This window comes from Catharus ustulatus, chromosome 16 (genome assembly GCF_009819885.2).
Source record: "Catharus ustulatus isolate bCatUst1 chromosome 16, bCatUst1.pri.v2, whole genome shotgun sequence".
In the NCBI taxonomy this organism is placed as follows: Eukaryota; Metazoa; Chordata; class Aves; order Passeriformes; family Turdidae; genus Catharus; species Catharus ustulatus.
Genome location: NC_046236.1, coordinates 14,765,579 through 15,017,800, shown reverse-complemented (window position 1 = coordinate 15,017,800; position 252,222 = coordinate 14,765,579). Strand labels below are relative to the sequence as shown.

Here is a 252,222-nt window from a genome sequence, read left to right as displayed (position 1 = left end):
TGATTCACACTGGTGTCAGCTCAGTTAAATTCAATTCCATGGGGATTTATCCAGCCAGGCCTCCAAACAAGTTTTAGACAGCACCTCCCACCCCCAAAGCTCACACTTCATCTTAAATTAATGCAGAGAAAGGCTGGGACAGAGCCTGGGCCAGGAGAGGAGGTTCCTGCTCCCCAGCACCAGCCCAGGGAATGAGAGCCTTTCCCAGGGGAGGGAGAAGAGCAGGATTGCAGCTGCTCTGACACCAGCCAGGGGGATTTTTGGGGCTCAGAGAGGGTCAGAGCACTGACCCCAGAGGATGTCCTGGCTCCAGGGGTCCCTGGATGTCCCTGGCCACCCCTGCAGACCCCTCAGGACAGGGAATTTTCCTTCCAGCCCTCCTGAGCCTCTCCTGCTGCTGTTCCCCCACAGCCCAGGCTCATTTTCACCATTTGGGGACATTTCCCTCTGGTTTATGTCACTTCAATAAGATATTCCACACTGCCACAGAGGCAAATCCTTGTGTCAACCTGGATCAGCCAGGACTCAGCTTCCCTTCTGCTCAGAGAATTCCAAAAGGAAAAAATTCCCCTTGTCCTTGGAGTGCCTCTCCCAGGAGCATGTGAGGAGTTCCACAGGTGACTCTGGGGGTCAAACCTCATTAAAATCTCAAGAATTTGCACCAGGCCCTTGGTTTTGTCCCAAATTTTGATTATTCAGCCCTGACCTCAGGGCTGCTTCCCAACAGGGACCCCAGGAGGAGCCCATGGTCGTTATCCCTCTGTTTTCCTTCATAAATAAATTCTCAAAACTCTTCTCCCACCAGAAGAAGAATTCCCCACAGGCTGGGGGACAAGCAGAGCAGGATCCCAGCCTTGTTCTCCCTGCTGCATCATCACCCCAAAGGGAGCAGCAGAGGGAGGAGCCCCCCTGGATTTATTGGCCACTTTTCCAGCTTTGGCTGTGCCCCATCCCACAGGAACACCAGGAAAACCCTTGGTGCTTCCAGAGACGAGGGGAAAAATCTGGAAAAGGGAAAATTTGTAAATTTGGTACCAGAGTGACCAAAATGTGCCACAAAAACGAGTGAGTGTGAGCCATGCCCTGCCCCACGCTGGCACCCACGGCTGGGAGAGGTGCCAGGCTTATTTCTGGGCAGGGTTTGTGCAAATTCCAAACAGAAAAAGAAACAGAGGGGAGAGATGGAGCTTTCTGCCGAGCAGAGGTGTTGGGAACACGTGGGAGTTGTGAGTGAGGGGCTGGAGCAGCAGCTCTGAGGGGCTGGGGATGCACAAACCCAGCACAAACCCAGCACAAACCCAGCAGCTCCTGAGCTGCTCTGCCAAATCCAGGCACCCCCAGGGCTGCTCCCAGCCCCACTGCAGCTCTGGGGGCAGCTCCCAGCTGCAAATCCAGCTCAGTGGAGCAGAGGGGGCTCCCCTGAAGGCAGCTCAGCGTGGAGGGAGAGCAAAGGGCACAGGGAAGCACAGGACCTCTGACTCCCTTTCCATTTGGGAGGGAGGTGTTGATGTTTTAAATGCCAAGATGGATGGAGAATTGGCAGTGTCTTGGATTCATGAGGTCACTGAGAAGCAAGAAAAGTCCTTTTCCATGGCTGTGGTGAGAAGCCAGTACTGGGTTAGAAGTGACTGGAGCGCTGGCCAGGGCTGGGAAGGGTTCCCAGCACACTCCAGAGGGTTTCACAAGGAGCAGCTGGAGCCCAGCCTGTCCCTGTCCTGCTGCTGAACTCATCCTGCCTTTGCACCCCTCCTTGTCCCCCTGAGATGGGGCAGAGCAGCTGCAGCTCAGCTCAGAGGGCACAAAATCCTCCTGTGCCTACCAGTGCCTCTCTGAGACCCCAATCTCAGGGCACAAAATCCTCCTGTTCCTACCCAGTGCCTCTCTGAGACCCCAATCCCAGGGCACAAAATCCTCCTGTGCCTACCCAGTGCCTCCTCAAGACTCCAATCCCAGAGCAGAAAATTCTCCTGTTCCTTACCCAGTGCCTCCTCAAGGGTCAGGGCAGAAAATCCTCCTGCTCTTGCCTGGTGCCTTTACTCAGTGCCTCTCTGGGACCCCAATCCCAAACCAGAAAATCCTCTTGTTCCTCCTGTACCTCCTAAAGACCCCAATCCCAGAGCAGAAAATCCTCCTGTTCCTACCCAGTGTCTCTTTGAGACCCCAATCCCAGGGCACAAAATCCTCCTGTTCCTACCCAGTGCCTCCTCAAGGCTCCAATCCCAGACCAGAAAATCCTTCTGTTCCTACCCAGTGCCTCTCTGGGATCCTGATATCAGAGCAGAAAATCCTTCTGTTCTTACCCAGTTCCTCCTCAAGGCTCAGGACAGAAAATCCTTCTGCTCTTGCCTGGTGCCTCCTCAACATCCCAATCTCAGAGGAGAAAATCTTTCTGTTTTTACCCAGTGCCTCTCTGGGACCCCAATACCAAACCAGAAAATCCTCCTGTTCTTGTCCAGTGCCTCCTCAAGGGTCAGGAAAGAAAATCCTCCTGGTCTTGCCTGGTGCCTCCTCAACAGCCCAATCTCAGAGCAGAAAATCTTTCTGTTTTTACCCAGTGCCTCTCTGGCACCCCAATCCCAGAGCAGAAAATCCTCCTGTTCTTACCCAGTTTCTCTCTGAGACCCCAATCTCAGGGTACAAAATCCTCCTGTTCCTACCCAATATCTCCTCAACATCCCAATCTCAGAGCAGAAAATTCTCCTGTTCTTACCCAGTGCCTCCCCAAGGGTCAGGGCAGAAAATCCTGGTGTTTTTACCCAGTGCCTCCTCAAGGCTCATTTAAAGAAAATCCTCCTGTTCTTACCTGGTGTCTCTCTGGGACCCCAATCCCAGAGTAGAAAATCTTCCTGCTCTTACCCAGTTTCTCTCTGGGATCCTGATCTCAGGGCAGAAAACCCTCCTGTTCTTGTCTGCTCCTCCCCAAGGCTCTGCTCTCAAGGTTTGGGGCTGGCTTTGCTCAGCCTGGCCTGAGCTGTTCACCAAGAGCACCCAGAGCTGAGCAGAGCCCAATCCAAGCATTTTTATCATGGATAAAAAATCTTCCACAAGGTTCCATGTAGGAGCACCTGAGGCACCACAGCTCCAAAGCTTGTGAGAAGGAAGAATTTATTTTTATTTTTATTTTTATTTTTATTTTTATTTTTATTTTTATTTTTATTTTTAATTTATTTGTGTTTTTATTTTTATTTTTATTTTTATTTTTTATTTTTATTTTTATTTTTATTTTTATTTTCATTTTCATTTTCATTTTTATTTTTATTTTTATTTTATTTTTATTTTTTATTTTTATTTTTATTTTTACTTTTATTTTTATTTTTTAATTTTTTTTATTTATATATTTTTTTATTTATTTATTTTTTATTTTTTTTATTTTATTTCTTTTTCCTGATTGTTCCTGGAATTTTCAGACACTGGAAGGAACAGGACAAGCACACGTGGGGCTTTGTGTTCCCCACGGATCCATTGAATAAATCTGTCCCCAAAGGCAATTTCAAGAAAGGACAAATCTGGGAGGAATTCCTCATCCTCAGACTCTGAGGGACTTTCCATCACTGAATTCACAGAGGTTTTTAAGGGACTCAAGTCTGCTGTTGCAGTGCAGAACCCCAGGATGCTCTTCCACAAACCCATCCCTCCTGTGCTGATTTTCCTATTCCTAAACCCAGAGTAATTAACACTGAATAACCTCTGAGGGATTTCCCAAATCTCAGTCAAAGATCTGTTTTTTTTCCCTTTGTTTGGAAATTCTGGAAAGAAACTTTTGAGGAAAATCATATCAAAAATGGACTTTTAATATTTTTTCCCTCTCATCAAAAATCAGGTTCTGATTTTTAGCAACAAAAAAAAAAAAGAAAAAAAAAGGGGATTAACTGGAAAGCTCCTTCACTTTCACTCCATTTCTTTTTCCCCTCCACAGGGAAATCCTCAATGCACAGTTCCCAAATGTTAATGAACACCAGCCCTTCCTCGGTACCTTTTAGGGCCTGATTGCCCAGGATCATCCATAAATATTCCCTTAAAAACCTTCCTGAGGAGCTCCCTGGGCAGCTGATGGCAGGAAATGTCGGATATTTCTCCCTCTCCTCCTCCAGCCCTTGGTAGCCCGCTCAGCAAAGAACAGCTGGGTTCAAACTTGGGAGATTTACAGCCCCCCACACCAGGGGAGCCATAAAGACACAATTTGTTCCATTCCCTGAGCAGCCCCTGCCCGCTGCAGGACCTTTCATCGCTGCTGGAAAGCTGCCTTGGAAAAACCACACAAAGTTCAGTGCCTCAGGGATGGAGATGGGGAAAGGAGGGGATGGAATCACTGTGCCAATCCTAAACTGGGAAAGGAGGGGATGGATTCAGTCCCAAACTGGGAAAGGAGGGGATGGATTCGCTGTGCCAATCCTAAACTGGGAAAGGAAGGGATGGATTCACTGCCCCAGTCCCAAACTGGGAAAGGAGAGGATGGATTCACTGCCCCAGTCCCAAACTGGGCTTGGGGATATCCCAAACTGGGAAAGGAAGGGATGGATTCACTGCCCCAGTCCCAAACTGGGAAAGGAGGGGATGGATTCACTGCCCCAGTCCCAAACTGGGCTTGGGGATATCCCAAACTGGGAAAGGAAGGGATGGATTCAGTCCCAAACTGGGAAAGGAGGGGATGGATGCACTGTGCCTGTCTGAAATTGGGAAAGGAAGGGATGGATTCACTGCCCCAGTCCCAAACTGGGCTTGGGGATATCCCAAACTGGGAAAAGAAGGGATGGATTCAGTCCTAAACTGGGAAAGGAGGGGATGGATTCAGTCCTAAACTGGGAAAGGAAGGGATGGATTCACTGCCCCAGTCCCAAACTGGGCTTGGGGATGTCCCAAATTGGGAAAGGAGGGGATGGATTCACTGCCCCAGTCTGAAACTGGGAAGGGAAGGGATGGATTCAGTTCTAAACTGGGAAAGGAAGGGATGGATTCACTGTCCCAATCCTAGACTGGAAAAGGAGGGGATGGATTCAGTCCCAGACTGGGAAAGGAGGGGATGGATTCAGTCCCAAACTGGGAAAGAAGGGGATGGATTCACTGTCCCAATCCTAAACTGGGAAAGGAAGGGATGGATTCATTTCCCAGTCCCAAACTGGGCTTGGGGATATCCCAAACTGGGAAAAGAAGGGATGAATTCAGTCCCAAACTGGGAAAGGAGGGGATGGAATCAGTCCCAAACTGGGAAAGGAAGGGATGGATTCACTGCCCCAGTCCCAAACTGGGAAAGGAAGGGATGGATTCACTGTCCCAGTCCCAAACTGGGAAAGGAAGGGGTGGATTCACTGTCCCAGTCCCAAACTGGGAAAGGAGGGGATGGATTCACTGTCCCAGTCCTAAACTGGGAAAGGAGGGGATGGATTCACTGTCCCAGTCCTAAACTGGGAAAGGAAGGGATGGATTCAGTCCTAAACTGGGAAAGGAGGGGATGGATGCACTGTGCCAATCCCAGACTGGGAAAGGAAGGGATGGATGCACTGCCCCAGTCTGAAACTGGGAAAGGAAGGGATGGATTCACTGTGCCAGTCCCAAACTGGGAAAGGAGGGGATGGATTCACTGCCCCAGCCCCATCCCTGCAATCCCTTGGGATGTTTCTCCAGAGCAGGGACAGGAGCTCAGGGCCACTGCAGCTCACCCAATAAAGAGGGACCAAATGACCTCTCAGAATTATTTTTTCTCCTCTTTTCCATAGGATTCTTTAGCAGAGGAGGAGGAATTAATGGCAGAACAGAAATGCTGCGTTTCAAGTGAGAAATGGCAAAAAACATCCTGCTGGCACTTGCCAGGGGAGGAGCAGCTGGTGTTGGATGTGGACTCAGAGCGAGCTGTGGAGCAGCTCCCACCTTGTCCCAGCCCCTTTGTCACCCCACCGGGCTCTGTCCCCTGCACTGGGACATTTTCTGTCCCCCACATCTGCCCCAGAACCCTCCCTGCTCCAGGGAAAGCATCCCCAGCCCTTGCTCAGCTTCCCAACATCAGCATCCCAAAAATCCCTGGAGAGCTCAGACCTGGCTGTGCTGGAGAAAAACCAGAAAGAACCAAACCCTCCTGACCACCAACAAAACCCAAGCCACGACAACAAACAACAACAACAAAAAGTTCATTCCTAATTTCAGCTTCTGGTCATGAAATTTGACTTTCATGGAACAGCGTGAGATCTGCACAGCCTGAGCTGGGCTTTTCATAAAAGGCAGAGCTGCTGCAATAGCCCAGCCAAGGTGTTTTTATAAGCCAGGAGAAAAGAGGCAGAAACACAGAAGGAAAATAATTTTCTTGACTTCCTTCCAGAAAGGAATTTTATTTAGATTTCCTCTAACCAGGCTGAAACTCTCCCTCCTCTCCTTGCCTGGGTTTTAGCAGAGCCATCCCAGTCAATCCAAACCTCTCATTTCTCTTTAGACCTGAGCCCCAAAACCTTTAAAATCTTGGAATTTCGAGGGCAGAGCGATTTGCAGTGGGAATTTGGCTCCCTCTTAGCCCAGAACTGAGCAGAGTGGGGAAGTTCAGCCCTGCACCCAGCCCTGCTCCTCTTCCCGTGAGCATGGGAGGAAAACACTCCCAACATCCAAATCAGTGAGGTTTGAGAAGAGAATGATGTCCCTAAAGGGCCAGAAACTGCTCTCAGCCCTGTGAAAAATGACTTCCAAAATCCCCCTGCTCTGGGGATTCATGAGGGAAGATGGATCTTCCTCTATCCCTTTTCCTTTTTTCTTCCTTTTTCAGCTCCTGACCTCTGCTGGGAGCAGGGCTGGCTGGTGAGAGCCCTCAGCAGAGGAAATTCTCCCTCCAGTTCATTTATCTGCGATGCTCTGAGCAGCTGGAGATGCTCCTGTGGCCAGGAGGATGCTGCTCCCAACCCTGCCCAAAATCCCAAATCCTCCACCCTGCACTTCCAAAATGTCAGGGTGGTTTTGGCCCCAACCAAGGCTGAGGTGTTGGAGGAATTAAGGTGGGGATGGAAGGATAATGCTGGGAAATGACTCCCAGGAAAGCTGCTCTGGGTAACTCCAGCTCAAAGCTCCCAGCTCACACAGCGACACCAACCACAAATCCCAGGCAGATTTTAAATTTCAGATTTCAAATCCCTCAAAATCCCCATCGAGGTCCAAAGGCAAAATGCTGCCCAATGGTTCCAGCACAAAATCCTGGGATGGTTTGGGTTGGAAGGGAGGTTAAAAATCGTCCTGTTGCAGCCCCTGCCAGGGCAGGACATTTCCCACTGTCCCAGGTTCCTCAGCATTGGGGTCACAATGCAGTGGATCCTACAGGGAAAGCTTTGAAGCTTCTCTTTTAGGAGATAATCCAAACTGCAGCATTGGGAACCAGAGCCCAGGGGGTGACAGATGAAATTCCTTTCTGAGAGAAATTTCTGCTTAGCACCTTGTTTGTAATTTGGGTGGGCATCACTAAAATGGGAGGATTTGGGTCATTCCAACCTCTGGAGATTTTTTTGAGGCATCTCAGAGAGCCCCAAAATCACATTTCCCTGGGTGTTGTCCACAAAGGAAGGCTGGGACAAGGAAGAAGGGAAAAAGGAGTGAAAAGGAGATGCTCAGGTGTCTCCCCGGCCTTTCTTTTTGGCCTGAACACAGGATCTGATTTTCCTTTTGTTTAGAACCTGCAGAACCCATTGGATTTCAGCCCTTTTCTCCTGGATTTGCTGTCCAGTTCAAAAGCAGGACATTTCAACCCCAAATTTCCAACCTGGGCCTTGCTCCTTAGGAAAATAAAACCCAAGAGGAGAATTTGTATAAGAGAATTTGCTGCTCAGCTCTGCTGGGGGAAGGATCCTCCTGCCCTCCTTCCCTTGCAGACATAAAATTCCCTTTGCTTTCCAGCAGCCACGATCCAGGGAAAGCACAGCAAGGGCCCTGTTGTTCTTTCTGGAGGCAGGAGAGGAAAGGAGGCAGCATCCCAAGCTCCATGTGAGCTGGGAAAGGCGTCCAGGCTCGGATAAAGCAAAGCACACAAACAGGGAACTGCTGGGCCCTGCATTTCTGTGGGGATGGAGCTCTCTGTGTTTGCTTTGGAGAAGGGACCAGAGGGTTTCATCTCAGCAGGGGCTGATTTGAGCACAGAGATGTGGAGTGAGGGAAAGCCCTCCTGCCAGGCTGCTCCTGTGTCCCTGATCCTCAGATCCCAATCCCATTCCATGGACAGTGACACCCACAGAGCTCCTGGGATCCAAATCCCAATCCCATGGACAGATGACACCCACAGAGCTCCTGGGATCCCAATCCATGGACAGGAGATGCCCTCACAGCTCCTGCCAGGCTGCTCCTGTGTCCCTGATCCTCAGATCCCAATCCCAATCCCAGGGACAGGTGACACCCACAGAGCTCCTGTGATCCCAATCCCAATCCCAAGGATGGGAGATGCTCACATAGCTCCTGGAATCCCAATTCCAATTCCATTCCCAAGGACAGGAGATGCCCTCACAGCTCCTGCCAGGTTGTTCCTCTGTCCCATCTTTTCAGATCCCAATCCCAGGTGATGCCCACACAGCCCCTGGAATCTCAATACCAATCCCAATCCCAATCCCAATCCCAGGTGATGCTCACAGAGCCCCTGTGATCCCAATCCCAGTCCCATGGACAGGAGATGCTCTCACAGCTCCTGGAATCCCAATCCCCATCCCAATCCCAATCCCCATCCCAATCCCCATCCCAATCCCAATCCCCAATCCCAATGCCAGGTGATGCCCACACTCCTCAAACAGATTTTTGCAGCCTGGCCTTGGACACTTCCAGAGATCCAGGAGCAGCCACAGCTTCTCTGGGAAACTGTGCCAGGGCCTCCAAATCCCCCCAGCCAGGAATTCCTTCCCAAAATCCCATCCAGCAAATCCATTCCCCCTTGGAATGTCCTTGGCATTGGGATTGGGATCTGAGGATCAGGGACACAGGAACAGCCTGGCAGGAGCTGTGAGGGCTTCACCTGTCCTTGGGATTGGGATCACAGGAGCTGTGTGAGCATCTCCTGTCCTTGGTATTGGGATTGGCACTGGGATTGGGATGAGGATTCCAGGAGCAGGGTCAGACGAACAGCCTGGCAGGAGCTGTGTGAGCATCTCCTGTCCTTGGGATTGGGATCACAGGGGCTGTTTGAGCATCTCCTGGGATTGGGATTGGCACTGGGATTGGCATTGGGATTGGGATGGGGATTGAGATTCCACGGGCTGTGTGGGCATCACCTGGGATTGGGATCTGAGGATCAGGGACACAGGAACAGCCTGGCAGGAGCTGTGAGGGCATCTCCTGTCCTTGGGATGGGGATTGGGGTCAGGATCACAGGGGCTGTGTGAGCATCATCTGTCCTTGTACTTGGGATTGGGATCACAGGGGCTGTGTGAGCATCCCTTGTCTATGGGATTGGGATGGGGATTGGGATTCCAGGAGCTGTGTGGGCATCACCTGGGATTGGGATCTGAAGAGCTGGGACAGAGGAACAGCCTGGCAGGAGCTGTGTGAGCATCACCTGTCCTTGGGATTGGGATTGGCACTGGGATTGGCACTGGGATTGGCACTGGGATTGGGATTCCAGGAGCAGGACAGCACTCCATGCTCTTGGGCAAACAGAAACAGCCTCTCCCTATTTTCCCGCGGTGCCATCACCCGAAGGACACAAATATTCTCTGCTCTTCCTTTGTCTGTACCAAAGCAGCCCCGGTTCTGGAGGATTTTCCCCGCTGTGCAAGGAGAGGAGATCTCACCTGACGCTGGAGCAGCCCCGCACAGAGAGCCGCATTGTTCCCCTGCCATTTGGAACCAATTACCTGCGTGTCACCCAAAACCTGCCCTAAAGCGGGGCAGAAATTCGGGAAGGTGTTAATCGGGGGCTGAGTGACATCTGCTCCGGGGGCAGCTCTGGGGCTGCAGGAGCAGGGCTCTCCCTTCCCGGTGATTACCAAAACACATTGGCTCCTTTTGGAAACCCCCACCTGTTCATTTTTGCAGATTTATCCTGCCGGGCTCCCGTGTCTCTCGGATTTTCCCTGCGCTCAACATCTGCTCCATCCCTGCCTGGCACAGCTCCTCGGGCTTTGCCCTGCTCAGATCCCGGAGCAGCTCCAGCTCGGGCAGTTTGCTCAGATAATCCAGAGTTTCCAGGGAAATCCAAAGTTTCCCAGTGAAATCCCAATTTTCCCAGAGACATCTGACTCTTTTCTGCCATCAAAAGGGATTTTCAGATGGATTCAAACCCAAAAAACCCCCCAGCAGTTTAGGGACAAACTTGGCCAGGCTGGGAGGAATGGGGTGGGAAATACCCTGGAGAGATGCTCAAGCATTTTCCTGAATTAATCCCAATTTTCCCAGGGAAATCTGGCTCCTTTCTACCATCAGAAGAGATTTTCAGATGGATTCAACCCTAAAAAAAAACCCAGCAAGAATAGGGACAAGTGTGGCTGCCAGGGCAAGGCTTGGTCAAGTTGGGATTGTGAGGAATGGGGTGGGAAATACCCTGGAGAGATGCTGAGGTATTTTGCTGAATTAATCCAAATTTTCCCTGGGAAATCCCAATTTTCCCAGGGAAATCTGGCTCATTTCTGCCATCAGAAGGGATTTTCAGATTGATTTAAGCCTAAAAAAACCCCAGCAGGTTTAGGGGCAAACTTGGCCAGGCTGGGAGGAATGGGGTGGAAAATATCCTGGAGAGATGCTCAAGCATTTTCCTGAATTAATCCAAATTTTCCCAGGGAAAACTGGCTCATTTCTGCCATCAGAAGAGATTTTCAGATGGATTCAAACCCAAAAACACCCAGCAGGTTTAGGGACAAACTTGGCCAGGCTGGGAGGAATGGGGTGGGAAATACCCTGGAGAGATGCTCAAGCATTTTCCTGAATTAATCTAAATTTTCCCAGGGAAATCTGGCTCCTTTCTGCCATCAAAAGAGATTTGCAGATGGATTCAAACCCAAAAACACACCCAGCAGTTTAGGGACAAACTTGGCCAGGCTGGGAGGAATGGGGTGGAAAATATCCTGGAGAGATGCTGAGGTATTTTGCTGAATTAATCCGAATTTTCCCTGGGAAATCCCAATTTTCCCATTGAAATTTGTCTCGTTTGTGCCATCAGAAGGGATTTTCAGATGGATTCAAACCCCAAAACCCCCCAGCAGATTTAGGGAGTTGCTCAGTGCGTTCCCACTCCTGCAATTTTCCTTTCCAATGCAAGCCCTGAAATCCTCTGGGAATTCTCCCCCAGGAATCCTCAGGGGTACTGGAATTTTTGGGATTTTGGAATTTTTGGGATTTTGGAATTTTTCATGCTCAGCTCGTTCCTCTCCCACTGCCCAGGCTGGCTTTGGGAGCTTTGGAAATTCCAGGAGACTTCCCAGGAAACCCTGCAGGTCATTCCCATGAAGGAATCCAAATTTCCTTGGATTTTACTCCAAAACCTCCCAGCTTTGTGCTCCTGTCCAACCCCATCTCTAATTTATGTTTTTTTGATTATTCTGTTCCCTCACCTGTGCTCTGCTCCCCTTTCCCAATAAAAATTACAGATTCCATTTATCATTTTTTCCAAAAGTTGCCATAAATCCTGTTTATTCCATCCCTCCCTCACCTCCTCCCTCTGGGCTTGTGGCATTGCTGCCACCTTTTTGGAGAGGGAGATAGAAATAAAAAATGAAAAAATAAAAATAAAAAATAATTTAAAAATAAAAAATAATTTTAAAATAAACAATAATTTAAAAATAAAAAATAATTTTAAAATAAACAATAATAAAAATAAAAATAATAAAAAATAAAATTGTAAAAATAAAAAAGAAAATAATCCCCCAACCCTGAAATATTTCCAGAACAGCTGGAATTGCACACAAATAAAACTCATGGGGTTTTTCTGATTTTTTTTCTGTTTTTTTTTTCCCTGATTTTTCCTTTTTTTTTTATTTTTCAGATAAAATTATTTCAGAAATTCTTAGAACTGTGGGAGACAGGAGTGACAGGAGGATGCTCTCAGGGATCAGTGGTCACTTCAGGAACCTCCTGCCTGTTTTCTCCCAGCTCTTTTCCATTCTTTATATTTTTAGATTTTTTTATTTTTGATTTTTTGAGATTCGTTTGCCAAAGGTTTTTAATCTCCACTTAAAAAAAAAAAATTTAATAAAAAAAAATATATATATTTGAAGCACCCACTTAGTTAAAATAACAGCCTGTAAACGTGTGATAAAACCTTACAACTACGACAACAATTATCAACTCATCAACTACAAAAAGCCAAAACCACCACCCAAATTAAAAATAATTTAAAATAATAATAAAATAATTAAAAATAATAATTAAATAATTAAAAAGAATTAAAATAATTAAAAAAAAATTAAAACCACAAGCCAAAAACCACACGTGCTCTAAAAAAAAAAACCCCAAAAAATAACCGTGCTAAATAATTCTCAAAAAAAAATTAAACTAATTAAACTATACATAAAAACTTTGAATATACAACAAATTAATGTATTATAAAATGTATTTAAAGAAGCATTCCTGTGTGCTCTTAACAACTTACCAAACACCCAACCATTTTAACCCTTTATTTTATGTGTATATATTATATTTTTATTAAACTTTTAAATTTTACCAAACGTGTTTTTCACCAGAGGAAGCTGCTCTGACTCCAACATGATTTGAAAGCACCGAGCTCTGGCTGCACTTCCAAACCTGTGACCTTGGATGACACCAACCTGCCAGAAAAGCAGGAAAAAGAAAAGGTGCTGCTGATATTTATTTTATTTCTTTATTTTCTGCTCCGGTTCCTCATCCATCACCGCTGGAAATTCGCCCTTGGCAGCGCCGCCGCTTCCTCCAGCGCAGCCACGAAAATCAGAATTAAATCCCAGGGGGTTTTCCATCGTGGCCACGTTGTTTTTCACTGCACACACATCCTGAGGTGTTTCCCTGTTATTTTGCACCCATGGGGAGCAGGTTGTTACTCCATGGATACTCCGAGTGGGAAAGGGGAATTTTGGGTTTTGCCAGAGAAATTTCCTCCCCAGCTGAACAAAACTTCTGGGCTGCCCCAGGTATCAAACAGCAAAAAATCCATTTTCACCCTCTCTAAAAAGAATTTTTATTTTTCTTCATGAGAAGCTCTGTAGGAGCAGATTTTGGTCCCCAGCAGAACAGCTCCAAACTTCTGTGCTGTCCCAGGTATCAAACAGCAAAAATCCATTTTCATCCTCTCTAAAAAGAATTTTTTTGCTTCATGAGAAGCCCTGAAGAGCAGATTTTGGGGGTGGTTGAGCAGCACCAGGAGCAGCCACGGCCCTGCTGGAGCTCCCAGCCCGACATTCCCAGGTGGGCAGTGCAGGGATGCTCTGGGAAAAGGGATTTGATTCATCCCAGAGTCACTGAGGTGGGAAAAGAACCCAAAATCACCCAGGTGTGTCTGTCCCCAGCTCAGTGTCACCTCCAGGGATGGGGATCCAACCCTCCCTGGGTGATTCCAATCCCTGAGCGCCTTTTCCATGGGGAAATTCTCCCAAAATCCATCCTGAGCCACCCTGGGGGTGTTCCTCTGCTCCTGTCCCTGTTCCTGAGCAGATCCCAAATCCCAGATTCCTGTCAGGGATTTGTGCAGTGCCACAAACCCCCCCTGATCCCCCTTTTCTCCAGGCTGAGCCCCTTCCCAGCTTCTCAGGAATTCCCCAAACCTTTTCCCATTTCCCTCAGGAATTCTCCAAACCATTCCCATCTCTCTCAGGAGATTTGGATTCCCCATCCCTGGAGGTGTCCAAGGAATTCCTGGATTCCCTCAGGAATTCTCCAGCCCTTTCCAGCTCCCTCAGGAATTCTCCAAACCCTTTTCATTTCCATCAGGAGATTTGGATTCCCCATCCCTGGAGGTGTCCATAGAATTCCCATTTCCCTCAGGAATTCTCCATTCCCTTCCCATTTCCCTCAGGAATTCTCCAAACCCTTCTCGTTTCCCTCAGGAATTCCCCAAATCTTTTCCATCTCCCTCAGGAATTCTCCAAACCCTTTTCCCATTCTCTCAGGAATTCTCCATCCTTTTCCCATTTTCCTGAGGAATTCTCCATCCTTTCCCATTTCCCTCAAGAATTCTCCAAATCTTTCTCATTTCCCTCAGGAATTCTCCATCCTTTTCCATTTCCATCAGGAATTCTCCATCCTTTTCCCATCTCTCTCAGGAATTCTCCATCCTTTTCCCATCTCCCTCAGGAATTCTCCAAACCCTTTTCCCATTTCCCTCAAGAATTCTCCATCCTTTTCCCATTTCCCTCAGGAATTCTCAATTCCCTTTCCCATCTCCCTCAGGAAATTTGGATTCCCCATCCCTGGAGGTGTCCAAGGAATTCCTGGATTCCCCCAGAGCTGGGGGCACTCAATGTCCTTGGACATCTCCATCCCAAAACATTCTGGGATTCTCATCCCCAGGCAACACTTTGGGAAGTGAAGGCAGAGCCAGTGGGAGCTGTGATTAATTTGGGTTAATTAATGAAATGCTATTAAAATTGGAACAGCAGGGATGCTCAGCAGGGCAGAGTCCAAGGAATTCTGAGGAGCACCTGGAGATGGTTCTGTAGGATCCTCACCCTCCTCATCCTCATGGAAAAAAATAGAATAAAATAGAATAAAATAGAGTAAAATAAAATAAAATAGAAGAAAATAGAATAAAAGTGGGAAAAATCCCCATCAGCCACAAGAAGATGGAAATTCCCTGCAGGGATAACCTCGAGTGTCCCAACACCTGGAATCTCAGCATCCATGAGGTTGGGAAACATCACCGAGCCCAACCAGAAACCCGAAAAACCCCAAAAAAACCCAACCAGAAACCCAAAAAGTGTCGGGCTGGGGCAGGGTGGTGTGCCAGGGCAGGGCTGGGGGACACCAGAGGGCACTGTCGCCTGCGGATCGTGACAGGGAGGGCTCCGAAGGAGATCCCGACATCCCAGCCCTGCATCCCGACCTTGGGGTGAGACACCGAAAAAACCCTGTATTTAAAAAAAAAAAAAAAAATTAAAAACGTATAATATTATTAACAATAATAATAATTATAATACCAACGACAATAATAATGATTTCAATACAAACCTCCTAATATCAGGTATTTAATGCCACAGTATCATAGATTTAAAAATGAAACCTTCTCAGGCTGCAGGGAGATGCTGTGGGGGATCTGTGGGTGCAAAATCCAAACTTTTCTCCCTGAATGTTGCAATAAATGGGATTTGTAACATCCTCCGACCCACTCAGCCTCCAGAAACAGCCGAGGAATTTCCTGTGACCCCAAACCTGAGTGACCCCAAACCTGAGTGACCCCAAACCTGAGTGACCCCACACCTGAGTGACCCCAAACCTGAGTGACCTCACACACCTGACTGACCCCAAACCTGAGTGACCTCACACCTGAGTGACCCCACACTTGAGTGACCCCAAACTTGAGTGACCCCACACCTGAGTGACCCCAAACCTGAGTGACCTCACACCTGAGTGACCCCAAACCTGAGTGACCCCAAACCTGAGTGACCTCACACCTGAGTGACCCCAAACCTGAGTGACCCCAAACCTGAGTGACCTCACACCTGAGTGACCCCACACCTGAGTGACCCCACACCTGAGTGACCCCTCACTCCTGAGTGACCCCAAACCTGAGTGACCCCTCACACCTGAGTGACCCCTCACTCCTGAGTGACCTCACACCTGAGTGACCCCTCACACCTGAGTGACCCCTCACTCCTGAGTGACCCCAAACCTGAGTGACCTCACACCTGAGTGACCCCACACCTGAGTGACCCCAAACCTGAGTGACCCCAAACCTGAGTGACCCCACACCTGAGTGACCCCACACACACCTGAGTGACCCCTCACACCTGAGTGACCCCAAACCTGAGTGACCTCAAACCTGAGTGACCTCACACCTGAGTGACCCCTCACACACCGAGTGACCTCACACCTGAGTGACCTCACATCTGAGTGACCCCAAACCTGAGTGACCTCACACCTGAGTGACCCCTCACACACCTGAGTGACCCCAAACCTGAGTGACCTCACACCTGAGTGACCCCAAACCTGAGTGACCCCAAACCTGAGTGACCCCAAACCTGAGTGACCTCACACCTGAGTGACCCCAAACCTGAGTGACCCCAAACCTGAGTGACCTCACACCTGAGTGACCCCAAACCTGAGTGACCCCAAACCTGAGTGACCTCACACCTGAGTGACCCCAAACCTGAGTGACCCCAAACCTGAGTGACCTCACACCTGAGTGACCCCACACCTGAGTGACCCCACACCTGAGTGACCCCTCACTCCTGAGTGACCCCAAACCTGAGTGACCCCTCACACCTGAGTGACCCCTCACACCTGAGTGACCCCTCACTCCTGAGTGACCCCAAACCTGAGTGACCTCACACCTGAGTGACCCCAAACCTGAGTGACCTCACACCTGAGTGACCCCACACCTGAGTGACCCCAAACCTGAGTGACCCCAAACCTGAGTGACCCCACACCTGAGTGACCCCAAACCTGAGTGACCCTAAACCTGAGTGACCTCAAACCTGAGTGACCTCTCATCCCTGAGTGACCCCAAACCTGAGTGACCTCAAACCTGAGTGACCTCACACCTGAGTGACCCCTCACACACCTGAGTGACCCCAAACCTGAGTGACCTCACACCTGAGTGACCCCAAACCTGAGTGACCTCACACCTGAGTGACCTCACACCTGAGTGACCCCACACCTGAGTGACCTCACACCTGAGTGACCTCACACACCTGAGTGACCCCAAACCTGAGTGACCCCAAACCTGAGTGACCCCAAACCTGAATGACCTCACACCTGAGTGACCTCACACCTGAGTGACCCCAGACCTGAGTGACCTCACACACCTGAGTGACCCCTCACAGCTGAGTGACCCCACACCTGAGTGACCCCAAACCTGAGTGACCCCACACACACCTGAGTGACCCCACACACCTGAGTGACCCCACACCTGAGTGACCCCAAACCTGAGTGACCCCAAACCTGAGTGACCCCACACCTGAGTGACCTCACACCTGAGTGACCCCTCACACCTGAGTGACCCCAGACCTGAGTGACCCCAGACCTGAGTGACCCCAAACCTGAGTGACCTCATACCTGAGTGACCCCACACCTGAGTGACCCCTCATACCTGAGTGACCTCACCCCTGAGTGACCCCACACATCTGGGAGGTTTCCATGGAAGTTTCTCCTCCTGCTTCTTGGAGCCCCAGAAGTGGGAAAACGAATTTTTTGGGGCCCCCCACCATGGCTGGGTCATCCTGGTGCACCTCCACTCCCCCAGCCAGATTTTATCTCGCAGAGAGATTTATTTCCAGTCCTCTTTTCAAGACATGATGTCAGGATTCTAATAACCTGACTGAGGCAAATCCTGGCTGGAATTACCATTGTGTTTATCAATTTCCTCCTCTCTTTTCTCTCCTTGTCTGCATTAATCATGGAACAGCACCATGGAAAAGTTCTGTTAGCCTGGCCTCCCATCCCTGTTCCGCCATCTCCTGCCTCATCCAGGTTATTTTTAAAAACTCCCCAGGGATCAGGAGGGCTGGATCACGGGAGTGGAAAAGACCTCTGAGCTCATGGAGTCTCTGCTGGCCAGGGCAGGGCAGGCTGGGCCCTGCAGCTCCCACCAGGGAGATTTTCCTGCTGCAGAGCTGAGCTCGCCCTCGGCTTTTTGTGGATGTCGTGTTGGGAAGGAAAAAAGGCTCAGAGCTGGCCCCAGGGGTTTGAGGCTGGGATGGGATAAAGGATTTGGGAGCTGCCCTGCCTGGACCAGGGGGGACACAGCACTGGGATGCTGCTGTGGGAGCTGCTTCAAAACTCTGAGCCTCCCCTCTAAAACTCTGAGCATCCCCTTCAAACCTCTGAGTGTCTCCTCTAAACCTTTCATTCTCACCTTCCAAACCTTTCATTCTCCCCTTCAAACCTCTGAGTCTCCCCTCTAAACCTTTCATTCTCACCTTCCAAACCTCTGAGTCTCCCCTTCAAATCTCTTATTCTCCCCTCCAAACTTGTGAACCTCCCCTCCAAATCTCTCGTTCTCCCTTTCCAAACCTCTCATTCTTCCCTCCAAATCTCTCATTCTCCCCTCCAAACCTCTGAGCCTCCCCTCTAAACCTCTGAGCCTCCCCTCTAAACCTCTCATTCTCCCCTTCCAAACCTCTCATTCTCCCCTCCAAATCTCATTCTCCCCTCCAAACCCCTCATTCTCCTCCTCCAAACGCCTCAACCTCCCCATCCAAATCTCTTTCTCCCCTCCAAACCTCTCATCCTCCCTTCCCAACCCTCTCACCCTTGCCCGACGCTGTGCCAGCTCTGGGGCTGATGACCAAGCCCAAATGTGCACTGGTTAATTGGCTGTTAATGGGTTTTGAGGCAGGAATGTCTCAGATCACACAGCCCGGAGTTCTGCACATCCAGAGCTCACCCCTGGCAGGGCTGGGGGCTCCTGGGGTGCCCAAAGCCCGAGGTGCCCTCGCTCCCCAGCTCTGCCCCAGCCTTCCCCTGCCTGCAGTAATCACAAATAATTGGTGGCTCCCCAGTGGCCTGATCTAATAGCAGCACGAATAAAGTTATTTTGAACAGTTGTTCATGAGTTCATCTCCTGGAAAGCCTCATCCCCAGCTGTTGCTGTGCTTTTGATTACCAAAAAAAAAAAAAAAAAAAAAAAAAAAAAAAAATTAAACTGCAAGTGGGGATTATCGGGGCTGAGCACGTCTGAAGGCTCCCCCTGGCCGTGTCAGGTGCCCGCGGGGTTATAAACCCCTCTTTGTGCCTGCCCCGGGCCCCGCTCCCGGAGCTGGCACCGGCACCGCCGAGAGCTGGCAGCGCTCCGGGGAGGGACAGGGACAGAGGGGCGGGGAGAGGGAGAGAGGGAGAGAGGGGTGGGGAGAGATGGAGAGAGGGAAAGAGATGGGAAGAGATGGGGAGAGATGGGGAGAGAGGGATGGAGAGAGAGGGAGAGAGGGGTGGGGAGAGGGAGAGAGGGATGGGGAGAGATGGGGAGAGAGGGATGGGGAGAGAAGGATGGGGAGAGAGAGAAAGGGATGGGGAGAGGGAGAGAGGGATGGGGAGAGATGGGGAGAGATGGGGACAGGGAGAGAGGGATGGGGAGAGAAGGATGGGGAGAGAGGGAGAGAGGGAAAGGGATGGGGAGAGATGGAGAGAGGGCTGGGGAGAAATGGGGAGAGAGGGAGAGAGGGATGGGGAGAGGGAGAGAGGGATGGGGAGAGATGGGAAAGGGATGGGAGTTTGGGATTTTGTGATGGGATGAGATTTTGGGATGGGATGGGATTTTGGAATAGGATTTTGGGATGGGATGGGATTTTGGGATGGGATTTTGGGATGGGATGGGATTTTGTGATGGGATGGGATGGGATGGGATTTTGGGATGGGATGGGATGGGATTTTGGGATGGGATTTTGTGATGGGATGGGATGAAAAAGTCACATTTAACACGTTAAACATGACAAGACATTTTTCATCTCACTGTGTTTTTCTGCTCTTGCTGAGTGATGACTAGTTTCTTTTGGGATGGGATTTTGGGATGGGATTTTGGGATGGGGAGGCTCTGGGGGTCCCCATCCCGCAGGAGGGGTTTGGGGACAGTGTGATGGTGAGGGAGCCGCAGCACAAACGTGTCCCCAGAGCCCGCAGTGGCCGTGTCCCCTCCGTGTCCCCTCCGTGTCCCTCCGTGTCCCCGAGCTCCGGGCAGGGGCAGATCCCGGGAATTGGGGGCTCCAGCCCGGCCCGGCGGTGTCACCCGCAGGTGACAGAATCCCCTTGGGGTCCGTGTCCCTCCCGCTGCTCCTGTCCCCACCTCTGCAGGCTCCAGGCTCCGCTCTGCCATCCCAGGCCGGGAATGTCCCCACTGACCCTGAGCTGAGACCCCAAAAATTCCGGAGCAGCCAGAGCGGGGGTGACCCAGCTCCCACCGGGATTTGGGGTGGGGACAGAGCCCTGAGCTCCAGTGTCACCCCAGTGCCACCCCAGTGCCACCCCAGTGCCACCCCAGCGCCCGGCACAGCTGTCGGCACCAACATCTGGCGGCGCAGAGCGCAGCTGGGCGCACATCTGGAGGGGAGAGGCGCGGGCTCAGCCCCTTCCCACACCCGGGGGGTTTTGTGGCTGATCCCAGAGCCCGGAGCCCACCCGGGGCTTTGGGGGAATTCTGGCCGAGGGGATGTTCCTGCTGAGCAGGGACAATCAGGGACAGGACAATGAGCAGGAGTTTCACACTCAACCTCCCCTCTCCAATCCTTCAGGCTCCATCCATCCATCCATCCATCCATCCATCCATCCATCCATCATCCATCATCCATCCATCCATCCATCATCCATCCATCCATCATCCATCCATCCATCCATCCATCCATCATCCATCCATCCATCCATCATCCATCCATCCATCATCCATCCATCCATCCATCCATCCATCATCCATCCATCCATCATCCATCCATCCATCCATCCATCCATCCATCCATCATCCATCCATCCATCATCCATCCATCATCCATCCATCATCCATCATCCATCCATTCATCCATCATCCATCCATCCATCCATCATCCATCCATCCATCATCCATCCATCCATCCATCATCCATCCATCCATCATCCATCATCCATCCATCATCCATCCATCATCCATCCATCCATCCCTCCATCCATCCATCCATCCATCCATCCATCCATCCATCCATCCATCCATCATCCATCCATCCATCCATCCATCCATCCATCCAGCCTCCTCCTGAACAAAAACAATTTTCAAATCGGAGCAATTTGCACCATTGGTTGCCCAAAATTGGCAAAACTCGTGAAAAATGAAAAAAAAAAAAATTGACAGCACCAAATCCTCGATGCATTCCCGGCTGAACTTGCAGAATATTACAGCTCAGACTGATAAGGAATGCCCAGCTGATGATAACCTAATTAATATATCAATTCCCAATCTCTGCATCTCCAAATCCCTGTTTCAAAAAGCCAGTGCAGGTTTCCCTGGGCCAGCTCCACCAGCCTCCCCCTCTCCTGCATTTCTCTTATTTTCCTTCTCAGCATCAGCCTCCAAACATCTGGCTGGGGCTGGGGCTGGGAGCTGGAAGCGCCACAATGCAGTGCAAAGGATGTTTTTGATGTTTTTGTGCTCCCCCCAAGCTGCCCAGAACAGAGCCCTTCAGAGAGCCCCTCACAAAGGCAGCTTTCTTCCTCCCCAGCCCTCTGAAAAGCTGGGTGAGATCCTGGCTTATCTGCCCTCACCAGCCTTGAACAAGACAGAGACCATCAGAAAGGAGGGGGAAGGGGCGACAGAAACTCTGGCCAAATTTTTTTTTTGTGGTTTTGTTTGGGTTTTATTTATTTATTTATTATTTTTTTTAAGCATCTTTTGGTTCAAACTGGAGTTTTGGAGCCTCTCCAGCCTCCTCTGTGCTGGGTGAGGGATGTGGGATAACAGAGATTTAGAATTCTGCTTTTCCCCATATTAATTTTTTTTTTTTTTTGGTAAAATATTGAATCAGAGTAAATTTTTTGGGGAAGATTAAAGAAGCTGCTCTGCTCAGCACGCCCTGGGTTCAGGTCCTTGGGAAATCCAGCCCCTCTGAGCATCCCTCCCCAGCAGCCAAAATCCACCAGGGATGGCTGGGAATTGGGGCAAGGAATTTCCCTGCTCCAAAATGTGGTCCAGGAGGTGCTGGGATGGGAGATCTTGGGATGAGAGATCCTGGGATGAGAGATCCTGGGGTGAGAGATCCTGGGGTGAGAGATCCTGGGGTGAGAGATTTTTGGGATGAGAGATCTTTGGGGTGAGAGATCCATGGGATGAGAGATCCATGGGATGAGAGATCTTTGGGGTGAGAAATTTTTGGGATGAGAGATTTTTGGGATGAGAGATTTTGGGATGAGAGATCTTTGGGATGAGAGGTTTTTGTGATGAGAAGTTTTTGAGAGATTTTTGGGATGAGAGATCTTTGGGATGAGAGATCTTTGGGGTGAGAGATTTTTGGGATGAGAGATTTTTGGGATGAGAAATTTTGGGATGAGAGATCTTTGGGGTGAGAGATCTTTGAGAGATTTTTGGGATGAGAGGTCTCTGGGATGAGAGATCCATGGGATGAGAGATCCATGGGATTAGAGATTTTTGGGATGAGAGATTTTTGGGGTGAGAGGTTTTTGAGAGATTTTTGGGATGAGAGATCCTGGGATGAGAGGTTCTGGGATGAGAGATCTTTATGGTAAGAGATCTTTGGGATGAGAGATTTTTGAGATGAGAGGTTTTTGGGATGAGGTCTCCTGGGATCTCTTCAGAGCACCCTCACATAAAATTCCATTTCCCATGGGGATAAAATCCCAATCCCTGTGGGGTCAGGAGCCCTGGGAGAGCTCACACCCCTGGGGAAGGGCACAGGGACTCAGGAAACCCAAACTGAGCATTTTGGAAAACCCTTTTTGTACTGCAGCACATCCCTGCTCGCAGGCAGCCTGAGAACATATTTCATCTTCTACATAATCACAAGGAGAGAGAAAAAAAAAATAGAATAAATAACAAAAAAATCGAGATTCCCAGACAGTTCCCTCAGCATCCTCATGCTGCTGATGTCATCCTGCAGGGAAATCCCCCGGGTGTGAGGAGCTGGAGCTGCTCCCAGCCCCTCGAGCTGCCCCTCTGGGACACCCTGGGCACGTTTGTGTCCCTTTTGTGTCCCCACTGAGTGCCCCAATTCCCCGTGGGGCTCGGCAGAGCTCGCTGCTAAAATCCCAATTTGTGTCCTTTGCGTTTTGGCTCTGGGGAGAATCAGGCAGGAATAAAAAATGACCTCACCATAAACACGAGCAGGGACTGCCTCTGACCCCAAAAAACTTCACCCTGAGCTAAAAGCAGCCCTGGCTGAACGAGTGAAAAAGTGAAACACGAGCTGGGGGCAGACTGGACCCAAACTCTCCATCTGAGAGAGTGATTCACTCCTTCGAGGCTGCCTGGGCTTGGTTTGTCCCAAAACAAAAATAATAATTAAAAATAGTCTCAGTTGGGGGTGAGCCACAGCCTGAGTGGGGTCCTAGAAAGGCTGGAGATGTCCCAAAAAAGTTTAAAAATAAAAAAAAAAAGGGAAAATTTGTCTGAAAATATCCTGGGGGTGATGAGCACCCAACTTCCATCCCAGGGGGCTCCACAGGCCACTTTGCTGATTAGTCCTGGCTCAATTTGGGCAAATTTTGGTTAAGCCTGGCCTAAAACCCTTTCAGTTGTTCCCTGGGACAGCCCCACTCAGGGGGGACATTAAAAGCTTTTATTTCCAGGAGCTGTCAAAGCCCTCACCTTTCACAAGCACTAAAAAACCCGGGGAAAAGAAAAAAAAAATCCCAAAAAGATCTGGGAGTGGAATAATAATTGTGGGGTCGTAAATCTGAGCCTGTAAATCAGGGATTGACGGGGCGGGCGCTGCAGTATCCTGGAGTTCACGTTCCAGGCTTTCTTTCACCTGAGGAAAAGTGGGAAAAAAAATCCCCAAAATGCCCTGGCAGTGCAGGGATGCTGTAAATCACCTTAATGCTCCACTCTGACCCCAAAAGAGCCGAGAGGGAAAGTGGCTGAGTGAGACAGGACAGGGAGAAAGCTTTGATTTCATAGAAAATATAAAAATAAGCCCAGGAGGAAAAGCTTTCCCTGCCTTAAATCAAATCCTTCATTCCCTGCTGCTGCTGTGCCCACGAGCTCGGGGACAGGGTGGAAAAGCCTGGGCTGGGATTTGGGATTTGGGATTTGGGGTTTGGGATTTGGGACCAGGTGGGAGTTGAGATGGGCAGGGAGGGATGGGGATGTGAACACCTGACAGGGGATAAAAAAATAAAAATATTGGAAAATGGTTGGGGAAGGTCATGAAATCCAAATTTGGGCAAATCCAGCAGGCAGGGAGCAGGGAATGAGTAGGGAATGAGCAGGGAATGAGTAGGGAATGAGCAGGGAATGAGCAAGGGATGAGCAGGGAATGAGCAGGGAATGAGCAGGGAATGAGCAAGGGATGAGCAGGGAATGAGCAGGGAATGAGCAGGGAATGAGCAGGGAATGAGCAGGGAATGAGCAAGGGATGAGCAGGGAATGAGCAGGGAGTGAGCAGGGATCTCTGCCCAAACTGGACCCAAACTGGGGCCTAACTGGGGATCCCTGCCCAAACTGGGGCCCAGGAGAGGCTTTTTGGGCCTGTTATAAATATTATGTTTCTAAATAATTTGTTTGTAAAATCAGGTTTTCTAATAGTCCGATAGATTTTGCAAAATCAGATTTCCTGCCTTTGTTTTATCGATGACTGCCTAACTACAAAAACTAAAACTTCCTGATTTCTGCTGGTTTTATTTACCAAGACCAGATGGTTTCTGTGGGATTGACTCCCAGAGACTTTTACACAGATGTTTATTCACCACCACTGCTTGCCTGGTAAAATTATGATAGCAAGAAAACAAAAATTATTGATTACAACGATGGACCATGATATAAAAAGCTGCAAATCAAGATTTGATGGAGTGTGGAGTGAGCAGTGACCCCTCACATTCCCCAGCGCTGCTTTGCCCTATCTATATAAAATAAAAATCTATGTAAAATAAAATAAAGTATATATAAATATAATATATATAAATATATATAAATATATAAAATAAAAATCTATGAAAAATAAAAATCTAAATCTGTCAATATAAAATAAAAATCTGGATCTATCTATATAAAATCTAAATAGATCCAAAATATAAATCTAAATTAAATTATTTAGAAATCTAACTATAAATCTAAATTTTGCTAAAAATCGAGACTTTTGTCTCTCATTTATAATCTGAGCATCCCATTCCCAAATTCCCACATCCATGCACAAAAACAACCAAGTGTGACCCCAAACATCTGCAGCACCTCCCTCACCTCCAGACCCCCCTAAAACCCCCCTGAAACCCCAAAAAGTGCAGCTGTGGGGGCTTTATCCCAGCCCCTTCCCCACCCCTCGTTTCTCTTTTATTGGAAATTAAAATCCCCTCCCGTTTTTCCCAGGGCTGGATCTTTTCTGCAGCCCCACTTGACTCCAATTAGTTGGGATAACAAAGCTGCCGCTGTCGGGGGATTATTGACAAATGCTCGGGGGGAAAAAGGAAAAAAAGGGGAAAAAGAGCAGGAGAATGGGCTGTTAAAATGGCAGCTTTAAAGCTGGAAACAAAACCGGGCCACAAACGGCGCTGGGGAGGCAAGGACAAGGAAAATCCCAATTCCTGGGGTTTGGGATGGTGTTTGTATTGATCAGAGCCAGGAGTTTGTGTGGTGATTCCTCTGGGTCAGCAGCAGCATCCTGGGAGCAGCCAGGGGGTGAATCCAGGGGCAGATCCATCCCATCCCATTAATCCCATTCCATAAATCCCACCCCAAAATCCCATCCCATCATCCCAACCCATCCCATCCCAAAGTCCCATCCCATAAATCCCATCCCATAAATCCCATCTCAAAATCCAATCCCAAAATCTCATACCGTTATCACTACCCATTATCCCAACCCATCCCAACCCAAAATCCCACGCCATCCCAAAATCCCATTCCAAAATCCCATTATCCCATCCCAAAATACCATCATCCCAAAATTTCATCCCATTCCAAAATCCCATCCCAAAATCCCATCATCCCAAAATCTCATTCCATTATCCCATTATCCCATCCCAAAATCCCATCATCCCAATATCCCATCATCCCAAAATCTCGTCTCATTATCCCATTATCCCATCCCATTAACCCATCCCATTATCCCATCCCAAAATCCCATGCCACCCCAAAATCCCATTCCAAAATCCCATTATCCCATTATCCCATCATCCCATCCCATCCCATCCCATCCCATCCCATCATCCCATCCCATTTTCCCATCCCATCCCATGATCCCATGATCCCATCCCAAAATCCCATCCCATCGATCCCATCCCATCCCATCCCATCCCATCCCATCCCATCCCATTAACCCATCCCATTATCCCATCCCAAAATCCCATGCCACCCCAAAATCCCATTCCAAAATCCCATCCCATTATCCCATCATCCCATCCCATCCCATTATCCCATCCCATGACCCCATTATCCCATCCCAAAATCCCATTCCAAAATCCCATCCCATTATCCCATCATCCCATCCCATCCCATTCTCCCATCCCATGACCCCATTATCCCATCCCAAAATCCCATTCCAAAATCTTATCCCATTATCCCATCACAAAATCCCACCCCAAAATCCCATCATCCCAAAACCCCATCCCATGATCTCATCCAATGATTCCATCCCATTATCCCATGATCCCATCCCATTATCCCATCCCATTATCCCAAAATCCCATTATCCCACGATCCCACCCCATTCCCTGGCATTCCCAACCCCGTTCCCTGGCTCCTGCCCCTCCATCCCGCTCCCGCAGCTGCGCCCCGCACAAAAGGACTGAGGAGCATTGAGAGCAGCACAGCTCCCTCTCTGATAACTCCTCACATTTTGTCCCTGACTTTTTTTTTTTCCCTCCTCTTCTCCTTAATTTCAGCTAAAAGAATAGAGGGGGTAAAAAAACCCAAAAAAACCCAAAAGAAAAAAGAGGCAGTGAGTGTTATTCCCGAAAATAAAAAAAAAAATCAATAAAATCCGCACAGAGCTTTTTTTCTTCCCTAGGTGGCTCGGACAGCTGGCTCTTTAAATATTAATCAGGGACTAATTGATATGCAAATGAGGAGAGAGGGGAATAATGGTGCCGCAGCTGCGCAGCCCCGGCTCCTCTCCAGGATGAATGGGAATTTCTGAGGAATGGCAGTGGGAATATCTCAGGAATAGTGATGGCAATATCTGTGGAATAGCAATGGGAATTTCTGAGGAATGGCAGTGGGAATATCTCAGGAATAGCAATGGGAATATCTCAGGAATAGCAATGGGAATATCTGTGGAATAGCAATGGGAATATCTGAGGAATGGCAATGGGAATTTCTGAGGAATAGCAATGGGAATATCTCAGGAATAGCAATGGGAATTTCTGAGGAACAGCAATGGGATATTTCAGGAATAGCAATGGGAATTTATGAGGAATGGCAATGGGAATATTTGAGGAAGAGCAATGGGAATATCTCAGGAATAGTGATGGGATATCTCAGGAATGGCAATGGGAATATCTGAGGAATGGCAATGGGATATCTGAGCAATGGCAATGGGAATATTTGAGGAATAGAAATGGGAATTTCTGAGGAATGGCAATGGGATATCTCAGAAATAGCAATGGGAATATCTGAGGCGCAGCAATAGGAATTTCTGAGGAATAACAATGGGAATATTTGAGGAATAGCAATGGGAATTTCTGAGGAATGGCTAATGGGAATTTCTGAGGAATGGCTAATGGGAATTTCTGAGGAATAGCAATGGGATATCTCAGGAATAGCAATGGGAATATCTGAGGAATAACAAAGGGAAGGGCCCTGCCTGGAGCTGCCAGCCCCAGCTCGGAGCAGGGCAGAGAGAGAGAAAGAGGGAAGAGCTGAGAGCTAAGAGTTCTAAAAGAGTGAGGTTCTTGTTACAATACCATAAATCTTCTTCTGTGTTGAATATTTTAATTTCCACTAACCAGTCTAACACGAGATACAAATCCTACAGTATTTCCATACAGCCTAGAAGAATCATTACATTACCATGCTGTGTTACACTTTAGACCCTAAAATTACTCTGTGGACCCCTCTGCCAAGCCAGCAGGGTCTTTTCTGACCCTTGGACTTGCCAGCAAGCAGAGGAGTTGTTTAATTAAGAGGGGATCACTTTTAGCCGGCCATTCCATTGTTTTCCAGCTATTTAATAACTAAACTTTGATATCTCAAACACGGCTTTCACTCCAACCTCACTCACAATTTCCATATTTCCAATTTTTTTTGCCAGGCAATCACATTGATAAGATTTTCTTGTTTCATCCTCCTCCTGCCATGCTCCTTTTTGCCCTGCCAAGCCTGGCTGATGAATGAGCCCGGGGGTACCAGGCGCCCGCAGCTGCTCCCGCGGGCAGGTGGCGGCTCCGGGCCACAGCTGCAGCAGCTGGATGGCCACAAAGGCTCAGAAATGCAGAAATGCTCTGAAAGGAGAGCAGGGAGCCGAGCCTGGGCACCAGGGAAAGCTCAGCTGGGTGTGGGCAGGGTGGCATCAACAGCGTTCTGTGCTGGGGCATTCCCAGGAAAATGGAATTCTTCCTCAGGGAGAAGCACTGAGTTTGTTTTGTCACTGCCTGGTTCTGGTTTTTGGCCTCTGTGTTCTACTCCAGGGGCAAAGAGATGAATTCCACCAAGCTTTAGGGACTGGGGTTTGTTGCCAAACGGTTTCTGCACGTGGGGAAAAATCAGGGGGGAAATGGGGCAGAATCTGTGGAAAAGTGGGGCAAAATCTATGGAAAAATGGGGCAGAATCTGTGGAAAAGTGGGGCAGAATCTATGGAAAAATGGGGCAGAATCTGTGGAAAAGTGGGGCAAAGTTTACGGAAAATTGGGGCAGAATCTGTGGAAAAATAGGGAAGAATCTGTGGAAAAATGGTGAAAAAAATCCATGGAAAATGGGGAAGAATCTGTGGAAAAATGGGGCAGAATCAATGAGAAGTCACTAACAATTCTGTTTATTTTATTTCCCACACGTTGGGAGCACAGCTGGATTCCAACCTGGGCTGTTGATCCCCTTTTCCTGCTCAGACCCCACTCCAGGGCAGCAGCTCTGGGATTTGGCCTGGGGGATGATGAGGATTAATCAGCCAATTAATAAATTAATTAATGATCTCCAGCCTGGGCTCACACAGGACAGCAAATCCCTGTCCTTGCTCCGGGAGCTCATCCTGCACATCCAACCCTGATTTTCCCCTAAAATTCCTTTATCCACACTGAAACGATCCCAAAATGATCCTGGAGCTGCCGTGGGAGGATGGAGCTGTGCTGGAGGAGGTTGGGACGAGGCTGACACCGACATTCCTGGCGATTTCCTTTCCCTGGATCTCCTTTGTGAACAAAACTTTTGGGAGCGTGGGCGGCTGGGCCAGACAGGGAATAAACAGGGACGAGACCCCGAGCCAGGGTTGGGCTCTTTTCCCTTGGAATCCAACTCCTCGTGGCTCCTGCCACCATCAGCTGGGAAGAACAGCTTTTCCAGGAGTTTTTTCAGCCTTGTTTCCCTGTGGAAAAGCAGCGCTGTGGCATTCCCTGCTGCATCCCACTCGTGGAACATCCCAGAATCCCACAATGGTTTGGGCTGGGAGGGGTGGTCAGTGGGGTCTCTGTGACCTGAGCTGACACCTGTGTGTGTTTTAGAGTCTCTGTGTCCCAGCCCCAGCACTGGAGAGAGAGTCAGGAGACTTTGACTAAAATTTTGGTCTGAACCCAAAGTGCGGCTTATAATCAGGTGTGGTTTATATATGGACAAAGAATGAAAAGTTGCTGTTTTAGTTGGGAGGACAGGTGTCTGCTGAGAAAGGCAGGAGCTTCTATTTGAAATGGAGAATGTAAACCCCCTCCCTCCAAATTATTGTAATTTTGAAATCAAGGGGCTCTCAGGCAAAGATATGGGAATTAGGAATAACAATTCTTTACTAGGGAAGTTAAAATAGAAATACAGCACTACAAAGAACAAACCCCAAACCCTGACACAGTCAGAGTACAGCCTGACACCCGTCAGGCAGGGTGTTGGCAGCAGTCCCATTCCATGGTGGCTGCATCCTCCAGCAGTGACAGATGTGGCTCAGTTGGAGCAGTGCTCCTGTACAAGGTGCAGTTTCCCTCTGAAACTCCAGGTGATGTGGAGAAATCCCATTTTCCTCTGGAGTCCTGATCCCAGACCCTCATTATAAACAATCTTAAAAACCTACTTTTTCACCTTGTAATAATCTAACTTACACTCTACTTATTTTTTGTGACTTGTAATTCTTCACGTAAGGGTGGTAATCTTCCAAAGATTCTGCCCCATTTTTCACAGATTTTTCCCCATTTTTCACAGATTTTTTTTCCCAGGGAGAAAAAAAGGCAGAGAAATCCAAGCACAGGGGTTCTGGGTTCCTGAGCCCCTGCCAGGGTCTGGAACCATCCAGGGCACCCACATGAGGGACCCTAAAACTCATCTCCTTCCACTCCCTGCCTCAGGGACACTTCCACCATCCCAAATCCCATCCAACCAACACTTCCAAGATCATTTTTCCCAACACTTCTCGAATTCAGAACCCCAAACTTCCCCTCCAGCCCTAACCCTTGCCGTGTCCCCCACCAGAATTTCCACCTCTATAAAACTGCAAAAATAAAATAAAAAAAAAAACCAACAAAAAACCCCCAGTCCTGGTTGTTCCACTCTCTGTAAGGAGCAATTATTCCCTCCCAAAGCCCAACGAAATCAAACCCGTTGCCATAATCACCTACTGGATTTTATCAGTGTGTTTGGGTTACGCTTTGCCCCTTTGGCTAATTCCTAATTGATTCTTTAATCCTGACAAGTTTTTTATTGCCTGATACAAGAGGGATTTGGGCCTCCCAAACCCTGGGAGAGGCAGGACACGGGGCAGGGGTGACCTCATCCCAAGCCAGGCTTGATTTGATAATCTAGCACTTATTTATTGTTGTAAGTAACGGTTTGCAGGTGCTGGGGGCAGTGGGGATGTCCCAGAGCTCTGGGCAGTCCCACCCCGACGAGGGGATGGGTATGGGAACAGCTGGGTAAAATGGGGGGAAATATGGGGGAAAATATGGGGGAGAATAGGAAAAAATATGGGGAAAATGGGGAAAATATGGGGGAAAATATGGGGGAGAATAGGGAAAAATATGGGGGAAAATGGGGGAAAATCTGGGGGAGAATGGGGAAAATATGGGGGAAAATATGGGGAAATATGGGGAAAAACATGGGGGAGAATGGGGAAAAATATGGGGGAAAATGTGGGGGAAATCTGGGGGAAAATGTGGGAAAATCTGAGGGAGAATGGGGGAAATATGGAGAAAAATGGGGGAAAAATATAGGGGGAATGGAGAAAAATATGGGGGAAAATATGGGGGAGAATGGGGAAAAATATGGGGGGAACAGGGTAAAAGCTGGGAAAAAATGAGAAAATATGTGGAAAAATGGGGGAAAAACATGGAAAATTGGGCAGAATCTGTGGGAAAATGGGGGAAAAATATGGGAAAAATATGGGGGAAATTATGGGGAGAGTGGGGAAAAATATGGGGGAAAATATGGGAGGAAATGGCGAAAAATATGGGGGGAAACAAGGCAAAAGCTGGGGAAAAATGAGACAAAATCTGTGGAAAAATGGGGAAAAATATGGGGGAAATGGGGGAAAATATGGGGAAAAAGGGGGGAAAATATGGGGAAAAAAGGGAAAAAGTCTGTGGGAAAATAAGGTAGAATTTGTGGAAAAATGAGGCAGAATCTGTGGGAAAATGAGGGAAAATCCATGGAAACTGGGGAGAAGTCAGTGGAAAAATGGGGGAGAAGCTGTGGGAAAATGGGGAAAAATCTGTGAAAAAATGAGGCAAAATCTGTGAAAAAAATGGGGCAAAATCTGTAGAAAAATGGGGCAGAATCTTTGGAAAAACAGGGAAAATTTATGAAAAAATGGGGCAGGATGTGAGGAAGGGACTGGGGTGCCCCAGGCTGAGCAGCCAAGGTGCCTCCCCAAATTTCCCACCCCTTTTTGCCTGCCCAGGCTCCTTGAACCCTGAGCAAAGCTGCAAAATGGGATTTTGAGTGGCAAGACCCCGTTGTGGCTTCGATTTTAACCCCAACTGGGGGGGAAAAAAAAAAAAGGCAGCGAGTTGGGAGAATAATTTCTTCATTAAAATCAAAATCCACAATGAAAATAGACTTGGAATGGGAGAAGCTGAGTGCAAATGGAAGCTTTTAAAGATTCTTTTGACTGACAATAACCTGAAGACCTTCCAGGAACTGCAGCCTGGAATAATCAGATTAAATGGAAACCAATACACGATGCTGAAATTCATCCCATGCTGCTCTAAACTTGGAGCAGCTGGATCATTTTGCCTACAGGTTTGTGCCTCCTGCCCAGCAGTTCACACAGAATTGTTTGGCCAAATTTAATCTACCAGGAAAAGGGAAAAAAATAATAAAAAAAAAGTTTTTCTCTTTCATATGTGTTAAAGGGAATGGATATGGCTGCAGGTATTTCCTGTGGCTCTGATTTAGAAAAGATCCAGCAAGGAGGAATTCTCTGTGTAGGATAATTGATAATTCCTGGGGATTTTTGTATGGACACAAACTCATCTCCAGCAGCTCCTCACCAAAATAAAAACCAAATCCATGTTTTCAGGTTTGGAAATGGAATCTGGGTGCACCTGGATCTCTGGGAGTGTCCCAGGCCAGGCCAGGCTTAGATGTGGGATTTTTAAAAAAGCAAAACCTGGGAGAATTCCATTTTTTTGGGTGGAAAGAGCAGCTGGGATGAGCGGGATCCGAGCTGGCCACAGTCAGTGGTCGATGGGCAGAGATGCAAACACAGCTGGGGGGAATGGGGAAAAATCTGGGGAAAAAGGGGGGGAAAATCTGTGGGAAAATGGGGCAGAATTTGTGGAGAAATGGGGTAAAATCTAGGGAAAAATGGGGCAAAATCAGTGGAAAAATGAGGCAAAATCCATGGGAAATTGGGAAAAATCTGTGGGGGAAAAAATCTGTGGGAAAATGGGGCAGAATTTGTGGAGAAATGGCAAAAAAAAATCCATGGAAAATGGGGCAGAATCCATGGAAAATGGGGTAAAATCTGGGGGAAAATGGGGCAAAGTCAGTGGAAAAATGAGGCAAAATCCATGGAAAATGGGGAAAAATCTGTGGGGAAAAAGGGGAAAAAAATCTGTGGGAAAATGGGGCATAATCTGTGGAAAAATGAGGGGACCTCGTGCTTCCCAAAGTCTGTAATCTTGAGAAAAAAGGGGAAAAAGTCTCTTCTACCTCAGTTACAGCAAGTGTAAATACTTGGGGTACCCCAAGAGTCAATAATTTCTATGCAAGAAAAGAAAATTCAAAATAAAATGGATTATTTTTGATCTAAAAATGCCCCTGAGGTGTGTCCAGCCATGGTGGAGCTGGGATAAAACTCTCTGGGATAAAACTCTCTGGGATAAAAGCTCTCCACAACCCCCCTGAACAGATAACTCAACGTGGTTCTGATTTCCTCCCACCTCAGAATAAATTGTTCGTTTTTTTTTTAAATTCTTGTCCCAGGGAAATGTTTCCAAAGGAATCCCCTCCTGCCCCTCTGGATGGGTTTTATCTTCCAGGCACTGCTCAGGAGGAGAGAGGGGAGCTTGGATTGAAAAAAAAATAATAAAAAAGGAAAAGAAAAGGGGAAAAAAAAGCTTAACAAGCATCAAACAGGAATGGGAATGCTGGGAATGCTGGTCTGGCATCCATTATCCCTGACCCAGGGGTTGGAAAGAAAAGAAATTAATTAAATTGGGGAGGGGAGAGGTCAGCACTGGTGGTGCCAGTGTCCAGTCCATGGGGGGTGCTGGGGGTGTCACCCCTCCCTGTCACCCATCCCTGGAATCTCCTGTTGGAAGACTCCAAAATTTATTGGAATTTTTTAAAAAACAGAGAGACAGGAGATGTTCAGAATCTCCTTTTGGAACACTCCAAAATTTATTGGAATTTTTGAAAAAATAGAGAGGCGGGAGATGTTCGGAATCTCCTTTTGGAAGATTCCAGAAGTTTCTGAAAGGGAGCTGCTTGTTCTCCCTCTTCCCAGCTGGTCCCTCTTGTCCTGGCCGTGCTTTGCCCTCAGGTCTGGATGGGATAAGGCCAATTCCTGTCCTGGAAGAACTTCCTCAGGCCCTGCAGGCTGACGGGGGGGAAGTAGGGGCCGATCCTTTTGCGGATCCACCACTTGCCCTGGGCAGCGTGCTTCCCCCCGGGCTGGCTGAACTTGTACCTGAAGTGTTCCCCCCGGATCCACCTGTGGGAGACAAAAACGGCACCTCAGGCTGGGTGGGACTGCTGGGGAGAGCTGGAGCGGTGTTTGTGCTCCCTTGGGATTGGGGATTTGGAGCCTTGGTGGGTGGAGAAATCAGCTTGAGGGTGGTTCACATCCTGGCACTCCATCCATCCTTCCTTCCATCCATCCATCCATCCATCATCCATCCATCATCCATCATCCATCCATCCATCATCCATCCATCATCCATCCATCATCCATCCATCCATCCATCATCCATCCATCATCCATCCATCCATCCATCCATCCATCCATCCATCCATCATCCATCCATCCATCCATCCATCATCCATCCATCCATCATCCATCCATCATCCATCCATCACCCATCCATCATCCATCCATCCATCCATCCATCCATCCATCCATCCATCATCCATCCATCCATCCATCATCCATCCATCATCCATCCATCATCCATCCATCATCCATCCATCCATCCATCATCCATCCATCATCCATCCATCCATCCATCCATCCATCCATCCATCCATCCATCCATCCATCCATCATCCATCCATCCATCATCCATCCATCATCCATCCATCCATCCATCCATCCATCCATCCATCCATCATCCATCCATCATCCATCCATCATCCATCCATCCATCATCCATCCATCATCCATCCATCCATCCATCCATCCATCATCCATCATCCATCATCCATCATCCATCCATCATCCATCCATCCATAATCCATAATCCATAATCCATCAAGGCTTTGGGGCTCTCCCAAGCTCCTCTTGATGCCATTTATGAATCCAGATGTTCCTCGGGAATGATGCACGAGCAGTTTCACCACCCCTGCCCTGAGCACTCCTCACACATTCCCACAGCTAAATATGACAGAACAATAATCAAAGCAGGACCAATAAGATTTTTTCCTTTCTCAGAGCCATCCTGGACTATTTGTGGCTGGGATATTTTGGAGCAGGGAGTTTGAGCCCCCCTCACCCCCTGCCCAGCCCGCGGCCGCTCCGTGAGCGCGGCTCGGAGCGCATCTGTTTTCCGGCTGCTGCGGGAGCTGACAGCAAAGGAGCTTTGAAAGCAGTGCAGAAAGAAACATTCATCAGTGTCAGGAAACACTCTGGGAGCTGCCCATGCCGCTGGATCCGGGGGGTTTGTCCCCCTTGATGTAGGACATGCTGACAAGGGCCGGAGCGGCGCCCGCGCCCGAGCATCGCCGGCGTCGCCGGCCGAGTCCATAAAATACCCACAAAATAAAACTGTCAAAGTCGTGTCAGTGCTCATTTAAACCTGCTCTGCTCCACTAGGAAAATACAGACCCTGCTACTGAGCAGGGCACCGCAGCTGTGGGATCCCTGGAGCGGCCAGGAAGGTCCTTCCTGCTGCTAAAACAATCAGGGACGGCTCCGACGGATTTGCCATCAGCGCTCGGTTTTGGGGAGCGGGGTAGAGGAGGGAGCTGCACCCAACACAAGGGTGCTCAGAGCACAGCTCTGTTCCAGTCCTGCTGGCACCCAGGAAGGATTTTCCTGCAAAGCCATGGCAATGTGGGATGTCCAGAGAGGTTTGGAGGTGTCCTTGGACACCTGGAGGTGGCACTCGGTGCTCTGGGCTGGGGACAAGGTGGCATCGGGCACAGCTGGGACCTCAGTGCTGGCCTCAGTGCTCCTGGGATTCTGTGCTCATCACACCCACCTCGCTTTCCAGAGAAGCTGTGGCTGCCCCTGCATCCCTGGCAGTGTCCCAGGCCAGGCTGGACGGGGTTTGGAGCAGCCTGGGACGGTGGGAGGTGTCCCTGCCATGGCAGGGGTGGCACTGGATGGGCTTTAATTCCCCTTCCATCCCAAACCATTCCATGATTTCATGATTCAACCACCCTCATTTCCCCCCTCCTCTGAGGATGAAGGAAGATAAATGGGAAAAGAGGCCCTGAGTGGAATTTGGGGAGCACAAACCTGCACCTCACCCCCCAAACTGCAGCACTGCAGCATCCCAGCCTCCCTGCCCTCCAGGATGATTGGAGATCTCCAAGCTCTCTGGAATTCCCAAAACATTTCCACCTCCAGTCCCAGGTGCACCTCCCAAAAACGCTTCAGGGGCTGATTTGATGGCAATCCAAGCATCCCTCCACCTGCCCTGTGATGATTTGGGGTTCTTCCTTCCCTAAGTGGCTGCAGAGATTTGCAGAGATGCAAACTCATCTCTGGATATTCCCAAAATCAAGGTGGGAAAGGTGGAAGAGCTGGAAGGGAATAATTCCCTGCCAGGCTCAGGATATAAAAACTGGAAGGGAATATTTCCCTGCCAGGCTCAGGAGGTAAAAGGGCCATTTTTTGGGGAGTAGCTTATTTGGAAGTAGGGGAGACATCCAAAAAAATCCAAAAATCCACCCAAAAATCCCCTGAAAAAATCCCCCTTAAATCTCTTTTAAATCCCAAAAAAACCCCCAAAATTCACCCCAAAATTCCTGGAGTTCTTCCTGAAACCCCCCAAAAATTTCCTATAAAATCCCTCCTGAGGCCTCCTTTAAATTCCAAAAAAATTCCCAAAACTCCCCAAAAATCCCTCCTGAGTCCTCCCTCAAATCACAAAAAAACCCTCAAAAAATCCCCAAAAATCCTCCCTGCATCATCTTTTAAATCCCAAAAAAAATCCGAAAAAAACTCCCAAAAATCCCGATTCCTCCCTTACATCCCAAAATTCCCCAAATCCACCCCAAAAATCCCCCATAAACCTTCTTTAAATCCCCCAGAAATTCCCCAAAATCCCCCCAAAAATACCCTTTGAAATCCCCAAAAAATCTCCCAAATCCACCCAAAATATCCCCCTTAAATCCCCCCAAAAATCCAAAATTCCCCCCAAAATCTTCCTTAAATTCTAAAAAAATCCCCCTAAAATCTCTCCTAAATTCCCAAAATTTTCCCTAAAATCCCTCTAAAAATCCAGGGAGACCCCTCCCCAAATTCCCAAAAAACAAAAAGGTCCTTAGGGCAACTTCTGACCCACTCACTGAGCCACCCCAAGAATTTTTCTGGGCATCCCCACCAGACCAGAAAGCCTCAAAATAATAACAAAAAAATCAATATAAAAACTGAAAATCAATATTTTACCCCTGAGCAGATGCCTGCAGCAGCTGCCCTGCGGTGCTGTTGTACATCAGCCCCTCCTGACATCTCCCAACTGGATGTGTTAAAAATTAGCAGCAATATTGGAGTTGTTGGCATGGGGGCCTAAATCTCCCAGACAGCTGAAATTAGTTCCAGAGGGTGCAGCTGTCTCCCTGCAACAGCTGAGGGCTTCCAGGGAAAAAAGCAGCGGTGCTTTCTGTCAGAATTAACAGCCTGACAAGGCTGGGAGGGTGGGAGAGGGGTGGAGGAAGGAGAGAAAGCAAAACATGGGGTGTCTTTTGCATTTTTTGGGACTTTTTTTGGGTGTTTTATCTCTGTTGTGGGAAATCCAAAATCCAAATTCACCAGGGTAGCATTGCTGCTCTTGCCCTGTTGGTGGGAGGGAGCATTAATTAATTAATTCTTCTGGATTCAGGGAATCAGGGCAGTTTTGGGGTTGTTTTTTAGTGCTGCTGATGCTGAGGCTCCTGCAAGGTCTGGGGCCACAGAGCTGGAGCAGCTGAGCCTCAAAATCCTCTTGGGAAGTGGCACAGTGGGGTTTTCCCTCTGCTTTTTCCTCACTGGTTTTTCCCTCTCTGGTTTCTCCTCTCTGGTTTTCCCTCTGTGATTTTCCTTCTGGTTTTCCCCTCTGATTTTCCCTCTCTACTTTTTCCTCTCTGGTTTCTCCTCTCTGGTTTTCCCTCCCTGATTTTCCCTCTGGTTTTTCCCTCCCTGGTTTTTCCTCTCTAGTTTTCCCTCTCTGGTTTTTCCCTTTCTGGTTTTTCCCTCTGTGATTTTCCCTCTGGTTTTCCCTCTCTGGTTTTCCCTCTCTGGTTTTCCCTCTGAATAATTTCCCTCTCTGATTTTTCCCTCTCTGATTTTTCCCTCTCTGGTTTTTCCTCTCTGGTTTTTCCCTCCCTGGTTTTTCCCTCCCTGGTTTTTCCTCCCTGGTTTTCCCTTTGGTTTTTCCCCTCTGGTTTTCCCTCCCTGCTTTTCCCTCTGATTTTCCCTCTCTGGTTTCTCCTCTCTGGTTTTCCCTCTGTGATTTTCCCTCTGGTTTCTTCTCCCTGGTTTTTCCCTCTCTGATTTTCCCTCTCTGATTTTTCCCTCTCTGATTTTTCCCTCTCTGGTTTTTCCTCTCTGGTTTTCCCTCTGATTTTCCCTCTCTGATTTTTCCCTCTCTGGTTTTTCCTCTCTGCTTTTTCCTCTCTGGTTTTCCCTCTGATTTTTCCTCTCTCGTTTTTCCCTCTCTGCTTTTTCCTCTCTGGTCTTCCCTCTGATTTTTCCTCTCTCGTTTTTCGCTCTCTGGTTTTTCCTCCCTGGTTTTCCCTCTGATTTTCCCTCTCTTATTTTTCCTTCCTGGTTTTTCCCTCCCTGATTTTCCCTCTGGTTTTTCCCTCTCAGTTTTTCCCTCCCTGGTTTTCCCTCTCTGTTTTTCTGATTTTTCTGCTTTTTCCCTCTCTGCTTTTTCCCTCTCTGGTTTTCCCTCCCTTCTTTTCCCTCTCTGGATGGATTAGAAGGGGTGGGATAACTCCCTGCCCAAGGGCAGAACAAACTGTGGGGGAAAAAAAAAAATCCAATTGTGGCTGCAGATGGATCCAAGGCTGGAATTTCCCCTGCAAGGAAAAGGATCCCAGATTCCCCAGCCTGGGCTGAGCTCTGCCTTCCCTGGAACCCTGAGGTTGTTTTTCCCTAAAGAAACCTTCAGGAATTTAATTCTGCTAATTCTGAGAGATTCATTCCCCAATCCCAGTGATGCCTGGAGTTCCCAGCCCTGCTCCAGAATCACCTTTATCCCTCTGGGCAGGGTCCAAGCCCCAAATTTGCTTCTCCAAATTTCAAATCTGACCAAGCTCTTCCCACAGCTTGGGCTGACCCCACAGATCCCTGCCCAGTCACTTTTAAATGGGAGATAAAACCAAATATAATAATAAAAAATAAACAATCCCAAGTGTGTCCCAAAGCAGCAGCTCCCTCAAAACCACCCCACAAACCCAGCCCTTCCCAAAAAAATGGAATAAAAATCCTGATTTAACATCAGGGACACCAAACAGACCCAACAAAGAGGAATAAAAATCCTGATTTAACATCAGGGACACCAAACAGACCCAAAATCCTGGGGCTTTTCCCCTCTCCTGTGGGATAAATCTGATTTTTGCCCCCTTTGATTATTGCAGCCTCTCAGATTTATGAGGGCTGAGCTTTTATGAACTGTCCACTGCCCCAGAATATTTTGGGAAAATCCAAATTCCCCAACCATCCCCAGCTCCCCACTCAACAATGCCCTCATTTTTAATCACTCACCTGGTTCTCATTTGAAGTTTATCACACTTGAAAAAAAAAAAAAATACCATAATTCCTCGGGTTGTAAAGAACCCCCCCAAACTTTGCTCTCCAAAATTTCATTTCCAAGGCATTAACTCATTGTGAGAGTCTGTTCAAGGTGTAGAATTTCCATTAACAGAACAAATTCTATGCAGGTTCTTATGGAAAACACTCCCTGCCCCTAATTATTTAGTCTAGCAGGGAATGAAAATAATTAAATCTCCAAATTCCCTTTGGAGTGGAGTGGAGGGGGGGAATAATGGGAAGAAAATTTGGATTTTTTTTTTCCACCCAGCTACTGTGGTTGGGATTAAAGTGCAGGATTGTGGAATTATAGGATCAGGGATGGTCAAAAAAAATCATCCCAACCCAAACCATTCCAGGATTTTTGGGATTTTTTTTTACATCTTGGGGTTTACAAAATACTCAGAGGAAATATTTGGGTAAAAATGGGAATTTTTCTGTGTCCCAGCTGGAGGAGGAGTTTCTACTCAGCAGGATTGGGGGGTGTCCTAAAGCTGGAAAATATTTTGGGTTAATTTTGGGCCATTTTGGGCCATTTTTGGGGAAATGTTGGGATATTTTGGGAGATTTTGGGTTAATTTAGGGCTATTTTTGGGTAAATTTCTGGACATTTTGGGACATTTGGGGTTATTTTAGGTTATTTAATAGCCCGAAATATCCCAAAATTCACCCAACAATGGCCCAGAATGAACCCAAAATAACCCCAAATGTCCCAAAATGTCCTGAAATTTACCCAAAAAATGTCCCAAAATGTCCCAAAATACCCCAAAGTTAACCCAAAAATTCACTCAAAATTCACCCAAAATTTACCCCAAATATCCCAAAATTCACCCAAAATGACCCAGAATTAACCCAAAATGTCCCAAAATGTCCCAAAATTTACCCAAAAATGTCCCAAAATGTCCCAAAATACCCCAAAGTTAACCCAAAAATTCACCCAAAATTCACCCAAAATGGCCCAAAATTCACCCAAAATTTACCCCAAATATCCCAAAATTCACCCAAAATGGCCCAGAATTAACCCAAAATGTCCCAAAATGTCCCAAAATTTACCCAAAAATGTCCCAAAATGTCCCAAAATACTCCAAAGTTAACCCAAAAATTCACCCAAAATAGCCTAAAATACCCCAAAATTTACCTAAAATATCCCCAAATTCACCCAAAAATGGCCCAGAATGAACCCAAAATAATTCCAAATTTCCCAAAATGTCCCAAAATTTACCCAAAAAATGTCCCAAAATACCCCAAAGTTAACCCAAAAATTCACCCAAAATGACCCAGAATTAACTCAAAATAACCCCAAATGTCCAAAATGTCCCAAAATACCCCAAAGTTAACCCAAAAATTCATCCAAAATAGCCCAAAATTCACCCAAAATTTACCCCAAATATCCCCAAAATAACCTCAAATGTCCCAAAATTTACCCAAAAATGTCCCAAAAACCCCAAAGTTTACCCAAAAATTCACCCAAAGTAACCCAAAATTCACCCAAAACATCCCAAAATTCACCCAAAATGGCGCAAAATTCACCCCAAATTTATCCCAAATATCCCAAAATTCACCCAAAATGACCCAGAATTAACCCAAAATAACCCCAAATGTCCCAAAATTTACCCAAAAAATGTCCCAAAATGTCCCAAAATACCCCAAAGTTAATGCAAAAATTCACCCAAAATAGCCCAAAATTCACCCAAAATTCACCCCAAATAGCCCAAAATTCACCCAAAATGGCCCAGAATGAACCCAGGGGGATTTCATTCCACCCCTGTTTGCAGTGCATCCTCTGAGCCTCAAATGGAAAACATTAACAGCAGCAAAACACGCCTTGAGCCGATCCAAAATGCCCCCAAAAAATGTTTTCTCAGCTAAAAATAACTGCACCAACAAACCAGCTGCTGTGGGGACAGAATTCCTTTTGTGCAAAAGCTCGGAGCTCTGCTCTGTGCCTTCCCCTGGCTGATGTTGGCTTTGCCTCTTCCTTGAAAACACAAACAATTCAGAGTGTGCACAGAGCCAGGCGTTCCTGCAGGGCTTTGGAACACCTCAGGAGGTCCGTGGGAATGCTGGGGCTGGAGCTGAGCTCACAAAAAAACAAAAAAAACCCCCAAAAACAAAAAAAAACTCCAAAAAACCAAAAAAAAACCCAAAAAATAAAGATGAGGGGTAGGAAAGGAGAGCAGGAGGGATCTGGGGGGAATTCAGGGGGAATTCAGGTCCTGGAAGTGCTGTGGGATCCATCAAACCCACCCAGGATGGGGAATCCAGGTCCTGGCAGTGCTGTGGGGTTCATCAAACCCACCCAGGATGGGGAATCCAGGTCCTGGCAGTGCTGTGGGGTCCATAAACCCACCCTAAATCCCAGCAGGATGGGGAATCCAGGTCCTGGCAGCACTGTGGGGTCACCAAACCCACCCTAAATCCCCAAATCCAGGTCCTGGCAGTGCTGTGGGGTCACCAAACCCACCATAAATCCCCAAATCCAGGTCCTGGCAGTGCTGTGGGGTCACCAAACCCACCATAAATCCCCAAATCCAGGTCCTGGCAGCACTGTGGGGTCACCAAACCCACCCTAAATCCCCAAATCCAGGTCCTGGCAGTGCTGTGGGGTCACCAAACCCACCATAAATCCCCAAATCCAGGTCCTGGCAGTGCTGTGGGGTCACCAAACCCACCCTAAATCCCCAAACCCAGCAGGATGGGCTCCAGGAGGAGCTCCCAGCCCCCCTGGGATAATTCCAGCTTTACCTCGGGGGGTCTCTGCCTGCAAAGGGGTTGGTGGCCAGCAGGGCCAGCATCTCCTCCTCCTGGGCCAGCAGCTTCCCAGCCAGGTGGATGATCCACTCGTTCTGCTCGTAGGTCTGGGGGAAGGAAGAGGAAATGGAATTGTCAGGAACTGCTGGGCTCTTCCTGGAAATTAAAGATTTCTGTCCCTGGGCAGGGATTTCAGCAGATTTGGAAGGGAAATGGAGAATTTCCCAGTGTTTCTGCACACATCCCATGGGATCCCTGAGGTCAGACAGAGACTGGCACCCCAGGGAGCAGGAGGGATTGCTCCCAGCTCATCTGCCCCCAGATATTTCACTGAAATGGTTTATTTAGCAGCACAGCCCACAGGGGAACCACAACAGCACATTTTCCATGGATAACTCATCCATCCCCCTAATCCACATCGCTGTCCCCTGGGAAAAGGGTTTGGGTTGGTGTCCAAAGGAAAACAGAACAAAGTGGTTTCTCTATCCCAGTTCTGTCCCCTCCTCACTCCCTGCTCTTCAATCCCTTCCTCAAGGAGCAGCAGTGGCAGAGTGAACTCAGACAATCCAGGATGATCCTGGTGGATCCCTCCCAGCTCCAGGCATTCCCTGATTGCTGAGATTTCCCTCCCTCCCTCCAGGAATCCTGAAATCCTCTCCCCACGGTGACTTTTCCGAGGTTTCTCCTTTTCCTGCTCTCCCCAGCAGCTCCTCGGTGGATTTTTGAGTGCAGGCAGCAGGGGACACTGTGGGAAAGGGAAACTCAGGAATTTCACCTGCAGGGCTCTCAGCACAGCTCCCCCCTCCTGCTTTGTCATTTCTGTCACCCAGGGAAGGGACAGAACCAGGGAGAGCAGCCAGGCTCATCCAGGGCAGCTCTGAGCCCAGCTCAGCCCATCCAGAGGAAAATCACATTTATTCCACCCAAAAAAACCTCTCAGGGTGATGCTCTCCCCCTCCAAGCTCCCATCTGCTCCCATCCATCAGGGGACAGGCTCTCCAGGAGGGACACTGCTGGATTTTGTCCTGTTCTGACCCAGAACTGGGGCAGCTGAGAGGTGTTTTAGAAAACTTTTATTCTATTTTCAGTCTCACATGAAGGGTGGGACAACACAGGTGTTATAATTCACACCATCACAATCAGAAACAACTATTTCCTAATTATAATTCATTATAAGCATTTCTTGGCCTATCAGCTTTTGTCACATCATGCTGTAAAATGCCTTAAAGCAAATAATTTAAAATTATCTCTCGTGGCTTCTGTTACAACTTTCACAGTTCTATTTCTCCAAAGTTTCTTGTCTTATTTGCAAGGCCATCCTTTGAAACTTCTTTTTCCAGCTCCAACAACATCTCTCCCATTCCCTGGCATTTCTAACCCAGCATTTCTCATCTCCAAGATGTGTGAGCCAGGCCCTGCAAACCCCTACAAACCCATTTCCCACAGAAATGGGGGAATCCATTTCCCTGGGCTGGGATTTGGGAATGAGGATCCCTGGGCTGGGATTTGGGAATGAGGATCCCTGGGCTGGGATTTATGAGGATCCCTGGGCTGGGATTTGTGAGGATCCCTGGGCTGGGATTTGGGAAGTGAGGATCCCTGGGCTGGGATTTGTGAGGATCCCTGGGCTGGGATTTGGGAATGAGGATCCCTGGGCTGGGATTTGTGAGGATCTCTAGGCTGGGATTTGGGAATGAGGATCCCTGGGCTGGGATTTGGGAATGAGGATCCCTGGGCTGGGATTTGTGAGGATCTCTAGGCTGGGATTTGGGAATGGGGATCCCTGGGTTGGGATTTGTGAGGATCCCTGGGCTGGGATTTGGGAATGAGGATCCCTGGGCTGGGATTTGGGAATGGGGATCCCTGGGCTGGGATTTGGGGATCCCTGGGCTGGGATTTGGGAATGAGGATCCCTGGGTTGGGATTTGGGAAGTGAGGATCCCTGGGCTGGGATTTGGGAATGAGGATCCCTTTTGGGAGAGAGGATCTCCCCAAAAAGTGCCCCAGCAACTGCAGGGATCAAACATCACCAGTGATGGTTGTGAGTCTGGGATGCTGTGATTCCAACCCTGTGATTCTGAGGTTTTGGGATTCTGAGCTTCTGTGGTTCTGTGATTTTGAGATTATGTTGTTCTGAGATTCTGTGATGCTGTGGTTCTGTGATTCTGTGACTCTGTGATTCTGTTATTCTGAGATTTTGTGATTCTGTGATCTTGAGATTCTGTGATTCTGTAACTCTGTGATTCTGTGGTTCTGTGAATCTGAGATTCTGTGAATCTGAGATTTTGTTATTCTGAGATTCTGAGATTCTCTGATTCTGTGGTTCTGTAATTCTGTGCTTCTGTGATTCTGTGAATCTGAGATTCTGTGGTTCTGATATTCTGTGATTTTGAGATTCTGTAATTCTGTGATTTTGTGATTCTGTGATTCTGTTATTCTGTGGTTCTGTAATTCTGTGGTTCCAGTTCAGCATCCTGAATGCCCCTGGACATCCCAATGCTCTGGCTGATATCAAACATCATTTCCAGGATGTGAAAAAGGGAGATTTGGGAGCTGCTGAGTGAAAGCTGTGAAATACAGAGAATGGAACCAGCACAATCCCTGAGCTCCACAGAGCCCCAAAAACAGAATCAGCAGAATCCCTGAGCTCCATGGAACCCCCAAATCAGGAATCAACACAATCCCTGAGCTCCACAGAACCCCAAAAACAGAATCAGCACAATCCCTGAGCTCCATGGAGCCCCAAAAAACAGAATCAACACAATCCCTGAGCTCCACAGAGCCCCAAAACAGGAATCAGCAGAATGGAGCCCCAAAACAGAATCAACACAATCCCTGAGCTCCATGGAGCCCCCAAACTTTCCAAGCCTGGCTGAGAACCGGGAGGCTCCAGGAAGGTGGGATTGGCTCCCGTGCTCTCCAAATTGTTCATTAGCAGCTCCCTGCACACCAGAGTCGGGCTCCTGGTCTGTAAAGTGTTTTTCTTGTAAAATTTACAGCATGTCTGGCCCCAGTGAAGTCTGTGGTGAGAGATTTCCAGGCGGGGCAGCCCCTGCCCCCCCTGGGCTGTGCTAACAACCCTGCTCAACTCATTACTCTGCAAAGAAAAAGGGGGAAAAAGGGGGAAAAAAGGGGGGAAAAAAGGGGAAAAAGGGGGGAAAAAAAGGGGAAAAAAAAGGGGAAAAAGGGGGAAAAAAAGGGGGGGAAAAGGGGGAAAAAGGGGAAAAAAAAGGGGAAAAAAGGGGAAAAAGAGTCCAGGAGAGCAGGGCTGCACCCAGGGACAGTGATGGACAGAACAGCTCCTGCCTGCCCAGAGTTACACAGAATCACAGAATGACAGAATCACAAAATCACAGAATCACTGAATCCCAGAATCTCAGAATCGCAGAATCTCAGAATTACAGGGTTGGAATCACAGAATCACAGAGTCAATCACCAGCATGGAATCCCAGAATCCCAGAATCCCAGAATCACAAAATCACTGGGTGGGAATCACAGAATCACAGAATCACAGAATCACCAAATCACAGAATCATGGAATCACAAAATCACAGAATCTCAGAATCACAGAACGACAGGGTTGGAATCACAGAATCCCAGAGTCAATCACCAGGATGGAATCACAGAATCCCAAAATCCCAAAATCCCAAAATCACAGAATCCCAAAATCACAGAATCGCTGAATCCCAGAATCCCAGAATCTCAGAATCACAAAATCCCAAAATCACAGAACCACAGAATCTCAGAATCACAAAAATCACTGGGTTGGAATCACAGAATCACAGCATCAGAAAAATCACAGAATCACAGGGTTGGAATCACACAATGACACAGTCACAGAATCTCTGGGTTGGAATCCCAGAATCCCAAAATCACACAATGACACACAGAATCACAGAATCACAGAATCACAATGACACAATGACACAATGACACAATGACACCTCCAAGCCCATCCAGCCCATCCAACCCCTGCACTGACCCCTGGCACCCAGTGCCACACCCAGGCTTTTTTAAACACCCCCAGGGATGGTGACTCCAACACCTCCCAGGCTGACAATTCCAGTATTTCATCACTTTTTCCATAACAAACTTTTTCCTGACATCCAACCTGAGTTCTCCTCAGGGCTGTGTGCTCTGCTTGTGTCAGAGCTGCCTCCCCAGGAAGGAACACTCTTCCCTTGGGCATCTTCTGAGAGTTCTCATTCTGTTCTAGCACAGAAAGTAAATTCAGGGAGCCAAACACACAAAATCCCCATTGCCAGCCCAGGTGCAAAGCTTGGGGTCCCCCACAGCACAGCCCTAAACTGAAACCTCTCAGTTCATGGACAGAAATTTGTGCAGATCCATGGAAATGCCAGGGGCAGCTCCACAGCACCCAGAACATCCAAAAATCCGATTTCAGGTACAGCAGAGGGGGCTCACAAAGAGCTTCAGGCACTTTTTTTGCTCAGTTTTGAATTCCTGATGGTTTCAGAGCTCAGGCAGACACTTCCCCCATCCCTCCACTGCAGAGTCACCTCAAATGTCACCTGGGGAAGGGGATTTGCTGCTTCCCCCAGGAGGAGCTGAGCATCTCCTGCCCCAGGGCTTGTGGCACTCCCTGAGCTCCCCATTCCCACACTTTCCCAGGGAATAAACACAGAGTTCTCACCTCAAACATCTCCCCTCAAACACCCACTCGTGTCCAGGAGTGTTCCATCACTGCTCAGGACTGAAACCCAAACTCTGCTGAACCTGGCACCAGCGAGGAGCCAGAGCAGAGCAGCACCCAAACTCTGCTAACAAAGCCAAGGGAACCTTATCATCCCAAAAAAACCCTAAAAACCCCCCAGTGCACAGGGAACGAGCTCCCAACTGAAATAATAACAATAAGGAGGCTTTTCCTTGAGCTCTAATTGGTCATTTAATGGAAAAGGGCTGGGGATTAGTGTGGTGTTTTATGGAATCCCGGGGCTGGCACGGGCACAGGGGGAGGTCAGGGCGAGATGCACATGTGGGAACAGCTGGAAACTTGGCACAGCAGCCCAGGGTTGTTATTTCACGTGGCTGGCAGCCCTGAGTGCTTTCAGGTTGGTGTCAGTGGGGCAGGGCAGGTTCCCTTTCCTCTCTTAGGGGCTGGTTTTGTGTCACAGCTGATGGAACATGGATGGAACATGGATGGAACATGGATGGAACATGGAATTCCCTGTGGGATTTCACATCCTGACCATTCCCACCCCATTCTCAATTTGCTCTGCTCTGGTTAAACACCCCCAGCACTGCTGGGCTTGAGCTGACAGGAGCAACAATCCCTGTCCCACAGAAAGAAGCCACTGTCACCAATCCCTGCCCCAGAGTCACCAATCCCTGCCCCACAGAAAGGAGCTACAGTCACTAATTCCTGTCCCACAGGCCATAATCCCTGTCTCATAATCAATAATTTCTGCCCCACAGTCACCAATCCCTGTCCCACAGTCAATCCCTGTCCCCAGTCAATGCCACCTCTCTTTTATGCAATCCCATCCCTTGTTCCATGTCACCATCACTGTCACCTCCCTGCTGCCCAAGGAAGCTCCATTCCCAAAAAGTCGTGTCTCCAGCCCAATGTGCAATTAAAAATAAATGAAATAAATGAATAAAAATCAATAAAATCAATAAAAAATTAAAAATTAAAAATAAATAAAAATAAATAAAAATAAATAATAAATAAAAATAAATAAATAAATAAATTTTTGAAAATCAATAAAAATCAATAAGAATCAATAAAAATAAAAAAAAATCAATATAAATAAATATAAATAAATATAAATAAATAAAAACAAAAAGCTACAAGAGAGAGCAGAGCAAGACTTTGGGAACCAGCTCCTCCATCCCACCTCTGCAGGGAAAGGCCACACCTGGCACAGCTCCTGTGTCACCTCTGCCTGGGGAATGAAAAGTCCCTTTGTTCCAGGGGCCACAGGGCAGGAATGATTCCCCCAGGACAAGGTCTCCCTCAGTATTGATCCCTGATAGGATATCAGGCTGCTTGGGGCTTCTGGAAACTTCCCTGGCACTGCTCCTGCTGGAGCTGAGCCACCCTGCATGGCCAGAGTGAGACAACAGCCCAGGGAAAAGCAGGAAAATTCCTGGGCAGAATGGAAAATGGGGCTGAGCTGGGTGTGGGAAATGGGAAAGGGGAAATGGGAAATGGGAAATGGGAAATGGGAAATGGGCAATGGAAAATGGGGCTGAGATGATTGAGGGGAAGGGAAATGGAAAAGGCTGAGCTGGCTGCAGGAGCACGAGGCTGAGGGTTGGTTACAGCCCTCAAATCAAGCATTTGACAGAAAACATGAACCTGCCATGCACCTGCCTTCCCCAGAAATGGGGTTGCTTTCCTCTGCTCTTCCAGCTCTTTGCTCAAGCTGAAGTTTCCATCACCAGGGCAGAACCTCAGAGCACCAGCCCTGCTGCTGGAGGTTTTTTAATAAATAACCTCATGTGAAAAACACACATTGCATCCCAGAGCATCCCAAGCTCTGCTCCACAGCAGATTTTACATCCAGAGACTTTTGGAGCAGCTTCAAGGAACAGTCCAACAAACACTGGGCTTTAAATCCAATCTGAGGACAGCAATATTTTGTTATTTTGGAGCAGTTATTATTTGATAAGCACCCAGAGGGTGCCTTTGTGCAGTCCCCAAACAGAATAAACACCCTTCATGCCTCAATAAGGAATAAAAAACCTTTCCCTTTGATTTCTCCTTTTCCACAACAAACCTCTGGGACAATAAACATCCAGAATCCACAACATCCCAGCACCAGCAGAACTGAGCAGCTCAAAGCCCCAGAAGTATGAGCAGTGTTTTGTTTTCTGCTTGTCATTGATCAGCAATGCTGAATCCAGGAATTGGAATGGGAAAGAATTATTTCCTCTTTCTCCTCACACCAGCACCTGGCTGCAGCACTGCTCAGCACAGCAGAATTTCTGTCCCATCCTTCAGCTTTAAACCCCAGATCCTTTTTATTTTAAACCTTCAGGACATTTTCACAACCTTTTCCTGATTTCTCCCTGCTCAGAGCCCTCCCAAAACACAGCCCTGACTTTGAGCCCAGCTCCATCCACCCCCTGCACCTTTCCCTAATTCCAGGCACTGCTCCTGGCTGGAGTTTGGACCTTGGCTGTGCCTTTCCTGAGGGATAAGCAGCCCTAATGCAGATTAAATGAAATTCCAGTGGGGTAAACATCAAACCATGGCCTGATGTCACAGCCCAGGAATCCCAAAGGCACAGAAATGAAAAATACCACAGGGAAAGCAAACCCAGGAGTTTGGGGCACAGGCAAGAAGAAATTCCAGGAGAGGTTGAAAAATCCTGGGGTGCTCTGAGATGGATTTTCCCCATGCCACTGCTGTCAGAGTTTTGCAAAACCCAGCCCATGTCATGTGGGCAGGATTTGCAAAATAAGCCAAAGAAGAATTAACATCCAAGTTCCCCCTTCCTTATTTAATTTCTGGCTGTCACCTGTTTGCTGGGGAAAACCTTTGGAGGCCCCAATGTCCATGTGTGGGCAGGCTGGGGAATGTGAGCTGCTGTCCCCAGGGGTGTCCCCATTCCTGGCATTGCTAAGAAACCCTGAAAAAAAACCCTCACATAAAACTGCCAAGAGTTTCATTACAGTAGCACAGTCCTTTAGGAACACCACCTTTGTTCTTTTATTTATTTTTTTTTTAAAAACTTAATTAACTCAACCACTGCTTCCAACACTCCCCAGTGATCCCAACACGTAGTAAATCCATGGAATTGGTTTTTCCTGCTCCAAGCTTCCTACCTGGAAGGCAGCAAACCACATGAGCCAGTCGAGGCGGTAGTGGTAGGGGGAGATGAGGCACGGCCTCCTCCTCACATCCCCAGGCTTGCACTTGAACTCAAACTCCTCCCAGACTGCTGAGGGGTCCTTGGGGTCCAGGCTGGATGTTCCCTGCAGGATCACCTCTGTCCTCTCCTTGGTGATGCTGTGGGGCACAGCAGGGTGCTGTTATTTGGCTCCAAACAAAAATGGGAAATCATCGAAGCACAGAAGGGTTTGGGTGGGAAAAAACAATCCAGTTCCAACCCCAGCAGCTCCCAGGGTGCTCCAAGCCCTGCCTTGGACACTTCCAGGGATCCAGGGGCTTGTGGGAACCCAGCACATCCCTCTGGGTGCCCTGGAAGGTTCCAGACCCAGTGCCCAGGACCCCTGTGCCTTGGATTTCTCTCCCTGGGAAAAATTGCCACCCTTACATGAAGAATTACAAGTCATAAAAAATAAATAGAGTGTAAGTTAGATTATTATAAAGTGAAGATGTAGGTTTTGAAGATTGTTTATAATCAGGGTCTGGATGGAGGAACCTGGGTGTGTTCTGTCCTTCTTCCTCCTCCTTCCTGCATCCATCTTTTGGGTGATGTTGGCACTTTTGGATTGGTTCAGAGCAGAACCAGACTGTACAATATAAGTGATAGGTGTTGAAGATAATTGTAAATAATGTTGATGCAGTTTATAGAATAAAAAGACAATCCCACCCAGGGTGGGCAGTGCCTGGGGCTGAGCTGCTGAACAGACCTGGGCTGGTTTCTCACAAACAGATAATCCATAAATTGTCATTTAGAGGGAGAGAAACCTGCTCTTTTCCCCATCTCTCTCCCACTGCAGGTGTGCAGGGAGGGTTTCCCTTAGGGGTGAGGCACACAGGGTGCCTGGCCCTGGGATCCCTGCAGGGAGCCCTGGCTGTGCCTGGAGCCCACAGTACCTGCCAAAGGCTCCGTAGGTGTTGACGATCCGGAGGGGGTTGAAGGAGGTGTTCATCACCTGCCTGGAGCTCAGCAGGTTCAGGATCACTGGGATGCTCAGGTAGGTGAGGAGGAGCCCCAGGGAGATGTTCAGCACTGTGCGCACACAGGAGCCTGGGGGGACAAAAACAGAGCAGGGGGAGAGAGCTCAGTGCTCTGCTCTCATCTTCATCTCATCCTCATCTTCATCTCATCCCATCCTTATCTTCATCTTCATTTTCATCTCATCCTCATCTCATCCTCATCCCATCCCATCCCATCCCATCCCATCCCATCCCATCCCATCCCATCCCATCCCATCCCATCCCATCCCATCCCATCCCATCCCATCCCATCCCATCCCATCCCATCCCATCCTCATCCCAAAATCCCATCCCAAAATCCCATCCCATCCCAGAATCCCATCCCATCCTCATCTTCATCTTCATCCTCATCCCATCCCATCCCAAAATCCCATCCCATCCCAGAATCCCATCCCATCCTCATCTTCATCTTCATCCTCATCCCATCCCATCCCAAAATCCCATCCCAAAATCCCATCCCATCCCAAAATCCCATCCCATCCTCATCTTCATCTTCATCCTCATCCTCATCCCATCCTCATCCTCATCCTCATCCTCATCCTCATCTCATGTCATCCTCATCCCATCCTCATCTCATCCTCATCCTCATCCTCATCCTCATCCCATCCTCATCTTCATCCTCATCCCAAAATCCCATCCCATCCCACCCCACCCTCATCTTCATCTTCATCTTCATCTCATCCTCATCCTCATCCTCATCCTCATCATCTCATCCCCATCCCCATCCCCATCCCATCCCATCCCATCCCATCCCATCCCATCCCATCCCATTCCCACAATCCCTACAAAGGCTGCCCACAGTTACAGAATTAAAATAGGAATTAATTAAAAACCCCTCAGAGGATTCACCTTGGCCTTTGCGAGAGCCTGGCCAGGGCTACACCCAGGATGGACCCTAAATCATGAATTTTTAAACTTTTTAAAGTTTTTTAAGTTTTCCATATTGGGGTTAATTGTCCAGCTCCCAGCTCATCCTTCCTGCTTGTCCCTTCTCCTGCTTTTTGGAAAACTGCCCTTGCTTCTCAAGCTGGCACAATATTGTTTTGTCTAACCAAGCTGTGAGGAGAACTTGCTAACACTGGCTGGGAACTTCAGAGTCACACACTGATGCAGTGCAGAGACTGAAAAATATAAAATATAAATCTAAAAACTAAAACTTAAAGCACCACCCAGGCCTCTCACACCCACAAAACCTTAACTTAAAATACTGTTAATTCTTTAATTCTGTCTATTCTGTTTGTTCTGTTAATTCTGTTAATTCTGTTTGTTCTGTTAATTCTGTCTATTCTGTTTATTTATTCTGTTTATTCTGTTGATTGTATTTAAATGATGCAGCAATTCACAGCTCGTGGGTGACAGAGCCCAGCCACAGCTCTGGGTTTACCTGAAAACTTTTTTTACTTTTGGTTATAATACATGATATACTTTCCATTGTAGATTATTTTAATACATGACAACCAATTAATACTTTTATTATTATTTTTAACCTATTGTAACTATTACTATTACTATATTCATGTTCAAAAGGTTGGTCTGTTACAGCTTAAGCTAGAAGTCGTTTTTAGTGGAAAATTTTGAGATCTTTATTGTACCATGGCATTTCTGTTTGCCTGTGAAAATCCTTTTGTTTGATAAAAACATTTTTTTCTTTGAGGTGGATTTATCAGAGTTATAAAAACCCTTCCAACTCACTCCCTCTTTGCCTTCTTAGCTACTCAGTAAAGGCTCAGCAATTTTATTTTTATTTTTACATTAAAACTTGCTGTAATTTCTATTCCTTCCTTAAAGACCTTTCTTTACACACATTTTTGGGTGGGGTTTGGGGCTGGCTCCCAGCACACAAACAAGCACAGGTGATTGATTATTTGGATTTTGATTTTGATTTTGATTTATTTAACATGAACAGCCCCAGGATCACATCCAAAGCAACAGCCTGGAGCTCTCCCCTTGGCTCTGCAGGGCAGGGATGAGGGTTTGAACCTCTCTCAAAAGTTATTAATAATTGTTTAGTCTGAGAACATTGCTGGGGAATCATTTAAATTGAGCTTTCCCTCAGCCCCTGTGCTGCTGCCTGTTTGGGTGTTTTTTGGGTTTTTTAGATGAGGATTTGGGGTTTTTTTGGGTTTTTGTAGATGAGGCTTTGGGGTGTTGTTTGGGTTTTTTAAATGAGGATTTGGGGTGGTTTTGGGGTTTTTTCAGATGAGGCTTTGGGATGGTTTTCATTTTTTTTTTTTAGATGAGGATTTGGGTTTTTTTGGTTTTTTTAAATGAGGCTTTGGGGGTTTTTTTGGTTTTTTTAGATGAGGCTTTGGGGTGTTTTTAGGGTTTTTTAGATGGGATGAACCTTTCCCCTTTAACTGAAGAGCAGGTAGAGCCTCACCTGCCTGCTCATCCTTCAGAAAAAGGAGTTAATTGAGGGAAAAAAATAAAAAAAATAACCTGGATGGCAAAGATGGAGCAAAATGTGGGGACAGGAACCAGTGGGATCCAGGTGGGGATGGATCAGCAGGGATCAAACCCTTCAGAAAATCAGGACATGGAACCCACCAGCACCAGCTCAACAGCAGAGAAATGAGGCAGCAATTCAAATTTTGTGTTATCAGAACCTTCTGGGGGTGGGACACAGGCACAGCCAGAGTGGGATGTGAAATTCTCCTTGCTGAGACAGACAGAACTTTCTGGAAAAGGTGCAAATTCCTCCAGACAGGATCTGCCTCTCCTCCCAAAGAGGAGCTGCACCCTCAGAGCTCTTTGGGGTTGGGGACATAAATGAGGTTGGGAGCAAAACCTGAGAGAATTCCACAGCTCCAGCAGGGGGAAAAGCTGATAAAGATTGATCCCAGCAAAAAGTGTGAAATAAAAGGCACAAGGTTTAACAAAGCTGCAGGATGGAACTCCTGGGTTTGGTTAATGAGCTGTGCTTGCAGAAAAGCCTGGAGACAGATGCTGCCTCTTGTTGACATTTCTCCTTCCTCTGACAGATGTTTGGGATATTGGACCCCAGCAGCTGGGATTGTTGTTGATATTACAGGCAATTTGTTGCTTCTATGTGGTTTATAGAAATGCTGCAAACACCACTCCCCATCTGCTGTGCAGAGACACAGCCCAGGGTGCAGGGCAGGACAGATCAGAGATTTCCACAGCCAGGATTTGGAATTTGTGTTTTATTGCAAAGGGTTTGGGTGAGAGGGCCCTGCCTGGAGCTGCCAGGGCAGGGAGAGAGTGAGGAGGGACAGAGCAAGGGGAAAGAGAAAGAAGTAAGAAGGTAGTGAGAGAAAAAGCTCAGAGAGTGAGGTTCTTGTTACAATACCATAAATCTTCTTCTTCTGTGTTGAATATTTTAGTTTTCATTAACCAATCTAACACAAGATACAAATCCTACAGCACTTACATGAAGAATCATTACATTACCATGCTGTGTTACACTTTAAACCCTAAAATTACTCTTTGGATCCTTCTGCCAAGCCAGCAGGGTGGCAGTCATGGCACTGTCCCCATAGCAATGTCCCCATAACAATGTCCCCAGCAATGTCCCCATGGTAATGTCCCCACGGCAACGTCCCCATGGTACTGTCCCCATGGCAGTGTCCCCATGGCACTGTCCCCAGCAGTGTCCCCAAGGCACTGTCCCCATAACAATGTCCCCATGCAATGTCCCCATGGCAGTGTCCCTATAACAAGGTCCCCATGGCACTGTCCCCATAGCAATGTCCCCATAAAAATGTCCCCAGCACTGACCCCACAGCAATGTCCCCATAGCAATGTCCTCATAGCACTGTCCCCAGCAGTGTCCCCATAGCAAAGTCCCCACAGCACTGGCCCCAGCAATGTCCCCACAGCAATGTCCCCACGGCAATGTCCCCATGGCACTGTCCCCATAACAATGTCCCCATAAAAATGTCCCCACAGCACTGTCCCCATAACACTGTCCCCATGGCACTGTCCCCATAACAGTGTCCCCAGCACTGTCCCCATGGCACTGATCGCACAGCAATGTCCCCATAGCAATGTCCCCACATCACTGTCCCCACACCCCTGACCCCACAAACCCCCCTGAACCCTCCCCCACCTCACCCCACAACCTCCCACCCCCTTCTCCCCCAGACCAGCCCAGTTTTCCCTGCAGGACGAGACCCTTGGTGCCAGGCCCAGCCACCCCCTGGTTTCCCATTTTGGGGACACTCACCCAGGGATGTGCCGTGTCCCTGTTCCCGGAGCCGCGCCGCGCGCTCCCGGAGCCCCGAGCCGAACAGGAACCCCAGGCTGGCGTCGTCAAAGCAGGCCAGGCTGGGCACCACCGTCAGCCAGTTCAGGAAACTCAGGTTCCCGCTCAGGATCAGGAGCACCTGCAAGGGACACGGCAGGGACAGAGCCTTGGAGCGCCTGGAATGCCACCGAGAATGGGTGGTGGTGGAGTCCAGCACCCAGGAGGGATTCCAGCACCCAGGAGGGATTCCAGCACCCCAGGAGGGATTTCAGCACCCCAGGAGGGATTTCATCATCCCAAAAGGGATTTCAGCATCCCAGGAGGGATTCCAGCATCCCAGGAGGGATTTCAGCATCCCAGGAGGGATTCCAGCATCTCAAGATGGATTTCAGCACCCCAAGATGAATTTTAGGCACCCCAGGATGGATTCCAGCACCCAGGAGGGACTTCAGCATCCCAAGAGAGATTTCAGCAGCCCCAAGAGAGATTTCAGCATCCCAAAATGGATTTTAACAACCCAGGAGGGATTTCAGCACACCACGATGGATTTTTAGCATCCCAGGATGGATTTCAGCATCCCAAGAGGGATTTTAACATCCCAAGATAGATTTTAGAACCCCAAGAGGGGTTTCAGCACCCCAGGATGGATTTTAACATCCCAGGATGGATTTCAGCATCCCAAAATGGATTTTAACAACTCAAGAGGGATTTCAGCATCCCAAGATGGATTTTAGAACCCCAAGAGGAATTTCAACACCCCAAGATGGATTGTGACTTGACTTCCAAAGTGACTTGATTTCCAAAGTAACTTAATTTCCACAGTAACTTGATTTCCACAGTGCCTTGATTTCCAAAGTGACTTGATTGCCACAGTAAGTTGATTCCTGAAGTGACTTGATTTCCAAAGTGACTGGATTGCCATTGTGCCTTGATTCCCACAGTGCCTCAATTCCCAAAGTGCCTTGATTCCCAAAGCGACTCAATCCCCAAAGTGACTCAATTCCCACAGTGACTCAATGCCCAAAGTGCCTCGATTCCCAAAGTGCCTCGATTCCCAAAGTGATTTGATTCCCACAGTGCCTGGATTTCCATGGTGCCCCCACAGGAATCACCTCCTTCCAGCTTGTTCTGAGGGATCCGTGACAGCAACGCTCCTGGAACCCTCCAGGAGGAAATCTGGGAACTTCCAATGGAAGAGCAGCACTAAATACAGAGGTGTGTATTTGGAGGGAGATATTTTGTTTTAATTTTAGCTTTTATCGGCCCTTTAGGAGAATTCCTCACACGTGGTCTCCCAAAATATCATTCCACAGTAAGAACACGGGGACAGTTCCAGCCTGAGGAGTTTCAGCCAGGGTTCTGATTAAAAAATCCATGTTTTCTCATTAAAAATGACAACAAATAAATGCCAAGAACGTGTGATTTCATATTTTATACGACTGGCACCACGGTTTCTGACACGGTGATTTGCAAGTTACAAGTTTTAAAACCCCAGCAGAACTCTTCAGAAAGTCACAGATTGTTAAAAAAAGGAGAGCTCTGACCAATCACAGCAAGGAACAAAAACCCTAACTGTTATTTCATTAAAAATAATAATAATTTATGCTGAGCTGGATAATTATGAGGGGAAAAAAAAAGCCATTTCTATCTGAATTCCAGACACATGTTGGGTCCTGGAAGGGAACATGTTACAGTGGAGGTTTGGGGCTCACCCTGTGACCTGAATGTGATTTAGCTCCGTGCATATTGATCAGCCTGGCTTCATTATCACACCTCTCACTCTGCTCTGCCCCTGTTCTGAGCTGATTTTGCCTCGTGCAGTTGCTGCTGTGTTAAGAAAATCCTTCTGTGCTTTGCCACCGGTGGTTCCCAGCTCTGCAGGAGCCCCTGGGTGGTCCAGGGGAGGGTTTTTTTTTATTTTTTATTTTTTATTTTCAGGAGTGATTCACTTCTCTTTATAGCTTGGAAGTCAGGAGCGGGAGCTCTTATTTCCAGCAGCCCTGAAAAATCAGGGGATTCAAAAATAACACGGGCTTGGCCTTTTCTGGGGCGGAACTGCGGAGCCGACACGTTTTTAATTTCAGTGCTCCTGGCTGAGCTCCCTCCAGCTCCTGCTCACCCAGGGCTGATGGAACCCTGCACTCCTCAGATCTGCAAGGACAAACCTGCCAGGAATTCCTGCTTCAAAGGCAAAAAATGGGATTTGTCCAACATGCTAAAGGGGGGCTGCCCCAGCAAGCGGCAGCATGGCTGCATTGAGTGAGATTTATGGGATTTCATCATCATCATCATCATCATCATCATCATCATCATCACCATCATCATCATCACCATCATCATCATCATCATCATCACCATCACCATCATCATCATCATCATCATCATCATCACCATCATAATCATCATCACCATCATCATCATCATCACCCGTCATCATCATCACCATCACCATCACCATCACCATCATCATCACCATCATCATCATCACCATCATCATCATCATCATCATGGAATGGTTTGGGTGGGAAGGGACCCTAAACTCATCCAGTTCCACCCCCAACACCTTCCACCACACCAGGGTGCCCTGTCCAGCCTGGCCTTGGACACTTCAGCTGCTCTGGGAATCTGTGCCTCCCTCACAGGGAGGAATTCCTGCCCAAAATCCCATCCAGCCCTGATCCCTGCTGATGTCAACCCATTCCCTGTGTCCTGTCCCTCCATCCCTTGTCCCCAGTCCCTCCCCAGCTCTCCTGGAGCCCCTTTAGGCTCTCCCTGGATCCTTCCCTTCTCCAGGTGAACAATTCCAGCTCTCCCAGGCTGGCTCCAGAGATGCTCCATCCCTGTGGCCTCCTCTGGAGCTGCTCCATCCTCAGGGATGCTGCTGGCAGCTCCAGGTGAGACTCACAGAGCAGAGCAGAGGGATGGATGTGTCCATGGCACCAAGGGTGAAGCTGATCCCACAGCAGCAGCATCTCCCAGGATTTAGGGATCCACTGCCATCCAAACCTCGGCAGACAACACCCCAAATTCTGCCTTTCCTGCATGAAACCTCTGGAGCTTCCAAGCTCTGCTCCCTCAGCGCTGGCTGCAGTTGGGATGTTCAGTTTAGGATGGATTTCCCAGGGCAGATCCCTGCTGGAAGAACAACTTCCCTGATCCTGGATTTCCCAGGGCAGATCCCTGCTGGAAGAGCTCCCTGATCCTGGATTTCCAAGGGCAGATCCTTGTTGGCAGAGCTCCCTGATCCTGGAATTCCCAGGGCAGATCCCTGTTGGAAGAGCTCCGTGATCCTGGATTTCCAAGGGCAGATCCTTGTTGGCAGAGCTCCCTGATCCTGGAATTCCCAGGGCAGATCCCTGTTGGAAGAGCTCCGTGATCCTGGATTTCCAAGGGCAGATCCTTGTTGGCAGAGCTCCCTGATCCTGGAATTCCCAGGACAGATCCCTGCTGGAAGAACTTCCCTGATCCTGGATTTCCCAGGGCAGATCTCTGGAAATGCACAGGGAGATTCCCTGATCCTGGATTTCCCAGAGCAGATCCCTGTTGGAAGAGCTCCCTGATCCTGGATTTCCAAGGGCAGATCCCTGCTGGAAGAGCTTCCTTGATGCTGGATTTCCCAGGACAGATCCCTGCTGGAAGAATTTCCCTTATCCTGGATTTCCCAGGGCAGATCTCTGCTGGAAATGCACAGGGAGAATCTCTGATCTTGGATCCAGATCAGATCTTTGATCCCAGAGCAGATTCCTGCTGGAAGAACTTCCCTGATCCTGGATTTCCAAGGGCAGATCTTTGTTGGCAGAGCTCCCTGATCCTGGATTTCCCAGGACAGATCCCTACTGGAAGAGCACAGGGAGATTCCCTGATCCTGGATTTCCCAGAGCAGATTCCTGCTGGAAGAATTTCCCTGATCCTGGATTTCCCAGAGCAGATCCCTGCTGGAAATGCACAGGGAGAATCTCTGATCCTGGATTTCCCAGGGTATATTCCTGCTGGAAGAAATTCCCTGATCCTGGATTTCCAAGGGCAGATCCCTGCTGGAAGAGCACAGGGAAATTCCCTGATCCTGGAATTCCTGCTGCAAGAACTGGAAGAACTGCTGGAGATCCCTGCTGGAAGAACTTCCCTGATCCTTCACCAGCTGCACAAGGAGGGAGAATTGATCCCCACTTCCCACAACAATTCCAGCCCCATGCTCACACCCCCTGGACTTTTCCATGCTCCAAGCACCCCCAAAGCCCAGCTGCATCTCCAGACTCCATCCCCATCCATCCCCACCCTGATCTGTGCTTTCCCTGGCTGGACAATACTGAAATTCCCAACTGCACCAACCAGATGGGATCAACCCCTGTGGCGATCGGGAGAAATTTTTTATTAAAGCCCAGTATTAATCATGGTAATTGGGGAGGAACTTTGAGGTTATAAAACTACAGCATGTCTAATGACCGAGCTCCTTCTAGGAGGAACTGAGGGTTTTAATCTAATAATGTCACTTTTATGGATTATGACTGGAGTTTTATGAAGTGTGATATGAAATACAGTGGATTCATGGCTCTCGCTGGATTAATTTGGAAAAGTAGTTTTCCTGGTTCTAGGCCCAAAACCAATTATTCCTCACATTTCTGTCCCCTGCCCCGTTTCCAAACCCTTCTGTCAGAAAATGGGCACCTCCAGCCGTAACTTTTTTACAGGTTGGGCTTCTTTGTTTGGCTGAGGTTTGGTTTTTTAATTTTTTTTCAGAAATCCCAGATTGTTACAAACATCCAGTAGGCAGAGGAAGCTCAGATTCCATGGCACAGGCTGGAAATTTGTCCAGGAGGGACAAAAACAAACTGGAAACTCTTAAACACAGGTGAGGGGGCTTGTCCTCGGCGTGGGGACAGGATCACCTCACTGGGGCTTCCTGACATCGACCCTTTGGCACAGAAAAGCCAAAATTGGCATGGCTGGGAGGACTATAAATCATTTAAAGGGAAAAAGGAGACCTCCAGAACCATCCAGTCCTTCCTGCTGCCCCAAAGCAGAGTCTGAAAATCAGAGTCTCTACCTGCACTGGAGTATATTTGTTAAGCTATTCCTAGAAAAATACTCATATGTGAAGTTTTCCCCCCAAAATTTACCATTAAATTAATTTACAGATTAAAAATATTCCCATTAAATAGCAGCAACAAGAATATTTAATTTCCCCCCACTATGAATTTAATTTCTTGTTAACTCTTTAATTGGCTATTTGTGTGAGGATTTAATCTCTGCTGTCCAGTGCAGATAAAAACAGGTAAAAATCACCTCTGTCTAGGCAGGAGATGGTTTTGTGAATCCCAGAGAAACTCAGAGAAGCAGCAGGAGAAAGAATTCTGCTGAGGAATAAACCAACCAAGGACACAGAAAGGTTTCACTAAAACCTGTCCTTGGTCTGGCTCAAATTGCACTGTGGGGTTTTTGCAATTCCAGGTTTAAAGAAGGACCCAAATCCTTCTCATTGCTGTCCCACACCCCACAGTCAGATCTGAACGTGCAGCAGTGGAAGTGTCTCCCTCCAAACTGGTTTTTAATTTGTTCCTGTATGTGCCAGCTACTGGAGTTCCCACAGATTGTGGCTTGGAGGGACTTAAAATCTCACCCAGTTCCACCCCTTCCACCATCCCAGCTTGCTCCAAGGCACATCCAGGACACTGCCAGGATCCAGGAGCAACAACAGGGTCTTGGGGTGCAATACAGGATGTGAGCAAAAGTCTGGATGTTAAACCAGGTGGGGCAGTGATCCTGATCTATATGGGAGATATTCCCTGTTAATGGATTATCTGTTATAAACCAGCTGGGGCAGTGTTCTTTATCTTTCCCCAGCCCATCCTCCCTCCAGGAGATCTCTCCTGTTCATGGCCATGGATCCCAGGGCATGGCTGATAAAATTCCATCATCCCATGGGGAGATGCTCCACCCAGGGGAGGAACCAAACATTTCCTACCCAGATAAAATCTGAGATTTGGAACATCAGAGCAGCCTTTCCCACTGGATCCCAGAGGAAAACCAGACCCTTCCACATCATCACTGGAGCTTCAGAGGGAAACTGCACCTTGTACAGGAGCACTGCTCCAGCTGAGCCACATCTGTCACTGCAGGAGGATGCAGCCACCATGGGATGGGACTGCTGCCAACACCCTGCCTGACGGGTGTCAGGTTGTACTCTGACTGTGCCAGGGTTTGGAGTTTGTTTCTTTGTAGTGCTGTATTTCTATTTTAATTTCCCTAGTAAAGAACTGTTATTCCTAATTCCCATATCTTTGCCTGAGAGCCCCTTGATTTTAAAATTATAATAATTTGGAGGGAGGGGGTTTACATTTTCCATTTCAGAGAGAGGCTCCTTCCTTTCTTAGCAAACACCTGTCCTTCAAACCAGGACACACAGCTTCTCTGGAAATCTGTGCCAAGGCTTCCCCACCCTCACAGGGAGGAATTTTTTCCAAATTCAAGCCAGGCTCGGCATCCCAGCAGGACCCTGCTTGGTGACACCCCATGAGCAGCACAGAGCTCCACAGGAGCTGCTGGAAAAACACCCCAGGATCCATCCCAAGGCTGGAAATTTCCTTGTTCCCCCGGAGCAGGTCTGGGTTCCTTCACACGGCAGCGCTCGTGCTGATGAGCTCATTCCAGCCATAAAGTCCTGAAAAAGTCCCTGCACCCATTAAATGCTCCAAGTGTTCCTCTGAGCAGCTCCATCTCACTTGTTAAAATCATTTTTATGGCACGTGCCGAGCTGAAGTCCAGCACCAGGGCTCTGCTCCGGCTGTGTCTCCACGTTGGGGTGTTGGGATGAGCGTTCCTTGCCCTCCAGCTGCCTCCTCCACACACACAGCAGCTTGGGAAGGGATTTTTTTCCCAATCAGAAGTTGTGAATTCATTAAAATATATTTTAAAAAGGCTCAGCTCTGAGCATTTCACCCAGGATGCTCGGAGAGCGTTCTGCTCCAAGGCTGCTCCAAGCTCCATCCAACACTTCCAGGACAGGGCACAGCAAATCAACTTTTACAACCAACTGATTGTGAAAAATGACTGAATTGTGGTTTTTTTTCTTTGTCAGCACAACTGTAGGTCTTTCCAAAGTACAGAGTTTTGATTAATTTTTGCTTGTTTTGGTTAAAGGCAGCAGATGGTTTGTGCTATCAAAAATCAGTTTCCTTCCTGAAGAGTGAGGAATGCACACACGGACATTTCCTTTCAAATCACTTTTAAACTGGAGCTGGACACCCGGGAAACAACTTTAAAAAACATAATTCCAAATATTTTGGATGGCACTGGCAGGACTGGGCAATTCCTGCTTATTCAAGTTGTTCTGGGAGCGTTTTGCTCCAGGTTTTTATTTTCCCTCTCCGCTGAGCTCTGCTCCGTGCTCGGATATTAAGACATCATAACAAAAATTCCAGCACAGCAATGAATCACAAACTGTCACCGTTCTCCAGAAGGTGCAAATTTAGGGTTATAAAACTGCCAAAACCCTGAACAGTTCCAGGGGGGGCCGTGCCCTGGGCTGGATGTGCCTCTGGAAGGGGATGCAGACAGATCCTGCGGGAGCTGTGGGATGCAGCGCCTCGGGAGCTGCCAGGGCACATCCAGGGCACAGCCCAGCCCTGGGGGAAACCACGGGAATGCCAGGAGGGGCTGGATCATCCCTGTGACCCCCTGGGATGGGTGGAGTCATGGAATTGTTGAGGCTGGAATCATGGAATTATTGAGGTTGGAATAATAGAATTGTTGAGGTTGGAATAATTGAATTATTGAGCTTGAAATCATGGAATTGCTGAGGTTGGAATAATGGAAATATTGAGGCTGGCATCATGGAAATGTTGAGGTTGGAATAAAGGAATTGTTGAGGTTGGGATTATGGAATTGTTGAGGCTGGAATAACGGAATTGTTTAAGTTGGAATCATGGAATCATCGAGCTTGAAATCATGGAATTATTGAGGTTGGGATCATGGAATTATTGAGATTGGAATAATGGAATTATTGAGGTTGGAATAATGGAAATATTGAGGTTGGGATCGCAGAATTATTGAAGCTGGAATAATGGAATTGTTGAGGTTGGGATAATGGAATTATTGAGGCTGGGATAATGGAATTACTGAGGCTGGAATAATGGAAATATTGAGGTTGGAATCATGGAATCACTGGAGTTGTAATCATGGAATTATTGAGGCTGGAATCATGGAATTGTTGAGGTTGTGATTATGGAATTATTGAGGTTGGGATAATGGAATTATTGAGGTTGGAATCATGGAAATATTGAGGTTGGAATCATGGAAATATTGAGGTTGGAATCATGGAATCATGGAATCATTGAGGTTGGGATTGCGGAATTATTGAAGCTGGAATAATGGAATTATTGAGGTTGGAATAATGGAATTGTTGAGGCTGGAATAATGGAAATATTGAGGTTGGAATAATGGAATTGTTGAGGCTGGAATAATGGAAATATTGAGGTTGGAATAATGGAATTGTTGAGGCAGGAATAATGGAATTATTGAGGTTGGGATCATGGAATTATTGAGGTTGGAATCATGGAATTGTTGAAGTTGGGATCATGGAATTGTTTAAGTTGGAATCATGGAATCATCAAGCTTGAAATCATGGAATTGATGAGGCAGGAATAATGGAATTACTGAGGTTGGAATAACGGAATTATTGAGGTTGGGATCATGGAATTACTGAGATTGGAATAATGAAATCATCGAGCTTGAAATCATGGAATTGTTGAGGTTGGAATCATTTTCATTTGGCCTTTTGTGCTGCAGAGCCGGGATCATCCCCTCATACCAACACACAGGGGAAGAAGGATTCAGGAAAAACATTTTCCAGCCCTGTGGAAATAATCCTGGTCTGAGGTTTAATTACTGTCAATAGAACCAATCAATAACTGCACTACACAGAACTGCCTGTAATTAACTCTGGGTGATTACTGAGTGAGCAGCAATAAAGTGGAACACCATCAAGAGCAGAAAGTGAAAGCCCTTTCCAGAATATCCTCCTCCCTACTAATTAGGACATTTTTCACCAGGAGATGTGTGGGTTCAAAATTCCCTCTGTGAGAAACGATGTGAATTAAAGCCTGCTGTCAAATCCTGGATCAGCCCAGAGTCACATGGAACTGTTTATGTTCCTTGATTGAAGGAATGCTAAAACACTTCTGGCAAAAATGCTTCCATTCCCTTTCCCCATCCAGGCACTGCAGGCTCCTTTGAAAATCACTTTTTTCTGCAATATTTAGAGGTATTTAACAATTGCCAAAGTCAGAACAAAACCAGTTTTTGAGAAGGAGAGGAGAACACATTAAAAAATATATATATTGTGATAGCAAATGTTTTCTCTAGTCCAAATCTTGGTAAAATTTGGATGAAATTGGTATTAAAGACAGAAAATGGGGAAATCAATGTTCTAGGGAATAAATATTGATGGGAATGCTGAGCATGGCCAAGCTCAGAGAACCCTGGCACAGGGAAATGAGATCTGTGTCACAACCCCCTTCCAAAAAAACTCAGATCCAAGGTTTTGGTTTCACCAGCAGCAGCTGGGCTGGGACTGTGCTCCCCAAACCCAAACCCAGCACGGATCCAAACCCATCTCTGCTTGTCAAGCTAAGAGGAAAGGACGTGAGCACATCCACAGGCACGGGGAAAAAACAAGGAAAAAAGTCAAGGATGTCACATCTGATCAGCCTGCAGAGCTTCCCTCCCTGGATCCTGCTGCTCCTAAAATCTGTAATTTTGGGGAACTTGAAGCTCTCAGCAACATCTGCAGGGAAATATTTCACTTGGGTTGGCTACTGGAAGGCAAGGCTGGGATGACCTGGATTTTTCCAGCGAAGCAAGAGCACATTTTGGGGGGAACACACGGAGCTGAGCCCGTGGGGATGGAGAAATGGGAAACACTTGTGGCTGAAAACACAAAAAAACACAAAACCAGGAAAACCCAGCCTGGTGCTGTGTTTGGGGCTGGGCAGCATTTGATTTTAATAAAGCCAGGCTGCAAAAGCCTGGAGGATTTAAAAAAAAAAAAAAAAAAGTGAAGGACTGGATGTAAAAATTTTATGGAAATGTTGAAAAAAAAATAAAAGAGGAGAAATGTGAAGGAAGGGTAGAACAGCCACAGCTCTGCTGCAAAGTGGCTTCAGAAATAAATAAATTGAAATTTATTCAATTTATCCTGTGATAAATATGGGATCAAGGAATATCCTGAGCAGGGAGGGACCCACAAGGATCATTCCAAGTGACAAATCCCTGGAAGTGTCCAAGGCCAGCTTGGGATAGGGAAAATGTCCCTCAGGGCTTGGGAATTCTCCCTGAGGTCCCTTCCAGCCCCAAACCATCCCAGGATTGATTCTGGGATTCCCAGCCCAGCTCCTGGCTGTAACCACCCAGCTCACTGACACATTGAAATGACAAAATTCCCACCCACTGGACACGGAAATTGTTCAATTTTCTGAGGTCAAAGGAAGAAAAAAGCAGGAGAAACAGGAGTTTTCCCGTTTTCCTCCCATCCCAGATGGCAGCTGAGCAATCCCTGAGCTGTCAGAGGTGGGGACTAAATAAATAGCAAATGAAATGTACCCTGGGCAAAACCAGAGATGCTTGAGAAAACACAAAATGTGTTAAAAAAATCACATTTTTATGCTGCCATCTGCAGCAGTTTCTTTTCAGCCTTACTCATAACTCCAGCTACAATGGGAGCGAGGTGTAAATTATGAAATTATTAAAAATTGGAGTTTTTTCAGCTTTTTCCTTCCCTGGGCAAAATGATGCTGGGATGGAGGCAAGGAAAACCACGAGAGATGGGGATGCTCATTGCTCCAGCCCTGCTGGGGGGAGATTTTATTTTATTTATTTATTTACTTGTAGGAATGGAACAGAAACCTCCAAGACAGGGATTGATGGAGTCTGTTCAGCACCAGATAGGAACAGAAACCAAAATAACCCCAAATTCTGATTTTAGTTTGGCAAAGGGAGACAAAACAACCCCAAATCCTGATTTCAGTTTGGCAGAGGGAGACAAAATAACCCCAAAACCTGATTTTAGTTTGGCAAAGGGAGACAAAATAACCCCAAATCCTGATTTTAGTTTGGCAAAGGGAGACAAAATAACCCAAAATCCTGATTTTATTTTGGCAAAGGGAGACAAAATAACCCCAAAATCCTGATTTTAGTTTGGCAAAGGGAGACAAAATAACCCCAAATTCTGATTTTAGTTTGGCAGAGGGAGACAAAATGACCCCAAATCCTGATTTTAGTTTGGCAAAGGGAGACAAAATAACCCCAAATCCTGATTTTAGTTTGGCAAAGGGAGACAAAATAACCCCAAATTCTGATTTTAGTTTGGCAAAGGGAGACAAAATGACCCCAAATTCTGATTTTAGTTTGGCAAAGGGAGACAAAATAACCCAAAATCCTGATTTCAGTTTGGCACAGGGTGCTCCAAAGGGATGGAATTTAATAAACTCCATTTCTCTCTGAGCCTGCACTGATGAGGATTTCAGGGCTGGCCCCTCCTGGGGCTGTGCAGATCCCATCCATCACGATGGGTATTTCCTGGTAGCCTCCTCCTGCTCTCCCCAGCCCGGATTTGGCCCGTGGCAGACGGGATCACATGAGCTGAGCATCCCGGAGGATGCAGGGGAGGAAGCAGAAAATGCCACCCACTTGTAAGGTCACAGCTGTGAGATCCCTTGCACTGATGGCTTACATATGAGAGGAGAAATAAAAATATTCCAGGTTGGATATTGCAGGCAGAGCTGTCACCAGAGCGGGGATGCTGCCCCAAAAAATCCCAGGGAAATTCCCAAATCAGGGGAGGATGCTCCCCTGGAAAAATACTGTCCAGGATTTGAGATTTTCCAGCTCCAAGGAAAGGTTTTCCAGCTTACATATGAGAGGAGCCTTGGAAGAGAAATGAAAATATTCCAGGTTGGATATTGCAGGCAGAGCTGTCACCAGAGGGGGGATGCTGCCCCAAAAAACCCCAAATCAGGGGAAGATGCTCCCCTGGAAAAATACTGCCCAGGGTTTGAGGTTTTCCAGCTCCAAGGAAAGGTTTTCCAGCTTACATATGAGAGGAGCCTTGGAAGAGAAATGAAAATATTCCAGGTTGGATATTGCAGGCAGAGCTGTCACCAGAGAGGGGATGCTGCCCCAAAAAATCCCAAATCAGAGGAAGATGCTCCCCTGGAAAAACGCTGCCCAGGGTTTGAGGTTTTCCAGCTCCAAGGAAAGGAGGATGAAGTGCAGCTGCCTGTGCTGTGCTCTCCACACTGACTCATCCCACAAAACCCAGGGGTTGGCTTTCAGAGCTCACTCATTATTCACCCACAAACTGGGTTTGTCAACAGAGAGGAAGAGAAAAAAATTAAAAAAAAATAAAAAATGCAGCATTGCCTCATGGTGTGATTGCAGCATTGCCTGGGGCAGGGGGTGCAGAGGGACAGAGAGGGGAGGGACAGGAGGGGCAGCAGAGCTGCCAGGCACTGCCTGGTGCTGCTGAACCAGCTCTGGGGAGGGATGGGGAGAAGGAGAAGGGATATGGATGGTCCCGGGCTGCTGAGATGGGGAAAGATGCAGGGAGCCAGGAAAAGATGCAGGGAGCAGGGGAAAAGATGCAGGGAGCAGGGGAAATGTGAAGAAAACTGAGGGGGAATGCAGAGAGCTGGGGGAAAATGCAGGGAGCTGGGGAAAGATGCAGAGAACTGGGGGGAAAAATTACAGAGAGCTGGGAAAAGATGCAAGCAGAGCCAGGGGAAAAAGTAGGAAGCTGGGGAAAAGATGCAAGGAGCAGGGGAAAGATGCAGGGAACTGGAAAATGATGCAGGGATCTGGGGAAAGATGTAGAGAGCCAGGAAAAGATGCAGAGAGCTGGGGGTGGGAAATGCAGAGTTGGGAAAAATGCAGGGAGCCAGGAAAAGATGCAGAGAGCTGGGTGAAAATGCAGAGAGCTGGGAAAAGATGCAGGCAGAGCCAGGGGAAAATGCAGGAAGGTGGGGAAAGATGCAGGGAGGTGGGGAAATGTGAAGAAAACTGGGGGGGGAATGCAAAAAGCTGGGAAAAATGCAAGGAATCAGGAAAAGATGCAGAGAGCTGGGGGAAAATGCAGGGAGCTGGGGAAAGATTCAGGGAAGTGGGGAAAAATGTAGAGAACTGGGAAAAGATGCAGAGAACTGGGGGGAAAATTGCAGAGATTTGAGAAAGATGCAGGGAGCAGGGGAGAGAAAGATGCAGGGAACTGGAAAAAGATGAAGGGAGCTGGGGAAAGATGTAGAGAGCCAGGAAAAGATGCACAGAGCTGGGGGTGGGAAATGCAGAGTTGGGAAAAATGCAGGGAGCCAGGAAAAGATGCAGAGAGGTGGGTGAAAATGCAGAGAGCTGGGAAAAGATGCAGGCAGAGCCAGGGGAAAATGTAGGAAGCTGGGGAAAGATGCAGGGAGATGGGGAAAGAAGCAGGGATCTGGGAAAAAACTGTAGAGAGCTGGGAATAGATGCAGGGAGCCAGGAAAGGTTGCAGGGAGCTGGGAAAGATGCAGGGAGTCAGGAATAGATGCAGGGAGCTGGGAAGATGCAGAAATCTTGGCTGTTGCAGTTTTCCTGCACCTGGCCAGGTCCCAGCGCTGTGCCCAGGGCTCCTGGATGGATTCTGCAAGGGGAACCTGCTCAGGGAGGTCCTGCTGGGTGGGCACCTCCATCCTGCACCCTCAGGCTGTGGATTTTTTTATCTCTGGCTTTGGAGATTGATTTCTCCTGGCAGCCAGAGGGAACCCTGAAGGTTTCTGCAAACCAAAGTGTTGGGGACCCAAAGGCAGAACTGGAGCAGCAAGCCCAGAGCTGCAGAACTCCCTGCTGGAGCCACAGGGCATCATCTCCCATCTGAGCCTGGAATTACCACCCCAGGCAGCAAATTCCAGCATTTTCCAGCCAGGATCCTGCAGCTGAGGCAGCCTGGGCTGCTCACAGGGGAGGTTTCACACTGACCACAAACGTGGAGCTGGGGGAAAAACTCCAATCCCTCCAGCTCTGGCTGCCAAGGAGGTTGGGGGACAGATTTCTATGAGCACATCTCCTTCTGCCTGGTTTAGGGGAGAGGAAATCCCTGCAGCACCAAGGAGCTGATGGCCACCAGCACCTGGCACTGGCCAGGGCTTTGATGCTGGGAAGGAACACAACATTTTGAAGCTCCAGTTCCCATCTGTGGTCACTTTTTTCCCCCAAATAACCCCAGGAAAACGAGCTCTCTCCACAGAGGTGCTGCCCAGCTGTGGTCACAGCTGCTCCTGTCACCAGGGAGCCCCAGTGGGGACAGCCCAAGGGACAGAGGGGCTGATGAGGGTCCAGGCAGAGCCTTTGGAACCAGCCTGGAGGTGTCCCCTGGTGCTGAGGAGCCTCTGGGAGCATTGATGGGGTTGTGGCCCCTGGCACTGCAGGTTCACCTTCCTCTGGCACCCAGGGTGGCACAGAGGGACAGAACAGGGTGACAGCAGAGCCATCTGAGCCCTGCCAGGCACTGCCCTCAGCTCTGGGACATCCTGAACCCAAAAATCCCAGCGGGAATTGAGGCAGCACAGCCATCCCAGGGCTCTGAATTCCCTGCTCTGAGACCCCTCACACCCACCCTGACCCACCCACAGAAATAAATCCCTCCATGTCCCCAAACACAACCACCATTCCCAACCCGGATTTTCACTAAAAACACAGGTTATTCTATTCAGGAGTGACTGCAGGGGAGGAGAAGCAGCAGCAGAAGCAGCAGAACATCCCTGGGACAATTCCAGAATCCCTGGGACAATTCCAGAACCCCTGGGACAATTCCAGGATCCCTGGGATAATTCCAGGATCCCCAGGACAATTCCAGGATCCCCAGGACAATTCCAGAACCCCTGGGACAATTCCAGAATCCCCAGGACAATTCCAGGATCCCCAGGACAATTCCAGGATCCCCAGGACAATTCCAGGATCCCTGGGACAATTCCAGGATCCCTGGGACAATTCCAGAATCCCTGGGACAATTCCAGAACCCCTGGGACAATTCCAGGATCCCCGGGACAATTCCAGAATCCCTGGGACAATTCCAGGATCTCCAGGACAATTCCAGGATCCCTGGGACAATTCCAGAATCCCCAGGACAATTCCAGAATCCCTGGGACAATTCCAGGATCCCCAGGACAATTCCAGGATCCCTGGGATAATTCCAGGATCCCCAGGACAATTCCAGAACCCCTGGGACAATTCCAGAACCCCTGGGACAATTCCAGAACCCCTGGGACAATTCCAGGACCCCTGGGACAATTCCAGGACCCCTGGGACAATTCCAGAACCTTTGGGACAATTCCAGGATCCCTGGGACAATTCCAGGATCCTCAGGACAATTCCAGAACCCCTGGGACAATTCCAGAACCCCTGGGATAATTCCAGAACCCCTGGGACAATTCCAGAATCCCTGAGACAATTCCAGAATCCCCAGGACAATTCCAGAATCCATGGGACAATTCCAGGATCCCCAGGACAATTCCAGCCAGGACATCTCCAGCCCAGGGAAGCCACCAGGACTCTTATCACAGAGTGGATCTGATGTGGAATATTTCACTTGGCACCCTCAGGAGCTCTCATAATCTTTTCCTTTATGATTAATATTAAACAAGTCATATTCCTTATGGAATTTCCTAACCCTGTCTGTTTATATTTTTCTCTACATCAGAGTTAATATTTTAAGATCGCCCTTTTTTTTTTTTCTTTTTTTTTTTCTCTTTTATTTCACGTTCATCTGTTTTTCCTCATTTTGTAAATCAGGTTTCTTGTTTAGTAGCCATGACAACATCTGCCTGCGGTGGTTACACCACAGCCTGGGGCTTTTTATTTTCTTTTCTCCCCCCAAGCTGCCTAAGAGAGAGAAGAGAAAAAAAAAATCCTTTAAATAAATAAAAGCATAAAATGAAAGGGGCAAGTTGGGAAGCACCTCCTCCTCCTTTCCCTCCCATGACCCACTCCAACAAGACTTCCCAGCATGGTGGGTGAGGACTCATTTGGCTCTAATCCTGCAAAGTCTTATCCACTTAGTTCACTTCAATGGGAATACTCAGAGCACATCGACTCAGGCACATATGAAAGTCTTTAAAACCTCGAGGTCTGGGCCTGAGAGGCACAAAAAAGCCAAAAGTTGGAGCTGCTTTTTCCTTCTGGGCGTTGAGGGTTGGGGTGGGATGGGGTGGGATGGGGATGTGCTGATCCCAGAGGGAGGATGGGGTCACTTCCAGGAGATGCTGGAGTTCAACATCATCTTCTGAGCGTGGACCACCATGAATATGGCCAGCACAATTCCCAAAAAATGGCTCTGAATTCCCAAAAATCCCAGTGGGAACCCAGCCAGCACAGCCACCCAAAACATCCCAGTGGGGATTGAGCCAGCACAGCCACCCCATGGCTCAGGATTCCCAAAAAATCATAGTGGGAATTCAGGCAGCACAGCCACCCAAAAAATGTCAGTGGGAATTCAGCCAGCAGAGCACCCCATGGCTCAGGATTCCCAAAAATCCCAGTGGGGATTCAGCCAGCACAGCCTCTCCATGGCTCTGAATTCCCAAAAATCCCTATGGGATCTGGCCAGCACAGCCACCCAAAACATCCCAGTGGGATGGGGCCAGCACAGCCTCCCCATGGCTCTGAATTCCCAAAAATCCCAGTGGGATCTGGCCTGTACAGCCATCCAAAAAAATCCCAGTGGGATCTGGTCAGTACAGCCACCCCATGGTTCTGAATTCCCAAAAATCCCAATGGGAATCCAGTCAGCACAGCCACCCAAAAAATCCCAGTGGGAATTCAGCCAGCACAGCCACCCCATGGCTCTGAATTCCCAAAAATCCCAGTGGGATCTGGCCTGTACAGCCACCCAAAACATCCCAGTGGGGATTCAGCCAGTACAGCCACCCCATGGCTCTGAATTCCCAAAATCCCAGTGGCTGGAGCCACTCTCAGCCCTTATTTCAATCCACCCCAGTCAGGACAACCTGGAGCTCAGGCAGAGCAATTCCAAAGCAAAGCAGCATCACATCCCCACAAGCATTGCTGGGATCCAGGGGATATTAAGGGATGTTTTTTTCCCTAAATTCAATCTTTCAGGATGCTGGGCACCAGTAGCTTAGGGGAAGCACAAGAGTGTGTTTTATTTGAGATTTCTCCCATGGGGTTATGGACCTGTGCTTGCCCATGGAAAGACACCACAAAAATTCCAGGGGTGTTTCTGCAGAGCCAGAGGAGGCAGCGAGGAAGGGAAGGGGGAACAAAGGCAGAGGAAGCTGAGTGCAGCAGAAGCTCTGGGAGCCCTGGGACAGCCAGTGCAGATGTTCTGGGGTCGCTGTAACCTGACTCCAAGAAGGAAGAGGATGTGTTCCTCCCAATTCCCCGCGGTGCTTTAATTCACTGCAGCCTGGGCTGCTCACAGGTGGGGTCTCACACTGACCACAAACGTGGAGCTGGGGGCAAAAGGCTCCAATCCCTTCAGCTCTGGCTGCCAGGGAGGTTGGGGGACAGATTTCCATGAGCACATCTCCTTCTGCCTGGTTTAGGGGAGAGGAAATCCCTGCAGCACCAAGGAGCTGATGGCCACCAGCACCTGGCACTGCCCAGGGCTTTGGTGCCCAGGGAAAGAACACAACATTTTGAAGCTCCATTTCTCACCTGTGGTCACTTTTTTTTCCCCAAATAACCCCAGGAAAATGAGCTCCCTCCATCTCAGAACCCCAACAGTGTCTCCAGCACCTCCCTCTGTCCCTGGAATCCCAGAGTGGAGCTGATTTGGATGCTGATTTGGATTTGGATTTGGGTTCCAGGGTGTCCCCCTGACCCTTTTCCCCTGGCTCTGCCCCCTCTGAGCTTTGTGGCTGCAGGGATGATCCGTGTTGGATGAGGAGAGCTGGCAGATTTGCCCCAGAGGGATTTGTGTGGGGATTACAACTGCTTTTCAAGGGCTGCCTGTGGGATAAATGACATCAATGATGCCATAAAAGCCATCCCAGTCTCTTTCCCACTCCCCACTCCTGCCATTCCCATCCCCATCCAAACAGTCAGTGCAATCTGATTTGTTTTTCCAGGAGAAATTTTGAAATTTCTGTTGATTGAGGCGTGCTGAATTTTCTGCTGCTCCTGGATTTTGGCATCTCAGAGGAGCTGGCAGCTTCTCTAAGGGTGACCATGGTGTAAAACCTGGCTTAGTGAGAGGTGTCCCTGCCCAGGCTGAGCTTTAAGGTCATTTCCAGCCCAAAGCATTCCAGGATTTTATGGAATTCCTGTCCCTTTGTGCTTGTTTGCTCACAAAGTGCAGGGAATCCCTCCATGTGCCATCCCAACCAAAATTTGGGACAAAACATTTCCCAAACTGCTTTTTTTTGGTGCATTTTCCTCCCAGACTTCCTCAACCTTTCCAAAACTGCCTGATCTGGGATTTCTCCTTGCTTCCAAGTTTTCCCAACTGGAGCAGAGTGTAAATTTAAAGAGTTTCTTCTCTCCCTGAACTGCTCCAGGTGTGGACACCAAGCCCAGCCCAAACCCTGCAGAGCTAACCCAGCCCCAGGGGGAGTTTCAGGAGAGGAAAAAGTGACTCAGGGATGTGGCCAAGCAGCAGAGGGGCTGCAAACACCTGGATCCAGATGTTGGGGCTCAGCTCAAGCTTTAGAGCAACAAAAATCCAGCACCAGCAGCAAGAACCCAGGGAAATCATGGAATGTTTTCTGGGCATCAGTCAGGACCATGGGGTGGTTTGGGATGGGGGGAATCTCAAAGCTCAATTCCATCCCTGACCGTGGGCAGGGACATTTCCCACTGCCCCAGGCTGCTCCAAGCCCTGCCCAGGGACTCTGCCAAGCCCAAAAAATCCATCAGTGAACAGCAAAGATCAGTGGGATGGGATGGGATAATGGGATGGAATAATGGGATGGGATAAAAGGATGGGATACAGGGATGGGATGATGGGATGGGATAAAGGGATGGGAAAAAGGGATGGGATGGGATAATGGGATTGAATGGGATGGGATAGAATGGAATAATGGGATGGGATGGGATGGAATAAAATGAAATAAGATGGGATGGGATAATGGGATGGGATAAAGGGATGGGATTTTGGGATGGGATGGGATTTTGGGATGGGATAATGGGATGGAATGGGATTTTGAGATGGGATAGGATGGAATGGAATAATGGGATGGGATGGAATGAAATGAGATGGGATTTTGGGATGGGATTTTGGAATGGGATGGAAATGTTGTCCCCAACAAGAGGGAAAGTGATTTTGGGATTTCCAATCAACCCCCAGGGAAGCAGCACCACTGAGCTCAGCATCCCCACCCCACTCCAGGGCGAGGATCCTGTCCCAGCACAGCATCAAACAAACCCAGCTGCTCCCAGAGGATCCTGCACTGATCTCTGATTCCCATCTCCAAAAATCCCATTTTTTCCAGGAAGATGAAAGCAAGGAGTGCCACAGGTTCCCTGCAAGCCCTGGAGCTGGAGCTGGGCAGGGATGGAGCAGCTGTGTAAACTGCGTGTGGGCTGCAGCATCCCGGGGCTGCAGCTCAGCCCAGAGCCTCCAAAGCAAAATAAAACCTCTCTGGAGGCAGCACAGTTCTCAGGAACATGAAACCCTGAACGAGCCAAGGAGTTCTCATCATCAAAGCAGGAAAAGAGAAAATCCATCTTCACCTCCGTCCCTGAGCAGCCCAGAGAGCGAGACCCAGCCCTCAGAAATGAGCTGGGCTTTGGAAATGGCTTTGATTAGAGCTGGGGAGTGACAGCTCTGCCTGGGCAGGGTTTACACACTCATGGAACTGGGCAGCACACAACTGACTGAATTTTTTTTTATAAATTATTTTTGACAAATTATTTTTTAAACCCCTCTGGCAGGACACAAGGCACAGGTTTCCCAGGGAAGAAGTGTCCAAGATCAGGCTGGACGAGGTTTGGAGCAACCTGGAATAGTGGAAGGTGTTGGAAAGGCTTGAAAAGTCCCAAATCCCTCCAGGAAAGCCATGCCAGCAGCACAGCAGAAGCAGAGCTGCTCTGGCAGGCAGTGATGCCAGGGGAAGATGAAGGAGCAGGGATGCAAAGTCCCTTCAGCAGCAGCAGAACCCTGCCCTGGCTCCAAGAACAGCCCTGTCCTCACACATCCATCTCCCACACCAATAAAGCATTTGCTTCATCATAAATGTATTAAAAATCCTCTTCAAAAGAACTTTCTCATCTGCCATCTGTTTCCAGTTAGGCTGCTCTGATTTCATCTCTTTTTTTTTTTTTTTTTTTTTGAAATGGAATAGAAAACATTATTTAAAAGTCCTGTCCTCCTGCTGGTAGGAGGAGAGATCCCAAATCCCAAATCCCAGCACTGCCACCCTGCTCTTGAGGGGAAGGTGCAAAGGGACCAGCTCAGATCAGGATTAAGGGACAGAAAATGGAATTAAATCCCTCCAAACCATTGCAGAAATTCACGGGTACTTAAAGATATTTGACACATTTTAGTGGGCGAGTGCTTGGACACAGAACAGGTTGTGATGGTTTTACTCAGCTTTAGAGCTACACCTAAACCTAAATAAATAATTATCCCTGGAAATGGTGAAGATCCTGTCATGGACACCAGGAACATCCCTGCTCTGCAGCTGCTCTGGCTCTCCTCACACAGAAATGTTTTATGCCCTCACTCACATGTGCAACACATCCTTTATCTCCCAAATCCCAGCTGGGAAGTGCAGATGTTGGGAGCTCCAGCTCGGATCATTTCACTGCCAGCATCCTCAGCATCCATCTCCACTCCCCCTGCCCAAGCACCTGCGCATTCTGCTGCAGAATTGCAGAAATTCAGAAATCCAGAATTACAGAATTGCAGAAATTCAGAAATGCAGAAATTCAGAATTGCAGAAATTCAGAAATGCAGAAATTCAGAAATGCAGAAATCCAGAATTCTAGAATTGCAGAAATTCAGAATTGCAGAAATCCAGAATTACAGAACTGCAGAAATTCAGAAATCCAGAATTACAGAAATCCAGAAATTTTCCTCTCAGCTTCAACAGCAGCAGAGGTGAGAGGAGAGCTGTGCCAGGCTGGGATGGGGTGACCAGGGACACCCCAAACTCTGCCCCAAAATCCCAAAGAGCCACACAGGGTGATAGGGACACCCCAAACTCTGCCCCAAAATCCCAAAGAGCCACACAGGGTGACCAGGGACACCCCAAACCCTGAGACCCCACAAATCTGGAGCTGCCAAAATCCCAAAAAGCCACACAGGATGAACAGGGACACCCCAAATCATCTCTCAAAATCTTCCAGAGCCACATAGGGGGACCAGGGACACCCCAAATCCTGAGACTCCACAGATCTGGGGCTGCCAAAATCCTACAGAGCCACTCAGGGTGACCAGGGACACCCCAAACCCTGAGACCCCACAAATCCGGAGCTGCCAAAATCCCAAAAAGCCACACAGGGGGACCAGGAACACCCCAAATCCTGTCTCAAAATCTTCCAGAGCCACACAGGGTGATAGGGACACCCGAAATCGTCTCTCAAAATCTTCCAGAGCCACACAGGAGGACCAGGGACATCCCAAACCCTGCCCCAAAATCCCAAAAAGCCACACAGGGTGACGAGGGACACTCCAAACCCTGAGACTCCACAAATCTGGAGCTGCCAAAATCCCAAAAAGCCACACAGGGGGACCAGGGACACCTCAAACCCTGCCCCAAAATCCCAAAAAGCCACACAGGAGGACCAGGGATACCCCAAATCCTGTCTTAAAATCCCAAAGAGCTACACAGGGTGACCAGGGACACTCCAAACCCTGAGACCCCACAGATCTGGAGCTGCCAAAATTCCACAGAGCCAGACAGGGTGAGCAGGGACACCCCAAATCATCTCTCAAAACCCCCCAGAGCCACTCAGGGTGAGCAGGGACACCCCAAACCCTGATTTCCCCCCAAATCTGGAGCTGCCAAACTCCCCCAGAGCCACATTTGAGCCTCAGTTTCCCCAAACCCCCGGGGCTGTGGGATGGCCCCAGGCAGGGTGAGGGATGGAACAGGAGCCAGCTCCAGCTCTGCCTGCTGCAGTCACTGCTGCTCCCCTCCCCAATTAATCAATCCCGTTGTGATTAGCAGAGTGATTCATGGCTCTCGTTAGGAGCCTTCTGGAACAAACAAGGCTGTATTTCAAGGCCACTGGCTTAATGGTTAAAATAAATACCTTCCAAATTTCTATTTTCAAGTAGCTGAACCTTTTCCACCTTTACAACTAATTCAGACTTCCTTCAAATTATTTTTCTAAGTAATATAACAATTTGTTTTTCATTAGAGCTTGTCAAAGCCGGGCTGGGGTTTATTTTGAGAGAAACCAGCGCTCTGCAGAAACTGTTTAGTACAATCTGAATGACGCCCAAAGGGGTTATTGCAGCCACAATCAAAATAGAGTTTACAGCACTGGCTTGGGGTGACACTTTATTTAATGATTGCAAAAAAAAAAAAAAAAAGAAAAAAAAAAAGAGAGAGAAGAGAAAAAAACCCCAGTGCCCCGAATCAGGAGCTAATTAAATGCACTCCTATGGCTCCCAGGGAGTGTTTCTCAGTGCCTCTGACTACTGCAGAATGCAAGGACTTAACTTGTTGCTAACTAATCCCAGACCCCATTATGGGAGCAGTGTTATTTACTGGTTTGGGGTGGTATGTGCTGCTATTCCCGTGTCTGGCACAGCAGATCCTATCGAGCTGCACGTGAAATCAAATATCAGAGTGATTAAATAGTTTGGGTTCTGCCTGCTTAACTCACAGTGGTTCTTGTAGGGGGGGTGCAGAGCTCAGCCTTTAATTTAAGGGGGCTTAAATGTAACAGAAAATCTGCCCTGTGCCTGCTTTGATTTCACATTCCTTTTGTTTTGCTGGGGGGAAAAGCTGAGCTGGAGCAGGGCCAGGGCTCAGGGAGGGGGTTTGGGGGGTCCAGGAGGGGCTGAGGGGCAGGGACACCCCAGCCCCCCTCACCAGGACCAGGATCAAACCCCAAAATCCCAGCCCAAGCTCCAACATTCCCAGAGAACCTCTGGAGCTCCCTCCCTGCACCTTCCACCTCACACCCCACGAGATCTAAAAACCCAAAGCGGATTTTTCAACAACTGAACTGCAGAACTCTTTCTGTGAGCCCATTCCTCTCTGCTGCTCCTTTTCCTGGGATTCTCTGTTTGTTGTTTCTTTCTAAACCACAACAAAAACAACAAGGTTTGGACTTTGGGGAGGGCAGAATTTGCTCTGTTCTGGCTGGGGAGTGACACCCACCCAGGTGGGCAGGGGGGACCACACTCCCTCAGGGATTCATGGAAAAAAAAGGAAAGTGAGTTTGTACAGTGATGGAACAAGGGGGATGGATGTAAACTGAAAAAAGGGGATTGATGTTGGGTATCAGGAAGAAATTCATCCCTGGGAGGGTGGGGAGGGTCCTGGATCCCTGTGAGTGTCCGAGGCCAAACACCTGGGACAGTGGGAGTGTCCCTGCCATGGCACTGGATGGGATTTACGGATCTTTCCAACCCAGCCCACTCTGGGATTGTGTGAACTGCACAACAACTCCTGAATTTGGGAGCTGCTCCTGGGCTTTATCCTCACACACCTCAACAACAGCACGGTGCAAACAGCAAACCAGTAAAAACAGCAAAACCAGCAAACAGCAAAACCAGCAAAAACAGCAAAACCAGCAAACAGCAAAACCAGCCAACCCCTCCTGCAGCTGTGCCCTGTTCTGGGGGGGACAGGTACAGCCTGGCACTGGTGTCACTGGTGTGACTGGTGTAACTGTAACTGGTGTGACTGGTGTGACTGGTGTGACTGTAACTGCTGTAACTGGTGTGACTGTAACTGGTGTAACTGCTGTAACTGGTGTGACTGTAACTGGTGTAACTGCTGTAACTGGTGTAACTGCAACTGGTGTAACTGGTGTAACTGGTGTGACTGTAACTGGTGTGACTGTAACTGGTGTGACTGTAACTGGTGTAACTGGTGTGACTGTAACTGGTGTGACTGTAACTGGTGTAACTGGTGTGACTGTAACTGGTGTAACTGTAACTGGTGTAACTGGTGTGACTGTAACTGGTATAACTGGTGTAACTGGTGTAACTGTAACTGGTATAACTGGTGTAACTGATGTGACTGTAACTGGTGTGACTGTAACTGGTATAACTGGTGTAACTGTAACTGGCGTAACTGGTGTAACTGGTGTGACTGTAACTGGCGTAACTGGTGTAACTGGTGTGACTGTAACTGGTGTAACTGGTGTAACTGGTGTAACTGGTGTAACCACACTAATCCTGCTGGAGACACCCCTGCTTTACAGCAGAGAGCAGCCCCAGCTCGGCTCTGACAAGTGAAAACAAACACTGCCTTCAGACACTTTCTGCAGGGAGGGGGAGCTGGTATTTTTTTTGTTTTTTTCATTTTTGTTGCCTCTCTCCAGGCTCTGCTGTGACCTCTGCTACCTCCTCAGCCAGCAACACAATCTCTTGCAGCTGTGGCACTGCAGCAGCCTGGTTCCATTTGTGTGTGTGTGGCTGCAGGGCCAGCTCATCCCTCCAGCATCTGAGGGAGGGCTGGGACAACAGGGGGGGCTTGGTCCTCCCCTCCCAAAAAAACAAAAAAGGGGGGAAAGCCCCACTTGGCCTCCCCTGCCTTCCTGGAGAGATGGGAACAAAATCAACCGGGGGAAACGTCCGCTTCCATCAACATTTTTAAGAGGTTGGGGTTTGGCCAAGCCAAGGAGGAAAAAAAATAAATTTAAAAAGCCAGAAAATATCTGTTCAACAACTGTTTTCTGCCTGAAAAGAAAAAAAAAAAAAAAAGGAGGAGGAAAATGATTTTGCTGCTGCTCTCCTGCACATTCCCAGCTCCCAGGGTGCAGTGCCCAGCTGGGCAGGGGTGGTGCTGGCAGATTGTTTTGTGTTCAGAGCTGGAGGTTTGTGTCACATCCCTCCTCGGGGATCCATTTATTGATTCACCATTCTGATCCTGCAGTTCCTTCCATTCCACTGATCCATTTATTGAATCACTTTTCTGATCCTGCAGCTCCTTTCTGATCCTGCAGCTCCTTCCATTCCATTGATCCATTTATTGATTCCCCTTTCTGATCCTGCAGCTCCTTCCCACCTGGCACTGCCAAACCCACCCCAGCTCTGAGGGGCAAGGTGCCTTTTCCTGCCTTTCTTTTTTGGTTTCCCTCTTGCTTCCCCCCATCAACTCGTTTGCCAAGCAGTGTAATTTTACTGCCTGGCTTCCAAGGAGCCAAGAAATACGTTTGGTGTGAGCTGGGAGTTAGAGAGTGTGAAAAAAAACAGAGCCAGGGGTTTGAGGAGGCAGATTTGGGTTTGGAGGAGGCAGATTTGGGTTTGGAGGAGGCAGATTTGGGTTTGAGGAGGCACTGTGGGGTCCATCAAACCTACCCTAAATCCAACAGGATGGGGAATCCAGGTCCTGGCAGCACTGTGGGGTCACCAAACCCACCCTAAATCCAACAAACCCCAGCAGGATGGGATCAAGGAGGAGCTCCCAGCTCCTTTGGGATAATTCCAGGAATCCCAACCCCAATCCCAACCCTGGTGCACACCCATCCATCCTCTCTGACATTTCCCATCCATCCTCTCTGACATTTCCACCCTCTCTAAGCTTTTTTCCTTACAAACCTGAAGCAGGCAAGAAGAATAAGTTCACACTTGGAAAAAAACCCACTTTTCCTCCTTTAAAACCCAACTTTTTTTGGGTTCCTGACAAAGCAATATTCTCCAGGCCAGTTGGAATCTGGAAAAATCCACTCACTCAACCTCGCCACCATGACTCCAATAACAATTATAAAATGTCCAATAAAACTTGTCTGTAATGTCAATTCAAATCTTGAAAAGCAGAATTAAGTGGTGTATCAACATTAAACTTTATTGCTTCCTTTGCAGAGCACAAGGACTGTCAATAAAAGTCATTCTGAATGAAGAAAAGGGCAGTAAATATTAAATAAACAGGTTTTTGTTGAAATGCTGTAAAGGCACCAGAGCTGCTTCTTACACTGGGACCTTTTTTTTTTTGCCTTCCCCACGATCCCAACAAGTCAGGAATTGGCAGCTATCAATGAAAGGGGGCTGGGGGATGAATTTGGGATATTTATGGGGTGGGCTGGGCTGGGCTGTCCCAGCTCTGCTGAGCCCCCAGGGAGGAGCCAGGGTTTGGGACAAGAGGAGGGGAAAACTGAGAATGGAATGGGCTGGGATGGGAGAAACCTTAAAAATCATCTTTGTGACCTCAATAATCTCAGTGCCAACCCCCCTGGAATCAGAGAATCACAGAATCACACAATCTCTGGGTTGGAATCCCAGAATCCCAAAATCACACAGTGACACACAGAATCACAGAATCACAGAATCATAATGACACAATCACACAATGACACAATGACACCTCCAAGCCCACCCAGCCCAGCCCAGCCCCTGCACTGACCCCTGGCACCCAGTGCCACCCCCAGGCTTTTTTAAACACCCCCAGGGATGGTGACTCCAACACCTCCCAGGCTGACAATTCCAGTATTTCATCACTTTTTCCATAACAAACTTTTTCCTGACATCCAACCTGAATTTTCCTGTGCTCCGCTTGTGTCAGAGCTGCCTGGAGCAGGAGAGCAAGCCCAGCTGAGCACAAACACCTCTCAGGAGCTGTGAGGGTGACAAGGTCACCCCTGGGTCACCTTTTCTCCAGGATAACCAACCCCAGCTCCTTCATCCTCCCTCCTTTTTCTCTCCTTTTCCACAATAACCAACCCCATCTCCCTCATTTTTTCCCCACAGTGTTTGTGCCCCAAACCCCTCACCACCCTTGGTGCAGCCCCCCAGGCAGGAACACTCTTCCCTTGGGCATCTTTTGAGACTTCTCATTCTGTTCCAGCACAGAAAGCAAATCCAGGGATCCAAACACACAAATAACACAAATAACCAACCCCAGCTCCCTCATCCTCCCTCGATTTCTCTCCTTTTCTCCTTTTCCAGAATAACCAACCCCAGCTCTTTCAGCCTCCCTCCTTTTTCTTTCCTTTTCTCCAGGATAACCAACTCCAGCTCTTTCAGCCTCCCTCCTCTTTCTCTCTTTTTCCAGGATAACCAACCCCAGCTCTCTCATCCTCCCTCCTCTTTCTCTCCTTTTCCACAATAACCAACCCCAGCTCTCATTTTCTCCCCACAGGGTTTGTCCCCCAAACCCCTCACCACCCTTGGTGCAGCCCCCCAGGCAGGAACACTCTTCCCTTGGGCATCTTTTGAGACTTCTCATTCTGTTCCAGCACAGAAAGCAAATCCAGGGAGCCAAACACACAAATAACACAAATAGCCAACCCCAGCTCCCTCATCCTCCCTCGATTTCTCTCCTTTTTTCCTTTTCTCCAGGATAACCAACTCCAGCTCCTTCATCCTCCCTCCTCTCTCTTTTTCCAGAATAACCAACCCCAGCTCCCTCATCCTCCCTCGATTTCTCTCCTTTTTTCCTTTTTTCCAGGATAACCAACCCCAGCTCCCTCATCCTCCCTCCTCTTTCTCTCCTTTTCCAGGATAACCAACCCCATCTCCCTCATTTTTTCCCTACAGGGTTTGTCCCCCAAACCCCTCACCACCCTTGGTGCAGCCCCCCAGGCAGGAACACTCTTCCCTTGGGCATTTTTAGAGAGTTCTCATTCTGTTCTAGCACAGAAAGCAAATCCAGGGAGCCAAACACACAAATAACACAAATAACCAACCCCAGCTCCCTCATCCTCCCTCGATTTTCTCTCCTTTTCCACAATAACCACCCCCATGTCCCTCAGTTTTTCCCCAGGGGCAGCTGACCTGGAAGAGGATCTGCAGCAGCCCGTGCAGGATGCTCATCCTCCTGCCCAGCAGCAGGAAGAAGGGCACCAGCAGCTCCACAAAGTGGTTGAACAAAGTCTCCAAGCGGTGGAACCACCAGGGCGAGCGGTGCATGAAGTACGAGATGGGGTTGGGCACTGGCTGGGTCTGCAATGGCAAAGGAAAATTAAAAATAATTAAAAAAATGAATTAATCCCCTCCAAAACTGGTGTGAAATCTCAGACCTTCCAAAATGCTCTGGTGTAATTGGAGTGAGAGGAATGTTGGATTTCTCTTTACAAACGAGCTGTGGGTCTGCTGGTGGAAATATTGCTTAAAAATGGAATAAATCAAATCTCAGAGTTACAAAGATGCAAAGTTCTGGCCTCACTCCTTATTCCTCTCCCCAGGTGAATCCTCTTTCACCTCTGGGAACTCATCTCTCCACAGAGAAAATGACTTTATTCAAGTTATTTCACGCATCTTTAAACAATTCATCTCTTCAAAACCACGAGTTTTCATTTTTGTCATCTCCTAAAACCCAAGAATTTTATTTTTTTTAATCTCTTAAAAACAAAGAGTTTTAATTTTTGTCATCTCTTCAAAACCAAGAGTTTTAATTTTTGTCATCTTCTGAAAACCAAGAGTTTTAATTTTTGTCATCTCTTAAAAACCAAGAGTTTTCATTTTTGTCATCTCCTAAAAACCAAGAGTTTCAATTTTTGTCATCTCCTAAAAAATAAGAGCTTTAATTTTTGTCTTGTTCTGAAAACCAAGAGTTTTAATTTTTATCATCTCTTAAAAACTAATAATTTTAATTTTTGTCATCATGAGCAAACCCCATCTTAAATGAACCCCACTGTTACTGAACACTGAAATCTCAGATCAGCACTGATGTTAAAACTGAGTTTGGATCCAGAAACTGAGCCCAAGATTTGCTCAGGGTCAGGCCTTGGGTCACACAGAGCCAGGAATGGAAACCAGATTTCCAAACCTCAGAGATCTGCTTTCAAAATGTTTAAAATTCAAATAAAAGTGGTGGTAGAGCTGCTTTCCAAGCTGGTAATTTGGGAGAGGAAAGTGTAATTCCTCTAAACATGTTCTGCTGGTTAAGGTATTTACATACTGGCCTTGGGACAATATTATTCTTTTGTCAGCCTGAAATCTTTTGACACTGGCAGATTTTTTCCATCCAGGAGAAGAAAACAGTGAATTTTTCAAAGGGAACAACCCCAAATTCTGATATGTTAATAAGTGCCACCGTAAGAAATCCCACAACTGGAGAAAAAAAAAAAAAAAAAAAGATTTTATCTGAATTCTCTGGTATTGTTTTAAAACTTCAACAGCAACAACAAAAGAGAGGTCAACAACACAAATGCTAAGTGAAGGAGACACAACACATCTTTAAATTATTTGTAGCTCAATCCAAAATACAAACACAACAGGGCAAATCCTGCAGGATGTGTGGCAGCCAAGCACCTCCCGCTGCCAAATCCCACAGCTATTGTAATTCCTCATTAGCAAAGCTGGGATTAATAAAGCCTGGCCTGGCTGGGAGGCTGCAGCGGCCCCTGAGGATGAGACCGCATCCTTCCTGGCCGGATGGGGCTGGGCTGGGCTCGGGAGCTCTGCCAGGACCTGGCTGGGGGTCAGGGCAGCCCCAGGAGTGCCCCAGCATCCTTCACCCTGCCAGGACCTGGCTGGGGGGTCAGGGCAGCCCCAGGATCCTTCACCCTGCCAGGACCTGGCTGGGGGTCAGGGCAGCCCCAGGATCCTTCACCCTGCCAGGACCTGGCTGAGGGTCAGGGCAGCCCCAGGAGTGCCCCAGGCTCCTTCACCCTGCCAGGACCTGGCTGAGGGGTCAGGGCAGCCCCAGGATCCTTCACCCTGCCAGGACCTGGCTGAGGGTCAGGGCAGCCCCAGGAGTGCCCCAGGCTCCTTCACCCTGCCAGGACCTGGCTGAGGGGTCAGGGCAGCCCCAGGATCCTTCACCCTGCCAGGACCTGGCTGAGGGTCAGGGCAGCCCCAGGATCCTGTGCCCTGCCAGGACCTCTCCATGTCCCCATCCCAGGGAGCACCAGAAAAGCAGCCAGGAGTTCTGCAGCCAGAACTGGGATCTGACACAGACATGGAATGACACAGACATGGGAATGACACACAGACATGGGAATGACACACAGACATGGCACAGATGTGACACACAGACATGGGAAAGACACACAAACATGGGATAGAACAGACATACAGACATGGGACAAGATCTGACACACAGACATGGAATGACACACAGACATGGGACAGATCTGACACACAGAACAGATCTGACACAGACATGGGTCAAATGTGACACACAGACATGGGAATGACACACAGACATGGGATAGAACAGACACAGACATGGGAATGACACAGACATGGGTCAGATCTGACACACAGACATGGATCAGATGTGACACAGACATGGGAATGACACAGACATAGGACAGATCTGACACACAGACATGGGAATGACACATAGACATGGGATAGAACAGACATGGGACAGATCTGACCCACAGAGCAGATCTGACACAGACATGGGAATGATCTGACACACAGACATGGGAATGACACACAGAACAGATCTGACACACAGACATGGGATAGAATAGACAAGCAGACATGGGAATGACGCACAGACATGGCACAGATCTGACACAGACATGGGAATGATGTGACACACAGACATGGGAATGACACACAGACATGGGATAGAACAGACACACAGACATGGAATGATGAGACACACAGACATGGAATGACAGACATGGCACAGATGTGACACAGACACGGGAATGCAGCTCCACGGCACCAACCAACCCCAAGCTGGATGCACACACACACAGAGCTCACAGCAGCCCCATTTCTGAGCACCTCTACAACACTGAAACCATTTTTAATGCAATAAAAGCCCAATTAGCAAAGCCTGGCTTTGTGTGCCAGCATCACCCTGGCGGCTCCCTCAGCCTGCAGCAGCCAGGCACAGCCCCTGCTGCACAGCCCTCTGCAAAGGGGAGCAGCAGAATCAATTGTGCAATTCCCAGGCAGATTTGTAAGGTGTGAGTGCTGCTGCAGGAACTCTGGGTCGCCAGCTCGGGTCTGTTCCCTGCCCTGGACCGAGCAGCTTTTATGAGGGCTGCTAACAGAGTCTAAAAATACACACAATAAACTGGTTTTTTTTTTTCTCCCTACGGGGTCTATGGTTTAATTATGTTCTTAGTGAGAACCATTAAAGTGCTAAGTACCTGAAGACTCCTAATTTACTAAACTGCACCCCACTAAAAGGCAACAGAAGGCCATTATAGAGTGAGGGCTCTTCTTGGGGGCTGTGAGTGCCACCTCCCTCCTCCCTGCCCCTTATTGCCTTCCAAAATCTCCACAGGATTTAATCCCAGCCCAGGGAAAGCTCCAGGGAAACAAATCCCACATTGTCCTCAAACAACCCAGTGCTCAGACAGGGCTGGGACTGGGGCAGACTGGGATGGAGGAGGGGGTTCCTGCCCATGGAATGGTTCTTCCAACCCAAACCAGGCTGGGATTCTTTTCAGGGGAATCATGGAATGGTTCAGGTTGGAAAAGCCCTCTAAGATCCACAAATCCTACCAAGGGTTGCACTTCATGGCAAATCCTGAAGGGATTCCTGAAGCTTTTTCTGAAGGGAAATCCTGAAGGACAGAGGGAAATGATACAATGGCAAATAGGAATTATAATAAGAAAAAGAAAAAAAAAAAAAAAAAAAAAAAGGAAAAAAACCCCAAACAAACAACAGAATTTCAGAATTATTCAGGTTGGAAAGGATCTGAAATCTCATCCAGTGCCAGCCCTGCCATGGGCAGGGACCCTCCACTGTCCCAGGCTGATCCCAGCCTGGCCTTGGGCAATTCCAGGGATCCAGGGGCAGCTTCTCTGTGCCAGTGTCCCACCATCCTGACAGGGAATTCCTCCCCAGTTTCCCCCCCAGCCCTGCCCTCTGGCAGTCTGGAGCCATTCCTTGTGCTGTGGAATGATGGAAAATCCTGCCCTGACCCCACAGAGGTGCAGGGAACACGTCAGGAGAGCCCTGCAGGCTCCAGAGGAGGCAGGGAAAGCCTCTGGCACAGCCAAAAGCAGGCTCAGGGTTTATTAAATGTTTTCTGGAGTGCTGTGGAAGATCCAGATGAGCTGCAAAGCTCAGCTCTGCAGCTTCCCAAGCACTGAGGCATGAACTCACCTCCTCAGCTTCAAAGCAAAGCCTCTCCTGTGCTTTGGACCAAGAAATGGGAAGGATTCTGGGTGGTGGAGCATGATTGGGTCGGTGGGGCTGATCCAAGGGGCTGATCCCTGCCCCAGATGCTGCTCAGCATCTGCAGATCAAAGCTCCACCTTCCCAAACCCCACAGGAACCTGCAGGACATCCAGGGCTCACTCCCAGCTGCTGGCAGGGGTGGCCAGATGTGTGTCCTGCCTCAGGTTCTACAGCAGCCAAGGATTCCTAAAAACCTCCCTGCTGGGGACAGGGGAGCTCCTGGCACCATGGAAAGGCTCCTTGATTAATGAGAATTATCAATTCAGCTTGGTAATGAGCAGGATGATTCTCCTGCAGGGAAGGGGTTGGGGAGGAGATGGAGCAGGGAGCTGCTCAGGCTGGGTTTAAACCCAGCAGCACCTGGTGCTGGGGGTGTTTTATCTCAGAGCTCCACGTCCACGCTGCTGCAGCACAGTTAAAAATAGCCCCTGCAAAACTTGCCAGTTATTAATAGGATTCCAATCCAAATAAAATCAGAAGGAGAGGAAAAAAAAAACAAAAAAGAAAGAAAGGAAAAGCAGGATCTGGCTCGAAATGCTCAGACATCCAGTGGGTCACCAGGGGTCGAGCAGAGCAATATCCAAATAATCAAATAATAAAGCAACAAAAAGAGAAGTTGCTCTTGCTCCTCTCAGCCAGTCAATAGGAATATTCAGCCCATAGCAAACCAGACTGGAATCTGCCTGTTTGAGGCAGCAGAGCAGGCCAAGGAGATGTGTGTTTGACTCGGTGCCAGCACGGCCATAAAACGTTGGCAATTTAGCAGAGACGTGGTGCCGCGCCACTCTCCCCAAGGACCTAAATAAACTTCAGATGGAGAACATATATTTTTACTTTTTATATATATATATATATAAAGAAATCTGCTGGTTCATTTTTAACTCCTTGCCCCAGCCAGCTTTTGCTCAGAGGTTTTTCAGAGCTGCAGCAGGTCCTGAAAAGTTAAAAAGTGAAAAAAAATCCCGGCGGTGATTCACGTCTGGAGTTGGGTTTCTTAGGGGATGGTGGCTGCAGCTGCCAGAGGGGAAAGGGGGCTTGGGGAGAAGATTCTGCTCTGCAATTTCATGCCTCAGCACTGTCAGATATCCCGGGGGATTTGCTGTTTTCCTGTTGACAGCGTGGTAAAGGGCGGAGGTGAAACCCCCCTGGCACCTGAGCTCTGAATCACCCAAAATCTGGGGGACCCTGAGAGATGGGGGCTGGAGTCCCACCCACCTGGCTGGGGGCAGAAAGCTCCTTTTTGTTTGATTTGTGGGAGCCCTCCCTGCCCAGGAGCAGAGCCCACATTCCCAGGGCTCACAGCATCCCTGTTTATTGACTCTGCTCCCGGAATATCCACTTAATTGGGGATGGATTACAGATTCACCTATTTATTCTGGACCTTCTTGGAGAGGTCCTGAGCTAAAATTACACAAGGAACCACTGAGCTGGTGAGGTTATTTATTTGTTCAAACAGCTGGGGCAGACGTCTGGGCTCTGCTGGGACCAGCTCTGGGTCCTCCCTGCCCTTGGGGTTTGTCAGAGATGGGGCAGGTTGGCTTCAGGGGGGCTGCAAAACACATCCAGAAAAATCAGAGAGTGGGAAGAACCTCCAAGAGAAGCCCAAAAATCAGAGAGTGGGAAGAACCTCCAAGAGAAGCCCAAAAATCAGAGAGTGGGAAGAACCTCCAAGACAAACCCAAGCTTTGAGCCAGCACCTCCACATGGGGAAGAACAACCCAGATTTAAAGAAGGTTCCAGCCCCAAGGAGGAGCTGAAATCCCTCCCCAGGTTTGCTGCTCCCATCAGATGCTGCTGCTCTGTCTCACACTCCAGGATTTTCCAGCTCAGGCTCCCTTTCCCCACGGATCACTCACCAATATTTTAAATTGCCATTTAAGAGCATATTGCAAATGTGATCCTTTAATTGGTCACTGTTATGACTCTCTATTAGAGAAGACAAGTTTTTCCACACAAGGTAAGCCCTGAAAATGTTTAAAAACAACCCAGAGCTGATGTATTTATTATGCATTTCTCCATATATAAATAACTCCATGAGAAGGGGACGTAGTGAGTGGAAACTCCATTTAAAATGTGATCCCAGATGGTGGCAAAGCTCTAAAATTGCAAGGCAACATGTAAAGAAAGATTAACGACCTCAAACAGGCCCAAATTTATGAGGTGAAAGCCCCTGTAATCCTGGAGAAAAATGATACCAAACCTTGGAGCAGACAGGCAGAAAATACCTCTGCTCACTCCATGTGCCCTCTGCCATTGCACATTTTCCTTTTATTCCCATTATTTGGGGTTCACTGGGTGTTTTCTGCTGCAGGGCAGAGGTTTTGCTTTGGTTCATGAGCAGGGTGAGGGATTTCCCAGCTCCCACTGATAAATCAGGAATGGGACAGGGATGGGAATGAGCAGGGGCGGGAGAGCAGAGCCTTGGAGGGGACAGAGCTGAACAATTCCAGCATGAATCCCTGGCTCTGCCCATGTGGTGAGGATGAAAAAGATTGGGAATTCCTGCCCAAGGAGCACAGGCAAAGATTGGGAATTCCTGCCCAAGGAGCACAGGCAAAGATTGGGAATTCCTTCCTGAGGAGCACAGGCAAAGATTGGGAATTCCTTCCTGAGGAGCACAGGCAAAGATTGGGAATTCCTGTCCAAGGAGCACAGGTCACCCCAGCCAGGCAAAGATTGGGAATTCCTGCCCAAGGAGCACAGGTCACCCCAGCCAGGCAAAGATTGGGAATTCCTGCCCAAGGAGCACAGGCAAAGATTGGGAATTCCTTCCTGAGGAGCACAGGCAAAGGTTGGGAATTCCTGCCCAAGGAGCACAGGCAAAGATTGGGAATTCCTTCTCAAGGAGCACAGGCAAAGATTGGGAATTCCTGCCCAAGGAGCACAGGCAAAGATTGGGAATTCCTGCCCAAGGAGCACAGGCAAAGATTGGGAATTCCTGCCCAAGGAGCACAGGCAAAGATTGGGAATTCCTGCCCAAGGAGCACAGGTCACCCCAGGCCAGCAGCCTCTGCCCTGCTCTAATTCCCAGCTGGGACATGTCTGGGACCAGCCTGGCTCATTCCCTTCCCCTGGCACCCCTGACAAAGCTCCTGCATCCCCCTGGATCCCCACCCTGCAGCCTCACCTGCACTATTGCACTGCAACATTTCCCAAGGATTTGCCAGTTTTTCCACAGAGTTCCTTGCACGCTCTGGTGCCTTGAAGGGCAAACTCTGGCTTAGGAGAGGGGAAGAACTGATTTCTGAACATCCCTGAACAACCTTCTGGACATCCTTCTGGACATCTGGACATCCTTCTGGACATCCTTCTGGACATGTTTCTGAATATGTTTCTGAGAATTTTTCTGAATATCTTACTGAACATTTTCCTGAACATCCTTCTGAACATCTTTCTGAACATCCTTCTGTACATATTTCTGAATATCTTTCTCAACATTTTTCTGAACATATTTCTGAGCATATTTCTGAATATCTTTCTGAATATCTTTCTGAACATCTTTCTGAACATCCTCCTGAACGTATTTCTGAATATGTTTCTGAACATATTTCTGAATATGTTTCTGAACATCCTTCTGAACATTTTTCTGAATATCCTTCTGAATATCTTACTGAACAACTTTCTGAACATCCTTCTGTACATATTTCTGAATATCTTTCTCAGCATTTTTCGGAACATCCTCCTGAACATATTTCTGAATAACTTTCTGAACATTTTTCTGAATATCTTTCTTAATATCCTTCTGTACATATTTCTGAATATCTTTCCCAACATTTTTCTGAACATATTTCTGAGCATATTTCTGAGTATCTTTCTGAACATCTTTCTGAACATCCTTCTCAACATATTTCTGAATATTTTGCTTAACATCTTTCTGAACATTTCTCTGAACATATTTCTGAACATTTTTCTGAATATCTTTCTGAACATCCTTCTGAACATTTTTCTGAACATCCTTCTGAACATATTTCTGAACATCTTTCTGAATATTTTTCTGAATATCTTTCTGAACATCCTTCTGAACATCATCCTGAACATATTTCTGAACATTTTCCTGAACATATTTCTGAACATTTTTCTGAACATTTTTCTGAACATTTTTCTGAACATATTTCTGAATATCTTCCTGAACATCTTTCTGAACATCTCTCCCATGGCTACACCCACCCAGAGCTTTCCCATCACAACCCCAAATCCACCCCACAGCTGCCCCCCCACAGCCCCTCATTCCATCCCTTTTTCCCCCCCTAAAAAGCCCAGAGCTAAAGGCAGCCCCAGCCTCCTCCAGAGGTTTTTTTTTGGTGTGTGCTCATAAACACGAGCTCAGCACCAGGCCAAGGAACACAGGGAGCTCGTGCCTGTGTTTGGATTAGTCCTGGACGTTTACAGTCAGCTTGGGTTTTTTTTTTTTTTAATTTTTTTTTAAATTTTTCCCCCCTCCACAACAGTGAGAGCTTTCATAACCCGTGTTCACAAAGGGTAAATTGTGCCATTAGGAGCTGGCTACCTGGCTGGCCACTGGAATTCCCTGAACTGGAACTGCTGGGAGGGGAACTGGTTTAACTCTGCCCAGCACACAGAACTGCACAATCACCCAGGTGGAAAAGAGCTCTGACACCTCCACCAATTGAACCCCCCTGTGCCACATCCTGGTGGTTTTAAATCCAGCAGAGCCATCGTGGCTGGTGCAGCTCTGAGCCTCCAGCATTTCTGCAGCAGGATGGGAAGGAAACGAGAGCCCAGGAAAAGCCAGGCTGCTGTCCCAGAGATGGAGCCAAAAGCTCAGCAGAGTTTGTTCCTGTTTCAGGCTTGCTCCTGGGAAGAATTTAGGGCAAAATAAGTCACAAGAAAACTGCTGGCCATGAGGAGCTGATGTCCAGACTCTGCTGGGGGAATCCAACAAGTGGCAGCCAAGGGGGAACAGCCTCAAACTGAAGGAAGGGAGAATTAAATCAGAGATTAGGGAGGAATCTTTCCCTGGGAGGGTGAGGAGACCCTGGCACAGATTCCCAGAGCAGCTGTGGCTGCCCCTGGAGTGTCCAAGGCCAGGTTGGACAGGGCTGGGATAGAGGAAGATTTTGGGATTGGAGCTGGATGAGTTTCCAGATCCTTCCCAAGCCAAACCCTTCTGGTGCTGAGATTCCATGAGCAGTGACACAGGCAGATCCTGCTGCAGCCTTCATGCCAACAGCTCCTTTTCAAACAATTAAAGGGTTAAATTAGTTGTTTAATTAATTTTTAAAATTCTGTTAAAAATTTTTTTAAATCATCCAAGTTGTCACTTTTTAGAATCCAGCATTCACTGTGATGATTTTTGAGGATTTCAGCCTGAAATCTACAGTTAAAATTTTTCCACTGCTGATATCAGAAAAAGCCTCACAAATCAGACTTACAAAATTATAACAATACATATAACAACTTACAAAACCACAACAATACTCCAGAACACAACACACAGAGAATTTAAATCCTGGAATGTCAGGAAACAGGCTCGGGAATCTTTGCAACACAAAACCTTGTTGGAAACATCCTTGTCCTGCTCAAGGCTCAAACCAATAATTAACCAGGTTTTACAGGACACAATTTCAGAAAAGCTCTGCAGCACACCCTCAGTAACTCGGTGGTTTCCCTTCTGACACACAAACAGGATGAATTTCCAGCAGCACGTGCTGTTCCATCCAGGAGGGAAGGAACCTCTCCCAGCAGCCCCAAAATGTCCAAATCCTCTTGCCTCGAGCTCCTGCCCTTGTGTAATCGCTTGTTTTGTAAGGGTTGCTTGTTTCTGGGCTTTTCTTACAAAAAGAAATGAGGGAATTCTCCAGGCAGATAAATTCCACCCAATAAATGTGTCGCTCCCCCATCCCTGTGGACATCATAATGCCCTCACTCCTGTCCCGACTTGGAGCGCTCACAAATCATCTTTATAAATAAATCTGCCAACCTCAGGCCAGCAGCTCGTTTTTAATAAAGCCTTTTACCTCCTTTCCTAAGGCCAGACAAGACCCTGGAGCAGCTCAGGGCCCCAGGGGTGGCAGCTCCCATCCTCAGTGCCAGCTGATCCTGGTGCCACCCTGGGGCTCCTGCCCCGGCTCTTCCTGGGGTATTTTGGGGTTGGAATTGTTTGGGGCTGGATTTGTTTGGGGCTGGAATTGTTTGGGGCTGGATTTCTCCATCCTGGTGTCACTCTGGGGCTCCTATCCCTTTTTTTTCCCCCTTAGATATGTCCTGGTGTCACCCTGGGGCTCCTGCCCTTCTTTTTCCTGGGATATTTTGGAGCTGGAATTGTTTGGGGCTGGATTTATTTGGGGCTGGATTTGTTTGGGGCTGGAATTGTTTGGGGCTGGATTTGTTTGGGGCTGGATTTCTCCATCCTGGTGTCACCCTGGAGCTCCTGCCCTTCTTTTTCCTGGGATATTTTGGAGCTGGAATTGTTTGGGGCTGGATTTATTTGGGGCTGGATTTGTTTGGGGCTGGAATTGTTTGGGGCTGGATTTGTTTGGGGCTGGATTTCTCTATCCTGGTGTCACCCTGGAGCTCCTGCCCCCTTTTTTTTCCTGGGATATGTCCTGGTAGCAACCTGGGGCTCTTGCCCTGGCTTTTCCTGGGATGTTTGGGGCTGCATTTCTCTGGGGCTGGATTTATTTGGGGCTGGAATTGTTTGGGGCTGGATTTATTTGGGGCTGGATTTCCCCATCCTGGTGTCACCCTGGAGCTCCTGCCCCAGGTTTTCCTGGGATATTTTGGGGCTGGATTTGTTTGGGGCTGGATTTGTTTGGGGCTATAATTGTTTGGGACTGGAATTGTTTGGGACTGGAATTGTTTGGGGCTGGAATTGTTTGGGGCTGGATTTCTCTATCCTATTGTCACCTTGGAGCTCCTGCCCCTTTTTTCCTGGGATATTTGGGGCTGGATTTCTCTGGGGCTGGAATTGTTTGGGGCTGGAATTGTTTGGGGCTGGATTTCTCCATCCTGGTGTCACTCAGAAGCTCCTGTCCTTTCTTTTCCTGGGATATTTTGGGACTGGATTTGTTTGGGGCTGGATTTCCCCATTCTGGTGTCACCCTGGAGCTCCTGCCCTGGCCTTTCCTGGGATGTTTGGGGCTGGATTTGTTGAAAACCCATCCAGTTCCAACCCCAACACCTTCCTGTGCTACCCTGGGGCTCCTGCCCTGGCTTTTTCTGGGGTATTTTGGGGCTGGATTTGTTTGGGGCTGGATTTATTTGGGGCTGAATTTGTTTGGGGCTGGATTTCTCCATCCTGGTGTCACTCTGGGGCTCCTATCCCTTTTTTTCCCCCTTAGATATGTCCTGGTGTCACCCTTGGGCTCCTGCCCCTTTTTTTCCCTGGGGTATTTTGGGGCTGGATTTGTTTGGGGCTGAATTTCTCCATCCTGGTGCCATCCTGGGGCTCCTGCCCTGGGTTTTCCTGGGGTATTTTGGGGCTGGATTTGTTTGGGGCTGGATTTCTCCATCCTGGTACCACATTGGGGTTCCTGCCCTGTGTTTTTCTGGGATATTTCAGGGCTGGATTTCTCAGTCCCACTGGGGGCTTGTGCCTTGTTTTAATCCAGGATCATTTTGGGCTGGATCTCTTCATCCTGGCGCTGCCTTGGGACTCGTTCTGTGTTTACCTGGGATAAATTTGTGGCTGGATTTCTCCATCCCAGCACTGCCACAGGGCTGGTTTGTGCCCTGTGTTTTCCTGGGATCCATTTGGGGACAGATTTCTCCATCCTGCTGCTATCCTGTGCCCTGTGCTTTTCCTGGGATATTTTGGGGCTGGATTTCTCGGTGCTGGTGCTGCTGTGGGGCTCAAACCCTGCATTTCCTGGCACAGATTTTGGGGCTGGATTTTGGTGCCACCCTGCCCTGTGTTTAGCCAGGCTGTGTTTTGGGGCTGGCACAAACACAGCCTGGCCCCAAACACTGCTCCCATTGATGCCGCACGGCCGGGCTGGGGATGGGGGGAGGTTTTGCTGCTGAAATTCAGTTCTGGCTGGGTGTTTAATATTCCCCATCATGCTGGGCTGCTCCTGCTCGCTGCTGCCTGTCAGTTAAGCCTGGGGATGTTTATTTTAATGGCCACTTGTGGTCAAGGCTGGTGCCAGTTGTACGGCATCGGTTACGCGGATTTAGCGCCGGGGACTCGGCCCCAGCTCCCCGAGCACAGAGAGCAAATGTGAAACAACTCAACTCCTCCAGCTCCCCACTTTAACCCTTGCTGGGCAGGAGCTGGCTGCTTGCACAGCTCAGCCTTCCCACACCACCCCAAACTCCAGGTTTTGTCCCATCTCCTGCTTCCCAAAGTGCCCCGGCAGCAAAACCTCTGTGGTGATGATGTGAGAGCACCAGGGAATGTTCTGGTTTGTTTTTAGGGGAAGGAGAGGATTTTTATTGCTGCCACACTGCTGGGAGTGATCACAGATTAATTGAATTAATTGGAAAAGCCCTCCAAGATCATGGAGGAGGACACAGCACAGTGCTGGGAGCGATGACAAATTAATGGAATGATTGAGGCCAAGCTGAGCAGCAGCTCAGGCAGAGCAGAGCTGAGTGCTCCAGGATGCTCTGCAGCCCTGCTGGGGGTGACACGGGCTGGGACACAAAGCCAGGGAACCAGGACATCCCTCTGGCTGCCCTGGATGGTTCCAGACCCAGGCAGGGGGCTCAGGAACCCAGAACCCCTGTGCTTGGATTTCAACCCCTGGGAAAAATTACCACCCTTACATGAAGAATTACAAGTCACAAAAAATAAGCAGAGTGTAAGTTAGATTATTATAAAGTGAAGAAGTAGGTTTTGAAGATTGTTTATAATAAGGGTCTGGATGGAGGAACCTGGGTGTGTTCTGTCCTTTCTCCTTCCTGCATCCATCTTTTGGGTGATGTTGGCACTTTTGGATTGGTTCAGAGCAGAACCAGACTGTACAATAGAAGTGATCGGTGTTGGGAGATAATTGTAAATAATGTTTATGCAGTTTATAGTATAAAAAGATAATCCCACCCCAGGGTGGGCAGTGCCTGGGGCTGAGCTGCTGAAAGAACTTTTAGATCAGATAAAATAAATAACTCTGGAAAAAACAGAAGAATGTCCTGACTCTCTGTGGTGCTCAGGCTGGAACACAGAGACTCTAAAACATCACAGGTGTCAGCTCAGGTCACAGAGACACCCCTGAGCACAGGGCACCCCCTGACACAGCCCCTCCCCAGCCCCAAACCCGAGCCCCTGCTGCAAGGTGGAACAGCCCCAGCAGAGCTGTGCATCCCTCCTGGCTGCCTGGGCAGGCTCCAGGATGTTAACCAGCCCCAGATTGAGTCACCAAACAAACTGATGAGCAACCACATTCTGTCAGTGCAGCTGCACAGCATCGCTGCAGAGAGGGGTGGGAATGCCAGGGGAGGGAGCAGGGAGGGCTGGGCTGGGTTCAGAGTGTGCAGAGCAGTGCAGAACCCAGCCCAGCCCAGCCCAGCCCAGCCCTGGCCCTGCTGCTGCCCCCAGGATTTGCCAAGGTGGGAATGTGGCCGTGCCCATGGAAGGTTCTGGTGGCACACACTGATCCCAGGGCAGCCTGGTGTTTGCCTGAGTTACCCCACTTTGATTTCAAGCCTGTGGAAGTGCTTCAACTTCATCAGAGCTGGAAAAACTCATCAGAGATGCTGCTCATTACTGTGAGGGACAATAATTAACAGAAACACGTTCATGGTGAAGTGTGTGGAAAATTGGTGCTGAAATCCCAACTGTGATACTCAAATCCCAACTGTGACACTCAAATCTCAATTCTGATGCTCAAATCCCAAATGTGATGCTCACATCCCAACTGTGATGCTCAAATCCCAACTGTGATACTCAAATCCCAAATGTGCTGCCCAAATCCCAATTCTGATGCTCAAATCCCAATTCTGATGCCCAAATCCCAAATGTGCTGCTCAAATCCCAACTGTGATACTCAAATCCCAAATGTGATACTCAAATCTCAATTCTGATGCTCAAATCCCAATTCTGATGCTCAAATCCCAACTCTGATGCCCAAATCCCAACTGTGATGATTTGAGCAAATCCCAACTCCATTCCCTGGGAAGGGGAAGAGATTCCAGGCTTGTTCCCAACAAAGCCCCACTGGGTTTGCAGAGTTCTTACCCACAGAAATTTTTTATTCTAAAATCTGCCCAGGAAATAAATCCAAACAGCCTAAATGCCCAGTCAGGAGATGGAAAACCCTCTGGAGGCATCAGCAGGGAAATGACCCACAGCCTCTTTTCTTCTAAAAATAAAATAAAATAGAATAAAATAAAATAGAATAGAATCAAATAAATTTTAAAACAGAAAATAAAATAAAATTTAAAAATTAAAATAAAAATAAAAATAAAAAATAAAATTAAAAAATAAAAATAAAATAAAAATAAAATAAAACAAAAATAAAGTAAAATAAAACAAATAAACTAAAATAAAATGAAACTAAACTAAACTAAAAATATAAAATAAAATAAATTTAAAACAAAATTAAACTAAAATAAAAATAAATAAATAAATAAAAATAAAAGAAATTAAAAATAAAATAAAACTAATAAAATAAAAATTAAATTAAATTGAATTAAATTAAATGAAGAATCTCTACATTTCAGGGCAGGTGATGGAGATGAAACCAGGACACAACCTCAGACACTTCACAATGAAACCCTGGGAGCAGCAAGGCCCACGTTAAAATTCAAGGCTAATTTAAAATCTTGTTCCTTAGTGCAAAAGCTGGAAAGGAGCCCAAGCAGAGGGAGGAGGGAAAAAATAATAAGCAAAGCAATTGTATATTTCTGCTAAAATTCCATGTCAGGAGCAGCTCAGGCTCCAATTTCCATAAATCAACACAACAGTAGCACCAGGGCTGCTCCCCCTGCACAGCCCAGCCAGGTAAAGGAGCAGGAACAAAATGTCCTTTCAAAATGTCCTTTCTTGCTGCTCCCTGCCAGGGCAAAAATGATTCTGCACCTCCCTGTGCTGAGGAGGGGTGAGTAAAGCAGCCCCAAAATGATTTCTGGTGATTAAAGCAGCCCCAAAATGATTTCTGGTGATTACAGCAGCCCCAAAATAATTTCTGGTGGTTAAAGCAGCCCCAAAATGATTTCTGGTGATTACAGCAGCCCCAAAATGATTTCTGGTGATTACAGCAGCCCCAAAGTGAGGGTGGGACTGTGCTGGCCATGAGCAGGGCAGGGAGCAGCAGCAGGGGAGGCCAGGCTGCCAGGCAAGGGTTAAATGGTTGGGGTTTGGGTGCAGGGTTTGGGTTTGGGGTCAGGATTTGGATTTGGGGTCAGGGTTTGGGGTCAGGGTTTGGATTTGGAGTGAGGATTTGGATTTGGGTGCAGGACTTGGATTTGTGGTCAGGGCTTGGATTTGGGATCTGGATTTGGGATCAGGATTTGGATTTGGGGTCAGGGCTTGGATTTGGGTGCAGGGTTTGGATTTGGGTGCAGGGTTTGGGGTCAGGGCTTGGATTTGGGATCAGGATTTGGATGCAAGATTTGGATTTGGGATCAGGGCTTGGATTTGGGATCAGGGCTTGGATTTGGGTGCAGGGTTTGGATTTGGGGTGCAGGAAGCTGACCCAGACTGTCATTCAACAATGTGAAATTCTGCTTTATTCCTCTTCCAGCTTTGCCACCCTCCCTCTGTCACAGCAGGCTCTGCTGGATCATGACTGAAAATGTTTGGTTTGCAGACCCTGAAACTGCTCTGGCTGCAGCTCCAGCCCCAGCAGAGCCAGAAAAACTGGGCAGGGATGAGTTTAATGGGATTGGAGAGCTGGGAGCTCTGCAGCTGCCTCAGGTGCACATCTGCCAGCTCCTGAAAGGCACCCAGCCCTGCTGAGCTCAGGGAGCAGTGATTGATTCCAAAAACAGGAATAGGAGAATTCCCAAAAACAGGGAACAGGAGAATTCCCAAAATCAGGGAATAGTAACATTCCAAAAATAAGGGAACAGGAGCATTCCTAAAAACAGGGAACAGGAGAATTCCCAAAACCAGGGAACAGGAGCATTCCCAAAAACAGGGAATAGGAGAATTCCCAAAACCAGGGAACAGGAGAATTCCCAAAACCAGGGAACAGGAGCATTCCTAAAATCAGGGAACAGGAGAATTCCCAAAATCAGGGAATAGAAGAATTCCCAAAATCAGGGAATAGGAGAATTCCCAAAACCAAGGGAACAGGAGCATTCCCAAAACAGGGAATAGCAGCATTCCTAAAACCAAGGGAACAGGAGCATTCCCAAAAATAGGGAATAGCAGCATTCCAAAAATAAGAGAACAGGAGCACATCTGAATATATAAATATCTGAATATCTGTATATTTGAATATCTGATATCTGTATATCTGAATATTTGAATTTCTGAATTTCTGAATTTCTTCCCTCACAGCTTCACCCTACAAGCACAGCTCACATGGATAAACAGCAGCTGCTGGAGAGGAGGAGGAATTACTGCAAGGAGTTCAGGAGAAGTTGCCATGGTCAGTGGAGAGGGAAGCACCCAGGTTTGTAATCAATAAAAAACACCCCCACAATGATTCTGTGGCACATTGCACCAAAATGCCTTTTTCTAATAGCAGCAGTGGAAAAAATTTAACTGTAAATTTTAGGCTGAAATCCTCAAAATCATCACAGCTAAATTCCAAAACGTGACAACTTGGATGATTTTAAAATTATTTAAAACAAAATCATCCTGCTGTGTTTTACCCAGGACCTCAGAAGAAGAGAAAGAATTCCTCAGGGATTGTTCCACATTAATAAAACAATAAAAATACAAATATTGCAGGTTCCCAGCTGGCAGGGAAGGGTTAACCCAGGCCAGAACCAGCTCCAGCCCTAAATAAAACACAAAGCTGGCCTGCATTAGGGGCACTGCAACTCCATAATAATTTATGAACTGGACTCTGCTTTTTTACACCCTGCACAAACAATGGCCAGGCAGGAGGTCTGAGGAAGCTGAGGGTTAAAGGTGATTTTGTATTACCTGAATTCCCTTCAATAACTCAACACATGACCATTAGCCTGCTTTATCTGCCCCTATTAAGAAGAGCTGATGAAAAGTTTTTAATCTGCTTCCCAATGGCTCTGAGCAATGGGGGGGTTTGGTTGTTTTGTTGGGAGAATGGAAATGTATAAAAATAAAATTAAAAGTGGGGAGTGAGGAGTGGCCAGGGCTCAGCAGGGACTGAGTTGTGTCCCAGTGGGTGACACTGCCCTGCACACACCTCTGGGTGGGATTTTGGGAATTCCCAGAGGAGCTGTGGCTGTCCCTGCATTCCTGGAATGTCCAAGGTGTCCCTGCCATGGCACTGGATTCCCTTCAATTCCCTCCCAACCCAAAGCATTCCATCATTTCTGGGAGAAAACATCACCCACAAATCCCCACTGACCCACTCCAGGGGGTAAATCCCATTTTTCCCTCCCCCAGGATGATTTCCTGCACATTCCCTCGCGTCCTCCCCGCTGTCCCAAGGGGTTCTTGTTCCTACAAATCCCCTCCTGCTCCCAGAGCATCCCTGGCACAGCTCCAGAGCTCTCCCTCCTCCTCTGCCTCAGGAATCCAGCACCCAAAACTGAGAAAAATCCCAATCTGTCCCAAAATCCCAGCAAAGCTGCCAGGAAGAATCCTCCCATGGGCTGGAGGGTGGGGATTTAGAGCAGGGATCCTCTGCTCCTCCTCAGCCTGGCACTACTCACACCCTACAACAGGTTTAATTCCTGGAGTAGAGCTGTTTAATGAACTGTGTGGGGAGAAACTGAGCATGGAGCATCACCCAGGGAGAAGGGAATGGGATCTCCCCCAGCCCTGCAGCCAAAATCTGCCAAAATCTGCCAAAACCTGCCAGAATCTGCCAAAACCTGCCAAAATCTGTGCAGCCACTGCAGCACCATTTAATCATCACCTCTCCACCTCCAGCCCTTGTGGTGCATCCCTCTGAAACAAACCCAGGGGAACATCAGAGAGTCACCAGGATGGAATCACAGAATCACAGAATCTCAGAATTACAGAATGACAGAATTACAGAATCCCAGAATCACCAGGATGGAATCACAGAATCACCAGGATGGAATCACAGAATCTCAGATCACAGAATCACTGGGTTGGAATTACAGAATCACAGAATCTCAGAATCACAGAATTACAAGGATGGAATCACAGAATCTCAGAATCACTGGGTTGGACTCACAGAATCACTGACAAAATCACACAATCAGAGATTCTCAGAATCACAAGGCTGGAATTATTGGGTTGGAATATCACAGAATCTCAGAATTACAGGGTTGGAATCACAGAATCACAGAATCAATAGGATGGAATCACAGAATCACAGATAACAGATCACAGAATCACTGGGTTGGAATTACAGAATCTCAGAATCACAGAATCACAGAATTACCAGGATGGAATCACAGAATGACAGAATTATGGAATCACCAGGCTGGAATCACAGAATCACTGGGTTGGAATCAAAGAATCACAAAATCACACAATCACAGAATCTCAGAATCACCAGGCTGGAATCATTGGGTTGGAATATCACAGAATCACAAAATCACAAAATTACAGAATCTCTGGGTAGGAATCACAGAATCACACAATGACACCTCCAAGCCCACCCAGCCCAGCCCAGCCCCTGCACTGACCCCTGGCACCCAGTGCCACACCCAGGCTTTTTTAAACACCCCCAGGGATGGTGACTCCAACACCTCCCAGGCTGACAATTCCAGTATTTTATCACTTTTTCCATAACAAACTTTTTCCTGACATCCAACCTGAATTCTCCTCAGGGCTGTGTGCTCTGCTGGTGTCAGAGCTGCCTGGACACCTCCTTGTTCAACCAAACCAAAGAAATTTGGATTAATCCTGGTCAGCACCTGCCCAACATCCCAAAATCCTGATCTCTGTTAATCTGAATCCATTCCCTGTCCCTCCATCCCTGTCCCCAGTCCCTCCCCAGCTCTCTTTAGGTCCTGGAAGGGGCTCTGAGCTCTCCCTGGATCCTTCCCTTCTCCAGGGAGGAGCAGCCCCCACACCCAGAGTGGCAATGCTGGCCTGGGAGAAGCAGAATCCACTAAAAAAAAATTAAAAATCAGGAATAAACCCAACATTTCTCCTCTCCCTGTAACCCTCACAGGCAGAAACAGGAACTGGAAGTTCAGTTTGGGGTTTTAAATCCTCCAGGACTCAAACCCAGCCCTTCCTCTCCCTCTTTCCCTGGAATCTTCAAGCAGGTAAGGAAATAAAAACCCAATTAGAGCTACTGTAACTCCCCAATTGTTTAGACATAATTGTCCAAATAAAATAAAGGGCTTAATTAGCAAGATCATCAACATAAAGGCAGGTTTGAATAAACATTCACTTTGTCAGTCAGAAGCAATTAAGGTTTCTCTTGATAAGAGCAATCTCAGCTGCATGCAGATGTTTTTAATAATGCAAATATTTTTCCTACTTGGAATAATTAAGCCCAGCATTTTTTAAAAGAAACCCTGCAAAGGCTGGTGCTGGGAATAATCAATATTTCCCTTTCTCCCCACAAAACCACATCATGAATGCTTGATAAGGGAATTTTCAACAGCAGGGGAAGTGTCCTCACACTGAGGATTTACAGGAAATACTTTTGTGTCCCCCTTTAGTACAAAAAAAAAAAAAAATTAAAATAAATCTGGCCTTTAAAAGTCTCTCCCAGCCCAAACCATCCCAGGATTCTCTGATTTCAGCTGAAACAAGAATATAAAGAATTCTATAAGAATATAAAGGGAAGCCATTGGTGCCCAACAAGAGTGGGTTTCTATCATTAATACCAAACGCCCATGGGATGTTTTAGGGGCAGATGAAGGAAGGAAAGACTCCTGTGATAAATCTGATGAAGTCCCAAACCCACTGACTGCATTCCCCAAAATGGGATTATTCCCCTCCCTGAGCCCTGGCCTCTGATCCTGGAGCTTTTTCCATCCTCAGAGTTTCCATCCCTGCCTCTGTCCCCACACTGGGACATTCCATCCATGCAGAAATATGAAAAAACACTCATTAAACCCCTCCTTTGCTCCTTGCTGGAGATCAAGGGGAAGTAAAACACGGTCAAAAGAAATAATCAATCACCCCCAACTTCATTCTGGTGGTGCCCAGGGCAGCTCCTGTCAGTGCAGAATTCCTCCTCCCGTGGCTGAGCCATCTGCACACGCTGCTAATCAGCTCAGCCCTCCCTCCCCTCTGCCCCAAACTGCATTTAAAACACAAATAATAATAATAAAACATCATAAAAACGTCACCAGACAAAGCAAACACACCAGAACCCCGAACCTGCTCTCGCTCATATTTTGTCCCAGCCCCTATAAAATTAACTTTTACAACTTTTACTGGCAACTCCAACCTGGGTCGAAATTATTCTCTGATTACTGTGCCCATATATCTCAGGGCAGGCAGTGACCCTCATCCAATTACCTTCAGGAACACTTTGCACACACCCAGGCTCCACAATTAAATCTGGGATAACGCACACCCCGCTCCCGGGGTGGAAAAGTCTCCCTGGATGATTTGAAACGTGGCAAAAAAGAAAAAAAAAATAATAATAATAAAAAAAATAATTTGCTCTTTTAATCCCAAAATCAATCATGCACAAAGTTTAACGGTCCAGGAGGGTCCTGAGGGTTTTTTTTTTGTTGTTTTGTTTTTCAAACACAAAAAAACCAAATAAAAACCCCCTCAGCATGCACAGTGCTGGCTTTAATTTCCTTGAGTAAACAGCTTGTTTGCAGGGAAGAGGAATACCTGGAATTTGGGCTCGTTACTCCCTATGAAATATGTCTGCAGTGCCAGGCCTGGCTGGGATTTAAGCCTGACTTAGCACAGTTCTCCAGCCCCAGTGTCAGGAGGTGCAGTTTAATTAGGGCTGGGCTGGGCACTGAATTTGGGCTCTGCTCACCCTGAGCAGCTCCGGCTTCAACGGCCCCAAAAGCTTCAGAGGGAGGGAGGGAGAGGAATGGGCTGGAAAATCCCTCTGGAGCAGAGCAGAGACAGCTCCAGATCAGCTCCTGGTCCTGCACAGGAGAATCCCAACAATCCCAGCAAATAATCCCAAAAATCCCAGCAAACAATCCCAAAAATCCCAGCAAATAATCCCAAAAATCCCAACAAATAATCCCAACAATCCCAACAAATAATCCCAACAATCCCAACAAACAATCCCAACAATCCCAACAAATAATCCCAACAATCCCAACAAACAATCCCAACAATCCCAACAAATAATCCCAACAATCCCAACAAACAATCCCAACAATCCCAACAAACAATCCCAACAATCCCAACAAATAATCCCAACAATCCCAACAAACAATCCCAACAATCCCAACAAATAATCCCAACAATCCCAACAAACAATCCCAACAATCCCAACAAACAATCCCAACAATCCCAACAAATAATCCCCAAAATCCCAGCAAACAATCCCAATAATCCCAACAAATAATCCCAAAAATCCCAGCAAACAATCCCAACAATCCCAGCTCCACCTGACCCTGCCAAAATCTGGGCCAAAAAAAAAAAAAATAAAAAAGAAAAAGAAAAATGATTTAAAAACGCACCAAGAGGGATGGCTCCATCACTGCAGAGGCAGCTGGAGAGGGAGCCAGGCTGAAACGAGCTGCCAGGAAATCCAAAGGTTCCAAAGAAATCCAAAGGATTCCAAAGGATCCAAAGGATTCCAGAGGTTCCAAAGGATTCCAAAGGATTCCAAAGGTTCCAGAGGATTCCAAGGGTTCCAAAGAATTCCAAAGAATTCAAAAGGTTCCAGAGGATTCCAAATTATTCCAAATTATTCAAAAGAATTCCAAAGGATTCCAAAGGCTCCAAATATTCCAAAGGAGTCAAAAGATTCCAAAGGATTCCAAAGGATTCCAAAGGATTCCAAATTATTCTAAAGGATTCCAAAGGTTCCAATGAACTCCAAAGGATTCCAGAGGTTCCAGAGGTTCCAAAGAATTCCAAAGGATTCCAAATAATTCCAAAGGATTCCAAATGTTCCAAATGATTCCAAAGGTTCCAAAGAATTCCAAATAATTCCAAAGGTTCCAAATGATTGCAAAGGATTTCAGAGGATTCTAAAGGTTCCAAAGAAATCCAAAGGATTCCAAAGGAGTCCAAAGGTTCCAAAGGATTCCAAATGATTCCAGAGGTTTCCAAATGTTCCAAAGGATTCCAAAGGATTCCAAAGGATTCCAGATTATTTCAAAGGATTCCAAAGGATTCCAAATTATTCCAAAGGTTCCAAATTATTCTAAAGGATTCCAAAGGTACCAAAGAATTCCAAAGGATTCCAGAGGTTCCAGAGAATTCCAAAGAATTCCAAAGGATTCCAAAGGATTCCAAAGGAGCAGGAGAAGGAGGAGCAGCCCCTGGATGCCCCCAGGTGCTCGGTGTGCAGCTCTGGGATGCACAAAGGGCTCCTTCTTTCCTTCCTCCCGGGCACAGGGAGCCAAGCAGAACATCCACCGTGCCTAATTAATGTAATTAATTCTGGCCCCTCAATTACCGGGGATCTCGTGACACAGCTTTATTTGTAGCCTCTTTTTTTTTTTTTTTTAATAAACAAAAAGCAGATAAGAAGCGTGACACCTTTAATGGCTTTACAATGGCTTTACAACGGCTTTACAATGGATTTACGATGGTTTTACAATGGGTTTACAATGGGTTTCCTGCCGGCTCTGCCCACGTGGAAAAGCTTGTCCTGATTTTTGGGACATCCCTAACGGGATCATCCCCAGGACACCACAGAAATCACGGGGTGGGATGAGCAGGGACACTTTGCACTGCAACACCCACCCAAATCCTCGAGGAAAAGTGCTAAAAATGGAATTAATTCAGAGTATCAAAGCAGAAATAAAACCTTGGTTTATTACAGAAAATTTGCTGCCTCAGTGGCTGCCTTTGGGCAGGAGATGCTCAGAGTTCCTGGACAAAAACCACAGGAATAAACAATGCTGTGGGTTGGTTTATTTTGGTTTTTTGGGGTTTTTTTTTTGTTTGTTTCTACTCCCCAACACAGATCTCCACATGAAAATAATTCAGTGTGTGGTCAGAGCTGCTGCCAGCCTGCCCAGGGGCTGTTGGGGACCTTCCCACCAGAGCCAGGCTCCCCAAAAATGTGACAACACCTCGGGAAATGTGGGGTGAAGCCTTGGGGACAGCCCAAGGTGCTCCCTCCTCCTCCTGTCCCTGCCAGGACACGTGGGAATAATGGGAATAATGGGATAATTCTTCCACCCACCCCTAAACTTCCCCATTTCAATTTAAAGGAACAAAGGGCATTCCCTGGGGCTGGAACTAAACCCTAAAGCCAAGTCTGTGAGCCCAGCTTTAACCCCCAGGGCAGGAATTCCATGGGGTGCAAAAATCCAGGATCCACCAGGATGGATGATAGAAAATAAATGCATGGTTTGGGTTTGATTCTGCCTCTCACAAAAACAAAATTCTGCACCCCAGAAGCTCTTCCCAAAGAAAAGAACAACATGAAGGCTCCAAAGAGAGGGAGGAGCAGCCAGGTTTAAACAAATCCCTGGTTTAGGTCGGTATTTCCCAGAAATTCTTGGGATTTGGGTGGATTTGGGTTTTTAGTGCAGATTTGGGGGCTCAGATCCATTTTTAGGATGAGCAACAGGAGAGGATCTGGGAGGGTGGGACTGAAGAACTGGGGCTGGGATTGGATAATGAACCCCAAAATTATAAAAGTTTAAAAATTCACAATTCTGGGTCCATCCTGGCCAGGCTCTGGCACTGCCCAAGGTGAATCCTGTGAAGGTTTTAAATTAATTCCTATTTTATTTCTTTAACTCTGTCCAGTTCCAGGAATTCCTGGTTCCTCCAGCTCTGCATCCTCATCATCATCATCATCATCATCATCCTCATCCCTGCCCCACCACACTTCCATCAGCACTCCATATCAAAAATATCAAAATATCAAAAATCCCAAAATTCCACAAAATTCGCCAGAACTGGAAGCCCCAAATCCTCCCTAAATCCCCTAAAATTCACAAAAAAATCCCCAATTCCCCCAAAATTCACCAAAAATATATTCCCAAATCCACCCAAAATTCACCAAAAAAATCCCCAAATACACCCAAAATTCACCAAAAAAAATCCCAAATCCACCCAAAATTCACCAAAAAAATCCCCAAATCCACCCAAAATTCACCAAAAAAATCCCCAAATACACACAAAATTCACAAAAAAAATATCCCCAAATACACCCAAATACACAAAAAAAAAAATCCCCAAATACACCCAAAATTCACCAAAAAAATCCCCAAATACACCCAAAATTCACCAAAAAAAATTCCCAAAATTCCACAAAATGCTGATGGAATTCCTGGCACTGGAAAAATGAGAATATTCCAAGCCCAGTGTGGAACAGAGCTGGGAACCACAAAGTTCCTGAGCTGGAATTTGGGGAGAGGAGCAACTCCTGATGTTTTTGGGCTCTCCAAAAGCTGATTAAAATAAAAAAGAAATGCCAGGCAATTCAACATAAAGCACATTTTTGGGCCAGCTTCAAAAGTTTCAACCACCCCCAAAAATTGGGGCAAGAAATAAATTGAATTTGGAGCCCCAAATGCAGCCAGAGGAATGCTCAGGAGGAGATAAAAATATTCAATTTCTGCTGAAGCTCAAGGAATAAAATCAAATTACAGCTTGGAGGGAAGGGAGTGGAATTGTGTCCCGGTTTAAAGGGACAGTATTACCAGGAAAAGGGAATTCAGGAACTCGCAGGCACAAAAAAGGTATAGGTTGGGAATAACAGTTCTTTACTGAAATATTTATAAGACAAACAAAAACAGCATCAGCTATACGAAAGAAAAAAAAAACAGTGACAGAACAGAACGGAATTCAGTCCCAGTCCCTTTTTCAGTCACCGATGGCTCTCCGATGGACCAGGGCGGGCGGCTTCTTAGTCGCGGCTGCTGCAGGGGCAGGGGAGGGGGCCAGGTGGCCTCACCACCCCAGGTGGAAGAAAAGGGTGAGAGGAAGGAAACTCTGCTCACCGTGGGCGTCCCAGTTCCCAGTTGTTCAGAGCTAGCAGAAAGCTTTAGCAGTCCAAATCCAAGAAGCCTGATCCCAACAGGAGAAACGGAACCTCTCTCCTCCAGTTCGGCCGGCGAGCTGTGTGTTCTCCTACCCCCAGTGTCCTCTTACTTGCGGAACACAAAAGCAGGACTCCACCTTTCCCTAATGGGCCATCATTGCTTCAGCAGTCCTTTATCTCCAGCTCTTAACGGCTAATAGGAGAGCCATCCCGGCTAGCTTAACATAATAATGGGAAAAATTTCTAAACCTCGCCAACCCACAACATTATCCACCCCAAATTTTTTCCATGCTAACATACTACATTAAATTAGAACCTTTAAATTACATACATACATGCAGTTACAGACACAGTATCATAGGTAGTTCACCCCAGAACAAGGTCTCCTTGGGGTATGCATCGGGTTTCTCCATCCTTTTGCATCACCCACCAGGTGCAACCTGGTCCTTGAGCAAAAACCACCCCACGGACAGGATTGTCTTTGCTGGAGGCAGAGTTCACCCAAACAGTTTTCCCTAGCATACCTCTCATGTGTACCACTGGAACCTTATCCCCATCTGGTGTTCCCAAGAGCTCAGATTGGGCAGGGCCTGCTCGGTTAGTGGAACCTCGGGTATTCACTAACCATGTGGCCTTTGGTAGATTACTTTCCCAGTTCTTGAAAGTCCCCCCACCCAGTGCCTTCAAGGTGGTTTTAAGCAGGCCATTGCACCGTTCGACCTTCCCAGCTGCAGGTGCATGGTAGGGAATATGGTACACCCACTCAATGCCGTGTTCCCTAGCCCAGCTGTTTATGAGGCTGTTCTTGAAATGAGTCCCGTTGTCTGACTCAATTCTCTCAGGGGTGCCATGTCTCCAAAGGACCTGTTTCTCAAGGCCCAGGATGGTGTTCCGAGCAGTGGCATGAGGCACAGGGTAGGTCTCCAACCATCCGGTGGTGGCTTCCACCATGGTCAGCACGTAGCGCTTGCCTTGGCGGGTTTGAGGCAGTGTGATATAGTCAATCTGCCAGGCCTCCCCATACTTATATTTGGACCAACGCCCACCATACCAGAGGGGCTTCACTCGCTTGGCCTGTTTGATGGCAGTGCACGTATCACAGTCATGGATGACTTGAGAGATACTGTCCATGGTTAGATCCACCCCTCGGTCTCGTGCCCACTTATACGTGGCATCTCTGCCCTGATGACCTGAGGCGTCATGGGCCCATCGAGCCAGGAACAATTCTCCCTTGTGTTGCCAATCCAGGTCTATTTGTGACACCTCTATCTTTGAGGCCTGATCAACCTGCTCGTTGTGTTGGTGTTCCTCATTAGCCCGACTCTTGGGGACATGGGCATCCACATGACGAACTTTCACAGGTAGCTTCTCTACCCGGGTGGCAATGTCTTTCCACTCGTCGGCAGCCCAGATTGGTTTTCCCCTACGTTGCCAGTTTGCCTTTTTCCACCTTTCCAGCCAACCCCACAGAGCATTGGCTACCATCCACGAGTCAGTATAAAGGTAGAGCTTTGGCCACTTCTCTCTTTCAGCAATGTCCAGGGCCAGCTGAACAGCTTTGAGTTCAGCAAATTGACTTGATCCACCTTCTCCTTCAGTAGCTTGTGCAACCTGTCGTGTGGGGCTCCATACGGCTGCTTTCCACTTCCGGTTCATCCCCACGACGCGGCAGGAGCCGTCGGTGAAAAGAGCGTAGCATGTTTCATCTGCTGGCAGTTGGTTATACGGTGGGGCTTCCTCAGCGCGGCTCACTTGTTCTTGCTCCTCATCATCGGCGAGACCAAAATTTTCACCTTCTGGCCAGTTCGTAATTATCTCCAAAATCCCAGGGCGATTTGGGTTTCCGATGCGGGCGCGTTGTGTGATGAGGGCAATCCACTTGCTCCATGTGGCGTCGGTGGCGTGGTGGGTAGAGGGAACCTTTCCTTTGAACATCCACCCCAGCACTGGTAGTCGGGGTGCCAGGAGGAGTTGTGCTTCCGTCCCAATCACCTCTGAGGCAGCTTGGACTCCTTCATAGGCAGCCAAGATCTCCTTCTCTGTGGGAGTGTAGTTGGCTTCAGACCCTCTGTAGCTCCGGCTCCAGAATCCCAGAGGTCGGCCTCGAGTCTCCCCAGCCACCTTCTGCCAAAGGCTCCAGGACAAGCCATGGTTCCCAGCTGCAGAATAAAGCACATTCTTTACCTCTGGTCCCGTCCTGACTGGGCCAAGGGCCACTGCATGAGCGATCTCCTGCTTGATCTGGGCAAAGGCTTGCTGCTGCTCAGCACCCCAGTGGAAATCGTTCTTCTTACGGGTGACCAGGTAGAGAGGGCTCACAATCTGGCTGTACTCAGGAATGTGCATTCTCCAAAAGCCTATGGCACCTAGGAAAGCTTGTGTTTCCTTCTTGCTGGTTGGTGGAGACATTGCGGTGATCTTATTGATGACCTCAGTGGGGATCTGGCGCCGTCCATCTTGCCACTTTACTCCCAGGAACTGGATCTCTCGGGCAGGTCCTTTGACTTTGCTCTTTTTAATGGCAAAGCCGGCTCTCAGCAGAATCTGGATGATCTTTTCTCCTTTCTCAAATACCTCCACTGCCGTGTTCCCCCACACAATGATGTCATCTATGTATTGCAGGTGTTCTGGAGCCTCACCCTTTTCCAGTGCAGCCTGGATCAGTCCATGGCAGATGGTGGGGCTGTGTTTCCACCCCTGGGGCAGACGATTCCAGGTGTACTGCACGCCCCTCCATGTAAAGGCAAACTGAGGCCTGCACTCTGCTGCCAGGGGAATGGAGAAAAATGCGTTGGCAATGTCAATGGTGGCATACCACCTTGCTGCCTTGGACTCCAGCTCGTACTGGAGTTCCAGCATGTCCGGCACGGCAGCGCTCAGCGGTGGAGTCACTTCGTTCAACGCACGATAGTCCACAGTCAATCTCCATTCTCCATCAGACTTGCGCACGGGCCAGATGGGGCTGTTGAAGGGTGAGTGGGTTTTGCTGACCACCCCTTGGCTCTCCAGCTCACGGATCATCTTGTGGATGGGGATCACAGCATCTCGATTCGTCCGGTACTGCCGGCGGTGCACTGTTGAGGTGGCAATTGGCACTCGTTGCTCTTCCACCTTCAGGAGTCCCACTGCAGATGGGTTTTCTGACAGTCCAGGCAAGGTGTTCAACTGCTTAATGCCCTCTGCCACTACAGCAGCTATTCCAAAAGCCCATCTGTATCCCTTTGGGTCTTTGTAGTAGCCACTCCTGAGAAAGTCTATGCCTAGAATGGGCGGTGCCTCTGGGCCAGTTACAATCGGATGTTTCTGCCACCCCTCTCCTGTCAGGCTCACCTCAGCTTCCAGCAAAGACAATTCCTGTGATCCCCCCGTCACCCCAACAATGGAAACACGCTCTTCCCCCACATGTTCTGATGGTATTAGAGTGCATTGTGAACCAGTATCAACTAATACCCTGTATTCTTGTGGTTCTGATGTGCCAGGCCATCGGACCCACACCATCCAATAGACTCTGTTATCCCGTGCCTCTCCCTGGCTAGAGGCAGGGCCCCTCTAGCCCTGGCTATTACTCCTTTCCTGAACATACATAGTGGAGGTTCCTTCAAGTGGGTCTGACAGATCATCCTCCCTTCTGTAATGCCCAGCACCTTGGTCATGGGAGGTTGAGGCTACCTTCACTTTAGTGTAGCTCCCTCGGTTAGCATTTCCCTCCCTGAGTTGACGCACCCGTGCTGCCAAGACAGAAGTGGGTTTCCCATCCCATTTTCCCATGTCTTCCCCATGGTCACGCAGGAAAAACCATAGGTCAGCTCGTGGGGTGTACCCTCTTCCACTAGCTGAGGGGCGTGGGGCTGTAACCTTGGGGTATGAGGCTCGCACTGGTGCTGCTTTGATCTTCCTGATCTCCTCCCTCATCTCACTTATGTCACCTCTCATCCCCCTCACCTCCCTGATCTCCTCCCTCATCCCCCTCATCTCCTGGACCACGGAAGAAACCTGGGCCTGCACTACGCCATTCATCATACTGTGAAAATCCCTAAGCTTGTTAGCAACAGAGCTCACTGTTTCTCGGTGCTCATCAGCATTAATCATTGCAATGAAGGTGGTGTATTGAGATGGCCCTCGGTTTGCCAGGTTCCACAGCATGTGCCCTGTGCACCTGACCTTGTCAGGGTCATTGTCATGCTGTCCATCCCTCCCAAAGAGTACCTCCAGTACCGCCACCTCTCTCAGCTGTTGAATCCCTTCCTCAACGGTTTTCCAATGCATTCTATTATGGTACTCCTGCATTCTTTCTTTGTTGACAAACCTCTCTCTTACACTCATTAAAAGCCGCTCCCAGAGGGGAAGTGGGCCTGGCTCCCTTACGAATATTTGGTCCACACCTGAGTCCTGGGACAAGGATCCCAAATTCCTTGCCTCTGTACCATCCAAGTGCACACCTGTACCCATAAGGTCCCAGACCCGAAGTAACCAAGTTGTCAAAGCCTCCCGGCCCCGTCGTGCAATATCTTTCCGCAGATTGCGGAGATTTTCATAAGACAGGGACTCAGTGATGATTTCAACCTCTGGCTCCCCTGCTGGTTGTGAGGGCCCTCCTCTCTGGTCCTCTTTGTCTAGGTGCCTTGTTTTCATTTTAGACTTCCTAGTTTCTACAGGGGCGACTGCTGCTGGCTGTGAGTGCCCTTGCAATTCAGCTGGACCCTGGGCAGATGTAACACCTATGGGTTCCACTACAGCATCACTGGATTCTCCCCCTTTATGGCAGGGCTTGTCACCAGCTGGGGAGAGGTACTCCTTCATCATCTGGCCCATCTCACGTATCTCCTTCACTAGAAGCCCCACCCACTCCGGCTGGTTTCTTTCTGAGATGGGCTGTGGGGCAGGGTCAGGCTCTGGGGCAGCATCCCTAGTCTTTGGGGCAGGGTCAGTCTCTGTGGCCGCATCCCTAGTTTCTGGGGCAGGGTCAGGCTCTGTGGCAGCATCCCTAGTCTCTGGGGCAGGGTCAGGCTCTGTGGCAGTATCTCTAGTCTCTGGGGCAGGGTCAGTTTCTGTGGCCGCATCCCTAGTCTCTGGGGCAGGGTCAGGCTCTGTGGCAGCATCCCTATTCCCTGGAGTAGGTATCAGAGTTGTTATCCAGCTCAATCCCCCGTTATCTCTTAATGTTAAATAGGACAAGCCTATCAGTAACACCAGCCACTGTACGATATCATTAGCATTCAGAGGAAATCTGAACCCTTCAAAAACTGGTGGGGTAGACCCAAAAATTTGGGTGAGGGGTTGGGAGAAAATTTCCCCTGGTGTTATTCCCTCACAGTAGGTGCCATTATTAAAGTAATCCCAAAAACATGCATTTAGTGTGTGGTATCCCTGAATCCATGTACCCGCCGTCCAAAGGAAGTTAAAAATCCATGAATTCCTCACCTTATCAACCCATAAAGCAAGTTCGATAACAGTTACAGTAGCCTTAGTTACAGGGCCCATGCTTATGTAAGGGTTTGCAAATGGGAGATATACATGTATGAACACGTGCAGCCCAAACCAGATTAAACTGGACCACATGTTGCTAGCACACACAAAAAAAAAACAGTCTCAGGCAACCGAAGAACTGTTATTCCTTAACCTCGTGCCCCACGTTGGGCGCCAAGATCTGTCCCGGTTTAAAGGGACAGTATTACCAGGAAAAGGGAATTCAGGAACTCGCAGGCACAAAAAAGGTATAGGTTGGGAATAACAGTTCTTTACTGAAATATTTATAAGACAAACAAAAACAGCATCAGCTATACGAAAGAAAAAAAAACAGTGACAGAACAGAACGGAATTCAGTCCCAGTCCCTTTTTCAGTCACCGATGGCTCTCCGATGGACCAGGGCGGGCGGCTTCTTAGTCGCGGCTGCTGCAGGGGCAGGGGAGGGGGCCAGGTGGCCTCACCACCCCAGGTGGAAGAAAAGGGTGAGAGGAAGGAAACTCTGCTCACCGTGGGCGTCCCAGTTCCCAGTTGTTCAGAGCTAGCAGAAAGCTTTAGCAGTCCAAATCCAAGAAGCCTGATCCCAACAGGAGAAACGGAACCTCTCTCCTCCAGTTCGGCCGGCGAGCTGTGTGTTCTCCTACCCCCAGTGTCCTCTTACTTGCGGAACACAAAAGCAGGACTCCACCTTTCCCTAATGGGCCATCATTGCTTCAGCAGTCCTTTATCTCCAGCTCTTAACGGCTAATAGGAGAGCCATCCCGGCTAGCTTAACATAATAATGGGAAAAATTTCTAAACCTCGCCAACCCACAACAAATTGCCAGGTGAAATTTGTGTTGGGTTTATTGGAGAGGGACGTTTTGGAGTTTATCAAAAGCAGCTGCTGTCACACATCCCTGCAGCAGGGATGTGATTTATCCATCAAAGCTGGGAATGGAACAAGACAAAGCTCCCAATATCTCCTACAATAAATTCTTTCAGCAAATCCTGGAGTTTTCCTCATGGTAAAAGTCAGGAATCCAAGAGCTCTGGGTGGTTTTTGTTATTTTTTAATTTTTTTAAAAATGATTTTGGGTTCTCCAAAGCCATAAAAATTCAAAATGTGGAATATTCAATGATGAGTTAATTCTTGCTCACTCCCACCTGTAACTCTCAGGATTGGGATGAAGAAAAATTCCCAGCAAGGAATTCTTCCCAAGATGCTTTTAGGACAGCAAATTTTGGCTAAAAGTCAAATATTTGGATAAAAATCCAATATTCCCATGGGCACAAACTCAGAACCTCATCAAGAATTGTGGAAATTCCTGATTCCACACCCAAACCCAGCTCCAGGAAGGATTTCAGGGTTTTTATTCCCCTTTTCCAGAAGCCCAAGGTCTGGAGATGATCCCCAGTTTTCCAGCTGGTGGATTTGAGCCCAAGGTAAATAAAAGATCTAAAAAAAGTGAAAAAAAAAGTGAATTCTCTGGGGGTTTTTTTTTGGGATCAAAGGCAACTCTTCTGTAACAGCAGGAGAAATAAATTTAAATCATTCCATCCACTCTTCCAGGATTAAAAATTCCTGCCTGGAATCTCCAGCAGGCCCTAAAAAAAGGAGGGAGATGAAAAATCTCCAGGGAAATGTGTGGATGTCCAGGAATGTCACAGCACACCCTACAAAATCCACTGGGATTGGCTCCATCACTGCAGGGAATGGGGTAAAAAATGCAAAAAAAAATTCAATTTACATTCCTGGATGTGCCCAAGAGCTCCTGGGATAACTCAGGGAAAGGCAAACCCAGCTCCATGAAGATCTGGCTAAATGATGAAATTGGAATTAAAAACCAAAGGGGTTTGGTCATCACCTGATTTCCCTCATCTGGGGAATTTTTAGGCTTGAAGGATCCAATCCCCCACCCAGTTCCTCTCCCAGCTTTTCTGGAGAATGCATTCCACAAATGAGAAGCAAATTATCTGCTATTCCAGCTAATTAGAGAAGCTCCTAATTGCACATCCCCCTCTCTGCTCTTCCCAGAGCAGCAATTCCTGCAGTGCCCACTAAATCAGCTCGGGCTTGCCACTGATTTGAAACTTTAACCTATAAATTAAATTAATAAGAGACAAAGGCTTCTTTTGTGCCTTTGCAAGCCTGTAGGATTTTAGGAATAATGGGACTGGAAAGTGATTTATATTCCAAGATTAAAGGTCACTTTGGCACACACGACTTTGGAGCAGAAATTTCAAATTAACTCCCCCAAGCCTGGATTCTTCTTTTTGTAGAGATTCCAGGGCTTGCTGGGAGCACTCAGAAGATGGAATAAATTCAATAAAAAATTAAATAAAAAATAAAATAAAAAATAAAATAAAAAATCCATGGAGTTTTTCCTGATCTCTGGGAAGGAGGGGATGGATCAGCCCCTGATCACTGAAGTGCCACAGCCTGAGAGCTGCACTTGCAACCAGAGCAGGGAAAATCTAAAATCTAAAAGCACAGGGATTGTCTGGAGAGGGCAGGAATGACCTGGGGATTGGAGCTGTGCAAATACAGGGAAGGTTCTGCCCATGCTGGACTCTTGCCCTGATTTATTCTGGGGGAATAAAAATTCCAGCTGAGCTTAAAACCTTGGGTACACGACAAAAATAAAAAATTTTAAAAAATAATAATAAAATATATATATAGTGGAATTGTGGAATGGTTTGGGTTCCAACCCCACCACCTTCCAGAATCCCAGATTGCTCCAAGCCCCATCCAGCCTGGCCTTGGGCACTGCCAGGGATGGGGCAAACACAAATTCTGCAGGAACTGTGCCAGGATTGTCACCCAGAGAAATGGGACTGGTCACCACATTTACTGCCAGGAAAAAAAAACCAGAAAGAGATGGAAAAAGAGGAGGAGAAGGAGAAGGAAAAGGAGAAGGAGAAGGAGAAGGAGAAGGAGAAGGAGAAGGAGAAGGAGAAGGAGAAGGAGAAGGAGAAGGAGAAGGAGAAGGAGAAGGAGAGTTAAAATAAAAATGGAGAAGAGAAAGAATTAAAAGAAAAATGGAGAAGGAGAAGGAGAAGAAGGAGGAGAAGGAGAAGAAGGAGAAGAAGGAGAAGAAGGAGAAGAAGGAGAAGAAGGGATGTGCACCCCCATCCACCACTAGGAATGCAGAACTCAGGCAAGGGAATGAGGAAAAATCCAAGGGAATGAGGAAAAATCCAAGGGAATGAGGAAAAATCCAAGGGAATGAGGAAAAAATTCCCTACAAACACTGAGGAAGGAGGGAATGCATGGGAAAAACAACTCTCCTTAAAGGAGATGATTGAATGAGGAGATGATTGATGGCCTGGGGATGGGCTCTGACCACAGGGAGAACCCAGGGCTGGACACTCTGGGATGAGGGAGGAGCACCAAGAGATTTTTGTATAAACCAGGGAGCTGCCAACAGCACCCCTGGGCTTTGTCTGCTCTGAAAGGAAAACAGATCTGGTGGAAAATCCTTCCCTGGGAGGGTGGGGGATCCCAGGTTCCCAGAGGGCTTCAAGGTCCTTCCAACCCAAACCATTCCATGATTCTGCCAAAGACTGGGAAACCCTTTTGTGCCACTCCCCCTCTGGTTTATCTTCCAAAAAGCACCAAAATTTGTCATCTTCCTCCTCTCTGCACTTGTTAAAACACCTCATTAACAGGCTCATCAATCCATAATTTAAATAATTTAATTAATTTCCAGATACCTTCCAAGGTGCCAAACCTCCTGCAGGTTCCAGGAGCTGAGTTTTATTCCCCACAGCCCTGGAGGGGACACAGGGATGTGATGGGATCCAACATTCCTGCCCCTGGAGGAGAAAAAGCCACAGAAAGGGGCAGAGCAGGGAGAGCTGGAAGTGAGGATTAATCCCATTAGGATTGGAAAAAGATCAAATGGAGGAAAAGGGAACATTGAAAGGAAGTGAGGAGGGTCCTGGGTGGTCTGTAAAGGAGTGGGGAGCAGTGGGAGGGTGTGAGGAAGAGATGAAACCCAATAGGTGTTCAGGAAGCTTAAAACAAATCTGTAGGAAAAGCAGCCAAGAATGCAGGCAGAGGAATTGTGTTACTGCTGGGAGGGGATTGGCACAATCCCAGTGCAGTGCAGTGGGGCTGGGAGCTCTGCTGCTGATCCCAAAAACCTCCCCAGGGGGGGAATATCCTGAAACCTTCCCTGGTTTATCCTGCTGTGGTGGTGGAGAGCTGAGGGGAGCAGTGCCACCTGGCCAGGAGGGGTTTTTGGGGAAATACAGATAATTTTGGGCAAGGAACACAGAGAGAAAATCAGATCAGAGCTGCAGCAAAGACAGAAATGAAATCCTGCCCCAATCCTGGTGCTCCACTGCCCATGGAAGCCATGTCTGGGAGGGATCATCACTGGAATTTAGAATTTCCATGGAATTCTGGAATGGTTTGGGGTGGAAGGGACCTTAAAGCTCATCCAGAGCCACCCCTGCCATGGGTCCTGCACTGTCCCAGGCTGCTCCAACCTGACCTTGGACACTCCAGGGATCCAGGGGCAGCCAGGGCTGCTCTGGGAATTCCATCTCAGCCTCCCCACCCTCCTAGGCAGGAATTCCTTGCCCATCTCCCATTCACTGGGAGCCTTTCCCTGTGTCCTGGCACTCCAGACCCCTGCAGAAATTCCTGCATGATTCTCCTTTGGGAAGTTTCTCCCTCAGCACCTGCCCACATTCACTTTCCTTCCTGAGCCCAAAGCAAATGGGGCTGTTTGCTGATGCTGCTTTGCTGGTGCTGCTTTGCTGGTGCTGCTTTGCAGCTCCACCTTTTCTTTTGATAATTCCCTGACCAGACACTCTTCCTCTTTTCCAAAGCACTGCTTGTCTGCAGCACTTCCAAAACCAGGATCCCAAATCCTGGGGAATCCAGGATCCCAAATCTTGGAGAAAACAGGACTCCCAGTCCTGGGGAAATGAGCATTTAAAATCTGGGGAAACCAAAACCCCAAATCCTGGGGAATCCAGGACTCCAAATTCTGGGAATCCAGGAACCCAAATCCTGGAGAAACCAGGATCCCAAATCCTGGGGAATCCAGGACCCCAAATCCTGGGGAAATGAGCATTTAAAATCTGAGGAAACCAGGACCCCAAATTTGGGGAACCAGGACTTCAAATCCTGGGGAATCCAGGACCCCAAATCTTGGAGAAAACAGGACCCCCAATCCTGGGGAAATGAGCATTTCAAATCTGGGGAAACCAAAACCCCAAATCCTGGAGAATCCAGAACTCCCAACCCTGAGGAATCCAGGACTCCAAATCTTGGGAATCCAGGACCCCAAATCCTGGGGAAACCAGGATCCCAAATTTTGGGAATCCACGACCCCAAATCCTGGAGAAAACAGGACTCCCAGTCTTGGGGAAATGAGCATTTCAAATCTGAGGAAACCAGGACTCCAAATCTTGGGAATCCAGGACCCCAAATTCTGGGGAAATCAGGATCTCAAATCCTGGAGAAATCAGGACCCCAAATCCTGTAAATCCAGGACCCCAAATCCTGGAAATCCAGAACTCCCAACCCTGGAGAATCCAGAACTCCCAACCCTGGAGAATCCAGAACTCCCAACCCTGGGGAATCCAGAACTCCCAATCCTGGGGAATCCAGAACTCCCAACCCTGGGGAATCCAGAACTCCCAACCCTGGAAAATCCAGAACTCCCAACCCTGGGTCTCCAGCCCTCCTTCCCAGAAGAGCTCAGCTGGAAGTGACATCCCTGAATCTCTGCCAGCAAACCTGACCTGTGCAGACCCAGCAAGGCAGACCCTCCAAGCCAAGCCCAAATCCCAGTTTTAAAGCATTTCCAGTCCCTGTTTAAGTGATGGGCACCTCCAGAGCAGCAGGAAAAACAAAACAAAACTTCCCAGCAAACTGCACTCCAAGATGCCTTGAATCCACGTCAGAGACCTGGGATTCATCTGAAAAGCTGAAAAAATTCATCTGAAAGATTGATCTGAGATCAAGCTCGTCTTGCAGAGCCCCATACACAGTCCAGACACAGCCTAAGAGCTTTTGATGTGCTGCTGACATTTATCTGCCAATTTTACTGCTCCAAGCACTTGCCCTATGATGGATTTCATTATTCCCTTGATCCCAGCCCAGCTCAGCCCTTGGCCCTTCCTCCAGCTTTTGGAACTCCCCAAAACCCAGCAGAGAGCCCCAGATTTCAGCTTCCAATCCCCCCCAAGCAATGGGAATAAAGACAAGGTTTTGCAGCTCTGCCCCTGCAAAAGTCAGCTCACAAAACTCCTGACAAATTGAGGACAAAAAAATAAAACAGCTGAGCCCCAGCGTGTTCTTCCTTTGGTACCACTCACCTTGACCCAAAGAGTTTGGTTTTGCAGCAGGAGGTGAAAATAAATTGTATTTACAACAGAACTTTGCTCCCTCCTTGCTCTCCTTGCCCAGAACTCAAACACAACTTCCCTGGAGGAATGTCCCTGTTCCAGCCTCTTGGAATGGCCCTGAGCTCACAGCCAAAGTGGACATCCCAAAATGTCCCTGCTCAAATGATTTTTGGGGAAATCTGGGAATTGTCCCCATGTCAGCAGCAAAATCCAGCAGCAAACCCCCCCCAAGTTCTCAGCCTGCACCAAGGAAGGAGCAGAGACACTAATTATTCTGCATTTAAATAAATTTAGGAAGGAATCCTTCCCTCTGAGGGTGCTGAGGCCCTGGCACAGCTCCAAGGACTGAAAACTTTGGCTGCTCCATCAATATTTCACAATATAATTACTGACATTACCAACAAAAAGATCCCCCCCAAATTATTTGCACGCTGACTTCCTGCAGTAATTACTGTTTTCTCCTTAATTCAGCACCACTTCCTTCAGTCTGGATTTGCAACTTTAGAATTTTCAGCACGAAATCTGAGCACCTGCTTCCCTGCTAGGAACATTTTCCCTTCCAGCCATGCAAAACTGCTGGAACCCAGCCCACCCTGAGCCATCCGGGCTCACAAAAGCAGCTCATTTTCTGATTCATCCCAACAGATTGCTAAATATTATTTACTTTCTCTTTCATAATGGCTTGCAAAAAGCTGGATGAAAAGCTTAACGAGCTCTAATCCAGGGGGGAGGAGGGAGAAGAGGAGAGGCATTTAGGAGCAGTTTTGGCTTCTTTATCAGCTGGGTTATCAGTCAGCAGGGCACAAAATCCATTGTGCTGCTTCCAGGGCATCTCCAGGATCCCAGAGCTCTGCCTGGCAGCTCCAGGGGATTTGGGGACAATTTCTCCCTGCCAGGACACTCTGGGGCTGTGCAGGGTGAAGATTTTCTCAGCAGCAGTGACACTTCTGGGGCTCAGGTGGGGCTGAGTTGGATCAGGGAAATCCTCCCAATTTTTGGGAAGCAAATCCTGGATCTCCAACTCTCACCAGGATTTGTTTTCCCTTTATCCCTTTGCCTCAGAAAAATCAATTCAAGTTGGAAAAGGCCTTTAAGGAAATCAAGCCCAACCATTCCCAGCACTGCCACCACTGAAAGTGTCCAAAAGTGCCACATCCATGTGGATTTTGGTCACCTCCAGGGATGGGGACTGCCCTGGGCAGCCCTAAACAGCCTTTTTGGGAAGGGATTTCCCCCAAAATCCAATCTAAACCTCCCCTGGAGCAGCTTGAGGCTGTTCCCTGTGTCCTGTCCCTGTTCCTGGGAGCAGATCCCAAATCCCTGACTCCTGGCAGGGAGTTGTGCACAGCCACAAACCCCCCCTGATCCCCCTTTTCTCCAGGCTGAGCTCTCCCATTTCCCTCAGGAATTCCCCATCCCTTTTCCCATTTCCCTCAGGAATTCTCCATCCCCTTTCCCAGCTCCTCCAGCCTCTCCTGGTGCTCCAGCCCTGCCTGTCCCCAGCTCACTGGGGTCCCCAGGAGGGACCATGGCTGTGTCCAGCAGCTCTGCTTTTTGTGGATTTGGTGCCCAGCAGGGCTCCTGCCCCAGCAGCTGCTCCCACAGCTGTTCCCACCAGTTGGTGGCTGAATTTTCCAAGGTATCTGTCTGGAATTAAAGAGCAGCAGCACTTTGGCAGCCAGCAGGAAAAATGCATCACTGGATTGATCCCACCCAGGCAAGCAGGAGCTGCCCCTTCCAAACCCCCTCTGGGGCTCTGAGCTGCTCTGCCAAAACCTCCAGCAGCCCCCAGAGGCTCCTTTGGAGTGCCTGGGCTCTGAAATGTCCCTGTGCCAGCCCCAGATAAAGCCTGGAGCAAGGGAATGTGAGTCCCTGGGAGGAGGAGGAGCTCCCCCATCCCAATCCTGGCTCAAATCCCTGCTGGGAGGGCTTGGAAAGCTGCTCCAGCCCAGCTGGGTGATGTCCTGGAGCTCCAGAAATGGCTCAAAACCTCCCAAGGCAGAGTTTGCAGAGGGGATGGAGCTGCTGGGCTCTGGGATTGACCCCTCTGGGGTTGGGGACGGGCTCAGCCCAGGCAGGATCTGAGGCTGCTCTGCCTGCCCTGGCAGCTGGGATGTCCAGGCTGGGATCCCTGCCAGTGCAAGCAGAATTCCAGCTCCAGCCTGCAATCCTTGCTCATGGATTTGTCAAGCCTGGTGTCCACAGATAAATCTGAATAATCCTGGTGCCAAGCAGAGCTGAGAGCCAGAGCAGCTTCTCCCTGCAGCAGCTGCACCAGCCCAGCTCCCACTGAGGGAAATCTCCTTTTTCCTGCAGGGCAAAGAGCCCTCCAAGCAACCCCAAAAAGGGATAAATAACCCCAAGGATGGCAGGTTCCAGGAGCTCCAGGTGCCAGCCAGGTGTGTCCATCTGGACAGGGTGGTGTGGGCACAGACTCCAGCTCACCTCAGGGATCCCAACCAGACAAGCCCCACGCTCACCCTGGAGCCTGCACAGCACAGAAACCCAGAGAGGAGCTCAAACCCCCTGCTGGTGCTGCCTTGCCAAGCTGGGATCAGAGTTTGGGGCTGCAGAGCCACCAGGAACCCCCCAACCCTCAGCCCAGGCAGCTCCAGCTGTGCCTGGTGCTGCAGCCAAGCCTTCTGCTCCTGCAGAGCCTGGATCCTCTCCCCATTCCCTGCAGATGCTGAATCCTCTCCCCATTCCCTCACCCTTCTGCAGATCCTGAATCCTCTCCCCATTCCCTCCTCTCCCCCTGCAGATCCTGGATCCTCTCCCCATTCCCTCCTCTTCTCCTGCAGATCCTGAATCCTCTCCCCCATTCCCTGCAGATCCTGCTCCTGTAGATCCTGAATCCTCTCTCCCATTCCCTCCTCATCTCCTGCAGATCCTGAATTCTCTCCCCCTGCAGATCCTGAATCCATTCCCCATTTCCTCACCCTGCTCCTGCAGATCCTGAATCCTCTCCCCATTCCCTCCCCATCTCTCCCTGCAGATCCTGAATCTTCTCCCCATCTCCTGCAGATCCTGAATTCTCTCCCCCATTCCCTCACCTTCTCCTGCAGATCCTGAATCCTTTCCCCCATCCCCTCACCCTTCTGCAGATCCTGGATCCTCTCCCCATTCCCTGCAGATCCTGCAGATCCTGAATCCTCTCCCCCATTTCCTCCCCATCTCCTGCAGATCCTGGATCCTCTCCCCATTTCCTCACCTTCCCCTGCAGATCCTGAATCTTCTCCCCATCTCCTGCAGATCCTGGATCCTCTCCCCCATTCCCTCACCCTGCTCCTGCAGATCCTGGATCCTCTCCCCATTCCCTCACCCCTCTCCTGCTCCAGGAGGGTCAGGCTGGGAGGAAAATCCCTCTCCTGTGCCAACCATGCCATTCCCCTCTCCAAAGCACACAGAGAGCCCCAGCACCCTGGGATGAAGGCCCTGCCCAGCAGAAAGGGAAAAAGGAAAAAAAAATAAAAATAAAATCACCCATTTAACCATTTAACCACCAGGCTGTTCCACCCACCACTCCTGACAAGAGTGGAAATGTTCTTTTCCACGGGCCCACTACAAATAAATCCTGCAGGCAGGGATGGAGGCCATGTGTTCCCATTAATTCTCTTGGCACAGGAGCCCATGTAGATCTTGGATGCAGCAGGAGAGCTGGGGTGGCCAACACACATCCCAAATCCATCTGGCCCAAATCCATCCCTGACCTGCTCCAATCCCCACTTTTATCATCCTAATCACCAGCAGATTCCCTCCCTGCCTCCCAGAGGTGCCTCCAGCCCCCTTTTCTCCCTCCCTCTGCCTGGATCCAGTAGGTGAATCCCAGATTTTTGGTGTTTTTGTTCCATTTTTGCTGCTGGACAAAGCTTGGCCTCTCTCATTTTCCTTTTCTCGCCGCCTCTTTTGGTGGGGATTAAAATAATTGATATTGATAAGGAGTCCTGCCCCCTGCCCTGCTCCCAATTATTTGCACAGGCTGGGGATCCTGCCCCATGGATCTGACAGGAATGGTCTCAATTATCCCTCTGGGCTCCAGGACTGGTGCTGGCACTGATTTGGGATTATTGGGGCTGATTGTTGTGGGCTGGGGTCAGCAGCAGAGCTGGATTTTCCCTGAGTGCTGCCAGGTGCCTGGAAAATTGAGAATTTACTGCAGCCACCCCCCTGTTCAGGATTAGGGGCTTTTCATCCCAAATTTTCCTGGGGATGGAGTTGGATCCTTGGTGCTGTGCAAGAGCCAAGGGAGGTTTTTGGACAGATCAGCCCCACACTGAGGGGGGAAACCCCAGTGAAAGTAAATGAGAGTGACACAGAAAAGGAGATTTACAGCTGAGAAAGCACACAGAGCTTTTTGGAGCTGCAAAATCTTGTTTCATGAAGGGATGGGGCTGTTAAAGCTGGGAAAGCCCTTTCAGATCATCACCAACACCAGGAGTGTTCCTCACTGTCCTCAGGTGCCACATCCAGGTGGATTGGTCACCTCAGGGCTGGGGACTGCCCTGGGCAGCCCTTCCATGCCTGACCTCCCTTTTGGGGAAAAGACCTTTAAGGAAATCAAATCCAACCATTCCCAACACCACCACCACTATAAGTGTCCAAAAGTGCCACATCCATGTGGTTTTTGGTCACCTCCAGGGATGGAAACTGCCCTGGGCAGCCCTGGACACCCTTTGGGGAAGGGATTTTCCCCAAAATCCAATCCAAACCTCCCCAGGAGCAGTTTGAGGCTGTTCCCTCTCCTGTCCCTGTTCCTGGAGCAGATCCCAAATCCCCTGGTGTCCCCTCCTGCAGAGCCACAACCCCCCCTGCTCCCCCTTTTCTCCAGCTGAGCCCCTTCCCAGCTCCTCCTGAATTTGTGATTTGTGTTCCCCAATATCTGATGGCCATGGATGGCAGAGCAGAGCTTCACAACAGCCCTGCAGTGAGCTCAGCCCAGGGCAGGGAAAATCCCCCCAGGATCCTTCCCTTCACCATCCCAGCCATGGGTGCAGCATTTTCCTTTTCACCACCATTTATATAAAACCCAAATGTAAAAACAGAAGTGAAGTGGAGCCTCTGCAAGCAGAGAGGAGAACCCAGAACCAACAAACCTCAAATTTAAAATCAAAATAATCACTGCAATAATCAGAGAGATAAACCCCTGGGGACGACAGGGATGTTCAGTGGTCACTTTTTGGGGATGCCAGCAGGAACAACACCACAAAAATCTCCTCTGTGCCCCTGGCCTGCAGCAGGTTTGCAGTGCAGGCTCTCAGTGAGGCTCAGCTTTGCTCCTGGATCCACCATGGGGAGGGAAATTGGATTTTTAGGACTGTGGTTGGGAAAAACAGCATCACCCAGCTGGCACAGGGACATGGCCTGGCTGCCAGGGGCTGGATAAAGAGGGAAAACACAGAGAGGGGAATGATTTTACAAAATCAAAGCAGCCAGGAGAGGTTTTGTGTGCACATCACTCACCTCATAGTGATAATCCATGCAGGTTAACTCCCTCCAGCAGCGATCCCCTCGGATTTTAATCAGCCCCTGGGGGGAAAAGGGCAGAAATAGAATCACAAATCTTTTATTTGACTTTGTTTGGTGCCTCAAGGTGCCAAATCCTGTGGTTAAACTGTTGAATGAGACCTAGGGCAGGGTGCAGGGAACAGAAAGGATCTGAGTGATTGCCCTGCCCAGTCTGACACAGATCCTGGAAATGCCAAATTCCCCTCCCAGGGAGAAGCCCCTGAGCTCTGGGCAGCTCTGGAATCACCTCCAGCATCCCTGGGGAAAAATCCACTGGGATAACCCTTGGTATAACACACAAAACCCAGCAAAATTCCCAATTTTAACACCCAAACCCAAGTGTTCCCCATCTCTGCTGCCTGGGGAAAAAGGAGCAGAGCTGTGAGGACACAGAGACACAATTAAAATAATTATGGGGAACAAAAGAGGGGCAGGGGAAGGAACTGCCAGCCCCAAACACAGCTGGCTGCTGTGCTGACAGCTCTGCCCCACCTGCACCAGCAACAGGAGGGGACATTTCCAAAGCTCTGGGGACATTTCCAAACCTCTGGGGACATTTCCAAACCTCTGGGGACATTCCCAGCTGGCTGGCAGCAATGCTGGGATTGAATTTCTCTGCCTGGGAGATGAGGAGCAGAATGGAATCAGTGGGGCAGAGCAGGAAAAGACACCTGGGCTGGAGCAGGAAGCAATCAGGGCTGGCTTTGATGTCCCACACAGGTCCCTGATTAGGATCACAGCGTCCCCAAATTGAGGAAAGCTTCACTAGTCAAAAGGTTTGAGGCAGCTCTGTCATCTGGGGACAATTAGGGGGTGTTTGTCTGCCCCAGTTGGGATGGGGATGCCTTCCTCAGGGGAGTTTCTGGGAATTTCTGGGGATTTTCTGATTTTTCTGGGATTTTTTGGGATTTTTTTTGGGACTTTCTGGGAATTTTTTTGGAATTTCTGTTATTTTTCTGTCATTTTTCTGGGAATTTCTATTATTTTTCTGGGATTTTTTTTGTGATTTTCTGGGAATTTCTGGTATTTTTCTGGGATTTTTTTATTTTCTGTGATTTTCTGTGATTTTCTGGTGTTTTTCTGGGATTTTTTTATTTTCTGTGATTTTCTGGGATTTTTCTGGGAATTTCTGGGATTTTTCTGGGATTTTTTTTTAATTTTCTGGGAATTTCTGGGGATTTTCTGGGATTTTTAAAATTTTATTTTCTTGGGAATTTCTGTGATTTTTCTGGGATTTTCTTGGGAATTTCTGTGATTTTCTGGGAATTTCTGGGTATTTTCTGGGATTTTTCTGGGATTTTTTTTTTATTTTCTGGGAATTTCTGGGGATTTTCTGGGAATTTCTGGGATTTTTCTGGGATTTTTTTTTTATTATTTTCTGGGAATTTCTGGGGATTTTCTGGGATTTCTGAATTCCACCCCAATTCCCAGAACTGGAACAGGTTGGGAAGGGCTCCAACCTCACAAATCCTCACTCACAGCACTAAATAAACTTTAACATCTTTGGAAGCAGAAAGGAATTCCAAATTCCAAATAGAGACCCTCCAAAAGTGCCCAGACCTGGGGAATATCCATAAATATCCAAGATTATTCAGGAATATCCAGAAATATTCAGGAATATCCAGAAATATTCAGGATTATTCAGGAATATCCAGGATTATTCAGGAATATCCAGAATTATGCAGGAATATGCACAAATATTCAGGATTATTCAGGGATACCCAGGATGGAATATCCAGGAATATTCAGGAATATCCAGGATTATCCAGTTCCCAGGGCTGTCTATCTGTCTGGGCATTTATGAAGAATTTATGAAGAATTTATGCAGAATTTATGAACTCCTGCCTGGCACAAAAGGGATGCAGAAGGGATTTTAATTTTTAAAAATTTATTTATTTATTTTAAATATTTTTTTTTCTCTGCAGGGATTTCCTCAGCACATCCTCTCCACTCCCAGCTTTTCCAAAATTCCAGGATCTGCTGATAGCATCTCCAGGAGGAAGCTCTGGGCAGGAATTTGGGATATTAAACCAGGACAGTTATCTTGATGACCTTCCCTCCTCCCTTCCAAGCTCTGTTACTCACCAGGGATAATTAAAACTCCAATTAAAACCAGGATGAGGGGGGAAAAGCAGCTCTGAAAATTCTGATTTTTCCCTGCAGTGACTCACTTAGGCAGTTCATCCTTTTTTTTTGTTTTGTTTTTTTTTTTTTGGTTTTTTTTTTTTTTTTGTTTACTTTTCAGAAAAGTTTTTTTTTTCAGGGAAGTTTTTAAATCAGAGATAAAAAACTCCCACCCTCAGCACTGAGATCAGTGCTCACTCCCACACTGCCACCTGAATTTCCCATTTTTCCCAAGGAATTTGGACCAAGCAACAAGAACAAAAATCTCAGAAAAAAGAAAAAACAACAAAAAAACAGAAAAAAATCTGTGTTCTCTGAGGCAGGAATCCCAAAATGCTGGAAGTGCTGAGGCTGGGAAAGGTCTCTGAGCACCAGGCACATCCAGAAATTGGGAATTTCTCAGGAATTAAAATTAAAACCGAGCTCAAGGCCACATCCAGGTGGCCAAGTGAACCAGCAGAGGCCCCTTCACCTCCCTGGCCCTGCTCTCAAAGCAGGATTATTAAATTCTGCTCAATTCTATTAAATTCTGCTCAATTCTATTAAATTCTGTGAATTCCCCACTGCTGGCTGCAGGGACATTGGGGTCAGGATAATGAGCCTGGGAAGGGGGAATTGAGGTCCCTGTCACAGGAATTTACAGCAGGAGGAGCAGCAAATGTTTGGGATGGATTGAATTAAATCCAGGATGAAATATGGGCTCAGTTCCTGGGGCAGGATGGGGAGGCTGCACCTGCCTGGCCCTGAAAAACTCCCCAAACTGAGGGGAATTAAACCCAGACTGAAATCCACTGAATCCAGTTTCTCACAGAAAATTACATTTAGGAATTTAAAAAAAATATTTACTTTAATAATAAATAATAAAATCCCTGGGTGCAATCACTTTGCCCCCATTCAGCAGCCCTGCTCTGGAATAAAATATTCCCAAAGCAGAAAAATGTCCCTGTATTTACAGGATGTAAATAAATGAAATCCAGGGGATCCATCAGGGATCCAGGTTTTTTTTTTTAGATTTACTTTAATGGTGGATAATAAAATTGCTGCCCCCATCCAGCAGCCCTGCTCTGGAATAAAACATTCCCAAAGCAGAAGAATGTTCCTGTATTTACAGGATGTCAATAAATGATGGATCCATCAGGGATCCAGTTTGTTTGGTGTTTTTTTTAGATAATAGAATTCCTGGTTTAATGACTTTGTCCCCATCCAGCAGTCCTGCTCTGGAATAAAATATTCCCAAAGCAGAAAAATGTTCCTGTATTTACAGGATGCCAGGAAATGAAATCCAGGGATCCATCAGGGAATCCATCAGAGATCCAGGGGGTTTTTTGGGGGGTTTTTTTTGAATTTTTTTTAGATTTACTTTAATGGTGGATAACAAAATTCCTAGTTGAATCACTTTGTCCCCATTCAGCAGCCCTGCTCTGGAATATGGAATAAAACATTCCCAAAGCAGAGAAGTGTTCCTGTATTTACAGGATGTCAATAAATGAAGGATCCATCAGGGATCCATCAGGGATCCAGTTTGTTTGGTGTTTTTTTTAGATTTACTTTAATAGTGGATAATAAAATTCCTGGGTTTAATGACTTTGCCTTCATCCACCAACTGGAATAAAATATTCCCAAAGCAGAAAAGTGTTTACAGAATTCCAGCAAATGAAATCCAGGGATCCAGGGGATCAATCAGGGATCCACCAGGGATCCAGGGGATCCAGAGGGATTTTTTAAGATTTACTTTAATGGTGGATAACAACATTCCCAAAGCAGAAAAATTTACAGGATGTCAATAAATGAAATCCAGGGATCCATCAGGGATCCACCAGGGATCCAGAGGATTGTTCAGGGATCCATCAGGGATCCAGGTTGGGGTTTTTTAGATTTACTTTAATGGTGGATAATAAAATTCCTGGTTTAATGACTTTGCCCTCATCCACCAGCTGGAATAAAATATTCCCAAAGCAGAAAAATGTTTACAGAATTCCAGCAAATGAAATCCAGGGATCCAGGGGATCAATCAGGGATCTAGGTTCTTTTTTTTTAGATTTACTTTAATAGTGGATAACAAAATTCCTGATCTAATGACTTTGTCCCCATTCAGCAGCCCTGCTCTGGAATAAAATATTCCCAAAGCAGAAAAATGTTCCTGTATTTATAGGATGCCAGGAAATTAAATCCAGGGATCCACCAGGGAATCCAGCAGAGATCCAGGGGTTTTTTGGGGTTTGTTTTTTGGTTTTTTTAGATTTACTTTAATGGTGGATAACAAAATTCCTGGGTTTAATGACTTTGCTCCCATCCACCAACCCTGCTCTGGAATATGGAATAAAATATTCCCAAAGCAGAAAAATGTTTAGAGGATGCCAGGAAATGAAATCCAGGGATCCAGGGAATCCATCAGAGATCCAGAGGGATTTTTTCAGATTTACTTTAATGGTGGATAATAAAATTCCTGGGTTTAATGACTTTGCCCTCATCCACCAGCTGGAATAAAACATTCCCAAAGCAGAAAAGTGTTTACAGAATTCCAGCAAATGAAATCCAGAGATCCATCAGGGATCCAAGGGATCCACCAGGGATCCAGGGTTTTTTTTTAAGATTTACTTTAATGGTGGATAATAGAATTCCTGCAAACACTTTGCCCTCATCCACCAGCTGGAATAAAATATTCCCAAAGCAGAGAAGTGTTCCTGGATTTACAGGATGCCAGGAAATTAAATCCAGGGATCCAGGGGATCCATCAGAGATCCAGAGGAACCCATCAGGGATCCAGGGGGGTTTTTTGGTTTTTGGGGTTTTTTTAGATTTATTTTAATGGTGGATAACAACATTCCCAAAGCAGAAAAATGTTCCTGTATTTACAGGATGTCAACAAATGAAATCCAGGGATCCAGGGGGATCCATCAGAGATCCAGGGGATTGTTCAGGGATCCATCAGGGATCCTCAGGGCTCAGCCCCAGCTCCATCCCCATCCCCAGCCCTGCCCCTTCCAGGCTGCTCCACTTGGGTGATTCAAAGGGAAAAAAAAAAAAAAAAAAAAAAAAAAGCAGCAGAATAATTAAAATGTCATTCAAGCCCTAAGCCCATATGAGTCACTGTTCCAAAAAATATCTGAAAAATTCCTTCAGGAGTGGGGGATAATTATATTCCTCCCTATCTATTGATTTTTCTCTACAATGCAGATGTCAGATTTTCCACGGGGTTTTTTGGTTTTTTTCCTCCTTTTTCTCCTCTTTTATTTTTTTTTTTCCTTTTTTCCCTGGAGTGAGTGTCAAGGAGGAACAAAGCACTTCTTTGAGACTTTTTCAGCCCAAAATTAATTCTGAAAAAAATGGTACAGACAGGCCAGTGGCACGGGAAGCTGAGGAAAAGCTTGGTGACTCAAGCTGCAAAATTCCCCATTGATCCCAGCCCAGAGGGAAGGGTGGGGAATGGGGCACCCACGTTGTAAATTTAGAATCAATTTAAAGCCCTTCCTGTACAAAAAAAAACCCCACCCCAAAATTCCCAGCTAAATTCCAGATTTTCATTCTGCTCCTGCTATAAATAAAGATTTTTCCAGAGATAATCCCACCCACAGGAAAAGTGGGAAAGCCAAACCCTGAGACAAATTCACACCCCAGGAGCTTCCCAAGGTGAAATCTAAAAATGAAATTATTTCAGGGTTGGAAGAAGCTGAAATTGAGGAATTCAACAAAACCAATTTTAGCTGGGGGGGTCTAAAATCCCCCAGGGGCAGGAGGGATGAGCTGGATCCCAATTTTGGATTTTTTTAGGGAATTTCTGGTTTTTAGGTGCAAAGCAAAGGTGTGAACCAGATGTTCCCTCTGCATTCAATTCCTGCTGCTTCTCCCATGGAAAAATAAAAAAAAAATTCAGGATTTCCATCCCTGGAAGGGTTTGAGGAATGAGAGGAATGAAGGATTTATCTTTGGGATAAAACCAGCACTGAGAGATGAAAGAATCAATGGGAAGGATTCCACTGATTGATGGGTGGGAAATAAAAAAATGTTTGATAGAAACAAACTGTGGGTTTGCTGATAATGAAATTAGATTTTAAAATATGAAAGAAGCAATGGGAGGGGGGAAACTGAATTCTGTAAGAATTAAAAATTAAAAGGGAGGGTTGGACATTAAAGGGGAATATCAGGTATCAGAATTCTACAAAATTCTGTAAAATTCTGCAAAAATCTGTAAAATCCTGCAGAATCCTGAAAAATCCTGGAAAATCCTGCAGAATCCTTCAACATCCTGCAAAATTCAATAAAATTCCGTAAAAATCTGTACAATTCTGTACAATCCTGTAAATTTCTGCAAAAATCTGCAAAATGCTGCAAAATGCTGCAAAATGCTGCAAAATGCTGCAAAATGCTGCAAAATGCTGTACAACCCTGTAAAATTCTATTTAAAAATCTGCAAAACCCTGCCAAATTCTATAAAATTCTGTAGAATCCTGGAAAATTCTATAAAATTCTGTAAAAAAAAATCTGTAAAATTCCGTGCAATTCTATAAAATTCTGTAAAAAAAAATCTGTAAAATCCTGTAAAATTCTGTTTAAAAAATCTGTAAAATTCTGTGCAATTCTATAAAATTCTCTAAACCTCTGTGGAATCCTTGGCTCCTGCCCCTTGCAGGCAGCAGGGAACAGCAAGTGCTGCTGCCCAGGAGGAGGAGGAAGAGGAGGAGGAAGCTGCAGCTGGGCCAGCAAAGGTCAGAACAGTGCAGACATCATTTTCCAAGAATTCCCATGCAGGGAGCAGAAGAAAAGTCCTTTTCTTCCCTCCCACCCACGCTCATGTCATCAGGCTAATTAGAATAATTGTTCATTCCAGGCCAGCATGGGCAGCACCAGGGTGACATCTCCATCCTGCTCCATTTCTGCCTGGCCAAAATCCCAAAATTCCACCTTTTTTTTTTTGTTGTTGTTTTTCTGTTTGCTTCCTTATTTATTTATTTTTTTTATCATCTCCCTTCTTAGCTAATCACAGCCCCACCCTTCCCTGTAACCTTTAAATGCCACCCACGTCCTGACACTTTTAACAGGCTCCAATACAAAAAAATAAAATAAAATAAAACAAAACAAGGAAGTTTTACACCAACCACGAGAGGATTTGCTGCAGTGGGTTCAAAGAAACAGTTTTTAACAGCAAAGAAAATTTAAAACTGTTAAAAAGATATTAAATATCAAGTGGTGTGTAAATAATCTGGGAGGAATTGATTCTTTTGCTGTGAAAACACATTGGGAGAAAGATGGGCAAATCCACAGGAAGAAGCTGTCAATTTAAGGGGAAAAAAAATTTGATTATTATAATTTTTCCTGCATTATTTTTCCCTCAAAACTGTCACTTTAAATGATCTTTTATCCTCCTGCAAAAGGGGAAAATCTCTCTTGTGCAGATTTGAAACAGCAAAGGGTTGAAATGATTTTCTGAGGCTCTGCCTGCCAAAATCTGCTCCCAGCTCCTCTGCCCTGCAGCCACTTCTGGGGATGTTCCTGAACAGCTTTGGGGAGGGGGAGGACTGGGACAGAGAGGGAAATCTGGAAAAAAAGAAAAAAAATAGAAATTTTGTTTACAGGAAGCAGAGCAAGGGGAGGCACGGCCAAGTCACAAATCCCAAGTGGAAAAAACACTTCTGGGTTTCCCTAAATTTCCTTAATTTCCTCCTCAGAAGCTCTGCATGGTGTGAGGAGGAGCAGAGGGGGGATAAAGGGGAGAAAACCCTTCCTGAGCGACCCCATCCCAAATCCTGCAGGTTCTGAGGGCACCACCCAGGGCAGATGATCACAGAAAAATCCATTTCTGCCATAAATAACGAAATGATTCCAGCACACAGCTATTAAAGGACCTTTGGCTGGGACAAACCCGAATTTGGGGTTGGGCTCCTGGCCCCAGGAGCCATCTGGACCCAGAGCCCAGCACCTGCAGCAGCCAGGCAGAGATTGGCAGCTTTAAATCTGAATTTCCTTGCTTTGGGCACTTTTAAATTAAAGTGGTAATGTGCTTTAAATCCCCTCTCCCTGCTTTTCCACTCCACTCTGGAAGCCTTTCCTGCACAAAGCAATCAGGATGTCTCAGCTCAGTGCCCCAGCCACCCTCCCTAACTCATTCCACATGGCTGGGATGCTCTGCTCCAGCTCCAGCCCCTCTTTATTCCCATTTTCCCAAAGTGCTGCTGCACCCCTGATGCCCAGAGCTCCCCAGTTATCCCCAGCAGGGATCATTCTGTTATTTTATTATTTTAATTTTTTATTATGTTATATATTGTTATATCCCAGCAGGGAGGAGGGATCCCTGCTCCCCTGAGAAGCTGGGGCTGCCCCACCCTGGGTTTGGGGTGGATTTGGGGTGAGTTTGGGATGGGTTTGCAGTGATTTTGGGATGGGTTTGGGGTGGGTTTGGAAGGGTTTGGGATGGGTTTGGAGTTTGGGATGGGTTTGGGATGGGTTTGGGATGGGTTTGGAGTTTGGGATGGGTTTGGGATGGGTTTGGGGTGAGTTTGGGATGGAATTGGGGTGAGTTTGGGATGGGTTTGGAGTTTGGGATGGGTTTGGGGTGAGTTTGGGATAGGTTTGGGGTTTGGGATTGGTTTGGAGTTTGGGATGGGTTTGGGGTTTGGGATGAGTTTGGGGTTTGGGATTGGTTTGGGATGGAACTGGGGTGACTTTGGATGGGTTTGGGATAGGTTTGGGGTTTGGGATTGGTTTGGATGGGTTTGGAGTTTGGGATGGGTTTGGGGTGAGTTTGGGATGGGTTTGGGATGGGTCTGGGGTTTGGGATGAGTTTGGGATGGGTTTGGGATAGGTTTGGGGTTTGGGATTGGTTTGGAGTTTGGGATGGGTTTGCTTTTCCTTGGGAATTTTGCTTTTCCTTGGGAATTTCGCTTTTCCTCCCCAAAAACCAAACCAGGAGCGAGCTGAGGAGATCCTGAGGAAACTTTTTCCAACCCAAGGCTGGACTGGGGACATTCCCAGCTGGGAGGGGACATCCCTGCTGCTGCCACCTGGGAGAAGCCAAAGGAGAATTCAAACTCACCGCCCCGAGCATGATCCTGAAAATGAGCCAGCGGAAAGCGCAGATGACGATTCGGGAGGGAGGGGAGCCCTGGGGCAGGCGGGACAGGCTCCAGAGGGGACACAGGAAGATTCCCAGGAATCCTGTCTCCAGCAGCTGGGATTCCCATCCTGCAGGGCCAACGAGAAGGAAAGGAGGAGATAATTGTGGGGGGAGTGCTGGAATTAAATTGAAATGGAAGGATAAAAAAATTTGAATGGAAGGTTAAAAAAATTTGGATGGAAGGATAAAAAAATTTGGGTGGAAGGTTAAAAAAATTTGAATGGAAGGTTAAAAAAATTTGGATGGAAGGTTAAAAAAAATTTAATGGAAGGATTAAAACATACAACACCTTGAAAGCTTTTTAAGGTTAATTTGGGGGAAATCAGACACCACTGCCCTAGAACAGATATCTCACACAATGGGGATTTAGGGGGTTGAAGATTTGGGGTTGTGTTGTTCTTCTCCAAGTACAAACTGCGTGAAAAGGGGGTTTGTAAAATTAATAACTTCTATGAAGGAGAAAACAAAGAGATTTAAGTGCCCTGGGAAGTGGCACAGGACAGCCCAGCAGTGCCACTGATTGCTCCAGCCATGGGTGGATCAGCAGTGCCACGAGCTGGGCTGGATTTTTACCAAAACTGGGACAGTTTGAGCTTCAAAAAATGGAAAAATGGTGATTAACATCCCATCAGGTCTTTGGAGTTTTAATCACATGCAAAAAAATCAAAATGGTACCAAAATTGTCCATTAGGCACTTTCACCAATGGCTGCATTTTACACATCCCTGGATTTTACCAAATTACCCAAGACTGAGCTCAAAGCAGATCCTTGGGATCCCACCTGGAACCCATTCCCTGGATCCTCTGGAGCAGACATGCTCCACCTAACCATGCAAATCTGTATTTTGCATTTTCTCCTCCATCCCAGCCTAGAAATACTGGATTATTCCAGGAGAGGCAGAGCACACAGCTCTGTTTGGACAGGTGAAGTCCAACCCCACGTCTGGAAGCACCAATTTATCTCTGCCAAAATGAAATGTGTCCCACCTCCAATTATTCTCATTGTCAAGTATTTCTGTGTGATAGAATTGTACTCTAAAAAAAAAAAGACATGAAATGGCACATTGGTGAGAATTCCTGAAAATTCCTTCCTAGAGCCAGTTAAGGCACTGATATCCACTGATATCATCCATCCATCCATCCATCCATCCATCATCCATCCATCCATCCATCCATCATCCAGCACCCAGCTCATCATCTCCAGGATTTCTCTCCCAGTTTTCACCTCCTGTGGTGAAGGTGAGGAAGGTGAGGAAGGTGATGAGGGTGATGAAGGTGATGATTTGCTGTCGTGGCAGTGCCAGGACGCCAACACAGCCCCATCCTCCACGTGCCCCAAACACCCTGGGAAAGGCATCCCAGAGCCTCCTCCCACTGCAGCAATTCCCACCCTGATGTTTTGCAGGGCAGCAAAAACCAGACATGCAGGAGTCATCCATGGGGGCTCAGAGAAGAAACTGGGATCAAATCATGGAATGGTTTGGGATGGATCCTAAAGCACATCCAGTGCCACCCCTCTGCTGTCCCAGGCTGCTCCAAGCCCTGTCCAGCCCGGCCTTGGACACTGCCAGGAGGGAGCAGCTGCTTTTGGGCCAGCCCCACTCTGGGGCTGTGGGATGGGAAGGCAAATATCGGCCATGGAGCATCCCAAACCCAACAAACATCGTGGGAATGAAGGGAGCCACCATCTCCTCCAGTGACACTCCCCAACCCTGCAGGTCTGGGGGTGAAACCCATCCCATGAACAGCAGCAAACCCCAGCAGGGCTCTCCCCAAGGCACAATTCCCCCCTCCAAACCCCCAGCACCCCATCCCTGGGCTCACTGATACTGCTGGGAACGAAAGGGTCACGTTGTTGACCCACCTGCTCCTGTTTTCCTCACTTGGATCTCGTCAAATTGCAGCAGCTGCAGGGCAGCACAAACCCCCCATTGTTATCTCTGGCGCAGCCGGAGAGGGAGCCACGGGCTGGCAGGTTTTTTTTTTTTGGGGAAAAAAAAATAATAATAAAAAAAAAAGGAATAAAATTGAGCGCCACACGCGCTCCGAGGGTTTGGGACACGCTCGGAATTGGGGTGGCAAAAATCCACGGGTTGGGATTTTCCAGAGGTCTCTGCTGGGGCGGGGGGGAGGAGGAGGAGCAGTGGGGGGAGGAAGGAAGGGAAGAAGCAAACTCCAAACTTAAATGCACTTTCCAAACCCAAATGCCCTTTCCAAATCCCAAACTTAAATGCACTTTCCAAATCCCAAACTTAAATGCACTTTCCAAATCCCAAACCTAAATGCACCTTCCAAATCCCAAATTCAAATGCACTTTCCAAATCCCAAACCCAAATGCACTTTCCAAATCCCAAACCCAAATGCACTTTCCAAATCCCAAACCCAAATGCACTTTCCAAATCCCAAACCCAAATGCACTTTCCAAATCCCAAACCCAAATGCACTTTCCAAACACCAAACCCAAATGCATTTTCTCCTGTTCCTTTCAGGGTTTTGTTTTTTAGACTCGAACCCCTCATGCAGGGTTTGTGTTTGTAGCTCGATGTTGAGTGATGCCAAATTTTCACCTTTATTGTTTACCATAAATAATTTCACCATCCCAAATTACCAGAGGAGCCAGCACAGTCCTTTCCCCCAATCTCCCCATCCCAAACCCATTGCTGGGAGAAAGCAGCGAGGGAAGGACAGGCTGAAATCCTTCACAACATAAAAACCAAGGATAATGAATTTCCTTATTTTCTGTTTTTCTGACTAAAAAAAAAAATAAAAAATCACCTGACCACAATCAACCCTCATAATGCTACACCAGACAGAGCTGACAGAATTAATTCTGATGAATTCCCCTTCCTAAGAACCAGGATGAGGAGCAAACACCCACACACCAAAGTGACACCGAGCACGTCTGCAGGCACACACAAACGCTGCTCCAACACATCCAGATTTTCCAGCTCCCAGTGCAGCTGTCTCCCTGTGGATATTGTGTCAGCCAGCCCACAGCCAAGGGGAGGCAGATGTGGAGAGATCCAAGCCAGACTGACTTGCCCTGGAATTAGACCTGCTCTGAGCCACCTCCCTGGAAGGCAGCGGGCTTGGGATCAGCCCCAGCCTCAAAGCACCTGTTGGAAATGTCTGAGCTGTGCTGGGCTGAGCCCTGCTCCAGGCTCTGGCTCACCCCTGGCTTGGGATTGGGGATTTTAAATTTTAAACCTCAAATGAGACTTTGGGATTGAACCTATCCAGGCTCTGGCTCACTCCTGGCTTGGGATTGGGGATTTTAAATTTTAAACCTCAAATGATGCTTTGGGATTGAACCTATCCAGGCTCTGGGTCACCCCTGGCTTGGAATTTTGGATTTTAAATTTTAAATCCCAAATGACACTTTGGGATTGAGCCCTGCTTCAGGCTCTGGGTCACTCCTGGTTTGGGATTTTGGATTTTAAACTTTAAATCCCAAATGACACTTTGGGATTGAACCCCTCCAGGTTCCTGAGGGTCTGGCAGCCAAAAAGTCCTGGAAATCCTGGAGGTTTTGGGGACAAAGGTCCCTGTACTGAGGAACAATGGACTGAGCCCTGCTCCAGGCTCTGGGTCACTCCTGTCTTGGAATTTGGGATTTTAAATTTTAAATCCCAAATGACACTTTGGGATTGAAGCTCTCCAGGCTCTAGGTCACTCCTGGCTTGGGATTTTAAATGAATTTAAATCGCAAATGACATTTTGGGACTGAGCCCTGCTCCAGGCTCTGGCTCACTCCTGGTTTGGGATTTGAGAAAGGATAACTGATTTAAAAAAGAAGAAATTGCCCATCAGATCTCTGAGGAGATCAGCGAGGATAGCCTGTGATTTCTTGCTTCTCAATCAAAAAAATAATTTTAAAAAATGAAATTAAAAGCAAAAATCAAAATTGGTTTATTTCAGTCTCTCACTCCCAGACCCCAGAGCAAAGGGACACCTCTCCCAGGTGGATTTTTGAGGCTCTGAGAGCCAAATCTCTTTGCTGAAGCTCACAAAAATCCCTTTGGCAGAGCTGGGAACCCCAGCCCTGCACCAAGCCAAGACCTGACCCAGCTTCCCACAGCCAAACCCATCCTCAAGCACCACCAGGAAAGATTTCCCATTTTTTGCTCACCAAAGTCAGCTTGGGGACACTCCACATTCCTGCACCACAAAAAGTTCTGGCTGTTGTTGGAAGATTTGGGAGAATTTAGCAGGAACTTTTGTTCTTAAAGTATAAACTACCCAGAAAAAAAAAAAAATTAAAAAATAAAAAAATTTAGCATAAAAACTTTTAAAAGCTTCCAAGTGCTCTCTAGGGTAGTCATTAGGAACTACTTAGGTAACAGGAGGGTGATAACAGGGAGTTAATGCAGCGTTAAATTAGCCCTCCTTCCATGCAGAACTTTAAGTGACAGAGGAATCAGTTGGGAGGATTTTTATTTTATTTTTTAAATAATGAAGTTAATGGATTTCCTGTTTTTAGCTCTGTGGGCGGCTGTCAGTTCTGAGGGATCTGTAGATACTGGGTTTAATTACTCTGTCTTCAAGGAAGGAAAATAAGTTCAGCCTTGCTCCTGTGAACAACCTGGAGCTCTCCAGCCTGGCCTCGAGGTGAGCAGGAGGTGCCACAGTGGTCAGGGAGGGTGAAATGGGAAATAAAAATCCCTGAAATCCTCATTTCCAGAGAATTTGTGGTTGCTCCATCCCTGGGAGTGCCCAAGGGATAGTGGAAGGTGTTGGGGTTGGGATTGGATGGGATTTAAGGTCCCTCCCAAACCCAAACTCAGACCCCAAACTCAGACCCCAAACCCAACCCCAAACTCAAATCCAAATCCAAACCCAAACCAATGCAGGATTCTCCCTGAATTTTTTTCCCCTGAAATCCTCTTTTCCAGAGAATTTGTGGCTGCTCCATCCCTGGGAGTGTCCAAGGAATAGTGGAAGGTGTTGGGGTTGGTATTGGATGGGATTTAAGGTCCCTCCTAAACTCAAACTCAAACCCAAATTCAAACTCAAACCCAAAACCAAACTCAAACCCAACCCCAAACCCAAACTCAAACCCAAACTCAAACTCAACCCCAAACCAATGCAGGATTGTCCCTGAATTTTTTTCCCTGAAATCCTCTTTTCCAGAGAATTTGTGGCTGCTCCATCCCTGGGAGTGCCCAAGGGATAGTGGAAGGTGTTGGGGTTGGGATTGGATGGGATTTAAGGTTCCTCCCAAACCCAAACCCAACCCAAAACCCAACCCCAACGTCAAACTCAACCCCAAACCAAGGCAGGATTCTCCCTGAAATTTTTCCCTGAAAATCCTCACAGAGCCTCAGATCCCAGGGAGGGAGAGAGGGGAACAAACCCCAGGATGGGCTCAGACACTCCCAGGGCTCTCTGGAAATTCAGACAATGCCAGCAGGGTGAGGCTGCCACAAAAGAAGGGACAAAATCCCAGATTAAAACTGGAAAACCACACAAGGTCATCAATCAACACCAGGCTTGATAAGGAGGTGAACCAGGGAGCAGCTCCAGTCTCACACACCAGAAGCAATTCCAGCTCATTAAGCTAATTGCCTTTCTCCTAGGGGAGTGCATGAAGGGTTTGGGTTGGGAGGGACCTGAAATCCCACCCAGCTCCAATCCCAACCTTAAATCCCAACCTTAAATCCCACCCAGTTCCAATCCCACCCTTAAATCCCACCCAGTTCCAATCCCAACCTGAAATCCCAACCCTAAATCCCACCCAGTTCCAATCCCAACCTGAAATCCCAACCCTAAATCCCACCCAGCTCCAACCCCAACACCTTCCCCTATCCCAGCCTGGCCTTGGACACCTCCAGGGATGGAGCAGCCACAATTCTCTGGGAATTCCTTCCCAATATTCCATCCATCCCTGCCCTCTGGCAGTTTAAAACCTCTTCCCTTTATCCTGTCACCAAAATCCATCTGAAATGTGCCTTTCCCTCTTTTTCAGCCCAGTCCAAACTGGGAGGGAATTCCCTCAGTCCAGCACAGGCTGTGTAACTGCAGGCCACCTTTTCCCAAATTCTGGGAGCTCCCAAATTTTCCCAAATGATCCAGCTCTCTGCTTTGAAACAAAGCTTGGAGACAATCCCAAAGAACCTGGAATCAAATTCCACCCCTGATGTCCCCCAGCCCAATTCCCCTTTTCCCATGGAAATCCTGGGATGCAGCAGCAGGAAAATGGGGAAAGACCTCCAGGATCATCCCTGATCCATTTTTAGAGAAAAATCCCAAAATGCCAGGATCCCTGAGGCTGGGATCCTGCAGTGCCACCTCCAGAATTCCAAACCTCCCTGAGCAGCTTTTCCATGGAGAAATTCCTGCAGAGCTTGTGGGACTCAGGGGATAAATGGGATGGGAAAGGCTGGAAGGGCCTGGCTGAGAAAAATGGAACAGGAGAGGTTCAGGACACAGTGACAGGTGATGACAGCCACAAATCTGCTTAAATTAAAAAATGAAAAATAATAATTAAGAAATAAAAATAAATAAAAAATAATAAAAATAAAAAATAATTAAAATAATAAAATAATAAAAATAAAAAAATAAAAAATATAAAATATAAGAATTAATAATAATAAAATAAAAAATTAAAAATTAAATAAAAACATAAAAATAAAAAATTAATTAAAATTAAAAATAAAATAATAAAAATTAAAAATAAAAATATAGAAAAATAAAATTAAAAATTAAAAAATAACAATTAAAAAACATAAAAAATAAATTTAAAAAATAAATTAAAAATTAAAAAAAAGGAACCAGCTCAGCAATAATTCAGCAGTGAGAATGTTAGGTCAGACAGTGCTGGGATGGTTTGGGTGGGAAGGGAATTTGAGGATGAAGATGAGGATTTCAGTCCTTCCCCATATCAGGGACATTTCCCCTGTCCCAGGCTGGCCTTGGACACTTCAGGGACCCTCTGGGAATGTGCCAGGACCTCTCCAGCCTCATTTCTCCTGGAGAAAATCCCAAAGTTGGATAATCCAGCAAAATCCCAGCAAAAACCCAGCAAGCATCCCCTCCTCCAGCCCTGCTGCAAACACCTCCTGCTGAAAAATGCAGAAAATCAGCATTTTCCCCCCCAAAAATGGGGATTCCCTGAGTGCTGCAGCTCCCCCTCAGATTTTCAGATTTATTTTCCTGAGCTGCCTGGGTGGTGGCTTTGCCATGTGAGTGACATCACAGCCACTTGGATTTTTACTTTTTAAAAAATTTTATTTATTTATTTTATTTTTTTGTTTCTCATTCGAAGAAGCAGCTTTGCAGCTTTTTGCATTTCACTGGGTTTGACCACATGAAACCAGCAGAGAGGCAGGGCAGTGACAAGTGATATTAAACAGCTCCTCACAGATGTCCCAGCACCACAAACCCTGTCAGGAATCCAAATTACTTCAGTGCCTAAAATGAAGCAGATGAATGATTTCAGTCCTCACTCTGCACTTATTAAATCAGCCTGGAAATCCTGCAGGGTTCTGGGCTGGGAGGGAGTGGCCAGATCGGGGTGTGCAAGCACCCAGGATACAAAGATCCAGAAAAAAAACAAAAAACTAAACAAAAAAACCAAAACAAACAAAAAAACTCCAAAACCCAAAAAAACCCCAAAACCAAAAAACCCAAAAAACAAAAAAACACAACTAAAAAAACTCCAAAAATCCATCAAAAAACAGAAAAAAACAAACAGAAAAAACACCAAACCAAACAAAAAACCAACAAAAAAATCCCCAAAACCCCATACTACCAACAACAAAAAAAACCCCAAAATAAAAAAAAACCACAAAAAACCAAAACAAACAAAAAAAAAATCCCCCCAAACCCCAAAAACCCTCAAAAAATAAAAAAACCAAAACCCCCCAAAAATTTAAAAATGTAGAAATTAAGATAAGAGAGCCCAGCAGAGCTTCCCAAAGGAGGAAAATCTGCATTTCCAGAGAAGATTCCAGATGCTCTTCCTGCAGGGTTTTAGCACCTGTGGCATCCCAGGATTCCCAAATGACATCAAACACTTGCAGTTATTCTGTACAGGATCATTTTCCAAAATTTTCCAGGATAATTTTTCAATTTTTCTGACCCTTCAAGAGCAGCACGTGCTGGGGCTGCTTTAATTTCATTTTTCTTTAAAGCCCCAGCGAGGAGAAGTTGGAAATGCTGCTTGTGGCTGAGTCAGAGTCAGAAGGTACTCAATAAAACCTGATTTCTTCTGCCTATAAATCCACAAGGTAACCTTGTGCAACACCAGCCCTTCATATTTAATAATAACAAACAGATGGGGAAATATTCTAATAAATTATTGGAACTGTCCGAGCTGTGTGCCAGAAAGTCCTGGCCAAATCCCCTGCTCCACCATCCCTGCAGCAATTCTCCTGCTCCTGGAGGGGCAAATATCAGCAACCAAATGACACTTTGGGATTGCAAATTATTTTAAATCCTAAATGACACTTTGTGATTGAAGCTCTCCAGTCTCCCCAGGGTCTGGGTCACCTCTGGTTTGGGATTTGGGATTTGAAATTATTTTAAATCCCAAAAGACACTTTGGGATTGAAGCTCTCCAGGCTCTGGGTCACTCCTGGTTTGGGATTTGAAATTATTTTAAATCCTAAATGATACTTTGGGATTGAACCTCTCCAGGCTCCAAAGGGTCTGGGTCACTCCTGGTTTGGGATTTGGAATTATTTTAAATCCCAAATGACATTTTGGGACTGAACCTCTCCGGGCTCTGGGTCACTCCTGATTGGAATTTTAAATTTTAAATCCCAAATGACACTTTGGGACTGAACCCTGCTCCAGGCTCTGGGTCACTCCTGGTTTAGGATTTGGAATTTGAAATTATTTTAAATCCCAAATGACACTTTGGGATTGAGCCCTGCTCCAGGCTCTGGGTCACTGCTGGTTTAGGATTTGGGATTTGAAATTATTTTAAATCCCAAATGACACTTTGGGATTGAACCTCTCCAGGTTCCTGAGGGTCTGGCAGCCAAAACCCCTGGAAATCCTGGAGGTTCTGGGGACAAAGGTCCCTGAGCTGTGCCCAGGGATGTGCAGAGGGTGGGGATGGCCCCAGGTCCCAGCCCAAGCAGAGCTGGGTTTGCTGCAGCTCATGTTTAAAGGGCTGGTTCTGAACCACCAAACCTGGAGTTTAAAGTGTTCTCCTGCTCTCCCTGTGCTTGAAAAGCTGAATGAGTTTGTTCCTTTGTAGTGCTGTATTTCTATTTTAATTTCCCTAGAAAAGAACTGTTATTCCTATTCCCATATTTTTGCCTGAAAACCCCTTGATTTTAAAATTATAATTTGGAGGGAGGGGGTTTCCATTCTCCATTTCAAAGAGAAGCTCCTGCCTTTCTCAGCAGACACCTGTCCTCCAAACTAAAACAGAAATTTTTGTTCTTTGTCCATATATCAGCCACACCTGATTATAAACCACACTTTGGACCAAAATTTTAGTCAAAATGGTGTGGCTTATAATGGTGAAATTACTGTATGTATATAATTATTCCATTTATTAGGAATATAAGAAGCAGTGTAGGTGAGAATGGAAAATATTTCTATTACATTATGTGATAAAAGTGGGATTTTAAAGCTGAGCCAAGGCCAGATGGGGAGAGGCAGAGCTCTGCATTATCCCCTCAGCCACCCCTGCCTTTCCCATCCCTCTGGGAATTCGTGTCTCTCCAGGCTGAGCTTTCCCCTGAGCACAGCTGGGTGAGTCCCAGGGCACTGGCACCAGCCCAGATTCACAGCTGCCACCTCCCCCTGCTGCTCCCACCCCGCATCTCATGGAATAAAAACCTCAAGAACCATTTCCCTGCAGGTTCCTGCTCCTCATCCTTCACCTTTCCATGGCTTTTTACCCCCAAGGATCCTCTCATACACTCCAAGTGACCAGAGAAGCACAGATATTAGAGAGAAATTATTTTTGAAGCATCAAAAAATGTGGAAACTTCCAAGATAACAGCATTCCCTCAGGAACCCAAAATAAGGGACAGGAATCATTTCCCTGCAGGTTTCTGCCCTTCATCCTTCACCTTTTCCATGGCTTTTTACCCCCAAGGATCCTCTCACACCCTCCAAGTCACCAGAGAAGCACAAATATTAAAGACAAATTATTTTTGAAGCATCAAAAAATGTGGAAACTTCCAAAATTCATTCATTCCAATGCATTCCTTCAGGAACCCAAAATAAGGGACAAGAACCATTTCCCTGGAGTTTTCTGCCCCTTGTCCTTCTCTGTGGCTCTTTTTACCCCCAAGGATCCTCTCACACACTCCAAGTGAAAGATAAGCACAGATATTAGAGATAAATTATTTTTGAAGTACCAAAAAAACGTGGAAACTTCCAAAATTCATTTATTCCAATGCCTTCCTTCAGGAACTCAAAATAAGGGACAAAAAACATTTCCCTGCAAGTTTCTGTCCTTCATCCTTCACCTTTTCCATGGCTTTTTCCCCCCAAGGATCCCTTCACACACTCCAAGTGACCACATAAGCACAAATATTAAAGATAAATTACTTCTGAAGTATCTAAAAATGTGGGAACTTCCAAAATTCATTTATTCCAATGCCTTCCTTCAGGAACCCAAAATAAGGGACCAGAACCATTTCCCTGCAGGTTTCTGCCCTTCATCCTTCACCTTTCCATGGCTTTTTCCCCCCAAGGATCCTCTCACACACTCCAAGTGAAAGATAAGCACAAATATTAGAGAGAAATTATTTTTGAAGCATCAAAAAAAGTGGAAATATGGAGAGCAGAGCTCCTTCACGTGCCCCAGCTGGGTCACCCTGGAGCCTTCTCCCCTCCAGGCTACAACAAGGACAGGAAATTTTGGGATTCATCCTTAAAAAAAAACAGGAAAAAAACCAGAAAATTGCCAAAAAAGCAATGACTGCTGCAGGCACAGGAGCTGAGTGAGGTGCAGCTGGAATTTGCTTTGAAATCCTGACACTTATCTGCTTTGCAGAAACAGCAAATATGTACCTTGGCTCCCTGCAGCTTCCCAGGGATGAGCCTGGCTTAACACTGCGGTTTCACCCGGCCTGGGGATGCAAAAAAAGCCCATGAGAAAATCACTGAGCTGGGCTTAAAGTAAATAAATGAATCCCATTTCTTGAGGAGTTTCAGGGATGCAGTGAGGGGGTGGCCAGAAATATTTGGCTAGGTAGCATTTCCCCCCCCCCAAAAAAAAAAAAAAAATCAGCAATGAGAACTGAGCCTGGGACAGCCCAGGGATGAAAATTGTGCAGGAATTATTTCAGGAAATCGAGGCAGCCCACACAGGGCTCAGCAGGGAGCAGAGCTGTGTGCACAGAATGACACAAAAACACCAAAAGATTTCGAGTCCCAGGAAGTTGCTGTCAGCAAAGCAAGGCTGGGGCAGCTCCATCCCTCCATTCCTCAGCTTTCTGGATTTTTTGGGACACAGCTCAGGCATTTGCTGCTCTTTTCCTTCCCATCTGATCTCTGAATCCCAAAATCAGGAGCTCAGGGGATGTGTGAAACCCCAGCATTCCCTCCCCACCCTGATTTTTAATGATGAAATACAGAAAATTTGGTTGCTAAGATGTTCTCACATGCACATTCAAACTCCTGTTACCACTGCAGTCTAAATTTGTATTTATCTCTCAACAACAACACATTTCCTTCCCAATTTACAGATGGCAAGGCAAGAACTGCATCAACCCCACAAATCCTGACTTTCCTTGTGCTGCTGCAGAAATCTGCTCGAGCCCACAAACAATATTAAAAAAAAAATCACATTTTTTGGCCCAAGAACTTCAAGGAGAAATGCACAGGCAGCTCCATTCATGGGGTTTGTTCCCTGCTCCAGGCAGATCAAGGAGTTTGGATTTAGAGAAGATCAAACTTGACCTCTGGCTCTCACTTCCACCAGTTCTGAGGCATGGAGGGAGCACAGAAAATGCAATAAACCTCAAAACAGAGACTTGTGAAGAGTCCCAGAGAATTCCAAAAGGGGCTCTGCCAGCATAAATACAATTAAACAATATTTAACCTCCAGCAGCATCAAGCTGTCAAATAAATATCCCTAAGAAGACAACTTAAAAGAAGGAAGAAAAAAAAATTCCACACCATTCCTTCCTCCTGCAGGAAAAAAGGGATAAGAATAGATAAGAACACAGGACAAATGTCCTGGAAAAAAGCCTCCATTTTATTGCTCAAACCAATGGATTTTTAATCCAAAAGAAAGCACCAAATCTTCTCCAGATCTTTCTATGCCACAGAACACAGATTTTTCTTCTCCAAACCCTTCTGTGCCACAGAACACAGATTTTCTTCTCCAGATCTTTCTGTGCCACAGAACACAGATTTTATTTTCCAAATCTTTCTGTGCCACTGAACAGATTTTTCTTTTCCCAAACCGTTCTGTGCCACATAACACAGATTTTCTTTTCCAAATCCTTCTGTGCACAGAACACAGATTTTTCTTCTCCAGATCTTTCTGTGCACAGAACCCAGATTTTATTTTCCAAACCCTTCTGTGCACAGAACACAGATTTTATTTTCCAGATCTTTCTGTGCCACAGAACACAGATTTTATTCTCCAAATTCTTCTGTGCCACAGAATGCAGATTTTATTCTCCAAACCCTTCTGTGCCAGAGAACACAGAATTTCTTCTCCAAATATTTCTGTGTCACAGGACACAGATTTTTCTTCTCCAAACCTTTCTGTGCACAGAATATAGATTTTATTCTCCAGATCTTTCTGTGCCACAAAACACAGATTTTTATTCTCCAATTCTTTCTGTGCACAGGACACAGATTTTGTTCTCCAAACCCTTCTGTGCCACAGAACACAGAATTTCTTCTCCAAATATTTCTGTGTCACAGGACACAGATTTTTCTTTTCCAGATCCTTCTGTGCCACAGGACACAGATTTTTTTTCTCCAATTCTTTCTGTGCCACAGAACACAGATTTTATTCTACAAACCCTTCTGTGCACAGAACACAGATTTTTCTTTTCCAGATCCTTCTGTGCCACAGGACACAGAATTTTATTCTCCAAACCCTTCTGTGCCACAGAACACAGATTTTATTCTCCCTTTCCAGCTGGGGAATTCCATGGGATCTCCTTCAACCCCAGAAGTGGCTGCTGTGTCCAGGTCACCCCATCCCACCCTGGACATTGTCACTCCATCTGAGCTCAGCCCAAAGCACTGGCAGCACCTCCCTGGTTTATGGTGAGTTTGGAACAAGCTTTTCCTGGTACAAAATTCCCTTTTTTAGCCCAAGCAAGGAGCAATCAGCCCGAGCTGGAGGTGAGATCCAGCTGGGAAAAGGCTGCTCTGAGATTTGGGGATTTTGTAAAGAACTGAGCTGGCACTTCCCTGAGCCCCAGGGAAATTCTGGCACAGGAGGAGAACTGGGAGCAGGCTGGGGGTTAATGGGAGGCTTAACACAAATCCAGGAGAGATAAGAGAGGCTCCTGTGAGATAAGAACAACCCTGGCTTGATAAGGAGCTCAAACTCTGCAGGTGAACTGTGAGCAGGTTCAGTCTCACACACCAGGAGCAATTCCAGCTCATTAAGCTAATTGCCTTTCTCCTAGGGGAGAGCATGAAGGGTTTGGGTTGGGAGGGACCTGAAATCCCACCCAGTTCAAATCCCAACCTTAATTCCCACCCAGTTCCAATCCCAACCTCAAATCCCACCCAGTTCCAATCCCAACCTCAAATCCCATCAATTCCAACCCCACCCTTAAATCCCACCCAGTTCCAATCCCAACCCTAAATCCCATCAATTCCAATCCCACCCTTAAATCCCACCCAGTTCCAATCCCAACACCTTCCCCTATCCCAGCCTGGCCTTGGACACTTCCAGGGATGGAGCAGCCACAATTCCTTCCCAATATTCCATCCATCCCTGCCCTCTGGCAGTTTAAAACCTCTTCCCTTTATCCTGTCACCAAAATCCATCTGAAATGTGCCTTTCCCTCTTTTTCAGCCCAGTCCAAACTGGGAGGGAATTCCCTCAGTCCAGCACAGGGTGTGTAACTGCAGGCCACGTTTTCCCAAATTCTGGGAGCTCCCAAATTTCCCCAGATGATCCAGCTCTCTGCTTTGAAACAAACCTTGGAGACAATCCCAAAGAACCTGGAATGAAATTCCACCCCTGATGTCCCCCAATTCCCCCTTTCTCATGGAAATCCTGGGATGCAGCAGCAGAAAAATGGGGAAAGACCTCCAGGATCATCCCTGATCCATTTTTAGAGAAAAATCCCAAAATGCCAGGATCCCTGAGGCTGGGATCCTGCAGTGCCACCTCCAGAATTCCAAACCTCCAAAGCTCCACCAGATTTTTCCACAGATAAATTCTCCCCGATTTTCACCCCAAAGAACAAAACCCCCGCCTGCAAAAAACCATTTTTGTTTGTTTCCTTTTTCTCAAGGCCAAAAGTCGCTCAACAAGAGCTGTGCAGGAACAATTTGCTCAGGGAAATTTCCCAGTTTCTGCAAGGCCAGCGTTCCCATTCCACCCACTTACATTCCTGGATTAAGGGAAAATAAAATCACATCCGCAGGCCGGTCAGCAGTGCCACAGGTCGAGATCCAGGAATGTGGCAAAGGGCTGCAGGAAAAATCCCAAGCATGGAAATCTCTTCTGGAGAAGTTCTGCACTCCTTCCAGCACCATCTCCTCGTTAAGGAGTATTTTATCCTGCAGCTCATTTGCATAATTGCTGCAATCAAAGGCACCACTTGGCAGTAATAACGTTAATGGCAGATTTCTCCTCAAACATTCTTTCCATGTGCCAGGAGGAAGAGAGGCAGGAGGTGGCACTCAGGTTGGTTTGGGGATGATTTCTGCTTTATCAACCAAAATATTTGTCAATTCAACAGCAGCCTGGTTGGTATATTGGGAATTTCCTGCTTTTTTTCCCCATTAATTTTGGTGCTGTTGTCTTATCAGGAGGAAAACTGGCTTATTTCCAGAACCAGGTTTTGGGAGGGAAAATCTCAACTTTGGTTTGGTTTTACAGAACCTTGGGATGGGCTGGGTTGGAAGGGACCTTAAAGCCCATCCCAACCTGTGGCTTTCCTTTTTTGGTCCCTGGTGGTATTTACCAGTACCAGAGAGTGATAATATCATTTAGCCATCTCTCAGAAATCTCACATTTAGCCAGCAGAGAAAGACCTGAGGCAGACAGAAAGAACAAAGGCAGACAGTCACATTTAGAGGTTCAGGGGGATTGAAACTACAACCAATAAAAGTTTATACAAAGAACAGCATCCAATCAGGTGAGAAGTTCTAAAGGTGAACTGACCAATTAACTAATTTCTAACCAATTATCTTCCAAAGTGTTAGGGAGTGACCAAATTCTTAAGGAATTCAGCTCAGCCTTGGTATCTAGGATACCTTATCTATTCTAGCAAGTTCCAGGGGAAGATGGCTTTGGAGGAATTGTATCATCCACACCATCCCAATCCCTGCCACCTTCCACTGCAGGATTCTCCTGAGAACTCAGAGCTCTGGCCTGCCCCCTCAAATCCATGGAGAGAACATCTCCAAGGCTCAGCTGCTTGGGAAGTTCATTTTGAAGACAGGCAAGAACCACTGGGATAATTCTTATCATCAAACACGGAGAAAACAAGCAGAGACCCAACTGGAAGTTGGAATTTTTCCACCCTCTGGCTTTTCTGTGATCTCCAGAAAACCCAATTTCACATCCAACCCTGCCTGTCCCACCAGGGCATCTCCAGCTCCACCTGGGATGTTCCTCATGGAAAATTCCTCATGGGAGCCTGAGCAGGCTCCACACCTCACCCTGCACGAGATTTGGGGCAACACTCCCCCTAATTGAGGTTCCCAAATGAGCCAGGCTCAAGGCAAGGCTTCACTTTAATGCTGGCCTAACAACATTAAAGCCAAGCATGGGGCAGGGAGGGAGACAAGGCATAAATTAGGGCAGAGGATATGAGTTCTGTGCTGGGGTTAACGTGGGTCTGGAAGCAGTTTAGGGAAAAGCTGGAGTGGCCAAGGGCCAGCTCTGAGCTGAGCTGCTCTGGCCTAATCGTTTCCTTCAGGCAGCCTACTCCAGCTCACTAATAGGTTTTAATAAAAACTTCCAATTGGGCCAGTAAACCCCTCATTAAGCTGTTTTTAAAGCATGAATTTAAGAGGGCTGGGGGTAAAAGGTCAGGGGGAGTTTTTAATTCAGACCTGCTGGCAGAAGGTGCTGTTGTGATTGAAAACACCAGAGTTCAAGTGTCCAGGGCCACATAAACATCCGACTCTGTCACTAGACCTGCCTAAGTGACAGCTTGAAAAATAGATTTAATAAGACAGAGAGAAAAGTTTCCCACTCTTGCAGCAGCAACAGGAGCAGCAGGTCCCAGCAGGAGGCAGGAGCCGGAATTTTGGGGTGGGGGTGGGTAAAGGGCAGCTGTGGGCAGTGGGGTGGCCATGGGGTGGTCAGTGGGGTGGCCTGGGACACTCACATCCCTGCTGGGAAGGACACAGCCTGTGGGAATGGTGTGGGACAGCCCAGGATCCCACCCTGGAAAGGGATTTTTGGGGTGGTGCAGCTGCCATGGGCATTTTTCCACTGCTCCAGGTTTATTCCAGCCTGGACTTGGATTCCTCCAGCTCTCAAGAAGGGAAGGAAAGAAGACTGAGGTGACTGGAGGCCAGTCCATCTCCCTTCAGGACAAAATTATGGATAAGATATTCTGGGAGTGACTGAAAATTACTTGAAAAACCTTGCAGTCAGTGATCAAACAAAGCTGGGCTCAAGAAATGAAAGCAATTCTTCCAAACTTCCTATCCCTTCATGACAAATCACCCACCCAGCACAGAGGGAAGGCCAGGGATGGGGTTTTTTATTCTTTATTTTGATAAAGCCTCTCAGAGTCTCCTTGTGGATGGAAGGTCCAGTACACAGCCCAGAGCTCACAGTGGGATGAGGGAACAGCTGATGGGTCAGGGATGGGATTTTTGATTCTTTATTTTGATAAAGCCTCTCAGAGTCTCCTTGTGGATGGAGCAGCCCCAGCTCCATGCAGGAATTCTCTGCACAGGAACCTCCAGCTCAGCTCTGAGCTCAGCCCATCCCAGTTTAAGCCAAGCTTTGGGTCTGCACCAGTCTGACCTCAGCTGTTTCATTTTGTTCTGGTTTTCCTCCTGCTCTCCAGGCTGGTGCAGCAAAGGAAAATTTTCCACCTTGCCTGGGAACATTCACAGAGCAGAAAAATCTCCTCATCTCCCCCAGAACCCCAGCTGTGCACTCCAACATTTAATTTTATGTCAATGCACATCTAAAATTCGAGATCCCTGAAGACCTTTTAAAAGAAAATCCTCCTTGGAACAATTTGCATTGAAGCAAAGAGTGAGGATTTAACAAGTGATGGAGAATTACAAATACTCAGCTCTCAACTTTTTATTCTACTTCTAATCAAAACACACTTCAGCTCAAATTCTGAGCGAACAGATGCAATATCAGACTGGGGGGCATTTTGGGTAGGAACTCAGTTATTTGCTCATTCCATGTTTACAGAGAATGGGGAAAAAAAAAGAAAAAAAAAAACAAAAAAACTCGAGAGTTTGTTCAGGAATTGTCTTTTTTCCACACCAAAATTAACCAGGAAGTTTATTGGGACAGGGAGGAAAAAAAAAAACACTAAAAAAGCTTTTGCTTTTAAAATGTGCTTCTAATTCTGGAGCAGCCAGGCTCCCTGGAAGGATCCCTAAGGAAACATTTGCTTTGGCTGCAGGCAGGACAGGACACTCTGCAGCACCAGGAGCCACAGGGATCAGCTGCTCCTGCACCCTCTGTGCTTCAGGATCCCACTGAGAGCCTCGAGCTGCATCCCTGCTCCTCCTGCCTGGATCCTGAACCTCTGGGATCATCCAGCATCCCTCTGCACCTCATTTTCCCTGGATTTTCACCCCACTCATCCCATCCTTGCAGTTCTGCTCTCAATCCCCAGTGCCACCAGCACACTCAGAACCCTCAAAGTCTCCTCTCAATATCCTTAAAACTAGAAAAAAAAAAAGAGGGGAAAAAAAGCAAGTCTGGAAAAGAGCAGCACCTTCTCCAATAATAAATCCCTACATGGAATCAGATTTTCCTTGGGAAAATAAGGAATTCCTCAGGAATTCGTGCTGCAGGACAGGGCAGAGGGGGTAGTTCTGCTCTCACTCCAAGCCTGCAGGAGGAGAATTTTCAGGAAGGATAAAGCACCAAGTTGGCTTTGGGGGTTCTTGCTAATCCTGGAGAGGCAGAGCTAAGGCACAGAGCTGGGAAGGGAATCCAGAACAGGAGAGCAGCAAAGCTCCAGGAGGAGATTCAGGATGAGGATGGAGAAGCCAGGAAAGGGCTGGAGGAGCTGGGAGTGGAGCTGTGCTGCAGTGAGGGCAGGCAGCACAGCCAGCCACCCCAAAAACCCTGACAGCATCCCAAAAACCCTGACAGGGACCCCAAAAATCCTGACAGGGACCCCAAAAATCCTGACAGGGACCCCCAAAACCCTGACAGGCACACCAAAATCCCAGCCAGCCACCTCAAAATCCCTGACAGCATCCCAAAAACCCTGACAGCCATCCCAAAAATTCTGACAGGGACCCCAAAATCCCTGACAGCCAACCCAAAATCCCAGACAGCCACCCCAAAATCTGACAGCCATCCCAAAAAGCCAGCATTCCAAAAAGGCAACGAGACATCCCAAAAAGTCATCCAGCCATGCCAAAAACCCAGCCATCCTAAAAAGGCAGAGAGATATCCCAAAAAGCCAGCCAGCCAAAAAAAACCCAGCCATTCCAAAACCCAAGCCACCTCAAAAAGTCATCCAGCCATTCCAAAAAACAAGCTATCCCAAAACCTAAGCCACCCACCCCAAAAAGCAACTCCAAAAAAACATCCAGCCACCCCAAAAAGGCAGAGAGCCATCCCAAAAAGTCATCCAGCCATCCCAAAAACCAAGCTATCACAAAAGCCATCCAGCCACCCCAAAAAGCAACTCCAAAAAAACCCCACTCATCCCAAAACTCAAGCTATCCCAAAACCCAAGCCACTACCCCAAAAAGCAACTCCAAAAAAAATCCAACCACCCTAAAAAGGCAGCCATCCTAAAAATCCAGCCACCCCAAAAAGTCATCCAGCCATCCCAAAAAACAAGCTATCCCAAAAACCAGCCACCCATCCCAAAAAGGCAGTCATCCCAAAACCCAAGCTATCACAAAAGCCATCCAGCCACCCCAAAAAACCATCCCAAAAAACCCACCCACCCCAAAAGCAACTCAAAAAAACCCCACCCATCCCAAAAATTAAACTATCCCAAAACCCAAGCCACCCACCCCAAAAAGCAACTCCAAAAAACCCAGCCACCCCAAAAATCCAGCCATCCTAAAAGTCATCCAGCCACCGCAAAAAATCATCCAGTCATCCCAAAAAATCATCCAGCCATCCCAAAAACCAAGCTATCACAAAAACCAGCCAACCAAAAAGCCACCCCAAAAAAACCCAGCCACCCCAAAAGCCATCCAGGAGCTCTCTCCCAGTGCCCTTCCAAAGCCAGGCTTAAAGCAGAACCGAGCCTAAGTGATCCCAGCTCAGCTGGACCCAGCTTAGGATGATCCCAGAGCAGCTCCTGAGCTGCAGGGACAAAGATCCTGAAAAAGGGAATTTCATCCTTTCCCTACAAAAAGGGATTTTCATCCTTTTCCCTGCCAGGACCCCAGAGCTGATCCCACACCTTGTTGTTATTCCCATTTCTGGAAATTTCTGGAGTTCTTGAAAAGTCCCAGGGACAGCCTGGTGATCAAAATCCACCTTGAGATGCAGCAAAAAAAATTTAAAATAAATAAATAAAAAATCCACATTTCCTGGAGGGGGTAGGGAACAATCAGCACTTCCAAAGAACTCTCCAGGAATTTTATTTTTATTATTTTTTTTTTTAAAAACGAATTTTGCTTTGAAGTGAATGCTCCCAAAAAGCTCAGCAATATTTAATTTAATGTGAATATTTCTGCCCAGCCATGGGTGACAGGGGTGTTGTTTCAAAAATCTTGTGGTTTTCCTGTGCTGCACATTTCCATTGCCTTCATCTCCCTCCTGGGCAGCCAAAAACGGGCAGGGAGAGACCCCAAAGGGCAAAAAAAAATGAAATACTGCTTGAAAAATGGCAAAAATATAAAATAAACAACAAAATAAAATCAAAATAAATGAATTTTCTATGCCCATCAGCAGTGACTCCAGCCCAATCCTCTGGGTTAAATTGAAATTAAATTAAAATTAAATTAAAATTAAATATTCACATTTAGCAGGGAGAGACCCCAAAGGGCAAAAAAAATGAAATACTGCTTGAAAAATGGCAAAAAATTAAAAATAAACAGCAAAATAAAATAAAAATAAATGAATTTTCTATGCCCATCAGCAGGAGCTCCAGCCCAATCCTCTGGGTTAAATTGAAATTAAATTTAAATGAAATATTCTCATTTAGCAGGGAGGAAAATTCTCAATATTTTGTTCTCCACCTGGCCACTCCCAGAAATCCCAGACTCATCAAATTCCAGAAAATTCCACTGGAAATGGGGGACAGCTGCGATTCCCAGAGGAAAAGGGACCAAAGCTCCCTAAAATCCAAATTTAATTTAATAAAAAACCACAAATTTCACTGAATAAAACCCACAAATTTCACTGAATAAAACCCACAAATTTCACTGAATAAAACACACAAATTTCATTTAAAATTCTCCTTTGGGCACACAAATCTCATTTTTTTCCCACCCATCCCATTCCTGCAGGGAGAAATTCAATTTCAGATAGAAAATCCCTTTCAAATTCAAATATTCCATTTCAATATTCAATTCTGCAGCTTTAAAACTGATTCCAAAAATAATAATTAAAAAAAACCAAAATTTATAATCAAAACCACTCTTGCTCCCCCACATACTTTATTTATTATCTAAAATATTATTATTTATTATCTACAATAAACAACCAAAAAACTCCTTTTTACTCTTAATTAATTTTTCTAAAACAAACTCCCTAAACTATAATTGTTAAAAATTTTTCTTTTAATTATTCAAACCTAAACTAAAAACCCAAAAACCACCAAAAACTCACAACTATAACTCACCAATCCCAACCTAAACAACATTTCCCAACAGCAAAAAACCTAAAAACAAATTAAATAAACCAAATTAAATAAAGCAAATTAAATAAACCAAATTACAACCCACAAAACCAACTCTGCTGAATTGATCATCTCTTCAACACAACACAAAAATTTTAATTATTCAGTTTTAGACTAAAAAAATACTTTATCTGTGAAATAAACAATTTTTTTCCACTTCTCTCCAAAAAAAAAAATTTCCCCAAACTGATTTAAAAAATAAATATTTCTTAAAAAAACCCATTGAAAAATTTCCTCCCACCAATGTCCTTCATTCCCTTCATCTCAATTTACAGATTTTTTGTGGGCAGAAAGAATTGTTGTGAAAAGTAATCAAAAAGTGAATTAACTTCATAAAAATATCCTTCAATTTTAAAAAAATCGAAATTTAAATATGCCAGAGAAGGAGAAAAAAAATAAAATAAAAATTTAAACATGCAAGAGAAAGAGCAAAAGAAAAAAAATAAAAATCACAATTTAAACATGCGAGAAGAAAAGCAAAAGAAAAATCACAATTTAAATATGCAAGAGAAAAAGAATAAATAAATAAAATTAAAATTTAAACATGCCAGAGAAAGAGAAAAAAACAAGGTGGGCTGGGGAAAGCCACACATCCACAAATAAAATAAAATACAATTAAAAAAAAAAAAAAATCTTACTGCAGCTCTGGGCTCAGCTCAGTCACTTACCAAAGGAATACCTGCAAAAAAAAAAAAAAAAAAAGAAAAAGAAAGCCAAATAATTAAAATTGGGGTTTAAAACTGAAATTCTAAAATTCAATCAATTCAAGGCAATGACTTGAGTTCCTCTCTTCCAATATTTGGAGTTTTTAAACAGAAAATGTAAAAAATAGGAATGGGAGTGGAAAATCTGCTGTGTGCAAAGGGAAGAAGAAATTCCTGAATTTTTGGGCTGCTCAACTCCAAGGAATTGGAGCAAGTTTGAAATCTTAAAAAAAAAAAAATCAAAATTTTTAAAATTGTGTTTATTCCCAGTCCAGCTTCAACCCCACATCTTACCATCTATAAATAAAGACTTTCTATCAATAAAACTTTCTATAAATAAGACTTTCTATAAATAAAGATTTTCTATCATTAAGAATTTCTATCAATAAAACTTTATATCAATAAAACTTTCTATCAATAAGAATCTCTATCAATAGAACTTTCTATCAGCAAAATTTTCTATCAATAAAGACTTTCAATAAGACTTTCTATAAATAAGACTTTCTATAAATAAAACTTTCTATCAATAAAAGTTTCTATCAATAAGAATTTTTATCAATAAAAATTTCTATCAATAAAACTTTCTATCAATGAAACTTTCTATCAATAAGAATTTCTATCAATAAAACTTTCTATCAATTAAACTTTCTATAAATAAAACTTTCTATCAATAAAAATTTCTATCAATAAAGATTTGTAAACCCCCTCCCTCCAAATTATTATAATTTTGAAATCAAGGGGCTCTTGATCCAGTTTCCCTCTGGATTCCAGTGGAGAAAGGGGCTCCCTTAGTGTCCCAAAACCTCTGGTTTTATCTTGGTAAGAAATGTTGGGCTCTTCCCCCTGGCTGGAGCAACTCCCAATGGGATGCAGTAATTTTATCAGTCCCACAGTGGGACTCAATGGCCATGAGCAGAAAATGACTGGCTGGAGGAAGGATGGGTTGTGAGAAGATAAAGAACAATGCCCTGCCTGGTTTATAAACCATGGCCATGAACAGGAGATATCCCATGAGATAAAGAACACTGCCCCAGCTGGTTTATAAACCATGGCCATGAACAGGAGATATCCCATGAGATAAAGAACACTGCCCCAGCTGGTTTATAAACCATGGCCATGAACAGGAGATATCCCATGGAGATAAAGAACACTGCCCTGCCTGGTTTATAAACATGGCCATGAACAGGAGATATCCCATGAGATAAAGAACACTGCCCCAGCTGGTTTATAAACATGGCCATGAACAGGAGATATCCCATGAGATAAAGAACACTGCCCCAGCTGGTTTATAAACCATGGCCATGAACAGGAGATATCCCATGAGATAAAGAACACTGCCCTGCCTGGTTTATAAACCATGGCCATGAACAGGAGATATCCCATGAGATAAAGAACACTGCCCTGCCTGTTTTATAAACATGGCCATGAACAGGAGATATCCCATGAGATAAAGAACACTGCCCTGCCTGGTTTATAAACATGGCCATGAACAGGAGATATCCCATGAGATAAAGAACACTGCCCCAGCTGGTTTATAAACCATGGCCATGAACAGGAGATATCCCATGAGATAAAGAACACTGCCCTGCCTGGTTTATAAACCATGGCCATGAACAGGAGATATCCCATGGGATAAAGAACACTGCCCCAGCTGGTTTATAAACCATGGCCATGAACAGGAGATATCCCATGGGATAAAGAACACTGCCCTGCCTGGTTTCAATGGATGCCCATTAGCAGAATATCTCCCAAGGAGATCAGGATCACTGCCCCACCCTCAGCAGATGATGATAGAACAGAAACCTTTTATCACACCCTGTATTGGAACCCCAGACAGTTCCTGACACCCAGATGTGCAGCTTATAATCATGAAATTAAGTTTAACATGGTGCTTTCTGCTGTTTCCCAGAAATATCAACCAGGTGAACAAAAAATTCTCTTTTCTAACGAAGCAACTCAAGCCCCACGTGTTTATATCGTGACAAATCTGAAATTTAGGAATTGGCAATGCCATCCTTGGGGCTCCACGTGCAGCTCCCAGCCCCGGTGTGGTTCTCATTCCTGGCACATGGAATTCATCTCTGCTCTGCCTCCCCAGCTCATCCTTTGAAACCGATCCATTCCCTCTCTCCTGGGCGGGGAGGAAGTGCCAAAAAAGCTTCCTGGGCAGGAAGGATGAGCCCTGAGATCCTGCAGAGATCTTTTCTTGCTGGGGACACAGGGATGTGAGGCTGAGATAACAAAGAAATTCCTGAGCTCCCCTGCCAAGGCCAGATAAAGGAATGAGATATATATTCTAATTTTTCTTCTTGTTGTTGTTTTGGGGGTATTATGGAAAGGAGGTTGCAAAAAGGGTTCTGTTTACAAAGCCCTGAAAAATTCAAATTTAGCAAAAGCACCAAGGTGGTGTTGGTTAATGAGATTTACCTAAATTTATTTGTTTTTAATACACAGAACTGGACACTGGGCTCAGGCACAACAGGAATTTCTGCTTCCAATTCCCACTGGAATGGAAATGTGCTCTCAGTTAAACATCCCAGCCCCTCAGCACGAGCTGGTGTCACCTCCAGACAGGACAGAGCAGGACAGAGACGGATGGGGAGCCCTTGCCAAGGTCACTGTGTCAGGCACAGCTGCCACATCCACTCCTGTGATCCCTGAGAACCCCCCACGTGTCCTGAGAAAACCCAGGACACCCAGGCTGCCCCTGCTGCCTCCACAGCTCCTGATTCTGCAGGGTCTGGGGGGAAAAAAAAAATTTAAAAAAATTAATCTGAATTATCCACATTATCCACACTGCTTAAAAATAACAAAACAACCTGATCCACTGATCTGGGAGCTCCAAGGGGGATTTTTCATCTGATTTTTTAAATCTGATTTTTTATCTGATTTTTCTAATCTGATTTTTCATCAGATTTTTCATCTGATTTTTTATCTGATTTTTAAATCTGATTTTTCAATCTGATTTTTCATCTGATTTTTCATCTGATTTTTTAATCTGATTTTTCATCTGATTTTTTAATCTGATTTTTTAATCTGATTTTTCATCTGATTTTTTAATCTGAGTTTTCATCTGATTTTTCATCTGATATTTTAATCTGATTTTTCATCTGATTTTTTATCTGATTTTCCATCAGATTTTTCTCCTCCAGGCCACAGGAAACCCCCAGGATGGAGCTGGGATTGTTCAGCCTGGAGAAGCTTCAGGGTGACCCAACTGTGACCTGCCAGGATCTTTTGTGACCCTAAAATACTTTCTGGATCTTTTTTGGATCCAAAAATCCCTGCTGTTCTTTTGTGACCCTAAAATACTTTCTGGATCTTTTTTGGATCCCAAAATCCCTTTTCCACAAGGGAAGAACACACTGAAGAGAACCTTGCAGCCACCTGGTGCTAAAACATTTTATTTATTGGCTTGGTTAATTCATCCCCTTGAGCTCAAGCAGAACCTTGAAAGAAAATAAAGGCAACAGGATGTAAAAATCCCACAATTCCAGCTTTTTAAAAATTATTTTTAATCCTGTACTGATGATTTTTAGGGCTGACAATGAGCTTTGGGAACACAAGAAGCCAGGGAAAGGAAAAGTTTTCAGAGTGCAGTTGGAAATTCTGGAAGGGAGGAAAGAACAGGAGAAGAAAAAGGAGATCAGTGGCAGAGGAGCTGCAAAGTTTGTTGCTGTAAGAAAATGTAATAGCTCTCTGGAGACACCTCACTGGGGGATAAAAGTGAATTTATCCCAGAATTACCCAGGCACTTTAGAAGTGCATTAGTGATTTCTGGTACAAAAAAAAAACCCAAAAAAGTGATTTAATTCCTGCTCTCCCACAGAGCTCAACCCCAAAAAAGATCAATCCCTCAGGGAATGACCCCACAGCAGGGATTTTGTTAAACCAAGGAACTTTTCCCATATTCTGGTTTGAAAATCCATGACAGGAATATTCAGGAGGGAGGGATGGGACCAATTTGTGTGGGAGCTGCAAAATGGATGTTGGACTGTGAGGAATTGCCCCAAAAATCTTTTTAAAACATCTTTAAACAGCTTCTACTCAACTCACACTGACTACTAGCACTTTACTCCTATTTAACTCCTGCAGAAATGACAAATAATCAAGGTTAAAATGAAAATAATGATTCAGCACCTCACCCAACGGGTCAGGTATTAAATATTAAATATTCCTCTGCCCTGGAAGATTTCTGAGCTTCTGGACAGTCTCCTACTTCAAAAGGAAAAAGTTCAAAGTGGCAGATGGGGGGAAAAAAGGGAAAAAACAAAATAAAAATCAGTGTTTAAAGGCAGAGCTTCTGATGAAGTGACACCATCCCATGGGTGGCCTTGACCCCAAACACACCCAGCTTTAGGCTGCAATTTTTTTGGGGGGCAAAAAATGTGCCCAGAATGACAAAAATCCCCAAATTCAAGGTGGAAAACACCGGGAATCACAACCCCACACTTCCCAAGCACTAAAATAAATCCATTTCTCTACAAAAATCACTTTATTTTGAGACCCACCAAAGTGCATCTTATTTCAGAGTCAAGGATAACAAATTGACAAACCCAAGGGCTTGGATTTGGGGATTTCAGGCTGCCAGAATATTCCTTTATCCCACAAAGAGCTGGGAGGAGAAGTTTTTTGGGGGGTTTGAAGGGCTCAGCTGTGCTGTCCCCAGCTGCCAGGTGGGGCCAGGGCAGGCAGGGGACGTGTCCTGCCCTTCAAAGGCCACACTTTGCTCTTCTGAAGCTTCCCCAGGCTGAGCCCAAGCCAGCTGGGCAGCAGTTGAAAGAGCTGCTCCTTCAGCAGCCCAAAACAAACAGGGACATTTACAATTAAAATGGGCAGAAAGGCGATAAAAGGAATAAATTGTCCCTCCCTGGCCTGAAGAAGGGAGCTCTATTCCTGCTGCATCTTCCCTGGAGTGCCTTCCCAGGGAAGCTCAGCACAGCATTTTGGTGCCCAGGCTGCAAAAAAAAAAAAAAAAAAAAAAAATCAAAATAATATTTTATTTTGAGCTACAGAAGGATTTTTTTTTTTAAATTTGGAGCACAGGAGGAATTTCCTCCTCATTTCAGGCACCTCTGCTGAGCTGTCTGTGGCTCCAGGCAGCAGAGCTGTGGTTTAGGAGAAACAACAGAACTCATCAAAACCTCTCAACCTGCCCCAAACTGGGAGTGAGACAATCAATGCACCCAAACCTCCAAACTGTGAGAGGGGAGCTCCAAATTCAGCCTTGGTTTTAAAGCCAGCACTGCAGGTTTGGGGCTCTCTGAGCTGCTCACACAATTCCTGAGGCACAACAGGAATATCCCAGCTTGGATTTATCATTTGGATAATCTGAGCCACTCCAGAAAATGGAGCCCACAGCTGGATGAGCTGCTTTGGGCTGCCTGGGCTCTTTTTCCTTCTCAAGAACCACCTCAGCTCCTGTTTAAAACAGAATATTGACAGGAAAAAAAAAGCTGAGGGAACATCTCTAACCCCCTTTTCTCCCTCCCTCCTTGGTGTGGTTTTGTTGGACACCAGGCTAAATTTCACTCCCCAAAATTTCAAGGAGTAAAAAAAGGGGAAAAAAATTAAAATCCAGGTTTATTAAGAGTGAATTCCTGTCATTCCTGCCAGGCAGATCCAGTCACTGCAGCTCCAGAGCTCAGCTACAAACCCTTGGGATTTTTTTATTTTCTGTTTTCCCCTCCAAACAAACACAAACACAAAGTCAAGGATGACATGCAGGTTTTGTCCTGCATCCCTGAAAGCCAGAGCAGGAGGATGCTTGAATTCCTGCCCTTCCCCATTAAAACATGCAGAAAATAGACAAGAAATTCTGGAATAGTTTGGAAAGAGGCAGTGGAAAAGTTACTGAGTTATTTTTCCAACTCTTGGTTTCACAGTTTAAGTTCATGCTGAGTTAAGGGCTCAGAGAATGGAGCTTTTCTCCTTCACCCACTGACATTCCATGTGCAGTGGGATGGCAATGAAAGGGGCAGCACATCCAAAACTTTACAAGTAAACTTTACAATTAAACCTTACAATTAAACCTTACAATTAAACCTTACAATTAAATGCTCTGAGCCCATGTGTGGAGAAGGTGTCCTGTCCTAAATCCAGAAAATGTGGGAGGAATATCCCTGATCCTCTCAATGGCAGAACCTTTCCCCCCCACATGACCTCAGGAAATCCTAAATGAAATTTGGGGTTTTCAGGGCTCATCCTCTCTCACCCAATCTATTTGGGGCCTTAACAAGAGCAAGGACAACCTCAACCTTTTATTTTTGCAGCACAGCTCTTCCCTGCAGCAGTGATTCACAGGGTCAGGGTTTGTCCTTTCCCCCCACAATTCTGAAATACAGAATTCCAGCTCTCTCCTGGACAGAGCTGAAAACTAAAAGCAATTATTGAGGGAATTCTCTTGCAACAGCCACGAGGGGAAGCACAGCTGGGATAAAGCAGTGAGGAAATTTCTGGAATAAAGCAGTGAGGAAATTTCTGGAATAACCTCAGTGGGAAGGGAGCCACGAGGATCATCAAACCAATCCTGTACCAATGAACTGAGGAGAAGTCAGGGCAGATATCCCAGCTAAGGCAGAGCTGGGACATGCCCACAAGTCATTTGTGTGCCCATAAATCATTTGTGTGCCCATAAATCATTTTTTGTGCCCATAAATCATTTTTTGTGCCCACTAACCATTCCTGCCAGGTGCTGTCCTTACCTCACACTCTTACCTGGATAATCTGGTGAAGAACAGCCACAAATTGGATTGGAAATCCAAATTATAACAGGAAAAAAAATATGTACCACAAACAAAAGGAGGGAAAAGCAGAGCAGAGGAACTGAGAACTCACCAGATCTGTCCCACACTGACCAGGGACAGGGAGAGCAGCCACAGCAGGGACATGAGCACCATGCTGGCACAGCCAGTGCCCATAAATCATTTCTGTGCCCACAAATCATTCCTGCCAGGTGCTGTCCTCACCTCACATTCCTACATGGACCATTTGGTGAGGAGCAGCCACAAACTGGATTGAAAATCCAAATTTCAAATTGGAAAATTGCGATTGCAGATGGAAAACCAACATGTACCACAAACAAAAAGAGGGCAAAGCAGAGCAGAGGAACTGAGAACTCACCAGATCTGTCCCACATTGACCAGGGACAGGTAGAGCAGCCACAGCAGGAACATGAGGATCATGTTGGCACAGCCAGTCAGCAGCACAAAGGCTGCCCCTGCCAGCCCAGCCAGGGCCAGGCAATCCAAGGTGCTGTCCATGGCAGACCAGTCCAGGAACCAGAGGAGAGTGGGGGCATAGCTCAGGGCATCCAGGCCAACCTTGCCCTTGAAGTATTTCTTGATTTCCTGCAGGTAGAGCTTGCAGGGGAGCAGCCCCTTGTCTCCTATCAGCTGCTTGTTCTGCTGGAATGCCACCAGGAAGGCCACGGCTGCAGGACAGCAAGGAGAGGGAAAAGCACGTGAGGAATCACCAGGAGGAGGGAGAGGAGAGAATCCAGAGTCAGACATTGGAAGGAATTGATTCCCAATCCTTATCTCCACTAAAAACCCAACACAGTCATACAGAGCCCAAGAAAAGGGTTCCAGGGTGCACCTGGATCATCTGTGAGGTCCCTTCCAACCCAAACCACTCCAGGATTCTGTGATTGCTCTGAAGCACAATGCAGGAGGCAAAGGAATTATGTAAATCCTGGTTTGGCTTTGGAGGAAATCCATAAGTGCCTGAATCTTTTCCTTATATTGAAAAGGCTTCACATCTCAAAATATTGTTGATGAGAGTGTAAACTCATCAGCATTAATGAGGTGCTCACAGAATCCCAGAATTTGGGTTGGGAGGGATCTCAGAGATCCCATGGCAGGGACACCTTGCACTGTCCCAGGGTGCTCCAAGCTCCATCCAGCCTGGCTTTGGGCATTCCAGGGATCCAGGGGCAGCCACAGCAAATCTGGGATCTGTGCCACCCTCCCAGCCAGGAATTCCTTCCCAAAATCCCTCCCAATCCTGATCTCTGTCCATGTGAAGCCATTCCCTGTGTCCTGTCCCTCCATCCCTGTCCCCAGTCCCTCCCCAGCTCTCTTTAGGTCCTGGAAGGGGCTCTGAGCTCTCCCTGGATCCTTCCCTTCTCCAGGTGAACAATTCCAGCTGTCCCAGCCTTGGAGCAGCTCTGGGATTGCTCCAATTCCCTCCCATGCTGAATTCTCTGAGTTCACCACCCAGAACAGCAGCTCTGAGCCTCTGCATCCTCCCACACCCTGCAAAGCTGGAAATCCAAAATTTCAATTCCCATCCCTTAAATTCCCACTTTTTCCATGTCCCATTTATAGAGTTTCTGCTCCTGCCCTGGACAATCTTAGACCAGGCAGCTGCTTTTTTTAACAGCACATCAGCAATTTAATTACAGCTCCTAGACCTAGCATTTGATGTCCTACAGAGAAAGTTGGGCAGTTTTTAGGCATTATCTCATATTTTAGGCATCTCCTGCAGTTACCAATTTGCAGTTTGTAACTCCAGTAATCTCCATGTCTCAGGGAAATTTAAAAAAAAATAAATAAATAAAAAAATGAGGAAGGCCAACATTTCCTGATTAGGCTGCATCCACTAATTTCCCCATCCTTCAAACATGACCCAAACATCAGCCACGTCACAGGCAGCAGCACCAGAGCTCCTGCAAAAAGCCAATTAGTTCCCCTCCCCAATGTGCCTTGGTTAATGATCAAATCTGCTTCCTTCCTTATCTCAATGCTGGCATTCTGCACACAACAATCCTGGTGTTCATCTGCTGTCTCTCACTGTGTGAAATCAGAGCCCAAGTTCCCGTTCTGCTTTGAAGTCTGGAGCAGCAGCCCCGAGTCTGCAGCCCCAGGGAATCCAACTGCAAGTCCCATTCCCCAGACAAAAGTCTCCAGTGGGTCCCACTTAATCCACTTAACACTCCCCCTGCTCTCTGCACACAGCCATGGGTTTTATCCTCATTTAAAAACCACGAGAAGTCATCGCCCAGCACGCAGCAGAGGTCACTGGGAGGGTTCCCTTTGATTCCAGCAGATCCTGAACCCCAGGGATGACACAATAAAGTTGGGAGTTAATTGGTTGTGTCTCTTCCCATCCATCTTTTATACACAGTGAATGATTTTACAAATAAAAGACATTTTTCTTCTGTTTTTTACTCAATTATGGACAGGGAGAGACATGAGAAAAGCTGATTCCAACACTACAACATCAGTTCTGCAGCACAAATTAAGTGTTTTCTATTTTATCCATCTTTTTCTACCAACACTCAGCACAACTGTGTAATCAGAAAGCCAGACATGAAACCAGCAGAAATAAAATTTTTCTAAGCTTTAGACAGCTTAATATCTTCATTTTTTGCTTTAAAAAAGCCAACTGAAAGCCAGTTCTGCCTTAAAACTCCATGGCTTGATTTTTGCAGTGATTAGCACTGCAATTTGCTGCACAGTTTTCCAAAAGTGCTAATCAAATTCACCTCTAAATGCTCCAGAATTGCTGCCCCAACCCATAAATGCTGAGCAGGTCCTTGCCTAAAAAAGTCCAAATTAGACCCCTGTACGTGAGACAAACAAGGAAAGGGTAAATTAGGAAAAAACAAATTGGCAATTCCAGCAAAGTGCACATTGGATGGGCAAAACCCTGCTCAGCTCTCTGAGCCTGCAGCAGCAGGGACTGAGCTGGAGCTGCCACAACAGGAACGTTTTAGGATGGCCCAGCTTGGGCTCCAAAGGGATTTTTTCCCCGTAGAAAAATCCCACTGCTGGCATTTCCCCCAGCACCATCCCCAGGTGGCCAGGTGGGATTTTGCGAGGATTTTGAGAGAATTTTGAGAGGATTTTGGGAGGATTTTGGGAGGATTTTGGGAGGATTCACCTTTGGTCCATCCCCTCCCAGGTGATGCTCAGGTTCCCAGAGCTCCAGCCCGTTTCCAGCTCCCTCTCCTGGACACTCCCCGTGCTCAGAGTGCTCCAGGCTCCCTCCCCAGCATCTTCTGGAGCATCTCTGAAGGGTTCACCCCTCTCTCAGCTCCCATTTCCTGAGGTTTTTCCCTTCAGGCAGCAGTTCCTGGACATGGAACTAAAGGCAGAGACTGCAAAGGATTGCAGCAGCACAGGAGATGCCCAGATCCAGGACGGAAAAATGGAATTTATTTATCAGCTTGTCACTGCTTCCTCTCCTTGAACCCCAGAGAAACTGGAGCTTTAAATTCAGTGTATCAGACCCTGCTGCCTCCTCCAGGAATCTTCCCTTTGACTGTGGTTTGGTCAGAGGGTGAAAAATTCTCTTTTCCTCAAAAATCTGTGCTTCTTGCTCTTCCTTCACCCTTATTCTGGAACCTCTCTCCCTGTGGCCTCGTGTTTGGGAATTTTCCACTCTGCACCTTCCACTCCCTCCAGCTCTGACAACTTTATTCCATGTTGGGCACTGAGTGGCACCACCAGCACTTGGGGCACACTGGAGCCACCTCTCCTTGGTGCTGCAGCTTCCCCCTGGCACCCTGCACCCTCCAGCCCTGCCACAGAGCCCTGCACCTTGCAGGGACCATTGCAGGCTTTGGGAGCTGAGCCCAGCTGGGTTTGGCACTCCTCAGGCTGTGCAGGTGGCAGCTCCAGCTCTGCCTCCCACTGCAGAGCCTCTGACAGCTCACATGGGAGCTGCCAGCTGAGCTTTACATAATACATGCAAATTATCAGGGCTGCTAATAGACCTTCCCCACTTATCCTCACCTCAGAAGGTGCTGCACTGTACTTTTCCATTAGCTCCCCCCCTCTCTCCACCTTCTCCTTCCCCTCCCAAACCCAGCCTGTTCCTTGTTCAGTCCCACAGGAGAGTGAGGCAGGATGCCCAGAGTTTGCTGCCACTAAATTTAAGTGATTTCTCCAATGAGTTCCTAAAGAGGTAGAAGCAGAGCATAAATATATGTAATGTTTTAATTTGAAATATCAAAAGTAAGTGCAATGGTCCAATAGATTCCATGTTGTCACATATGGAAATTGTCCATACTTTTCACAGGTAAGGAATTCCATCCTTTTGGGACTTTTTGTCACCTTGCATTTATACACAGTGTTGTTTTTTGTACAAAACTCATTTGGTTTTGAGGTATTTGGACAATTGGGACACCACCCAAGTGTCCCCATTCAAAGGGATTTGCTCCATCCAGATTTCCCTGGCACCTCAGCTCCTTTCCCCCAGCCTGTCATGGCAGGAGAACGAGACAATCCCATTCCTCACGCTCAGGAAAGATTTAAAGACGTGAAACCCAAACCTTTCCTGTCATATGGCTTTTTCTCTCTTCCCCCTCTCTTGTTAAAAAAAGTCTTGAATTTTCCTTAATGCCCAAACCACAAGAAGAACTGAACCCAGAGCACAGAGCTCTGCCTGAAAACCAAACTGAATTTTGCACACACACAGATTCTGCCTGGAGCAGTTTATCCAGTGCCCCTTGGACCCAGCCAGGCACTGGAACAGGCCCTGAGCTGGATGTGCAAGCTGAGCTTGCACTGCTGGTATTTTATTACCAGAGAAACGAATCAAATAAATTTTCAATTGATGAATTCCCCTGCAAAGTTTTGCAACACAGAAGGAACAAGCCCAGAGCACTGAGCCAAGGGTGAAGCCGAGCACCCACAAAAAACACACAACAAAGTGCTCTGCTCTTTACACCTTTGCTGTTTTCTTGCCTTTCAGGGCCAAGCTGAAGGCTTTGGGGTGGTTTTGAAGTGCTTATCTCCCTGCTGCCTCCTTGTTTGAAAAGGTGTGGAAATAGAAAAAGCTTCCCTTTGGGTCTGAGGGTGTTCAAAACCACCCCAGGCCACAGCTGGAGGATGCTCTGGGAAGATCCCTCTGCTCCAGAGCAAGGAACACACTGGGGGAGAGACTGAGATTCCCTTCTCCACCTTTGTTATTTTTTTTTGCCCCATTCCAGGGGGATGCAGCTGCTCAGAGGATCCTGCTGCACAGCCCTGCTCAGGAGCACCGAGCTGAAATAAAAACCTTGCAGGGCAGCAAAAGTGCCTGAGGATGTTCTCTAATCCTGAGCAGGCAGGCTGAAAGCTACTGGGAGCCTTTTAATAAAACAGAGGGAAGGGAAAGCAGGGGAGATGGCAGAGAAAGAGAGGAGGAAGGACACCGGGGAGAGGCAGGAGCCTACAGGAAGCCAAACCCCCCGAGAGAGCTTTAGATTTCAGATTTAGGAAGAAGGAGCATGAACCCCCCGTAGCTCTGGCGCTGGGGAAAGAAAATACTACTAAACAATACATAAGGAGAAGGAAGATAAACTGGATTTAAATAATAGCTTTTATTTCAAAGCTCTCCACAGAGCCTGGCTGAGACTGGGGAGGGTGGTATCTAATTACTGACATTTCTACAGCTGGAATCTGATGATGGTAATCACCCAAAAAAAGGCACTTAAAAATGATTTAGAAAGAGGGTGAAGGGAGCAAATAATGCACATTTGTTGTCCAGAGCTTTGGGACCAGCTATTTACCTGTAAGAGCACTTCCAACAAGACCTCAAAGCATTTCTGGATTGCCACAACATTGATCCCTGTCACGGGGAGCAAACACACAGGGCAGGACCAGGATGGAAAAGCTGCAAATCTCCAAGTGACACTTGGCCAAACCTCTGCCTGCTCAGGTGAGAGCCCACCTGAAGAGCTCCTCCAGCACTGGGAGGACCTGGAGCTGCTGCAGAGAGTGCAGAGGAACCAGGATGAGCAGGGGGATTGGGAGAAGAGAAACTTTGGGACAACCTCACTGTGGCCTGAAGGAGCCATCAGGAAACACGGAGAGAAACCATTCCCAAGGGATGGAGTGACAGGATAATGCTCTAAGGACCAAACCTCACAGAGCCCCTTCAGCTGGATGCTGAAAGGATTTATTCCCTGCCCTCCCACTCCTCCAGCAGCAGGTGGGGTTGGTCTCTGACCTCTCCAAACGCTCAGATCCTCTCCCACCTCCCATCTCCAACCTGCCTCTCACACAGCAGCTGCTTTGCCAGGGACTTCCCAGGCTCGGGCTGCTTCTGGAAAACCCCTTCAAAAGACACAAAAAAAGAAGGGGAGAGTTGTTCCAAGCCAAGAGGGAGGGGGAGAAGGGAGGGCACACAGGAGGACACTCCACACCTGCCTTGCTCTGCCTGGCCTCCTTCCACACGGGAAGATCCTCAGGGAAAACATCTCCAGTGCAGTGAACTTGGGGATGGGGTGGGGGCAGGAGGGAGGTGACAAACCCTCAGATCACTGAGGATCACTCTGGGGTCACTCTACACCCCAAATCGTGTTTCTCACCTTCCCTGTCCCACCCAGGAGAGGAACAATCCCTCAGCTCCCCAAGGAGCTCCGCTCACATTCCCCCACACCTCAGCACAAATCCCTCCCTCCAAGGCTCTGCTGCTCAGCCCAGCAGGAAGGAAAGGGTTACACATAAAAGGGTGAAATGAAAGAAGGGGGGAAACCATCCCAGGGCTGAGGAATGTCAAACTGTCACAACGGCATCAGCCGTCTCCTCAGCGAGTCTGAGCCTGGGCGCGCGCGGAATCGCCGCGGCTGCGAGAGAAATCAGCTGTCACCCTAAACGCTTCCATCTCCACAAAAAAACCTGCAGGAGCAGCTTGGCACAGAGGCACTGAATTGTTTTCTGCTGTTTCTAAAGCCAGGCTCTCCAAAGAGATCAAAGAGCAGCCCTCCTTCCCTCTGGAGCATCCGCAGGCTGTGTCTGTCGGGGGGAATGTGCCTGCTCACAACCTCTGCAGCTCTCACACAACGAGCACTTTCCACCCCACAAATTCCTGTGGGGCACCTCTCCTGCACTGCTGCCAGGAGGAATCTCACCTGGCTCCAGCCAGGTCTGGGTTCCTGGCTTTGGCTCATTGGGTTCACCCCAAACCAGCAGCAGAGCAGCCCAGGGCCTGAAGCCAAGCACAAGTTGCACAACAAGCAGGTGAACTTTTCCTCTCCTCCGCTTCTTCCCTTAGCAAGAGACACAAACATTCTCCTGCCCTGCTCCTCCCAGCTCCACTACCCCAAATCCTCCCTCTGCCCCCCCATTTTCCAAAAGCTCTCCTCACTCCACACTGCAGAAGCGTTTTGGGGTCTCCCCCTCACCATTCAGCCATTCCCTGGTGTTCCCCTTTCTCTCTCCCACTTGAAAAAGGCTCCACAAAGAATTCTCCCTCTTTTTTAGCATCCCACATTTACTCACCAACCTGCATCCCCTGCTCCAGCCCCCTTTTCTCCTGCAGTCCATCAAGTTCCAATCTGTAACTCCCCTGACCCCCAGTCAGATCCTTGTTCCCCACCTCATTGTCCCCAGTGTCCCACTCACCACAAAGCTCCCACACCTTTGATTTCCCCAATTCCCACCCCTCCATCCAGCCCTGCTCCCCTCCCACACCCCTCCTGGAACCAGGTGTGGCACATTTATCACCCCAAATCCAGCACCAGGCTCCACCGAAGGCACTGCACAGAGCACTAATCAGTTTTTCATAAGGAAACTGCAAACTGAGCCACGGGAAACTCAGCAGCCTGGATTTACACACGGGGGAATATCGGAATCGCTTTCATTTTGACTGAAAGAGTCATAACCTCGCATTTCACCGAGAGCTGAAACCAAACTAGAACCAGAGCACGTGTCAAAACCATACGAAACTACAACTTCTGCATGGTTTTGATGCAAAATAATCTAAGCAGGCTGGCAGGCTACAAATTCTAACGATTCTGTGGACAAATCTGGGGCAAGTTTAGAATTTGTACCGTAGTGTGTTACTTGTCAGTTTTGGTTTCACTGTAAATATTTTTAAGCCGAGCACCAGCGGGCTCTGAGCACAGCTCTCAGTGCCAAAGCAAGAGGCAAACGAGCACGGCAGAGGATGGAAACTGCTTTTAATGGGGAATATTTTAAAGTCGTGTCACTCTAGGTCGTGGGTGTTGGCAGTGTTGGCACCCAGGGGTGGCATCTGTCCCTCCAGGAGTTCCTCTCTTTGCACTGTCAGCTCACAACTCAAAAGGAAAAGGATGAGCAGCTCCAAAAAGTGTGAACAAACTTCTCCTTCCAGCTCCACCAGCTTTTCCAGCATCACCAACCCCATCCAGCCACTGGCCACGGGGTCCTCAATCAGTGGAAAAGAAGAGAATGAAAGCATATGCAAAGCTGGAGGAGATCCACAATGATCCTAAAATCATGGAATATTCTGAAGTGAGAGGGACCTGCAAGGATGATCGATGTACAGGACATCCCCAAGGATGTCACTACGGGCTTGGGAGCTTGTCACCACCGGGAAAGTGCTGATTCTCTGGTGGGGAGCTGCTCAGTGCCCCAGCACCCTGGAGGGATGGGGAAAAACCTTTCCCTGCTGTCCCCCAACCCTCCCTGGCACAGCTGCGGTCACACTCGGGGACACGGCGGGGACAGCGCCCGCCCGGCACTCACAGTACAGGAAGGCAATGGAGCGCAGCAGCACGATGCGGGTCAGCCAGAAAGTGCCTGGGGAGAGCGGCGAGGCCGCGGAACCGAGCCCGGGCTCGGGGGATTCAGCGGGAGCCGCTCCCGGAGCTCCGGACGGGGATCGGGCCCGGCCCGTGAGGCGCTGCCGGAGCCCCGCGCTGGGCGCCGCCATGTCGGGCACAGCGAGCATGTGCGGGCCGGCGGGGCGGGCCGGCAGGAAATGGGGAAAAATGGGGAAAAATGGGCAAAAATGGGGAAAAATGGGGGAAAATGGGCAAAAATGGGCAAAAATGGGGAGAAACCCGGCAGGAATGGGGAGAATTCACTGTAAAGCAGCGCTGCTGTGTCGGGCACAGCCAGCATGTGCGGCCCGGCGGGGTGGGACGGGGGGAGAGCGGGGAGAAGGGCAGGGAATGGGGGAAATTGGAGAGAAATCGGCAAAAATGGGGAGAAATCGGCAGGAAAGGGGAGAAACCGGCAGGAATTGAGAGAAACTGGCTGGAAAGAGGAGAATTCGCTGTAAAGCAGCGCTGCAGTGTCAGGCACAGCCAGCATGTGCGGGGAGAAATGTGAGGGGACACGGTGGGGAAAAACGGGAGAAATGGGCAGAAAATGGGGGAAAATGGGAAAATTGAGGGGAAATCGGGATGAAATAGCGGAAAAGAGGCAGGAAAGGGGAGAATTCATTGCAAAGCATCGCTGCCGTGAGGGGCACAGCGAATGTGTGCGGCCTGGTGGGGAGGAGTGTGAGGGGACACAGTGGGAAAAAATGGGCAGAAATGGGGGGAAAACAGGCAAAAATGGGGGAAAAACAGGCAAAAATGGGGAAAAACCAGGCAGAAATTGAGAGAAATGGGTGAAAATTGGCAAAAATGGGGGAAATGCTCTGCAAAGCAGCATTGCTGTGTCGGGTACGGTGATTGCGTGAAGCCCAACAGGGAGGAATGTGAGCGGACACAGCAGGGAAAAGAGGGAGAAAATGGGAAAAATGGGCAGAAATGGGGAAAAAAATGGGCAGAAATGGGGAAAAACCAGGCAGAAATGGAAAGAAATGGGCAAAAATGGGGAAAAACCAGGCAGAAATGGGGGAAATGCTGTGCAAAGGGGCGATGCCACGACACGCAGCGAACATGTGCGGCCTGGTGGGGAGAAATGGGAAAAAAGGGGAAAAAAAGGGCAGAAATGGGGAAAAACCAGGCAAAAATGGGGGAAAACCGGGGAGAAGTGGAGATAAACAGGATAAAATGAGGAAAAATGGGGGAAATGCTGTGCAAAGCGGCACTGCCGTGTCAGGCACAGCGAGTGTGTGCGGCCCAGCAGGGAGGAACATGAGGGGACACAGGGATGGGGAGAATTCTCTGCAAACTGGTAAGGAAATTGAAAGTTTTATTAAAAAAAAAATAAAATAAGTGGTCAGTGTGGCTGTGGAAATGGTGAGGTCTGGAGCATCTCTGCAATGAGGATGTGGGAGCTGAGAGGGGATCCCCTGCATCCAAATATTTCCATGGGGTTTGGAGGAGGATGCTGGGCTCTGGTGATGCTCAGGAGGATGAGGAGTGATTAAGCAGCTAAACCAGAATCCAAATTGCAGAATATTCTGGTTTGGAAGGGACCCCCAAGGATGATGGAGTCCCTTTGGTGAATGGCTCACTCAGGGGTTGAATCCACTGCCTTGGGGTTAGCAGCAGTGTGCTCGCACTGGCTGAGCTCAGGATGGATTAACACAACAAATTACACCTCAAAAGCTCATCCAGTTCCAATTTTAGGCACCTTCCACCATCCCAGGGTGCTCCAAGCCCTGTCCAACCTGGCCTTGGATGCTCCCAGGGATCCACAATTTCTCTGGGAATTCCATCCCGGTCCTTCCCCACCCTCACAGGGGAGAATTTCCTCCTAAAATCCCATCTAAATCCGTGATGCTGCCACGATTTTTACTCTAAATAATTTACAGACATCAAACACATGGAGTTCATAAACAATATTTTTGAGCATAAACATACATTGAGTCTCCCCTTAGTAAACACCTCCGTGCCTGGTCGCTGAGAGAGCATTTGCTATCAGGTGTAACATTATTCAACACTTCTCAGCCTCTAAACCAGTCCCTTCTAAATGCCCCTTTTGTTTTTCCAGTTTCCCATCACTGCTGCTCGCATTGTTCTCCTTAAGAAAAAAAAATAGAAAAAAAATCCCACATAATGGTGCATTGTATAGGGAAGGAAAAATCAGCTGTTTGTTAAAGAACACTGGGATAGTGCAGCTCTGCTCTCCCCTTGGATCAGCCTCGAGGTTTGGAGAGGAAAATTTCAATAGATGGGAGCTAATGGTTTTCTTTGTGGGGTCTTTTACAGCAAATTCCACGTGAGACAGGGATGTCTGTAAAACAAACTGGATAATTGATGAAATTACTGCTGGCAAGTGGAGGGTTTAGGTTAAAGATTTAGCAAAAAGGGGAAGGGGATGCTGAGCTGGGTCAGTTTTTATTCCTGGGGTCACCACGGTGGGGTGGTGGCACCGCTCTGGGGACATGGTGTGTCAGGAGCACCTTCCAACAGGACAAGCTGTGCATTTTAAGCCTAAACCAGCAGAAATATGTTGTTACTAAAAAGGACTCAATTCAGAAGCCCTTTCCTGGAAGATGATTCAGGCCAGAAAGAAAAACATGTGATAAACCAGTAGATCAGGACTCCAAATGACGTCTTTTCTGCCCCAAATGTGACTCGAGGATCTTTGTGTCAGAATATTCTGTGATTTCCCAAATCCTTTTGTGGGGCCCATCACCTGTGCTGGCTTTTCTGCTCACTCCTCGATTTATTTTTTTTATTTTTTTATTACCAGGCAACTTCAGGAAAGAAAACCCCCGAGCAAAAATAACTCAGACAAGGCACTTCAGAGCCAGGCTTGGAGCCTCCCAAGCCTCCAGGGGAAAGAATTCATGAATGCCAGGCGGGCAGGGGCATCATTGATGCTCATCTTCATTCAGCAGGCCGCCCCCCACGCCACGTCCCCTCTTTTGCTGTGTTCCAAACCAGCTGCAGCAGTGCCAGGGGAACAAGCCTTTACTGTCACAGCAGGCAGCAGCTGTCCCCAGCAGCGCCCCAACCCCGCTGCCCGGCCCTGGCACCCGAAATCGCTCTGTGTTCATTCAGGCCTGGCCTTTCGCCCCTCTGCCTGCCAGGATTTGGGTTGAAAGGGAGCAGAGAAAGCTGAAATCGGGGGTTTGGAGGCAGCAGGAGCACGGGGGGCTGCTCTGAAGAGAGCAGACATTGAGCAGTGAATAATGCAGGCACACACCGAGCGCTCAGCTGCGTTTGCTGAAGGGGAGATGGGCACGGCACAAAGAATTTGGGAGCTTCTTTTTGCTAAGCTGTTTTTTCCCAGCAGCAATAATTCTTCCCTTTAAAATCCTTGATTTTCCCCTGTGGAAATCTGCCCTTAACTCCAGGATTAAGGCTGGGAAGGATTTTTAGATTTTTTTTTTTCTCGTGTATTTGTGTAGGTTAATGAGGAGGGGCTGGTTCAAGCAATTAATAATCACAATAATCATAATTAATCACAGTATTTTGAGAAGATGCCATCCAGGCTGTGCAGGAGGAAAGAACAGATCCTTTGCCAACACCTCACCTGACATTTAATGTGTAATTAATTCATGTGTGGGTTTTGATCCTGCAAAAACATTTTTTGGTTTCTTGCTGGCATCTTTGAATACTTGAATAAATAGCAAATAAACTTTATTCAATACATTTCGGATAAAAACATTGACATCAGATGCTCAAACCTAGAAAATGATTTAGGAACCCCAGACACTCCTCTCTATTTGCACTCCAAGCAGGAAAGAGAGAGATCAGTGGAGTCAGGTTTGCAGAGGTTTTTCTTAATCCACACCAGGTAAATATTCATGTTGGAAAAGAGCTGCTGCAGGTCACAGAATTGTGGGATTGGGATAGAAAAAACCCTTGGATCATCCAGTGCCAAGGCCACCCCTGACCCCTGTCCCCAAGTGCCACAGCCACACAAGCTCTGTGTGAGGCAAGGCTCATTTTGTGTGAGCAAAAGGCAAATTTTGGACCTGAAGTGACCTGCAAGGAATGGAGCCACTTAAATTTAGCCTTAAATTTGTGTGAGCAGGCAGTGGAGCCTCCCAAGCACCCAGTGAGAAGTGGGACCCAGCAGTATTGTCCAGCTTGAGGACAATTAATTGCAATTAAAACAAGCTTTGAAGTTACCACCTGTCTTTTTACTCCTTCTTTTCAGATTACCCCGAGTTTTTCTGGAAAGGCTTGAACATTGTTTCACAGCAGCCTCAGAGCTGCCACATCCTCTGGGCTGAGCATGAATCCTGCAGGTGTCAGAGGCTGATTTCACCACCACAGGTTCCTCTTATCTGATCAGGGTTTGTTTTTAATTCCTCATAAAGGGGAATTAAAGCTCTTTCTCTTTGCTCCTTGGAATTCCCACGTGCAATCTGCTGGCAGCTTGGGATAAATGAGAACTTTCCCCCTTGGTCAGAGGAAGGATGGAGGAACTGTGTGTGCATCCCAGAGCTCCAGAGATTCCATGTGCTCTCATCCTCTAAAAATGCCTTCCCTGGCTGCCACTGGAAAGGAAATTTTTCCTTGCTGGCAGCAGCAGGGCTGTGCCTGCTCTGGAGCCAATGCACACACTCTGTTGTTCCTGCAGGAGGAAGGGGATGGAGCACAGAGCCGGGCTGGGAGCTCGGGCAGCCTCCATCCCACAGGGATGCTGAGCATTCCCGAGTGGGATGTGACAGGGCCAGGCACACAGAGCTTGCATTGACTGCCTGATTCCCAGAAACACTGGCTGAGCTGGCCAGGAACTTTATCAGAGGCCACGTCAGAAAGTGAAGCAATATTCCAAATATCAACCTCTGCCGTGCCCACTGTGTCAGGAAAAGCTGGAGCTGTTCCCCAGATCCTCTCTGAACTGGGTGCACTGGGCAGCAGGAAGCTGAGATCCCTCCTGGATGAGCCCCCTGTTCCTGGGAATGCTGTGTGAGGCCAGGATGACACAGCCTGTGGGATCCTGCAGGGATCCCTGGGCAAACATCCCCCATCCTTTGTCATACAAACCCAGACCCCGCAGCACCAACCCACTGGTTCCCTGAGCGTTATCTCATCCCATCTCATGGCTGAGTGAGCTTGTCAGGACAGCAGAGCAGCTCCAGGTGCTCCAGCTCCCTCCTTGCCCTGCTCTCTGGGAGCTGTGCTCATCCCCCAGGAGTGAAGAGCACGGAGTGGTTGGTGCAGGATCAGGGACGTGCGGCAGGACACGTTCCCTGCCCCGCTCTAGGCACGGCCTCATCTCTGCAAGAAGAGGAAACAACCACCCAAAGTCATCTTCCTGCTTCTACCTGGGCTGGACAAAGAGGAATTCAAACCTGTGGGCTGGGAAATGCAATTCCCTGCCTCAGGCAGGGCTGGGGAGCCCTGGAAGGCAGCGGCGAGCAGGGAAGAAAACCAACGTGCGTAATTCTCCAATTCCTCCTGTCCTTGGGGGCTTCTTGTGCAGGAATCTCTGGAGCTGAAGACAGGGAGCAGAAAAAAAGGGATTCTTGTTCCCACTGCTACCTCCAGAACTCCGAGCATCCCACAAATCCCGTCCCAGCCTCAGTCACGCACTGAGGTTGGGATCTTCCGAGGAAGGTGCTCCACAGGAGAGGCTGGATGGACTAAAAATAGCGATTATTGCTCGGACCCAGCCCTGGCTGAAGGGGATGAAACACTGGAATTCTGTGAGGCGAGGTAAACTGCCCAATGAGACAGGATTTATAGCAGTATACATTAATTATGTGTCGCAGGAGAGGGGAAAAAAAGATTTCCCCAAGTGTCCAACAAAGTCACCAATCCACAGCCCAGGGAGACAAACTCATCCCCAATCTCATTAAGTTTTAGAAGAAATTTTCAATTATTCCTTATTAGCAATTCCAACATATTTAGTTCGCCTTGAGCCTTAAAATATTTTTTTTCAAGCCGCTTTGAAAATTGTATTTCAAATATAATTCTGCAAATGGAAAGCTGAAAACTGGAAAAATTAAAGTTTGGGGTTTTTTTTAAAATAAAATTAAATCCTGCTTTACCATTTGAGGGAATAAATGAATTTTCACATAGAAGGCAGATGGATGTTTGGGCGCATTTTAACACATTAAAATTCAAAGTATACAGTTTATTTATTACACATCACAGTAATTAAATTAAAAACACCACATTCCTGGTACTTTTTACATGCTGGAATGCTTGAACCCAATTTCATATTTTCCCCCTCTCAATCTTATACATGACCCTCTCTTTTTCCGGGGAGAAACAGCAGAAAAAAACAGAATTTGGGGAGTTGCTTTTATTTCCCCCCTCTCCCCCCAGTCTCAATTAGAAGGCTGAATTCTTCAGATAATTAGAATCAACTGCTCCAAATAAACGCTGGAAGAGCCGGGCTGGCTCAGAAAGGGGCGAGTTAAATGAAGATTTTGGGGTCGCCCTCCCTTTCCCCCATACAAAGGCTCACCCCGAGTGCCGCATCCTCCTCCAGCCGGGACCTCCCGGGCGCTCCCGGTGCTCGGGCCCGATCCCGCTGCGGGAAGAGAGGAGGGACAGTCGGGGAGGGGACACGGAGGGGCTCGTGTGGCTTTTTAGCAGCAATTCCCCGATTTCCTCCGCTGGAGAGAGCGCTCGGAGCTGCGGGGATGCACACGGAGCTGCCACCAAAAACCCCTCGGGAAGGTTTAAAAGAACCGGCCCCGCTCCGCGCCCCTTCCCCACCGCTCCATCCCGCACCCTAAAAAATAAAAATATCCGAGATCCGGGCGGGGAAACCCCCGCAGGATTTAGAGCGGAAAAAGCAAAAAAGCACAGAGGAGCCGATCCCGGCAGCGAGACCCTCGGGGGGCTCCTCAGCCGGGACCCTTGGAGGGTCCCTCAGCAGAATCCTCAGCCCATCCCTCAGTAGAATCCTCGGGGGATTCCTCCGTAGGATCCTCGGCCGGGAGCCTCAGCAGGACCCTCGGAGGATTCCTCAGTAGGATTCTCAGCTGGGACCCTCAGCACGACCCTCGGGGGGTTCCTCAGCTGCTTCCTCAGCAGAACCCTCAGCAGAATCCTCGGGGGATTCCTCCGTAGGACCCTCAGCCGATCCCTCGGTCAATCCCTCAGCAGAACCCTCAGCCACCAATCCCTCGGCCGGTCCCTCAGCTCAGCCACCAACTCCTCGGCTACCAATATCCCAGCCGGTCCCTCAGCTCGACCACCAATTCTCCGGCTACCAATCCCTCAGCCGGTCCCTCAGCTCGACCACCAATTCTCTGGTTACCAATCCCTCAGCCGGTCCCTCAGCTCGACCACCAATTCCTCGGCTACCAATCCCCTCAGCCCGCTCCCCTCAGCTCCGGCCGCGCGCACCGCGGGCTCTGAGGCGGCGCACGAACGCCACGGCCCCGCCAGCCCTGCCCCACGCCCCTTATTCAAATGAGCGCGGCCCCTCCACCAATGGGGAGCGGCGCTGGGGGCGGGGCCGCTCGCCCTGCCCTTAAAGTAACTTGTTGCCAGGGGCCCCGCTCCGCACTGGACGTGGAGCGCGGCGCGGGCCCGGCAGCGGCGGCAGGACCGGCTGCGGAGCGAGAACCGGGGGAGAAGGGGTGGAGAAAGCGCAGCGCGGATTTTTGAGCGTTCCGTGTCTTTTTTTCCCCCTTCTAGAACTTTCTGGTTTTTATTATTTTTTTTTTTTTTTCGCTCGTCCACCCCGCGCGCCCGCGGAGGGTGCGCGGGCACAGCGCGCTCGGCCGGCCCGGCTCTGCCGCCCCCGCCCGATGCTCAACATGACCGAGGAGCACGACAAAGCGCTGGAGGCTCCGTGCAGCCCCGCGGGCACCACCAGCTCCATGTCCCACGTGGACTCGGACTCGGACTCGCCGCTCTCCCCCGCCGGCTCCGAGGGGCTGGGCTGCGCCCCCGCCGCCGCCCCGCGCCCTCCCGGCGCCGCCGCCGCGCTGGGGGCCAAGGTGGACGCGGCCGAGGTGGACGAGCGCTTCCCCGCCTGCATCCGCGACGCCGTCTCGCAGGTGCTCAAGGGCTACGACTGGAGCCTGGTGCCCATGCCCGTCCGCGGCAACGGATCGCTCAAGGCCAAGCCGCACGTCAAGAGACCCATGAACGCCTTCATGGTGTGGGCGCAGGCCGCCCGCAGGAAGCTGGCGGACCAGTACCCGCATCTGCACAACGCCGAGCTCAGCAAGACCCTGGGCAAGCTCTGGCGGTGAGTCCCGCTCGCAGCGCTCCTTTAGAGCTTTGTTTCTGTGCGTTGGTTCCTCGGAGCGGTTCGATGTGCGATGCCTGCCCCGAGCATCCCGGAGGACGCGGAGGTTGCTGCTCCGAAAATGCCCCGAGCGGGGTTTTGGGCAGCCCGGCTCCTGCTGGATTCTCGCTGCTCCATCACGGACAGGCACAAACCCTTCCTTTCCCTGCGGCTTCCCCATCCCCACGCGATGAGACTTTTTTAATCACTTGTTTTATGGCTTTTCCTATTTTTTTTTCCGCTTTTGGCTCGCTCGATGCTTAACAAGCTATAAACGCGACTAAACTCATTTTTAGCGGTTTTTTTAACGAGCTTCCTAATTTGCCTGCTTATCTGCTGCGTGCTGCCTGGGGATGCAAACTTTTATTTGCTGGGCAGCATCCGAGCCTGCTTTGCTTTTTTTTTTTCCCCCGAACCACGTTTTTCCGTGTGGTTCATCCTGTACCTAATTCCCATCTTTCCTGCCTGCCCAGGCCAGCGATGCTCCCGCTGCGGTCTGAGCCTCCCCAAGAGTTTGCCAAGAGAGGTTTGGGCAGGGGGCAGAGAGTTTGGAAAGCAACAATCCCATCCCCGGTGCCTTGGTGGTTTCTTTGTAAGCACCAAACAAAGCTGGAAATGTTTGTGGCGGTGAGGGGGTGGCATTTGCGGGGCAAACGTGGGAATTCTATTTTGTAATTGCGTTGGAAATGGGGAAGGGGGATTTTGTTTTGCCCAGTTGCCCTTGTCTGTAGCGGTCGGGTTTTTCATGCTGCTGTAGTTGGTATTTTTTGCCGTGAATTTTAACTCCTTTTTACTTCTGCTAATTAATTTTGTAGTTAACTTGCTGAGCGCTCAGATCCCCGCACGGGAAGCGAGGATGCACGAGTCTGAAAACAAGAAGAAAACTTTTAAGGAAAACACCCTAATTTTACCTTCCTTTTTATTTTTCCTCTCTCTCTTACTAAAACAACCGACCGCAGTTTGCTGAGCGAGAACGAGAAGCGTCCCTTTGTGGAGGAAGCCGAGCGCCTCAGGGTGCAGCACAAAAAGGATCACCCGGATTACAAATACCAGCCCCGCAGGAGGAAAAGCGTCAAAGCCGGCCAGAGCGACTCGGACTCGGGGGCTGAGCTCAGCCACCACGCCGGCACCCAGCTCTACAAGGCTGACACGGGGCTGGGGGGCTTGGCTGACTCCCACCACCACGGGGACCACGCAGGTAAAGAGAGGGAATTCTGTGCTTGGGGTGGGATGGGGTCCCAAACACAGCTAAAGGGAGATATTCCCATGCTTTGGGGTGGGATGGGATCCCATACACAACTAAAGAGAGGGAATTCTGTGTTTGGGGTGGGATGGGATCCCAAACACAGCTAAAGAGAGGGAATTCTGTGCTTGGGGTGGGATGGGATCCCAAACACAGCTAAAGGGAAAGGTTCCCGTGCATTGGGATGGGTTGGGATCCCATACACAGCTAAAGGGAAAGGTTCCCGTGCTTTGGGGTGGGATGGGATCCCAAACACAGCTAAAGGGAAAGGTTCCTGTGTTCCCTGTGCTTTAGGATGGGGTCCCATACACAGCTAAAGGGAGGGATTTCTGTGTTTGGGTTGGGATGGGATCCCATACACATTTAAAGGGAAGTGTTCCCATGCTCCCCGTACTTTGGGATGGGATCCCATAAACAGCTAAAGGAAGGAATTCCCATGCACCCTGTGCTTTGGGGTGGGATGGAATCCCATACACAGCTAAAGGAAGGTGTTCCTGCTGCTCCCCATGCTTTGAGGTGGGATGGGATCCCTCTGTGCACAGCCACAGGCAGGACTTGTCCCAAGTGCTTGGGAGCGTGGTCGTGGTTTCCCTTGGAGTGCCATAGGGAATCCCAAAGCACTGGATCTCCCTGGGTGGGGAGAAGGAGTGGTGGGGTGGTTAGGGTGAGTGAGAGGCAGAGCTTCCCAGCGCTGTGCTGACAGATTCTGGGAGGGTCCTGCAGCCTCAGGTCTCACTGGGATCACAGCCCTGGATTCCTCTGCCTCAGGAGAGCCACAGGGAGAGGATGAGCTCCTTCATGGGGTTCACTCTGAATCCACCCCCTGGTTCTGGGAGTTTGTGCTGCCAGAGTGTCCTGCTGTGTCCCAGGGTGATCCTGGTGGGCTCCCAGCTTCATCCCATCCCCCATGTGGGACACTCACCCCAGGTGGGATGTGGTCATAGGGGGACATCACCCATGTCCAGCCCTGCTGCAGATTTCAATCCCCAGAGAGGGCAATAACAGATGGGTGAAACACATTTATTGAATGGTGGCAGAGCTGGGTGTTCTGCAGTCCCCAAAAAGAGTAATAACAGATAGGTGAGACAGATTTATTGGATGGTCAGGAGTTGGGTGTTCTGTAGTCTCTAAGAGGAGTAATAACCAATAGGTGAAACACATTTATGAAATGGTGAAGGAGCTGGGTGTTCTGTAGTCTCTAATAAGAGAAATAACCACCAGGTGAACACATTTATTGAATGGTGGCAGAGCTGGGTGTTGTGTGATTCAAAAGAGAGAAGTAATAGATAGGTGAAACACATTTATTGAATTGTCAAGGAGTTGGGTGTTCTGTGGTCCCCGATAAGAGCTTTATCAGATAGGTTGAACACATTTATTTGATGGTCAGGAGCTGGGTGTTCTGTGGTCACTGCTGAAGCCTCGCTGTCCCTTCCTCCCCAGGCCAGCCCCACGGGCCCCCCACACCTCCCACCACCCCCAAGACCGACCTGCACCACGGCGGCAAGCAGGAGCTGAAACACGAGGGCCGGCGCCTGGTGGAGAGCGGCCGCCAGAACATCGACTTCAGCAACGTGGACATCTCAGAGCTGAGCAGCGAGGTCATCAACAACATGGAGACCTTCGACGTGCACGAGTTCGACCAGTACCTGCCCCTGAACGGGCACGCGGCGCTGCCGGCCGAGCACGGCGCGTCCTACGGCGGCTCCTTCGCGCACTCGGGCGCGGCCGCGCAGGTGTGGACTCACAAGAGCCCGGCCGCGGCGTCGCCGGCGGCGGCAGAGCCGGGCCAGCAGCAGCAGCAGCAGAGGCCTCACATCAAGACGGAGCAGCTGAGCCCCAGCCACTACAGCGAGCAGCCTCACGGCTCGCCCGCGCACTCCGAGTCCTACGGCTCCTACAGCCAGCCCTGCGCCACCTCGGCCGCGCCCGCCGCCGCCGCCGCCTCCTTCTCCAGCTCCCAGTGCGACTACACGGACCTGCAGAGCTCCAACTACTACAACCCCTACCCTGGCTACGCCTCCAGCCTCTACCAGTACCCCTATTTCCACTCGTCCCGCCGGCCCTACGCCACCCCCATCCTCAACGGGCTGTCCATCCCGCCGGCGCACAGCCCCACCGCCAACTGGGAGCAGCCCGTCTACACCACGCTCACCAGGCCTTAAGGGATGCCCTGAGTTTCCCTGGAATTATGCACTAATGAAGGAATGAGGAGGAAGAGCGTGGAATGTTCCAAAGTGCCTCCCCCACCCGAGCCGCTGGGAACTTCTGCTCGTCGCCACCTTGCTGAGAAAACTCCCCGAAAGGACAGAGCTCTATTTTATTTTATTTTATTTTTTTTCTTTGATTCGTAGGAGTTAAGAAATTTAAAAAAAATAAAAACTACAACAAAAAAAAGCAACCAAACAAAGGACTAAAAATTTAAAACGAGATGAAAAGCAAACAAACAAAAAAAACAAAAAAGGAAAAGGACCGGCGATGCCTTTTGAATAAATGAAGGACAAAATGTTCGACTCCTCTGGGAGGACTGAGCCAAACTCGGGGCTGGAAGTTTGGCCAAGTGCAAAACGTGGAGCAGGGGGTGGGCAGAGAGAGGGGGAGACAGAACCACAACACCACAAAAGCTGTTTGAGACTTTCAGGGTCTATTGCAATGCGAGGAACGGACCAACCTTGAGGGCAGGAACTCACTGGGACCAACAGGGATGAGCCCCAAAATCCCAGAGAATCCCGTGGGAAGAGTCTGATGGGACCAACTCAGTGTCTGAAATGTTTGTTCACAATTTATTTTTAATTTTTAGGAGTTCTTCTAAGCAAGGTTTGGCTGTAATTAACATTTTGTTTCGGTTCTTTTTTGTTGTTTTTTTTTTTTTTTTTGAAGCTTCAAATGTTTTTTGGTTGTTTTGTTTTGGGTTTGTTTTTTTTTTTTTTTAATCTGTTAAATATGTATTTATGTTGTGTATTATTTTGTCTTTTAATTAATGAAGTAATTTTGTGCAAAACGGATAAGAAAAAGTAGAATTTTTAAAAGATTTTTAAAGGTGGGGGAGGGAGCCTAAAAAATAGTGGAGATGATACAATAAACTGGTGTTATGAGTCTATAGATTTTCCTTGGTTTTTGGGTTTTTTTCATTTTGGAGCCGTGCTGGAGAGAGGGACTGAAGGAATCCGCCTGGAAGCTCCTCTGGGAATGGCAAATAACGAGGGGGGGAATCACCAATTCAGCTGGGAGGCTCCACAAAGGGCAGGTGATTTTCTGGCCACCCATTTTGGGGCTGTAAAATTCAGATTTCAGGAGTCTTGGAAGGCTTTCAGAAGCAGGACTGTAATTCCATGAGAAACCATCGACTTCTGCTTTAATTTTGGCTTCTAGGGACCAGATATCATCCATCAAGCTGTGAAACTAAAATCTCCTCCACTAAAAAAAAAAACAAAAAAATGGGTTTAGGGTACTTAGTTTTTAGACTAATATTTCATTGATATATTTCTACTTCTTCCATTGTATGCTGAGCATATAAATAACCATCTATTTTATGGGAACTCGTGCCTTTAAAAGCCTTTGTAAATCTAAAGCCGCCTTTCAGAGGTTATTCATCTTTTTACCTTTTCTACGTTTCCTACTCTTTTTTCTAAAAAATATTTTTTTGCATATTTTCCTTTGGGGAGGTGGGGGGGAGGGAGGGGCTGGGCTGGGGGAAAAGACAAGAAAAGCTCATTTTTATGCAATCTATTTTTCTGTATAAAGTTTTGAAAGACTTTTGGTTGTTACTGATCTGTTCTCTTCACTCGCTTCTGACTAAGCAATGCTAACTTTTGTACAGATCCATTTGATAAAATTAAAAAGTGCTTTTTATCAAGGATGTGTTCTGTTTTCTTTCTGCTTGAGGCTGTTTTCTGTGCTGGGAAAAAAAAAACTAACTGGGAAAACAGCTTGGAAGGTGATGAAATCTTCAGAATAAAATATTTTCATCAAGGATTTCTTTTCCTTTTAGTCTGGATTTTTTTTGTGTCTTACTCTGAGATTTTATTTTTTGAAATACAGATAAATTAATTTGATTTTTTTCCTTTACAAAGGGCATTTCCATGCCCATAATCCCAAGGATTTCATGGGATTTCAGACTGCTCACATGAGGCTGGCTTTGCAAGGTCAGCCCGTGTGGTTTCAGCCCCAGCTGATTTTCCTTCTGCAGCAAAGTTACAGGAAGAAATTCCCTTTTTCTTGCTGAATAAATCCTTGTGAATTATGAGAGCAACAAAATTATATGTTGCATGTCAAGCTTGGTTTATTCTTTTTTCAACACAATCATTAAAATTATTACATTTGCAACTTTTATTTTGGTTTTTTTCCAGAAAACATTCACTCGCTTTGTCCGGGGAGCAAAAACTCAACCTGAGAGGGGGGAAAAAATTAAAATTTGGGGAATTTCAGCCCTCCCTGCTCGAGAGCAGAGGCTGGAACAGGAGGGGGAATGGATGTGCTGACAATTAATGAAGCTGCAGCCCATTAAGGAGGGCTGGGAGCCCAATCCCACGCGGAATTTGCCGCTCGCAGCCGCTGCCAAGAGGGGCTGGAAGGCGACACCATTTTCATTTTCTCCCTGCTCCTTTTTCCAGAGCTCCTGGCAGGAGGATTCGCTTCCAGCCCGAGCCAAAGTGCAGAGTAATTCCCTTCCCTCCCTCCCGTGACACTGCACATTTCGCTTCAATCCTCGTCTTCTCCTGGAAAATGGAAATGTTTGGGGTTTGCCCTCTCTCTGGGTTTGTCTCTGAGCCTGCTGCTTTCAGGGGGGGAAAAAAATGGGGAATAAAAGGTGGGATGGGAATGTTTGTGGGAATGAGCTTTGCTTTCTCCTGGGTGGCTTTGCTGGGAGCTGATAAAACAAAATTGAAATGCCTGCGTGTGCTGAAATGGAGAATGGCCCAAAGTAACGACGTTGAAAATGGGAAATCACCCCAAAATAACAATGTTGAAAATGGAAAATCACCCCAAAATAAGGACATTAAAAATGGAAAATCACCCCAAAATAAGGACAGTGAAAATGCAAAATCACCCCAAAATAACGACGTTAAAAATGGAAAATCACCCCAAAGTAACAATGTTGAAAATGGAAAATCACCCCAAAATAAGGACATGGAAAATGCAAAATCACCCCAAAATAAGGACATGGAAAATGCAAAATCACCCCAAAATAACGACATTAAAAATGGAAAATCACCCCAAAGTAAGGACATAAAAAATGGAAAATCACCCCAAAATGTTACAGATTGCTCTGCAGCATCGCTGGGTCCTGGGAGAGCACAGGGAAGATGCATCCCAATCTCTTCCCTGTGTCCTGTCCCTTGTCCCCGTGCCGTGGGTGACACCCAGTGCCACGTCCTTGTCCCCAGCTCTCACCCCAAGGGTTCCACCTCCCCCCCAGGCAGCTCCTCAATCACTCGCTGGCCCCACTTCCCAAAAACCTGGCAAAAATAAATTGAATTTTTAGTGGTATTTACAGAAATAAAGTAATTAAATTGTGTATTATAATATAGGTCTGTATTGTAATTAATTGTATATTATAATATAGATCTTATTGTATTTTACCATGGAATTGGGGTTGGGAGGGATCCATAAGGATCATGGAAGACCAAGCCTGGTATATTATATTATATTATATTATATTATATTATATTATATTATATTATATTATATTATATTATATTATATTATATTATATTATATTATGTTATGTTATGTTATGTTATGTTATGTTATGTTATGTTATGTTATGTTATGTTATAGTGTTATATTTATTATATCTGTTATATTTATTGTATATTATATCTATTATATATTATACATTACATATTACATAGGTATTAGATAGCATATTTATATTCTATATTCTATATCCTATATTTATATTCTATATTCTACATTCTACATTCTACATTTTATATATATATAATTTTTTTTTTTAGCTCTATATTCTGTATTTTAGATCCATTCCATTCCACAGCTTTGAGGGGAGTCAGGAGCTTTGGAATCATCAAATCCTGGGATGGTTTGGGTTGGAAAGGAACTAAAAGCTCATCCTGGTCCCACCCTGGCCTTGGGCACGGCCAGGGCTGAGGATTGGGAGCAATTCCAGGGATTTTTGGGGCTGGTTTGGGTTAAACTCAGAGATGCTGCAGAATGGAAGCTCAGGAAGGTGCCAGACAGGTAAAAACAGCATTTGGGGTAAAACTCAGGGTTTAGGGTGTGCTGGACATTCCCAAGATCTCCAGAATTCCATTCCCTCCCCCTCCATTTACACTCGCGGCATTTCCCATTTCATTTCGCTGAGAGACAAACCCAGCTCCATTTTTACCCAAAAAAAAGCGCGTATTTTTCCCAGAAATGCTGCTCCCAAACTGCATTTCCCCTCCTTGTGCTGCCCTTTGGAGCAGCAGGGTTCTGCAGAGGATTTTGCAGGAGCGCTCCTGAATGGCAGCATTGTGCGCGCGGCGCTCGGCGGCTCCGCAGAGCCCATGAGATCAGGTGAAACCCGCGCTGCCTCCTGACCCCTGGCAAAAAAACCTTCTCGAGATAATTGCATGAAATCCACGGGCGAGAAACCCCCTCCATTTTATTTTTGGAGCAGGGAATAAAGAGTGTTGCTGTTCAGCTCAGACAAGAAAGAGGAAATTAATTTTATAGACCATATCCACATTCTTTCTGCAGGCTGGAAAATAAAAAGTCCCTTCCCATCCTCGTTGTTTTGATTTTTTCCTGGAGTGACATCAACTTGTGTCACACTTTTTAAATTTTTTTTTTTTTTGTTTATGGCAAAGAAATGATTAAAGAGCATTTATATGGTGGCCTTGAGCTTTAATAAACTTCCACGTGGGGATGTGGATCGACCTCCTCCCTGTGCCACCTTTGTATTCCCATTGCCAGGGCTGGATGTTCCTTCTGGCCTGGGATTTAGGGGGGAAAAAAGAAATAAAAATAAAAATTAAAATTAAAATTAAAATTAAAATTAAAATTAAAATTAAAATTAAAATTCCTGGAAATTTGATGCTGTTGATGTATTCCAGGAGGGCAAGAAAAGCTCTGGGAGATTTTGGGAGCTGCACATCCAAGCCCATCCAAGGAGGTTTGGTGGCCAGGAGAAGGTTTTGGTGGCCAGGGGAAGGTTTTAATGGCCAGGATGAAATTTTGGTGGCCATGGGAAGGTTTTGGTGGCCAGGGGAAGGTTTTAGTGGCCATGGGAAGGTTTTGGTGGCCCCAGCGTGGCACAGCCCTGTCCCCACCGAACCAGGATGAAATTCCCTTTGGGAATCCTTTAAGGAAACTCCAACATTTCCTTATTTCCATCCTTCAGGGCTGTGAGTTTGGATTGAGGGCTCTGATTTAGGGCAAATTCCTACACACAAATTGACCAGGGCCTTTTTCCCAGAAATAATTGGGATAAACGGGGTGGCTGCTGCTGGAATCACAGCTCTGCCCCTCCCAGGCTTGGAAGAGCTGCCAGCATCGCTGCTGAGCCCTGTTAAACTGTTCCCATCTGGTCCCAGAGCCCAGGCAGCCCCAGTGTCACTGCAGGCTTGGGCTTGACCTGATTTAGGGCAGCCTGGGTTAGGAAAGCCAGTTGGACACACTGAGTCAGGTTTAAAAGCTCCTTACTTCAGTTTATTTCAAAATAGGGATGAAAACCAAGCTGCTCCCAATCCAGAATGAGATTCCCTTCGGCTTTGGACCTGCTCTGGGCTGGGCTGGTTTGGGGATAGTGAGGCAAAGTCAGCTCTGGGGTGGGAGGGGAGGGCCAGGAGGGATGGGGAGCAACACACCTGCCCCAGAACAACCTCACCCCTGCCCCAGAACAACCTCACACCAATCCCAGCATGAAACCTCACACCTGTGCCAGCATGGAACCTTACACCAATCCCATCCCAAATCCTCACACCAATTCCATCCCAAAACCTCACACCTGTCCCAGCACAGCACCTCATACCTGTCCCATCCCAAAACTTCACATCAATCCCAGCATGGAACCTTACATCAATTCCATCCCAAAACCTCACACCAATCCCAGCATGAAACCTCACACCTGTCCCATCCCAAAACCTCACACCAATCCCAACATGGAATCTCACATCCATTCCATCCTAAAACCTCACATCTTTCTCATCCCAAAACCTCACACCTGTCCTGTCCCAAAACTTCACATCAATCCCAGCATGGAATCTCACATCCATTCCGTCCTAAAACCTCACATCCATCCCATCCCAAGACCTCACACCAATCCCAGCATGGAACTTCACACCTGTCCTATCCCAAAATCTCACATCCATCCCAGCATGGAATTTCACACCAATCCCATCCCAAATCCTCACATCCATCCCAGAACCTGACATCCATCCCATCCCAGCACCTCACACTGATCCCATTCAATCCCCTCACATCCATCCCAGGATGGAATTTCACTCCCATCCCATCCCATCCCATTATCCCATCCCATTATCCCATCCCATCCCATCCCATCCCATTGATCCCATCTCATCCCATCCCATCCCATCCCATCCCATCCCATCCCATTGATCCTATCCCATCCCATCCCATCCCATCCCATCCCATCCCATCCCATCCCATCCCATCCCATCCCTGTATCCCATCCCTGTATCCCATCCCTGTATCCCATCCCATCCCTGTATCCCATCCCTGTATCCCATCCCTGTATCCCATCCCTGTATCCCATCCCATCCCTGTATCCCATCCCATCCCTGTATCCCATCCCTGTATCCCATCCCTGTATCCCATCCCTGTATCCCATCCCTGTATCCCATCCCTGTATCCCATCCCTGTATCCCATCCCAATCCCATCCCATCCCATCCCATCCCATCCCATCCCATCCCATCCCATCCCATCCCATCCCATCCCATCCTCTCTCTCCCTGTCCCTGTCCCTGTCCCTGTCCCTGTCCCTGTCCCTGTTTCTGCTCTATGCTCAGGCAGCGCTGGCACTGTCAGTGACATTAAACCATCCCCAACTCCTCTCCCCTCCCCTCCCTCACCCCCCTCCTCCTCTTCTCCTCACTTTTTTTTTTTTTTTTTTCCTGGTACCCATCGAAATTCCCAGCACGGGGCTGGGAAAGGGTTAAACATTTGGAAAGGTCTTGTTTGAGGTAGAGTGAATTTTAACCACCACACACATAACGAATGCGCAGCAGCCTGAATTGCTGGTGAGGAGCCAAGAGCACAAGAGAGGAGCTGCTGAATTTTAATGATTCATTATTGCATGGAAGGCCTTTGTCTTCCTTTATCCGGTGCACAATAAAAGAATTAATTGGACAGAAAATGGCAGGGCAAAGAACTGACAAGTCATTAAGGGGCTCTGAATGGCTGATTAGGTGCACATTGGGGGTGGAATTTCAACTGCACTGTTGCAGCAAGGGCTCTGGAATAATAATGGCATGGCACAGTTTATATTTTGTATGCAGTACCAGAAAGGCCTTTCTGTCGGCATTGTGGGGCTATTTATTCTGCTGTCTATTTAGCCATTGTTGGCATTGTGCTGCCAATAAGAATGCGCAAACAAAGTTGGGATTTTTTTTTTATTTAATTTTTTTTTTTTTTTGGCGGAGGGGGGGGAGTTTGGATTTCAACTTCAAAATAATTGGGGAAGCAGAATCTCGCTCCGTGCGTGGTTTTATTAATTTTGCTCTCTCTCTCTCTCTGTGTGTGTGTGTGTGTGTTGAGGACTGGCTGTAAATATTTAGACTTGCCAGAAGGAGCTTCATTTAGCAGGAGGAAAAAAGAAGGAATAAACTTCTCCTGCCTTTTTTTTCACTTTTTTTTTTTTAATTTATTTTGGTTTTCCCCCATTCCCAACGAGCCTGCAGAGCCTTGAGCAGCTGCTGGAGCCCCCGTGGTGGAGAAAAGGCCGGGCTTGGGGCACTGAGCACTTCCCCATCCCCAGTGCTGGGGATGCAGCCCCAGGAGAAGCAGCCAAGTGGAATCATTGGTCGCTAGGAAGTTCCTGGGACACCTCACGCTCCTGCCACAGCCGCTCTTGTTGTTGTTCTGTTGTTTTTGTGGAGTTTTAATCAAACCCACACACACACATGGGAGGGGGAAAGCAGGAATAGAATCCCTGGGTAGGTGTGATTGCCATGGGGAAAGTGCTTGGATGTTAAAGGATGAGGAACAGCTTTTCTTCCTTTCCTTTCCTTTCCTTTCCTTTCCTGGACTGGACTGGACTTGGATGGTTTGGGAAGGACTGGGATGGATTTGGATGGATTTGGATGGACTGGGAAGGACTGGGATAAACTGGAATTGACTGGGATGGACTGGAATGGAGTGGGATGGACTGGGAAGGACTGGGATGGATTTGGATGGATTTGGATGGACTGGGATGGGACAGGGATGGACTGGGATGGGACTGGGATGGACTGGGAAGGACTGGGATGGGACAGGGATGGACTGGGATGGGACAGGGATGGACTGGGATGGGACTGGGATGGACTGGGAAGGACTGGGATGGGACAGGGATGGACTGGGATGGGACTGGGATGGACTGGGAAGGACTGGGATGGATTTGGATGGATTTGGATGGACTGGGATGGGACAGGGATGGACTGGGATGGGACTGGGATGGACTGGGAAGGACTCGGATGGAGTGGGATGGAGTGGGATGGAGTGGGATGGACTGGGATGGATTTGGATGGACTGGGATAGACTGGGATGGACTGGGATGGATTTGGATGGACTGGGAAGGACTGGGATGGGACTGGGATGGATTTGGATGGACTGGGATGGATTTGGATGGACTGGGATGGACTGGGATGGATGGGGATGGACTGGGATGGATTGGGATGGACTGGGATGGACTGGAAAGGACTAGGATGGACTGGGATGGATTGGGAAGGACTGGGATGGACTGGGATGGATTTGGATGGATTGGGATGGACTGGGATGGATTTGGATGGATTGGGATGGACTGGGATGGGACTGGGATGGACTGGGATGGACTGGGATGGATTGGGATGAACTGGGATGGACTGGGATGGGACTGGGATAGACTGGGATGGGACTGGGATGGACTGGGATGGATTCCAGCTCTACCTCCCCATCCCAATCCATTCCCAGTCAGAGAGGGGAGGGATGTGTGCTAAACACAGAAATAAAAAATAAAAACCACAAAGAGAATAGAATAGAATAGAATAGAATAGAATAGAATAGAATAGAATAGAATAGAATAGAATAGAATAGAATAAAATAAAATAAAATAAAATAAAATAAAATAAAATAAAATAAAATAAAATAAAATAAAATAAAGTGGGAAGGTAACTGGTTCCACTGGAGTTTGTTCTTCCTTCAGCTTCTTAACAGTGTGAAAGAAGAAAAAAGTTATATTTAATATATTTAATATATTTAATATATTTATATGCACTTATATAAAATATATGTTTAATAGATATTTAATTTTTATGTATTTAGTCTATCTCATGTCATTTTGTTTTGGGTCTTCCCAGGGATAAATTTCAAAATCTTCAGAAGAATCCACTCAAACCAGGATCAATTCTGAGTTATTGGGTCTACCCAAGGATAAATTTCTAAATAATTGGGAAAATCCACTCAACAGTGGATAAATTCTGAGTTTTTGGATTTTCCCAGGGATAAATTTCTAAATCTTTGTAAAAATCCATTCAAACCAGGATAAATTCTGTGTTTTTCAGTCTACCCAAATATAAATTTCTAAATAATTGGGAAAATCCACTCAAACCTGAGTGTTGGGTCTTCCTATGGATAAATTTCAAAATCTTTGTAAAAATCCACTCAAACCAGGATAAATTCTGAGTTTTTGGATTTTCCCATGGATACATTTCTAAATCTTTGTAAAAATCCATTCAGACCAGGATAAATTCTGAGTTTTTGGATTTTTGGCTGTGTCCCCATCCCACCCTTGGGATTTTCCTTGGAAATGTCTCTCCCCCATCCCACCCTTGGGATTTTCAGGGAATTGTCTCTCCAGGGATGCTCCCCCAGCTCCCAGGGCTTGTCCTGAGCTCCCAGCCCAAACCTCAGCACAGAATTTCCATCCCCAAACGCCTCCAGCAGCATCCCCAGGATTTTCCCTTTTCCCCAATTACAGGGATTTGTTTTTATGGCCACCACGGGCTCGTTCCAAACCCGGCCAGCTCAGGAAAAGCTTCCACAGGCTCTTGGATCCGAGCTCTTGGAGCTTTTCCTACAACAAATTACCCATTATTTGCTGGTTCTTATTTAATTATCCACCAGAAGCTGCAGATATTTCCCTTGCACGTTCCCTGGGAGCCAGGAGAAGGCTCCCAGTGCACTCCCAAGCCCCCAAACTGGGAACAGTGGGATCTGTGGGATGTGTCCCAGGTTCTTTGGAGCAGAATATTCCCAAATATTGACCAGGAGGTGAATTTTGGCCGAGGTTTCTCCAGCCCAGCCTCCCCTGGGAGCTCAGAGCACCTCTGTGTCCAACACCTGCTTCACTTTTTTTGGGAAAAAAATCCTGGAATTGCCTCAAAGCTCAGCTGGACACAGGACTGGGAGGGATTTGAGGCATCTGTGGGCTGAGCTTCAACCCTCAGGGAGTTTTGGAAAAATGGGAAATTGGTGCTGCTGGCCTCTTGAAGAAGGTGGAAAATAAAGATATTTCTTGGGTTCTTATCCTCAGGGTGTTTTTCCTGGCCTGAGGTGCATCCCACGGAGCAGCAGGGATGAGCTTTGGGAAGCAGGAATGTTTTAATTCCTTTAAAACCAGTGAGTTTTGCCGTGGATGTCCCTGGAGAACCCCTGACCTTTGGGAATGAGCTTTGCCTCTGCTCAAAGCTGCTCTTGGTCCTCTCTCCCAACCCTGGAATGTTTCCCCATGGATTCCCTGTTGGAATAATTCCCAATTCTGCCTCCACCACAGACACCTGATGGTGCTGACTCCCATTTATTGGAGAGCAGGGATGTGATCTGCTGCTGCCCACAGAATTCCACCCCTTTCCCCACTGGAAATCAGGGATTTCAGGGCTGGGTTGCTGTTTGGATGCCAGGCTCGGCTCTTCTCTGCAGGATCCCAACCCCAGCCGAGTCCTGGAGGAAAATCCTGCCCCTGGGGACACCTGTGCCTCGCTCGGTGCCACTTCTGGAGGTGCAAAGCTCCCAGCAGCAGTTAATGTATGCATACTTCGGGTTCCCTCATTACCATTTCAGTTGGCTCGTTTACATAATAACACAGAACAGAGGATCGTTTGCATAAAATTAAAAAAAGTGGGGATGGAGGGAAAAAAAAAATGGAATAACTGAATGTTGCTTTTCTCTGTGAAGTTATTTACACCCCAAAGTCCTGAGGAACTGAGCTTTCCACACCAAATGGGACTTGACCACTGCAATTTGTTCGTGGAATATCAGCTCCATCCATGCAGGTTTTTTTGGTTTTTTGTTTTTTGGTTTTTTTTTTTCCCAGCATCTGACGGGAAATCCCCTCCCAGCTGCAGCAGGAGCAGCCCCACTCAGAGCCAGACAAAAGTCAATTCCCCTGCACCTGAAGGGCTGGGAATGAGGGCTCTGCTCCTTGGAGACGATTGGAGTGCTGGAAAAATGCTGTGGAAAAAACTCTGTTCTCTTCCAGCACTTCTGCCTGGTGCTCAGAGCCTGACCTGGGGGTTTCACCCATCCCAGCCCACATCCAGCTCCAGGAGATCCAGGAAAGCTCCTCGTGGGCATCCCGGATTTCCTGTCGGGTCCTGAGGGAATCAGGAATCATCTGGGCTGGGAAACACCACCAAGTTCATCAAATCCAGCCTTTGATCAATGGAATTACCCCAAATTTCCTGGGGCAAATATTCCAGCTCTGGAATCACTGCAGGTGGTGTGATCAGAACCATTTGGGTTTGGAGCTGGCTCATTTGGAATCACAGAATTATCTAGGATGGAAAACATCTTCAAGGCCATTAAATCCAGCTTTTGATGGATGGAATTATCCCAAATTTCCTGGGGCAAATATTCCCAGCTGGCTCTCCTATGGGATGGGTCCCAGTTGGTGTGACCAGAACCATGTGGGTTTGCAGCTGGATCATTTGGAATCACAGAATCATTTGGGCTGAAAAATCCAAATCCAACCTTTGATCCATCACCACCGTGTCAAAAGAACCACAGCACTGAGTGCCACGTGCCAAAAGGAATTATCCCAAATTTCCATGGGCAAATATTCCAGCTCTGGGATGGGTCACTGCAGGTGGTGAGACCAGAACCATTTGGGTTTGGAGCTGCAACATTTGGAATCACAGGATCATCTAGGATGGAAAACATCTTCAAGGCCATTAAATCCAATCTTTAATCGATGGAATTATCCCAAATTTCCATGGGCAAATATTCCCAGCTGGCTCTGCTATGGGATGAGTCCCATTTGGTGTGACCAGAACCATTTGGGTTTGGAGCTGGGTCATTTAGGCTGGCAAACACCTCCAAGACAATCAAATCCAATCTTTGATCCATCACCACTGTGTCAAAAGAACCACAGCACTGAGTGCCACGTGCCAAAAGGAATGATCCCAAATTTCCATGGGGCAAATATTCCAGCTCTGGGATCACTGCAGGTGGTGAGACCAGAACCATTTGGGTTTGGAGCTGGGTCATTTGGAATCACAGGATCATCTAGGACGGAAAACATCTTCAAGGCCATTAAATCCAATCTTTGATCGATGGAATTATCCCAAATTTCCTGGGGCAAATATTCCCAGCTGGCTCTCCTATGGGATGGGTCCCAGTTGGTGTGACCAGAACCATTTGGGTTTGCAGCTGGATCATTTGGAATCACAGAATCATTTGGGCTGAAAAATCCAAATCCAACCTTTGATCCATCACCACTGTGTCAAAAGAACCACAGCACTGAGTGCCACGTGCCAAAAGGAATTATCCCAAATTTCCATGGGCAAATATTCCAGCTCTGGGATGGGTCACTGCAGGTGGTGTGATCAGAACCATTTGGGTTTGGAGCTGGATCATTTGGTATCAGGAATCATTTGGGCTGGAAAACACCTCCAAGGCCATTAAATCCAACCTTTGATCGATGGAATTATCCCAAATTTCCATGGGCAAATATTCCAGCTGGCTCTCCTATGGGATGGGTCGTAGTCAGTGTGATCAGAACCATTTGGGTTTGGAGCTGGGTCATTTGGGCTGGCAAACACCTCCAAGACAATCAAATCCAACCTTTGATCCATCACCACCGTGTCAAAAGAACCACAGCACTGAGTGCCACGTGCCAAAAGGAATGATCCCAAATTTCCATGGGCAAATATTCCAGCTCTGGGATCACAGTCCCCAGAGCCACCTGGGCAGGGTGGAGCTCTGTGTGTGGCACCCAGCCCTGCTGAGGCCGTGGGGAAGGGTGGGAACAGCAGGATGGGATGGTGATTGAGGCCATGTGGGTGTTTGGGGCAGAATTCCAAGCCTGGCAGGCTCAGAGAGCTGGGCCCCACCCCACCAAGGCCAACAATTCCCATTCTTGTTGGCCCCACACGCCTCAACTCCCATTTTTCATGGGAGCATCCCGCTGAGGGACAGGGAATTCCCAGCAGAGCATTCCCATTGTCCCCTGGATCCCAAAGAGCAGGGAGAGGAGCAGCTCTGGGCCACATTCCCAAGCTTCCATCTGCTCTGCAAGATCCTGACAAATCTGCTCATCCCAAAAAAATCCCCAGGAAGGTTTGCACTGGTGGGAAAAATGTGGAGGTCAGTTCATAACGAGGGCTGTGGTTTAATTGGTCAGCTCATAACGAGGGCTGTGGTTTAATTGGTCAGCTCATAACGAGGGCTGTGGTTTAATTGGTCACTTGTGGTTTAATTTCTGGGATGGTTTCAGCAGCAGTTGCTGGAATAAATCTCTGGATTTTGGAATCCTGGGTGCTTCTGGGCCAGGCTCAGCTCCTGTGACCCCTCTGCCATCCCAAGTCACGTTCCTGGTGCCCAGAAAGATGCTGCAGGTTTGGAGACTGGGGGATGAAAGGAGGGTTTGGCCTGAGATCTCTCCCACCAAACCTTTCTCATGCAAATCCCAGCCCCCTGCACATGCCTGGAATTCCCAATCAGGATCACATTCCCTCCTGGAACCCACACTTCCAGCTCTGCCCGTGGCACTCACAGCTCTCCCTGTGCCTGGCTGGAAAAGGGAAGACCCAAAGAGCTCCAGAGAACATTTTGGATCTGCTTGGAGCTGGATCTGATCCAGGGGGATCCCTTGGGAATGAGGGAATTCCTGCTGGGAATTCCAAGGCCGTTGGGAATTGCTGTTCTATGGCACAGGACAGGTGCTCAGCCTGCTAAAAATGATAAAAAATAATTATGACCACTGTTAATTGCCAAAAAATATCCCAAATTCCATGGCTTGTAACTTCCTTTAGCAGAGCCTGTGGAGGATGTGGAATTTCTTTGCTTTAGGGAGAAAATGAAACCCTGGCTCAGCCCTGGAGCATCCCAGAGGGAATGACCAGCTCAGGCTTTGGTGTTTTATTGCCAAAAGTGGAAGATTTGGCCCAAGCTGGGTGTTGAGCTCCTGATTTGCAAGGGAAATGCTGGGTAAATAATCCTCATTACCAGGAATGAGGCAACTGCCCCTTCCAGTCCCCTTGTTACTCCCATCACCTGACAAGCCTCATTCATCCAATTTTTTACTTTCTTCTACACTCACTGCTCAAAAAGGGTTTCATTACTTTATTTTTAATAATTTTAATTACTATTATTAATCATATTGCGTTATCTTTACTCCATGTGCTGATCCTGACTGAGGATTTGTGATTCCTGTTCCTTGGGGGCTCTGTGTTTGCTCCCCACTGGTTCTCCCAGCTCAAAACCCCACCAGGAGCTGCCCAGGCCCTCAGCCAGGATAAAAACCCCGGAGCAGCCCCCTTGGAATGATTCCCAACTGCTGGAGCTCATTTTTTCTGGGAATTTCTGCTTTTTCTCTTCTCTGAGGAGGGATCAGAGCCTCAGGGCTCTCTGGGATAATGGAACATCCCCCTTTCCCATTTCTCACTCCATCAGATCCAATTTTCTGCTCAGGTCAGCCTTCCCTGGGACTTTATTCACTTTTTAGTGGTGGTCAAAGCTGGATCATCACAGTTCTACTCAAGGGAGAGGAAGGAAAGTGCCAGCTCAGGGGCTGGTTCTGGGTTTGGGACCTGCCTTGAGTGCCATAAATGACATCCCTGTCCCTTTCCCTGTCCCTTTCCCTGTCCCTGTCCCTATCCCATCCTATCTCCCATGCTAATCCCCGTCCCTTTCACAATTTCCATCCCCATCCCTGTTACCATTCCCATCCTTATCCCTATTCCCAGTTCCTTTCCTCATCCCTGTTCCCATCCTTATCTCCATCCTTGTTCCCATTCCCAATCCCATCCCATTCCCTCTCCCTCTCCCCCATCCTGTCCCAGAGCAGGAGGGCGATGCAGATGAGATGCAAATGAGATGCAAATCAGAGGGCCCGGGATTTGCATCCCCAGCTCGGTGCAGAGGCTGCCTGGAGCAGCCCCAAGGAGGGAAGGAATTTTTTCCAGCTCTCCTGGGGATATCCCTGTCCCTGCTGGCCCAGGGGGATTTTGGGAGGTGGGATTTGAAGGACGAGGATGGAGAGTTTGGTCAGAGCAATCCTGCTCCTCCCTGGGTGAATGCAGCTGTAGCAATTCACTGCCTCCTTTCTATTTTTTTATAATTACTTTTTTCCCAGTGGAATTCCCTGAATTTTAGCTGATTTAGACACTCTTCCCTTCCACCCCATGGAGGGATGGGGATCACAAATACAAGGATTAAAGGGATGGGAATTGGAGGGATGAGGTTTGGAGGGATGGAGGGATGGGGTTTGGAGGGATGGGGATTGGAGGGATGGGGGATGGAGGGATGGGGTTTGGAGGAATTGGGCTCACAGCTCCAGGGATTGGAGGGCTGGGATTTGGGGAGGGGGGAGAATTGAAGAGATGAGGATTGGGGGGGATGGGATTTGGATGGATGGGGATCACAAATACAAGGATTGGAGGGATGGGGTTTGGGGGGACGGGGATTGAAGGATGGAGTTTGGAGGGAGAAGGTTTGGAGGGATGGGGATGGAGGGATGAAGGTTTGGAGGGATGAGAGCTGGAGGAACTGGACAGGGATTGGAGGGGGACAAGGACTGAAGGGACAGGGATTGGTGGGATGGGATTTGGAGAGATGGGGATCACAAATACAAGGATTGGAGAGATGGGATTTGGAGGGATGAGGCTCACAAATATGAGGATTGGAGGGTTGGAGGTTTGGAGAGTCAGGGTTTGGAGGGATGGGGTTTGTAGGGATGTGGACTGAAGGGACAGGGATTGCAGGCACTGCCCCAGGAGGTGGAAGGAGCAGCCAGGGGCTCAGCCCTGCTTTAGAGCCCCTTTCCACAGAGGCAGCCAGAGCAGATCCCATCCTCTGAGAGCAGCACAGGAGCTGGGTACAACCCTTTTATTTCATCTCCTTATCCCCAGGGGCTTGGAATTCTTACCCTGGGCTTGGATTGCTCATTGTGCTGCCAGTCCCTGACTCCCAGATCCTGGCAGGGATATAAACCCCTCCCTGCTTTGCTGGGAAGAGTTGTCCCAGTCAGGCTGAAGGGACAACCCGCTGGGCTGGGCTGCCCTAGGGCCACCAAGCCCTGGATGCTCTCCCTGGCCCTGCCCCGTGCCAGAAAACCCAGCTGGCACAGAGCTGGGGGCTCTTCTCTGCCCAGCCAAGGCACAGCCCTTTTCTTTTTCCTGGGACAAATATTTCATATCCATTGCTGCTGGGGGGTGGGCTGCAGTGGGAGGGCAGGGACAGGGCTCTAAAGGGACAGGAAAGGGAAAAGGGATGGATGTTTGGGAAGAGGGAGGGCTGAGCCACAGAACCTGAATATTTGGGTTGGAGGAGACCTTTAGGAGTCGTTTATCCAACCCCAAATCTTGCACTCAGCTGGGGATAAAGGTTGGAATATTGACTTCACAATTTCTCACTGTGTAGGATTTCCCCAAATTCTTCCTTTCTCCCATCCTTTTTCTGTCAGGGGACATTAACCTTGTCACCCCAGATTTCCTGCAGAACATTTTGTGTCCATGAATCCCCATCCAATCTCCTGTGGAGAGAATTAAAAAAAACCCAGGAACAGCCAGAGCCCATCCTGAGCAGTGCCAGAGCTGCCACCCAAACGTCTCCATGGAGGAAAGTGCCCATGGCAGAGCTCCCTGAACATTCCAGGCAGGATCTTCCCTGCTCCTGGATGCAGGAGCCTCTCTCCACTGCAACAACATTCCCAAAAATCAGCCATGACTCTGCTCTGGGGGCAGCAGGAATGGGGACGTGCTGGGGGGGCTCCTTGCTGCCCCCACCCCCCATATCCAGGGAATTCTCTGCACAGGGATGGAGCTGGAAAAGCCTGAGGGTTGAGGGGGGTCCTGCTCCCCTCCACCCACCCAGGTTGGGCAGCCAGGACGGCTCCAGGAGCTGGAAAAGCCTCTGTGCCAGGCGCCTGGAGCTGCTGGCAGCCAGCCCGGCCTCCTGCATCCCATTCCCTGCTCCTGCCAGCCTGGGATCTGCTCCTGCCCTCCCTGCCAGCCTGGGATCTGCTCCTTCCTTTTCTGGGATCTGCTCCTGCCCCCCCGCCAGCCTGGAATCTGCTCTTTGCTTTCCTGGGATCTGCTCCTGGCTGTGCTGGGCTGATCCTGCCCTCCCTGCCAGCCTGGAATCTTTCCTGGAATCGGCTCTCTGCCATTCCTGGGATCTGCTCCTTCCATTCCTGGGATGTGCTCCTTCCTTTCCTGGAATCTACTCCTGCACTCTCTCCCAGCCTGGGATCTGCTCCTGCCCTTCCTGCCAGCTGAGAATCTGTTCCTTCTTTCCTGGAATCTGCTCCTTCCTTTCTTGGAATCTGCTCCTTCTTTCCTGGAATCTGCTCCTTCCATTCCTGGGATCTACTCCTTCCATTTCTGGGATCTGCTCCTGCCCACTCTGCCATCCTGGGATCTGCTCCTTCCTTTCCTGGGATCTGCTCCTTCCATTCCTGGGATCTACTCCTTCCATTCCTGGGATCTGCTCCTGCCCTCCCTACCAGCCTGGAATCTTTCCTGGAATCTGTTCTCTGCCATCCTGGGATCTGCTCCTTCCTTTCCTGAAATCTGCTCCTTCCATTCCTGGAATCTGCTCCCTCCTTTTCTGGGATCTGTTCCTGCCCTCCCTGCCCTGCCTGGGCACAAACCGACCTGCAGAGATTCTTGCTCAGATTTTGGATCTCTGCTGGGCTTGGCTTGGCTCTTTCCAAGGAAAGCTGCAGGGATTCCTGGAGCTGGGATGGCACCTCCAGGCTGGCTGTGTGCAGAGCCAAGGGGGACAGCAGCAATCCATGGATTCCAAAGGAAATTGTGGCACAGAACAACAACCTGACATCTGAAGAACTCAAAACCTTATCATTTCTTACAGAAGCCCAAATGCCTGTCTATTTTTAATCAGAATCTTGTCCTGTTTGCATAGGCTGTGACAAAACAAATGGGTGAGTTGGGTGAGAGTAACTCATTGTTTGCTCATGGACCACTCTCTAAGGTTGGTTGTTTTCTACTCATGACCTGAAAAAGTCTAAAGAAAAATGGACTTGGAAGATTTTCTCAGTGCTGTAGCTCTGGAGTTTGGCAAGTTAGGTGTTGGAAGGGAATCTGAGAGATTTTAGGGTTTCTAGATGCTGCCTTAAACATGAGTTAAACAGTTAATTTTAATATTTCACTGCTTATAAAGTGCTTTAAAATCTGCCAATACACCCCACTGATGAAAGATGCATGAAATGGAGTGATCATCACTGAATCCTGCAGGGGCTCCTGGAGCCAAGGCTGGGATGGCACCGGGAGGCACCTCCAGGTTGTCTGTGTGCCGAGCCAGGAGGGATTTCACTGCCAGAACAGCAGCTCCCACCCTCCACAGCCTCCAAATCCAGCATGTTTCCATGGGAGCTGTGACAGCAGCTGACACCTCTGCCCAGCTCTGAGCAGCCCCTGTTCCCAGCTGGGTTCTGGGTGGTTTCCATTCCTGGCTGCCCCTGGTGCCACCCCAGAGTCTCCTTGTGGCTGCACATTCCCAGCCTGGTGCCTGCCGTGGTTTTTCCAGCGGCTCCTGCCCGTCCAGGCTGGGCTCTCTCCAGCCCCAGCGAACAAGGAAGCGATTCAGGAGGAAATTCAGGGTGTGCTGCTGTCCCTTCACACCTCCCCAGGCAGCCCATAAACCCTCAGAGCCGACCTGCAGGGCACAGAGGCGTTTTTGGGATGTGGCTCTTTCTCCAAGGTCCATCTCCTGGGGACAGCTGGGGACAGCACTGGAGGGGCTCTGGATTCACCCCAAAATGAGAGGAAATCTTTGGAGGGGGTGGGTTTGGGTTGGGATCTTTATGGGGATACAGGGATAGGAGCAGAGTCCCTGCAGCCCCCAGGAGCTAGGAGGGATGTTCAGATCCCAGTGTCACATCCCAGTGTCACATTCAGATCCCAGTGCCAGGTTCAGATCCCAGTGTCACATCCCAGTGTCACATCCCAGTGTCACATCCCAGTGTCACATCCAGATCCCAGAGCCACATTCCAGAGCCACATTCAGATCCCAGTGCCACATCCCAGTGTCACATCCAGACCCCAATGTCGCATCCAGATCCCAGTGTCACATCCCAGTGCCACATCCAGATCCCAGTGCCAAATCCCAGTGCCACATCCAGATCCCAGTGCCACATCCCAGTGTCACATCCCAGTGCCACATCCAGATCCCAGTGCCAAATCCCAGTGTCACATCCAGACCCCAATGTCACATCCAGATCCCAGTGCCACATCCCAGTGCCACATCCAGACCCCAATGTCACATCCACATCCCAGTGCCACATCCAGATCCCAATGTCACGTTCAGATCCCAGTGCCAGGTTCAGGTCCCAGTTCCACATTCAGATCCCAGTGCCACATTCAGATCCCAGTGCCACATTCAGGTCCCAATGCCAGGTTCAGATCAGGATGGATCCTGTGGGGGAAGGAGGGGCTGCACCCCAAATCCTGTTCCTGTAGGGTGGGAAATGAGGAAAACACCCCAGGAGTGAGGGCAGGCTGGGTGCTGAGCAGGGCTTTGGGGAGGGGGGGTGTCCTCGTGGCAATGAGGAGTTTTTGGGGATTCCAGGGGAGCGTTCCCAGCCCTCCCAGGGAAGAGTCTCACCTGAATAAACACAGAGTGTCTGCCCTCAGCCCAGGGCAGTGCACATCCCCCAGCTACACCTCAGTTTGGGGAAGCAGCACCTGGTAAAGATTTTCCTCAGGTGAGATTTGTGCAGGGGCACCCTCAGCACTGAGCCTCCATCCCTCCCACCCAGCCAGGATCTCTTGGGAATTAGGAACCCCCAATATTCTGTGTTTAAAGATGAGACTTTGGAGTGACTCTCTCCTTGTGGGGCAGGTCAGGACAATGTGAGGAGCTTGGCCCATCCCTGTCACCCTCCAAACTCCTGGGAGGCCAGGCAGGACCCATCCATGATCCTGTGGGTCCCTTCCAGCTCAGGACATTCCAGAATCTTCTGAACTGGGGCATTTTCCCTCCAGAAAATCAGGAATGTGTCACCCCCCTCCTCCTCCTCACCCCCTTCTTTAATTTTTTCCATTTTTAATTTGGCATTATTAATCTTGAGGGTATAAATAACCTCCCTCCCCTCTCCCTGCCTCCCCTCCCAGATCATTTCCCCTGGATTAATATTTGCTAGCTCGTTTGCACAGTAGCCTGTGGATTTTCAGCCCCGTGGCAGGAACGATGTTGACTTGCTGAGAAATTACAGGGGCTTTGCCCTGGCACAAAGCAAACAGTGTGTGCTGTAATCAGACTCAACACCTCGGCAAGGAGTGAAAAGAGATATTATGTGGCTCTAATTTCCACGTGGGATTAGGTGTTTGTCTTGTAAAGGTGGGGGAACGAGGGGGGATTTGGGGGCTAAACACAGCCCCAAAGAGATGGGGCTGCAGGAGCTGGGAATGGGCACTGGGACATGGGTGTGGCACTGGGACATGGGTGTGGCACTGGGATCTGAACCTGGCACTGGGATCTGAGTGAGGGATTGGGATCTGAACCTGGCACTGGGAGGATCCATAGGATGGGATGGGATTTTGGGATTTTGGGATTTTGGGATGGGATAATGGGATGGGATTTTGGGATTGGGTTTTGGGATGGGATGGGATAATGGGATGGGGAGCAGGAGAGCCAGGATATGGAGCAGGACTGAGATGGGATGCAGAGTAGGACTGGGATGTGGAACAGGATCCATCCCACCCCATTATCCCAAAATCCCAAAATCCCCAAATCCCCAAATCCCCAAATCCCCAAAATCCCATCCCAAAATCCCATCCCATCCCATCCCATCCCATCCCATCCCATCCCATCATCCCACTATCCCACCCCTCTTGCTCCCTGTTCCCTGCAGGGATCCTGGGTTATCCCTGGGTTGTCCCTGGGTTATCCCTGGGTTACCCCTGGGTTATCCCTGGGTTATCCCTGGGTTATCCCTGGGTTATCCCTGGGTTATCCCTGGGTTACCCCTGGGTTATCCCTGGGTTACCCCTGGGTTATCCCTGGGCTCTCCCTGGGTTATCCCTGGGTTGTCCCTGGGTTATCCCTGGGTTATGCCTGGGTTATCCCTGGGTTATCCCTGGGTTATCCCTGGGTTACCTCTGGGTTATCCCTGGGTTATGCCTGGGTTATCCCTGGGTTATGCCTGGGTTATCCCTGGGTTATCCCTGGGTTATGCCTGGGTTATCCCTGGGTTATCCCTGGGTTATCCCTGGGTTATCCCTGGGTTATCCCTGGGTTATCCCTGGGTTGTCCCTGGGTTATCCCTGGGCTATCTCTGGGTTATCCCTGGGCTATCCCTGGGTTGTCCCTGGGTTGTCCCTGGGTTATCCCTGGGTTATGCCTGGGTTATCCCTGGGTTATCCCTGGGTTGTACCTGGGTTATCCCTGGGTTGTCCCTGGGTTATCCCTGGGTTATCCCTGGGTTATCCCTGGGCTCAGGACGGATCCCATGGCAGCTCCTGATCCCGGTGCTGGCACAGCCAGGGCTGGGGTGTTGGCTCCACATCAGGGGGTGTTGATGAAGGAAAGCCAGGCCCGTGCCCTGCAGTGCCCCTAAATCCCAGGAGAACAGGAATTATTGCTCCCAGCCCACGGTCCCACACAGCTCCAAACCCCTCCTAATTAAATTCCAAACACTAATTCAGGCAGGACGAGCTGCCCTGGTGCATGCACCCATCCCAGCCCGCTCTGAGCTCCCTCCCTGCCCCCCTGGTGCCCACGGGGGTTTTTGGGGTGGCTGCCCAGGCGGGATTGGGAGCTGGAGGAGCAGGGAACTGTTCCTGCAGCACTCCAGCTTTCCTTTCAGCCTCCGAGCTGCCTTGCCAAGTGTTATAAAAATATATCAGTGTGAGCCAAAACATTTAGCACTCCACTTATTACTTTAAGGTTATAGGTTAAACAAATTCCTTCTCAGAATTTACTGTGTTCATTTTAGCTTCACAACACAGCCCTGCTAGCGCTGGATATATTTCACACTGTAATTCCTCCCTTATGGATTGCAGGGGCTGGGGGGAAAAGGAGAAGAGGAAAGGAGCTTTCTAAATTTTTATGTGAACAAAAGCTACTATATAAACTAGCTGCAAACAAGTCCTCTGCAAGAGATAGTTTGTAAAACTTATTTTCCAGTAACCAATAAAAGCAGGAATGAAAGGTAAAGTTTGTTTTTACCTTACCCAATAACTATTTTTATTTTTTTTTCTGGGTTTTGCCTTTTTTTTTGGCGGGGAGGAGCAATAAAGCCTAAAAAGAAAATAAAGAGCTTGGGTGAGCAGGTGGGATTGGTGCAGGGAAAGTGCAGCTCTGGGAGCTGGGCTCAAATTCCTCCTGGGAATGAGAATGGGAATGGGAATGGGAATGGGAATGGGATTGGGAATGGGAATGGGGATGGGGATGGGAATGGGAATGGGAGTGGGAATGGGAAGGGGATGGGAATGGGAATGGGAATGGGAATGGGAATGGGGATGGGAATGGGAATGGGGATGGGGATGGGAATGGGAATGGGAATGGGATTCCCAGAGAAGTTGGGGCTGCCCCTGGATCCCTGTGGGTGTCCCAGGCCAGGCCTGGAGCAGCCTGGGGTGGTGGAAGGAGTCCCTGGGGGTGGATCAAGGTGATCTTTGAGTCCCCTTCCCACCCAAACCATTCTGGGTCTCAGCTCCATATGGTGCTGTTCCCTTGGGGAGCAACTCCAGGATCACACAATCCCAAAATAATTCAGCTTGGAAAGGACCTTAAATCCCATCCAGGGCCACCCCTGCCATGGCAGGGACACCTCCCACTGTCCCAGGCTGCTCCAAGCCCTGTCCAGCCTGGCCCTGGGCACTGCCAGGGATCCAGGGGCAGCCACAGCTGCTCTGGGAATCTGTGCCACCCTCCCAGCCAGGAATTCCTTCCCCAAATCCCATTTTTCCCATCCTCTGTGCCCTATCTGTCCATATAAAAACCCCTCTCTCTCCTTCAGAACCCCCCTTACAGAACTGAGAAGATTTTCCCTCCATGCTCCAATCTGCTCTGGTTTCTACAGAACAAACCTCAACAAAAGGTCTAAAAAAAACCCCACAAAAAATAAAATAAAATAAAATTTAAAAAAACCATCAGGTCCAGTTCACATTTGGAGCTTGGATTTCACCTCGGAGGGGAGGGAGGAGGGAAATCAGACATGGAGGTGTCGTGTCTGTGAGCTCATAAACCGGGGCCAGCAGCTTGAAGATGGAGGAGCTGAGGGACTGTTTAGAGGTTTCCATCACCAAAATGAGGAGGTGGAGGAAGTCTGGATGATAGTAACCCCATATTAAAAAATTCTGCCCTGTCAACAGGCGAGGAACTACACGGTGGAAATCCGTCTGTGCCGCTGGAACTGGGAAACCAGATGTCTCTGAGCAATAACTGTCCTGGGAAGGACGACAGGAACACTTTAGGAGGAGAGGGGGGGGAGAGAAAAAAAACGCTAAAAAATCCCAGCCGTGGTTTCAATTAAAACGGCTCAACCCAAATATTGCTGCTATTAATGGGATGTCCAGCTGTGACAGCACATCTGCAGGAGGCTGCTCACGGCTCTGCCGGTGGCTCAGCCCTCGTGGAAGGGGAAATCCAGGCTTGGGGCACAGCAAGCTGGGCCTAAGTGGGGAAGGGAGAGGTTTAGGGGTGTAAAATTGGGAATATGGCATCAACTCGGGGTGTAAAATTGGGAATATGGCATCAACTCAGGGTGTAAAATTGGGAATATGGCATCAACTCGGGGTATAAAATTGAGAATATGGCATCAGCTCTGGGTTTGGGCGCAGCAGAAACAAGAGTTGAGTGCTGCAGGAGGAAGGAATCACTCTGCTGCTTTTCCACAGCTGGGAGAAGCAGCACCTCAGCTCCTCTAAGCTGTGTTTAAAAATCCTAAACCCAATCCTAACTCCCAGGGCTGGGATGGGAGCTGAGGAAGCGCAGCAGGAGCAGCTCCCAGCCTCTCAAGGAGCGTTGCCCTGCAGGGTGGAAGCTCTGGGATGATTTTCCTGGGTGAGTTCTGGTTTTTCTGTGCCCTCTGAGGGGAGGCAGGCTCGGGATGAGCATCCAGAGCCGTGTCTGGGGTGGTGAGAAGGAGCTGCCACCAGTGGGTTTGCTGAAAACAATCCTGGAATCGTGGAATTTGGGTTGGAAAAGATCACTGAGTCCAAATGTTCTCCAACTAAACCATGTCCACATCCTCTTCAAATCCCTGCAGGTGACAGGAAAACTGAAATGAGGTTGGGGTGATGGGACTTTGCAGCCTGGCTCCGTCTGAAATCCCTCCCTGAGTTCCTGAGTTTGGAATTCCTGCAAACCAAGCGGAGTGGAAACAAGATTTGGGAGACTCGTGGAATAAAGGAAGCCCCTGGTGTGTGCTGGGGAAGGTGAAGGGATCCTGAAGGGTGCAGAGGGAAGGGGAGGCAGGGAAATGTCTGAGACAGCAGCTGTGGGAGAGGGAGGCAGGGAAGTGTGGAGCCCATGGAATGATGAAACCTGAAGAAATCACTCGGAAGGAAAGTGTGGAAAATCCCAGATTCTGGGGAGAAATGAGAGGAGGAGGAAGATGTGCAGGGGGGTGGGAGGCTCCAGCCCTGCCCTCTTTGTGTTCTGATTCAGCTCTGACCAAACCCACCCACCCAGCTCCTTTAGCAGAGCCAAAGCACAAAAATCTCCCAATTTTCCATCCAGACCTGTGCCCTGCTGCATCCCCGAGCTCCTGGCTCACCCTTGATCTGTCCCAGCCCATCACTGCTCAACGTAAAATCCTCCAACATTTCCCATCCAGACCTGTGCCCCTGTGTCCCCCTGTGTCCCCCTGTGTCCCCCTGTGTCTCTCAGTGTCCCCAAGCTCCTGGGACATCCCTGCTCTGTCCCACACCACTTCTGCTCAGGGCAGAAACCCCTCCAAACTTTTCTATGCAGACCTGTGTCCCCAGTGCCCCCAGTGTCCCCAGTGTCCCCAGCGTCCCCAGTGCCCCTAGTGCCCCCAGTGTCCCCAGTGCCCCCAGTGTCCCCAGTGTCCCAGTGCCCCCAGTGTCCCCCAGTGTCCCCAGTGTCCCCCAGTGTCCCCAGTGTCCCCAGTGTCTCCAGGCTCCAGGAGCCCCCAGTGTCCCCAGTGTCCCCAATGTCCCCAGTGTCCCCAGTGCCCTCAGTGTCCCCAATGTCCCATTGTGCTCCAATGTCCCCAGTGCTCCAGTGCCCCCAGTGCCCTCAGTGCCCCCAGTGTCCCCAGTGCCCCCAGTGCCCCCAGTATCCCCAGTATCCTCAGTGTCCCCAGTGTCCCCAGTGCCCCCAATGTCCTCAGAGTCCCCATCTGTGTCCCAGCCTCTCAGGGCTGTCCCTCCCTGCCCTGTTGCCATCTCCTGATCGGCCCTGCAATGTCTGCCTGCTTTTCCTGCTTTTCCTGCTGGTCTGGCTGCAGCAGCCCCCGCTGCCCTGGCCCGTGTTTATTGGGCTGCCAGAGTTGCTCTCGGTGGCCGCTTGGCCGAGCTCCAGGGGACCCTGAGCCCTTCCCTGGCGATCAGAGCAGGGGGACCCGGCCGGGGGAGCCATTGCAGCGCTCGGCCGCCAGCGCCGCGTCCTTTCTACCTCATTAACTTCACAGCTTGACAACTTCGCGAGGCACAGCTTCTGTGGGGATTGCTGCTGCACAGACAGCGTGTCCCAGCCCGGCTGAGCTCATGTTCTGTGCCTGGGGTGTCCCCCAGGGCCACCGAGGCCTGGCTGCTGTCACAGGTGAGGCCTGGCCGCTGTCCCAGGTGAGGCCTGGTCGCTGTCACAGGTGAGGCCTGGCCATGGTCTCACACACCACAGCCAAAGGCAGAGCCAGGCTCATGGCAGAGCCAGTTCCAGTTAATTAACCTTCCAAAAGCAGGAGAACACGCAGTGCCCTCTTCCCAGCGTTCAGGGGTCTCAGCACAGACGCCGAGTTAAAGGCTCTGTTTTCTTTTGCCATAAAGAAAATGACTGCGAGGCGCGCGGGGAGAGGCGCAGGGCTGGAAACACAACTTTTATAACCTCCCTTCTGTTCACAAGGATGGTTTAACCTTTCAGACTTTCCAAAAGCTCTGTCTGGGCTGTGGCAGGTGAGTCAGGACGGGCTGGAGCAGCAGGAGGGAGGAGGAAGAGCGGTGAAACACAAACACCCCGAGCTGGAGAGCCTCAGGAACAGCCCAGAAGCAATAGCTGGGAAAGATTAGAAATTCTCATGCTCCAGTGCTCTGCAAAGCTCCAAAGAACAGGGGCAAGGACAACCTTTGCCTTGTGGACCCTGCTGCCTGCTTGGTGTCCCTCTCAGATGAGGAGACCCAGCTTGATTAAATTCCCAAAGCCCAGCGTGGGGATTCCTGGTTTGTTGAGGGCACAATCATCCATCACTTCCTGGGATTTTGGATCCAGCCTGGTGGCAGCTCCTTGGTGACACCCTGGCCACCAGGGCAGCACTGCCAGCTGGGCACAGTGACCTGGTTTGGGTCTGCAGACCCTGCCAGCAGCTCAGGCTGACCCCACAGCCCCAGGAAATGCAGGAAATCCAGGAAAATATTCACCTTCGTGTGGTGCTCAGCAGGCACAGCTTTCTGGAAACATCCCCACATCCCAAATGTCACATCCCAGAGAAATCCCACTGGGAACTTGGGCAGGATAATTGTCTGGTGCTGAGGGGCTGCTCCATGGGGTGGGAATGGGATTGTGAGAGGGAACATGGGGAGGTCACAGAGGGAGCAGGAGGAAGGTGAGGAGGAGGAAGGTGAGGAGGAGGAAGGTGAGGAGGAGGAGCAGAACGTGCTGGTGCCCAACAGAGGAGCTTTGTTTGGAGCCACCACCGGGGAGGGGCAGAGGGATCTTCCAGCTGGAAGAACAAGAGCAGGGTCAGCTCCTGGCTTGACCTGAGATAAGAGCCTGTCCTTGCAGTGCCAAGAATCAATTCCTGCCCTCCCCAAAGCCCTGCAGCAGGCAGGAGCCCTCTCCTCTGCCCCTGGGAGCTCTGTCCTGCAGGATGAGCTCAAGGTGTGACCCCCTGGCCATCCTCAGGGCCACAACCCACTAATGAGGAGCAGCACCATTCCACTCAGGAGGGTTCAGAGGCAGCAGATAAAACGTGGGGCACAACCCCCTGCAGTCACAAAGTGATTCTATTTTCCCTTTCCTCCAAAAGGAGATCAAAGAGGCGTTTGATGGAGTTAAAACTTGGGGCCAGCTCTTTTGATGGCATAAATTGACTCCCCTCCAACTTAGTGCAGGTGAGAATCTGGCTTTATCTATTTAAATAAAAGCTGGTGCAGCACACAAGGTTATAAACTCTGGATTATTGTTACAGCAAACAGCTCTGAGCTGCCAAAAAATGGTTGGAGTTAGATGGGAATTGGGATAGAAAAGGTCATGGCTGTCAAAAAACGGGAGCATCAGGCTGGGTTGGTTCACCAGCAGGCCAACAAAGGGATGGGGAGCTTGGAAAAATGCAGTGAATCCCTGCAAGGCTTTGAAAGCAGCCCCTGCTCAGCCACAGTTTGCTGTGCCCACGAGGTGAATTGGGTGGGAATTCTTCACCTTCCCCGGGCCAGGCTCCTGATGAAAGCTCAGCCCTCCCCTGGTTTGATTCTCCAGGCTGAGCTGGGCTTGGGGGTAAGAGCAGAGAGGAGGGATGGGGGTTTAGACTGGCTTTTTAAATGCTGTTTACTGTATTCAGAGCATCCAGAAATTCATGGTGGTGGGTGACAGAGCCCAGCCCACAGCTGAAGCCATTCCAGTTCTGGTTCTAATGCATTCTTTACTTTTAAGCCTGACAACCAATCAATACTTCACCATTACCTACACTATTCATGTTACAATTTTCCAATCACTAAAAGTCAGTGTGCTACAGTTTAAGCTAAAAGTTGTTTCTCAGTTTTCTTGCAGTGGAAAATTCTGAGATCTTTATTTTCTTTTCTTTTTGTTTGCCTGTGAAAATCTTTTTGCTTGGTAAAAAAACATCTTTTGTTTGTGGTGGGAGTGATAAAAACTCATTTTACCTTTGGCATTTTAGTTACCCACCACGACTGGCTCAGCAATTCTTTTCTCCTATATCAAAACTTGCTATTCCTTCTTCAGATTCTACATTCCAAGATCTTTCTGTTAAACATCTGTGAGACCTTCCTGTCAAATCCTGATCCTTCCCAACAGTTTGGGAAGCAGCAATCCCTGGCTGGGGCTCAGCCCTGGCAGGCTCCTGCTGCTCTGGGATCCTGGTTTGGGATCAGGCTCTGATTGCTCAGGAATTGCCAGCTCATGTTGGGAGCACTGGGATCAGCCCCAGGGATGTCCCAGCACTCTGAGAGGAGCCTCATTTCCCCCACAGCGTGCCCTGATCCTGCCCCTGTGCCCCACAGAGCCCTCACACAGCTCAGACTCAGCCATGCAGCAAATTGAACCTGCAGGAAGCTGCTCCCAGGTAATTGGGGACAGATCCTTGGGGACACTGCCACCATCCAGCCCTGCTGGGCAGCCCCAGACCCATCCAGCTCCTGCAGCTCTCTGCTGGGACAGTGAAAAAGTCTGGGCACTCATTCTGAAGTGCAAACCAGGATTTTAAATTGATTTTTATCACCATGAGGAGGTTTCTGGGTCTGCCTTCGGTGCTTGAGGCAGATCCTGGTGGCAGAGTCCAGCCAGGACCGATTTTGCAGAAAAGGGATCCCCTGCTTGTACAGAAATTTAGGTTGGGTTTGATCTCAGGGGTTTTTCCAGCCTAATTGGTTCTGTGAGCCTGTGGGAATCAGAAGGATGAGCACACAGTAATCCTGACAGACCCTGGAGAACCTTCCAGAGCCTGAAGGGGCTCCAGGAGAGCTGGAGAGGGGCTGGGGACAGGGATGGAGGGACAGGACACAGGGAATGGCTTCAGATTAACAGAGATCAGGATTAGGAGGGATTTTGGGCAGGAATTCTTCTCTGTGAGAGCAGGGAGGGGCTGGGGTGGAATTCCCAGAGAAGCTGTGGCTGCTCCATCCCTGGAAGTGTCCAAGGCCAGGCTGGACAGGGCTTGGAGCAGCCTGGGGTGGTGTTGGGGTTGGAACTGGAGGGTTTTAGGGTCCCTTCCCAACCCAAACCACTCCAGGATTCTGTGGGATGAGCTCGGTCACCTCTCCCATGTCCCTGGATCTCAGTGCAGGGAGGAATCTCGGATTCTCCTCAGCCTTCCAAGCCATCCCAGCTCCTGCTGGAAGGAGTTCAGGCCTCATTTCTCCCAATAACTTCTCACTCAGCACCTCCCTTCTCCGGGAAATCCTCCGGGAATTCTCCATTCCTGCTCCCTCCTCCATCCCTGCCTGCTCCGCTCTTCATCCCCCACGACCCACCAAGAGTTAAAGCAGAAGAAAACATTTGGCTGGTGGTGGTTTCCAAAGCCTCATTACAGCTGAAATCAAGTAACCACTAAATCTTGTGTGGTTACAGAGGTCACTGCTGCTCTGGCACGGCGGCGCCAATCCCGGGGCAGGAATTTCGCTTCCCTCCCAGGAAAAGTGCGCACAGAGTTGAAGGGATGACGAGGAGCGGCCTCGTGGGGACCACAAGGGCTCTTTCATGCCTGCAGATCCCAAGTTTTCCCCTCTGTGTCTCCAGGCTCCGGCACTGCTGCTCCAGAGGGGAATTTCAGGGGGATTTGGCACCAACTTTGAGACTTTGCTGTGGAGTAAGGAGGAATTCCTTGGGATGGAGCCGAGCCAGGAGCAGGCTGAGCCCTGTGGTGGCGTTTTTGGGAATGCTGGGGGTGGGTTTGGATACCCCAAACTCCAATCCTTGCTCCAGCAGGGATGGCAGCTGGGAATCTGTGAGTTATTGCAGGAGCATCCCTGATGCAGCAGGAGATGAAACAAAAAAATAAAATTCCTGGCCCCGGGAGCGACTGCATGGAGGGATTTGCAGGCTGGACAGAGAGGCTGAAGTTTACAACGGAATTCCTTCCCCTGGCGTGTGTTAGCAGCTCCAGGGTGGATCTCCAAGCTGAGATCTCCCATTCCCACAGGGCATGGAGAGCCTGGCAGTGCCACCCACGGGAATTCAGTACCAGCAGCACCCTGGGTGCTGGAGATCCCCAACACAGCTGGAATTTGGGAGAGTGGAGCTGCCCAGCCAAAGCTCCAGGAGAGCCAGGGATGCTCGGGGAGAAGAAATGGATAAAGGAACTCCTTGGGAAAGGCTGGAGCAGGCTCTCCTTCCCATCTCCAGCACATCTCATTGCACTCCCTCCATCCCACGCCCAGGGAATCAGCATCGTGTGAGCTGTGAATGGAGAGGCTGCTGGGGTGGCTGAGCCGAGCTGCTCGAAACTCACACCTTTAATTAGCTGGGATTAATTGTCTCGAGTGTCGCCGCACGCAGACAGAGCCGGGGGGGCGGTTTAGAAGGAGAATTCCAGAGGCGGCTCCTTTCCCTTCCCTCCTGCTCAGGAATGCCACCAGAGCTGAGATTTCGGGGCTGAGCTGCAAGGACAGAATGAAACACGTGCCACACAAACAGTGATGCTCCTCATTTCAATGTTCCCTGGCTAATTAAGCCTCGGTAATTGTGCTGTGCCCTGCTATTGCCCTCCCTGTAAAGTCACTGCACACACCCTCAATTCCTGCTCCTGCCTGGGATGGAATTCCCACAGCAGCTGTGGCTGCCCCTGGATCCCTGGAAGTGTCCAAAGCAGCCTGGGATGGTGGGAGGTGTTTGGAGTTTGGAGTTTAGGACCAGCTTTGCACTCAGTTTAGACCAGGGCTTAAACTCTAAAGAACTTTTGATGGAGACCTTGGGTAGTTTTTGCTCCTTCCAGAGGAAGAATTTCCCAGATGTGCTTCCCATGATGAGAATTCATGGAACCAGAGCCTGGTTTGGGCTGGGAGGGACCTTTGGGATCATCCTGGCATGAGCAGGACACGCTGCCCCAGACCAGGCTGAGCAGCAGGAACTTTTCCTTTTCCTTTTCCTTTTCCTTTTCCTTTCCTTTTCCCTTTTCCTTTCCCTTTCCCTTTCCTTTCCCTTAGAGATGAAACTCTGATACCAAAACTGAGACAAACTCTGGGATTTTCTCATCCAGCTCCTTTCCCTCTCAGCTCCCCTGGGTAAGAACAGCCACGAGGTGCCCTCAATGCCAAGATGGGATTTCTCTGTTCTTCCCTCAGCCCACAGTAATTAATTTTGACTTACAGAAGCTGGATTAAATTGGATCGAAAGGGGTGAAAATAGGATTAGGAATGGAGTTTAGCCAAGAGCAAACAGAATTAAAACTCTCCCTGCCACAGCTGAGGGCAGTGATGGGATGAGAGGAGACAGCCTGGCACATTTTTGAGAGGTCATGGCAGAGACTGGAACCTGGTACCTGACTGGATGGGGGAGAATCCAAAAATAAAGTGTTTTTTAAATGGTTCTTGTTGGATTTCTTGGTGTTTCCAAGGACTGATTTGAAAACAATCGTGCAGAGCAAGCAGGAGTCTCCCTAAAGCCCGGCCCACATAAAAGTGTGCAGGGCTTTCAACACATGCCCCGAAATCTAATTAGTCTGGGATTATGCCTGTCACAAATCATCAGAGCTGGAGGGATCCTTAGCAGGAAAACCAACTCCTGGCCCAGAAATCCTCCTGGCAGAGCCTGGAGACAAACCAGGCTTGGAATTTCCATTTCAATTTCCATTCCCATCCCCATCCCCATTCCCATTTCCATTCCCATTCTCATTCCCATTTCTAATTCAATTTCCATTCCCATTTCTAATCCCATTTCCATTCCCATTTCTATTTCCACTCCCATTCCCATTTCCATTCCCATTCTCATTTCTAATTCCATTTCCATTCCCATTTCTAATCCCATTTCCATTTCCATTCCCATTTCAATTTCCACTCCCATTCCCATTTCCATTTCCATTCCCATTCCCATTCCCATTCCCATTCCCATTTCCATTCCTATTTTCATTCCCATTTCCATTCCCATTCCCATTTCTAATCCCATTTCCATTCCCATTTCCCATTCCAATTCCCATTTGCCATTTCTAATCCCATTTCTATTCCCATCCCCATTCCTATTCCCAAACCATCCAGCTCAGCTCTCCTTCCCTGGCTCCTGCCAGCCAGGAATTCCTCCAGGGGTGCAGATTGGGGCAGCACTGCCCTAAAATTGCCCCAAGAGCAGCGTGGGGAGGGGGCTCAGTGTCACCTCTGGCACCAGGCCACTCACCCTGGTGGCCTCCATGCTCCACATCCACAGCAGGGATGTGCAGAGCTTTTGTAGGATGGACCAAATTCCAGAATTTTACCAAATAGCCCAAATTCCAGAATTTGACTGAATAGTTCAAATACCAGAATGTTGCTGGATGGACCAAATTCCAGAATTTTATTGAATGGCCCAAATTCCAGAATGTTGTTGGATGGACCAAATTCCAGAATTTTAATGAATGGCCCAAATTCCAGAATTCTTGATGGACCAAATCCCTCCCTCTTCATGCTCAAAGGAATTTTCAGCCCTGGAAAGAACACCAGGCCTCATTTGAGTGTGGCAGTGCAGGTTCCCCAAATCCACGGATTTTCCCCCAAATCCTGGTGCCCAGGAGCTGCCAGCAGTGCCAAGGACATCGGGCTCATCCTCTTTTCCCAGGATGTGGGAAGCAAATCCAGGTCAGCCTGGCATGGGGCTCACCCTTCCAAGGCAAGGGGAGGAGATTAATTTGATTTTTTCTTTTTTTTTTTTTTTTTTTTTTTTTTGTTTTGGTTTTTGTTGTTGTTGTTGTTGGGGTTTTTTGTTGGTGTTGTTTTTGGTTTTGGGGTTTTTTTTATTTTGTTTTTTTGGGTTTTTTTGGATTTTTTCGTGTTGTTTTGTTTTAGTTTTTAATTTTTTTTTTTTTGTCTCGTCGCTCCAAGGCAGCTCAGATCCCTGCCACTTTTCCTTCCTCTTCCCAGCGTTTTTTTCCCCCCCTTCCCCTCGGAAGGTAACAGAATCCCTGCTCAGACATGCATTCCTTTCTAATAAGGTATTGTGCCTCTATTTGTGCCTCTGAGGTGCAGCCCGAGGCAGCTGCTGCTGGTGAGGAGCAGAAAATCCAATCCAGGCTGGAATGTGCGGCTGCAGCCGGACATCTGCTCCTCCTGCAGCCAGGGATGCTCCCTGGCACCGACTTTGGGCTCAGGAGGCTGGGGCTGGGATTTTGTCCCCACTCTGGGGCAGGGAATTGGGAGTGGGGCTCAAGTGGCATGAGTGGTTCCCCCCAAAAACATCATTTTGTGTTCGCTCCTTCCATATTCCTGTGGGGTTTTCTGAAATCCTGATTTTTCAGGGGCATTTCCACAGCCCTGGGGCAGTGGATTGATGGAATTTCAGACCTCAAAGCTCACCCAGTCCCTGGCCTTGGACATTGCAGGGATCCAGGGGCAGCCACAGCTCCTCTGGGAATTCTGTGCTTCACCTCCCTCCCAGCCAGGAATTCCTGCCCAAAATCCCTTCTAATCCTGATCTCTGCTGATGCCAACCCATTCCCTGTGTGCTGTCCCTCCATCCCCTGTCCCCAGTCCCTCCCCAGCTCTCCTGGAGCCCCTTTAGTTCCTGGATCCTTCCCTTCTCCATCCCCATTTTCCCAGCCTGGTTCCAACCCTCCCATCCCCTTCCCAGCTCCCACAGGGCTCTCCAGGGGAGTCCATTTCCAGGGAAACAGCACCAACTCCTTCGTTTTTGCTGCTCTGAGCTGGTTTCCACAGAAACATTTCAAACTCTGAACCTGGAGGATTTTCTCCCCTCAGTTCTTATCCCATTCCTGCTGGGAATTATCCCAACCCAGAGCAGCTCAGACCTTCCCAGGTGAATCAGGCTGGGAAAAGGCTCAGGATTTAAACCAAGAGGACACTTTTTAAAATCTCTGTCCATCCTGTGGAATTTCAGCAGCTTTTTGGGAATTTCAGCAGCTTTTTGGGATTAAGCTCTTTCAACTTTCCCTAATGATTTTCAGAGTAATAAATCATTTTTCTTCATTCTCAGGATGCTCCTGTGGCTCTGCAGGAGTGACTCTGCTTTCCCAGCCTGAGGAAAATCCCTGGATTTTTGACTGCTCACCTTCATGTCCTGAGCTGTTTGTAAACAAATCCCTTTGGAAAAAAAAAAATAATAATAAAAAATCAGGATTTAAGAAAACTCCACAGGGAGTTGGAAGGACCAAGCACAAAAGTTCTTTTTGGGAATCACAGCATCCCTGTCCCTACCAGGCTGGCACACCTCAAACCCACCCTAAACCCACCCCCAATTTCCTGTCCCAATCTGGTTGCCACCTCCACGAATTTGGTAGCCCGGAGTGACCTTTATGACGCCATCCCCAGCTCTATTTCACTTTATTTTTAAATTCTATTTATTTACATCCACCCTGCGCTGATCCCGACCACATCCCGAGGAACTGGAGGATTTTTGGGACATCCAGGAGGGCTCATCAAGGAGCTAATTAATGACCCTGCTGCCACCAGCCCTTCCTCGCTGATTAGCTGTCACTAATGAGGCTGAACTCTGAGCCCCGGCCAGGGGGGACCGGGGATGTTCGGAGTTATCTCCCCTCTCCTGCCCGGGGAACTCAGCCCAGCTGGAGCAGCTCATTAATTAAGCACTTCCCAAACCCGCCCTGATTAATTGGCCACTTCCAAAGCCGCTCCAGCCTCCGCCAGGAACCGGCAGATAGCCCCCGTTAACCCTTTCAGCACCCGGGGGGATGGAGATGGTCCAGAAAAAGGGAATAAATCCGAGTTTTGGGGGTTGTTCTAGAAGGAGAAAAGGAATTCAAGTTTTGGGGTTTGTTCTACAAGTAGAGAATAAATCCAAGTTTGGGGATTTTTTCTAGAAAGAGAGAATAAATTCAAAGTTGGGGGTTTGTTCCATAAGGAGAAAATTAATTCAAGTTTAGGGGTTTGTTCTACAAGAGGGGAATAAATCCAAGTTTAGGGTTTGTTCTACAAGGAGAAAAGGAATCCAAGTTTTGGGGTTTGTTCCAGAAGGAGAAAAGGAATCCAAGTGTAGGGGTTTGTTCTACAAGCAAAGAATAAATTAAAGTTTTGGGGTTGGCTCCACAAGGAGGGAATAAATCAAAATTTTGGGGTTTGTTCCACAAGGACAGAATAAACTCAGTTTTTGGGGTTTGTTCTACAAGGAGAGAATAAATTCAAGTTTAGGGGGTTGTTCTACAAGCAAAGAATAAAGCCAAGTTGTGGGGTTTGTTCTACAAGGAGAAAATGAATCCAAAGTTTGGGGGTTGTTCTACAAGGACAGAATAAATCCCAAGTTGTGGGGTTTGTTCAACAAGGACAGAATAAATCCAGAGTTTGGGGTTTGTTCTACCAGGAGAGAATAAATTCAAGTTTTGGGGTTTGTTCTACAAGGAGAAAAGGAATCCAAGTTTAGGGGTTTGTTCTACAAGGGGGGAATAAATCCAAGTTTAGGGTTTGTTCTACAAGGAGAAAAGGAATCCAAGTTTTGGGGTTTGTTCCAGAAGGAGAGAATAAATTCAAGTTTAAGGGTTTGTTCTACAAGCAAAGAATAAATCCAAGTTTTGGGGTTTATTCTAGAAGGGAGAAATAAATCCAAGTTTTGGGGTTTGTTCTACAAGGAGAGAATAAATCCAAGTTTTGGGGTTTGTTCTAGAAGGGAGGAATAAATCCAATTTTGAGCTGCCCCAGGGATGCCCAATCCTTGAATCTCCCCCTGATGCTGCTGCAGCTCCTGTAGAATCCCCACCCCAAACTCTGGGCTACCAAATCCCTGGGGGTGGCAACAGGAGTGGGACAGGGAATTGGGAGTGGAGTTAAATTGGCAGGGATGATTCCCAAAATAAACTTTTCTGCTTGGTCCTTCCAAATCCCTGTGGGGTTTTCAGGAGGATTTCTGTTTCCATTCCAAAGGGAATGTTTGTTTCCAGCTCAGAATGCTGGAATAAAAATGCAGCAATGAGCCTGATCTCCTTATTTTCCCAGGAATTTGGGGGTTGTCCTCAGTGCCATCAGATCCACCCATTCCTGGGGACAGAAATTCCATAGGAACCCCCTTGGAATTGCTGCAGACACCAGCAGGGAATGATTTGGGTGTGCTGTGGATTTTTGAAGGTTTAAAACAGAGGAGTTTTTCCCCTAGAAAAAAATCTGCTGTGGCTCAGGCAGGGCTGCTGGGCTGGGTGTGGGAAGGAATTCCTGAATTCTGTGTGGAGCTGAGGATCAGGAACACCCCAGGTGGGATTTCCTTCTGCTCCATGCAGGAATATCCTCTGGGAAAAGGAGGAACAGGAATCCAAGGGGAGATGTCTCTGCAGAAACCCCCTGGGAGTGGGAGCCTTGCTTCCCCAAAGTGGGTGAATGCTGGCACTGTGAGCTGGAATTCCCAGGAATTCTCATCCCGAGGGGAGCACAAAGAGTGGCTGTGCTGTGGGGGGAACTGATGGAATGACATCCTGCCAAGGTGGGAGCAGGCTCTGAGTGCTCTGGAGCCCATCCAAGGTCAACATTTCCATCGGGATGGGGCTCCTGGAGTTCCCCTGGGTCCCCTCGGGGCTTTTGGCGTGGCTCAGACCATTCTGAGACATTTTCCTACTTGAGGAACCCAATGAAACCCGGAGGCACAATGCACCTTTCCCATAAAAATGGGATTTATTCAGGGGGAAAAGGGAAGAAGAGCCCTTCCAGGTGTTTTGACAAGCACAGAGGGCGTTGCTAATTTGCTACCCAACCATAAAAGTGATTTGGGGAGAACAATGGTGACATTTCAGTGCAAGTTTTGCTGCAGAACGCTGACATTCCGAGGGGGAAATGCCTTCTCCTCAAAAGCTGGATTGTTCAGGTGCAGTGGCAGCAGTGCCAGCACGGAGATGATCGTTTATATTGGATTTACCCCGGTGCTGGAGGGACAAAACTTTGGGATTTGGCCTTTGTGTGTTGGGGTGGGTGTGGGGACGGGCAGGGAGAGCTGGCTCACCTGGATTCCATGGATTTAGGGAATTTTCCCAAGGTCTGATCCCATTCCTTCTTCTAATTAACCTGCACAACCTGATCATGTGCATGTTTAACAAAACTGGGAGGGACTTAAAAGGAACTTGGCCCCAAAATGAGATTATTGAGGCACAAATGGGAGTGAGGCACAACCCAGGAATTGCAGGAAAAACCCACGGGCACTTTGGGAAGGATGGAAAACAAAGCAGCCAGGCAGGGGGATTCCAGCAAACAGCCTGGAATGATGAGCTGAGTGTGAACCCAGGAGTGAGGGGATGAGGGGAAAGGGAATTGGAAAAGCAGATGAGAGAAATCCTGGAATTTAAAAAGAGAGGGAAGGCTCAGCCTGGAGAAATGAGGGCTTGGGTTTCAGGGAAAGAGGCTCTGGATGGATTTTGCTGAAAGCTGCTGGAGGGGAGCAGAGGGAAGAATTGTCCCAGATCTCCTGTGGAAGTTTTAATCTCCTGATTAAAGAGTAGAAGGGACCCCTGGGGCAGCACCATCAGATATTCCAGGGGCAGGGAATTGATCCCAAAATCAGTGAATAATGGAGTGGGGGAAAGGTGGAATTCCCAGAAATTCTCATCCTGAGGGAGCAGAGAGTGGCTGGGATGCACACAGGTAGGGAAAGAGAGGTTCAGATAATCCAGGGACAGGGAATTGATCCATAATCAGAAAATATTGGAATTGTGGGGTGAGGGAGAGGTGGAATTCCCAGAAATTCTCATCCCAAGGGAGCAGGGAGTGGTTGGGATGCACACAGATAGGGAAGGAGAGATTCAGATATTCCAGAGACGCCATCAGATATTCCAGAGAAAGAAAATTGGTCCCCATAATCGGTGAATATTGGAATTGTGGGGTGAGGGAGAGGTGGAATTCCCAGAAATTCTCATCCCAAGGGAGCAGGGAGTGGCTGGAATGCACACACGTAAGCAAGGAGAGATTCAGATATTCCAGGGGCAGGGAATTGATCCATAATCAGAAAATATTGGAAATGTAGGGTGAGGGAAAGGTGGAATTCCCAAAAATTCTCATCCTGAGGAGAGCAGAGAGTGGCTGTGCTGTCCCTGGGATGCACACAGGTAGGGAAGGAGAGGTTCAGATATTCCAGAGGATATTCCAGGGGCAGGGAGAGATGGAAAAGCCTCCCCCAGCTCTTGGTGTCCTGACCCACAGCAGAACCCTCAGCTCTGTCCCTTTGTGTTTTATCTTCTTTTTCTGCCAGAGTTGGGATTAAAAACTGGAGAGAGGGAATTTCTTGTTGGGACTCAGATGTTTATTAATTCTTATCTACATTACAGTGAGTTCTGCAGCACTTCAAGCTAACAAACTAAAAATGGAGATGGATCTCTCTCTCTTTTTAAATGGTCCAATTAAGAACTAACACCTAAATTATTTTTCTTTTAACCCAATAACCAATCACCATGACCAGCAATGCAGAATTTTTTATCTAATTACAAAACACCACCCAAACCCATGAAGAAGAATGAGAAGGTGAAGAAGAAGGGCAAAACCTCTGCCCCTAAACCTCCATCAATATATTTATTACTGTATTCTAAAACCTTAAACTCTGCATTTTCCACCACGTGATATTACACACTTCTATCCATTCTGCACACCCATAATGTTATTTCTATCATTAATTTTGGAAGTTTCCTCCACAGCCCCAGTGTTTTGTTGTCAGCAGAGAAAATCTGCAGTTCCCAGTGCTCAGCTTCCAGCAGGACAGGAGCAGTTTCCTTTCTTTATTTGTTAATCACCTGCAGCTCTGATTGTGTTACCTGCTGAAAAGAGATCCCAGCGAGGAGCCCCGGGAGCAGGGCAGGGATAACATTTCACTTCACTTGTGTGCTAATCTCAATCCTCCTCTCCCAAATCCTCTTAAAATCTTTTTTTTTTATTATTATTTTTTAAATTTTTTTTATTTTTTCCCATCCACCTGCATCAAACATTAAGAGAATCCTCACTCTGCTGAGCTCCTAACGAGCCTGCTAAAATATTGATGGGCTTGTTAAACTCTGATAATTCGATCTCAAGCTGTCTGGTCCCTGCCCTGCACCTTTTGTCCACTTGGGCATTGTCATTTTGGGACATTTTGGGACGTGCTGGTCCTTTCAGAGGGCTGGGAGCGGGTAATCGAGGCTGTCATCACAGCAGAGCTGGCTCTGGAGGCACAAATCTCCCCACTGCTCCCTTTTCATTTCCTGGCTGGGCAGCAGGGGAAGAGATTATGTGATGTGAGAGGTAAAATTATCCCGTCCGAGGTGAATGTCCTCATAAAAGGCTTTTGCAGGGCTGGGTGTGTGATATCCCTGAGAAGGGGAGCTTTTTATTGAAGGGAATTCTCAGTGCCTGCACAGAGCCAGGGGACAAAAGGAGCTCCAAGCACACCCAGGGATGCACAAATGTTGCTTTTCTCTGGCTGGAAAAAAAAAAGGAAAATCAATAAAATGCTCCAATGTTGGGTTTTGGCTCAAAACAGAGTGGGGTAAAAATTGAGGTGGTGAGATTGGCCAGGTTGTGAAAAAAAAATTAAAAATAATATTAAAAACTTCATTTCTGGCTTTGGGGAATCTGGGTTGGGGTCAATCAATCAGGAAAATGGGATTTTTTCAGGGACACTCTCTCCCAGACCTCTGGATGGAAGGAGAGGAAAAAAAACCAGGAAAATCAACATTATCTATGATATTATCTATAACTTAAAACAAAATGCTCCAATGTTGGGTTTTGGCTCAAAGCAGAGCGGGGTAAAAATTGGGGTGATGAGATTGGCCTGGCTATGTGAAAAAAAAAATTTAAAAAAATCTGAAAAATTTCATTGCTGGCTTTGGGGAATCAGGGTTGGGGTCAATCAATCAGGAAAATGGGATTTTTTCAGGGACACTCTCTCCCAGACCTCTGGATGGAAGGAGAGGAAAAAACCAGGAAAATCAACAAAATGCTCCAGTGTTGGATTTTGGCTCCAAACAGAGCAGTGTTTTCCCTGCTGGGTAAAAATTGGGGTGGTGAGATTGGTCTGGCTGTGTGAAAAAAAATAATTTAAAAAATCTAAAAACCTCCATTGGTGGCTTTGGGGAAATGGGAATGGGGTGAATCAATCAGGAAAATGGGATTATTTCAGACTTTCCCTCAGATCTCTGCCCAGTGCTGTCACTGTTTGGGAGGTTTGGAATTTTTCCAGGAGGTTTTGAAAGGAATTTTTTAAAAAATGAAAAAAAAAAAATCCCCCCAAAATTTCTCAGATTTACTTGGAATTGTACAAAATGCTGATGGTGAGGAAGGTGCCTGCTGGGAATTCTCCTCTCTGTGCCCAGGACACGATGCCAGAGCTTCTCCCAGCTCCTGGCTGAGCCTTTCCTGGGAGATCTGAGCCCAGGAGGAAAAAAAATGAGGATGTGTCCTTCAATGAGCCTGGGGGATTTTGGGGGTGGAGGAGCAGCAGCTCCTGGGATCTGTTCCTGCTGCTTGGGAGGGGAGCACACTGCACTTCCCAAAAGTGTGGTTCCAATTAAAAGAAGAAACAGCTCCAAGACTCCCAGTGGGTTCAACATTCCAGTAAAAAGCGTTTATGCTGCTCTTCCCTTGCAAAGTATCCCGGGTTTCTGTGGGTGATTGCAGGCAGGTGGTTCCTGTTCCCATTAAAAATGAGTAATTCCAGCTCCCCCAGGATTCCTTCAGAGACAATCTGCACTCAGCTGCCAGTCCAACGTGCCTTTTAAACCTTTAAATGTTTCCCCTCCTCATCCACAGCTCTCCTTCCCCAGCTTTTCCAAGGAGCTCTTGGGTTGGGATGGTCCCAGGGAGGCAAAATCTGCTGCCATAAATTAAGAGATTCCCTGGAGCCTTCAGGGAAACCCAAACTGCAGCTCCTGGATGGGTGGGGGGAGTGGGAATGGTCACTTCTGGTCATTTTTTCCCCCTAATTTCCTTGGAGTGGGAATGATCAGCTCCTGGCCATTTTTTTCCTAATTTCCTTGGAGTGGGAATGATCAGCTCCTGGCCATTTTTTTCTTAATTTCCTTGGATTGGGAATGATCAGCTCTGGCCATTTTTTTCCTAATTTCATTGGAGTGGGAATGGTCATTTCTGGACATTTTTTTCCCTAATTTCCTTGGAGTGGGAATGGTCACTTCTGGTCATTTTTTCCCCCCTAATTTCCTTGGAGTGGGAATGGTCACTTCTGGACATTTTTTTTCCCCATAATTTCCTTGTTTTTTCAGCCTGAGGGTTCTGCTCCTGGTGGGATGGCATCTCCACCCCTCACCCTGGGCCATTCCCAACTTCCAATCATTTTAAGCACCCCAAGGAGCTGCATTTCCTCACCCTTTCCAAGTGGGAATTTCGAAAAGAGAACCTGGATGTGCTCAGGCTGTGCCTGGGCTGCAGAATTCCCAGTTCCACACTCCTTGGCCAGTGTGACCTGTGGGGGATGAGTGGGAATTGTCACTTTTGCCCCTTTTTTCCCAGCTTCCCAGTCTCCATCCTGGTGGGATGGCATCACCAGCAGAGGAGGTGGGCAGGGACACCTTGGCCTCATCCTGTGTCATTCCCAATTTCCAGTCATTGTCCCAACCACCCCAAGGAGCTGCTGACCCTTCCCAAAAGGGAATTCCCAAAGCCTGGATGTGCTCAGGCCGTGCCTGGGCTGCAGAATTCCCAATTCCACACTCCTTGACCAGTGTGACCTGTGGGAGATGAATGGGAATTGTCCCTTCTGGCAATTTTTTCCCAAATTTCCCAGTCTCCATCCTGGTGGGATGGCATCTCCACCCTTGGCCTCACCCTGTGCCATTCCCAATTTCCAATCATTTCACCCACCCAAGGAGCTGCTGACCCTTCCCAAATGGGAATTTAGGGAGGATGAGCACTTCCAATATCAGGATGTGCTCAGGCTGTGCCTGGGCTGCAGAATTCCCAGTTCCACACTCCTTGGCCAATGTGACCTGTGAGGGATGAGTGGGAATTGTCACTTTTGCCCCTTTTTTCCCAAATTTCCCAGTTTTCATCCTGGTGGGATGGCATCTCCACCCCTATCCTCACTCTGTACCATTCCCAATTTCCAATCATTTCACCATCCCAAGGAGCTGCTGACCCTTCCCAAATGGGAATTTGGGGATGAGCACTTCCAATACCTGGATGTGCTCAGGCCGTGCCTGGGCTGCAGAATTCCCAATTCCACACTCCTTGGCCAGTGTGACCTGTGAGGGATGAGTGGGAATTGTCACTTTTGCCCCTTTTTTCCCCAATTTCTCAGTCTCTCCATCCTGGTGGGATGGCATCTCCACCCCTATCCTCACCCTGTGCCATTCCCAACTTCCAATCATTTCACCCACCCAAGGAGCTGCTGACCCTTCCCAAATGGGAATTCCCAAAGCCTGGATGATCCCTGGCTGTGGGATCCCCAATTCCAGCCTGGGGGAGCTGAGTGAGGACAGGGAGCACCCCCAGCTCAGCAGGGCTCTGAAGAAAAATCCAGAAAATCCATCTGGAGATTCCACAAAGGAGACAAAACCTGCAGGACACCGGAGCACTCCACAGATCCCTGGGGGAATCAGAGAACACCACATGCCCAGATCTCTGCCTGAACACTGGGGTGGTTAATCTTGCCCAGTCAGCAGTTTTTGAACAGATTCCAGGAAAGCTTTTAAGCCTGATAAAGCCAGGCTTTTGCATTTCCAAGTGATACTTTAGCTCCCAGTGACATGCTCCACTTGTCAGTGGGCTTTAAAGGGAGGTAATTAAAATCTTCCTCCGAGTATGGTTACACCAGGGAGAGAACCCAACGTAAACCGAAATAAAAAGGGAGAGACAAGCCCACAAAAATGCAATTTAGCAGCTGAAAAAGGGCGAAGTGGGCAAAGATAAAAGTATCAAATGCACAATTGCTGTTTGCCCAAGGAGGGCTGGGTGATAGGGGAGGTGCAGAGACTTCCCCAGAAAAAACGGGGCCAAGGCCAGGGAATTTCCAGCAGATCTCATTGGGAGATTTTAGGGCCACTGGAAGCCACAAGACAGACTTGGAAATGTGGATTGGAATCTGCGAGGTGGGAAGTGGAGGTGAAAGAAAAAAAAATCCTGAGATGGGAGAGTGCAAGAGAAGGAAAAATGGATCAGATGGAGCTGCAAGGGATCAGCTGGGCTGGGTTTGGGGTGGGGAGGGCAGGGTGCAGCAATTCCCAAAGGATTGGGGTCAATCCAGAATTCCTGAAGCTCCAAGGGCAGGGCAGGGCCAGAGGGAAGAGCAGAATTCCAAGGGATGGCAGCAGCAGGGGGGTTCAGGATAATCCACCCCAAAAATGACATTTTCCCTTCTTCCCCCAAAGAAATCTCAGCTGTGCTGTCACTGTCGGCTCTGCTCTGACTGAGGAGCATCGTTCCCAAAAATCTCAAAAATTCCCAAAATTCCCAAAACTCCCAGGCAGCTGGAACAGCTCAGGGATGTTCCAGAAGCAGGAAAATGGAATTTTCTCCTGGGGGAGCACCGAGCCTGCACAGGGGCTGAGGAGCTCGGCAGGACCAGGCACAAAGCACCAAATGGGGAACAAAAATCCTGATTTTTTGTGAGTTTTTTTTTGTTGTTGTTGTTGTTTTTGGGGTTTTTTTGTTGGGGTTTTTTTGGGGGGTGGGGTTTGGGTTTTTTTTTAATTATTTGGGGGTTTTTGTGTATTTTGTTTTTGTTTTTAGGTTTTTTTGTGTGTGTTTTTGGGGGTTTTTTTGAGTTTGTTTTGTTTTGTTTTGTTTGTTTGGGTTTTGGAGGTTTTTTTGGGTTTTTTTTTGTTTTTTTTTTTTTTTTCTGGGGTCATGCTCTGCTTCCAGACTGGAGCAGCTGGGGCTGAACCCCAGAGCTGGAATTCCCTTGGGCTCTGTGTGTTTATCGAGTCGTTTGCTGATGTCAAATCAGCTGCTGGGGTAGTTTCTCTTATTTTTTTTTAAGGATTATCACTCCCAAATTTCCCCACCTCTGAAACAAAATCCTCCCTGCTCCAGACAGGCCCAAATCCCAGCAGGGATGAGAGAGCAGGAAAATCCTGAAATCATTTCTGTTTGGGATGGGACAAAGCAATTCCAGAGTCATCCCTGAATTTGTGAGTGTGCCCCAGAGAGGCTGCATGCCCAGCACAGCCTGGATCCTGTGGGAATAATAATAAAAATAAAAATGAAAATAAAAATGAAAATAATAATAATAATAATAATAATTATTATTATTATTATTATCATCATCATCATTATTATCGTTATTATCATTATTATCATTATTATTATTATTGAATTACTATTAAATTATTATAATATTTTTTCTATTAGATGAGAAAAGCAGCAGCAGCCATTCCTTGCCCTTCCCATTGTTTTGCTCTTGGTCCCCAGGGAATATTTTTGGAATATCTGGAATCAATGGGAGCATTGATTGCTGTGGCTGAGTGACCTCCAGGAAAACAGGAGCTGAGCCTTGCCTCGAGTCCAACTCCCAACCCAAAAAAAAAAGAGCAGGAAAGGAGCTAAAAAAAAAAAAAAATGCAGTGTGGAATTTCTCTGAATGCCATTGGGAAGGGCAGCAGAGAAACCAACATTCCTGTCTCCAGTGAGCATTCCACAGAAATTCACTGAGGGAGGAAAACCCACCCAGGCAAGGCACAAAACAACCCCAGAGCTGCTCCTTCCTGGCCTGGATTCCTCTGGAAAAGGCTCCAGGTGGGGATGGGTGAGCACAGGGATGGCTGGGAGCAGATGTGGAATCAGAATCCAGCAAAATTCCAGAGTGGTTCAGGATGAAACTTGTCCAGTGCCACCTCACCTTGTCTTGGGATTGTGTCCTGGTGGCTTTTGGGTTTCTCCAGTGGCTCCAAACCCAACCTGGAATGGCAGGAGTGGGAGGGAGCAGAGCTGTGCCCCACACAGGGGTTGGAGGGAAGGGATTGGGAAGGGATTGGGGAAGGGCTGGAAGTTGCAGATTGTCTGTGCTGAGAACAAAACACTGAGGCTGTGGAGGAAGCTTCCAAAATTAATGATGGAATTAACATTATGGGTGTGCAGAATGGATAGGAGTGTGTAATATCACATGGTGGAAAATGTAGAGTTTAAGGTTTTAGAATATTGTAATAAATATAAAGCAAGATGGAGGTTTTGGGGCAGAGGTTTTGTCCTTCTTCACCTTCTTATTCTTCTTCATGGGTTTGGGTGGTGTTTTGTAATTAGATAGAAAATTCTGCATTGCTGGTCATGGTGATTGGTTATTGGGTTAAAAGTAAAAAAAAAAATTAGGTCTAATTTCTTAATTGGACCATTTAAAAAACCTTGTAGAGAGAGAGATCCATCTCCATTTTTAGTTTTTTAGCTTGAAGTGCTGCAGAACTCACTGTAATGTAGATAAGAATTAATAAACATCTGAGTCCCAACAAGAAATTCCATGTTGAGCATTTAATCCTGACCCTATAAATATAAATATAATATAAAACACGATGGGATGGAGCTGCAGCAACACCTGGTGACACCTGGGATCCCCCTGGGTCACCATCAGAGCTCCAAACTGGGGCTGAGCACAATCCCACAGCTCTCCTGGCTGGAGGAATGTCACTGTCTGAGCAGGACAGGTGACCCTGGAGGTGTCCCACTGCTCCTTCTTCCTTTTCCAGGGAATTCCTGATCTCCCTACATCTGCCTCGTGCTCCTGGAGTCCCAGCACCTGGAAACCTCCCAAATCCTTTACAGAATAAAGCTGCAGGTCAGCAGGTGACTCAGCCACAGCCACTTCAAAGGGAATCCAGTTCCTGAGAACTCCTTTATTTTTCTTGATAAAGGGACTTTCCTTTTCTCTTGACTAATTAATCACCGAGCAGAGCCATTGTTGGACCTTAACGACTTTTCCTTCATCCTCATTCTTGTTTGCTCTGCTGTGAAAAACTCATTCCAAGGCAAGGCTTCAACCAGACCTCGTTGCAGTGGTGTAAAGGAAGGGAAGGGGATGGAAACAGCGTGTCCAGGGTGAAAACCCAGCCCTGGCTGGAGCAGGGACACGGAATTCCACTGGGGATGCACAGCTCGGGTCCACAGGGACCTGCCTCAGCCACAAAAACATTGTTTAACTTCTTCAAGTTGACTAAATGTGGGCACTGGAACTGGTCTGGCCACTTTGAGCCATTTTCACTTCCTCATTCTGGTTTTCAGTGATGTGGGAAATTAAGGAAAGATTCTGGGAGGGAAAGCTGAGCTCCAGTAGTGGCTGGAAAGAAATGGAGGAATTTGCTGGAAGATCCATGACTTTGCAGGGATTCCTTTCACTACTGCAAAATCCCCTCCTGCTTCAAGCTCTCCAGGGATGCTCCCTCATCCAGGGGAGCCTCAGGAGCTCCTGCTCTCCAGACTGAATATCCAGCTAATAAACAGAGGGGAATTGGCCACCTGGTTTTGGTTTTTATTTCAAACTGCGTGGATTAGCAATATCTTCTTGTTCTTCATTTTTCTTTTAATCCTTCATCTTCTTCATTCTTCATTTTTCTTCTTCTCCTTCTCCTTCTCCTCCTTCTTCTTCTTCTTCTTCTTCTTCTTCTGAATTTTTCTTCTAAATTTTTCTTCTTAATTTTTCTTCCTTCTCCTTCTCCTTCTCCTTCTCCTCCTTCTTCTTCTTCTTCTTCTTCTTCTGAATTTTTCTTCTAAATTTTTCTTCTTAATTTTTCTTCCTTCTCCTTCTCCTTCTCCTTCTCCTCCTTCTTCTTCTTCTTCTTCTTCTTCTGAATTTTTCTTCTAAATTTTTCTTCTTAATTTTTCTTCCTTCTCCTTCTCCTTCTCCTTCTCCTTCTCCTTCTCCTTCTCCTTCTCCTTCTTCATTTTGCTTTTAATTCTTCTTCTTCTTCTCCATTTTTATTTTAACTCTTCTTCTTCTCCTCCTTCTCTTCTTCCTTCTCCTTCTCCTCCTTTTCTCCTCTTTTTCTCCTCTCTTTCTCCTCCTCCTTCTTCCCCTTCTCCTTCTTTTTCTCCTTCTCCTTTGCCATTTCCTAAGGAATGTGTGGGAAGCTGTTTCCACGTGCCAAGTGATGAGTCCTCCCTCCCTCCCCAGACGATTCCTTGGACACGGGGCTGTGCTCCAGAGGATTGATTGGATTCAATCCCCGAGCAGGGGGTTGTTAAAAGCGACTCCTTCCAAACCAAACACATTTTCAAGGCTGGATCCTGTGGCAGGAATCCCTGGATACCAGGGAAAAGGCTCCAGCTGGAGAATTTAAGGATTTCAGGCTGGTCCAGTCCCTTCCTGCTTCCCTGATACCGAGCCTGGATCAAGGATGATCTTTTAGAGGTAGCTGCACGTATTTCCTGGAAAAGGATGTTGGATAAATCCCTGTGGGCATTCCAGGGACACAGAGAGGATTGGACAATTTTTAGGAAGAAATTTGGGTGCAGATTGGAAAGGAATAAAAAAAATAACAACATCAAGATGGGGCAGCACCCAAAGTTTTGGGGATGGAGCAGAACTGGAAGAGAAAACCCGGCTGTGCTTCTTGCAGGGCACTGGGATCCCCAACAGGGATGAAACACCACAGGAGCCAGGGCTCAGCACAGCCCAGGAGATCCCCGAGCCTGCCCTGCCTTTCCCCCATCCCTGACACCACTGGGGACACTGGGAATCAGCAGGAACTCGAAACCCCACAGCTGTGGGGCCACCTGTGCTGCAGCCCCCCTCCCTGGGGACACCCTGCAGCCCTGGCCAGGGCCAGGAGGGGCTGCTGGACCCACAGTGCAGCCTTTGGGCTGGGATTAGGGTGGGGATTAGCGGGGACAGGGGCACGGGCAGCACCTGAGGGTGGCCCTGCTGCAGCCCCGGCAGGAACCCGGCTCGGAGCGGGGCTGGGGGGATCAGCACAGCTGGAACAGCAGAGATCCTGAGCCTGAGCCTGAGCCTGATCCTGAGCCTGATCCTGATCCTGATCCTGATCCTGATCCTGAGCCTGCGCCTGATCCTGAGCCTGATCCTGATCCTGATCCTGATCCTGAGCCTGATCCTGATCCTGAGCCTGAGCCTGAACCTGATCCTGAGCCTGAGCCTGATCCTGAGCCTGAGCCTGATCCTGAGCCTGAGCCTGAACCTGATCCTGAGCCTGAGCCTGAGCCTGAGCCTGAGCCTGAGCCTGAGCCTGAGCCTGAGCCTGAGCCTGATCCTGATCCTGAGCCTGAGCCTGAGCCTGAGCCTGAGCCTGATCCTGATCCTGATCTGAGGGGAGCTGCACAGGATGGGATGGGATGGGATAATGGGATGGGATGGGATGGGATGGGATGGGATTAATTGGATTGATGGAATGGGATAATGGGATGGGATGAGCCCAGGGTTGGTAAATCCAGGGCTAGGGATGGGATGGGATGGGATGGGATGGGATGGGATCAATGGGATGGGATGGGATGGGATCAATGGGATGGGATGGGATGGGATGGGATGGGATGGGATGGGATGGGATGGGATGGGATGGGATGGGATGGGATGGGATCAATGGAATGGGGTAAGTCCAGGGCTATCAGGATGGGATGAGTCCACAGCCATGGGGAAGGGATGAGCCCAGGGCCACAGGGATAGGATGAGCTCAGGGTTAGTAGGGATGGGATAAGTCCAGGGCTAGCAGGGATGAATCCATGGCTAGCAGGGATGAATCCACTGCTATCAGGATGGGATAAATCCAGGGCCAGCAGGATGGGATAAATCCAGGGTCAGTAAGGATGGGATGAGTCCATGTCTAGCATGGATGAGTCTGTGGCTAGCAGGATGGGATGAGTCCATGGCCATGGGGATGGGATAGGATGAGTCCAGGGCTAGCAGAGATGAACCCACTGCTATCAGGATGGGATGAATCCAGGACCAGCAGGATGGGATGATTCCAAAGGCAGCCCCAGGATGAGCTGGACCCACAGGACCCTCCGAGCTGCACGGGGACCTCGGCCATGGCTGAGTTTTCTGTGCCCCAGCTCTGTGGTGCAGCCTGGTGCTAGCCCAGCTGTGTCAGCCTCCAGCTCCCTTTGCTGCTCCTTCTCCTTTCCCTTTGGCTGTTCCTGGTTGGAAGCTCCTGCTGATGAGTGAAAGCAGGAGGTGCTGATGCTTCATCCTCCTCCTCACCAGCCTGGCTCCACCCCACAGCCTGCAGCACCCTGGAAAACATCACTCTTCCCAAAGAGATCCCAAAATAAACCCCAGCCCAGGACAGCCCCTCTCACCCCAGCTCCATGCCTCATTAGGGTAATTAGTCCCTGTGAGTTAATTCCCAGCCGCCAGGAGCAGCAGATGGATCCCAGATCCCAGATCCCAGATCCAGGGCTCCTGTCCCAGGCTCTGGAACCCGCGGCGTGTTCCCTCTGATCCGGGCTGCTCCTCCTTTCCAGCTTTCTGTCACCACCCCATTGTTTCAGAGCTTGATACCTCATTTATTTTAATGGCAACAAGTAATTTGGCAAGTCCTCCCCTGTTCTGGCTCTGAGATTGATGAAGCTGTTAGGCTGGAGGGGCTGGGGGTTGGTTTCAATGGTTGGGTTGGGGATTTTTTTTGGTAGGAACTTCAAAACTTGTAGGAAATATTTTTAAAATCGTCAGGCTCGCTTTTCTTCCTGAGCTGTCACTCAAAGGAGAGGCTTCCAGGGTGAAAAAGGGGAGAGAGAGAGGTGTGGGGAACACCAGAGCCTCTTCCTTCCCCAAAATCTCCCTGCCCTCAGCATCCCATCCAGCAGAGACAAATCCCTCATTGCCCAGGGCTTGGAGCAGCCTGGGACAGTGGAAGTGTCCCAGGGGCTGGGACTGGAAGGGTTTAACCCATTCTGGGATTTCATGAAGCAATTCCAGGGTTAAATCCAGCTCCCTGCAAAAGATTGGCATCTGTAGGATCTGCATGGATCAGAGCAGATGGAATAAAATTAAGGTTTAAGAGAGAATTTCTCTCCTTTCAGTGTGGCTCTGACCTTCTCCTGCCTTCCCTTTGCTCAGCCCCCACTGAGGGTCTGCAGGAATTCCCTCCCCTTGGAAAAACCCCTCCTGCTCCCTCCTGGGGAAGCTCCAGCCTTGGTTTGGATCCCAACAAGTAACAAACAACGAGCCCAAGTGGAGCAAAACCAGATGCAGGAATTAAACAAACACAAACTCCACGTCCCCAGCGTGGAGCTGGCTCTGATTTATCAACTCACGTTGGGCTGGAGGAGAATGAGGCCAAAGATCCCCACATCTCCAGCTTTTTGGAGATTTTAGGAGTCCCTAATCCATGACTTTTCCATGCTGGTTCGTGGGAACAGCCCCTTCTTGTCCTGGCTGGAATGTCACCCAAGTGGTGGCACTGCCACCTCCCAAAAAAATCCCAGACCCACTGAAAATTGGGAGGAAATTCTGGGAGTTTTAAGGCAGAAAAACCATTTTAACAGGAGGGAATTGATCACTGGAAAAATCCTGGAACACTGGAATTGTGGGATGGGCTGGGCAGGTCATTCCCAGCCTGGTTTGCCATCAATCCATGGGAACAAATCCCGTTTTTCCAGGGATTCTTCATCCAGCAGAAGCACCTGGCTGTGCTGATCCCAGCCCTGGAATGGCACCAGTGGACCCTGGAGTTTAAACTGAGCAGAAACCCTTGCAGAGGTTTAGTCTGGAGCCCTAAGCTGGGCTTTATTTTTAAGCCACTAATGGGGTTGCTGTCCAAGGCTGGGATTTTTCTCCTGCCAAGTCCTAAAATGAGCAGTGGAGCTTCTGGCAAAGGCCAAAATCCCACAAGGAGCTGGAAAGGCTCAGCCTGCCCTGGCAGTGCCCAGGCTGGGGGAGTTCCTTCAGGGAAAATCCACGGGATAAATTAAGCTGTGGCTGCCTCTGGCTCAGCCCATCCCTGCCACTGCTGGCTGGAGAAAACCAGAGACTTTTTGGGCAAGAAAAAGATTGATTTTCACCTCCAGCTCCTGCTGCATGAAATTGGTGGTTTCTGCTCACCACTGCTGGTTTTTTTTTTTTTTTTCTGCTTTTTTTCCCCTAAAACAGCTGCTATAGGATCTATTGTCAAGGTAATAACTCCTATTTAAATACACACAGATAACAGGGAGGGCTCCCATCACTGAGCTTTTTTTGGGTTCAATTTCAGTGATTTCTGAGCCCCAAACCTGCCCTGTCTGTGCTTCATTCACAGGCACAGCTGATAATTGCAGTTTCATCTGGAAGGAAAAACATCCCATGCAAAAACGAGGATTTGATGGAAGGAGAATCCCAGCAAGCCATAAAAATCCCATCCACATTTCCTGCAGTGCTCCTCACCCTGAGCTCTTCCCCTGATTTTTCAAGGGAGAGGAGCAACCAGGCAGCCAAAAAGAAATGAAACCTGGAAGTGGAAAAGAATTTATTTCCTTTGCTACTGCAAAAATTGGGATACTGAAAAGTGATGCAGAGAAACTGGCACTGAAGGAGTGGAAAATGAGAGTGGAAAATCTAATTCCAATGACTGTCCTACTCTGGCTCACTGTAAATTGAGATATTTTTCAAGTTAAAGGTTCTGTGACCCTGGAAGGGACATTCTAATGAGCTGGGGACTGCTCCAATTAGCTCCCAGCTCTGCTTGACCCCAGGGTGGTTAATTAGGGGCTGCCAGGCCGTGAAGGTTCCTCCTGTGAGGTTGGATTTGGCTGTTCCTGCAAAGTTTGGGGATGAGGAGGATCCAGGAGGGATCCTGGGGTCAGAGGGAGCAGCCCAACCCCAAGGATTTATGGATGTGGAAATTTCCCCTCTGCCTCTATCCCACTGAGCTCTGCCTAACCTGCAGGAAATCCTGAATCCCTTCTCCCTCCTCATCTTCCTCCCTGTCCAGGAATTCCCACCCTCAGGAAAGGAGAGAAGTTTTTATTTTCAGCTTGGAGTGGAAGCAGTTCCAAGTGGGCCATCATCATTCCCTGCAGACTGCTCATCTTGGAGCTGCTTCCCAACTCCTCCAGCGTGTAATCTTCCCATTTCCTGCAGGCCAGCTCCTCTGCACACTCATAATTAGGGCTGGTTTTTATCCCTCCCTCTCCCAAACCTCAGGTTCCAGGAGATTCCAAAAGTAGCGCATGCCCCATTAGTTATTTTTTATTATTATCGTCGTTATTCCCCCGTTCTGGAGGGAGGGGTTCAGGAAGGGAAATGTTTTGTCTGCTGAGTCCTGGAGAAATTTGGGAGCCAAGAGAAGGCTGGGGATGATGGCACCAGGAAAAAAAACTCATCAGCCACGAGCTTCACCCAGTGCAGCCAAAGATGTTGGGTTTGACTCGTGATAAAGGAATTTATCCGGGATTTACCAGCAGGGCTTTCCCTGTCACTCTTCAGGAAAAGCAGCAAAATCCAGGCTGGAGGGGAAGCAGATCCCTGGATTTAAGCTCTGTCATGGGATCTTTTGTTGCCCTGGGGACCGTGCCAGGCTGAGCCTGGCTCCAGGATTAGCTCCAGGGGTTGGGGCAAGGCTGCAGGAGCAGAATTCAGGAGGGAAACAGCCCTGGCTGATGCAGGTTGGAAAGGGAATGCTTTCCCAGCTGGAATGAGCCAGAATTCCATGCCCAAAACCCAAAAACCTGTCCAGCACAAGGGATGAGTTTTGTACAGCACTACAGATGCAGACAGCATCATGGTGCTCTTTATTTAAGGAAATCATGGTGCAATTTATTTGAGGAAATCGTGGGTTTGAATAACAGACAAAGCAAAACAAAGCAGAGAGGATTCATTGGTTGGAGGAGGAAAACATCTCTTGGAAAAGAGCTTTGTGAAAAACATCACCTCTCCAGCAGGTGTTTATCTGTGCTGCTGAATTCTCTGAAACCTTTCTCAGAATTAGAGCTGGAGAAATTTTCTCCTGGGAAAGGATTAGAACTGATAGCAGCCTGGGAAAAATCCTGGCTGGATGTTTCCCAGGCCTCTGACAGTGCCCCCAGGGATGAGATTTTGGGGATGAAATTTTGGGGATGAAATTTTGGGGATGAGTTTTTGGGGATGAATTTTTGGGGATGAATTTTTGGGGATGAGTTTTTGGAGATGAATTTTTGGGGATGAGTTTTTAGGGATGAGTTTTTGGGGATGAGTTTTTGGAGATGAGTTTTTGGGGATGAGTTTTTGGGGATGAGATTTTGGGGATGAGTTTTTGGAGATGAGGTTTTGGGGATGAATTTTTGGGGATGAGTTTTTGGAGATGAGTTTTTGGGGATGAAATTTTGGGGATGAATTTTAACGGATGAGTTTTTGGAGATGAGTTTTTGGGGATGAGTTTTTGGGGATGAGTTTTTGGGGATGAGATTTTGGGGATGAGTTTTTGGGGATGAATTTTTGGGGATGAGTTTTTGGAGATGAGTTTTTTGGGATGAGTTTTTGGGAATGAATTTTTGGGGATGAGTTTTTGGGGATGAGTTTTTGGGAATGAGATTTTGGGGATGAGATTTTGGAGATGAGGTTTTGGGGATGAATTTTTGGGGATGAATTTTTGGTGATGAGTTTTTGGGGATGAGTTTTTGGAGATGAGGTTTAGGGGATGAATTTTTGGGGATGTGTTTTTGGAGGTGAGTTTTTGGGGATGAGTTTTTGGGGATGAATTTTTGGGGATGAGTTTTCAGAGGGAATTCTAAGTTCTGCAGGGAAAAGTCCTGCAGGACACCAAGGAGATTCCAGAGTTGATCCCAGAGCCCAGAGGGATGTTCCTATGGAAAACTGGGATGTAGCAGATTGTGTAAATCCAAAATTTATTGGGCACCAGAAACCATTGAAACCCCTTGAAAGGAGAGCAGATTTCCCAGCTATCTCTGCTCAGTGATTTCCAAGATCCAAGTTTTCCTCTGGGTGGTCTTTTCCCTGTTTTCCCACCCCTCCCTGAGCTGCAGCAGATCCCAGGATTTTGCAGATTGTTTAATTCCAAGTGTGGGGGCTGCCTTGGTATCTTTTCCTGAATTTATCTTCTTGATACCACTCTTGGCACAGGGACAGTCCTGGCTCCCAGGGGTCTCAGCTCAGCATCCCAGCAGCTCCCCAAGGAGTTTTTCCAGCCTGGGAACTCGGGGTAATCCCAGGCTCTGCAGCCACCAGAAATCCCTGGCTCTTTTCTTCTGATCCTCACCAAATTCTGGGATTCTCTGGCTGGAAGGGACCTTCAAACTCACCCTGATCTATGCCATGGGCAGGGACACCTCCCACTATCCCAAGGTCGCTCCAAACCCCATTCTTGGATGATTTGGAACTGAAGAATCGGAGATTCAGGCAAGAAAAAAGGAATTTTTCCCAATGAGGGTGGGGAGAGCAGCTCTGGATTCCCCATCCCTGGAAGTGTCCAAGGTTGGATGGGTTTGGAGCAATCTGGGATAGTGGGAGGTTGGAATTGGATGAGCCTGAAGGTCCCTTCCAACCCAAACCATTCCATGATGTTGGAAAAAATCAGCAACAGCAACACCTGAGAAGGCTGAAAATGAGATTTTATTTTTTTTTTTTTTGGAGAGGAATAAAATCCAAAATATTTTAGAATGTGTTTAAAAAGCACGGAAAGAAAGGATTTATTTTTTTTTCCCCCTTTGCTTTGCACACTTCCCATATCCAGGGGGATCTGGATCAGGATCAGCTCCCCCAGCCCAACTCAGCCTTAAACTCCTGACCCAGGAGCGATTTCCACGGGCTGGTGTCCGGTGTCTGCCCCCTCCAGGAAAACAGGGAGCCACGGAATCATTTTCCCAGTTCATTCCAGCGGCCAAGTGCAGCTCCCAGTGCCACATTAGCGCTCAAATCCCCTCATTCCTCGGGAATGAAATGGATACTGATCATTAGGAATGGGCAATAAACTTCCAGACAGGAGAGGCAAAGTTCATCCCGCCGTGGACAGAGGAGGATTTACAAATATTTCAGCCTGGCGGAAAAAATTCTGCTAAAATCAAGTTATTTGTCGGTATTTGAGTTGGGTTTTTTTTTAAGGAATTCCACTGTAGGGATCAGGGAATTTAAATGGGTATGGAAGGGCCAGCAACAGTTGGGCTGCAGATTTTAAAGCTTTTTCTCTGAGAGAAACCTCTGAAAAAACTTGGATTAATGAAATTGTGTTTAGGTCCGACCTTCCTCCCCTTTCCTGACACATTCCCTCTCCAGGATCCTGGGCTTGGAGCAGGAAAATCTGCTATTCCCGGGAGAGCTCTCCTTGTTTGCTTCCAAATGGGAATTTTCTGTAGGAAAAATGGTGAGATTCCCATCTGGATGGGAGCAAGGAGAGACAGCAAGGTGGGAAGAGCCTCCACCCAAAGCTGAGCCAATCCCCTGGAAGTTGGTGAAAAATGGGAAAATGGGATTTTCCTGCTCTCAGGGAGCTCAGAGCGTTCTGGACTCGGCTCCAGGCTCGGAGCTCCTTGGGATGAGCTACTGGAGCTGCAGAGGTCACAAACTGTCCCAGCAGCAGCTGCTCAGCCCCTGCTCTGCTCCAGGCTGTTCCAGCCTTTAACTGGATTTAGCAGGAGGGAAAACGAGCCCCAGCTCCCCCCTGAGCTCCATCCCTGCTCCCCTGGCAGCTTGCACAGGCAGCTGCTGCCCACCCGCTCCTCCACGGGAGGCTGCAGGGTCAGGATTGATTTTCCTGGAATTCTGGAGTGCTCAGGGGCTGGGAGCTGCCTCTGGAGGGGCTCTGAGTGCTGGTATCCCAATGAAAGGTGGAGATTGCTGCAGGGCTGGGCTCTTCCCAGCAACCTGAGCATCCCACACAGGCAGATTGCCCGGGGAACAGAAGTGAGGGTGGTGCCTGCATGGTCTGATTTTATCTTGATCCCATCCTCATCCCATCCTGATCCCATTCTGATCACATTCTGATCACATTCTGATCCTATCCTGGTCCCATCCTCATCCTATTCTGATTTTATCCCGATCCCATCCTGATCCCATCCTGATCCCATCCTGATCTCATCTTCATCCCATCCTCATCCCATTCTCATCCTATTCTGATTTTATCCCAATCCCATCCTGATTCCATTCTGATTTTATCCTCATCCCATCCTGTCCTGATCCCATCCCAATCCCATTCTGATCCCATGCTGGTCCCATCCCAATCCCATCCTGATTCCATTTTGATCTCATCCTCATCCCATCCTGATCCTATCCTAGTCCCATCTTCATCCTGTTCTGGTTTTATCCCAATCCCATCCCGGTCCCATCCCAATTTTTATCCCATCCTGGTCCCATGCTGATCCCATCCCTGGCTCTCCCCTTCCAGTGATCCCCACCAAATTTCCACCCAAATCTCCCAGTTTCCCACCCCTTTGGACACATTCAGGACAATCCCTCTCCAACCCCTCTGACATCGGCACAAAATCCCTCCAGCACCTCAAGCGTTAACCCAGCCCAGAAAAACTAAATTATTTTGAATTTTTTTTTTTTTTTTGGGACTCTTTCAGCCTTTTTAATGTTCATGTTTGGGGTTTTTGGGAGCTGCTAACTGACAGCCGAATGGCAGAGATGAATCCAGAAATGATTCTTTGCTGAAAAGCCACAACCCTCAGATCAAACAACTTTTTTTGGTGCCGCAGCAGAACGAAATCCTTGTGATTTCCATATTCCATATTGCTGGCGCCCGGAGCGTTGCCATGGCTCCCTGAGGACGGGCTGGAGGAGCGGGGGGCGAGTGGGAGCCGCTGCTCCAGGGTTAAGGAGCTGCTGAATTATTCAGCCCCAGCCAGGGGGGGCTCTGATCCCTGTCTGGAGGGAGGGAAAAGTGGGTTTAGGTTGTGTTGCTTTGCTTTCCACCTTTCCCTGGTGCTCATTTTCCTCTGGAAATGGGATCACGGCAGCCTGGGGTAGCAGAAAGTGTCCTGTCCATGGCAAAGGTGCAGAAGGATCGTTTTTAGGATCCCTTCCAACATTAAAATTTTAGGATTCCTTCCAACCTTAAAATTCCATGGACACCCTTGTGTTGCCTGTGCCTCAGTTTCCCCAGAAAAGCTGCAGAAAAGTCACGGCCCCCAGATCAAACAACTCTTTGGAACCACAAATCCTGGTGATTTCCATATTCCAGGATGCCAAAGAGGATCTCTGTGATCCCTGCCTGGGTGGATCCCTTTAACCCCTTCTCCTCCCTGCCCTGCCACATTCCCTGAGGGAAAGAAGGGAAAAGTGGATTTGGTTTGTTCTGCTTTAATTTCCACCTTTCCCTGGTGCTCATTTTCCTCTGGAAATGGGATCACAGCAGCCTGGAGTTCTGGAAGGTGTCCTGTCCATGGCAAAGATGCAATGGGATCGTTTTTAGGATCCCTTCCAACCTTAAAATTTTAGGATCCCTTCCAACCTTAATATTCCATGGACACCCTTGTGTCGCCTGTGCCTCAGTTTCCCCAGAAAAGCTGCAGAAAAGTCACAATCCCCAGATCAAACAACATTTTGGAGCCACAAATCCTGGCAATTTCCATATTCCAGGATGCCAAAGGGCGATCTCTGTGATCCCTGCCTGGGTGGATCCCTTTAACCCCTTCTCCTCCCTGCCCTCCACATTCCCTGAGGGAAAAAAGAAAAAAGTGGATTTGGGTTGTTCTGTTTTGCTTTCCACCTTTCCCTGGTGCTCATTTTCCTCTGGAAATGGGATCACAGCAGCCTGGGGTTCTGGAAGTTGCCCTGTCCATGGCATGGATCATTTTTAAAGTCCTTTCTAACCTTAATATCCCATGGACACCCCCCTGGTGTCACCTGTGCCTCAGTTTCCCCATTCCCACAGGGATGGGGATGCTCCTGCAGGAATTTTTCCTGCAGAATCCTCAGCTCTGGGATGTGCTGGCTCTTCCCACGTGGAACGTGGGCATGGCTTGGGGCATCCATTCTGCAGAGGAATTGGGAATGCTGCCCTGGGAACTGCTGGAGAAAGGCACAGCCCAGCTGCTGGTCGGGACAGGATGGGATTCACTGCCCCAAAAACCTCCCTGGAATAGTTTTCCCCCAGTTTGACACGTTTGGCATGTTGGGAACATGGGCTGCTTTCTTCTCATGGAGCAAAACAATGAAAATATTTGGAAAAGCCCCAACTCTGCTGGTCGAGGCTCCCTCATTAAGGAGAGTTTTGCTCTCAGATTCTTCCCTCTCTTCCCAGCTCTCCCTCACTCTTTGACTCCAGAGAAACCCCGGCTGTGTCCCATCCAAACTCCAGAGTTTTTCTTGCTGGAAATCACATTAAAAGCACTGCCTGGGCCAGCTCCTGATGATTGGGTTGTGATCTGAAAAAAAAAAAACGGGGGTAAGGTGAGGTAACAGCTCCAAATCCACCTCTTAGTCACTGCTGGCCATGAAAAACTGCTTTGGTTATCAAAGAAAAATGTTGAAGCAGACCCTGAGAGCTCCTTGGGGGCCAAGGACCTGCCTGGTGCCAACAAAAAGAGACGGATTAATGAGCTCCAGGGCCACTTGCTCCTGGATTTTTTTTTTTTTTTTTTTTTCCTTAACCTTTCTTTTCCAGAGGACTTCCAGACAGATAAAGGACAGCGCCTGGTTAATCATTTCTCCATCTGCATTTCCAGCCTCTCTCCTCATCGTCTTCTCCAGGCCTCAGAAGGAAAATTCCCACATTTTTGTGCTGCTCTCTCCCCCACAAGCCAAGGGAAGCAATTTGGGTGCAATAGGAAGTCGTGTCCTGTCCAATAAAGTGGGAAAACGGCAGGGAAGAAGGAGCAGAGGAAAAGGCAGGAGCTGGAGTGAGCAGGGAGGGCTGGGAGGGACAGAGGCTGGAATGTTCTCCAGAATGTTTTTAGTGGCTGTCACAGAGGGATTTCCTCACTGTCTGACCCCAGGTTGGGGTGGTTTGGTGAAAAGGTCCAGGCAGAACTCGGGGAGGGAGATGGAGATGGGATGGGATGGGATGGGATACAGGGATGGGATGGGATGGGATGGGATGGGATGGGATAATGGGATGGGATGGGATACAGGGATGGGATGGGATGGGATGGGATGGGATGGGATGGGATGGGATGGGATGGGATGGGATGGGATGGGATGGGATGGGATGGGATGGGATGGGATGGGATGGGATGGGATGGGATACAGGGATGGGATGGGATGGGATGGGATGGGATACAGGGATGGGGATGGAGCATTCCTGACTGCAGGATCCTGGGCTTGTGTTCCCAGGGCTGGGCAGAGAGACATTCCTCAGCATTTCCACAATATTTCCTCAAAATTTCCTCAGCATTTCCTCAACCTTTCCTCAGCCTTCCCTGGGCATTTCCTCAGCCCTTCCTCAGCATTTCCTCAACATTTCCTCACCATTTCCTCACCATTTCCTCATCCCTTCCTCAGCCTTTCCTCAACTCTTACTTGGCCTTTCCACAGCTCTTCCTCAGAATTTCCTCAATATTTCCTCATCATTTCTTCATAATTTCCTTGGCTTTTCCTCATCCCTTCCTCGACATTTCCTCAGCTTTTCCTCAACATTTCCTCAGCCTTTCCTCAGCTCTTACTTGGCTTTTCCACAGCTTTTCCTCAACATTTCACCAGTTTTTCCTCAACCTTTCCTCAGCCTTTCCTCACCCTTATCACCTCGGAATTCTGTTTGGTAAATAACCCAGCACCCCAAGCTGTGTGGCCCTGCAGAATTCCCTGGATAATTCATCTTTCCTCCCGGAATTTTCCTGAGAACCCATGGCCTGGAATGACAATATTCCAGGATTTTTGTGGAGTTTTGATGGTTACAGGTCAGGAAGGGCCCAGCTGGGTGCAGGGACCAACCCCAAGAGTCTCCTCACACCCACTTTTATTTTTCTTTGCTTGAAACACAGAAATTTATGACCAAAAAAAAGTGATTTTAGGTTGATTTATTTGGTTACAGCTGAGCTGCAGCAGCTCTGCAGTGTCTGAAGATTTAGTAAATGATATTTTAATGAAAGGACATTTTAATAAAAGGACAATTTAATAAAATAGCACCTTAATAAAATGATATTTTCCCTCAGGGTTGTGGTGGGTGAAGGGTGAGGGGGATATTCTCCCAGCTGACTCTGGCTGCTCTCTCCATCCTGCATTTTCCACCACCAAAAATTCCTCTGGATTTTGGGTGCTTTGATTTCCTGCAACCTCTACAGAGAGACAAGAAAATCCTCCCTTGGAGAGCTCAGGAAAAATGGGAAATGTCCAAAATTGGGGTTTTCTTGGGGTGTGGTGATCCATCCCTGCTCTCATCCCAGTGCTCACCAAATTCCCTGTTCCAGGAGCACTTTGGCAGCATTTAAAGCATTCCCAAAGTGAACTGGAAATTCCTGGCAGGAATAAAAAATAAAAACCCCCCAGTGGGGTCTTCTCCTGCTGCTCCCTTTGGGGGGAATTTTCCAGGGGAAGGTGACTCAGCCAAATGGATGCAAAATTTGGGGGCTGGAAAAATCAGCTTAAATCAAAGGAGCAGGGCAAAAATCCCTTCTCATTTCCCAGGAAAAGCAGGTCCCAGATTAATTTGTTAATTGTGGCCCGCTGTTAGCAACAGTTGCCATGTTTAGGGTTGAGTCAGAAATGCTGCTAAAAACCCTTAATTCAAAGGCACATCCAGGAATAAAATCCAGCCTTGGGATGGGATCTGATGGCAGCTGCAGCAGACACAGCTCTGCCTTCTCCACCCCAATCCAGGGAAATGGATCCTGCTTGGATAAGGCCTGTGGAACTGCAAATGTTTTTATTTTTTCCCCTAAATATTAATTTCTATATTATTTCCCCGTGGCTGAGGGTGCTGTGAGCTGGAAAATCCAGGTTATCCCTGAGTGAAACCAGTGCAGGGATTGCTGTGGATCCAGAGGAATGGACATTCCCAGAATCCCAAACTGGTTTGGGTTGGAACAGAACAAAGTTTTTTTTTCCCATTCCATCTCCCAGGATGGGAACATCTTCCCCTATCCCAGTGGAATTCTCTGAGCAGGGATCCAGTCTGAGCCTTACAACCAATAACTGGAAAATTCCAGGGGGGAATGGATGGATGTGTGGATAACACGGAGCTCCCACAGGCAGAGTTTGTCATCCCAGTTTTCCTGCCCAAATGCCTTTTCCTGACTTGCTGGCACTTGTTCCCGAAATTTCCCCTTATCACCACATCTGAATTGCTGGAATGCCCTCCTGGTTTTGCCTTGGCATCTCCTGGCTCTGTCTCAGGAAATTGGGAAGACAATATTACAGCACTCCTTGTGAATCTGAGACAGATATAAAAAAAATAAAATAATAATATTAAAACCTCTGTGTGTCCAGGACTGTGTTATCCCTGCTCCTGAAATATCCATGGGAATCATTTAGGAAGCACAATCCCTCTCCTACCTTCTCTGCATGCTCCTGAAGTTGTCACAACTCTGGTTTAACCACAGGGAAAGTTGGATCTTCCAGCCTGAGACAGCACAGCAGGTGCCTCAATCCATTCTCCACAGCAGGATAAGTGGATTTTTGTAGGATAGAGGGAGGTATCCACGCCCCAGGAATGGGATTTATGAGGGTGGTAAAGCAGGAAAGGAGGAGAGCTTGAAACAAGGAAATATTCCCAGAAATTCCAAAGGCACTGCCCAGCACAGGGATTTTTGGGAATGCCACTTGTTTCTGTGGAGCCAGCTGGGATCTGAGAGCTGGAGAAACCACTTTATTTTTTTTTTATTGGATTGTCAGGGAGTTGGGAATCACGCTAATGACCCCTCCCAGAGCTCATAAAACCAGGGGGATGCTGCCAAAGGCAAAGGATGGAGCCACACCAGCACAAGAGGAGGAGGAGGAATCAAAGCTTCTGACACAATTTTGTGGGAATAAGGTCGGAACATTTTGTTTTGGCTGCCTGAGTGGGACTTTCCCAGTGGGACACAGTGTGGAAATATTTTGACTCTCTTTTTTTGGGGTAAAGGAGGTAAATCCCAGAGTGCAAGTGCTGAGTGAGGTGATGGAATCCCACGAGGTGTGGGATCATTTTTGGGATCATTTGGGATCATTCCCAGTGTTGATCCCAAATCCACTCTGCTCTCCCACATGATTGGATGCTCTGCCCTTGACAGCCACTCCATCATCCTTTTTTATAGAAATCCTTTTTTTCCTGCAAGGTGCAGCCTCCTAATCCACATGAAATTCCTGCTCTGCCTTCAGCAAGGAACGGGAAAAGGCAGAGAGGTGCCTGCAGCTCAGGACAGACAATTCCCAGATAACTGAAGGAACGAGCTGCACTCCCTCATGGAAGAAGTGAATCCACCTCTTTACTCAGCAGCATGACTTAATTCAGCAGGGAAAAAACGAGCTCACAAGGATTGCCAGCTTCCCTTTCACCTTCCCTCTGCCTCCTCCAGGGATGGACTGGTGCTGACAGCGTTGGCTGAGCCCTGCAGGAGCGAAATCAGAGCTCACCCAGCTTGTCCTTGGAGCGAGGATGAGCAGGGCAGGAGCTTCTCATCCATCCCCACAGCTCCTCCCGGCTGTGCCCGGCTCGGGCCAGCTCCATCCCCCTTTTTCCGTGGGAAGAGGAGCAGTGTCAGGCTGACACCTCGTTATTACTCATCCCGGTGGCTTCGGCTCGCAGGGATTTAACATCACACTTTCCTCTAAGTGCTCTAATGCCTGCAGAGCTTGGAAGAGAGAGGGGGGTTGGGATTTCGCAGGGAGAAGTCCAGGTCGGAGCAAATCCTCTGGGATGAGCTGGATTTCAGCATCCCGAAGTTGGCAAAGCTGGAAGCGCAGATGTCCGGGCAAAGCAGCGATCCCCGGAATTCTGTTTAAATGATAAGAATAAAAGGAAAACAACTTTAGGAAGTGGATGTAAACCATCCCTAATCACAACCAGGAAATCAACTTTGCTGCTGAGGGGCTCGGGGTGGGGAGAGGGGGAGTGGGGAAGGAATCGATTTTTGCAGTGTTATGCTGAGGTCACACAGACAGACAGACAGACAGACAGACACGAAGCAGCTGCTGGAGGCTCCACTGACCACAGAGCTCCAGTTTGGGGGGAAAATCCAGGGGCAGGACACCCCCAGCTCCAGGAACATCCTTCCTCCTGGAGATAAGGAGCAAAACATCAGCAAAGGTGGGCTGGGGGTGATTGTCCCCATGGATGTGGCCACTGGGAAATCTGCTGGAGAAACAAACTGAAATAAAATGCTGGGAAAAAAAAAAACAGAAGAAAATCTGCTGGTTCCTCTCTCCTTGGGGACTTTTCAGTCAGTGACAAAGTCAAATTGGCTCTGGAGCTTCCAACTCCCAGCCTGACCTCATCCTCTCATGGAGCTCATGGATATTGAGCCTCTTCCCGAATAATCCCTCCTCCTTATGGGCCTCTCTCAGCAAGAGCAGAAGGTGAGTTCTTCAAGGGTGGCCACAATTCCAGAGGAATTTCTTCCTGGAAAGGGTGGTCAGGCATTGGAAGGAGCTCTCAGGAAGGTTTGGAGGTGTCCAAGGAATTCCTGGATGTGGCACTCAGAGCTCTGGGCTGGGGACAAGGTTTGAGGATCTTGGAGTGCTTTTCCAGCACTCCTCAGTTCTGGGTTCTGGGATTCTGGAATTCTGGGATTTTGGAATTCTGGAATTCTGGGATTTTGGAATTCTGGAATTCTGGAATTCTGGGATTCTGGGATTCTGGGATTCTGGAATTCTGGGATTTTGGAATTCTGGGATTCTGGGATTCTGGAATTCTGGAATTCTGGAATTCTGGGATTCTGGGATTCTGCAATCCTGGCATTCTGGGATTCTGGGATCCTGGGATTCTGGAATTCTGGGATTCTGCAATTCTGCAATTCTACAATTCTGGGGATTCTGGGACTCTGCAATTCTGGCATTCTGTAATTCTGGAATTCTGACCAAACCCCCAGAGGGTCGTGTGTGGGATAATTCAGAGTGACACCAGCGACACACCAAGCCCTGAAGCAGAGACCTGAAGCATCCGAGCAGATCCCGTGGGCCAAAAAACGATCTGATCAAAACCTCCTAAAAATAGCATGGAACAACAGCAACAGAGCCATCCCTACAGCAGGGATGCAGCTCCAATCTCTCCTGGATGGCTCTGAGCACTCCTGCATTTATGAACGTTGACATCAGCACCGGATGATGTTTTTTATTTCGTTTCACGCTTTGTTAACTTCTCTCAATTACGTGGAACGCTCTTTTTTCCCCTCCTTTTTTTACATTTTTTTTTAAAAATACCCCGACTTCTGCCTGTTCCCAATTACCAAAACGAAGCAAAGAGAAAAAAATAAATAAAAGAAGGAAGAAAAACAGAGTGGAAGAAGCTGGCACCGAAATGAAGTCAAGCACACAATGGAACAGAAGAGTTGGAGGCTGGAGAGATGGAGGAGTTAAGGCACGTGGTCGTAGGAAGCAGAGGAAGGCACTGACAAAGATAGAAAGAGGCCTTGAGGATTTCACAAACCCTGAAGGAAATGTCAGAGATATTTCAGTGATAATTATCCCTGCCTTCTGCTCCGGGTATTTAGAGGATTTATGTTGCCTTGGAACAACAAAAAAGCCAAATCAGTGCAGCTTTTTGGGGGGTAATTTGTTAAATCTTAATAAATGCAACCAAAGCTTCGCCCTGTGCCAGAGGTTCACCTTCAGCAGGAAAACAGAGTTATCCAGACCTTTAAATAGCTCGGGATGTGTGGTTTGCTGGGCTTTTGAGCCTTTCTCCAGCGTTCAAAGTTGTTTTTAACACAATTGAAGATGGTTTTGATTCAATTATTGCATTAGTGGGAGGCTGAGCGGGCTCGGGAGCAGCGGGGTTATGGCTCTATGAGTTAATGTTCACACCCCTTTCGGCTGTCCCAGAGGAGCTCCGCGGGCTGGCGGCCAAATTTGAGCTTGACTCGGCTCCCAGTGTGCGAGCCAACTGTTCCTGCATTTCATTTCTGTCATATCCTGGACATTAAAACACCATTAATCCAAACCTTTTGTTTCGAAGAACAACTGTGCTGTAAAACAGCGAGAGAAGCTGCCAAAGTTGCCTCAAAGCTGTGTAATATCGTGGTCATCCACGCAAATTGGGGTGTAAAACGAAAAAAAATGGGGGTTTTTTGTGTTATTTGGGTCTAAAACACGCTACAAATAAGATTTTTTTCCCTGCTTGTCTTTGCTGTGGGATGAGTCCAAGAGCAGGTTTGTCCCTGTGGGATTCCACAGCAATTTAACCATTAAATAAGGGACAAGCTGGGAAAAGATTTTGCTGTTGTGAAACGCGTTAACCCCAGGCTTCATTCTGGAAGCAGCTCTGTCCCACTTGCTTTGGCTGTTCCCGGGTAACATGAGAACCACTCTGGCTTTTTTTTTTCTCCCCAAATTGCTGGGTGATTCAGCACGGTCTGGGAGACGCCTCCAGAGGCACGTTCCCTGGATTGGCCACAGCAGCCAGGGATGCAGTCAGGATTCCAGCAGCTTGCTCATCTCCACATGGATCCCGTTATTTCATCCCTGCTCGTTTAATTATCTCATTAATTATTTTAATGGAGGGGCGGGAAAGGAAGCAAAGGGTGAGGCTGGAAAACCCGCGAGGGAAGGGATTTGTCCCAAACTTGCTCCAAGTCTCCCCTCTGTCCTAAAAACACCTCAGCAGGCACCATTCCCACAGGGAATGGATTCTCAGGGATGGATGGGCATGGCCACATCCCCACCCCAAACACAGCAGACGAGGAAAACACAGAACTAAAGAATCCTTGAAGTTGGGAAAGCCCTGTAAGATCAGCAATTCCAGCTGTGTCCCTGTCACTGAGGGCATCCATCCTTCCCCAAACCCTCATTTTCACAGCCTCCCCGTGGAATCTTGACTTCCTTGATTTTTGGGGTGTCCTGTGCAGGGCTGGGATCCTTGTGGGTCCCTTCCAAGTTTGGATTTCCACGATTCCAGGACACCCTTCAGCAGCTGCTCCCTGGCTCCCATGTGCAGGGTCTGAGAGCTGGACTGGGCTCCCTTCCCAGAGCAGCTGAATCTGCAGGAATCCCCCATCCCTTGAGGAATATTCCAGGTAAAACCGTCCTGGAGCTTTTCAGGTGCATCATTTGAAGGACCAAGTGTTTCCTGCACATCCTTAATTCCTCCAGAGCTGGCAGCTGGAATTTGTGGGACAAGGGGAAGTTCAGAGGAACGGGAAGGAGGGTTTAGGAAGCAAAGCCCTGCAGGAGGATCTCTGGCACCAGACATCCAGGAGCCATGGAAGCTGCACTGGGTTTGGAGGGGCTTTAAAGGAAGTTCAGACCCTCTCCCTAAAAAGGAGACATCCAAATATCAACATCCATGACTCAGCTCGTGCCTCTGGATCAACCTGACATTCCCAAAAAAAAAAAAAACCTGGGATGGCCTTGCCAGCAGGTTGGGCTCCTTCATCACACATTCTCTGTCTTTCATTCTGGGGGTGATCAGGGAATATTTTCAGAGGAATTTAAACCACTGTAAATCCAAGCTCAAGGCAGCTCCGAAAGAAAGAACAGGAGGGGAAAAAAATATAAATCCAATACCACCAGGAGAGAGGGAAAGATCTTTCCCCAGGCCACAAATTCTAAAGCTCCCAGACGAATTTATGACCTGGTGGTTAAACCAACGCTGCTGGAGTCCAGGACCCATCCTGGAACAAGCTGAGAAGGATCCATGAGCTGTGTTTTGGGCAGGATGTTTTGCCCCCACTCGCTGCAGCGTTGTCTCCAAAATTTCCCAAATCCCATCCTGAGCATTCCCCCTCCTCTCCCTGCCTTAAAAGCCTTGTTTTGGCTCCGGCTGCAGGGAATAACAGAACAGGGAAGGGGAGGGAAAAGGGATCTCCGTCAGCTGCTAAACATATAAACCTGCAGATTTATTTGGTAGGAATAATCCCTGAAGGAGAAACAGATCCAATACTTCATCATCCCACAAACTGCCCACATCTGTTCGGAGACAGCAACAGGCGGCCGGGAACATGTGCCAGGAGCGGCTCGGAGCGAACCTGTCCCTGCTTCCCTGGATCCCTCCGCTCCCAGACGTGTTTCTGGATGCTTCTTGTCCTTGTGGAAATTCCCCCGGCTTCTCCAGGGCTGGGGAAGTATCCTGGAGGAGTTCATCTCAGAGTCTGCTGTGGATATATTGGAAATTTCCCCCCCAAAATCCAGTGTGCAGCTGGTTTTAACTTGGAATTTTCTACCATAAGCACCAGGAAAAATATTTTCTCTGGTGTTTTCAGCCCTGGAGGTGATGGCACAAAGTGCTGGGTGACTTCCCAGCCCACAGGGCCCTAATTTTGTCATTTAATTAGGATTTCAGCTCTCTGGGAACACAGAAATAAGGAATAACCCAGTGTCTCAGTCCCCTGAGTTGTTACAGGACCAGGATCATTCCAGCTGGATCAGGAGCCTGGCAGGACAAATTCCACCCTGTAGAGAGGCACTGAAAACACCCCAAATCAGCCAAATGTCACTGGATGAATCCCCTCAGCAAATAAACCCTTGGAGGAATGGATGGAGCAAGGTGCTGTTGGGCTCTACAGGTTCCAGAATTTCCAGGGCCTCTTCTCATGGGGAGAACAGCCCCTAATTTCAGCATTTAATTAGAATTTCAGCTCTTTGGGAACCCAGAAATAAAAATAACCCAGTGCCTCAGTCTCACTGTTGTTCCTGTCCATGACCAGGCTGCTCCCAGTTGTACCTGGAGCACAAAAACCACTGAAATACACCCAAAATCATCCAGATTCCGGGGGTTGATTTCCCTCAGCAGAGAAACCTTTGGAGGAACGGCTGGAGCCAGGCACTGCCAGGCTCTCCAAGGATTTCCAGGATTTCCAGGCTCTGTGTTTTCGGAGGAGGGGAGCAGGGCTGGATCTGTCAAAGGGCGA

The 252,222-nt window shown here is 48.0% G+C and overlaps 2 protein-coding genes and 1 long non-coding RNA gene across 5 annotated transcripts; 1 reads left to right on the top strand and 2 right to left on the bottom strand.

The window, feature by feature from the left end:
• Positions 1-33,621: 33,621 nt before the first annotated feature.
• LMF1 (lipase maturation factor 1) lies at positions 33,622-172,612 on the bottom strand. 3 transcript variants are annotated; one of them, XM_033074316.1, is made up of 11 exons: positions 172,408-172,612; positions 164,090-164,399; positions 156,932-156,942; positions 135,032-135,180; positions 125,833-125,898; positions 83,146-83,313; positions 55,248-55,407; positions 50,939-51,092; positions 49,981-50,164; positions 42,181-42,293; positions 33,622-33,969 (listed from the first exon to the last, which is right to left on the bottom strand). In XM_033074316.1, exons 1-11 carry the CDS (start codon positions 172,610-172,612, stop codon positions 33,795-33,797), a joined length of 1,695 nt encoding a protein of 564 aa, XP_032930207.1. In that variant the 3' UTR covers positions 33,622-33,794. The 3 variants fall into 3 exon arrangements, with proteins under 3 accessions (XP_032930207.1, XP_032930208.1, XP_032930209.1); XM_033074317.2 differs by lacking the exons at positions 156,932-156,942; positions 172,408-172,612 and having other exon boundaries at positions 164,090-164,187; XM_033074318.1 differs by lacking the exons at positions 156,932-156,942; positions 164,090-164,399; positions 172,408-172,612 and adding an exon at positions 136,976-137,045.
• A 3,521-nt stretch (positions 172,613-176,133) lies between these two features.
• On the bottom strand, positions 176,134-179,288 carry LOC117003632. The gene is made up of 2 exons (XR_004419522.1): positions 178,939-179,288; positions 176,134-177,960 (listed from the first exon to the last, which is right to left on the bottom strand). It is a non-coding gene; the product is annotated as an uncharacterized LOC117003632 (long non-coding RNA).
• A 714-nt stretch (positions 179,289-180,002) lies between these two features.
• Positions 180,003-184,327, top strand: SOX8 (SRY-box transcription factor 8). Its single transcript, XM_033074508.1, has 3 exons — positions 180,003-180,681; positions 181,680-181,918; positions 183,404-184,327. The coding sequence occupies exons 1-3, from the start codon at positions 180,236-180,238 to the stop codon at positions 184,123-184,125; spliced, it is 1,407 nt and encodes a 468-aa protein (XP_032930399.1). The 5' UTR covers positions 180,003-180,235; the 3' UTR covers positions 184,126-184,327.
• Positions 184,328-252,222: the final 67,895 nt, after the last annotated feature.

Excerpts from the sequence above, each read along its gene's own strand:
- LMF1 (XM_033074316.1), bottom strand. The coding sequence starts at position 172,612 with ATGCTCGCTGTGCCCGACATGGCGGCGCCCAGCGCGGGGCTCCGGCAG. Across the intron at positions 83,314-125,832 it reads GCATGGATTATCACTATGAG|ACCCAGCCAGTGCCCAACCC; the intron begins GTGAGTGATGTG and ends TTGCCATTGCAG. Across the intron at positions 42,294-49,980 it reads TGTGGTTTGCTGCCTTCCAG|ACCTACGAGCAGAACGAGTG; the intron begins GTAGGAAGCTTG and ends TCCTTCCCCCAG.
- SOX8 (XM_033074508.1), top strand. The coding sequence starts at position 180,236 with ATGCTCAACATGACCGAGGAGCACGACAAAGCGCTGGAGGCTCCGTGC. Across the intron at positions 180,682-181,679 it reads ACCCTGGGCAAGCTCTGGCG|TTTGCTGAGCGAGAACGAGA; the intron begins GTGAGTCCCGCT and ends AACCGACCGCAG. Across the intron at positions 181,919-183,403 it reads CCACCACGGGGACCACGCAG|GCCAGCCCCACGGGCCCCCC; the intron begins GTAAAGAGAGGG and ends CTTCCTCCCCAG.